The 288358-nt window shown below is 39.7% G+C and overlaps 3 protein-coding genes across 6 annotated transcripts; all 3 read right to left on the bottom strand.

The window, feature by feature from the left end:
* Positions 1-102430: 102430 nt before the first annotated feature.
* On the bottom strand, positions 102431-103984 carry LOC147004306 (lysophosphatidic acid receptor 4). Its single transcript, XM_085838448.1, has one exon. It carries the CDS (start codon positions 103982-103984, stop codon positions 102872-102874), a length of 1113 nt encoding a protein of 370 aa, XP_085694574.1. The 3' UTR covers positions 102431-102871.
* Positions 103985-134368: 30384 nt separating this feature from the next.
* On the bottom strand, positions 134369-135310 carry Or2k2 (olfactory receptor family 2 subfamily K member 2). The gene has a single exon (XM_021160947.2). It carries the CDS (start codon positions 135308-135310, stop codon positions 134369-134371), a length of 942 nt encoding a protein of 313 aa, XP_021016606.1.
* An 11832-nt stretch (positions 135311-147142) lies between these two features.
* On the bottom strand, positions 147143-263626 carry Ecpas (Ecm29 proteasome adaptor and scaffold). 4 transcript variants are annotated; one of them, XM_021159335.3, is made up of 50 exons: positions 263380-263626; positions 255933-256036; positions 235417-235547; positions 231451-231567; positions 229507-229625; positions 227903-228052; positions 224886-225054; positions 221749-221888; positions 216483-216564; positions 213734-213853; positions 204759-204844; positions 204226-204304; positions 201952-202001; positions 200944-201010; positions 200736-200858; positions 197970-198073; positions 195921-196044; positions 194458-194538; positions 193220-193442; positions 192481-192572; positions 188209-188343; positions 186628-186790; positions 186056-186228; positions 184835-184936; positions 180652-180775; positions 178833-178978; positions 178333-178387; positions 177366-177480; positions 176731-176799; positions 175008-175125; positions 174478-174645; positions 172335-172414; positions 171681-171786; positions 170535-170582; positions 169551-169672; positions 167792-167942; positions 165861-165926; positions 164581-164670; positions 163224-163290; positions 162427-162518; positions 162284-162350; positions 161941-162132; positions 161189-161397; positions 160484-160527; positions 160195-160387; positions 158523-158661; positions 156281-156386; positions 154430-154518; positions 151692-151763; positions 147143-150229 (listed from the first exon to the last, which is right to left on the bottom strand). In XM_021159335.3, the coding sequence occupies exons 2-50, from the start codon at positions 255952-255954 to the stop codon at positions 150090-150092; spliced, it is 5520 nt and encodes a 1839-aa protein (XP_021014994.1). In that variant the 5' UTR covers positions 255955-256036; positions 263380-263626; the 3' UTR covers positions 147143-150089. The 4 variants fall into 4 exon arrangements, with proteins under 4 accessions (XP_021014994.1, XP_021014993.1, XP_021014992.1 ...); XM_021159334.3 differs by lacking the exon at positions 263380-263626 and adding an exon at positions 262779-262796; XM_021159333.3 differs by lacking the exon at positions 255933-256036.
* Between the last annotated feature and the right edge of the window lie 24732 nt (positions 263627-288358).

The following is a 288358-nucleotide window of genomic DNA, read 5'->3' as shown; positions in this document are numbered from 1 at the left end:
TATGGAGGTTTCACTGTAAGTGAAGGTGCTCACACACATAGATTCACTTAGCTTTAAATAGAACTGAGTAAAACTGAGTGAGGGTAATGACTCTCTTTCCCTGGTGTGATTGTCAATGCTGGCAGCCTAACCTAGAATTACCTTGAAGACAAATCTCTGGGCCTGGGCCTGATAGCTTCTTGTTGTTGTTTTTGTTGTTGTTGTTGTTATTGTTGTTTTTAAGGTTTATTTATTTTATGTATGTGAGTACACTTTTGCCATCTTCAGACACACCAGAAGTGGGCATCAGATCCCATTACAGATGGTTGTGAGCCACCATGTGGTTTCTGGGAATTGAACTCAGGAAGGACAGTCAGTGCTCTTAGCCTCTGCGACATCTCTCCAGCCCCTAAACCTCATGGGATTTTCTAAATGAAGTTCACTGAGGAGGGAAGACCCAGGCTAATTGTCAGACTGATAAAAAGGAGCAGCAAGCTGAGCACCAGTGTTCACTAATTCTCTGCTCCCTGGCCTCAGGTGTCATGTGACCTGTGGGTGTCAGGTGACCAGCTGCCTCCTGCTGCTGCCACCATGCCTTTCTTGCCATGATGCACTGTACCCTCAAATTGTGAGCCAGAATTAACTCTTTCTTCCTTAACTTGCTTTTGTCAGGCATTTTCTCCCAGTGACACACAAGCTGATGCCCCTCGGTTGTGAAGGAATGGAAGGCCCTGGACTTCCTGGCAGGGCACAAAGGCAGAGGCTCACTAACTGGGAAATGTAAATCCATTCCTGAAACTTGATGACAGGATATGAGCAACATGATAGGCTCGGCTCCTGAAGGTGCTGAGAAGGAGAAATCTGTTTGTGTTTAATCAAGCCTGGGAATACCCTGTCTATTTTCCAAAACTGCCTTTCATCTACCGACTCAACTGTTGTTCTCTGCCATTGTTAGTGTGCTTTGGTTGACGGTTACAGACTGACCGTAGTTGAGCTCTGAGGTACTTTCATACAGAACTATAAAGGTATTTGTAATTAAACTGTGGTGGTCTGAAGAAGCCAGTTAAGAAAAACATAGTTTTGGGCCCGACTCATTAGGTAAGAGTACTCACTTTGAAAGCATGTGGATCTGAGTTCAAATCCCCATCAGCTACTCCATAAAAGCTGAGCATGACTGACCATGCTGGTAACCCCAGCGTTGTGGGACAGAGATGGGAAGATCTCAAGAACTCTGGCCTTCACCTGCAATAGCATACACACATCACACACAATTAAAAAAACAACTGCATTTTGACTAACAGACACAGGCCTGAGAGACTTCCAATCCAGGCACACAGCAAACACAAACTCTACTCTGGGGAATATAAAATTCTTCTATAGGGGGTTCTTGAGACATCAGAGGGATGTGGGGATTCTAGGAAAAGGCTCATCGCTCTATAGTCAGACACAATGATGGCTCAGATCCTCTCCTTCAGACTTAAAGGGAAATAACACATGTGACAACTGTCAAGGTCAGCCACCTCAGGGTTACAAACCAATAAATCCATTTAACAACAGACAGTTAGACGGAGTCTGCTTGACCAGATGTCACGACTTCCTGCCACAAGGTCATGTGATCACTACTATGGCTCTATTGCAAAATATGTGCTATTAATAACTTTTCTTTAAAATCCACTAAACATAGGTGCAAGTAATTTGGCATTTTAATACCTGACAATATGTATAAAGAGCCACGAAATATTTGTGTAATTAATTAAGCCTTGAAGTTCTATGTAATAAGAACTTTTTAAAATAACCCGAAAGGTTCAACATGTGAAGGAATTTGCCAACAAGTCTGATGAGCTGAGTTCATCCCCAGGACCCACACAGTGAACCAAGAGAAGTGACTCCTGAGAGCTGTCCTCGGATCTACACAATACGCTACAACATACATGTGATTCCAACACATACACAAAATAAATAGATGTAATTTTTTAAAAATCAGAATTATGCACAAAGGTATTAAAATGGATCCCCACCCAAGACAAGGTTTTTCAGTTTAATAGCCCTAGCTGTCCTGAAAATTATTTTATAGACCAGGCTGGCCTTGAACTCAAAACTCTGCTCTCTTCTTTCTCCCAAATACTAGGATTAAAGGCTCATACCACCACTGCCTGGCTTAAATGTGATTTTTAAAGTTTTTAAACTTTGCATCAACAAACTCTGGAATGAAAACCAATAAGTGTTCACTAATTCAAAGCCAGGATGTACTAACGGTGACAGGGAGAGACAGTGCAGGCATTGAACTGTCCCCACAGTTCAAAAGGTTTGAAAGTCTACACAAAATTGGAGCAATGAATAAAAGATCCACAGGAGTATAAAACAGCTAACAATATTTTAAGTAATTAAGAGAGTTGAGCTACTTAAAATATTGATCTGCAAGAGAACACTAGTGTAACCTCCACAAATGGGCTCTGTGGCATGGATCTTAGGGTACAATGAAAACCAGCAGATGGGGCACAGCAGTGGGATAGTCTACCATCTTCCTATTTGTTCACCTTCTCTTTTTACATATGTTGAGCCGAGACATGATTCGTCCTCAGTAAATAACAAGCATTAGTAATCACTTCTTTTCATACTTGTCCATAAGCATCAAGACACAAAGAAGACATGTGTGTGATACAGTGACCACCACCATTACTTACACTAACAAAAATGAAAACAACCAAGGAATAGGAAAATGAAGGCATTCCACCCTGTCACCTCTAGAGAAATAATGATTTCTAAGGAGCAACCTACGAACAAATTTTACAACTGGCTCACAAGACAAAAGCAAAACAAAACATCAACAACAACAACAAAAACAGTATGAATAATACAGGTGGGATGAGCATGTGGTGTATTCATGAACATGCAGGGCGAGACATCATTATAAAATGTTACCAGCGATTGTTGTGGTCTCAAGAGGTGCTTTCTTCTCAGCTATTTTTGCTGCCCTGCTTTATTTGGGTTTGTTGATATTATTTTAGAGGTTTTGGTTGTTTTAGTTTTTAGACTGTTTTTTCTAGAGTGAATTTTTCTTCTGTTGTCATTGTTGTTGTTGTTGTTGCTGTTGCTGTTGTTGTTGTTGTTGTTGTTGTTGAAACCAGTTCTCACTCTGTAGCCCAGGCTGGTCTCCAACTTACAATCATCATGCCTCAGCCTCGTGACTGTCACTATTTTAGGGATGCAACCCGCATTTACGTTTGCGTGGCTCTTTTTCTTCTGAGACAGTCTTGCTTTGCTGCTCAGTTGGACACAAATCCTCATACTGGAGAGGTTTATCTACATCAGCTTCCAAGGAACTACAGGTGTACACCATCACTGCCTGGTCATTAAGCAACTTGTGTAAAAAAAATTATACCTGAAGATATATATGGAGTCTCTTGTTTGCATCCATAATCTGAGGGTCTATAACTCCAAATTCTCAAAGCAAAGGACTATATAGCATTCATTAGATCCCCATTTGCAGACATTCTCCTGACCTGGATGCCATCTTGATACATGCTTTAGGTTGAAGGTTTTTGGGGAGCAGTAACAAAAAAGGATATTTTGTGGCATACGTGAATGCTAAGCTTCCAAAGGAAAGAGTGTGCTCTAATGTGGGGCAGCAACAGATATGTTTGTTTCCAGGTAAGGACCACCGTTTGAGAGAACTAAGGAATCTGCCTGTCCCTGTGTGTGTAAGCCTGCTTCATGACCAAGTCACCCCTGTCTATGGAAGATGACAGTGCAAAGCAGTAGACAGAAAGCACTGTGTTTTACTGACTTAAACACAGACCCTCATGAGGAGTTCGCTGGGACAATGGCAGGGTCCCCCATTCAGTCTACTGTCTATTGGAAATCTTGCCCTCCTTCAGCCCCCACCTCCAATTTTCTCAGCCAAGTACTCGGTAGCAAATGAACAAGTTAAGACTTCGTCTGTCTTTCCTTGTCAGTAATTACTGGGCCAGTGTATAGCACTGCCCTTCGTTTATCCACCAAAGACATCTAGGAGCCTTTATAAGCTAATAACTTGACAGTACAGCTGCTATTATCGTGTACCTTCAAATAGACTGATTAGGGATCTATAGAGCAGCTACTGAGAGATTGAGGGGCTGGGGCGATTAGCTCAGTGGATGACACATTTGCCCTGAAATCGTAAGGACCAGGGTTCAGATTACCAGCATCACATAAAAAATGGACAGACTTGGCAGCCTCCCTGTAAATCCAGTGTCTGGGAAGCTGAGACAGGGGATCTCCAGGTAAGCTGACCGTGAGCTCCAAGTTCAAAGAGACCTTGCCATAGTAAATTAAGCAAAGAGTGATTGAGAAGATGTTCAACATCAACCTCTAACCTCCACAAACATGTTTATCCATGTGCACATACATGGGTACCCATAAACATGCAAGTATGTCACACATACAACACACACTCACACACAAAGAGAGAGAGAGAGAGGTTTAGTCCTGCACCAGGGTGACTATGCACGGTTCATGGTCCTTGTTTACACTTCTTAGAAACCAGTTCCTCCCACCCCAGAATGAACTATTGCCCAGCCACATCCAGAGCTCCCCCTAATGACAGAGCTAAGCACAGTTATGCCCACTTAGTTCCACCCCAGGAATGTCTCAGTGCCCTTGTGCCTGCAAACCTGTGTTAACTGTCTTCAGGACTTACCTGTGTCCCAGAAACAGGAAGTGTACTTCCTGGGGGGAAAATAAGAATAGTCAATCAACTTTGAGGCAGAGGAAATGGGGAGAAGTTATCGAGGAAGAAAAGCGCACATACAGGGGAAGTTTCCAGATCTATAATTTAGTAGAAGTTTGGACCAACCAAAAGGACACATTTGTTAAATCAACAATTCATATTTATGTGTGTGCCTGATTGTACACAAAGTACATGTCAAAAAGTCTTACAAACTTTAACTCCTGTTGATGCTACAGAAGTACAGTAGAGCAGTGTCAATACATTAAGATCCTTAAGTCCCCGTGACTTTCAGCTTTAATGGATGATTAGAATGATAGACGTAAAGATCACTTAATGAATGGTTAGAATGGTGGATGTTTAGAACAGACTTCGAGAACAGAATGCAGACAATGGGCCTAGAAGTGTCTACTGAGAAATCTGTTCAGTTTTGCTGCATGTCTAAAAATGTCAAATAATAAATTACTGGTGGGAAGAAGAATCAACTCACATCCTCAGCCTGCATTAAATAAAGGATGGTGAATGTACTGTGTTGCTATATTCAGAGCTAGTGACCTCCTCCACTTCTTGTAACCATGATTGTGTTTGGGGGCGGGGGAGACAGAGAGAGGGAGAGAGAGAGAGGGGAGAGAGAGGAGAGAGAGGGAGGGAGGGAGGGAGAGAGAGAGAGAGAGAATTTAATTGGGGGGTAGGCATATGGGGTTGTACGCAGAGACCACAGGAGGACCTTGGGCACCCTTCTTTGTTATTCACCTTACGCTCTTGAGATTGACTTTCTCACTGAATCCAGAGCGTTTGGCAGCCTGCAAGCTTAGGAAGCCCACCTGTGTCCCGCCCACTTATCACCATGGTTACAGTGCGCCATGTTTGGCATTCCCCCTGGGTGCTGGGATCCAAAGTCAGGTCTTTGTGTTGCCTGCGCAGCAAATGCTCCTGCCTAGTAAGCCATCTCTCCAGCCCTTTCTCTGTTTCTAGTCATTTCAAAATTCTGGAATTACAACTCTATTCTCTTCAAAACAGGCTTTTCCAACTGCCTGAAACCATGGCCATTTCAGTTCAGCGCTGGTGGCTTCAGCTCAGCAGTGTGAGAACACCAGCTCACCCAGAGGAGACAGATCATTGCCACTCAGGTGCAAGCACCAAAAGAGAGCAGGACAGATTCTGAACACCTAAACAAAGACCCCAGAGCACTTACAACTCCCTCCAAGGCTTCACAAGTCGCTAATATCCTTCCTAACCATGACTGTCAACCACTGTTGCCCACTGCCACCTCCCTCTCCTGTTTTCTCCTTCCAACTCGAACTTGTGACTATCTTAAAATTTCCATCTAAAATTTTCTAGGGGGCATCCATTTCCCTATCCTTAGCCAGAACCTCACAAGCAAACGCCTCCATAAATCCCCAGATAGGGCTTTCTACCGTTCAGCTCAGGGAGCCTCACCAGTGTCTCTCTCTAGCCTTAGAGAACTCTGTGCACTAACTTGTATCTATTTTCCAGCTAGAACGTTCCCTGGATTTGGTCAAGATGATAGCCAGGTCAACTAGTGGTCCAACACAGTATATCTGAACCTATGCAAATCCAAGGAACTTAGGAGACCCACCAGAACATCTCCCTCTTTGGGAAAAGGTCACATGTGAGTTGGCTCTAGCAAAGCAGCTGCTTATACATAGGAGAGTAACGGCTGTCGGTGAGGCTGGGGTAACTGGATTTGAAAGAGCTAAGGGGAAGTTTTGAGGAGGGAATGGAGACTTGGCTGTGGAGCTACACATGTGGGCTGTGTTTGTGTGAGTCAGAAAGGCCTGGCTCTAAGACTGACAGACTAGCACAGTTGATGCTGGTAGTTAGTTCTCCATTATCTAGAGTACACCCTATAAGAATTGGCATGGGAGCCTGTAGGTCAGCTGGAACTGTCCTTTGCGTGGGCACCACACACCTGGGTTCTCATGGTGTCCTCACACCACCATCTCCATTGTGGACTAGGGCACCCATCAGTTGACAGCAGCCCAGGGGTTCTGATCATGGCTTGGTTTCCCAAGCTCGGACTCCATTCTCTCCAGGGGATCTCTTGACATTTTCCTGGTACCTAAGGATGCGGCTGCTTCCCTTGGCCATGTTTAAGTTTGAATGTGAGTGGGGCTGAAGCCCGCAGCTGCCTGTTCACACCCGGAATGTTTTACTCTCTGTTGTGGTTTCACATGTTATGAGCTATTTGAAAATCATTTGGGCATCCCTAAATTGTCATTTCTTCATTTGTTTTAAAAATATGTCCTATATACTTTAGATTATAAAAGAATCAAATGTCACAACTTTTGGATACTCCACAATGAGGATCCAAGGTGTTTGGATAAAGTCACATAGGTCTTACACATTCTGAATACACTGATCTTTGTTTAATGTAGAATTTATAATTGGACTTTAATCCTCTTTAGGTTGCCTTAAAAATAAAAATTAAGTTTATGACTATTAAAAATATATATAAGGCTAGAGATGTACTTCAGTGGTAAAACACTTATCTAGCATATCCAAGGTTCTGGGTTCAACCTCCAGCGTACATGTTCACAAAAAATATATGTAAATAGTATTGTTTTAAATAAAAGGAATTTTTTAACAGTAAAGACTGTCTACCATCTCACCATAGAATTGAATTTTGGAGAACTTATCTTTTGACTACGCATATGTTTGTGAAGATACACATATTGTATAATAAAAGACAGATTTTAGAGATATATATTTATAAACTCCATTTTGAATTTCACAATGTTACAAATGTGGATATAAATTAAGCAATTTGCAAAAATATGAAACATCTTGCAAATGCTTCCTAATATTGCCATTATAATAGCTATTGTTACTATTGAACCAAACTTCATTTTCCTAGACAATGATTAATTGCAAAACTATATTTCAATATTTAAGAAATAGTACTATGATTAAAAGAAAACAAACCATGAAAGATAAATGAAGAAAACAAATCTTGGAGAGGGACTTATAGAAGTGAATGTGTTGAAGTTATATATGAGTGAGTTGGAACCTGGGTTTGAAAGTCATTAAAATATTACTATTCTTCTCATTAGATTGGAGATTTTTTAAAAGCCTTCCAAAATACTGACTATATGATGGTTTTCACAGCTGGGCTTAAGGGTATATATACTTAGGAGGGTATGAAGGTTATGACATGGTCTCGTGTAACCCAGGCTGGACTCCAACTTGCTATGTAGCTAAGGATGTCCTTGAATCTTCTACTGAGCTCCACCTCCTAAAGGTTACCATATCCCGACATTGCTACCTTAAAGACCAAGCCATGACATGTAGGTCTTTAGGGGACGTTTATCCAAACCACAGCAGTTTGGAAAATGCAAGTTCAAGAACATTTACCAGGCCATCATTTTGTCCTGCTTAGAGATACCCACGCAGACCCTCATCTTATCCACCAGCATAATCCACGGTTACTTTTCTCTTCTCAAATTCATTTATGCCCTGAATAAATCTCTGTTTCATACACATGGTTGGACACAGTCTCTCAGTGGGTCTCCACTGGCTGCAGTCTTAGGTTCTGTATAGTACTGTGCATGGCTTCCCCACACCATGCATGGCTTCCCACAGGCTGTACAACCTTTTCAATTCTTCCCTGATACACTGCCCTCTTACTGGAAGCAAATGCATATCTCAGGAAATACCACATCACCTTGCTCCTCTCCTTTAATCCACACAACTGCCTGGCTGCTGTCCCTGAGGGAAAAGAGATCCCTGGTGACAGATGAAGTTTGAGAGAGAAGAGAGAGCCCTGATACCTTTATAAAAGAATTTACAAAGGCAGTCAGGGGACTTAGCTTTTTCCAGTCAGTGTGTCTGTGCCTCTTAGAAGAGGCCAGAGAGTAGAAGTAAGTCAAATTGTCCCTGCTTTGTTTTCCAGCCTGCCGTGTTCTATGGTGTTCATAAAGAGCTGTGTGGATATTGTGATCTTTACATTGCAATGCAGTGCCTGACGTCGTAACTGACTTCTTCTCTTCTAGTCTGTGGGATGCAATCCCTTACCCATTGGCGTCAAGATCTTTGATTGGTTAGGTAGACTTGGTTTAAAGGTCTTTATCTAGTTAGTTAGTTTTATATACTATGAATAGCCTAGTGGAACACTAAGGAAGGAATTTTTATGCAGGGGATTTTAAAGGTACAATGGAATACTATTCAGCTATTAAAAACAAAGACATTGCTGGGCTGTGGTGGCGCATGCCTTTAATCCCAGCACTTAGGAGGCAGAGGCAGGCAGATTTCTGAGTTCGAGGCCAGCCTGGTCTACAGAGTAAGTTCCAGGATAGCCAGGGCTATACAGAGAAACCCTGTCTTGAAAAACAAAACAAAACAACAACAACAACAACAAAAACCCAAAGACATTATGAATTTTTCAGGCAAGTAGATAGAACTTGAAAATATCATATGAAGTGGCATAACCAGAGCCAGAAAGACACATGGTATATACTCACTTATAAGTGGACATTAGCCATAAAGTGCAGGATAATCCTGCTATAATTCACAGACACAAAGAAACTAGGTAATAGGGGGTCCCAAGGGAGGTAGTTCAAATCTCACTCAGAAGGAGAAACTAAAGGTCAGTAGAGAGATAAGACTGGGTAAGTAAGATTGGGGGTGAGGAGGGAACAGGGATGTCGATCAGGTGTTGGGAGAGGGTGTAGGAGAGGGTTGGAAGCAAGAATGGTGGGGGGCATCTCTGGGACTAGCTGTAGGCCTGGGACAGGGGACCATACATGGAGTCTATGAGGGTGTCCCTAGCTGAGATTCCTACCAGAGGGGGGAGGTATAGAGACTGAAGTGGTCACCTCCTGTAGCCAGGCAAGACTTGCAGAGAAGGGAGGGGAACATCAATCCACTCAAACTACCTTCAACCCAAAATTTGTCTTGTCTACAAGATGTGCTGGATTAAAGATGAAGCAGAAACTGAAGGGAACAGCCAACCGATGACTGCCCCAACCTGAGACCCAGCCCAAGTGAGAGAGCCAACCCCTGCCACTCGGCTATGCTTGCAAAAGGAACCAGCAGGAGACGGAAACACATGAAGAAACCCACAGCCAAACATCAGGCAGAGCTCAGGAGTCTCGTGGAAGAGTGGGAGATAGAATTGAGCAAGCTGAAGGGGTCATGGACATTAAAAGAAGACCTGGCTACAGAGCCAACCTGGGACCATGGGGGCTCACAGAGCCTGGGACACCAACCAGGGAGCATGCAGGGCCTGGGTCTAGGCCCCCTACACATTTTTAGCAAATGTGCAGCTTGGTCTGCTTGTGGGTCCCCTAACAAGTGGAGCAGGGGTTGTCTTGATCTCTGTTCCCTGCCATTGGATCCCTTTCCCCTACCTGGACGGCCTGATTGGCCCTCAGGTGGAAAGGAGGTCCCTACCCCTGCTGGGACTAGATGACCCTGGGTGGGGTAGTTCCCAAGAGGGGCTCCCCCTTCTCTGAGAAAGGAAGAGGGCATGGGGATAACTTGTAAGGGAGGGTGGGAGGAGAGGAGGGAGGGGGCTATGATCAGGATGTAAGGCGAATAGAAAATAAATTATTTAAAACAAACAAACAAAATGGAAGTTTGGTAGCATGCCTGAAGCCCCATGTTCAATGCTCCCTCCCCCCCCAAAAAAAAAAAATTAAATAAATTTAAAGGTAAAAAGCAAAAACAAATTTGTAATTACCAACTCTAAGGATTAAGATAAACAGTTGCCAGTAGCTAGCAGTGTCAAGAGTACCTTGGGCAAATTGCTACTTCAAAATAATTGATGGGAATACATGGTTATAAAGAAGTTTTCTTCTATTTTTTTTTAAGATCTAATGCCTATCATTTTGTTTAGTTACATAAGTTCCTTTCATAAAAAAAGTTTCAAGGTTTGCTGGTCTCATAATTTGTTTCTAAACTTGTTTTCCATTCTCTAAGCAAATGGCCCCAAGGAGAACTTTGTTGAGGTTGATTAAAGAAACAGGTGGCATAAGAACAGAAAAAAAGTAATTTTGTTTTTTTGCTCATGGGTTCTAAAAAAAAAAAAAATGATAACACCAGATGAGTCTGGTTAAGTTCTTGCAAGGACGAAACTATTCTGGGATGGCAGGAGAGCTCAGCAGGTATATGCGTACTGCCAAACCTGATAACCTGAGTTTAATTCTTGGGACCCAGTGGTAGAAATAACTGACACACACCCCCCCAAAGATGTCCTCTGACCTCTAAGCACAACCCACAGCATTCTCTTGCTCTTACACACACACACACACACACACGGGGTGGGGGGGAAATACATAAATGTAGTTGTGAGAATTACCCAGTAAAATCAGCAGAGAATTATCTTCTGCACCCACAGAATTGGCAGCCACCAGTGTGCTGATTGATTTCAGGTTTGATTACCTACGGTGAGTTTACACCTGGCACTGCAGGCAGATCTACAAACCTCCAAACTTCATAGAAGTGGAGAAGGTGGGCAGTGGTGCAGAAAGTTTCACTAGAACACAAAAAGCCGTGAGTGCCACTTCCTTGAGCCTTTCTCCCAGGCTGCAAATGGGGCCCCTTGCTCTCTCTGTCCCTCATGTGTGAACAGCTACATGCTGAGGGGCTACTAGTCACTCTTTACATCAAAGCTCAAAGTCAAACTACTCCAGTGACTTTAAAGCAAGTTAAATAAACACCCATTAGGAAAAAGAGGAAAGGCTGTGGCCCAGAAAAACCCAGAGTTTTTGGAACAATGCAAAGCAGCAGACACTATAGAGAACCAACTCCCTCTTCCACCCTATTGAGCAAGGCCAGGAGAACGAATTTCCCAAGCTTCTCAGAACCCAACTGTGATGGATGGAGCAACACCAGAAAGGACTGCTGCCCAATGCTGAGGAAGGTCATCAAGAAAGCTCCAGCTGTGCATAGCTGCTTTGTCCAAAGGCTAGCTCCTCACAAGGAAGGTTGACACTGGAGAACAGGCCTTCCAGGGAGCAAGCAAGATGATATCATAAGAACCCTGCCATGGGCCTGCAAGATGATTCTATAGGTACAAGGTGTCTTACCTCAAAACCTGTCAACTTGAGCTCAATCCATAGAACAAATGGAGAGAGCTGCTGCTTGCAAGTTATCCTCTGACACACACACTGTGGTGTGGCATGCACACATACAGACACACTAAATAAATACACACACATACATATGAGAGAGAGAGAGAGAGAGAGAGAGAGAGAATATGAACAGATGGTAGATATTTTTTTTTCCAATGAAAAGAATTTAGCCAGGCAGTGGTGGCGCATGCCTTTAATCCTAGCACTTGGAAGGCAGAGGCAAGCATATTTCTGAGTTCGAGGCCAGCCTGGTCTACAGAGTGAGTTCCAGGACAGCCAGGACTACACGGAGAAACCCTGTCTCAAAAAACAAAAACAAAACAAAACAAACAAAAACAAAACATAAACACAGAAAAAAGAAAAGACAGAACCCTGACACTAATTCATTTGGTAAAGTTCCAAGCATCTCAGAAAGAAAGGAAAAGTATGGCATAGAGCTGAAAGAAAATAATAGCAAGCAATAAGGTTCATATACAAAATATTCTGTAAGACCCTGTACACTTGGGCTGGCTGGTGAGATGACTTTTACCTCCCAGTCTGACAACCTGGGTTTTGTCCTCTGGTCCCACAGAGTGGGAGAGGAAAACAGACCCCTGGAACTTGTCCTCTGATCTCCATGTGAAGGCTGTGGAATGCACACATGTGCTTACACAGAAAATTAAATAAATAAACAAGTAAAGAAAAATGTAAATTTTTAAATGTCCCGCCTACTTGCTTACAATGGGTTTCAAATCTCAGCTTAACAAGAAATGCTCTCTGAATGAACAATGAATGAGTAAAATAAGTGAAATAAGTTTGATAATAAATAATATTTTAAAAAATATGATCAGACCCATTATAGCCAGATGTGATGGCTTATCCCTGCAATCCCACTGTTCGAGAGGATAAGGCAGAAGGACTGCTTAGTGTTCACGGCAAGTTGGGTCACATGGCAATCCCCAGGACAGATTCAGCAGCCATGTCGGACTGTCTCAAAAAGACAGCAACAAAATTAAGGTCAATCATGGTTTATGTTATGAAGATAATCTTGCAAATATTCTTCACAAAAGAATCCATAGGTTCAATATAATTCTAATCTGCCTTCTGGGGAGTTTAGAAAACTGATAAATACATATATATATGATATATATGTGTATATATATTCATATGATATATATATCATGATACATATATTATGATACACACACACACACATATATATATATATATATATATATATATATATATATGTATCATGATACACACACACATATAGGTGTGTGTGTGTGTGTATCGTGAAGAGAGAAAATAGATTTTGTCCTTTTTGATGGTAAAAATGAGCAAGAAAATTTTATGAACCAGGTTTGAAGACTCAATGAAATAATATTAAGAATGTTGGTGATGTAGGCAGAAAAGATAAATAATACCAAAGACCAGAACAGACCCAGGACATATGGAAATTCAGTATGAAATCATTTATTGCTTCTTATGGTTCTGAAATTCAGATAATTCATAATGAACTATTTCTACTTCAAGTGCTGCTGACAAAGCAGCCAGGCTGGAGCTGGGGTTTCCAAGGTGGCTTTGATTACGTACCTGGCATTTCATGTGAGGAAACTGGATGGTCTGAGCCTCCCCTGTCCCTTTTTCTCTCTATTTTGTCTTTCCACCACATTTACACATTTGATAATCTACTATGAGGTTTGTTTGGTTTTGGTTTTTGTTGTGTTGTGTTGTGTTGTGTTGTGTTTTTACATGACAGCTGATCACAAGAGAACAGAAGTTCCTCTGTCTTTTAGGGTCCACAGTGAGCACAACACAATTACAGCTGTATTCATTTGGCTAAAACAAACCACAGAAGCCGAAACTCAAGGAAAGCTGCGGCTCCAGCTATTGGCTGGAGTTTCATGAGCTTGGGGAGATAGGAAGAAATATTTGTCTACTTCTGCAGACAACTTGTGAGTACTTAGTTATTATGATACACACATGCAAACATATGCAGACCTAGAGCCAGCTGGTTTTGCAGACTAAACATATCAAATCGTACTTTTCAAAGAAGAGGGAAATAAGGAACGTGTGCAGACTCGGCGAAGCTGCTTATTCAGCCTTGGTTTATGAAAAGCGCACAAACCACTCCAAGGAGGAGATTAGATCAGTCTTAGCTTAAAGCAAAAGTGCCTGAATAAACAATTACAGCAATGAAATCTGCCAATACGTCAAATAACTAATATATTGAATCCATGTTTATATGAGTTCACATCAGAAAACACAATTCATGTTTAACAAAGTAAAAAAGGAAAGAAAGAAACATCTCAAAGGTGGAAGAATTGGGATTTTCTCTTATTCAAAAAGGATTCATGATCTTAAAGGATTCCTAGTAAAGAAAAATAAGGGTGAACTTCCTTAACAAGCTTGGACCTACTGAAAGCTTAGGAGATCACCCTGAAAGGCAAGAAATCAATGTGTTTTCTATAAAGACAGAAACAAGGTAAGAAGAACCATAATCAATGTTCCTATGCAACATGACCCCGAAAGTTCTGGTCTGGGAGTGGAAGCAGAAGGGGAAATGACGTGCACCCTGGTGAAGCAGAAACAAAGCATGAGTTATTTTCTAGTAATGTTTCTCCTACTGAGAAATTCTTCAAATAAAATAGGCAACATACAATTTATATACCTGCATGATTGCAACATAAAACCACAATTTATAGAGACAGTGGGATCTCAATATAAATATCTTTGTTTCCTTATTCAGTAAGAACGCAAATGGAGCTGAAAACTCAGTGGTTGAAAAGCAGCTCATGTGCACATAACTATTGTAAGATCAAAATAAAATATCTAATTTTAAATTAATTAAAATAAAATATTTAATACAATAATTAAATATTTGCTTTATTAATATTTAAAACAATAATTTTAATTAATTATAGTGAATTAATGCCAAATGTTTTCTCAGGAAAATTGTCGACCAGATAGTTTGATGTTTAAGAACATAGGAAGGTTTTTTTTTTCAAGTTTAAAGACCAAAGAAGGAGTCATAAAACAAGGAACTGATAAATTAGACATCATGAAACATGTTACATGGTATTAGGTCAAAACCTTAACTATAAGCTATAATAATATTCATCAATGAAGCCCAAGGCCATGTCTCTCCATATACAAAGCACATCGGTGTATCTGGGGGTTCATCTGGCAAGCTCTCCAGGAGAGGTAACCCCACAGAAGCAGGCAGTGGATGCAGGGAAGCAGGCATGAGGAGCAATACTTAAGGAAATAGAGGATCTGTGTAAGAAAGAAGCTCTGGTAAGCACGTGGCTAGAATTTAGCCTCTCATGACAGACAGGGGCTATTAGGACAGCTGCAGTGTGATTCTTCTCAACCGCTGTACAGAAGACAACCAAGGGACACCGTCTGTGCTCTGCAGGCATGTCAGTTTCCACGCCGCTGTGAGGGAGTTGCACTGCAGAACTAACTCCCTTTCCTCTTTCTGCAGCATAATTTAATAGTATCAGTTTCTTGGCCCAGGAATTCCGTAGCTTTGTAAATCCTCCAGTATATACATGAATTACACACAGAGAGACTCACACACAAATGTTCCTTGTTACGATATAGTTCTGTTCTGATAAGCTCATTACAACTTGAAAATACTGGAAGTCAAAAATGCATTTATCACACAAATAGGCACATTATGTGGATGGATATTTTTCTAATATGAAAATACAACCACAAAATATGATATCCAAAATATATAAATAAGTAAAATGCGACTGGAGAGGACATTCAAGGAGGAAAGTATTAACCGTGACAGCATGAGGTCATGAATTCAGATCCTCTACCCTCAAGTAAAAACTAGACGTGAATATCAGCACACGTCTATAACACAGCCCTGGGTTGGGGCAGGGAACAGAGACAAATGGATACTGGAGACTGGTAGGCCAAGTAGTCAAGCCAAAATGATGATATCCAGGTTCAATGAGAGACCCTGTCTTAAAATAAAAGGTGAAGGGCAATAGAGAAAGACACTGATGTTAGTTTCTGGCCTGCACACACACATGCGTATGAACAGACTTGCACACACACACACACACACACACACACACACACTCACTGACAACACAGTATTGACAGTTACCCTCATGAACATGGTATTCAACTAGGAGCTAAGAGTCACTATGACTGTCCAGCAACAGGAGCACACACTGCACCAGATAACACTAGTCCACAATACAAGCAAAACTGAACGAGAAAGGACAGCTCCTAACGAATGCACACAGCTTTCATGTCACTAAAATTACATTGAAAACCCCTAAGTCAAAGCATTATAGATCAGGATCCAGCTCTGTGTGTGCAAAGCTGCCCATAACTTTATTTCAGCAATAGAAATGAAAAGCAGGCAAGAAATACAACATGGTTAAATAGCCGTCAGTGGCGACTGCAAATGTATCTATGCATGAGAACACTTCTCCAAGAGTTTTATTTAGGGAGGATCAGAACTTCAAGGCCAACTTGGACCAACTTGGACTACACAGCAAGTACAAGGCCAGCCTGAGCCGCACATAGTGATATTTCTCTTAGGGAAAATCATTTGATGCAAAAGCTTAGCTTAAAATGAGTTTTGCGTGGAGCTGCTGTTTAAAAGGTACAGTGGAGTGTGATGTGAACCAGCTCTATGACCTGCCTCCCAATTCCTGACTGCCCAAGCCCTGTGGTGGCCCCAAAAGCCTTACCTCTAGGAATCTAGGGATAGCATGGAAAACTGGGGGGGGGGGAGTTACTATATAATGTTAAAAGACTATTGGATGTATACTTTGAAAACTGTAAACATGAATAAAAAGCTCATGGTAACACATAAAAGTGACTATACAAGCCTACCTGATCTCAGCTAGAGAGATGTATGTGTGTGAATATCCAGTAGTTGGTGGGCTCTTTGTTACATCTGTACATTTAGTTAAGGCTATGTATTCCTGTCACAATCAGAGAGACGTAGAAAGTCATTAACAAACATGAATGCATCTCATTCAAATCCTTTAATTATGTGCATCTATAGGGGGGAAAGCCTTGGAATTTTAAGAAAAGGTTTTATTAGAAACAGCTAAGGCACTCCCCAACAACCTACCTCTGGGACATTTATCTGCAGAATTACTCAGAGCACATATGAAATCAATTACAGCCCCCAACTGGCTTAGGGAGCCTCTGTGTGCCTGCGGCCATCTCCACAGCAAATTGTCTCAGCCATGGTCAAAATCAAAATTTCTCAGTTGCCTTGGTTGACCTAGAAATGTTTTATGTAATTTGCTATTATCTGGAAGGAAAGCGGTTGTTTGAAAATAAATCTCTCTCTTTTTTTTTTAAGTTTGTTAGTGTTGCCAAGAAATATTCTTCATCAGTTAGACAGGCCAGGAAAAAAAAAGTTCAGTAAACAAATGGAATCTCCAAAATGAATTTTAAACATTACTATCCACCAATTTCTAGACATACAGAGTGAAGGAGAAAGGCGGGAAGTGCCTTCAAAAGGCAACAAATGGAGGTGTTCTATACTTTAAAAATTAAACATAAATAAGCAGAGGGATAAGGACAATGCTATAATCATTTTTAAAATGAGTAGAAAAAAAATAAAAGAGGCATTTTCTACAAGAAAAGCAAAACCAAAAAAAAAAAGGTCCCTTCTAGCTAAGATCACTTTCCTTTTTCTATTTTAATAATTTTACTTACTTTTGAGGCAAGCTGGCCTTGAACTTCTGAACCTCTTGCATCTACCTGCCAAGTGAGTGCTAGGCTTGCAAGTATATGAGCACAGCACATCCTGGACTGTGCACATGCTAAGCAAGCTCTGACCCACTGAGCTACACCCACAGGCCATGGTCGCTAGTCTCAAAAGGGCCCGTCGACCGAAGGCAGTCCACCCATCTTTCTGTACCTTCCTCACTCTTCATCTCTCTAAAATGTCTGGCTTGAACCTTTTCCACTTTCTTCAAGCAAGCATCTGCCCATTGTCCCTATGTCTCAGGAGAAGACCTGTCTTTTGTCACTGAGGAAACAGGACCAACCAGCTAGTATCTTAACCATCAAATCTACAGGCTTTCTGTACTTCTGTCCTGGTTCTCTCCCATCCCTCCTCTGTCTGAGCCTTCCAACTGAGCTGTAAATGTCTTCCCTCTCTCCATCTCAGCAACAGTGCTGCTTAAATTACTCCCTCTTTGTCCTGCACCCTCATTTTCTGTAGAACGAGCACTAGAGGCTCTTTAGAAACAACCCTCGCTCAATCCCTGTAATCCCCACTCACCCTAAGCTGCCATAGCACATTTCTGCCTTCCTTTAGTGCAAACCTATGGAAGGTTGCCTGTGTTCACACCGCATCCAACACACTGCTTCCACTAGCACCTTTGGCACACATGTGTTTATCACTCCTTTATCATCTAGCCATCATCCCAACTAGGTTGTAAACTCCAAGCACTGGGTCCCAAGGGCCCAGAAAATGTCCTGGCTAATAACAGGTACCTAGAAACTGTTTGTTTGATGGGCAGTTGAGAAAAATAAATCACTATACCTATAGCTAATTGTCACAATGGGAAAGAGATCTTCAAACCCAGGTGTACTTTATTTTTTAAATCCCAGGCCCCATGGGTTTGTACTACAACCTGGATCTCTGATAGGGGTGACTGATGTAGTTGGAAATCTCATGAGAAGCAGGGTCTGCCACGGAAATGAACTGAAACGTAAGGCTGTAAGATCCTTCCAAATGAACAGCACATCATGCAAATGGCTTCAGCTTGCTTCAAACTGAGTAATGAGGCCATCTCTAGATGGCCTTTCCTTCAGTCTCTGCTCCATACTTTGTCTCCATATTTCCTCCTGTGATTATTTTGTTCCCCCTTCTAAGAAGCACTGAAGCACCCACACTTTGGTCTTCCTTCTTCTTGAACTTCATGTGGTCTATGAATTGTATCTTGGGTATTCAGAGCTTTTGGGTTAATATCCACTTATCAGTGAGTGTGTATCATGTGTGTTCTTTTGTGACTGGGTTACTTCACTCAGGATAATATTTAAAGTTCCATCCCTTTGCCTGTGAATTTCATGAAGTAATTGTTTTTAATAACTGAGTAGTACTCCATTGTGTAAATGTACCACATTTTCTGTATCCATTCCTCTGTTGAGAGACATCTGGGCTGTTCCCAGCTTCTGGCTATTATAAATATGGCTGCTATGAACATAGTGGAGCATGTGGCCTTATTACCTGTTAGAGCATCTTCTGGGTATATGCCCAGGAGTGGTACAGCTGTATCCTCAGGTAGTACTATGTCCAATTTTCTGAGGAACCGCCAGACTGATTTCCAGAGTGGTTGTACCAGCTTGCAATCCTACCAGCAATGGAGGAGTGTTTTTCTTTCTCCACATCCTCAACAGTATCTGCCCCACCTGGGGATCCATCCCAAACACACACACACACACACACAGAGAGAGAGAGAGAGAGAGAGAGAGAGGCATCAACCATCTTTATAAAGCACAGCCCTTCGTGTCTCCATAGCCTTAGAGCCCAGCAACAATCCTCCAACACAGCAGAAGGTATAGTAGCATGGGAGGACAATGATTTAGAACAGCAATCTGATGTCATAAGACACAAGGTAAAACTAAGTTGCAATCAGCCTCTCTTTTGCAAGAAGACAGACCATCAATTCACGTGCTTTAGAAAGGTATCCATATCTTTCTAGTTGCAAATATTAAAAATTGGTATTTGAAGAGATAAAACTTCAGGGAGGATTTATGTGGTGGAAAAGTTCAATCTCTAATCACGTCTGATAAATGGGATGGTAATGCAATTCTTTAGAGGGTTAAAAAAAGAGCAACAATAAATGATCTTGATGTTCATGTATTTTTATGTTTGTGTATTTTTATGATGATTATGAATTAAACTCGTGGAAAATATTTGAGAGACCCTGTCTCAAAGAGAAAGAAAGAGAACGAAAGGGGAGGGGGGGTGGAAGGAGGGGGAAGAAAGGGGGGAGAGGAACAATTGAGAGAAACACCAGACATCAACCTCTGATCTCCATATGCTTATGCACACATGTACCTGTATCTACATACACAAATCTCTCTCAATCTCTCTCTCTCTCTTTCTCACACACACACACACACACACACACACACACGCACACGTGCATACACACATATACACATGATGCACACAAATACATACACATACATACATATACACACATATATTATACTCATACACACATACCTATACACATATAACCACACACACACACATATATATAAAATCACACATGCCCATTCATATATATACACATACATATACACACATAACCACACAAACACACATGCATGCACATATATGCACACTCATACACACTCACACAACATACACACAGACACACATGCAACCACAACACAGACATACATACACACACATACACTCATACACATATAATAACTACATATACCCCATACATACACAAACACACACAAACATAACCACACCATACATACACACACACACATAACACATAACCACACAAACTCATACATTCACACACACACAGACACACATGTACATACACACACACACACATTTTGAGATGAAATACACAGTTCTTCAACTGCCTGATTTGTTTTTTAAGCTTATCTGTATCATCTTAAGAATGGAAGCAAGCTAGTAGCACCAAAGGGAATTCTAACAGACAGGCTCTCTACAAACCAAAAAGAAAGAGAAGTACAGGCTTAATATTAAGATTTTTCTAATTGTTCCATGCTCATTAGCCCTCTGGTCTCAGATTTCACTGCTGGTAACACTCACAGTGTCTCAGAGCTTGTTTTCATCACACATGTAAAGATTTATTTAACTTGAAAGTCCTCCGAGGTTCATGTGCACTGAAACCAGAGTGGAGAGCCTTATCACGTGGTTCTGATTATGGCTCAGCACACACAGCCTTGCAGAGAATAATTATTATTGCAGTAAAGAGGTTTTGCCCAGGCTTTCAAAAAGCACACTCTAGATCTTGAGAAACTTAACAAAGACCTTGTTTGTTATTTTTAATCAAAGGGGTATGTTCAAAGTTAAGACGTGGAAAACAGCCTTTTCTCTAGAAAACAGGGAAATAAAACACTTGAAAACCAATTACACTTTTGCTTTGAGTCAGATTCTGAGCTCAATGGCAGAGAGTATTACACAAGAAAACAATAATTCCTTCTGTTCTCTGTTGCCCAGTGAGTGTGTGAGAGACTTAAGGATTGAATTTTATGTTTGGAGGGAAAGAAGTATCTCCCAGCTGTCACTAGGATTATCACTGTGCCTCCTGGACAAATGTTTCCTAAATATGACACTCAACTGTATGAAACTCTGTTACTGCGTTAGAGGAGTTAAGCCTGAGTTCTGGAGTTAAGAGTTGAGGTTGAACTCTCCCTTTGCCATCCTACAGAACTTGCCCTCTTAATTCCACAAACCAAGATGCTGGCAAGGTTGTGGAAAGAGGAACACTCCTCCATTGTTGGTGGGATTGCAAGCTGATACAACCACTCTGGAAATCAGTCTGGCGGTTCCTCAGAAAACTGGACATAGTACTACCAGAAGATCAGGCTATACCTCTCCTGGGCATATACCCAGAAGATGTTCCAACTTGTAATAAGGACACATGCTCCCCTATGTTCATAGCAGCCTTATTTATAATAGCCAGAATTTCTCATCTGAAAAGTGTGATGAAGGCAAAGTTTGTTTCACTGGGCTCCTACAAGAATCAGATAAAAGAACTGGGTATGGGGCTGCAGGCAGAAGTAGATCTCTGTGGGTTCAAGGCCAGCCTGGTCTATATGGTGAATTTCAGACCATTCAGACCTAGTAGTGAGACCCTATTGTCTACAATAATATACATAAACCACATAGCACACTAGAAATGCTAAACACTGTTATCTGGTCCTTTAATTATGAATAAGACTGTGAATATAATATTCAGAAGAGACACAACTTGTTTTTGGATCAGTCTAATTGTCCTTGCGAACACCACATTCAGTCTTTCCTTCTGAAATGCTACAGCAGGAGGAGGAGGAGAAAGAACTGAGCGGTAGCGTGAACTTAGACTTCTCCAAGGCTTTCTCTTCCCCCACTCTCCTATTTGACCTAAACTCATTTCCCACCAACTCGCAGAGACACTAGCAGAGGAACGAGTGAAGAAACACGACGAAAAAGAGAAAATGTTTTTGAAGAATTTGGAAAGCGTGGAGCATGTGCCGGGGACATGGAACAGGATTAACACCAAAGGAAGATCAGAGGAACACCGATGGGATCGATGGGATCAATGGGATCAAGCTCACTGGAGGAGCACTTCCCTAGAATACACCAGGCCCCGAGTTCAAACCCCAGCACTGCCAAAACTAAAAGGTAAAGAAGTAAATACAAAGAACATTCAAAGAACACCCCTGCTAAGTGACGAGAAATGTACACACACACACACACACACCAGTCATCAGCACAACATAAGGATGAGATTGTCCAGCAAATAGTTTTTGCCCCCACTACCCATTCCTTTATCTGTTTAGAGCTAACTCTGTCACACGCTAGTTGTAGCTAAGAAGAAATAGTGAACAGAACCTGATATATTAACAAACTAAAGACGTGAGGGGGGAGGGGCATTGGCATGCATCCAGTGCGAACTGTTTCCTCTCTGCTCCTCGCCCGGCTCCAGTCCAGAAAGGAGGATTCAAGTACCTGCTGCTTTCATAGGAGCCTGGCAAGAAGCATGCTTTAGCAATTATAATCAATGTCTGACCTTGACATGAGAAAATGTTATTTCTTCAAGTTAAAAAGAGCCTGCAATGGCCCTTTGTGGAACTTTCCCATCCCCCCATAATTAGACCTCTCTACCTCATTTTTTTTCTCCCTTCTTCTTCTTCTTCTTCTTTTTTTTCTCCTTTTACTGCAGGATTTATAAAATCCTTTGAAACATGTTGTTTCCAGATGTAGGTCCCAAGTGCCCTGCCATTTACTTCTTGTCCGAGCACCGCGCAGATGGAATTACACAAGTTCAGCTGTATGAATTCACCCTCCGATGCCTTCATTAAACCCCGGGATTTTAAGAGGCTGCCCAGTTCCTGGCAGGGACCTTTCCTTACTTCCACCCCCAAGCTGTAAATTACTAGCTCATTAGACTCAATTGTAAATGATTAGGTGTCTGGAATGCACTTTCCTTTCCCCGAGGCCCCCACGGGGTAATTACTGCACCACAGGCCTAGCTACTTAACTCAAGCAATGGCGGGTTTGGGTCGAACGCTGAGGACCAAGCTTTTATTTTTCTTAGGGTATTAAAACTCCATTATCAGTTACCTCCAAAAGCAGACGATTTGTGAGCGTCCACTTCCCACTGAGCAATCAGTCTTCTAACAGGAGACAGCTGTAAGCAACAGGCTCATTTTTAATTTGGAATTTATTTTTCCCTCCACCACACAAGCAGTTGGAACTGCAGTGTGTGTGTGTGTGTGTGTGTGTGTGTGTGTGTGTGTGTGTGTGTGTGTGTGTGTGTAACTGAGCGTCAGTGAGATAATTTAACATGTTTTAAAAGCTACAATGGGCAGTTCCAATTTTTAAAGGTGATGCCCATCTTGAAAGTATTTCGAGTTTTCTTTTTGGAGAGAGAGAGAGAAACAAAGGTAACTGGGGATTTTTTTAATCTATTATTTTGTTAATGCCTATCCACCCAGGTCTGCTTCTTTGATGATATTTGAGTGTTTTGATTTGATTTGTTTTTTAGAGTATTCAAGACCTACTGAGTTTGGAAAGGTGGTAAGCACAGGGTTGGTCCAGTGTGTGGAGGAGGGGCTGTCACATTGAATAAATAAGCTAGCTGAGGTTCCCAGCCTGGTTGCCATCATTTTAGCAGAGACGGTAAAACTAATATTCCCCGAGGGGCGGAAGTCAGAAGGTCAGTTCTCTGTCTAACTGAAGTGTTTACCTCTGAGGCAGACTCGTGGGTCAGCTCTTAAGACTTTCCTTATGCCTATTTGGAGGCTTCTCGGCCTCTGTTTCACTTTCGTCAGTCAGCTGGGCTCCACCATGTCCTTGGGATATAAGGAGAGACACCAACTTATTTACCATAGGGAGAAAGAAAAGGAGAGCCATGATGAGCACAACGACTTAGCTGAGGCCAAAGATGCATTCAAAGTACAGTTGAGCAGAGAGACAGCCAGCTCTGAGCAAAGTGAGAGACGCGGGAGGTAGAGCATGGGGCAGCACCCTTCATTCCCAGCGTGCCCCCTCCCGAGGCATGCACTGTTGGATGCCCTTGATCTCTGTACAGGACAGATGAGCGGGACAAAAAACTAAGTGTCTATTTGTTGACATTCACTATGTGAGTGGAGGGGGAAAAACAGCTCAACTGAAAATTGTGTGGTGAGACTAGTCCCTAAGTGGGTTAAATCTACGACAGGATAAAATCGGAATAAGCAAGTCTAACTTCATCATGGCTCCTCAACTCGCACCTGAGAATTCATAGGATGGTAAGAAAGACAATGGAGCTACTGCAAAGAAACAGAGGCGGGGAGCATCACTCATACCCAAAGTGAAATCTAGGAAAGGGGGGAGTCAGGCTCTACCGCCTTGCCCGCAGCCTAGCGCACATGAGGCTTGGTGGGGGCTTTAGGAAAGCAGTGTCACTCAGGCATTGCGAGGTTCAGGGACTTGGGAGGTTGTCCTTGCTGATGCTGTGGTGGACAGCAGCAACAGTGAAACTCCAGATGTTTTACCAATGTCTCTAGATTTTCAGAAGGATCCACCAAATAAAAGAATACAAAATAGAAATACAAACGTTGGGAGATAGGCGGATATTTAGCTCCATGAAGTTCAAAAAGTTCAATTTAAAAGTGTCATCACCCAGACACATCATAACTTCACTATCAATAGCCAAAGTCAAAAAGACAAAAAGTTAAAAGTGTCAATAAAAACAAGCTGCATCCAAGAGACTCTTCACTAGACTATGATTGAATTTCTCAGCGAAACCTATGAGTCGTTGGAGAACCAAGGTGGGAATTTAAAATTCTGGCCTGGAGTGTAGCTTCATGCTAACCTAGCCTGTGTGAGGCCATACATTCACCCCTTACAGCACACACCCACACACCCACACACCCACACACTCACACACTCACACACACAGGGTCACTAGTCAACATGATGGAAGACTGTACCAAACATTTCCCAACATGAGCGTTACTTATGCATATACGATTAGAAAGCACTTACTGGAATATCAATGAGGTTTCTCCCACCTTCACCACAAACCATTTCAGATTTTTGATAGTCTGCAATATAAATATTTTATATATGTATAAACCATTTGTGAATTACATCTTAAAACATTTGCACGCCTGACTTTTTCTTGAAGACTCATAAGCTCTTCAGACGTTAAGAGTGGTGACACCTGTGGGTCTCTGTTTTGTAAATACATTAACCCACTTTGGGGTTATTTGAGTTTATTTGTAATAATTTTGAAGATAAAGGGCTTATTCTATTTCATTTACTTTTTCTTATTGTTCTGTTTAGAAATACTTTAATAAAGCTGTGAGCAAAATCTGCTCACCTTTATTTTTTAAATCATTTTTTTTTTCCTTGAGGACTTGGCTGTCTTTGAAGCCATGGGTAAGGAAAGAAACTACTCCCTGCCCTGCCCCGCCCCTGCCCCCGCCCCTGCCCCACCCCTGCTCCATCCCTGCCCCGCCCCCGCCCCGCCCCTGCTCCACCCCTTCTTCACAAGTGGGCAATTTACTGCTCTAATATTACATAAAAACATTGCCCTGCAGAATTTAAAAAAAAAAATCTTTATTACAAATAAGCCTTTGCTTCTTAACTTTCTGCTCTGCTATATTAAAATGCATTGCTTCTTATATGCAAATACCCTAGTGCAAAACTGTACTAAAAAGTGTGATAAAAACGTCACTTTGAGATACTACATAAATTTTTTTTTCACAGTTTTATTGTAGTTTTACTTCAGACTTGGATACAGAATTTGTGAATCAGAATTCACTGAAAGGTTGTATGTGAAAGCATATTTAAGAGGTGCGAAGACACAGGAAAGACTGTAGCAAGCCCTTCCTGAATAGACAGAGAACACAGACTGGGGTCCCCCTGGAAGAACTTTCTGGCAGCAGAAGGAGGTTAATTCTAGCAGTCACATGAGTTGGTCCAGTGGAATTGAATCTTAGAACCCAGTAAGGTAGCCATGGTCCTTCCTGGACCATCCATGTTTGACAGACAGGTCTGGAAAGCCAGGGACAAGATTAGAATGCAAACAGAGAACCCCAAATCCACTGGAAGCAAGGCCCTGTTACTACCAAGGTAAGCTGCACCCTTAAGAACTCTTGAAACAAATGCAACCTAAACCAACTTAAGCTACAAGTCAACCCAAACGCTGTAGAATTAATTGGATCAAACGACTCTCCACCAGACTCGAGATGTCTGATAAGAAAATAGGATAGGATCCTTGCTGGGCAGAGTAAAGTTGACTCCAGGGTCTGCCACTCTCAAAAGGAGTAAAAATCTTACAATTCCTGGAAAGAAAAAGGAAACCATGACTATTGTTCAAAGGAAGCTACCAACAGAGGGAAAGCTACATATGACCAAAACACTGCACAATTGCCAGTAGAGATGTTTTATAAAAGCTAGGATGAAAGAGACCCATGGGCAAAAGATGGGGAAATTTCCCAGAGGGAAAAACACACTCACCTCAGTAGAACAGGCTTCCAAGTGTATGAACTGATACACATGTTAATTAGCTTGTTAATTCCCTACAATATATGTGAATATATATACATATATATATTATATATAACATATTACAACATAAATATATGTAGTAAATTAAAAATAAATAATAAAATATTCTATATTTATATTTTTACACTTTGTTGTTTTTACTTTCTGTGTATAAGTGTTTTGCCTTCACATAATATCTGTGTACCACATGTACATACAGTGCGTGCAGAGACCAGAAAAGGGTGTTGGATCTCCTGGAACCAGAATTACACATGGTTGTGAGCAACATGGGTGCTAGGAATCAAACCTAAGTCCTCCAGAAGAGCAGCCAGCACTCTTAACCACTGAGCCATCTCCCCAGCACCTCTATTACATTTTAGATGTTTCAGTGGCTGGCTTACTCAGATAGCAAAGGAATTCAAAGACAGATCAGCAAAAACAGAAATTCAAACACAGAGGGAAAAAAAAAAAAAACTAACTCAAAAGACTGAGCAGAAGAATGCTAAGATAGTATCTGTAGTTGACAACCACCAAACAAGATGCACACAAGAAATCTCTACCAAGCATTTCACAAAAAGTGACACAGTCCGGCAGAGCAATACATGACTGTTATTCCAGGATCCAAAACGCTGAAGCAGGAAGATCAAGAGTTTGAGACTAGCCTATAGGGCACCATAAAGAGATCTTGTCAGGGAAGGAAGGGGAGGGAAGAGGAGGAGGTGACAAGAGAAATAATGCCAGCCCTACACCAACTCATCCAGAAAACAGAACAAAGGTTTACAGTGTGCTGCTTGTTCTTTTAGGCCCATAACCCTGACACCAAAATATAAGTCATTAAAGGAAAAATCATAGTCCTATCAATATCCATCATCAACACAGATGTAAAACCTCTGAGGAAAATGTTCTATATTGAATCTAGCACAACATGTAAAGGATAATATATCATGACCAAGAATTACTCAAGAAATGTGAAGTTGGCTTCACGTTTTAAAATCAATTTGAATCCACCACATTTGAAGAACTAGAAAAAAAAAACCTTATCATTAGAAAATCATTATAAAAAATGATTTCATAAAATTTAATATTCTTTCATGAACAACAACAGTAAGAAATTCTTGTGGTGTTAGGCATGGTAGCAATTATCTCAACCTGATATGAGTACCTAGCACACAGTACTACAACTCAGCAGACTTAAACCTGTAAGCAAATCAATTCCTAGCTACTGACCATTCAGCCAGAAGTCCCCAAGGGTGTTATAAACATTGGTAAAACAGATGGTATACTCTTTTGGACATGGTTCTGTGTATAGAAATACCTCTCCAAACAAACAAAACAAAAAACAAGCAAGCAAAAAAACAGTATGAGCAAATGATAGCAAGGCTTTTGATAAAGTTGTTGAATATGCGATCAACAGAAAAAAATCAGGATCATTTCTGAACACTAACAGCAATGTCTAAAAAAATGTATCTTAAAAAGCATAATTCAGAAGAGCATTAAAACTTGTTAAACCTGGGTCTAAATTAGATACGGCAACTTAAACAAAAGTTTGGAAATATGGTGGGGCTGGGCTGATGGCTCAGTGGTTGAAATTTTTGCTGAACAAGTATGGCATTCTGAGTTCAGACTCCCAGCAAGCATGATGGTGTACATCTAGTGCTAAAGAGTGGAGACAAGAGGATACCTAGTGTCTTAGTTAGGGTTTCCATGGCTGTGAAGAGACACCATGACCAAGGTAACTCTTACAAAGGACAGCATTTAACTGGGGCTGGCTTACAGGTTCAGAGGTTCAGTCTGTTATTATTGTGGCAAGAAGCAGGGCAGTGTCCAGGAAGACATGGCGCTGGAAGAGCTTCATCCAGAGGAAACCAGGAGCAGGCTTTTCCAGGCAGCTGGGAGAAGAGTCTCACACTTATTTAAACAAGGCCACCGTTACTCCAACAAGGCCAAACCTCCTAATAGTGCCATTCCCTGGGCCAAGCATATTCAAACCACCACACTTGGAGTTCAGTGGCCAGCCAACCTAGCCACCACCTTAACTCTAGGTTTGGAGCTAGACCATGTCTCTCAAAAGATAAGGAGGAGAGCAAGAAGGAACTGAAGACATTCAACATCAGTCTTAGGCCTCCATATATGCATATATGGGATGCTAATATTTGGCTTCTGCATATATGCACAGGTGAACACAAACATTTACACCACATACACACATGTGCGCATGCACATACAGACACACACACATTATAAAATATTACTGAATTAAATGAAAGAATATCTAGATTGATAGTGACATCACACATTTATGAATTGGAGGGTTCATTGTTGCTAGTTGCTCTGTCCACTCCATATTGGGTCAGCATAGTGTCATTCAAAACTCTCAGCGGGCTTGATTAAGAGAAACCCGAAAGTTCAGTAGTGGTCTGACATAACTAAGAAACACTTGGAGAACCATAACCCTGGAAAGTTACAACACCCTGATACTATACTGACTCTCGTATCAAAGTATGGCAACATGGTAGAGTACTGCAAAAACGACAGCCACACCAACAGACATAGAGTACAGCAATAGCTCAAAGGCAAGGTCTTGATTTTTGACGAAGGCAGCAGTGCAACTCAATTTTTTTTTTTTACAAAAAAGATAATTTATTTCTTTAAAGTATATATAAATATATATGTTGGGGTGTGATTCTGTGCACATATGTAGCCAATACACATAGGAAAATGAAATTGAATAAATGGTGAGATACAAATTCACACCAGAAGAATGGCAAAAGTCGAAAGACAGAGGAAGAGAGAGGAGCGGCTGGGTTTCACAGGGCCTGCGGGAATAAAAGATGGTGCACTAGTTACTTTGTTATTGTTGTAACAAAATGTCTGATGGAAACAACGTAAGGAAGGGACGACTCTCCGCTTCCCATTTCAGCAGGTTCTGTCTGCCCCCAGGCAGAAGGTGGGTGGAGCAGACTAACTACATCATGCACAGCTGTGGAGATCTCTCAGCCTAGACTCAGCAGTTAAGCAGGACTGGTTGACCATTAACCACGGGGGGGGGTGGGGGGGGGTGGGGGGGGGGTGGGGGGGGGGCCATCTCCCCAGCACTGGGATTACAAGGGAGTGCCACGCCCAAGTTTTCACAGGAGCATCAGGAAATCCAAGCCTGAGGGAGCCATGTCCCCAGCCCCATTTCTTAAAACTTTCAAGCTAAATTTTGATAACAATGGGATTGGTTTTGCCATAAGATCTGAAAGTAATTATATATAGCCAAGTAGTCATGGAACCTTTCTATAACTTCGAGTAAAAAGAGCAAGCATGTGCCTGGCAGTGGTGGTGTACGCCTTTAATCCCAGCACTTGGGAGGCAGAGGCAGGCGGATTTCTGAGTTCGTGAGTTCCAGGTCAGCCAGGGTTACTCAGAGAAACCCTGTCTTGAGAAAGAAAGAAAGAAAGAAAGAAAGAAAGAAAGAAAGAAAGAAAGAAAGAAAGAAAGAAAGAAAGAAAGAAAGAAAGAAAGAGAGAGAGAAATGGGTAAAGAAATGGGCCCAGATCTCTTCAAAGTTCAGAATCATAGGTTTGAATTCTTATCCTGAACTGTGTTTTCCCAGTGTCAAGTTAGTAACGCTGTGTCTGGCGCTGCGGTTCAGTCATAAAAACAAAGAAACTCCATCAGGTTGGGCTTGTGAGAGCAGAAAGCAATCAGAGGGAGGAGGGTGTGACTTCACCATCTGAAACTCAGCTTTACAAAGAAAAACAGCGGAGACATGATGTCATCCTGGAGAAGGTAGCTCCACTGTTCAAGCTGGCTTGACCTGAGGGGTTTTTGCTATTTTTTTTTTTTTAACAAAATCCAGATGGAAAGAAGGGAGAAATATATGTACATATTCAAAGACTGAAACAAAGACTTCCAGAGGGTCTCTCTCTCTCTCTCTCTCTCTCTCTCTCTCTCTCTCTCTCATTTAGCATGCTTGGATTTAATGCAGACCAAGGAAAGCCTCATTACTCCCCTCCTGCCTCCTTACTCCCAGACCTTTCAACCCCCCTCTGCGTCTGCAGGAGGCATCTGGTCTGCTCAGTCTCCTACTCACAAACTGAAGGAAAGCCGCACTTTAAATCCACTGATGGGAAAGTCATCAACTCCAAAGCTCAGGTTTGCTTTTCTGGTTTGGATTCCCTGTTGTTTTCAGTCTTTAACTTCCTGGAAATTAAAATAGTTGATAAATGAAACTTTGCAACTTAACTGGGAAAGGTCTGGTTTTTCATTTTGGGGTGTTTGAGGTTGAAGGATTGGGGAGGGCAGGGGGTATTGCTGTTGTTGTTTTGTCAATTTTTCTTAATAGTTTGCTTGTTTGTTTCTATATTTTCCATACTGGGATATAAAATAATGCACTCGCTGTCATCTCTGTTGTAGAATACACACAACACTGCAGCTCCAGTGGTGGAGACTAATGAGGCAGAGGGATTTTATTTACATGGTTTTGCTTTTTCTTGTCTTCATTATGAAGCTGTCTCAGCTTTAGAGGAGGTGTAGAAAGCCCTATCCCCACCCCCACCCACCACCCACCACCCACCACCCACCACCCACCACCCACCACCCACCACCCACCACCCCCAGGAACTGAACTGTGTTCCATGGGCAGTTATGTGATCAGTGCCTCTGAACTACACAAAACCATCAAGCCAGTTCCACTGGTCCCTTTCCACCTGGAGAAAGGTTTCCAAATAGGAAAGACAGAGTATATAGCCTCTATTCCTGAAAATCCAGGGCTAGGACACTCTGGCCTAAGTCAGAATATCACTGAACAAGAGAAGGCGGGAGGAAAAGATAAGAATCATACAAAAGAATAACTCAAGAGAATGGGACCAGAGACTCTTTGTCTTCAGTAGGTACCACAACCTCAAGAGCAAGCACGTTTGATAGGAAATGCAGAGACAGAAAGCCACCCTTGGGATATCACTACATGTCCTGAAGAACTTCAGCCAGGCCCAGCCAAGAATCCCCACAGCACTGACAGGAACCCAAACCATTAAGAATATTACCTCAACAGCAGACAGACACCCATGGCAGATCAAGGTCACACCCTTAGGATGGCAGCACCATGCTGGAGAAACCAAAACAAAAGCAGCCATGGATTGCTCTGCCTGCTGGTCGCCATTCTCCACCTGGCTCTGGGACGGAAGACTGACCCCCTCTGGACGAGTATGGCCCTGCATTCATAGAGAGTTCACAGAAAACCAAGTCACAGGCCAATCTCTGTATTCCCAGACACTAGAACCACCCATCTGCCTGTCAATCCAAGGGTGTTTTAGAAACCAGGCGTCACAGGGAGAAAAGACTTCTTAAGTGTTTCCAATAACCAATGAAAAGCTGTGGATATTTAAGAAAATGGAATCATAGAGATAGAGGATTAAAAAATATTACCCAGACACATAGACCGCATCAAATAGGGATTAAAGATACAGACAGACCAGGTGATTCTGACTTGAAAACTCATTTTCCTCCCACATTATGCTGGCTGCCTTAGATGAGACAGGAAATGTCATGGGAATACACACTTGGGTCAAGTTAGAACTATTAATATTAATGCAACTCTGCAGTGCACAAGGACTGTTTTCTGTCTAGATCAGACAATGTAATCTATGTTTGGGATATACAAAGGGAATATCAGCTGAACAGAGATCTAGTCGTTGATTCCAGGGATTCATGAGCTCCCAAATTTTCTTGGGTTCTCCAACGAACCCCTTGATTGTGGTTGCTCTATAAGGAAACAGGGGAATGTGTCTCTCAGAGTTTATTTCCATGTATAAATGAGGAAAGGAAGAGGGATTTGTTATATAAAATTCCTCTGCTAACAAGTTGCTGGAACCATTCTAAAACTTTCTGGACACACTACTTAAAGCAAAGGAGAGCTCACACCCTCATTTTCATTTTGCAATGTTTATAATTTTAGTGTAAGATATGATAGTTTCCTGTGCACTACAAAATACAAGTAAGAACACATGTTCTTGTTTCATGATCTCCTGTAGTGACAAGAACCATTCTCAATTCCAATGGTGGCACCTCCTGTCACTGCTGTTAAGAATAATACCTACCGAGAAAAGCACCGGGGCAGCTGGGGCGCAGGGTCGGCTGACACTCGCCAGCTACCCACAACACCCGCCACAGGATCTTAAGACTTCTGGTGAGTGGAGCACAGCTTCTGCTCCAATCCAATTGCGCGGGACCTGAGACTGCATTAGTTAGGGAAGCAGAAACCTGCCTGAGTAGGGCCACAGGCCTCATCCGGCCGGATCAGCGCCTGGGTAGCAGGAGCGCAGGGTTGCCTGACACCCGCCAGCTACCCACGACCCCCGCCACAGGATTTTGGGACTGCTGGTGAGTGGAACACAGCTTCTGCTCCAATCCAATTGCGCGGGACCTGAGACTGCATTAGTTAGGGAAGCAGAAACCGGCCTGAGTAGGGCCACAGGCCTCATCCGACCGGATCAGCGCCTGGGTAGCAGGAGCGCAGGGTTGCCTGACACCCGCCAGCTACCCACGACCCCCGCCGCAGGATTTTGGGACTGCTGGTGAGTGGAACACAGCTTCTGCTCCAGTCCAATCACGCGGGACCTGAGACAGCTCTGGTTGGGGAGAGAGAAATCCGGCCTACATAGGGCCACAAGCCTCATCCGGTCAGAAAAGCACCGGGGCAGCTGGGGCGCAGGGTCTGCTGACACTCACCAGCTACCCACAACACCCACCACAGGATCTTAAGACTTCTGGAGAGTGGAACACAGCTTCTGCTCCAATCCAATTGCACGCAGGACCAGAGACATTAGTTAGGGAAGCAGAAAACCGGCCTGAGTAGGACCACAGGCCTCTTCCAGCTGGACCAGCACCGGGGTACCGCCAGCTACCCACGACCCCCGCCGCAGGATTTAGAGACTGCTGGTGAGTGGAACACAGCTTCTGCTCCAATCTTTAAACAGTGACAACGATAACAACTAACCCCAGAGATTACCAGATGGCGAAAGGTAAACGTAATAATCTTACTAACAGAAACCAAGACCACTCACCATCATCAGAACCCAGCACCCCCACTTCGCCCAGTCCAGGGCACCCCAACACACCGGAAAAGCTAGACACGAATTTAAAAGCATATCTCCTGATGATGATAGAGGACTTCAAGAAGGACTTTAATAACACACTTAAAGAAATACAGGAGAACACTGCTAAACAGGCAGAAGACAATAAAGAGGAAGCACAAAAATCCCTTAAAGAATTGCAGGAGAACAATGCTAAAGAGTTACAAATCCTTAAAGAAAAACAGGATAACATAATCAAACAGGTAGAAGTCCTTACAGAAAAACAGGAAAACACATCCAAACAGATGATGGAAATGAACAAAACCATACTAGACCTAAAAAGGGAAGTAGACACAATAAAGAAAACCCAAAAGGAGGCAACACTGGAGATAGAAACCCTAGGAAAGAAATCTGGAACCATAGATACGAGCATCAGCAACAGAATACAAGAGATGGAAGAGAGAATCTCAGGTGCAGAAGATTCCATAGAGAACATCGGCACAACAATCAAGGAAAATGTAAAATGCAAAAAGATCCTAACTCAAAACATCCAAGAAATACAGGACACAATGAGAAGACCAAACCTACGGATAATAGGAGTGGATGAGAATGAAGATTTTCAACTCAAAGGACCAGCAAACATCTTCAACAAAATTATAGAAGAAAACTTCCCAAATCTAAAGAAAGAGATGCCCATGAACATACAAGAAGCCTACAGAACTCCAAATAGACTGGACCAGAAAAGAAATACCTCCCGACACATTATAATCAGAACAACAAATGCTCTAAATAAAGATAGAATACTAAAAGCAGTAAGAGAAAAAGGCCAAGTAACATATAAAGGCAAGCCTATCAGAATTACACCAGATTTTTCACCAGAGACTATGAAAGCCAGAAGATCCTGGACGGATGTTATACAGACACTAAAAGAACACAAATTCCAGCCCAGGCTACTATACCCAGCCAAACTCTCAATTAACATAGATGGAGAAACCAAAGTATTCCACGACAAAACCAAATTCACACATTATCTCTCCACGAATCCAGCCCTTCAAAGGATAATAACAGAAAAAAACCAATACAAGGACAGGAACCACGCCCTAGAAACAACAAGAAGGTAATCCCTCAACAAACCTAAAAGAAGACAGCCACAAGAACAAAATGCCAACTTTAACAACAAAAATAACAGGAAACAACAATTACTTTTCCTTAATATCTCTTAATATCAATGGACTCAACTCCCCGATAAAAAGACATAGACTAACAAACTGGCTACACAAACAAGACCCAACATTTTGCTGCTTACAGGAAACTCATCTCAGAGAAAAGGATAGACACTACCTCAGAATGAAAGGCTGGAAAACAGTTTTCCAAGCAAATGGCATGAAGAAACAAGCTGGAGTAGCCATTCTAATATCTGATAAGATTGACTTCCAACCCAAAGTCATTAAAAAAGACAGGGAGGGACACTTCATACTCATCAAAGGTAAAATCCTCCAAGAGGAACTATCAATCCTGAATATCTATGCTCCAAATACAAAGGCAGCCACATTCATTAAAGAAACTTTAGTAAATCTCAAAGCACACATTGCAGCTCATACAATAATAGTGGGAGACTTCAACACACCACTTTCACCAATGGACAGATCATGGAAACAGAAACTAAACAGGGACACAGTGAAACTAAGAGAAATTATGAATCAAATGGATCTGGCAGATATCTACAGAACATTCTATCCTAAAACAAAAGGATATACCTTCTTCTCAGCACCTCATGGTACCTTCTCCAAAATTGACCACATAATTGGTCACAAAGCAGGCCTCAACAGATATAAAAATATTGAAATTGTCCCATGCATCCTATCAGATCACCATGGACTAAGGCTGATCTTCAATAACAAAATAAATAATAGAAAGCCAACCTTCACGTGGAAACTGAACAACACTCTTCTCAATGATACCTTGGTCAAGGAAGGAATAAAGAAAGAAATTAAGGACTTTTTAGAGTTCAATGAAAATGAAGCCACAACATACCCAAACTTATGGGACGCAATGAAAGCATTTCTAAGAGGAAAACTCATAGCTCTGAGTGCCTCCAAAAGGAAACTAGAGAGAGCACACATTAGCAGCTTGACAACACACCTAAAAGCACTAGAACAAAAGGAAGCAAATTCACCCAAGAGGAGTAGAAGGCAGGAAATAATCAAACTCAGGGGTGAAATCAACCAAGTGGAAACAAGAAAAACTATTCAAAGAATCAACCAATCAAGGAGCTGGTTCTTTGAGAAAATCAACAAGATAGATAAACCCTTAGCCAGACTCACTAGAGGGCACAGGGAAAGCATCCTAATTAACAAAATCAGAAATGAAAAAGGAGACATAACAACAGATCCTGAAGACATCCAAAACACCATCAGATCCTTCTACCAAAGGCTATACTCAACAAAACTGGAGAACCTGGATGAAATGGAGAAGTTCCTAGACAGATACCAGGTACCAAAGTTGAATCAAGATCTAAACAGCCCTATATCCCCCAAAGAAATAGAAGCAGTCATTAATAGTCTCCCAACTAAAAAAAGCCCAGGACCAGATGGGTTTAGTGCAGAGTTCTATCAGACCTTCAAAGAAGATCTAATCCCAGTTCTTCACAAACTATTCCACAAAATAGAAACAGAAGGTACTCTACCCAACTCATTCTATGAAGCCACAATTACTCTGATACCTAAACCACAAAAAGACCCAACAAAGATAGAAAACTTCAGACCAATATCCCTTATGAATATTGATGCAAAAATCCTCAATAAAGTTCTTGCTAACCGAATCCAAGAACACATCAAAACAATCATCCATCCTGACCAAGTAGGTTTCATCCCAGGGATGCAGGGATGGTTCAATATACGGAAATCCATCAACGTAATCCAGTATATAAACAAACTCAAAGACAAAAACCACATGGTCATCTCCTTAGATGCGGAAAAAGCATTTGACAAGATCCAACACCCATTCATGATAAAAGTCTTGGAAAGATCAGGAATTCAAGGCCCATACCTAAACATGATAAAAGCAATCTACAGCAAACCAGTAGCCAACATCAAAGTAAATGGTGAGAAGCTTGAAGCAATCCCTCTAAAATCAGGGACTAGACAAGGCTGTCCACTTTCTCCATACCTATTCAACATTGTACTTGAAGTCCTAGCCAGAGCAATTCGACAACAAAAGGAGATCAAAGGGATACAAATTGGAAAAGATGAAGTCAAAATATCACTTTTTGCAGATGATATGATAGTATATATAAGTGACCCTAAAAATTCCACCAGAGAACTCCTAAGCCTGATAAACAGCTTCGGTGAAGTAGCTGGATATAAAATTAACTCAAACAAATCAATGGCCTTTCTCTACACAAAGAATAAACAGGCTGAGAAAGAAATTAGGGAAACAACACCCTTCTCAAGTCACAAATAATATAAAATATCTTGGCGTGACTCTAACTAAGGAAGTGAAAGATCTGTATAATAAAAACTTCAAGTCTCTGAAGAAAGAAATTATAGAAGATCTCAGAAGATGGAAAGATCTCCCATGCTCATGGATTGGCAGGATCAACATTGTAAAAATGGCTATCTTGCCAAAAGCAATCTACAGATTCAATGCAATCCCCATCAAGATTCCAAATCAATTCTTCAACGAATTAGAAAGTGGAATCTGCAAATTCATCTGGAATCACAAAAAACCTAGGATAGCAAAAACTCTTCTCAAGGATAAAAGAACCTCTGGTGGAATCACCATGCCGGACCTAAAGCTCTACTACAGAGCAATTGTGATAAAAACTGCATGGTACTGGTATAGTGACAGACAAATAGACCAATGGAATAGAATTGAAGACCCAGAAATGAACCCACACACCTATGGTCACTTGATCTTCGACAAGGGAGCTAAAAACATCCAGTGGAAGAAAGACAGCATTTTCAACAAATGGTGCTGGCACAACTGGTTGTTAACATGTAGAAGAATGCGAATCGATCCATTCCTATCTCCTTGTACTAAGGTCAAGTCTAAGTGGATCAAGGAACTTCACATAAAACCAGAGACACTGAAACTTATAAGGAGAAAGTGGGGAAAAGCCTTGAAGATATGGGCACAGGGGAAAAATTCCTGAATAGAACAGTAATGGCTTGTGCTGTAAGATCGAGAATTGACAAGTGGGACCTCATGAAACTACAAAGCTTCTGCAAGGCTAAAGACACCATCAATAAGACAAAAAAACCACCAACAGATTGGGAAAGGATCTTCACCTATCCTAAATCAGATAAGGGACTAATATCCAATATATATAAAGAACTCAAGAAGGTGGACTCCAGAAAGTCAAATAACCCCATTAAAAAATGGGGCTCAGAACTGAACAAAGAATTCTCACCTGAGGAATACCGAATGGCAGAGAAACACCTGAAAAAATGTTCAACATCCTTAATCATCAGGGAAATGCAAATCAAAACAACCCTGAGATTCCACCTCACACCAGTCAGAATGGCTAAGATCAAAAATTCAGGTGACAGCAGATGCTGGCGAGGATGTGGAGAAAGAGGAACACTCCTCCATTGTTGGTGGGATTGCAAGCTTGTACAACCACTCTGGAAATCAGTCTGGCAGTTCCTCAGAAAATTGGACATAGTACTACCGGAGGATCCAGCAATACCTCTCCTGGGCATATATCCAGAAGATGTCCCAACCGGTAAAAAGGACACATGCTCCACTATGTTCATAGCAGCCCTATTTATAATAGCCAGAAGCTGGAAAGAACCCAGATGTCCCTCAACAGAGGAATGGATACAGAAATTATGGTACATTTACACAATGGAGTACTACTCAGCTATTAAAAAGAATGAATTTATGAAATTCCTAGCCAAATGGATGGACCTGGAGGGCATCATCTTGAGTGAAGTAACACAATCACAAAAGAACTCATACAATATGTATTCATTGATAAGTGGATATTAGCCCAAAACTTAGGATACCCAAGATATAAGATACAATTTGATAAAGGCATGAAACTCAAGAAGAATGAAGACCAAAGTGTGGACACTGTGCACCTTCTTAGAATTGGGAACAAAACACCCAGGGAAGGAGTTACAGAGACAAAGTTCGTAGCTGTGATGAAAGGATGGACCATTTAGAGACTGCTGTATCCAGGGATCCGTCCCATAATCAGCTTCTAAACGCTGACACCATTGCATACACTAGCAAGATTTTGCTGAAAGGACCCAAATATAGCTGTCTCTTGTGAGACGATGCCGGGGCCTAGCAAACACAGGAGTGGATGTTCACAGTCAGCTATTGGATGTATCACAGGGCTCCCAATGGAGAAGCTAGAGAAAGTACCCAAGGAGCTAAAGGGATCTGCAACCCTATTGTTGGAACAACATGATGTACTAACCAGAACCCTGGAGCTCTTGTCTCTAGCTGCATATGTATCGAAAGATGGCCTAGTCGGCCATCACTGGAAAGAGAGGCCCATTGGACTTGCAAACTTTATATGCCCCAATATAGGGGAATGCCAGGGCCAAAAGAATGGGAATGGGTGGGTAGGGAAGTGGGGGGCACTATGGGGGACTTTTGGGATAGCATTGGAAATGTAATTGAGGAAAATATGTCATAAAAATATTAAAAATCAAAAAAAAAAAGAATAATACCTACCACACACAGGAATAGTTTTCATTTTTTATCCTTTGGTCAACACTATATCATGAGTTTCTCTCTAGCCATTACCAATTTCCACAATGTGCCAATGTTCTTATGTGGGTATGGGCCACCAGAGATTCTCTTTTTTTGTTTCCATAAATAAATAAATAAATAAATTTGGTACTAAGGAGAGTAAAACCCTAAAGGGCTTGCCTGCTAACCATCAAAGACAAAACTTTAACCAAAGTCATCATCCAAGATTAGGATGTGTGGGAGAGACAATGGACAGTCCAAGGTATTATATCAAAAGCCATGAAGAAACTAAGGAAGAAAAAAAAAAAACAGAAAAACTTGCTCCAAATACTAGAGAATAAAGGTTAAACTAATTAGGAATTTTAAAATCTATAGAGATATACTTAGATAATGAAAGAGAAGATATTTTATGAGCAGGGTAATTAAATAATTTATCATTCACTTGGGACACATGATAAATTACATCAGAACAATTGTAAATGGAGAAATTCCCAGGGAAAGTAAGACAAATAATTGCCTTATTTATATTTTATAGGCAATCAAGAAAACCCAAAAGCATAGCTCGCATGGGTCTGCAAACATCTTGGGTATTATTGCATTGACAATCTTTCTATCAGTACCTACAGTTCCATGGTATCATGAAACCGAATAGTAGTTCTGTCACCCTTACATATGCTGCACAAGACCAAAAGGAGAGAGTGAAGTGGAAACAAGTCAATTATGCCAGATGATGGTGTGCTGGGGCACACAGGTGAAAGGATGTCTTGCTAAAGCAGACACAGGAAAGAATGTTTTTCAGAAGCAGACACAGGTGAAAGAATGTTCTGCTATAACAGACACATGAAAGGACCTGGGATGAAGGCTACATACAACCCCACAGACAGTGGGAGACAAGCACTGAGCTTTTATTTGGTTTGCTCTACCTCACTATTCTTCACTAATGACATGCACGTATTGGTTCATCTTACATTGTTGAGCTTAAATTGTGGTAATGCTGCCATTGAGAGAAACTCGCCCAAGAATTGCTTGTGAGTTTCCTGCAGCAGCTTGCCCCTCCATGGCCTCACCTATGGCCGGTTGGCAAGCCTGGAGGTTTCTTCAGGATTGAACTACAGTTACCTGTTCATGCCCGGTGTCTGCCTGCCAAAATGACTGTAGCTGCCAGTTCCTGTGTGGTGCCTGCCTGCCTAGAGGACTGGTCGTCAGCTGCTGAGTCGTATTTGGTGTCTGCTATGGGATGGAACTACTGAGAAAGAAGCTTGAGCTCACCCCCAAAGAACTACTGCTAACAGTAGTTCCACTTCCCCAACATCCTAATAACATTTCTCTTCCACTACCTCTGGTGGATAGTGGGCTAGAGGCGGGTTGAGCCCATATGGTTGAACCCTTATTAAAAGTAGGTTGCAAAACATTTATGCCTACAAGAGAGAAAGAAAGAAAGAAAGAAAGAAAGAAAGAAAGAAAGAAAGAAAGAAAGAAAGAAAGAAAGAAAGGAAGGAAGGAAAGAAAGAAAGAGAGAGAGAGAAAGAAGGGAGGGAGGGAAGGAAGGAAGGAAGGAAGGAAGGAAGGAAGGAAGGAAGGAAGGAAGGAAGGAAGGAAGAGAGAAAGAAAGAAAGAAAGAAAGAAAGAAAGAAAGAAAGAAAGAAAGAAAGAAAGAAAGAAGGGAGGGAGGGAGGGAGGGAGGGAAGGAAAGAAGGAAGGAAGGAAGGAAGGAAGGAAGAAGGGAGGGAGGGAGGGAGGGAAGGAAAGAAGGAAGGAAGGAAGGAAGGAAGAGAGAGAGAGAGAGAAAGCGAGAGGGAAAGAAAACAAGAATGTTGAACTTGTGAAGCAAAGATTAAAGAGTCCCTTAAATGATGGTGCACACATGTCCACTAATTACTTGATGCAGTCAGCGATGACTGTAAGCTACTCAAGAAATACAAATTATACAGTATGCTGAAAGTTCCAGAACTTTCCCCTCAGCCCCCGTTTTCACTATGACTCAAAAGACTTCTCTGTGTCATTTTTCCATTCTCTGCTGAGTAGAGCAGAAGACTTGACAGAAGAGATGACTCAGGACTACTGAATGGTGATCTTGCTGGCTTTGCATAGCCAAAGGCATCATGAGCCCAGCGGACCCCCACAATGTAACAGGGTCCAGGTTGTGCATCTTCACATGATGGCCTTAGCCACTAACACCTCAGAGGCAGGGAGACAGACTGTTGCTTTGGTATGGATGACTTCCCAGACCTGCATAAGTTAGTGTTGCACAGTCTCTAGCTCAAGAGCCATACCCAGACGAACCTATCACAATTTCAACATTCCAAGCTACTTCAGTAAAATCTGCCTCAACCAGTCAGGTTCCATCTTGACTGCATACAACTACATGTGCTAAGTGATAAAACCATTTAGAGGTCCATCTGCCATTTGCCCTTTATTCCCTCCAGTTCATCATATGGTGTAATGGATGCGTAAATCTCAGCTAGCTATAGTAAATCCTATGCCTAGAACATGTAGAGTGGTTTTCTGTTTTCTATATTGCTTTTATTGTCCTTTCTATGTAGGGCATCTGAGAAGTTACTATAAACTTGAAATCATTGCTATATTTTGTAGGTGTTGGTGGAGGATAAAGATAGTCAAAGCAGTCAAAGGAGGCTTATCTTCAATGTGTAACGTTCTGGGTTTTGGTGAAGAAAATGCACTATCTATTATCTGTACAATAAAATGCATTTGAACAGACAAGGGTAAAACTGTAGCCTACAGCACAGACCTAGAACTTGAGCATTCACTAAATGCTTGCTGGCAGAGTGGTTGAACAAGTATTTCAATGCTTTTACACTGCTATTTTACGACAATGAAGATAAGACTGAAGCAGAATCTGTAACTCCATCTTTTATGTGCACTCTGGTGATACAAGAATTTAGCACATTGACTTCCTGAACAATTTACATGGAGAGTTATAATACTTTTATTAATCTTCAAGTCAAATCTGTTGTTTGGGCATGCCAGATTAAATATTTATAACAGAGAAGTTACTCTTCCCATGGTGTGTGTGTATGTGCAAATACACATGTGTTTATATGTGAATATATATGCATACACAGAGAAAGAGAGGGAGAGAGGAGAGAGAGAGAGGAAAAAAAGAGAGAGAATATGCCTAGAGAACTAAACTGAGTCTTTCACAGTCTTGAGAGAATTTGGACAAAAGGAAATTGTTCTACACAGCTATAGAAGCTATTTGAGAATTTCCCCAAGCCTTGAAGTTTTATGAACATTTCATCACATTTGCTAATTTAGATAAAAACAGTTTCACAGAAATGTTTTCACCCAAAAGTGTTTCCAGTTAAATGCAATTAGCACTATACACTCTTGTCACAAACTGTAGAAGAGATGTCATCCTATTACTAGGTCAGGCCTATCTGGCAAACACTGAGGCTGTGTGACATAGAAAAAGAACAGAGGACTCGGAGGTAGGCAGAGCTGGCCTGGAAAACATATGGACAAGAGGGCCTGTGTGTCCATCTGGAGGGCACTGGCTGCCCATTGTCTAGATATAGAAGTCCTTCCTTCCTTCCTTCCTTCCTTCCTTCCTTCCTTCCTTCCTTCCTTCCTTCCTTCCTTCCTTCTTTCCTGACACAATTTCAAAATGAATGAGAGGTCTGTGACTGCCAGGATCTGCTTTGTCACAAGAGTGAAGAATAAACATTGAATTAGTGAATCTACAGATTATAATTCATTTATAACAAATACCGCAGTATTTATTCAGGATGCTGAATGGACAACTAACTTCCTAATATATGAAAAGTGTTGAAAACTCTCATGATTAGTTTTGAAGTTCTATATTATTTTAATCTTACTGATTTAGCCTTTGGCTTAAGTTTGAAATGTTCCTTTATGCAGGCATTTATTACTTAAGCCCTCCGAATTCTAAAGGGCTTTAAGGATGCTTAAAATAAAAGCAGGAGGGGCCTAAAGAGGTAGGTTAGCAGGTTAGTACTTTTTGCACAAGCCTGTGAACCTGAGTTTCACACACACACACCTATAAATAAAATTGCACATGGCTATGTAACTCCAGCACTGCAGGGGAAAAGACAGGAGAATCCTGGACTTTGCCATCTATCTACCTAGCTCCAAATTCAGGGAGGAATACTGGCCCAAGGGAATAAGAGAGAGAGTGGCAGCCCAGGGTACCTGATGTCCTCTTCTGGTCTCCATGTGCACACATAGATAAACTACATGGGGGTTTGGGGAGAGCCTGAGCTGGCTGTGGTTCCCTCATACTTGTAATCCTAGCACAGGAGAGGTTGAGGTAGGAAGACTGCAGTGAGTTATAGACCAGCCTGAGTTATAAATGTGTCTTTAGGGGGAAGAAAGAAAGAATAGAAAGAGAGGGAGAGAAAGAAAGGAACTCTAATCAAACTATAAACAATTGTGTAAGAAAACCCTGTTGCAAAAACTATTTCAATCGGACACAGGACTAGATGTTTCTATTTCTCTAAGACCGTGTCTTTAGCTTCAATGCACCCACAGCCATCTACACTGTAAACTAAGAGCATAGTGACAAGCATGAGGGAAGCCATGAAGCCAGCACCAGCATTTATAACCAGAAGAGCAACTGTCTACAGCAGAAGAATGTTCATGGATCCAAGGCTGACGTGTCCTCCATGTGGAGCCAGCACAATGCTGAGAGAAATTTTGCTAGACAGCCCCAATTCTCTCCCAGCCCTGGCTCCACACAAGGGAATCCACAGAAAAGGCAGAGATGGGAGCACTATTTATTTTAAATGATGAGAGGACATTCTAACCATATGAGAAGAGAAGAATCCTTAAATGAAAAAATTAACAGATTTGATAGCATGTAAAATTAACGTTAATCTGAATAGAATCCTTTTGATGTAACAAATGTCTTCTGCTTGAGATGGAGGGTGTTCTGGCTGGCTGACTCAGTCCGCATTCCCTCCTTCTCAGTAGCTTCCTTTCCTGCCATGCTTACACACACCACCCAAGTCACCAAGTCACTTAAGCCATGGCCACCTGAACTCATTTCCTGTCTTCTGCCCATCTTATGTGCTCCCTGCTAAACAAGGGCTTGGCCTGCATTGTGCTTTTTCTGCATTTTCTGCTTCCCTGTTTCTTATACTTCTTGCTTTTGTATTCCTGTATCAGTTTTCTGTTGCTACTGTAGCAAATTACCATAAGCTTAGTGTCTTAGATAACACAAACAGTCGTACAATTCTGAAGTCAGAAGTCCTAAACTTACGCTGTTCACAGGGTAGTGTTCCTCGAAGAGTATATAGGGGTGAGTCTGCCTCATGTTGTCTTTAACGTCTAGCTGATTTAGGCATCTAGGGGTCCGTCCTCTATGTTTTTAAGCAAGTGGTACAGTGTCTCCAGATGCTGTCTTGGCTCTGACTCTAGCCCTCTTAGGAAGGTGTTGTAGTTATACTGGCCTTTTCTAAGTAACTGCAAACTACCCTAGACTCTCAAGATCACTAATGACACCCACAATGTCTTTTTTTGTACATAAGAAAACATATTCCCAGATGTCAAGGATTAGGCTATAGGAAAGTTCAAAGGGCTCATTCTGTCTGCCACAATTTCCTTCCTATCTTTGCTTAAACATTGTTACTGAAAGCTATGACTGACTTAAAATTCAGACCAGTCTTGGCCAGTCTCTTCTGTACTGTGCACACTGTGCACTCCCCTCCTCTGCAGTACTCAACAGCCACTGATTCAATCAAACTCTATTAGACAGAGGAGTTTGTGTTGTTCATTCATACATTTCTATAGTTAGGGATGTGAGAAGTACAGAGTAGGTGTTTAAGAAATGTCGGTTCAACCGATGAATACAGTAACTGCTGCTGCCTTTAGGGGAGAAAACCACAAAAGAAAAAAAAATATCAGCAATTACTTCTCTCCTGCATCAAGAATGAAGAAAAGGGGAGAGAGAGAAAGAATGTAGGAAAGAAGAATGAGAAAGGGAAGGAAGGAAAAGATGATGGAAGGGGAGGGAGGAAGGAGGGAGGAAGGGAGGGAGGGAAGCTCCCTTCTAGCAGCCACTGAATTTCTGAAGTTCCCTGCCATAGGCCTATGAAAATTTCCCCAAATCATGTATCCAATTTGCTTTAGATATGAGTCAGAGAAATGTAAGTCACTATAATAGAGGCAATATATGAAGAAAGAAAAAAAACCCACTCATTTACCCAGAAAGCCATTACAACCTACAACCTCTTCCTGCCCCCATGGGAACCAATAGAAGGGAGGTGGAAACAAAATCTAAAACAGAAAAGGAGGAATGAAACTTTGAGACCACGTGGCCAATCACAGATCACCTCTGCTCTACCACACTTGGTCATCGGTTACTCAGCCCCAGAGAATCTTAGAAAAACAAGCATCTTGTTCTGGGATGTCAGAGAAGAGCAAAATGACCCAACGTCCAACAGTGACTTTGAGCAAAACACAACTGCTGCTGCTGCTTCCCTCCTGATTCCACACAGAAACTCCTCACACTGGAGGCCATGGGAGTGAAGGGAAAACCAGGCCCTTGCTGGCTTGCTGAATGGGGCTGGTGCTGAGCTTCAGGCCTCCATCTTTGGAGAGGATGGGTGTAGGGATGAAGGACAATCCAATTCTGGCGAGGGAGATGGGAGGCACCATCTCAGAGACCCTCAGAGCAGGAAAGTTGAGAGGTTTCAGGCTTCGGGCTCGAGGAGGGCACTGAGATGTAGTGTTCTCTTTGTAGATGAATTAAAACAGCTATTGGCACCATAGAGACAGACATTAGCAAGCCAGGGACACTGAGGAGAGCTCAGATTCACACCGCTGAGTAAGAATCCAGTAGAAGGGGATTGGAACATTTCCCTTTTTGGTCCCCAGTTGCCCATTGCTAGGGGTAACCAGTGAGTGCATAATTAAAGTATGTTAGGTTATAATAATACATCTCTCCTGGTTGGCCTTTACTGTGAATGTTTGGGCTAGGGGAGGCAAAAAATCTAGAGAAACAAGTTACCTTAGCTGTGAGAATGCAAATCACTATGGTTACTGAAGGAGATAACACAAATGGAGGACAATACAAACTATCGCAGCCTTTCCTGACAGTGACTCTTGGAACCTTTGCTTCTGCTCTTAACCTTAAAATGCTAGAGGCCAGTGATTGTTCCAGTCGGTTGCGGTGTGTAAAAATGATCCCACAATTCAAACCACAACTCTTTGACTTTACTCACAGTTTTGAGGTCAGAATTTGGGGAAGGCTAGGCTAAGTAGCTGTCACTTGAGGTCTCTCACATGGTTGCATTTTAATATCTCCCCAGGCCTGGAGAGCCAGCCAAGATTGCTCAGTCCTGCATCTGCCATCTGCTCCTGACCAGGCAGAGTGCTGTAGGGGCTCCATCTCACCTCTCACCTGATGGAGAACTTCTCCTAAGACTCAGAGTGAGGAGACAAATCCAAAGCCACATGGTCTCAACTGACCCGTCCTTGAAGGTCATCTGAGCCATTCTTGAAGGTCAAAGGTACTGTACGATACATTTTATTTCATTCAGAATCCCTGACGCATCCCTCCATTCAAGAGGAGAGAGAGACAGCCCCCATCGAATGTCAGAGAATCACTGAGATAGTTTTAAAACACTTCTTCTGCCTTGTCTTTTCCTTTCTTGCTGGATCTTTTGAGGGTTCATCCCCCTGCCTGTCACTGCACCAAGAAGGTCATTCCACCGCACATCTAAACAAACATTTCACAGAAATACTAACTGAAGCCTCAAGCAATTGGTAACACGCCTTTAACTTTCATTTCAGTACAGTGTTTAATCAGTGCTCAGCAAGCAGGTGTTAGCTTCTGAGCACTGCTAAGTAATCAGGACTATTGTTTATTGATGTAAGGAAAAGAAAAAGTGTACAGTTGATAGTATTTAAAATTCAATGCATTGCACCTCGGTGCTACCGAGACTTTGGGAATCCTAATGTATCTTCAGTCATGCCACAGAAATCCCTGGAATAGCTAGTTTCCTGGTGTGTTACAATCTCTTTCCTCTGTTTCTAAAGTAAGTTCTCATGAAAATGTAACTTGCAGACATATTAGTTTAGAATAGTCTAATGTCCTACTGATTTTTTTGTTATATTTTAACATAGGTTCATGTTTATCACAATTGAAACATGTACAAGTAGATTTTAAAAAATATGTTTACTGTAAAAGAAATTGCAAATAAAGATCAGGCCAGGCATGGTGACACGCACTTAAGAAGCAGAGACAGATGGATCTCAGTGAGTTTGAAGCCAGCCTGGTCGATATGGCAAGTTCCAGGCCAGTTAGATACATATGATCTCTCTCTCTCTCTCTCTCTCTCTCTCTCTCTCTCTCAAGAAAAGAGATAGACAAACAAACAGTCATCAGATCTAAAAGTACCACAGTGTTTGTGCACAAGCATGTGGGAGCTTGAGTGTGTGCGTGGGAGTGTGTGTGTGTAAGTCACACACATTGGCACAAGAAAAACACAAAGTAAGACCTGCTTTCTGTGCGTTTCACTCCAGAGCAGCATGCACACCCTCCACACTTCCAGGGGAAGTTAAGTTCTCTTGACAATGGGTGAATTTAACTGTTACACTGCTGCTGGGCTCTGGGAACCTGCTCACCAGATCAGGCCAGCCTTCATAAAGGCTTCCAGTACCTCGGAAAGATGGAAATAAAATTGTAGTTTCATTTCTCCCTAGGTGTTTCTTATGTGGGCTAAGGAAGAAAGGCCTGGGAACAGAAGCCAAGCAAGACCTTGGAAAGCAACACGCAGCGGCGTCTCGCGTGACAGGTGCTCAGCGTGCATTCTCTCGTCAGATGGATGCTTGAGCAAGCAAACAAATGCATAATGACTTGAGACAAAAGTATGACTCTGCCTCACTTACACATTAAATACACAGACCAGGTAGCGTACACCGAGGCGAGAACACATCTCTCTCCTCGTTTGCTGTGCACATCAAACTCTCAAATGAAACATTTGTTTTCCAACAGTCTTAAGGTGACATAGAATCTACATCACTGGTTACTTATGACCTAGAAAGTCTTACCAAAGAAGGACTCTTGGCTTGTATGCATAACTTTTTCTTCCCAAAGTGCTGCTATATTTCCATAGATCTGGAAATCCCGTGGGAGTGTCACAGCTGCTACAATTTCAAGTAAAGTTGAAGAGCAGTTACCCCACCTTTCCACAAAGAAGGCTTTCAAAGAACACTCCCATCACCCTAAACTGAAAATTCTTCTCTGTTTCAGAGCTGAATGGCCCCTGAGCAGTCTAGATCATGTCCTAAAATCTCGTGACCCAGAAAGGTCCTGGGAGCATGGCGACAACAATGAAAAGGCTTATCTGATGAATATTGAGCATTTCCTAACCCAGGGTGGGTGTTTTTCTTATAGTTTCTCACTTTGCCTAACAAGAACACCATGAACTTTGATAACGCTTTTCTTATTATCATTTTGCAGAAGGTCAGATGTTGATGGATTTGACAATTTGCCCAATGATACAGAGCCAGTAGATGACATTCAGAATTCTAGCTGCCCAGGGCAGTGCACTCCCAAGCTGCCCTTTTCCAAGTTCATTTTATTTTGTAATATTCTAAATTTAAAGAGAAATTGAAACAGTACCACAGTGAATACCCATAACTCTTACTTAAACTTAACGACTAATCATTGATGTATATGTTTTTCTTCCTCCTATATCACTAGAGATTTGATCTGTGTTTTGAAATATAAATGCAAACAGAGAACAAGAGTGAAATGTACCACAACACACACACACTTATACCTCATGTACTATAGCATATATATATATATGTATATATACACACATATATATGTATACATACACATATATATACACACACACACATATATATATATATATATACATATATATGGTATTCAATGCATGCATGTACACAGCCTTATGCTATTTGATATATAATCCATGTCACACACAAACATAGCCTACACACTACACAATACAAAGATATTCCATACATGTCTGTATAACTTTCAGATATACAATACATACTCTTAACCTCTGTAAAAGTTGCAGACTGTACAACATGCTACCACTAGACCATTTACACACACCTTCTAATAATAAACATAGTCTCCAGCAAACCATAGTATCATTGTCTATCTAACAAAATTCATATAATTTCCATAAAGCCACCTAACACATAAGCCACATAAGAACTCCCATGTCTATGAGATATTTTTCCATAGCAGTTAAACATGTCTAACAGATCAAGAAAGATCTATACAGGAGGTTGTAGCTGCTTTCAGTCATCATCATTATAACTACAATTGAACGTGTCTACACATGTTCTAAGACATAAATACGGAATTCCTTATGGGGGCTGCTCTACCTATTCTAGACTCTGGAATTTCCACTCTAAACACTTGCGTATGGTTTGGTAGCCCAGATGCTCATCTGTAATAATTCCTGGAGAGTTGATCACCCCAAATTTTATGAAGCTAACAGTAACAGAAAGGATAAACAGTTTGTGATTCATCCTGGCTTTGTGCTCCAAATGTCAGACAATTAGAGGGAGCTTCGAAGAGTGAGACATAAATTAAATGACTGGAAATAGCAAGAAGAAGGGGGAGGGCTCCCCAAGGCTGGCTCCATCTCATAGCAGAATGATGTCCTCCCGGATGAAACCTTGAAGATGTCTACTTAGAACTCTCATAGAGGTGGAACCCCGACGCAGCATCAAGAAACCGTTACCAGCACAGCAGTGAAGCAGCAGACCTCCAATCAGGCCAGGGGTCAGGGGTCAGGAGAGGCTGATAATCAAAGAACAGCCAATGTCAACAGCTAATGAGCACAGTAAAGCCACCTTAGACCTCTGACACAAGTTACTGAATTTTCTACCTGCTGAATAGAAAACTAGACCTAGGAATTTACTTAATTAGAAATAAAACATGGCTCCTGCTCTTCCCTTCCTAGCCCATCAAGACAGCCCCTGTGGACCCTTGGCCTCCTCTACTGTCTACATGTCTGTCTGTGACCCTCTGTCTCTCTCACAAGGGCATTCGGGAGGGTGTTTGAGCCCGCCCATTACCTTCCATCTCATAATTCTTCAGCACACGTGTGAGGATCCTTTTTCATGGTTTTTTTTTTTCTCTCTGTTTTGTTCTGGGTCATATTGAGTGGCTCTGGCTGGCCTGAGATTCTCCATGTGGACCAGGATGGCCTCCAACTTACAGAGATCCACCTGCTTCTGCCTCGCAAGTGCCCAGCCTGTAAAGGCTATGACTCACATCTTGGGAGCTGTTGTTCTGTCCTAGGGTTAGGGTAGACATCAGTGGCCTAAGAAATCAAAAGGCAGTCAGTATTAAAAGGTTCCAGGAACTATGGTGGGGCAAACTTCCTAGTTTTTTACAAATAAGCTTGATTGCCTTCTTTCCTATGTATTTCCCTCTTCCACATTAAACTTGTAAGAAAAAATGAAGACTAAGAAAGGCTTTGAGCCAGCACAGTGGCTCACGCCTACAGTCCCAGTGCTTGGGAGATAAAGGCAGAAGGTTCAGGAGTTAAGTTTGTCTTCAGCTACACACAGGGAGTTCAAGGTGAGGTTGGGCTGCACAGGACCTTGTCTCAAAAAAACACATAAACAGACGAAGGGAGATTGGCTAGGAGCTTTGAGAATTTCATATTTAGCACCTTTTGTCTTTAAGGGTAAATTTTTACAATATATTGCATCACCGAGTGCTTTTCAGTGATTCCACGTTGTTTAGATTCCTTGAGGACATATTTTAAGCTGTCATTTAAAAAAAAAAGATAATTAGCCCACATTCCTTGTATTAAAGTAACTCACTGACCCTGGTTCTGTATCTCATGGGCTTGCAATGGCTTCTTTTGCAATGCCATTTTAAAAGTTTTCCCAGTGAGTGTCATACAGCATGAGTGGTATAGTTTGAATCTAAAGGTGGGTTATAGACCACCACTCTAAGACAGGACCATATGGCAGACCGGGAGAGATGTGCAACTGTGCTCTCTGGCCTTACAAGACAAGTTGCTGGAGCCTTTCTGCTTCTTTCCATTGTCTCTTGCCTCAGATATTCCTGTCTCTGCCAAATGCCTGGACAGCTCCATCACCCTCTCTGCCTTAGCCAAGGACCTACTCTCCGGCCAGCTCATCTATCACAACTACTGTCCATCTGAGCCCTGGTTGTCCTGCCTGCTCTTCAGTTGAGGACACCAGTGCCTTTCCAGCCCAGCAGTGAGTTATGCAATTTCCTCTTATAAACCCTGGGGCTCCAGAACTCTCTGGGAGTCCCTGTACTTCCCGACAAGCTTTTTCTCGTCTCTATTCCTAGGACATGGAAGATTAGAATTTCTCAAGAATAAAGGAAAAGTTTCCACTCCCTTTCGAAGTTAAGAAAGAACTGATCACATACTAAAGGGAAGAAATGGGACAGAAATGAAAATTCATGGGTGGCCTTCTTATCTGAAAGCCACAGAAGCCGTAGCCCAGCTGCAAGCTAGCTCTGGTGACATATGAGAAAATGCCTGTAACTTCCATAACTCAGGGCCTGACATGAAGCAAACACTCAAACATTTAACACTCAAAATGTTAGCTTGGCTTTTCCTGTATTACATAATTTTATACTAATTTGTCACTTATCATGTTGCTCCATTTTGTTTTACGTGAGTGTGTGTGTGTGTGTGTGTGTGTGTGTGTGTGTGTGTGTGTGTTTCTGCCTGCCTGCCTGCTTGCCTGCCTGTCTGTATGAATGTATGCACATGAGTGCAGGTATCTGCAGAGGCCATAGAGGGCATCTGATTCCCTGGAAAACTGGGGTTATAGGCAGTTATGAAGCACAGATGTAGGTGCTGAGAACTAACTCCAGTCCTCTGGGAGAGCAGCTGAGTCACCTCTTCAGCCTCAAGTTGCTCACATTCTAAATCATACTTTATTCACAGAAGTATTTCAAAAGGAGATGCTCGTAGAGAGTAAAGCGGTCTCTCTTTGTTATTGTTATTGCTGTGCTCCTTACTGTTTGCTTGGCTTTTTGTTTCTTTTATTTTCTCTTTTGAGACAGGATCCATTATGTAGCCCAATGTGGACTTAGATTCTCCTGCCTCAGCACCTGGAGCTGGTGGGTGACAGGTACTACCACTACGACCCACTCGGCCTACTGAGAATCTTTGTTAGAGTAAACGGATAAAGGTGGAATTACAGGAGAAACCAACAAAAAGAAAGATAAACTAAGATTGGAAGAAAATAAGATGAAATAATAAAAGTGAACTATACAAAATATCAGCCATGATATTTCTTGACATCAGAAGAAGTAACCCATACCTTTGACTAACATATATTTTTTCAACTACAGAAAAAATCAATGTACAACCCCAGCTACTTACAAAATAAACTTTAACAAAGGCAGTAGTAGATTACCCAGCCTCCCCTGGCAATGGAGCCTGAGAAATGAATCTTCATATTAAGGGCACGTGGAGATAAGGGATCCATCCCATAATCAGCTTCCAAACGCTGACACCATTGCATACACTAGCAAGATTTTGCTGAAAGGACCCAGATATAGCTCTCTCTTGTGAAACTATGCCAGGGCCAAACAAAAACAGAAGTGGATGCTCACTGTCAGCTATTGGATGGATCACAGGGCTCCCAATGGAGAAGCTAGAGAAAGTACCCAAGGAGATGAAGGGATCTGCAACCCTATAGTTGGAACAACATGATGAACTAACCAGTACCCTGGAGCTCTTGTCTCTAGCTGCATATGTATCGAAAGATGGCCTAGTCGGCCATAACTGGAAAGAGAGGCCCATTGGATTTGCAAACTTTATATGCCCCAATACAGGGGAATGCCAGGGCCAAAAGAATGGGAATGGGTGGGTAGGGAAGTGGGGGGGGGGGTATGGGGGACTTTTGGGATAGCATTGGAAATGTAATTGAGGAAAATACGTAATAATAAAAAAAAACAGCAATGTGCACTGATGCAGGCTCATAGTAGGGCTGCAGAAAGAAGTTTCTTTGTAATATATCACTGACAATCTTCATTCTAGAAAAGCATAATTTATAATTAACTTGAAAGAGAAAAATCTCCAGCTATCATCCAGAGACAACAATGACCTCCCCAGATATCTACTGTTATCTAATATGCAAATCTCACTATAACTGCTTACTTAAAAGCTCCATCATTAATATAAAGTGCTTTGTATTTTGTCTTTTGCTCTTAACGTATTTGGAGCAACTCTTTTGTCAATATTTAAGTACCTATACTATCATTTGTTAAGACATATTTTATTAGCCGGGTGTGGTGGCACATGCCTTTAATCCCAGCACTTGGGAGGCAGAGGCAGGCGGATTTCTGAGTTCGAGGCCAGCCTGGTCTACAGAGTGAGTTCCAGGACAGCCAGGGCTATACAGAGAAACCCTGTCTCGAAAAAAAAAAAAAAGATATATTTTATTATTTTTAATAATGCATATGTATGGGGATGGGGTGGATCACATAGGTACAAGTGCCCTCAGAGGCCAGAAGCAGGTATTTGTGAGCCATCTGACATGACTGTAGAACTGGGCTCCTCTGAGAGCCCCTATTCTGTCATTTTGATATTTGTATAATATCACATCATATAGGTATATCTAAATTAATTTAGCTAAGCCCCAAGAATGTCTGATTAAATTATTTTCAATTTTTTTCTATTACAAATAAATATGGCAAATACTTTAAGAAACAACACGAAGCTAAATTGAGGACATTCTTAAAATTAACTACCTTTCTTCAAAAAGTTAGAGTCACAGTTAGGAGAATAGCTGAGCTGGTAAAGTGCTTCCCATCCATGACAACATGACTTCAATCTCCTATACCCATGGAAAAGCCAGGCATAGGAGTAAGAGCATATATTCCTAGTACTGGTGAGGAAGAAGGAGCTAGATCCCTGGGACTCGAACATAAGGGGATCTAGCAAAACACATGAGCTCCAGATTAAGTGAAGGACCTGTCAAAAAAAAAAAAAAAAAAAAAACCCTACCCAATGCCAACCTCTAGCCTACCCTCCTAGACACACACACACACACACACACACACACACACACAGTGGGTCGGGGGACAGAAAGTCAAAAACACAAGGACAAATGGAAGGTCTAGCCTCAGCACGAAAGACGGTCCTGAGGAAGGGGTATGGGAGCAGGGAGAAAGAATGACTCAGAGTTAGTGATGGATGCAAGCTGGCAGGCAGCTCTGTGATCTGCTGGAGAGAGCTCTCTGTTCAAGATTGCTCTCTCATGCAGACCAAAGCCTAGTCTTTTGTTTACAATTGCATAAGCTACTTCCTTAGAAAATCGTGTAACAGTTTAATCATTTACCCCATGTTCCCTTTTGATCATTCCATGAATCAGCAATTTAGTGAGCTCTTGTTTGTGTCTATGCAAGCAGCATTGAAGCTCATTCTTATAATTCTTATCTACCTCAATATATTCTTTTAATCTTTGAATTCTTCTTTTTTTTGTTTTGTTTGTTTGTTTGTTTGTTTTGTTTTGTTTTTCGAGACAGGGTTTCTCTGTATAGTCCTGGCTGTTCTGGAACTCACTTTGTAGACCAAGGTGGCCTTGAACTCAGAAATCTGCCTGCCTCTGCCTCTGCCTCCTGAGTGCTGGGATTAAAGGCATGCGCCACCATTAAAGGCTGAATTCTTCTTTTTTTTATCTCAGCAACTCCAAGGCTTATTATTGGAAAATATTAAGTAATCCCAGAAAATAGGAATATCATTAAGCCATCATCTTTTTTCTTGTTACCAGACTTTTGTCCATCTCCAACCTCTATTTGGATTGCATATATAACTACCTCCTTTAGGGAGTAGAATATTTGAATCAAACTTAGTTGTTGATGACTTCCATGGAGAACACCATTTACCATTAATATTATATAACCATCTATCTGAGACTTGTTTTTAAACTATTACTTTCTCTTTTGTGATCCAGGTTTTTTCCTCTATTGAACAAATCATGTTAATATCTTTCCTTAATATCTTCCTTAATATCTTTCTGACTAAACTGGCTCATTAGTGCAGCTTCCTCTGTTCTTTTGGGTCTGGGGAGTTTCTCATACAACTCATATTGCATCCTGATATTTTGTGAAAGTTGAGAAATCCTGTAAAGAACAATTCTTACTCTGATTTATGTATTCCTGATGGTCTGTTGAACTCATGTTTCCAGAGTTCTTTCCTACAGCCTTAAGAGCATCGCCATATTGCTCAGGATCATCAGACACATTCTTGCTTCCTGTAATCATGCTGTTTCCAGAAAGCATGGAGTTATTAACCTTTGCAGGGAGACTATTCCCCAAAAGAGAAACATGAAGTAAAATATGCACATTATTATGCAAACAAGCTCTACATCTACAGTCATCATCAGCATTCAAGGAGACCCATGTCCTGCTGTCTCTGCTCCAGGGGCACGAACTGTGTCACACTGTCCCTTCTGAGACCATGCCAGACCTGTCAGACAAAATAAGAAATTGTTCCAGCTTAAAGGAGGCTCAAACCTGGGTGGTTGGAAATGATGACCTAAGACACCATCAAAACATATTTTTTTTAAATGTGAGCATTGACAGTGTAATGTAGTAAGCAATAATATAGAGTCAATCTCAGTTTCTTGGTTCTGATAATTGTGGGGAATAATGTCCATACTCTTAAAAAAATAAAAAAACAGGCAGAATTAGTGATGAGCAAGTCTAACAGCTCTAGCTTGCTCTTCAGCAGTTGAAGAAATATACAAAACATACTTGTATACAGCACACAGAGAGAACCAGAATGCAAAAGAAACTGGGGCAGAATGGTAAAATGAAGAGGGCATCAGATCCACCATGTGGTTGCTGGGAATTGAACTCAAGATCTCTGGAACAGCAGCCAGTGCTCTTAGCTGGAACAGCAGCCAGTGCTCTTAGCTGCTGAGCCATCTCACCAGCCAATTGTTGGTCATTTTCAACTAGCCTGTGCTAGAGCAATGAACCAAGAAATAGAAACTGCGTGTCTGGAGTCTACATTTGAGCAGTTCAGGTTCAAGAAATCAACAGAACATAGAAAAAGACAGCCTGTACAAATGCCTTCAGTTCGGATGGTGTGTGGATTCCCTCTGTATCTACTTGAAACTATAAGACTCCAGGGAGCCTTAGCTTACGCGGGACCCCCTGAGTAACCATGTGGAGCTGGGATTGATGCAAAAAGCAAGAGAAATTTATTGTTCCAGTGCACTGGGGTCATCCCAGACCCAAAGGAGAGGCGGCGACCCCCAGTACCCATTCGGTGAGTTTTTATATAGTTTCCAGGGGCAGAATAGAGCATCAGTAACTAGGCACAATATGATTGGTGGAACAGTACACCCTTTAAACTGATTGGTCTTTAGGTAATGAGGTGACAAGGACTTCCCTTGTCTGAAGGTGAGCAACAATGTGTTCCTACCCTGCAGGTCGGTTCCTGCCCTGTGGTCTGAGAAATGTTAATTAGCCTCTCCCTTCTGGAGGGAGAGTTTCATGACCTTCCCAAAGTTCCAGAGCTGACCTTTTCAAAACAAGCTGCTGTGGACATTAATGGAATTTCATTTATTTTTCATTTTATACCCAAATTCCTTGTTTAGATGACCTGTTTATGTTGGCAGTCTGGGTGGCACTTATGCCCAGCCATATCTGGTAGGTATTCAAAAAAATAACTGTTAAAAGAAGCAGTTCAAAGAACCAGGCAAAACCAGCTTCCTGCCAGTAGACTATGGAGCCCACACATCTTTGCCATTACAGAGGTAAGATTTCCTAAGAGGCCTCCAGACACTCCTCTCACCCTGAAAACACTGACCTCTGCCTAACAAGAGGCAAAGAGTGTTTCCTCTAACACTGAGAGGGAACTGGGTTTGTGACTTGCCTTGACCAATAGAATGTTTGGACGAGACACCATGAACTTCAATACTAAAAGGCACCGGGCTTCTGTTCTCCTGTTCTTGAAGTTCGCTGACTGGTAAGAAACCACAGAAAAGGAGAAAATTGTCAGCAGACCCTAAACCATCCTGCTTCCAGCAGAGGTGGAGAGCATGCAAGAAAAGCTATCTGGATGTTCCAACCCCAGCTGAGGGCAGCTAGGTACCAAGTAACTCCAGTCTAGTCATGAGCTAGAACATGCCAAGCTGTCAAGCTCTTACTGCTTCGTTATTGAGTAAGAAACCAGGTTTGTCATTCTAAGCCTCTGAGTTTGGGAGTAGCTTACTACTGAGGCCAGACAACTAGGACACTCCTCATGATCTGCTATCTAGCCCTGCTATATATGCAGAAAGAATGCGGTAGAATGTTTACCTTTTAACATGTTTCTAGTTAGTGACTCTTTGCTTGTGTGTGTGTGTGTATATGTGTGTGTGGGTGTGTGTGAGTGGTAGGGGGCAGGGGTGTGGGGTGTTTGAGGCAAGATCTCACACTCTCTAGCTGGCCTTGAATAAATATATAGGCCAAGCTGGCCTCAAACTCACAGCAATCCTTCTGCCTCAGTCTTTTGGGTGCCAGCAGTATAGACATGGACCTAGCCCATGGGGATTTCTTTTTTCTGGGACAAGGTCTCATAGAGCCTAAGGTCTGCTCAGACTTGATTTGTAGCTGATGATGACCTTGAACCCCTGATTCTCTTCCCTCTACCTTCTAGGTGCTGGGATCAAAGCAAGGTTTGATTTTTAATCAAACATTAGGTGGTCTTTTTTCAACCTTAGGTGAGATTTTTAATGAGGTATTTTGGTTTCTAAGATTGGCCTTAAAGTGCCTTATTTTGCTTCTTTTTATAACTTTTTAAGGTACTGTGCAGGTATAAGGAAATGTTTATAGGCACAAACCTCTAACCCCAGCATTCAGAAGGTGGAAGCAGGAGGATCAGGAATTTAAGGTTCTCCTTGGTGGGTAGTGAGTTCAAGGTCAGTCTGGGATACCTAAAACCCCATCTCAAAGCCCAAACTCATCACATGGACAAAGGGCAAAGCATGACTGTCTTTACTGTGCAGACCTTGTAAAGTCAAAGTAAGCACTCATTTATGATTTGAAAAGTAACAAAAGGAGGAAAAATTAGCTTGTCACAGAAGTAGAGCTAACCCATTCTTAAACATGGGTTAGCATTGAAGGCTCACACAAGACATTGCTCCATTTGAAGTCTGCGTGGCTTCTGTACTGATGGGAATCTCATTATTGTTCTTCTTATGCAATTTTTCTACTGTGACACTAAATGCCAACATATTATTTAATTTTCCGTTTGATTTAAAGCAAATCTTAAATACTTGGAAAGGCCATAGAAAAATTAAAAGGAGACTCTGACGTCTACCCAACCTGGACCAAAGCCCTAATGATCAGTTTGGAGCCCTTGTGCTGATTAACTGCCCCCAAACTCTTGGCTGTACTTTGTAATCACCGGGGGACCTTTAAAATGTCCTGCAGCGCAGGTGCCACTTCCAGAGGCTCTGACTTAATTGGTTTGATGTATGGTGGCCTGAGCGTGAGTTTTAAGAGTGTCCCGGTTACTCTAATGAGCAGCTGCAGCAGATGACAACTGCGCTGGGCACTGTTTCCCCACCAGTAAAATGTGCAGGGCCGACAAGGATCATACCACACAGGAGGGAGGTGCTAGGGAAGAGGAATGGGAGTGCCTCCCCTAGGCCTGGGATAATGCATGGTGTGACAGAGTTCAGCTGGGTTTCTTCCACGGGTCCTCACTATTTCACACTAGCATACTCATGAATTCAAAATGTCCCCTGCCTGTCATGCCTGTCTGGGATCGCATGCGGTGTTTTCCACTCCGTCTACCTTACTAACTCTCACGCGCTTTAGTTGCCTCCCCTGCCCCATTACTTTGCAAACCTGTTGTGTTTGGGTGCAACTGATACAGAAGCAGCTTAGGAGAGAGTTGGTTTTAAGAAATCAATGCTGTTAACAACCTGGATGCAAAAAAATATATATAAACAAGAGGCGTTCAAAACGCTCCAAGGAGTGGGGGTCAAAGAAAGAAAAGCAGGTGGTCTCTGGTTTCTAATATCTTAATATACCCTCTGACTACTCTGTTGTAATATCTCAAGCTAATAAGTGTCTTAGTTACTTTTCTATTGCTGCGATAAAGCATAACCAAGACAACTTGTAGAAGAAAGAGTTTCTTTGAGACACACAGCCCCAGAGGGATGAAAGTCCTTCACCACAACCATGGGCAGGCTCGGAGGCAAGCAAACTCGGCACTGGAGCAGCGAGGAGCTCATTTCTTCAACCACAAACAGGAAATAAAGCAGACCTTGAGCTCTCAAAGCCTGCCTCCAGCGAGCCCATACCTCCTAAGCTTCCCGAAACAGGACCACCATCTGGGGACCAAATACTCAAATGCCAGAGACTAAGGAAGATATCTCATTCAAGCCATCATCACAATGTGAGACTTTCCAAAAAAGCAAGCAAGCAGGAAGATCTTGAGTTTATGTCCACTGGCCTTATGGTGGGTAGAAACTTAGAATTGTTAATACCTTAGACACACACCCCATCCCCATTTCAAGATTGTGTCTTTTAACTGAGGAGAGAAATTCTTTAGCATAAGTGCTCCCTTCTCTTCTAGTATGTTCTAAGTCCTTGGTGTTTATTTAGCATTTAATGTCTGTGTGAATGCCAGGTTGATGTAGTTTCACACTCATGTTCTAGACCTAGGATGCCTGTCAGTAGTCATTGAATGAGGAACATTCTTCCATGTACTTCAACACAAAAATTTGCCTTGCAAATTTTGGGATGAAAATACCTTTCTCTAATCCAATCCATGGGCTAGGTGTGTGTGTGTGTGTGTGTGTGTGTGTGTGTGTGTGTGTGTGATATGCATGCATATGCACATGTGTATGCATGTGATATGCACATGCCCAGAGGAAGATATCAGCCATCTTGCTCTATTCCTCCCTACCTTACTTCCTCAAGACAAAGTCTTTCACCTGCCCTGAACCTCACTATTTTAGCTAGACTGACTGGCCATCTGTCTTCACTGCCCAATGCTGACGTCACAGGCACAGGCACCCATATATCATTGTTTAGGCTTTATAATGTGGGTGCTAAACATTCAAAGTCGGGTCCCCATGAAAGTGCTTTGGCCCACTGGGCCATCTCCAAAGCCTGAGTTGGGCACATTCAAGGCCTAAAATTAGTGCTAAATAGAAGGCACCGGTGATAACACAAATTGTTCTTTGATTAAGTAAACTTTGGAATTAAAAATAAAACACTTAGCCGGGCGTGGTGGCGCACGCCTTTAATCCCAGCACTCGGGAGGCAGAGGCAGGCGGATTTCTGAGTTCAAGGCCAGCCTGGTCTACAAAGTGAGCTCCAGGACAGCCAGGGCTACACAGAGAAACCCTGTCTCGAAAAACCAAAAAAAAAAAAAAAAACAAAAACAAAAATAAAACACTTTAAGAAACATCTTGCAAGTCTTCCTTGGGAATGTCATTCATCTACAAAGTTCTGAAGTAGAATGTCCTTCAGAGGGGAAATGTGGAGACTGAAGGCCTTGCTCAAGGGAGGGTGCTGTGGGTGGTGGAAACCATTACGGGAATCAGCGGCTCGTCTTGCCTGAGTCTCTGCTTACATTTCATCCAGTGCACCTGCCAGATGCCAAGAAAAATACGTGCACTTTGTAGAGATGGCTCTCTCTAGCTCCCTCCTCGGACCTTCCTCTGGACTCTGTGACCCACCCCACAGAAGCTTCCCTAAGCAACTGGGCTCAGCACCTGGGAGGAAAAAGAACTGTACAGAGGTCAGCGAGCCAGCATTCCAGGGAGGAGTGCCGTGGCGGGACAAGTCAGCTGGCTCAGCTGCTCGCCCCACCACACCCTCCATCTGGACTTCTGTCCAAGTTGCTGCCTCTTTCACCACAGAATCCTGCAAGCCAAAGCCCCCAGCCCTGCCTCCTGCCACCCCTTCCTCCTCAGTCAGGCTCTGTTTCCCATTTCTTCCATTCCCCAACTCCCCTTTTAAGGCCTCTCCATTGCACCTTTTGAAACCCCTACTCTGTAAGGAACAAACTGCCTTTGATCTTTCAGTACTTCAACGAGCATTCCACAAATGTTAATCAGATTAATTAGCTCCTTGCTGCATCTGTAATTCCATCACGCCTGGCCATCCTTCTGAGCAGTTTGCAGCCAGCCTAGGAGTGACCTCCAAAACCAGTCTGCTACAGTGTCTTGACAGTTTTTTGCCCCAGTGACCATATGGGGCAAAAAGACCTAGTTGGGCCCAGTCTCAGTCATTAACCATTTTTGTCATTTTTCTTAAGATTTTATTATTATTATTATGAAAAGTTTCGAGGTTGAGGAATTCAGCTCATTTGGTGTGTCCGTGGTATCTTTGGTGGTCTGTGAGTGAGTCTGCATCTGACCCTGCACCAGCAACAAACAAAACAGCCTTATTGCCTCCTCTACCCTCTCCTCCTTTCTCCCTTCTCCTCTCGTTCTTTTGCCTCCTCTTCTTTTAATAAAGAGAAAGCAATACTCCAAACATACCCATTAGATAGACCCATATAGTAAAAGTCTTAAGTACAGCCTAATAACTCCATCAGACCTTAACATTTCTGCAATACCACCTCAAAACAAAACAAACAGCCAGGCGTGGTGGCGCACGCCTTTAATCCCAGCACTCGGGAGGCAGAGGCAGGCAGATTTCTGAGTTCGAGGCCAGCCTGGTCTACAAAGTGAGTTCCAGGACAGCCAGAGCTATACAGAGAAACCCTGTCTCCAAAAAAACAAAACAAAACAAAAAAAGTGTTAAATGCAAGAAGGTTAAGTGACTTCCCTGGGCCACATCACATACCCTAAGGGTCTGAGACACAGGACCCCAAAACCACAGGAACAGTCCTCTATTACAAGCCTTCCTGACTCCCAAGTCCTTCTTTCTCTATGTAATGAAACAGCATTACACAGAGAGAGAGACACATAGGCACACACAGGCATACACCACCATATACAAGGCACATACATACAGCAAACACATGCACACACACATAGGCACATGTACACAAACACACAGGCACACACATATACCACACACACACATATACAATACAGAGGATCAAAGCCAGGATGTTTCACATCCTAGGCAAGCAATCTACAATTTAGCTCCCTACCCAGCCCTTGGGTTTGGTTTGGTTCGGTGGCAGATGCATGGGTGGTTAGATGTCATATTGTGTTTTATTGTGGCTTGTTTTTATATTAAGTTTCACTGTGTACCTTATGCTGTCCTTGAAATCACTCTGTTGCCTTGGCCTCACAAGCACTGGGATTGCAGATGTGTGTCCCATGCCTGGTGTGTCTATATATTTCTACAAACCTTGGTTGACTCTGTGTTTTTCTTGCTTTAACCATCTGTACACATAGATACCTCCATCTCCTTTCCCTTATCTTTCTCCCTTTGTGTCTTTCCTGTCCTGTCACTTAGTAACTCTTTCCCAGTCACCTGCTGTATGGCAGGTGCCTTTCTAAGCCTTTAGTCCATCCATCTTTCCCTCTGGGCAGCTTTCTCTTTGACATCTCTTGGTTTTTGACCATCTAGAAACCCAAAAGTTCTCTCCGTTCCTTTTACCCTTTCTCTTCCCACAGCTCCCTGACCTAACCATAAAACCGCATTGAGCGGTTACTTCCCCTCTGTTGTGTGTTTACATTAGAAATCTGGGCACTCTGGTTGCAGTCTTACTAAGCTAAGAAACCATTTCCCATCAAGGTGCTCTGACGTTTCTCGGAGCCACTTTGAGTCGCTCCGCCCACCCAGGATCCCTGGCATAATGCACCAGCCTGCAATGTACACAGTTGTTTCCAGGCCATTCTGACTAGATAGAAAGTTCTCGGCCTGGATCTTTATTTAAGGACATTGCTCCCACATCCCTGCTTCTTCACCTCACCTAACGCATCTAAAACTCAACCTTGTTCATTATGTCTTTCAATCACGTACTCCTCTCCTAGTGTAGTATGTTTCCTTTTAGCTGATGGGCCACAACAGACGTGATTCATTCTCTCTCTCTCTCTCTCTCTCTCTCTCTCTCTCTCTCTCTCTCTCTCTCTCTCTCTCTCTCTCTCATATTTTCCTTGGAAACCGAGATGAAAGGAAAGCCAGCAGAGAACTTATAAATGGGAAAGGATGAGAAACTCAGGCAGTTTCTTTCTCAGGGGTTAAAGAGCTGTCAGTGTCAGAGGCAACTGCAAATAGTTTGCCTCCTGATTAATCCTTCAGGGATGCAAACCTGTTCTGAGTTGAAGAAGTAACAGCTGCACTCCTACCAGCACATTCCACAGAAGCCTCAGAAACACTGATGAGCGGATGCTCTGCCTTAGCAGCAGGGTGAGCTAACAAGGAAAACCACAAAGGAGATCTGGAGGCTCTCCCCACTTCACCCGACCCCCACCCCCGAAAGCGATTAATTCCGCGGTGTGTTCTGGGAACACGATGGACCAGAAGTTAAAGAAGATGGTGTCCATTCACACATGAAGATTGACACAGGCACACTTTAGACCACTCGGAATTAAAAATCAAAAAACAAGCAAACGTCCCTTTGCTCCAGGTCTCACCCAGATCCAAACTGGTTTATGATGCTGGAGAGAGATCACTTACTTCACCAAGGGGACAGAACCCCTGATGGTCAGCTCCCTTCGGAGCTCAGTAATTAAGCTCATTTAGAAGATAAATTCGAGCTGTCTGAGAAGAAAGCATTCCCAGCAAGGCAAAATTGCAAGCTTTAGCGCAGCTGGATCTTCCTGGGGTTTAGACTGACCATACTCAGGGGCACCCTCTCACTAGACCCCTTCTGAATGAAATCGCTTATTAAAACTTCAAACTCCTTTTATTAAATCAAAGGAATAACTCAGTGTTAAATACCCGAGAAGCTTAATTTAAAAAAAAAAAAAAAGAAAAGAAAAGAAAAAAGAAAGAAATCCCTCCCTTCCAGGCCCCACTCATATCCTAACAGCGCTTTTGCGGGGTCTTTATGCCCACAGATACATGTGCCAAATGCATTTCAGCAAATTTCCAGAGATTAGCCCACAGGAAGAATCTATGAGACAAATGAGTAGAGAGGCCTGGCAGGAGAGTTTGCAAGTCCAGATCTTCCAGTGAACCAGAAGACGTACCTGTCCTGAGAATTTGCTGCCCTGGGAATACCACCCCCCCACTCCCCCACCCCCCGCCTCCATCTTGGAACAAGAAAACTTTTTGTGGCTCTGAGTCTCCTTTTCTTTGCTCTTGAGCTGAACAGTCAAGTCACCCTGGACCTCCTAACACTTGCCATTTAGCCCACTCTCCTGGAGCCTTTTCTCTCTTACATTTTACTAGTTTGTTATTCTTTTAAAGTATTCTTCTATTTTTTTCAAATGTACTTGTTTTTAAATTGAGAGCTAAAATTGGATTTATTACATACAGTATATTATGAAGCATTTGCACACCAACAGAAGAATGGATAATGAAATGCGGTACATGTACACATTACCACATTAAATAAAAGAAATTTTATTGAGCCAGAGAGAAGCAGAAAGAAAAATGAAATTGTAAGAAAATGGATGGACCTGGAAATTGTTATATTAAGTGAGTTAACCCAGATTTAGGACAATATATATAGCACATTCCCTCATACAGGACTCTACATTTTACATTTCTATAGCTGTGGTATGAGTGTGGGTATGGGTTATAAAAGCAGGAAGGGAACATTAAAGGTAGAGAAGGGGGTAATGACTGCAGGTAACATGAAAGAGTCAGGGAGGAGGGGTGCAAAGAATGTATGGGGATGGGCAGCCATTCAAAATAAAAACAATCAAAATAGCGTAATGAAATTGGGTATACTAACTGTCTTAGGGTAAGCTACAGGAGCAGGACTCACAAGATGGATATATATATATATATATATATATATATATATATGTATATATATATATGAAGTCCCACCTACTCTCCCAGTGATTGGTTACTTTATTCATTAGAGGAAGGTTCACAAGAAGTCACTTAAGTATGTGACTCATTCCTTGGTCCAGAAGACCCCTCCAGGGGAAGCTGAATTAGCATCACAATACAAGCATCACGGGGGCCATCCACAACACTTCCCCCCTTTTTGCCCAATTAAAAGACTTCTTTATCTCAGATATAAATTGAGCACAACTATTACCAATTTGTAATTTATAAAGTACAAGATAGACCTACCACCCAAGTCCATCATTTTTTGTCAATTAAATAGAACATTCTGTCATCTGTCCTAACTTAAAAGACTTATAAATCCATAAGTTGTGCCCTGGTTTTAGCTTGTATACTACCTGAAAACAATCTTCTCAAATAAATTTTCTCAATGTTAAATAGCCTGGGTTGGCTATGAGACTCTAACTAGTCTTTCAACCCCGTCAGAAATTTGAGAACCACCAACGTTATCTGAAAATATAGAAAGCCTAACACAGCTTCCAGAACTGAGACAAATTGTAGACACAGCTGCCTACCTATACAGCTCCAGTAAGTCAGGAAGTTGTGAAAAGAAATAAAACTTAAGACCTGTAATTCATGTCAAATAGCCCAAAGAGGAGTTTGTGAGCTTTAAAACCTGGGGCTGAGAGCATAGAACAGGCCAGGATATGCCCGGGCAGGCCTGACTGGCCTGGTGCCTCCCTATCTCCAGCCCTTCTGACAGTCTGTTGATGTTTAAATGGACCAATCATGTGAAACCGCGCCAATTCCTCCCCAAGCCCCACCCCTTTTCTATAAAAATCCCTAGCTTCCAAGCCTCCGGGTCGAAACCACTGTCTCCTGAATGAGATACGTTTCGACCCGGAGCTCCGCCATTATGGCTCCACCATGTGGTCGACACCTCTGTCTCCTGCCGGGAGATATATGTCGGCCCGGAGCTCCTGTCATTAAACTACCTCGTGTTCTTACATCAAGTTGGCTGTCTGTTCGTGATTCTTGGGTGCGCACCGAACGGAAATTGAGTGGGGGTTTCCCCACTAGGTTCTTTCAGTTGGAGCATCAGTCTTTAGCCTTCTGGCCCAGGATCATCTATCTGACAGACCTTAGAGGAATATTAAGGACTAGCCTATTCTGTCTCAGCAGAACTAAGCTGTCCTAACCTGTAACTTGTGCCCTCTCAAGATCCGTAGAGGTCTACAGGAGAGATAGGCACTTTCTGCCCAGTGGCCACCTAGGCACAATGTACAGCCTCACCTGGAGGTAGAGACGTGCAATTTCTTCTTTGAATCCACAAAAGGGGAGCTGCTAGGAGCAGATATGTCTCAACAACAAAAGAATAAATAACATTAAATGTCACATCCTGTGGCTTTCTGACGTTTTTGAAAACCAACTATCTATGTAAAGTAATCTGGAAGGTTGTCTGTTGTGGTAAATCTCTCCATCTGAAATATGCCCCGGCAATGAAAACACAACTCAATTAATATGAATACATGTGTGCCTAGACTGGGCAGATCTACCACTACACTACCATCTTCTACATCTGTGAGACCCCTTAGAACTCAAGGTTTCTCTAGGCCATGTGCTTCTGCTCCACTTTTCTTCTTCTTCCTCCTCCTCTGCGTCCTCTCCCTCTTCCATTTTCTCCTTCTTCTCCCTCACCTTCTGCTCCACCTTCCCTTTTATCTGCCCAATCATCAGCTCTCCTTTATTTTACAAATTAAGGTGGGGAGCAGGCTTACAGGAAATCACTGAGTGCTGACTCAACCCTTGTTCACAGCCACTCACAGGAGAATGGAGTTAACATCAAATATAATTGGCCCCAGGGCTATCCACAACAGTTGTCTGTTAACTACTCTCAGCTATTTCTAGTTAAATTATCTGAAAACACCCTAACAATAAACTCAGAGTCATGAATTTGCTATTTGGCCCTTAACTCAAAGACTTAAACATCTCAGATCAATTTATAATAACAGTTATTAGGAAGGCTGGGTCTAAGTGTTGTATTTTTAAAATTTTTTGTATCAATAGAAGAAATATACCAATGAAAACCTTGATTTTGCATCAAAATAAATTCTGTAACAAAATAAGAAATTATGACTTCAACTTAGTAACTATTGTAAATATTTCTACCAAATGAGATTATCGCTATACAATAAATTCTAGCTATTCCTCCCTGTTCTAATTACGACCATTTCTAAATACCCCAGAAAGGCAACTTTAGAGTAATCACCTCCAGCCCCAAAGCCCAGGGAACTGGGACGACGACTCTTCCTAACTTCTTCAACATGAATATGGGCATTGAAGTATCTTTGAAAGGGAGGTGGTAGAGGATAGGGAAAATGGAGGAGTTGGAAGGCCACACCAACGATTGTTTTAGTCTCTGATATCTGTGTCCTGACTGGATCGGGCTGAAAGTCCAAAAGATCAGGAGTTCAAAGCAGGTCAGTTCAGCATGTCTGGTGATGAGACTCACCAAGGCTGTATATTCTATAATATACAAATCTCAAAACAAAATTTTAGTATCATCAAGATAACTTTTTTGTTTGATTCTCTGGAAACTAGTCCTCTGGGCATATTAAAATTTTATCTTATGTGTTACAAAAGTAGTAGGTAACATCCATGATCCATGTTTTAATAGGCAGAACTCATCCCTGAGGCAATGTTTAAGTAAGGGAGATTATATCTATCAGGAATATCTGTTAATAACTCACATAAATTCCCTAACACTCTTTTTACATTAAGTCAGAATTGCATTTTCTCCTTCGGTCGCTTCAACGTTATTTTCAACAAAAAGCCACACAGGAACACTGACTGCTAAATGTCCCATTAGCATTCTCTGACCTTCTCCACAGCAGTGCTGTGACTGTGAACCTGCTGTGGCCATTGAGAAACACAAAAGGAATGGAAAAAGCCACTAAATGTTCTGGAGTGGCCCCAAAATACCAAGGAACAGTTCTGAGCATGTGAGGGAAAACCAGGAAACAAGTGAGAAGGCTCCGTGGGGCATGCTCCGAGCAAGTAAAGCAGGGCCCTGAAGACCCAGAGGCCCCAAAAGCATACAGGGGTACAGAGACACCAGGGACACAGGAGCACAGGGGCGCAGGGGCACAGGGACACAGGGACACAGGGGCACAGGGACACTCTGGATATCTAGAGACATCCATACTTGCTCATACATTTTCCCTCCCTAAAACAGACTATAATAAAGGAAGAAGGAAGCAAGCAAGGTCATTAAACAAAAAAGATGCCCATACAATTCAAGAAGCCATTCCTGCCTTACACTATGCTACTGCACTGTATGGTGGGCTAGCATGGAGGAAATTTGGGGAAAAAACATTAAATTGGGGAAGACAAACATGGAGATCATGGGAAAGTTGAGAACTATCCACTTGGAGCCACACCTCTTTTTTTCCCTCTATATCAAAGCAGCCGTTCAATACCCAGAATATACAAGGAACTCAGAACTTAATAGTAATAATTCAACAATGTGATTAAAAACGGGCATCTGAGAAAAGCTTGATCTCTCCGCTGTCCAGTGGGAATGGCCGTGACACACATCCCCAGCCACACACATGTGAGAAGAAACGCTGTGATACTTCTTCTGCTTCTCCTTCCTCCCACCAGGAACACATGCATGGCGTGGAGGTGCCGCAGACAGACATCACCCAAGTAAAGGGAGCCCTTGTAAGAGGAGGCAGAAAGAGTATAAGAGCCAAGAGGATGGAGAACACCAAGTAAACAAGTCCTTCCAGACACAACAGGGCTGGTGCACATAAGAACTCACAGAGACCATGGTAGACCACGGCCGCATGCACAAAGCCTGCATCGGCCTGTGCCAGATGGGATTCCAGTGCTGAGAGGGGAAATCGACACAACTCCCGTCCCTAACCCAGAAGCTATCTCCAATAGCTAATTGCTTACAAAGGAAAAGTTATTTCTCTCCAACAGAGTCTCACTGGGTCTACAAACCACACTTATGGGCAGGCTCAAACCCACCAGTAGTAAACAGCTAACACAAAACGAACTCCATGGTACTTTTTGGAGAATTTTTGTCTCATAATTCTTTCTTTGGGCTTTTTAATTTAACCTTACAGATCTTTTGCTTATATATTATAGTGTCCAATTTTGGTTTTATGGGTCTTCTTTGTGTGTGAATATGTGCGTCTCAGAGTCTGTAGTATTTCTTTTGCTTTTTCTTCTTCTCCTTTTTTTTTTCTTTTCTTTTTTTTGGGGGTGGTGGTTTTTTTTTTGTTTTTGTTTTTGTTTTTTGTTTTTGTTTGTTTTTGGGGGGGGTTTCGAGACAGGGTTTCTCTGTATAGCCCTGGCTGTCCTGGAACTCATTCTGTAGACCATCTGGCCTCGAACTCAGAAATCTGCCTGCCTCTGCCTCCCGAGTGCTGGGATTAAAGGCGTGGGCCACCATCACCCGGCTCCTTTTGCTTTTTCTTTTACTCTATTTTTTTTTATGTTTATTTTTGCTTTACCCTATTCTGGTTTGTTTTATTTTGTCTTTTATCATCATCATCCTCATCACCATCACCATTAATGCCTATTTGTTTTCTAATGAGAGAAGAAGAAGGGGTCTGGATTTTGGCAAGTGGGGAAGTGGGGAAAATCTGGGAGGAGATGGGAGAGGGGAGACTGTAATCAAAATACAATGTATTAAAGAAAATCTATTTTCAATTTTAAAAAAAAAAAATGTGAGTTCTTTTTCTTACAGCCCAAAAGTCAAAGAACATGCCATCGAAATCTGTCCAGAGACTGTGTCGAGCGGAATACATTGTTGAAGGGCAAGCGAGAATGCATGCCACAGAGGGGGCTTGCGTTTTGGAGAGCAGGCAGGGTTGCCAAGAAAGAAAGGCCTGGTGGAGTTGGAACCCCGCTTTCAATGCACTTCTGGGCAGGCTGACAGTAAACTGCCTGCTGAGGTCAGCACATTAGTCTCCTCTGCCCCACTCCAGATGTTACCTGCAGTAAAAGTTTATTAGCCCAGGACAGAGCATGCGCCAGAGCCAACAGTGGCGACACAAAGCTCCGTTGTTCTCATGTCCCGATCCGGAGGTCATTATTTGATCTTACAACAGGGAGCCAGGCTTGCTCTCAGCCTTGGCGGTTTTCCTCCCTCCTGCCAATCATGTTTTTCATCTTGCAAGAGGAAGCCTTTTGAGAGGCCGCGTTGATCTCTTCTTTGCTCCCATAGTGATAAAGCAAACAATCACCAGGGTCTGGCCAGAACTTCCCCAAACAGTCCCAGTTCTCACAACCCTGAGGCTTCGCTGGGCCAGAGATTTCCTGTTCGAGAATGAATTCATTTTTCATTCATAGAGTTCATTCCGAGTTGAGAAGTCTCACAATTTACCTTGTTTTTGCTGTAGGGACACACCACACTGTAGAACGTTCTAGTGAAAGAATGCAGTTTCAAAGAGGATAATTATTTGGTATTACGACATGTAGTCTTGACGTAGAAAGCCAAAGAGTCATAAACATCACACACTTATCATCCGAAGTAAAACCACCAAGGTTTAGAATCCAAAAGAGAGTATCTGTCACGTGTTGTGCTGTGGCCAGGAGGTGGAAAAATCAGAACCCTTGTGCATGACTGGTAGCAATGGAAAAAGATACTGCCCCCTTAGAACATAGTTAGGTCATGTTTCAACATAAGAGTCTAATCATAGGAGCGTGGCTCAGAGATTCCACTTCCATGAGCACATTTAAAAGAAATTTGAATACATCTTAAATGCCCATAGCCTTATGGGAATTAAAAAAATTGAAGCACTCCAAGTGACTGTTGAGATCATTTGTGTTTCTGTGACAAGATACCCAAGAGCATCAGGTTGAAAGGAGGACATGTTTATTCTGCCCGGAGAGCTTCACTGGGTCTCCTGAAATCACCATGGACATCATGGAACAGGGGAGCGTGTAAAAGAGGCTGATTGCTTCCAGGATGCTCACTCACATCAAAGAGAGAGATAGCGATGGTGCCGACAGAATAGACTCATTCCTACCACTTCCAACTCACCCCAGACTCTAAAAGCTTCAACTGTGCCCCAATGATGAGTATGTGACCTATTCCTCGTTCCAGACAACCCCTCCCTGGAAAGTGGAATTAACATCAAAATACAAACAACACCAGGGCCAGCCACAATACAAAAACATCTTCAGGAGTCAGAAAGATGAATGAGTTTCAATGGCCCTCTTTACTCCTCCCCTCTGTACACAGATTTCATATTTCAGGAAAGGAGCATTTGATTGGTGAGCCTCATCAGGACCAGTCATGTGCTTAGCTTTGCCTTGCAAAACCCAAACACATTGACAAACAATCCTACAAAGCTACATAAAATACAGAAAGGAGAAAAATTCCACCTCTGCCAAAAAATAAGACAAGCAGATGGGAGGATCCAAGGCAGCCAAAGACGAGTAAAGGCCCCCACGATATCCTTTGAGAAAGGTCTGCGATGATGGCCGTCTGTGCAGTTCAGCAGATAGCGTACGTACTTAGACTGCTGAGATGTGGCTGCTGGGGTCACAGATCTTGTTCACACACTGATGTATCACCGTTGCCACAAATGAAACCTGGCAGGTAGAAGACATAGTATTTGTTGGAAGAATGACTATCTCTAAGACTCTGTCCCTACATCTGAAACTGGGGAGTCTTGCAGATGTGCAAAATGTCTGGCAGAGAACTATAACAACAGATGCTTAAAAGCTCAGGTTTATAGGGGCTGGCGTATAGCTCATTGGTATAGTGCTTTCCTGGTATATATGATTCCCAGGGTTTGATTATATATAAAGATTCCAATTCTAGTTATTGTTTTTTTTTTAAAGATTTATTTATTTATTTATTTATTTATTTATTTATTTATTTATTTATTATATGTAAGTACACTGTAGCTGTCTTCAGACATACCAGAAGAGGGAGTCAGATCTCGTTACAGATGGTTGTGAGCCACCATGTGGTTGCTGGGATTTGAACTCCAGACCTTCGGAAGAGCAGTCGGGTGCTCTTACCTACTGAGCCATCTCACCAGCCTGAGACTCACACATCCTCAGGGATGTTGCATTGGAGGGGAGGTATTGCATACCTGTCACTCACGTCCTTAGTACAAGAAGCATCATAGTGAGAACTAAATATGAGGCAATATCCAGACCTGAACACTAAAACTGTGAAAAGGCCATCGGTGGGAAAATATGCGAAGTCTATAGTTCAGTGAATAGCGTTGCACTGATATACTTAGTTTTAACAAACGTCCCATAGTTATGCTGAAGCAAGAATGAGGATTCTCTTTAACAGCTTTGCCACTTCCTCATAAACATAAAATTATACCAAAACAAAAGAGTCAAAAAATGAATAGAATAGGTCCCCTGGCATCCTGTTTTTACTACAGTTACAGCTCTAGATACATGAGGTAGCTGGTGTAAATGGTCTTTCCTCAGCCCATCACAAGTTGTCATGTTTGAAGTACCTATGCAGGAGCCTGTAAGCGTCTCTGGAGGGTGGGGTGAAAGCTTTGCTAAAGGAAGGATTTCACAGATTCCCAGAGGAGGTGTTCTGAAGCTATGGGAGGTGTCTGGTTGACCGAAGGCAACTCTAGCTAGATCATTTCACTTTCTAAGAAATTGAATTTAAATATATCACCTCTGTTCTTTGTTCGGTTCAGTGATGGAGAGCAGCAGGCGAAACAGAGGCAATTATTTTCAGCTTTCTTATTATCTGTCTGCCAGGGTTCCTGGAAATGGCACTTTTAATGAGGTATGTTTTGTTTTCTGGATTTCTTTTTCTCTAGCAACGACTTGGATGTGGCTGAAAGTGTATTCTCTCCTGAGTGTAGGCAGGGCACCAGTTAACAGGTCCATGCTGTCCTCCCAGCTTGAACTCTGCTGCATCCATCATGTGCTCCCTGAGTCCACTGTCTGCCCCACCCCTCAGCTTCCCTCCTGTGCACTCAAACCAACTTCTTACATAGTGTTCTGCCCTCTCTTGGTTTTCTAAGTATTTCTATCTTCCATTTTATTTTTTAACAAGTGGTTTTATGATCACAGTGGAGAGGAGAGAGGAAGGAGGAAGAAGAAGGGAGAAGGGAGAGCTGTGAGTCTGGGCAGTTGATGGAGCTGGATTGGACAGGTTTTATGCACTTTAAATTATAGATTCTGAACCTATAATAAGAACAAAAATGAATAGACAATGTGAGCCCAAGGACTTGAGATGTTGGCGTAGACACTACAGCATACAAGACAAGAAAAAGGCACAAGGATGCAAAAAAGGCCCTGCTTTTGGTCAGATGAGCATTAGAAGCTGTGGCCCTCACACCTTCTCAGTCTTCTGGCTGGAAAAAGAATAAAGGAAGTTGAAGAAAAGTAATTTTAATGTAAAAGTCAAGGGCATGGGGCCAAGGCAGGCAAGACTTCTGGCTGCCAGCACTCCCTCCCTCCCTCCTGCTCCACTGTGCAGAGCTGGACTCTCTCTCCTTTTTCCGTCTAAGAGCTCAGGAATTTTAAAAAGTGTTTTTCATTAAATATCCATTCCTTCGCCACACAGCAACAGCCGATAAAGATGGCAGGTCAGTGGAAGGCTGCAGCTGAATAGACAATTTCCCTGCCCCCAACTCCTGCTGCTAATGGGGGAAATGAAGAGAACAGATATTTGTGGGAAATTAGTAACCTCGGCAATGGAGAAAGAGTGGAGAACGTTAATGCCCTGAGTCCAGAGTCCTTTCTTCAGGCCTCTCTCTCCATGTCTGAGTTACAGATTTTAAGTATACAGTGCATTTCCACTGAGTCAGCCAACAGGCACTTAGACCTCAGCATACACACAGAAACTGCCACTGACAATGTTCCAGTCTCCTTCCCCCCCCTGCCTCCTTTGCAGAAGGAACTCCAGGAAACAGAGCCACCTGCTTCAGTTTGGGTCTTTAAAGTTCTCCAAAGACCCAGGTATTAAATACTTTATCTGTAGGTTTGTACTGGAGGGGAAGCAAGAGAGCCTTCACGAGGTGGGACCCCGTGGAACACCTCTGGAGCAGAGTCTGGGGTCTCTGCTTTTTCCTCTCTTTCCTCTTGCTCCCTGATGATGAAGTCTGTGGTCTTTTCTGTCACCATGACTTACTAGCTCACCACAGACCCCAGAGCAGCAGGGCCAAAGCTACGAACTGGAATAAGACGTTTCTCTTCTTTTGGTATCCCTGGGAGCTTTCTCTTTATTCCCAATACCAAAACTACCAACTCCCATCCATTTTACCACCTCTTGTGAGTCTCCTCACTAACAGTACCTATAACCATCTTCTCCTTCTGGGATGGCTTCATATTTGCATTTCTGGTTTCTAGCCTTATCCACATCGATCATCATCCTAGGGACCCATAAGACCACCCACTTCTGCCTGGAAACCATAATGGCCCCATTCTCTAAAAAGATCAAACCAAGCTCTTGGATAAGGTGCTCAGTGCTCTTCCTGATGTGACTCCAATCCCCTCAGCTGACCTCTTGTGGCTCTGACATGGCACACTTTCACACTTTTGTGTCATCTTTTCAGTATCATCTTCTCTACATCATATCTCCTTGTACTCCTTTATCTTCCTACGAGAAAATGTATTTTCTTAAAACCTAGCTTATGCCATCTTCTCTCTGAAAGTTCTCCTCAAGTTTACCGCTCTAGTGGACAGCCAGTTCACTCTGTATATTACTATATTTATCCTTGCCCTCAGTGACTCCTTCACTGGGCTGGGAAGCTCATCGAAAGCAGACTTTGGATCAGAAACCATTTGTGACCAACTGTGTGATTTGTTGTAAAACAGATAGATGGATGGATAGACAGATGGAGAGGTGCAACAATGAAAAAATATCAAAAAATAGAACAAGACCTGTTTTTCCTAGACCATCTCATAAGCTTACTTTGAAACACAGCCAACTCTACTTGGAGCACAACCTAGAAGACATTTCCAATACATGTAAAATAGGAAATTGGAATTCAAAAATAAAGAATGCAGGCTGGAGAGATGGCTCAGTGGTTAAGAGCACTGACTGCTCTTCCAGAGGGCCTGAGTTCAATTCCCAACAACCGCATGGTGGCTCACAACCATCTATAATAGGATCCGATGTCCTCTTCTGGTGTGTCTGAAGCAGCTACAGTGTATTCATATAAATCAAATAAATGAATCTAAAAAAAAAAAAAAACCAAAAACTAAAGGTTCATCCTGTAGAAGGGAACACACAGTGCACATCAGCAGGCCACATACTGGGCAAGGACTAAAGGAAGATGTAATATGTGGTGTGTTGTAGCATGCTTTATTCCACTAATGTTTCCTCCATCACAAACTCATAACCCTTTCTCCTATCTGTCTGTGCTGGAGCCCTAAGGATGAGAACTCAACACATAAAAGGGGTGAATTGGGGTGATGAGGCATGGTTCAAAGGGATGGAAAGATAACAAAAAAAGAAAATATATATTCAGGTGCCTGGGGAGATGCTCAGGGTTTAAAGTGATCATTGTGTAAGCATGAGGACCTGGGTTCGGACCCCCACTACCCACATAAAGATGAACATGGCAGTGTATCTCTGTACAAGGCTGGAGGAGAGAGAGAGGGCAAAGAAGATTTTGAGGGCTCTTTAGTCAGCTACTCTTTAGCTAATATAGCTAAAATGGCAAACACCAGGTTCATTGAGAGTACTTGTCTCAATAAATAAGGTGAAGTCAGAACAGGAAAAAGTCCCACTTCCTGTAGTAACCCTCCCACTTCCTCTATTTGGAGCTGTAAGACCCAAACCTCCTGATACCCCCACCACCACCCTACCCTCCCCACCCCACCCTACCCCACCCCTCCACCCCCCACCCCCACTGCCCCTGCTGCCATGCCCCCATCTCTATGGGTGAAGATCTGCTGCTCAAGTGCAGGCCACACCACTCAAAATAACAGAGACCACCTACTGGAACAAAGGCCACTCTAGCTGCCAGAAGCCCAGCCCCCAACTCTGACAGAGACTCCCTGCTAGTGCAGAGGTCACATAGGCTGCTAGAAATACAGAACACAAAGACCAAAACACCAAAGAGGAAACCAAGGAAGAAAACACCCATCCAACAAAAACCAACTCAGAAATTGGCACCTAGACCTATACTCATTCCAAACCCAGATGCCTAGATGCCAGTGTAATAACAACAGCAGCGCAGCCAGGGCAATATGGCATCACCAAAGCCCAGCTATCCAACTACAGCAACACTTGAATCAACACAGCTGAAGCACAAGAAAATGACCCTAAAACCAACTTCGTGAAGATGATAGAGGTCCTTAAAGAGGAAATGAATAAATCCTTTAAAGAAATCCAAGAAAAAACAAACAGATGAAGGAAATGAGTAAAACCATAAGACCTGAAAAATGAAATAGAAACAATATGGAGTTAACCATCATCAGACTGAGCTCGGGGACCCTGGTGGGGGAGCTGGCAGAAGGATTGAAGGAGCTGAGGGAGACTGCAACCTCATAGGAAGAACATCATCAACTGGCCAGACCACCCAGTGTCCCCAGGGACTAGACCACCAACCAAGGGGTGTGTACAGGGAGGGATCCATGGCTCCAGATACATATGTAGCAGAGAATGGCCTTGTCTGACATCAGTGGGAGGGAAGGCCCTTGGTCCTGGGGAGGTTTGATGCCCCAACATAGGGGGTTGTTGGGGGAAGGGTACAGGAGAGGCTGAGTGGGTGGGGGAGCACCCTCATAGAGGTAAAGGGGAGGGAGGAGAGGGAGGTTGTGGAAATGTGGGCTTGTGGAGGAATAACAGGGAAGTGGGATATCATTTGAGATGTAAATAAATGGAATAGTTAAAAAAATTAAATACTGAAGAAAAAGGAAATAGAAGCAATAAAGAAAACACAATCTGAGGGAATCCTGGAGATGGAAAACCTAGGTAACTGATCAGAGACCTAACTATGGAGGAACTATAGATACAAGCATCACCAACAGAATACAAGAGATGAAAGTGAGAATATCAGATATAGGAGATGTGATAGGAAAAAATGATAAATCAGTCATAGAAAACATTAAATCTAAAAAGTTCCTGACACAAACATCCAGAAAATCTGAGATACTATGAAAAGACAAAACCTAAGAAGAAATAGAAATAGAGAAGATTCCCAGCTCAAAGGCCCAGATAATATCTTCAACAAAATCATAGAAGAAAATGTTTCTAACCTAAAGAAAGGCATGCCTCTAAAGGTACAAGAAGCTTACATGACATCAAATAGATTGTGTCACAAAAGAAGTCTGCCTGCTACATAATAATAAAAACACTAAATGTGGAGAACAAAAAAAGACTATTAAAAGCTGCAAGGGAAAAAGCCCCAGTAACATAAAGGAAGACCTATTAGAATTACACTGGACTTTTCAACAGAGAAAAGCCAGAAGGTCCTGGACAGATGTTTTGCAGACTCTATGAGACCACAGATGTCAGCCCAGACTATTATACCTAGCAAAACTTTCAATCACCACTATGGAGAAAACAAGATATTCTGTGACAAAGTCAAATTTAAACAATATCTATCTACAACTCCAGAGCTACAAAAGGTACTAGAACTCCATCTCAATGAGGTTAAATACATCCATGAAAACACAGGAAAAAATAATCTTACACCAGCAAAATAAAAAACAAAACAAAAAACAGAAAGGACACACATACACACACTACCACCACCAACAACAAAATAACAGGAATTAACAATCATCTCTCAATATTAATGGATTCATTACCCCAGTTAAAAAACAAACAAACAAACAAAAAGCAGGCTAATAGAATGGATATGAAGACAGGATTCATCTTTCTGCAATATTCAAGAAATATACCTCAACATCAAAGATAGACATTACCTCAGAGTAAAGGACTAGAAAAAGATTTTTCCAAGCAAATGCATCCAAGAAGTAAGCTGGGGTAGCTAGTCTAATATCTGACAAAATAGAGTTCCAACCAAAATTAATCAAAAGAGATGGGAAAAGACATTCCCTACTTAAAAAAAAAAAAAATCCACCAAGATGACATCTCAATTTTAACATCTATGCCCCAAATGCAAGGGGACCCACATGTGTAAAAGAAACATTACTAAAGCTTAAATCACACATTAATAGTGTGAGACTTCATTACTCAACTCTCACCAATGGATAGGTTATCCAGACAAAACGTAGAGAGAAATAATGGAACTAATAGATGTTATGAACCCAATGGCTCTAACAGATAGCTACAGAACATTTTACCCAAACACAAAAGAATATACCTTCTTCTCAGAACCTCACAGAACTTTCTCCAAAATTGATCACATACTTGATCACAAAGCAATTCTCAAAAGACACTAGAAAACTGAAATAATCCCCTATATCCTCTGAGACCATCATCGATTTAAGCTGGATTTCAACAACAGAAACAACAGAAAGCCTACAAACTCACGTAAACTGAATAGCTCTATGCTGAATGACCACTAGATCAAGGTATAAATTAAAAAAAAAAAAAAGAAGAAATTAAAGACCTCCTAGAATTCAATGAAATTGAATACACAACATACCCAGACTTATGGAATAAAATGAAAGTTGTACTAAGAAGAGAGTTCATAGCACTAAGTGCCTTCATAAAGAAGTTGGAGAGATCTCACACTAGTGACTAATAGCAGACCCGAGAGCTCCAGAACAAAACCACCCAAGGTGAGTAGACGGCAGGAAATCATCAAACTGGGGGCCCAAAACAATAAAATATAAACAAATAATTTGATACCTAAACATAATTAAAAGTAATTTACAGCAAGCCGATAGCTAACATCAAATTAAATGGAGAGAAATTCAATCCAATTCCACTAAAATTAAGAACAAGAAAAGGCTGACCACTCTCTCCATATCTATTTAATACAGTACTTGAAGTTCTAGTTACAGCAATAAAATGACTGAAGGAAATCAAGGGGCTACAAATTAGAAGGAAGAAATCAAAGTGCCACTATTCTCAAATGATATGATAGCATAAATGACCCCAAAAACACTACCAGGGAACACCTACAGCTGATGAATACCTTCAGTGAAGTGGATGGATGCAAAGTTAATTTAAAAATTGGGGAGGAGGGCTGAAAAAGAAATCAGGGAAATAACACTCTTCATAATAGCCAATAATAATATAAAATATTTTGGACTAAATCTAACCAAGGAAGTGAAAGACCTCTATGACAGTAACTTTAACTCTTTGAAGAAGTTGAAGATGATATCAGAAGATGGGAAAATCTCCCATGCTCATGGATCTGTAAGATTAGCATAGTAAAAATGGTCATCTTACCAAAAGCAATCTACAGATTCAGTGCAGTCCCCCTCAAAATTCCAATACAACTCTTTACAGACCTTGAAAGAACAATAGTCAATTTCATATGGAAAAGCAAAAAAACCAACATAACAAAACAACAGGATAGCTAAAGCAAACCTATACAATAAAAGAAATTCTAGAGGTATCACCATCCGTGATCTCAAGCTCTACTACAGAGCTATAGTAATAAAAATCTAATGGTATTTGCATAACAACAGACAGATCAATTGAATCCAACCAAAAACCCAGACATAAATCCACACGCCTATGGACAACTGAATTTTTTTTTTATAAAGAAGCTGGAAATATACAATGCAAAAAAAAAAAAAAAAAAGAAAGCATCTTCAACAAATGTTGCTGGTCTACCAGAATGTCAGCATGTAGAAGAATGACAATAGATCCCTATCTATCACCCTGCACAAAATTCAAGCCCAAGTAGATCAAAGACCTCAATACAAAACCAGATACTGAACATGATAGAAGAGTAAGTAGAAAATAGCCTTGAATGCATTGGCACAAGAGACAACTACCTGAAAAAAACACCAATAATGCAGGAACTAAGGATCAACAATTAATAAAGAGAAGCTCTGTAAGGCAAAAGGTGCCATCAAAACAACAACAACAACAAAAAAATGGCATTCCACAGAATGGAAAAGATATTCACCAACCCTGTATCCAACAGAGGATTAGTTTCCAAAACATATAAAGAACTTAAGAAACTAGATATCAACAAACCAAATAATTAAATTAAAAATGGAGTATAGCTCTAAACAGAATCCTCAACAGAGGAAACTCAAATGGCCAAGAAACACTTAAAGAAATGTTTAATATCCTTAGCCATCAGGAAAATGCAAACCAAAATGACTCTGAGACTCCATCTAACACTCATCAGAATGGCTTAGACCAAAAATTCAAGCAATTGCACCTGCTGGCAAGGATGTGGAGCAAGGGGGACTCTCCTCCCCTGCTAGTGGGAGTGCAAACTTGTACAGCCATTTGGAAATCAAAATGGAGATTTCTCAGAAATTTAGGAATCTATCTATGTCAAGACCCAGCTATACAACTCCTGAGCAAACACCCAAAGGACGCTCCACCCTACAGCAAGGACACTTGCTCAGTTATTCATAACAGCTTTATTCATAATAGCCAGAAACTGGAAACAATCTAGATGTTTCTCAACAAAAGGACGGGTAAAGAAAATGTGGTACATTTACACAATAGAGCATTACACGGCTGTTTAAAAAAATAACATCATGAAGTTTGCAGGCAAATGGATGGAACTAGAAAAAATCATTCTGTGTGAGGTAGCCCAGACCCAGAAAGACAAACATGTTATGTACTCACTTATAAGTGGATATTTGGTGTAAAGTAAAGGATAACCAGGCTACAGTCCACAGACCCAGTGAGGTCAGCTCAAGAGGGGATGCATGAGTCTCCCTGGGAAGGGGAAATAGAATAGATTTTCTGGGTGGATTGGGGGATGAGTGGGGATGGGAAAAGGAGGAAATGGGTAGGAGGGAATGGAAGGAGAGAGTATTGGGAGAGATGTCTGGAAGCCATTTCAAGAGAGGTAGAAGCTTGTGCAATGGAAGCTCCCAGACATCTATGAGGGTTGCCCCTCTTAGCAATGGGGATGTGGAGCCTGAAGCAGCCATCTCCTGTAGCCAGACAAGTTCCAGTGAAGGGATTGGGACACCAACTCAGCCACAAAACCTTCATCAGACAATGTATCCTGTCTGCAAGAAATACTGGGATAAAGGTGGAGAAGACATTGTAGGAGGAGCCAACCAATGACTAGTCCAGCTTGAGACCCATACCAAAGAGGGAGCCCAGGTCTGACACTTCCTGGGGGGGCCAGGACACAAAGGCTGGATATCCCAGAGATGCAGAACAGAACCAAATACAACAAAGGAAGACTGTGGCTTCGACCTCTGGCCTCTGCACCCCAGCAAGGCTGCTGGTTGGCATTTGTTAGCATATGTTATTCCTCCCAATGAGAAGAAACAGCTGACTAAAGTCTGTAGCATTTACCCATCATTGCATAGTTTGCTATCTGCATATTAATAGTTTGCCCCTTTAGGGGACTTTCCTACATTCTAACTCATATGTGATGATGAAGGCATGAGCATTTTGCATAACTGGAAGGTGGTCTTTCTCTTTCTATGCAGTAAGCAGATCCTGCAGTGTCTGTTTCCAAGGATTAGCAGTCCTAGTGTGTGGGGAAGAAGTAGCATCTCTCTCAGTAGTCTAGTAGTCTCAGCATCACCATGTGACCCAGGTTGGCCTCCTCATGCTTCTCCATCCACTGAGCATCTCAAGTTCTAAGGTTATAGGCATGTGCTACCATGCCTATCAAGTGTCTTTTAGAAGTAGATGTCTACCAGATGGCTTCTTTCTCTCCTACCACTGGGGCTAATATTGCCACATTGAGTCACTGCAGAAGCCTAGGTAAGTTTCCTCCAGGTAGCTGGTGAGCTAGGCTATACTCCCACCAAAAGCCTGCAACCCAACAGCCCTGTAACTGAGATACTGCCTAGACAGCTCAGCTCAGGGTTTCCTACAAAGGGGAGCACAGCCATGTGAAACCAGTAAAGAACTAAAGACCAAAAGAGAAGTAACAAATGTAAGTAGCCTATGAAAATCTGCATGTCATAAACCTATTAATTCACTACTGTCTCCATTGCTGGTTTAATTCAATCAGTAATTTTCCAAGTACCAAAGGATGACAGAAATACAGCCATATGCTCTACTGTCTCAATTCATGTCACTTGGGCTCCCAGATTTCTGGATCTCTCAACCAATGGCCCAGACAGGACCATGCCTCTTGGCTTTATACATAGTCACAGGCAGTCATTTTCTGTCAACACACCAGAAGAGAGCATCAGATTCCATTACAGATGGTTGTGAGCCACCATGTGGTCACTGGGAATTGAACTCAGGATGTCTGGAAAAGCAGTCAGTGCTCTTAACTGCTGAGCCATCTCTCCACCCTGCTCCCACCTTCTCTTAGCTCTACCTCCTGCAGCCTGAGTAGAACACAGCATTTTCTTCTCATGCTCAAATATTCAAATAATCTGTCCCCTCCCTCTTTCTGGATTTTGTATCTGTGGTGATTTTACTTCAGGGAAAATCCAATCATGTGACCATTGGGAAGCTCCCTTCCAGATCTGCTTCATTTCAAATGAAATTAATTGTGGTGAGCTCTGCCTCTGGTCTCGAGCAGATGAATTCAGACTGTGTTAAAGTTCAAGAGCTCAGCACATAAAGAGACAAAATCTTCTTTAAGACATGAGAATTTCAAAACCAAGCCAGGCATGATGGTACAACCCCATAATCCCAGTACCTAGAAGGAAGAGGCAGAAGGATTCTAAACTTGAGGCTAGCCTAAACTACATAGTGAGACTCTGTCCAAAGAAAGAGAGGAGGAGAAAGAAGAGGAAGAGGAGAAAGGTAAAGGTGAGGGGAAGAAACTATGGAAACGTGGTATGGTGGTATGTGCCAATAGCCCTAGGTTAGAGAATCGGCATTTCAAAGCCACCCTGGGCTACATGAGATCCTGTCTCAGACAGACAGAAACAGAGAGACAGATAGCAATCCAAACTTGTATAAGGATATAAGCTAGCCCATGAATCTGTGAATTAGCAGTGTGTACTTTAACTGCAGCAGTGTGCAGATACGGTTACCCACTGTACACGTTAGGAACCTGAGTTTATTCCTCTGGCCCATTAAGCAGAATTCTTTAATGAATCATCCCTCACAATAAGAACTGTTATTTAAAGGAAGCTTGGAATGTACTCTAGAAAGTACAGAAAGTGATTGTCAGAAGACCTTGAGCTTTTTAACTCCCTATATAAATAGTGAACACTCATAAGAAATGCTTGATGACATATTATTGACTATCAGCCTGCAAATTTTTAACTGGATACTGGAATTGGTTCTTTGTTTTGCCAACAAGAACAGATGGAGACTGTCATTTCAGGAAAAAAAAAAAAAAGAGGTAATGAAACTTCCCGGGGGGGGGGGGGAGAATTGTGTAAGAAAAATAGTAAACTTGATAATGAAGAAAGTCCACAGCGGTGCATATATATCATGCAACATTTGAACAGGCAAAACAAGAGCAAAGCCATCCGAGTAAAGCAAGCGTCATTCCCGATGCACAGCCACAGCCCATGAGCTGGAGAGCGCCTGCTCCTCCCCAATCACCATCTGGTGGTCAGGTCTCACAGGACATCACCTATTTTCAGGAAAGAATCCTTGACTTCTGCCTCATCTGAAGTATATTCACCCAAGTATATAGAGTCCAAGAGGACGGCAGTGGATATGGGCAGATTGTGAGACCCTGGGCATCGTGACCCAAACGACTTGCCAGTTGCATAATCACTGGCTTCGTGGAAATAAAACTTCAGTGACAAGAAGCGTCTCATGATTCGTGGGCAGGGGGAATTTTCTCATTCCAGTAAATGAGTGCCTAACAGACATCCACAGCTGCTGTGGAGCCGTAATGAAGACTGGGAAGCAGGCAGTGAAGTGGAGGGGATAACCCATCGTTAATCATTCAAACAAAGAGTGCTCAGAACATAGCACATCTCTGTACCACGTTGCAGGATGGGTAAGGTGCCACACAATAAAGACACTCCATAGTCCTTAACTACAGATCTCTCTTCTCAGCATCAACCCCTGCCTCCGGGCTTTCCCTGTGTCCCACCCACAGTGTGTCAGCCTCTGTTCTTCCATTGCACATTTGCTCTGCTAGAATCACTTCCAACACTGAAAGCTGCACGATTGATTTATATTTAGTTGATTCTCAAATGACTGTGTCTTAGTCAGGGTTTCTATTCCTGCACAAACATCATGACCAAGAAGCAAATTGGGGAGGAGAGAGTTTATTCAGCTTACACTTCCATACAGTTGTTCATCACCAAGGAAGTCAGGACTGGAACTCAAGCAGGTAAGAAAGCAGAAGCTGATGCAGAGGCCATGGAGGGATGTTCTTTACTGGCTTGCTTCCCCTGGCTTGCTCAGCCTGCTCTCTTATAGAACCCAAGACTATCATCCCAGAGATGGTCCCACCCACAAGGGGCCTTTTCCCCTTGATCACTAATTGAGAAAATGCCTTACAGCTGGATCTCGTGGAGGCATCTCCCCAATTGAAGCTCCTTTCTCTGTGATAACTCTAGCCTGTGTCAAACTGACACCCAAAACCAGCCAGTAGAGACTGAAAACTCATTCCAGCTCTAGACTGTATGATACTGGGAAGAGCAACACTATCCTGACTGTGGTTCTACCAGCCTGAGTAGCCTTGTCTGAGCCACGCAGCTTTCTCAGTTTTAATCTCCCTGGTGTTGAGGATGGGAATAGATAATTCTCAGAGCCCCACTTCTGCTATCACATTTTCATGCTCAAAAGCAGTGTTCACGTTGTTCCCTGCTCCTTTAAGTACTTTCAAGTCACATGTCATAAGGATTTGACTTTTCTGCAGCCTTATCAAGGAGTCTCATTGTAGAACCAGAAAGACGGAACACATAATTGAATATGTCTATGAAAGCCACACCACCTTCTAGGGGCAGAAGTCGTCTGAGTCCTAGTTCAGTGTACTCTCTAGTCCACTGCACTCTTCCATAAGAGAGCACATGACAAATGCCTTACTAGAGAGGGTCATTACAAAGGAAATCCCACAGGGAGGATCATTACAATGCCGAGCAGAGTTTCATTGGACTTTCAGGTCCTCATCTGGCTTTTCCTCGAATGATACTGGAATAGAATGTGCTGGTCAAAATCTGCAGAAACACAAGAAAGATGCGGAACTACAGGCAGATGGGTTAGAAAGGAAGAAAGAGATAGCAGTTACTATGAGGAGGGAAACACTGGACAAGAAGGACATTTCAGGAGGCCCTAGGAGATGCTTGTTTCAAAGCATGCATTAAAGCGCTTTCCACACATTAAAAAATAATAATAAACAGTAAAAAGGCATGTGTGTATATGCTTCTTTTAAATTTTGAATTGATTAGATTTATTCCTTGCTTTGATTTTTTTATATATGTAGATGACTCAAATAAATTACAACAACGTGGTTAAAAAAAAAAAAACAACCTTATATTCCCATCATTATGAACCACAACGAGGCAAAGCAAAAAGGACTCCCTGTACACATAGCCTACTGCCAGAGAGAGTATCTCTAAATCATAACCTGAAATATGCAACACTTTTCGCTGAAGGAAAAAGCAGATTTTATACACCCGGGAGAAGTTGTTTGTCACTGATGTTGACAAACTAAAGGGATGTGAAAATGCCCTTTTCTCTGACCCCAACTAAGTGCTGAGCCTACAGGATTCCAAAACTCTGTCCATTATCCAGATTCTCGGGACTCAACTGGAGTGGGAGGAAACACCAGAATCCTCAAAAGTAAGTCAGCAAAAAAAACAGGGGAAGTCATACTCACCCCAGAATGCCTCCCAGAAAATAGTATCTCCCATCTGGGACACTTGAAACCGTGGAAGCTGAAATTGAATCCGCACGACGCGCAAGTCAGTGCAGTGCCCGTATTATTCTTCCTCTCACACTGAGGTTGGAAAGGGAGCATTTTAAACATGGAGCCTGTATACTGATAGCATAAGAAGAAGCTAAATTTAAATTTTAGATCAGTTGGGTAGGTTGTTTGTCCTCCAAACCCACTGACAGAATTTGCCCTGCACAAGCAACAATGATATTCAGAGAATGTATTTAGAAGATGAATATCTTGACAATAAGATATTCATTAAGCCTTAAGAAATCCAAACAAGCTGACGCTCGCTCGGCAAGATGGCGGTGGACATTGAGCCGGAGTCCAAAGTGTTTGAGATCACAGCATCAGAGTGGGAAAGGTTTATTTCAAAAGTTGAAGAAGTTTTGAATGACTGGAAACTGGGAACTCTTCTGGGAAAACCACTGGAAGAGGTTTTCCGTCTGTGCCTGGAGCTGATCCTGTGCCACAGCACTCCAAACCCAAATCCCGCTGGGAGAGAGAGGGGCTCCCAGGAGTGCTGACTCAACTGTGAGCACAGGCAAGACCACCACTTCTGCTCAAATTCCTGGCCCAAGAGGGACCCACCCTGAGCCGTCAGGACACAGGAACCAAGCAACAGCCAGGGACAGGATCCCAGCAGTTTCCCTCTACACCTGGGATCTGACCCTGTGCCACAGCCAAAATCCTCCCAGAGAGAACTGGTCTCCTAGGAGTTCTGACACACAGGCTTGCAGGAGGGACAAGCCACAGTCAGAGACAGCAAGACCAGCTAACATCAGAGATAACCAGATGGCCAGAGGCAAGGGCAAAAACACAAGCAACAGAAACCAAGGCTTCTTGGCATCATCAGCACCCAGTTCTCCCACCACAGCGAGTCCTGGATACTTCAACACACCAGAAAAGCAAGACTCTGAAATCATATCTCATGATGATGATAGAGGACTTTAAGAAGGACATAAATAACTCCCTTAAAAAAATACAGGAGAACACAGAAACAGCTTGAAGCTCTTAAAGAGGAAACACAAAAATCCCTCAAAGAGTTACAGGAAAACAGAACCAAGCAGGTGAAGGAATTGAACAAAATTATCAGGATCTAAAAATGTAAACAAAAACAAAGAAATCACAAAGGGAGACAACCCTGGAGATAGAAAACCTAGGAAAAAGATCAGGATACAAGAATTACCAACAGAATACAAGAGATAGAAGAGAGAATCTCGGGGGACAGAAGATACCATAGAAAGCACTGACACAACAGTCAAAGAAAATACAAAAAGTAAAAAGCTCCTAAACCAAAACATCCAGGATATTCAAGACACAATGAGAAGACGAAACCTATGGATAATAGGTATAGAAGAGAGTGAAGATTCCCAACTTAAAGGGCTAGTAAATATCTTCAACAAAATTATAGAAGAAAACTTCCCTAACCTAAAGAAAGAGATGCCCATGAACATACAAGAGGCCTACAGAACTCCAAATAGACTGGACCAGAAAAGAAATTCCTTCTGTCACGTGATAGTCAAAACACCAAATGTACATAACAAAGAAAAGAATATTAAAATCAGTAAGGGGAAAAGGTCAAGTAACATATAAAGGCATACCTATCAGAATTACACCAGACTTCTCACCAGAAACTACAAAAGCCAGAAGATCCTGGGCAGATGTCATACAGACCCTAAGAGAACAAAAATGCCAGCCCAGGCTATTATACCCAGCAAAACTCTCAATTATCATAGATGGAGAAACCAAGATATTCCATGATAAAAACAAACTTAGACAATATCTCTCCACAAATCTAGCCTTACAAAGAATAGTAGATGGAAAATTCCAACACAAGGAGGGAAACTATATCCTAGAAAAAGCAAGAAAGTAATCTTTCAATAAACCCAAAATAAGATAGATACACAAACATAAAAATAACAGGAAGCAACAATCACTATTCCTTAATATCTCAACATCAATGCACTCAATTCCCCAATAAAAAGACATAGACTAACAGACTGGATACTTAAAAAGGACCCAACATTTTGCTGCATACAGAAAACCCACATCAGTGTCAGAGAAAGACACTATTTCAGAGTAAAGGGCTGGAAAACAATTTTCCAAGCAAATGGTCCAAAGAAACAAGCTGGAGTAGCCATTCTAATATCGAATAAAAGCAACTTTCAACCAAAAGTTATAAAAAAGGATAAGAAAAGACACTTCATATTCATCAAAGGAAACATCTAACAAGAAGAACTCTCAATTATGAACATCTATGTTCCTAATGCAAGGGCACCCACATTCATAAAAGAAACTTCAGTAAAGCTCAAAATACACATTGCACAACACACAATAATAGTGGGAGACTTCAATACCCCACTCTCAACAATAGACAAGATTATGGAAACAGAAATTAAACAGAGACACATTGAAACTAACAAGTTATGGATCAAATGGATTTAACAGATATCTATAGAATATTCCATGCTAAAACAAAAGGATATACCTTCTTCTCCGCACCTCATGGTACCTTCTCCAAAATTGACCATATATTCGGTCACAAAACATGCCTCAACAGATACAAGAAGATTGAAATAATCCTATGCATCCTATCATATCACTACAGACTAAGGTTGGTCTTCAATAGCAACAACAGGAAGTCCACATATACATGGAAGCTGAACAATGCCCTACTCAATGATAACTTGGTCAATGAAGAAATAAAGAAATTAAAGACTTTTTAGAATTTAATGAAAATGAAGGCACAACATACCCAAACTATGGGACACAATGAAAGCAGTGCTTAGAGGAAAACTCATAGCTCTGAGTGCCTCCAAAAAGAAACTGGAGAGAGCATATGCTACCAACTTATGAGCACACCTGAAAGTTCTAGGACAAAAAGAACCAAATTCACCCAAGAGGAGTAGATAGCAGGAAATAATTAAACTCAGGTCTGAAATCAACCAAGTAGAAACAAAAAGAACTATACAAAGAACCAACAAAACCAGGAGCTGGTTCTTTAAGAAAATCAAGATAGATAAACTCTTAGACTAACCAGAGGGCACAGAGACAGTATCCAAATTAACAAAATCAGAAAAGGGAGTTGTAACAACAGAAACTGAGAAAACTGGGTTTTGTTTTTGTTTTCATTGTTGTTGTTGTTGTTGTTGTGTTATTTCAGTAAATAACACAATCTTGGGTTTCACAGTGTAATGAAATACCCTGAAATGGGAAAGAGGTTGCAAGGTGGGAGGGCAGATACAAAGGGATAAGGAGATGGTTGGGATTAGGGAACATGATGTCAGTCAGCAGTATTCTGACTGACAGCCAAGGATAACCCCCTGACTGACAAGCCAGGATACCCTTGACATAATCGTCATCAAAATACCCTGAACTACATTCTAACGCTAAGACAGCTGAAAAGAGAACAAGATGCCGAAGGTCAGACAACATGCTATGGAAACTGACTACTAGACTTGGTGTGAGCATAATTTTAAAACTTTACTCAAAGCAACCTAAGGCATAAGCTGTAGCACATGCCCGGAATCCTAGTACTTGGGAGGCTGCATTAGAAAGATTCTAAGTTAGAGGCCAATCAGACTACAAAGTGAGTTTGAGGCCAGCAAGGCCTCTCCAGGTATGAGACCACGTGTAAAACAATAGATAGATAGATAGATAGATAGATAGATAGATAGATAGATAGATAGATAGATAGATGATAGATAGATAATCAAACAAACAGGTAAGCATAAATAGGTAAACATAAACATAAGACTGCTTTATACAGGATTTTTTTTTTACAAAGATTTGTCTATTTTTGTCTTATGTGTATGAGTCTTTTGCCTGCATGTATGTGGAAGTGCACTGCTAGCATACCTGGTACTTACAGGGCCAGCAAAGGGAGTATCTGAAGCTCAGGGGGAGAACACAAGAGCATGTAGTAAGCATGAGACCCTGGAATCAAGATCAAGCACACAAAATAAAAATAATTACATACATAATGAAAATGAGGAATTTATCAGTAGCAGCTCATTTTGAAACCTTCGAGGGGGTTGTCAAATAGAAGTGTAATATGCAGAGCCGGCATGATGGGTAAGGGTGCTGGCTGTCAAGCCTGACAACCTGAACCCCAGGACCTGCGCGATAGAGAAAGATACCAGTCCCCAAAGCTGACCTCTAACCTTCACTCATGGCTCATGACACCTGGGCTCCTCACATACAATAAATGTTTTAAAATGGGAAAACTGTTTTAAAGAAATATCCTGTGAGCAACATATGTTTGAGTGTTCTATTAACCACAGTTTTTAAAGCAAAAATAGGAAATGGAATACATGCTTTTTGTTTTTGTTTCTGTTGGGGGGGATGCTGGCTGTGTTGTTGTTGTTGTTGTTGTTGTTGTTGTTTTCAACTTGACACAAGCTAGAGTCATCAGAGAGGAAAGAGCCTTAGTTAAGGAAATGCCTCCATGAGCTCCAACTGTTAGTGATCAGTGGGGGAGGTTCCAGCCCAGTGTGGATAGTTTTCATCCCTGGGCTGCCTGTCCTGAGTTCTATTAGGAAGCAGGGCCCCCTCCATGGCCTCTGCTGATATCAGCTCCTGCCTCCAGGTTCCTGCTCTGTTCAGGCTCCTGTCCTGACTTCCTTTGATGGCGAACAGTGATGTAGAAGTGTAAGCTTAATAAACTTCTTCGACCCCAACATGCTTTCTGGTCATGGCATTTCATGGCATCCATAGAAACCTAACTAAGACAGGGTGTTAAGCAGAAAGGAACCCTGGTGTTGTGGCAGCCACCTGTAACCCCAGTCATAGGGAGGTAGAAAAAGAAGGACCTTAGAGCTTCTTGGCCAGCCAGTCATCTTAGTCTGGATTCTATTGCTGTGAAGAGACACATGACCAAGGCAACTCTTATAAAGGCAAACATTTAATTGGGGCTGGCTTACAGGTTCAGAGGCTCAGTCCATTATCATCATTGCAGGATGCATAGCAGCATGCAGGCAGATATGGTGCTGGAGAAGGAGCTAAGAGTTCTGTATCTTGGTCCAAAAGCAGCCAGCAGGAGACAGTCTTCTGCAGGCAGCCAGGAGGAGGGGTCTCTACACTGAGTGGAACTTGAGCACCAGCAGACCTCAAAGTCCACCCCCAGTGACACACTTCCTCTAACAAGGCCATACCTCCCAATAGTGCCAATTCCTCTGGCCAAGTATATTCAAATCATGAGACCAGTCTAGATGAATTAGCAAGCTCCATGTTCTTTAAGATCCATACTCAGAAGCTACGGTAGAGAATGGGTTAGGAAAACAACAGACATTGACCTCTGGTCTCCATACTCTTGAACACGTGTGCATACATATACATACACACACATACACACACACACACACACACACACACACGCACACACACACACACCAACTAGAGCAGGACCTGTGGGTTGTGACACCTTTGGGGGTGAGATAGAGCCTTTCTCAGAGGTCACCTAAGACCTTCTACATATCAGATATTACATTAAAATTGGTAACAGTAGCAAACGTACAGTTAGGAAGTAGCAATGTAAATAATCTTATGGATGGGGGATCACCACAACACGAGGAACATAAGGGGTCGCAGCATTAGGAAGGTTGAGAACCACTGAAGCACAGGGAAGAAGGAAACTGAACAGAGGGCTTGCAGAAACACGGACAGAATGAAACCAGGTAGTTGTACGAAGAGGCTGTTCCAGTTTGCTTCTCTGTTGCTGTGATAAAAGCACTGACCAAAAGCAATTGGGGGAGAAAAGGGTTTATTTGACTTCCATGGTACAGTCCATCAGGAACGGAAGTCAGGTCAGAAACTTGGAGACAGGAACTTGGAGGCAGAAACTGATGCAGAGGCTGTGGAGAAACCTGCTTACTGGCTTGTTCTGCTTGGCTTTTTCATATAGGATAACCCACCTAGAGATGGCACTGCTAGAGTGTGCTGGGCCTCTCTCATGGCAATTATCTCTCAAAAACATAAATAACTTCATAGGATAACCTAAAATATTAATATTAAAAGGGTCAAAAATAAAACCAGGCAAAATTAATGTTAATCATAATCTAGTAGATTCAAATACGATCATTTCATTGGGTGGTCAATATAAAAAGTATTCATGAGAGTTCCCTTCTTTCTGTAGTCGTTGAAATCCTGTGTGCACTTTACAGTTAGAAAGTCTCCCTACCCAGGCTAGCCATGTGGTCAGTGATCAGAATGGCTAGGGCTGTGAACCGTAGAGATCAGAGCTGAGCTAAAGGAGTCTCGGGAAGCAACTCCAGGTGGAAGGCTGCGATGATGGAAAGCAAACATAGTAAATACCTGGCCACACCCAGGTTTCCCTGCTCTCTTGTAGAAACTGGGGGTGCCCATGGGATTCTGTGCTGAGGAGGTCAGCACTGCACTGCCTTGAAGAGCAGAGTGTCTCGACCGGACAGACAGGAAACAGTCAAATCCCTCAGCTGCAAAATTGTGTTCTTCGTACTCTACCAAAAACCAGTGTGTACACAGAGGCCTTGGTGGAAGAGTTAAGTCCTAGGGACCCCCAAGACCGAAGTGTGCCCTGATGTGTTTAAGTTAAGAATGGTTTCCTAGGTTCCCTGGTGAGTGTGTAATCTGATCTGGATCAGTGTCCAGAAGTTCTTTGCAAAAGAAAATGGAGCCAGATGCAGTTAGAGCATCTGGAGTCCTGGATGGTCTGGAGACTGAGGGAAGAGATCACTTGAACCTTGCAGTGTATTCCTAGCCTGATGGAAAAGAGGGAGGGAGGGAAAGGGAGGGAGGGAGGGAGGGAGGGAGGGAGGGAGGGAGGGAGGGAGGGAGGGAGGGAAAGGGAAGGAAGGAGGGAGGGAGGGAGGGAGGGAGGGAGGGAGGGAGGGAGGAAGTTTTAACAAGGATTTATCAGAATTAACCAGTAATCCCTGTAGCAAATCATTTTTGTCCTGGACCTGGATCCTTGCTGCTCCTTTTTGGTACCCACCATATCCAGCCTCAGCCTTTTCTCCTTCTGTGTCTTCAGAAGCCTATGCTCAAGAGCCACGCTACCACCTGCACTTGACTTAAACCATCTGCAGGTTTGAAAACCCTGGGGAGATCTTGCCCGTGACCAAATCTTCAAAGCCCAGCCTCTTGCCTGGACCTTGGATACCTTCCCCTCTAGGAGGTGATCTCTACCATTCCTCTGTGGGATACAGCAGAAGCTACAAATTTGCCTAAAATTGTACCCTTGCTTGGATATTGTCCCTCTAAGAGATCAGCTTACTCCTTTGTCTGTCTGTCTGTCTGGGGAACCCTAACTTCCTATCTACCACTTATGCATACGCTCAGATCTTCAGCTCCACACTTCCTTGTGCATAAACCAATTCAGGGCAATCCCCAATTTTGTTTTGTTTTGGTTTTGTCTGTTTGTTTTTAATCTCTGATTCTGAATGCAACAGTATATCCAGAATATATAAGAAGTATAGTCTTATTTCTTCACACGCACACACAACACTCAATATGTCTGGGAACCCCTTCTGTTTTCATTTGAAGTCCTTGGGTTCTGTTTGTTTGTAAACAATACTGAATTCCTGGCGGGCAGTCTGAAGTGGGCTTCTGCGCCGTGCGCGGCCATCAGTGTGCAACCCTGTACACATCGCAGCATAAGGTGCACGCGTCACCAGTCAAAACTCAGTTTGGCATCACTTTGTGGATGCGTGAAAATTCTATGCTTCTGACTGTGAGTGGATCCCCAGCCATTTCTAGAGACTGAATGTGGCCCTTACTGTTTCAGAGATAATGGGTCCTGTGTTTGGTGTGCAGACTACACGTCTCAAAGGGGATCTTTGTCTGCTTAGCATGGAAAAAAATTAGCTTCTGTATTTATTAGGAAGAGAACAGCAGCCCACACTCAGAAGAAACCACCCCTGACTATAACTATAACTATAAGCTATAACTATAAGCTATAACTGTTAAGTCAACCTGTAGGTTAGTGAGTTAGTAACCCAGGCCAGAGACATCGGGGCTGGGTGAGGGTGGGATAAACAGAGACCATCGCAGTGGGGCAACATGGCAGCAGGAGCAGGAAGCAGAGGTCTTACATCTTCAAGTGAAAGCACGCAGCAAAGAGATTGAACAGGGAGTGCAGTGAGACTATAAACCCTACATAACGTGTCTAGGATCCAGGTCTGCTGAGATGGCTCAGCAGGCAGAGGCACTCGCTGCCTAGCCTGGCGACCTGAATTCTATCCCAAGGATCTACACAGCGGAAGGAGAGAGTTTAGTCCCACAAGTTGTCCTCTGACCACCCATGTGAATACTATGACATATGAACACCCCCTCACACAATAAAAACAAGTAATTGTGTGTGTGTGTGTGTGTGTGTGTGTGTGTGTGTTCCAAAAAAAGTAAGAGAAAACAAGCAATATTTGTCTCTCTGAGTTTGGCTTCAACTTTGCTTAATATGTTGATCTCCAGATTCATCCATTTTATAACAAATGACATAATTTCTCTCTTCTTTATGGATGAATAAAGAATTCTCTACTTTTTGATGGCAAAAGAGTATCCTGTTATATAAACCATAATGACCCTTGGGTTGGATCCATAGCTGGGCTGTTGTGTGTGGTATTATAGTTAATTTGGGTGATCAAGCATCTCTTCAACAAACTGATATCAAATCCTTTGGAAATAGGTGCAGAAGTAGGATTGCTGGGTTACGGCAATTATATCTTTATTCTTCTGAGGAACCTCCCTATAGTCCTCGAAAATGGCTGGACTTCACAAGGTAATTTGTTAAGCAACATGCATTTGAAGCACTGAGAAAATATAGGTCATACTTCTGTTATTTGGTTTATTCCTTTTGTTCAAACCATTCACAAAACGAATCAAAATGCTCTTCTGGGAGCCTGAAATCCAGGTCAGTGGTAGAGTACATGCTGAGCACTCACGTGGTCCTAAGTTCAAATCCCAACACTACTTATTGTTTAAGTTTAAAAAAACATTCTAGCATGCAACATTTATTGAAAATCATTTGAATTTATTTTGCATTCTGAATAGTAAATACACTTTTCTGTTGACACCATTATGCAAGAAATGTGTTTCCCCCTCAGGGTGATCTTAGAACATTTAACTACACAACTTTTATTGCAGCTCTCGTGTGTTGCTGGTATGAAATTAGATGCAATGGGAGCACAGAACAGTCCTTTAGATACTTTGCCAACTTTGTCACTTTCGTGCATTTAATCTGTGTGAAGTGACTATGACGAAGGTATTATTATTCTCATCAGGATGGAGCTGGGAGAATCAAATGCTTTACCCAAGACAGCCCCAGGATTTGCAAACTCTGCAGTCAGGTGCAAGCCCCTGGTAAATCTGGTCTTCGGTGCAGAGCAAATGGACCTTGGGTCAAAGGTCACAAATAACAACCATATAAGCAGCAAGCCTATAGACAATATGTGTTTTAATAAATATTATACATGAAAATTAATGAGGACACATCATTTCTAAAATATTAAATAACATAATTGAATGAAGTGTGTATACAAATAAAATTAAGTTTAAGAATATTTTGAGGTATAGCTTAAATAATCTTGAAAGCAGTTTCAATGCTAGATTAAATTTGTCTATGAGAGAATTCAAATCTCCCCAATTCATAGTTTACATTTTCTGTGGTATGCCATGATCCTGGACAAAGCCTTGTGGCTGATTTGATGACAAAGCTGGGCAGCAGGAGACTTGGAACCCGAATCCTCCTCAGTCCTAACAGAGATTGGGCCCCAGCAAGACTGTGGTCAAGGGCTGAGCAGCACTGGGGCAGGTCACAAGGCGATCCCGGAGAACTTGTTCTATGAAGAAACACGTGACATCTAGCCACGAAGCTGTTGTTCTGTAACTTTTCAGCCTCAGCTCTAAGCATTCCAAAACAGGAGCGGAAGAGCGGGTTCTGACTAAGCTGCAGAGAGATGGAATTTTAACCAGCCTCCTTGGGGATATTATGAGCATCTTACAGGAGGGGTCATATCCTGTTTCTTCCTCCGGTTGCTACAACTGTGGTTTGTATATTGGCTGTATCAACTAATGTGAATTTATAATCAAAAAAAAAAAAAAAGCCAAGAGAAATCCATACTCTCGCAAATGTATATTTCTCCTAACCTACAGCAGGCACTGTTTTAATTCTGGTTTGGTTTGGTTTGGTTTTCTGTTATAGAAGAAAAAAAAACACACATTTTCATATCCTACTGTTATCACAGAAGGTAAAATACTGACATAAAGGAGTTTCGAATTCAACATTAGTATAAAACAGCAAACACTCTAAGGGCCTTAATAACTACACAGTGCCCCCTAGTGTGAGTATAAAAATTAGCATGAACCCAGCCAAAATAATTGATCTGTCTCTGTCTCTGTCTCTGTCTCTGTCTGTCTCTGTCTCTGTCTCTGTCTCTGTCTCTGTCTCTCTCTCTCTCTCTCTCTCTTTCTGCTATGTGTTATCGGATGCCCAAGAAGAATAGATAGAAACAGGTGTCAGATCCCCCGGTACTGTAGTTACTTGTAGTTGATTCAGTTGATTGTAGATGACCTTCTATAAGAACAGCAAGTGCTCTTAATAATGAGCCCATCTCCCCAGCACCTATTTACTCTTTTAAATTATAGGAACATTTATTTTTGTGTCAATTGACTTATATAAAACTTTATATTTAATTTATAAATTTCCCATAGGGTAGATGATCAGATTCAAATGAGAAGAAGTAATATCAAGGCATATGAATGAATAGTAAGACACTCCAAAGAACAAATACACATTTCTAAGGGGAGAAGATAAAGGGACATAAGAGAGTAAGGAGAAGGAAATTCATGTTTCTTCACATTCTGTAACCCAGCTGGTCTGAAACTCAGCATGGGGTAAAGGTGACCTTGAATCTGAGATCTCCCTGACTCCCCCTCAAGAGTGCTGGGGTTTTTTATGCAGCATCGGGAACTAAACTCAGAGCCTTGTTTATGCTAAGCAAGCAGTCTACAACTGAGCTCCATCTCCAGTCAGGAAATAAATACCCAACACCTCTGGAACATAGCTGCTTTTTAAAAAGACAGAGGAGGGGAGGATTTTCCAAGAGTTCAGGAAATATTAACTTGCAAAATTTTCCTGAGCCAATCGCTTTGTAAATTTTCTCAAAGGAGAGCTCCCATCATCAGAGTTGACCACACACTGGCCACAGTCTTCCATGCTCTTTGGTGTTGTAGGCATTTCATGGTGCTTCTTTCCTCCTGAATGTAACCTGGGGTCAGGACTTTGTCTTCTTTGCTCTGAGCACTGAGAAGTGCTCTCCAGTACTACAGAAATGCAGGTACTCGGCAAAGCCAAAGAACCAACTAACAACATCCTGCCAGGCTTAGAGAGTTTCCCTAGCTGGACCCAAGAGGGAGGGAGTCTCTGTCATGCATTTCTGCTCTTATGTCTTTGTTCTCTTCTTGTTTCACCAAGAATCCGTGTATACATCTGTACTGGCTAGTTTTGTGTCAACTTGACACAGGCTGGAGTTATCACAGAGAAAGGAGCTTCAGTTGGGGAAATGCCTCCATGAGATCCAGCTGTGGGGTATTTTCTCAATTAGTGATCAAGGGAGAAAGGCCCCTTGTGGGTGGTGCCATCTCTGGGCTGGTAGTCTTGGTTCTATAAGAGAGCAGGTTGAGCAAGCCAGGGGAAGCAAGCCAGTAAAGAACATCCCTCCATGGCCTCTGCATAAGCTCCTGCTCCCTGACCTGCTTGAGTTCCAGTCCTGACTTCCTTCAGTGATGAACAGCAATGTGGAAGTGTAAGCTGAATAAACCCTTTCCTCCCCAACTTGCTTCTTGGTCATGATGTTTTGTCCAGGAATAGAAACCCTGACTAAGACAACATCTTTTCTTCTTTTCTCAAACTATGTCCACTATGTAGCTGATTGTTTATACTTCTTCTTCTTCTTCTTTTTTTTTTTTTTTTTTTTTTTGGTTTTTCGAGACAGGGTTTCTCTGTGTAGCCCTGGCTGTCCTGGAACTCACTTTGTAGACCAGGCTGGCCTCGAACTCAGAAATCCACCTGCCTCTGCCTCCCAAGTGCTGGGATTAAAGGCGTGTGCCACCACGCCCGGCCCTGTTTATACTTCTTTTCCTATCTTGGTATCCTCAAAAAGTTCATTCCAAGCATGATGTCACACACCTATATTCTCAGCACTGGAAAGGCTGAGCAAGGAGAACGATGAATTCAAGAACTAACTTGCATAGTGAGACCCTATCTCAAATAAAAATTTTGATGACTCCTTGTATGTACTGATTTTTTTTAAAAAACCAGCCACACTTGATTGTTATATGCGATATTTCATTTTCTAAAATTGAGAGGAGAAAAGCAATAATATTTTACCTTAATAAAATTAACTTTTATTTATATGTGTATATGTTCCCTATAGTAAGACTATACAGGACAGCACTGAAAGGCATTCAACAGTTCTCAAGCCAACAGAATGGTTATATATATATATATATATATATATATATATATATATATATAAATTCCCTGCCACTCAGAGGTTAAGGCAAGGGGATCACTTTGAGTTTAAAGCTAGTCTGACCTACATAACAGTATGAGACCCTGTCTCAAGAAAACAAGCAAAAGAAAAACCAAACAAATGCTTGCATGTTTTGAATAAGCAAGACTTCTTGAAGCTGTTGTGCTTTCAGGACTGGCTTTAGCAAAAGCAACAAGAATTAGCACTTTGTTTTTGTTCCACTGGAGTAAACATGTGGAGAGATTCTAGACAGAAAGAACAAAGCTATCACCCAAACATGGAAACACTGAGTAAGTAAGCGTTGCAGCTCAACTATTGGGCAAGTGGGCTTGCTCCAGAGGCATGGAAAACAACCTCAACACAGACTCAGTGTCAGATGGGGTAGTGTGAGCCACTTTCTGAGATACAGCATCTTAAATTTATTCTAGATGGTGGTCTGGCATCATGGCACATGTCTATAATTCCAGAATTGGAGAGGCCAAAGCAGGAAGATCAGAAATTCAAGGCCAACTTGAGGTTATACCATAAGCCCTTGTCTCAAAAAATAAAACAAGTAACAAAAAAAGATGCAGCTGCATATTTATTCAGTTGGGGAAACATCAGGTTATGAGAAAAGATGAAACACTTGTATGTGAAACATTCTATTTTGTTTATAACTATCCTATTCCTAAGAGAGGGTTCTTCAAGCCCTCCTTCACTCTTTAACTTCACAACCCACCCACTGGCAGATTTCTGCTGGAATGTGGGAACTGTTAGGACTCAAAGAAACCCAGGACAATTTACTAAGTAAAGTGCCTATTTAACATATAAAAGTGCATGCTGCTACCTGAAAGCCTTCCTCCTAAGGGCTGGGCTTCCACTTCCCACTCCAAGCCTGAACACTATATAATGTAACTCAGCCATTTTGGCTACAATTCTCTTGGCCTCCTGGCCCAGGCAGCATCTCTTGGTCAGCTGACTGTGTCCCGCCTTGACTCTCCCCCTGCCTGCTTTCTCCCTCATATCTACAGTAGAAACCGTCTCCATACTTTAGTAGTAGTCATCATGTCCTCCTCCTTTTATTTCATCTTTTAGTTAAGAAGCAAAGATTATTTGAAGCTGTTGTGTTTTATGAGAGAGAGAGAGAGAGAGAGAGAGAGAGAGAGAGAGAGAGAGAAATATGTTTGGTGGATGAGCAGTCAGGTGTAGGGGAAGGGGTTGCCTCTGCAGGCCCAAGCTGAGCCATCCCTTCCCTCTGATGGACACAGTACAGTATAGAATAGAGTTTATTCAGAGCGTAGGGAGGGGAGTTGAGAGGGTAGTAGAGACAGAGAAAGGCAGAGAGAGAATAGAGTAGAAGCCGGCCATGAGAACATGAAGAGAGAGGGGAAGGGAATGGGAAGAGAGGGGAAAGGGGTGAGAGAACAGAGCAAGAAGGCCAGAGAGACAGAGGAAGGGCCAAGCTGCCCCTTTTACAATGAGTCAGGCACACCTGACTATTGCCAGGTAATGTGGGGCAGAGCCTAGACAAAATGCTAACAGAGGCCATGTTCTTTCCTTGTCACCCAACCCCAGCACACCACCAAGAACAATCATAATCATTAGCTTTGTGATCAGCAAGTTAGAAGGGCAGATCTTGGTGAGTAGACAACGTGATTTGGGGAGAAAACACCATTTAGGGTCTTCAGGCAATGAGGGTCTGTTGGCCTCTTAGTAAGTAGATGGGTCATTTTTACAAAGTCAAAGGACCATGAAACCTAGAATCTTGAAACTTGGGACTCAGGATTGAAATCGTCATCCCACACCATCAGAAACACATTTTTTTTCCAACCTTTTCTTTTTTTTTTTTTTATGTTTTATTATATTTAATAAAAATTTAAATGGAAGTTGTAATTACAGCTGAAGGATTACCTGTGTTTATAAATGTAAAATACATTCAACTTTACAATTAGGTATACATTACAAATTGTTGGTTACATTATTCACATCACCATTTTTATTACTAGCAAGTTATATTAAATATAAAACATGAAAATTAACCCAAGATATGGTAATATGAAAGAGTAAGCATCATTAAACATGGAAATTATGCAAAACACAAATAATTTTTAAATGTATTTCATGTGAATTCAGTTAACATCCAATTCAATGATTTGATACCATAATACTAAAATTTCATAATTTTAACAGCTAAGAGTACAGAATTCACTCACATATAGTTCAATATAAAAAAAGAAAAAAAATGCTGAAGGAAACAAGCAAGTTTTTATACTTGGATTTCTAGTCTGAACTTACAGTAATAACCTAACAACTGAACTTCATCTAACTTAACCTACTTTTGTCTAACTGAGCCTACAGCCTTATGTATTCCAACAATTACCTTTCTTTGCAAGACAATATAACGCATAGTTATTTTTAGGCATTTAAATCATGAATTCATTTTTACTATTGTTCTATTGTTTTAGCAATGTTTTTTTTTAGCTAGTTCCTAACCCAAGCCCAAATTCAGCAGCCTTTAACACTGCATTATGTGCACTAATTTTTAATTTAACTTTTATTATTATTTTTAAGCCTACATATCACTAGAAAGAAACACAGATTATGGAATTTCAAGAATTTGCTCATTGTTTTGGATTTCTTTTTTTTACCATTTTATCCTTGTTTTGTGGTTTTTAATTTAACCACTCTCTGGCACAAGTTCAGCAATATACAAGATGTGTTATTCCTGGACTTTTACTTGAAAATTCTGGGCATTTTTTAATTGCCACATTTTGTACATATTATTTAAACTGACTGATGCATATTTAAGGTACATCTACTATTTACATCAGAAAAACAACATTTTGAAGATTCTTGTTTGTGTTGTTCAAGTGAGTTACAAAAAGGATTCTTTTATAAATTTTATTTTTTGTTATATATTTTTATTAGATTTTTTTTTCATTTAAAATGATGTTTTTATTCATTTCCTCTCAAACTTGGTGACAGTTGAGCAGTTGCCTAGCTGCATTTTGATACAAGGCATCATCTCTAAATTGTAGCACTTCGAGTTTTATAAATTATGTATTTTTCTATAATTCAATCCTGTCCAGACACAATTTTATCAGATTTCTAATAGAATTATGCTAAAATGCTTATTAAAATGGCATAGTATTTTTAATTTTATAGAACTTTAAAAATAATAAAACAAAAAAGCATGTGTTAGGAACTATTTTTTTTCTTATTTGTTTTTTTCTTTTCTTTTCTAGTTTTGTGGGGTATTTTTGTTAATTTTTCTTTTCTTTTTTTTTTTTTTATGTACACATCTTTTTCAATATGCTCCCGACCTGAGCACAAATTCAGCAGCGCCTTGGCTACAATGTGCTCCAAAATGTACAGAAGAGAGTATGGATTTCAAAGTTACAGCTATCTAACTACCACCTTAAAAACTACTAATATAAGCTCTAAGATATCTTGCTGCTACTATTCTATTCACTTACTTTTTCAATTTACTCCTGACCTGGGCACAAATACTGTAGCTCTCTGGCTGTAATGTGTCCCCAACATTTAACATGAAGAATAAATATTTTCTACAAGCCAATCCCCACCCCCATCAAGGATAAATGAAAATCTTAAGAAATAATATAGTGTTGCTTAAAGTTTTTTTTTAATTGACATTGTTAATTTTATGAGTTTTCCATTTTATACCTGCCAGGCACATAAGTAGCACCTTTCAGGATTAACAATTTCATATGAAAATTCTAGAAATATTTTAAAAAGAAAGTTTTAAAAGCTGACACTAATTGTGGTTATTATAAATGCGTAAATGTTGTCTAAATTCCAAATTTCCCACCCATATTCATTCAAACACTTCATTTAGGTTTTTAAAATCTAGGTAAAATTTGCCAATCCTTTAAAATTCAACACATTTCTCTTTCTCAGCATGTCTTATTAAGATTAGGTAAAAATAGTTCTTTTTTTTTTTTAAATAAATTCAATGATAATTCAAAAAAGGAAAAAATACTAGCATATATCAGTAGTAACACAGATATTTTTAAATAATCCCTGAATTTGTTCTATATTTATAGGCCCAACCCAATTACCAAAATTACTGGAATGCCTTTTTTTAAGTTTTAAAATAACCCTCACGTCACTAAAAATCAAGACCACTGGTCATTTAGGTAATGAAAAGTCAACTGAACAGAAGAAGCTGTTCTGTTTTGGTTGTGTAATTAGACTTGACCTATAATTACTGAACAAAACAGAATATGTACAATAGTGTTCAAACAAATGTATCTGACTGCATTTGGTACATTAATCTATTCTCAGTATCATTAGCTTCAATTTGTTTCTCTTATTTATAGCATAGGAAAAAAATCATAAGAGACACTGTAGCTGAACCTGAAAGACAATTCTGGTACCTAGAAGGTGGATTCCAGCATTAATTCACCACCATTATTTGTTGTTTGATCACTAACTTCCTCTTGGATAGCTGGAAGGGAAGGTTTGGGGGTCAGAGGTGTCTCAGTCTTAAACAGTGACTCCATCCTTATATGTGTATTGATATAAAAGGACTTCTGAAAGGATTCAAGAGTGAAGTAATAGATAAAAGGATCAAAGCAACAATTCAGAGTTGCAAGGCACAAGGTAATTGGGTACATGATCTTTGCAAACCTTTCCAATAAGCAATTAGTAATGGCTTGGGAGCGTACCAAGGCATATAAAAAGAGAACAGAGTTGTATGGTACAAAGCATACCACAAACACTGCCATATGCACTGTGATCATCTTCAACACTTTTTTCTTATTGGTCCCAATCTGAGACAATGTTGCTGGCTTGCGGAGGGTTCTAAGCACCACAGAAGAACAAGAAACATTCAATATCAGAGGAATGATGAATCCAACAACTTCAATGAATATAGTGATCTTGGACAGGTATGTCTTCCAGACACGTTTGGAGAAGCCTTCAAAGCAAGTGGTGGTCGCATTGTTGACATTAGTGGTGGAGAACAAAGAAGCTGAAATACCACCACTGAGGACTAGGATCCAGACTCCAGCGCACACAATGGCGGAATTCCTCCTGGTCCTGATGGTACGAGATCGGAAGGGATAGACAATGGCTAGGAAACGATCTACACTGATGCAGGTGAGGAAGAGCATGCTCCCGTAGATGTTGGTGAGGAACGCAGTCCCTGAGATCTTACAGAGGGTGTCACCAAAAGGCCAGTGGCGATTAAAGTTGTAAAATATTTTGAAAGGTAGGGTACAAACAAAAAGCAAATCAGAGAGGGCCAGGTTGGTGATGAAAATAGCGGTCTCACTTCTCATTTTCATGCGGAAGCAGAAGACAAACAGGGAGGCACTGTTGGTTATTAGACCCAAGATGAATACAACACTATAGACAGCACCATTCAAATTATACTTGAAGGAATCATCAACAATGCAAGTATTATTGGCAGTTGCATTTCCCAACCTGGGTCTGAGACTTGAATTTAAATCTTGGAATTGGAAGTCAATAAATCTTCTGTCACCCATGGATTTTTTTTTTTCCCAGAGAGCCTGCTAGGTGCAGGGGTTCACCACTCTTGAGACTGAGGACCAGTAGAGAATGCTTTCTTCATTAGTTAGTTCAAACCAAACTCTGGCACCAGATTTATCTGAGACTTGGATAATCAATGAATTTTCTGGAGGCAGACGATCAGAGTGTTCCTCAATTGAGTGCCCAAGAAAGAGTGTGCTAGATGAGAGAATGTGCTCATGCCTGTAGATAGTTAGCTAATAAACTTGTAAACTGGCAACTCGCACTTTGGAAGCGCATATTTTTATCCATAAAAAAAAAAAAACAAAACAAAACAAAAAACAAAAAAACAGGGAAAGGTTAGCCCAGCCCAAAAAGAGCAGACTCTGGGCTGCCGCAGCTCCTTACTGCAAACCGCTCATTCTGAAAATCTCCAACCTTTTCTTTGCAGACTTATTTTGATTTAGATCAGTTCCTCCCTCTTTCTTCACCTTAATCTTTTGAGTTTTGTTTTCTGTTTGGTTTGGTTTGGTTTGGTTTGGTTGTTTCTTTTGTTTTGTTTTCCTGTCTTCCAACCATAGGTATAAGAGTCTCTGTAAGATAAATCAGCTTTCTGGCTTTCACATTTAGTTTGTAATTCTTATTAGTATATAAATTGCATAAAATAAGGGGCTTCATTATTACATTTTCATACCTGTATTTGAGTTTGTAATTCCTACTATTTCTAGTCTAATTCCACTCAGATTGCATTCTAAAGGATACAAATTAGTTGAACCCCCTCTGTAATAACCATATGAAGCAACACTGCCCCATTTGGAAGGACTAGGCTTAGGGCTGCAATATATAAATTTTGGAAAAATAAAGTTTAGCCTGTAAACACACAAGATGACTCTCAAACACACTAACCTGGTTATCTATTGCTAAGAAAGTCCCGCATGGTCCCTATGCTTCTGTCCACATGTAGGGAGTGGTTCTGATGCTTTGATCAGGAATCTGTATGTAAACACTAAAGGTGCTGCTCCCCAAATGTTTCTTGATTGATCAATAAAGATGCTAGCAGCCACTGGTTGGGTAGAAGAGCCAGGAATTCCAGGTACATACATGCAGGCTAGGAGACATACAAAAAGAAAGGAAATTCACCATGCTTCAAAAGGAGAGCATCAAGGGTGGAGTGGCCATTAGCCACGTCTCTGACTGGGCCTGGGGTAGCAGGTGGGAGATTAGAAATGCAACTAAAGTGAGAAGAACTTGGGCACTGGCTCGATACCCAGTCCCACAACACCCAGAGGAAGGTCAGCTCCCAGGTGCTCTGACACACCCAGGATATTCAGGATCATAGGATCCCAGAATCACAGGATCACAGAGACAGCTGGACTCTGAAGAGGTCTGACACAACCAAGATCACAGGAGGGACAGGCTCCAGTCAGAGACAGCAAGGGCAGGTAGCACTAGAGATAACCAGATGACAAGAGGCAAGCATAAGAACAAAAACAAAAGAAAACAAGGTTACTTGGCATCATCAGAACCCGGTTCTCCCGGGATACCACCATCACACCAGAAAAGCAAGATTCAGATTTAAAATCACTCCTCATGATGATGATAGAGGGCATTAAGAAGGACATAAATAATTTCCAAACAAATAGAGGGGAATACAGATAAACAGACAGAAGCCCTTAAAGAGGAAACACAAAAATCCCTTAAAGAATTACAGGAAAACACAAGCAAACAGGTAAAATAATTGAACAAAATTATCCAGGATCTAAAAATGGAAATAAAAACAATAAAGAAATCACAAGGGGAGACAACCCTGGAGATAGAAAGCCATGGAAAGAGAGCAGGATTCAAGAATCACCAACAGAATACAAGAGTAGAAGAGAGAATCTCATGTGCAGAAGATACCATAGAAAACACTGATACAACAGTCAAAGAAAATGAAAAAAGCAAAAAGCTCCTAACCCAAAACATCCAGGAAATCCAGGACACAATGAGAAGACCAAATCTAAGGATAATAGGTATAGAAGAGAGTAAAGATTCCCAACTTAAAGGGCCAGTAAATATCTTCAACAAAATTATAGAAGAAAACTTCCCTAACCTAAAGAAAGAGATGCCCATGAACATACAAGAGGCCTACAGAACTCCAAATGGACTGAACCAGAAAAGAAATTCCTCTGGTCACATAATAGTCAAAACACTAAATGCACTAAACAAAGAAAAAATATTAAAAGCAGTAAGGGAAAAAGGTCAAGTAACATATAAAGACAGACCTACCAGAATTACACCAGACTTCTCACCAGAGACAACAAAAGCCAGAAGATCCTGGGCAGATGTCATACGGACCCTAAGAGAACAAAAATGCCAGTCGAGGCTACTATACCAAGCAAAACTCTCAATTAACATAGTTGGAGAAACCAAGATATTCTGTGGCAAAAACAAATTTACAAAATATCTTTCCACAAATCCAGCCCTACAAAGGATAATAGATGGAAAACTCCAATACAAGGAGGGAAACTACACCCTAGAAAAAGCAACAAAGTAATCTTCTTTCAACAAACCCAAAAGAAGGTAGTCACACAAACATAACTCCACCTCTAACAACAAAAATAACAGGAAGCAACAATCACTTCTCCTTAATATCTCTTAACATTAATGGACTCAATTTCCCAATAAAAAGACATAGACTAATAGAGAGGATATGTAAACAGCTCCCAACATTTTGCTGCATACAATAATGCACCTCAATGACAAAGACAGACACTACCTCAAAGTAAAAGGCTGGAAAAACATTGTCCAAGCAAATGGTCCCAAGAAACAAGCTGGAGTAGCCATTCTAATATTGAATAAAATTGACTTTATAGACCTAAAGTTATCAAAAAAAAATAATAATAAGGAATGACACTTTATACTCCTCAAAGGAAAACTCTACCGAGAAGAACTCTCAATTATGAACATCTATGTTCCTAATGCAAGGGCATCCACATTCATAAAAGAAAGTTTACTAAAACTCAAAGCACACATTAATAATAATAACTCACCTCACACAATAATAGTGAGAAACTTCAACACCCCACTCTCATCAATGGACAGATCATAGAAACAGGAATTAAACTAAATAGAGACACAGTGAAACTAACAGAAGTTATGAACCAAATGGATTTAACAGATTTCTCTAGAACAATTTATCCTAAAACAAAAGTATATACCTCATTCTTGGCGCCTCATAGTACCTTCTCCAAAACTGACCATATAATCAGTCACAAAACAGGCCTCAACAGATAAAAGAAGATTGAAATAATCCCATGCACCCTATCAGATCACCAGGGACTAAGGATGGTCTTCAATAACAACAAAAAACAATGGAAAATCCACGCACACATGGAAGCTAAACAACACTCGATTCAATAACTTAGTCAAGGAAGAAATAAGAAAGAAACTAAGACTTTCTAGAATTTAATGAAAATGAAGGCACATCATACCAAAACTTATGGGACACAATGAAAGCAGTCCTAAGAGGAAAACTCATAGCTCTGAGTGCCTCCAAAAAGAAACTAGAGAGAGCATACACTAGCAGCTTGACAGAACACCTAAAAGCTCTAGAACAAAAGGAAGCAAATTCACCCTAGAGGAGTAGATGGCAGGAAACAATTAAACTCAGGGGTGAAATCAACCAAGTGGGAACAAGAAGAACTATTCAAAGAATCAACCAAACCAGGAGCTGGTTCTTTGAGAAAATCAACAAGATAGATAAGCCCTTAACCAGACTAAGTAGAAGGCACAGGGACAGTATCCTAATTAACAAAATCAGAAATGAAAAGGGAAACATAAAAACAGAACATGAGGAAATCCAAACCATCATCAGATCCTACTACAAAAGGCTATACTCAACAAAACTGGAAAACCTGGATGAAATGGACAAATTTCTAGACAGATACCAGGTACCAAAATTAAATCAGGATCAGATTAAAATCTAAATAGTCCCATATCCCTTAAAGAAATAGAAGCAGTCATTAACAGTCTCCCAACCAAAAAAAAAAAAAAAAAAAAAAAAAAAAACGCCCAGGACCAGATGGGTTTAGTGCAGAGCTCTATCAGACCTTAAAACAAAAGCTAATTCCAATTCTCTTCAAACTATTCCAAAATAGAAACAGAAGGTACTCTATCCAATTCATTCTATGAAACCACAATTATTCTGATACCTAAACCACATAAAGACCCAACAAAGAAGGAAACTTCAGACCAATTTCCCTTATGAATATTGATGCAAAAATACTCAATAAAATTCTTGCTAACCAAATCCAAGAACACATCAAAATGATCATCCATCATGATCAGGTAGGCTTCATTCCAGGGATACAGAGATGGTTTGATATATGGAAATCCATCAACATAATCCACTATATAAACAAACTCAAAGACAAAAACCACATGATCACCTCGTTAGATGCTGAGAAAGCATTTGACAAAATCCAAGACCCATTCATGATAAAAGTCTTGGAAAGATCAGGAATTCAAGGCCCATACCTAAACATGATAAAATCAATCTACAGCAAACCAGTAGCCAACATCAAACTAAATGGAGAGAAACTCGAAGCAATCCCTCTAAAATCGGGGACTAGATAAGACTGCCCACTTTCTCCCTACCTATTAAATATAGTAATCAAAGTCCTAGCCAGAACAATTAGACAACAAAAGGAGAACAAGAGGATACAAATTGGAAAGGAAGAAGTCAAAATATCACTATTTGCAGATGATATGATAGTATATATAAGTGACCCTAAAAATTCCACCAGAGAACTCCTAAACCTGATAAACAGCTTCGGTGAAGTAGCTGGATATAAAATTAACTCAAACAAATCAGTGGCCTTTCTCTACACAAAGGATAAACAGGCTGAGAAAGAAATTAGGGAAACAACACCCTTCACAATATTCACAAATAATATAAAATACCTTGGTGTGAGTCTAACTAAGGAAGTGAAAGTTCTGTATGATAAGAACTTCAAGCCTCTGAAGAAAGAAATCGAAGAAAATCTCAGAAGATGGAAAGATCTCCCATGTTCATGGATTGGCAGGATTAATAGAGTAAAAATGGCTATCTTGCCAAAAGCAATCTACAGATTCAATGCAATCCCCACCAAAATTCCAACTCAATTCTTCACTGAGTTAGAAAGTGAAATTTGCAAATTCATCTGGAATAACAAAAAACCTAGGATAGCAAAAACTATTCTCAACAATAAAAGAACCTCTGGGGGAATCACCATGCCTGACCTCAAACTGTACTACAGAGCAATTGTGATTAAAAAAAAACAAAAAACAAAAAAACTGCATGGTACTAGTACAGCGACAGGCAGGTAGATCAATACCTGAACGGAAGACCCAGAAATGAAGCCACACACCTATGGTCACTTGATCTTCGACAAGGGAACTAAAACCATCCAGTGGAAAAAAGACAGCATTTTCAACAAATGGTGCTGGCACAACTGGTGGTTATCATGTAGAAGAATGTGAATTGATCCATTCTTATCTCCTTGTACAAAGCTCAAGTCTAAGTGGATCAAGGAACTCCACATAAAACCAGAGACACTGAAACTTATAGAGGAGAAAGTGGGGGAAAGCCTCAAAGATATGGGCACATGGAAAAATTCCTGAACAGAACACCAATGGCTTGTGCTGTAAGATCGAGAACTGACAAATGGGACCTCATAAAATTGCAAAGCTTTTGTAAGGCAAAAGACACTGTCAAAAAAGACAAAAAGGCCACCAACAGATTGGGAAAGGATCTTTACCAATCCTAAATCAAATAGGGGACTAATATCCAATATATATAAAGAACTCAAAAAGATGGACTCCAGAAAATCAAATGACCCTATTAAAAATGGGGTACAGAGCTAAACAAAGAATTCTCAACTGAGGAATACCGAATGGCTGAGAATCACCTGAAAAAATGTTCAACATCCTTAATCATCAGGGAAATGCAAATCAAAACCCTGAGATTCTACCTCACACCAGTCAGAATGGCTAAGATTGAAAATTCAGGTGACAGCAGATGCTGGCGAGGATGTGGAGAAAGAAGAACACTCCTCCATTGTTGGTGGGATTGCAAGCAAGAACAGCCCCTCTGGAAATCAGTTTGGCGGTTCCTCAGAAAATTGGACATAGTACTACTGGAAGGTCCATCAATACTTCTCCTGGGCATATACCCAGAAGATGTTCCAACTTGTAGTAAGAACACAAGCTCCACTATGTTCCTTATTTATAATAGCCAGAAGCTGGAAAGAACCCAGATGTCCCTCAACAGAGGAATGGATACAGAAAATGTGGTACATTTACACACTGGAGTACTACTCAGCAATTAAAACCAATGAATTCATGAAATTCTTAGGCAAATGGATGCATCTGGAGGATATCATCCTGAGTGAAGTAACCCAATGACAAAAGAACACACATGATCTGCACTCGCTGATAAGTGGATATTAGTCCAGAAACTTAGAATACCCAAGATACAATTTGCAAAACACATGAAACCCAAGAAGAAGGAAGACCAAAGTGTGGATACTTTGTTCCTTCTTAGAATAGGGAACAAAATACCCATGGAAGGAGTTACAGAGACAAAGTTTGGAGCTGAGACAGAAGAAAGGACCATCCAGAGACTGCCCCATCCCATAAACAACCACCAAACCCAGACAGTATTGCATATGCCAGCAAGATTCTGCTAACAGGACCCTGATCTAACTATCTGTTGTGAGGCTATGCCAGTGCCTGACAAATACAGAAGTGGATGCTCACAGTCATCTATTGGATGGAACACAGGACCCCTAAAGAAGGAGCTAGAGAAAGTACCCAAGGAGCTAAAGGGGTCTACAACCCTATAGGAGGAGGAACAATATGAACTAACCATTACCACCCCCCAGAGCTGTGTCTCTACTTGCATATGTAGCAGAGGATGGCCTAGTAGACCATCAATGAGAGGAGAGGCCCTTTGTCTTGAGAAGATCATATGCCCCAGTACAGGGGAACACTAGGGCCAGGAAATGGGAGTGGGTGGGTTGGGGAGCAGGGCAGGGTGGGGGAAGGGTATAGGGGACTTTTGGGATGGCATTTGAAATGTAAATGAAGAAAATATCTAATAAAAAGAAGAAGAAGAAGAAGAAGAAGAAGAAGAAGAAGAAGAAGAAGAAGAAGAAGAAGAAGAAGAAGAAGAAGAAGAAGAAGAAGAAGAAGAAGAAGAAGAAAAAGAAGAAGAAGAAGCAAATACACCCAAGAAGAGTAGATGGCAGGAAACAATTAAACTCAGGGGTGAAATCAACCAAGTAGAAACAAAAAGAACTATACAAAGAATCGACCAAACCAGGAGCTGGTTCTTTGAGAAAATCAACAAGATAGATAAACCCTTAGCCAGACTAACCAGAGGGCACAGAGACAGTATCCAAATTAACAAAATCAGAAATGAAAAGGGAGACATAATAACAGAAACCGTGGAAATTTAAAAATTATCACTTTCTACTACAAAAGCTTATACTCAACAAAATTGGAAAATCTGGATGAAATGGATACTTTTCCACACACTTACCAGGTGCCAAAGTTAAAACAGGATCAGATAAAACATCTAAACAGTCCCATAACTCCTAAAGAAATAGAAACAGTCATTAATAGTCTCCCAACCAAAGAAAGCCCAGAACCAGACGAGTTTAGTGGAGAATTCTATCAGACCTTTAAAGAAGACCTAATACCAATACTCTTCAAACTATTCCACAAAATAGAAACAGAAGGAACAGTGCCCAATTCTTTCTATGGAGCCACAACTATGCTTATACCTAAACCACATAAAGACCAAACAAAGAAAGAGAACTTCAGACACATCTCCCTTGTGAACATTGATGCAAAAATACTCAGTAAAATTCTTGCTAACCAAATCCAAGAACACATCAAAATGGTCATTCACCACAATCAAGTGGACTTCATCGCAGGGATGCAGGGTTGGTTCAATATATGGAAATCCATCAATGTTATCCATGACATAAACAATCTCAAAGAAAAAAAAACACATGATCATTTCATTAGATGCTGAAAAGCATTTGACAAAATTCAGTATCCCTTCATATTAAAAGTCTTGTAAAGACCAGGAATTCAAGGCTTCTAAACATAGTAAAAGCAATATACAGTAAACCAGTACCAACATCAAACTAAATGGAGAGAAGCTTGAAGCAATCTCACTAAAATCAGGGACTAGACAAGGCTGCCCAATCTCTCTCTATCTATTCAATATAGTACTTGAAATTCTAGCTAGAGCAATTAGACAACAAAAGGAGGTCAAAAGGATACAAATTGGAAAGGAAGAAGTCAAAGTATCACTATTTGCAGACGTTATGATCATATACTTAAGTGACCCCAAAAATTCCACCAGAGAACTCCTAAAGCTGATAAACAACTTCAGCAAAGTGGCTGGATATAAAATTAACTCAAACAGCCGGGCGTGGTGGCTTGGGAGGCAGAGGCAGGCAGATTTCTGAGTTCGAGGCTAGCCTGGTCTACAGAGTGAGTTCCAGGACAGCCAGGGCTACACAGAGAAACCCTGTCTCAGAAAAAAAAATTTAACTCAAACAAATCAATAACCCTCCTCTACTCAAAGGATAAACAGGCTGAGATAGAAATTTGGAGAACAACACCCTTCAAAATAGTCATAAATAATATAAAATACCTTGCTGTAACTCTATATAAGCAAGTGAAAGATCTGTATGACAAGAACTTCAAGTCTTTGAGTAAAGAAATCAAAGAAGGTCTCAGATTATGGAAAGATCTCCCATGCTTATGGATTGGCAAGATTAATATAGTAAAAATGGCCATCTTGCCAAAAGGAATCTACAGATTCAATGCAATCCCCATCAAAATTTCAACTAAATTCTTCATAGAGTTAGAAAGAGCAATTTGCAAATTCATTTAGAATAACCAAAAATCCAGGATAGTGAAAATTATTCTCAACAATAAAAGAACTTCTGGGGGAACTACCATCTCTGACCTCAAGCAATTGTGATAATAAATAAATACTCTGCATGGTATTGGTACAGAAACAGGCAGGAAGATCAATGGCATAGAATTGAAAAGCCAGAAATGAACCCACACACATATGGTCACTTGATCTTTGACAAAGGAGCTAAAACCATCCATTGGAAAAAAGGCAGCATTTTGAACAAGTGGTACTGGTTCAAATGGCAGTCAGCATGTAGAAGAATGCAAATTGATCCACTCTTATTTCCTTGTACAAAGGTCAAGTCTAAAGAAATTAAGGACCTGCACATAAAACCAGATACACTGAAACCAATAGAAGATAAGGTGGGGAAGAGCCTTGAACACATGGGCACGGGGGGCGGGGGTGAGTTCCTGAACAGAATGGCTTATGCTCTAAGATCAAGAATCCACAAATGGGACCTCATAAAGTTGCAAAGTTTCTGTAAGGCAAAGGACACTGCCAATAGGACAAAATGGCAACCAACAGATTGGGAAAAGATCTTTACTGATCCTACATTCAATCAAGGGTGAATATCCAATATATACAAAGAAGTCAAGAAATTAGACTCCAGACAATCAAATAACCTTATTTTAAAAATGGGGTACAGAGCTAAATAAAGAATTGTCAACTGAGGAATATTGAATGGCCAAGAAGCACATAAAGAAATGTTCAACATCCTTAATCATCAGGGAAATGCAAATCAAAACCCTGAGATTCCACCTCACACCAGTCAGAATGGCTAAGATCAAAAGCTCAGGTGACAGCAGATACTGGCAAGGATGTGGAGAAAGAGGAACACTTCTCCATTGTTGGTGGGATTGCAAGCTTGTACAACCACTCTGGAAATCAGTCTGGCGGTTCCTCGGAAAATTGGACATAGTACTACCAGAGGATCCTGCAATACCTCTCCTGGGCATATATCCAGAAGATGTTCCAACTGGTAATAAGGACACATATTCCACTATGTTCATAGCAGCCTTATTTATAATAGCCAGAAGCTGGAAAGAACCCAGATGTCCCTCAACAGAGGAATGGATACAGAAAATGTGGTACATTTACAAAATGGAGTACTACTCAGCTATTAAAAAGAATGAATTTATGAAATTCCTAGGTAAATGGATGGACCTGGAGGGTATCATCCTGAGTGAGGTAACCCAATCACAAAAGAACTCACATGATATGTACTCACTGATAAGTGGATATTAGCCCAGAAACTTAGAATACCCAAGATACAATTTGCAAAACACATGAAACTCAAGAAGAACAAAGACCAAAGTGTGGTCACTTTGCCCCTTCTTAGAATTGGGAACAAAACACACATAGAAGGAGTTACAGAGACAAAGTTTGGAGCTGAGACAATGTAAGGTGGACCAACACATGCCTGTCCTTAGCAAAGAATCCTTCATCACGCATCCTTCCTGGTGTTGACTTTAGCAGAACATCCTCTCTCCTGTGTCTGCTTCAGCCAAACATTCCTTCAAGTGTTTGCCCCAGCAAAACACCATCCAACCGACTTTCCAAAGAACACTTAAGTTTCCACTTCATATTCCCCTTTCTGTTTAAGAATTGTCCTTTTCTCTAACATTAACAATCTATATATAACAGAAATAATTATAAGAATCATCACATTTTCAATAAGTGGCTTATGTACAATGTAGTCAAACAATAGTCTAACAAAAATTTCTATTAATATACAATGAACAAAAATCCCTAAACAGCTATCAATATACAATAATTTAAGCGAAACAACTTATATTTCTATCAATATATGATAATTAAAGAAAAAACTTAAATTTCTATCAGTATACAATAATTAAGGAAAAATACTTAAATTTTTATTAATATACAATAACTAAACAAAAACTTAAGTCTCTATTAATATACAATAATTAAACAAAAAAACCTTACATTTCTATCAGTATAGAATAGAATAATTAAACAAAACAACCTACCACCCTAGATGATAACAACCATACCACATCAAGCAACCAAAACTGCCTGCTCCAACTGAAGCCACTGAGATGATGGTTTTATATATATGTATATAGTTGTTTGTTTCCTGATGAATTGGGGTAAAGAACTCATGTTTTGAGCCCAAAGGGAAAAAATGGTTAATCTGGAAAAAAGCTAGCTGTAGCATTTATTGCCCAGTCTCTGTGTTTATCCAGTCTCTGTGTTGTCTGTTGTTTGGGTCCTAAGGAAAAAAGGATTAGTCTGAGAAATGCTAGCTGTAGCATTCATTGCATATCTCTCTATGGAATGCTGATCAATGCAGCTCAACTACGCAGTGTAAGGTGGACCTATATATGCATGTTGTTAGCAAAGAATTCTTCATCATGTGTCCTTTCACGAGCTTGCTTTAGGAGAACATCCTCTCTCCTGTGTTTGCTTCAGAGAAACATTCCTTCAGGAGTCTGCCTTGGTCTTTTACCTGTGTCCACTTCAGTTAAACATTCATTCAAGTGTTTTTGCCTCAGCAAAACACTATCCAACCGACTTTCCAAAGAACCCTTAAGTTTTCCACTTCACATCGGTTTACAGGAAAATATTAATTGTGCAGCTGAAAAGAAATCAAATGTGAGGTCATTTTTAACTGTGTGCTTGGAAAACATTTGTATAAAATATGCTATCACTCCTGTTTATCAGTGCCTCTCTTACTTTGGAATGTTGTTTTTCAAGATGTAAATTCCATCCAAAGATACGTTTTTGCCTGCAGCTGAATGATAACTACTATAAGGAAATGGGAGATTTTGATGAAAATTCTTCTGGAGGCACAGCTGCAGGCAATCTGGTATTGGAACTAGCTTCTTGTGAGCCAGGACTGTCCATAATAATCACAAGCCAAGGTGATGCTGAAAGTCAGCAGATACTGTGGCCATGGTTCTGCTCCAAGCATGGTGCTAATACTTGCCCTGTGTGGGGCCTATGCTGCTAACTCAATGTTGAGGGGCCCTTCTTTCTTTCTGATGAGGCAGGAGAGAGAATAAACACAGAATGGTGTGCTTGGTTAATCCATGTGCCCACTGAAGACAGAGAAGTGGGAGTTGAGGAGAGGACCTGGTATCACCAAGAAAGGCTTAGGGATCTGTAAAGAGTATGGAACATCCACCTAGCACTGTATCCCTCATTATAGGTGCTCCCTCTGAGAAAACCTTCCCATGGCCTCTGGGAGAAACAGCCACTTTGACTTAGCTCTGCATGTACCACAAGAGAATGCCTTTGTTAATACAATACACAAGTCAGACATTGTTTTCTGTGGGACCTCAGTACCTCATTATAACACTGTTCCCTCTAGGCCATGTACAAGTCTCAGTCTAATCCTTGCTTCTCTGGAGGAAGCTGGGTTTCAAGAGGCTTCATGATAGCTTAGAACCCCAGAGGCAGTGCCACTCTGGAAATACACACTTATTAACTAGAGGGCCAGGGGGCTCAGTCCCAAGGGCGAATTAGGTGAGAGTGAGCTAATGATTAAGAAACAAGTAAGGGAACTTTTAATCTCCGAAACTTTCCTAAGGAGGACTTGAGGTAGAAGTGAAATTGACTTCTCTTTGAGTGAGAAAGAAATATGGGAGATGGAAGCAGCTCGGAATACTTATTAAAGGGTCACGAGAATAGGAAACCGTGCTCTGTTTTTGATGTTACAGATACTATGAAGTTTCATAAGAAGGTAAGAATGTTTAAAGACAGTCACCTGAAAACTATGGACTTTCAGTGTGGCCCCTGACCTTCTGGCACAAGGATCACCAGGACTGTTTGTAAAAGCCGAGTTTCTGGGTTCCAGACTGGTTCTTTCGAGTCAGAACTGCTGAGATCTAGGCCCAGGGACCTTCACTTACAACCAGTTCCACAGGTCATCATCATCCATACAAAAGCAGAAAGAACAGATAATAAATGTCTGAGCTCTCCAACCCTACACCAATTAAATAAATAGCTAATGTAGTCCCTGTACTCAGTGATTATGTCTGCCCTTCTTAGACGGGACCCCCACCCAGCGCCACGCCTTCAGAGTGAACTCCATCTCCCTGTAGGCAGATCTCTGTTCTCTACGTCATTCCTCTGTCAGCCCCAACATCAGTTCACCGACCCTGCTCCACAGCTCCACAGCTCTCCCAGGACAGGGACAATCAGGTGTGACAAGGTAACTGAGCAATTACCATCTCCTCCTTCTGGGTTCCTCTGCTTAAGGAGAGACAGGCTTATTGGTCCAGCATCATGTCCATACTTAACTTGGGGCACCTGATGAAAGAACCTCTGCCTCTTTTGGTGGACACTGAACAAGAAAGGCATACGACAATACCAGACTAAAACACTATACAACAGCGTCCTAAAAACATAACTCAAATCAACAAAGAAAGGTCTGTTACTCAGAGGATATTCCACACACACACTGAGTGTTTCTGTGGGGAGCCTAGTCAGCTTACAGCTGGGTATTAGCTCACCTCCCCAACAGGCTTTCATTTTCTCTCTGGCAGAATCTGCCTTCTGTCCTTCCCATTCCCTTCACAGGGCTGGAAGAAGATTTTGGGATGGGGTTCTGCAAAGGTTAGTATGCAAATCTAGATTAGTTGGGTTTCAAGCATCAGGAATACCTGCTGATAGCCTTGTACCATTGTCCCTTGAATTGTTACATGATCTTGTCTTTATGGGGTTTAGGGCCATGTGTGGGCTGAGTAGCCTGCAGCCTAGCCAGCCACCCATGAGTGATTTAGAAAAGCATGCATGTTTTAATAAAATGCTATTTCATCTGTAAAACACTGTGAAGTGACATAATTTCTTTGGGTCTGATGAGAATAAGAACTTTTGGGTCAGTTTATACTCAACAAATTATGCAATATCCAGAAAACGAGTTTGGAAATTCCCATTTCTGTTCCAAAATTTGAGTAACTTATTCCTTGAGTATTTGTTAAAATATATAGGAATATATAGATTGTTTGATAAAAATATTTTTAGCTACCAAAAGTCTCATATGTGTTCCATTTATTATTTAATTAATTCTATTTTCCTAGCAATTTTGTCTATTTCATTCAACTTTCAAAGCTTTTACTATAATTAATATGCATCACATTTTTATTTCTTTCTTAAGGTAAAATTGATACAGCATGGATTTCATCACTTTAGCTCATGCTCAGCATTGTGTGGTCATTACCAAAGGGAGCTCTAGATGATCAGTAATCCATTTTCAGCTCCTATGGAATGTAGCTAGTCTGGACTGTCTATACAAGTGACTGTGTGTCTGACTTACTTCATTTAGCATGTCTTCAAGGTCCATACATGTCACATGAGCCAGTACTTCACTTTTAAGGCTGAATAATCTTTAGGAATGACAGATCTGTTTAGCCATCAGTCAGCTGATAAACATATGAGTCATTCTGTATTTTAATTATTTGATTTTTTGAATTTTGAAATGAGCCTTTGTATACAGTATTTGCTTGGATATATACCTCAAAGTGGAATTTCCAGGGCACATAACTGCTTATGGACCTATCAAGTTATTCTTCACAGCAACTACACCTTATTGCATCAGCAATGCATGAGTTTCAATTTCTCCAATTCCTTGCCAACACTTGCTATTTCCCACTTGTTTTAGCTATTCCAATGGGAGGGCATGGGTTTCTCATTATAGTTTGAAGTTTAATTTCTCTGACTAATAATATGAACATCATTTAATGTACTTGTTGGTCACAGGAATGTCTTCCAGTAGCTATCTATTCAAGTCTTCCACCTGCTTGCTAATCAGTTGTCGTTTTGTTTCAAAACTCTTCATAGAACAGGTAAATGATATACTAATTCAATTCTTTTTTGTTTTGTTTTGTTTTTTTGTTTTGTTTTTTTACGATTTTTTAATTTATGAGTTAGATTCTTTCTTTTTTTTTAGAATTAATTTTTTATTAGGTATTTTCCTCATTTACATTTCTAATGCTATCCAAAAAGTCCCCAATACACTCCCCCCCCACTCCCCTACCCACCCACTCCCACTTTTTGGCCCTGGTGTTCCCCTGTACTGGAGCAAATAAAGTTTACAAGTCCAATGGGCCTCTCTTTCCAGTGATGGCCGACTAGGCCATCTTTTGATACATATGCAGCTAGAGTCAAGAGCTCTGGGGTACTGGTTAGTTCATAATGTTGTTCCACCTATAGGGTTGCAGATCCCTTTAGCTCCTTGGGTACTTTCTCTAGCTCCTCCATTGGGGGCCCTGTGATCCATCCAATAGCTGACTGTGAGCATCCACTTCTGTGTTTGCTAGGCCCCAGCATTGTCTCACAAGAGACAACTATATCTGGGTCCTTTCAGCAAAATCTTGCTAGTGTATGCAATGGTGTCAGCGTTTGGAAGCTGATTATGGGATGGGTCCCTGGTTCTCTTCAGATCATATAAATCTTTCGCCTTTTACTAATTCAATTCTTAACTAGCTAATGTTTTCTTATATTCTGTGGGCTACCTCTTCACTTTCTTCATAGTGTCCTTTGATGCGCAAATATTTTTAATTTTGATCAAAACTAGTTTGTTAGTATTTTACCTGTATTGTTGCATAGACTTTTTTGTGTCATTTCTAGGAAACCACTGTGTTTTGGTCATGAACATTTGTTTCTCTGTTTTTCCAAATGTTATAGTTTTGGCTTTCACATACTTGTTTGATAAGGACCAAATACTTTCTTTTGCATGAAGATATTTCTGTTGTAAATAGGCTGGTTTTTGCCCTGCTGAACACTGTTGGCATCCTGGTCCACTGACACTAGATACCTGAACTTAGTTCTGGCCATTGAGTTCTAGCCCATTGTTCTGCACATTATGGTGCCATTACCATAATGTTAACAACATACAACTAAACTATTGCTTAGTTAACATAATACAACTCTAGAATAAGTATTGCTAACAAAAGTGTAAGTCCTCCAACTTCGTTCTTTTGCAAAATATTTTAGGTTATTTGGTATTTCTTAGAAATTGATATAGAAAAAAATACACTAGGTTTTTTTACATGAGTTTCACTGAATCTGCTGATAACTTAGAAAAACAGCTCATCTTAGTAGATTGAGGGTAAAGAGATAGCTCAGTCAGTAAAGTGCTCACTGTGCAAGCATGAGAGCCTGTGTTCAGAGTCCTAGAACTTTCATGAAAAGCCCAGGGAAGCATTGCATGTGATTAATCCTAGCACTGAGGATGTGGAGACAAGAGGGTCAGTAGTACTTGCTGACCAGACAATCTAGTCAGTTAGTGAACTCTACGTTTAGTAAGAGACTTTCTTACTCAAAGGAAGAAGAAGAAGAAGAAGAAGAAGAAGAAGAAGAAGAAGAAGAAGAAGAAGAAGAAGAAGAAGAAGAAGAAGAAGAAGAAGAAGAAGAAGAAGAAGAAGAAGAAGAAGAAGAAGAATCGTAAGTATTGTGATTAAGGAACATCAACTTCTAGAAGTCTACACATATATGCATAAACAGGCACACATTCATACACACAAGGTATGAACACAGAATATCTTTTATAGACCTTCTTTAAAATCAACAGTTTTGAAGTTTTTACTCTGCAGTCTCACAACTTCGAAATTAAGGATCAAGTTTATTTCCAATTGACTGTTGGTGCCCAACCTCAACTGATACACTTTCAAAGCAACTCCTACAGAGACTGAAGCAGCAATCACGGAGCCTGCCTGGTCTGAGCTAGGTCCTCTGCATGTGTCCTGATTGTGTAGCTTGGTGTTTCTGTGGACTCCTGAGAGTGAGAGTGGAAATGTCTCAGATTTTTTTTGCCTGCTCTTGGAACCTTTTTCCTCCTACTGGGTTGACTTGTCCAGCCTTGATATGAGGGTTTGTGCCTGGTCTTATTGTATCTTGGTATGGCATGTTCAGTTGATATCCTTAGAAGGTCTGCTCTTTTCTGAAGGGAAACAGAGAAGTAGTGAATCATAAAAGGAGAAAAGAGGGACATGAGGGGAGGGGGGGATATGATGATGACACTAGAAAGAGTGGAGGGGATTGAAAACTGTGGACAGAATGTACTGTATAAGAGAAGAATTTTACTTATTTTTTATTGGATATTTTCTTTATTTACATTTCAAATGTTACCCCCTTCCCCGGTTTCCCCCAAAACACCCTATCCCATCCTCACTACCCCTGCTTCTATGAGGGTGTTCCTCCACTCACCCACCCACTCCCACCTCCCGGCCCTGGATTCCCATACACTGGGGCATCTATCAAGCCTTCAAAGGACCAAGGACCTCTCCTTCCATTGATGCCTGACAAGGTCATCATCTGCTACATATGCAGCTGAAGCCATGTGTACTCCAGGGTTGATGACTTAGTCCCTGGGAGCTCTGTGGGATCTGGTTGGTTGGTACTGTTGTTCTTTCTATGGGTTGCAAACCCTTTCTGCTCCTTCAGTCCTTTCTCTAACTCCTCTATTGGGGAGCCCATGCTAAGTCCAATGGTTGGCTGCAAGCATCCACCTCTATATTTGTAAGGCTCTGGCAAGGACTCTAAGGAGACAGCTAATATCCACTTATCAGTGAATGCATACCATGTGTGTTCTTTTGTGATTGGGTTACCTCACTCAGGATGCATTTTGTAGTTCCATCCATTTGACTAAGAATTTCATAAATTCATACATCATGTTTAATAGCTGAGTAGTACTTCGTTGTGTAAATCTACCACATTTTCTGTATCCATTCCTCTGTTGAAGGACATCTGGGTTCTTTCCAGCTTCTGGTTATTATAAATAAGGCTGCTATGAACATAGTGGAGGATATGTCCTTATTAAATGTTGGAGCATCTGCTGGCTATATGCCCAGGAGTGGTATAGCTTGGTCCTCAGCTAGTACTATGTCCAATGTTCTGAGGACTGGCCAGACTGATTTCCAGAGTGGTTGTTCCAGCTTGCAATTCTATCAACAATGGAGGATTGTTCCTCTTTCTCCACATCCTTGCCAGTATCTGCTGTCACCTGAGCTTTTGATCTTAGTCATTCTGACTGGTGTGAGGTGGAATCTCAGGATTGTTTTGATTTGCATTTCCCTGATGATTAAGGATGTTGAACATTTCTTTAGGTGCCTTTTGGCCATTTGATATTCCTCAGCTGAAAATTCTTTATTTAGTTCTGTACCCCATTTTTAATAGGGTTATTTGATTGTCTGGAGTTTAACTTCTTGACTTCTTTGTATATATTGGATATTAACCCTCTATCGAATGTAGGATTGGTAAAGATCTTTTCCCAATCTGTTGGTTGCCATTTTGTCCAATTGGCAGTGTCCTTTGCTTTACAGAAACTTTGCAATTTTATGAGGTCCCATTTGTCGATTCTTGCTTGATCTTAGAGCATAAGCCATTAGTGTTCATTCAGGACATTTTCTCCTGTGCCCATGTGTTCAAGGCTCTTCCCCCACTTTCTCATCTATAAGTTTCAGTGTATCTGGTTTTATGTGGAGGTTCTTGATCCACTTGGACTTGACTTTTGTACAAGGAGACAGGAATGAGTCAGTTCGCATTCTTCTACATGCTGATTGTCATTTGAACCAGCACCACTTGTTGAAAATTCTGTCTTTTTTCCACTGGATGGTTTTTACCTCCTTTGTCAAGTATCAAGTGACCATATGCATGTGGGTTCATTTCTGAATCCATTTCTGACCATAGGTATGTGGTCTTCAGTTCTATTCCATTGATCTTCCTGCCTGTCTCTGTACCAATACCAGGCAGTGTTTATCACTATTGCTCTGTAATACAGTTTGAGGTCAGGGATGGTGATTCCCCCAGAAGTTCTTTTATTGTTGAGAATAGTTTTCACTATCCTGGGTTTTTTGGTTATTCCAAATGAATTTGCAAATTGCTCTTTCTAACTCTATGAAGAATTGAATTGGAATTTTGATGGGGATTGCAATGAATCTGCAGATTGCTTTTGGTAAAATGGCCATTTTTACTATTAATCCTGCCAATCCATGAGCATGGGAGATCTTTCCATCTTCTGAGATCTTCTTTGAATTCTTTCTTCAGAGACTTGAAGTTCTTGTCATACAGATCTTTCACTTGCTTAGTTAGAGTTATATACACCAAGGTATATAATATTATTTGTGACTATTGTGAAGGGTCAACAGAGGAATGGATACAGAAAATGTGGTACATTTACACAATGGAGTACTACTCAGCTATTAAAAACAATGAATTTATGGAATTCTTGTTTCCCTAATTTCTATCTCAGCCTGTTTATCCTTTGAGTAGATGAAGGCTACTAATTTGTTTGAGTTTATTTTATATCCAGCCACTTTGCTGAAGTTGTTTGTCAGCCTTAGGAGTTCTCTGGTGGAATTTTGGGGGTCACTTAAGTGTACAATCATATCTTCTGCAAATAGTGATATTTTGACTTCTTCCTTTCCAATTTGTATCCCTTTGATCTCCTTTTGTTGTCTAATTGCTCTGGCTAGGACTTCAAGTACTATACGGAATAGACAGCAAGAGAGTGGGCAGCCTTGTTTAGTCCCTGATTTTAGTGAGATTGCTTCAAGTTTTTCTTCATTTAGTTTGATGTTGGCTAGTGGTTTGCTGTATATTGCTTTTACTATGTTTGGGTATGGGCCTTGAATTCCTGATCTTTCCAAGACTTTTACCATGAAGGGGTATTGGATTTTGTCAAATGCTTTTTCAGCATCTAATGAAATGATCATGTGTTTTTCTTTTCTTTGAGTTTGTTTATGTAGTGGATTTCATTGATAGATTTCCATATATTGAACCAACCCTGCATCCCTGGGATGAAGGCTACTTAATCTTGGTGAATGATCATTTTGATGTGTTCTTGGATTTGGTTGGCAAGAGTTTTTTGAGTATTTTTGCATCAGTGCTCACAAGAGACATGTGTCTGAAGTTCTCTTTCATTGTTTGGTCTTTGTGTGGCTTAGGTATAAGCATAGTTGTAGCTTCATAGAATGAATTGGGTAGTGTTCCTTCTGTTTCTATTTTGTGGAATATTTTGAAGAGGATTGGTTTTTAGGTCTTTTTTAAAGGTCTGATAGAATTCTCCACTAAATCCATCTGGTCTTGGGCTTTCTTTGGTTGGGAGACTATTAATGACTGTTTCTATTTCCTTAGGAGTTATAGACTGTTTAGATGGTTTAGATCTGATCCTGTCTTAACTTTGGCACCTGGTATGTGTGTAGAAAATTGTCCATTTCATCCAGATTTTCCAATAAGCTTTTATAGTAGGATCTGATGATTTTTTGAATTTCCACAGTTTCTGTTGTTATAGACATTTTTAATAACAATTTTCATTTTTAATTTTATTAGTTTGGATACTGTCTCTGTGCCCTCTGGTTAATCTGGCTAAGGGTTTATCTATTTTTGTTGATTTTCTCAAAGAAGCAACTCCTGGCTTTATTGATTCTTTGTATAGTTCTTTTTGTTTCTATTTGGTTGATTTCAGCCTTAAGTTTGATCATTTCCTGCTGTCTACTCTTCTTGGGTGTATTTACTTCTTTTTGTTCTAAAGTTTTCAGGTGTGCTGTCAAATATCTAGTGTATGCTCTCTCCAGTTTCTTTTTGGAGACACTTAGAATTATGAGTTTTCCTCTTAGCTCTGCTTTCATTGTGTCCCATAAGTTTTTGGTATGATGTGCTGTCATTTTCAATAAATTCTAAAAACTTTAATTTCTTTATTTCTTCCTTGATGAAGTTATCACTGAGTAGTTTGTTGTTCAGCTTCCACATGTATGTGTGTTTTCTGTTGTTTTTGTTGGAATATAAGACCAGCCTTAGTCCATGGTGATCTGATAGGGTGCATAGGATTATTTCAATCTTCTTGTATCTGTTGAGGCATGTTTTGTGACCAAATATATGGTCAATTTTGGAGAAGGTACCATGAGATACTGAGAAGAAGGTATATTCTTTTGTTTTAGGATGAAATGTTCTATAGATATCTGTTAAATCCATTTGATCCATAACTTCTGTTAGTTTCACTGTGTCTCTGTTTAGTTTGTGTTTCCATTGATGAGAGTGAGCTGTTATCTACTATTATCGTGTAGGTGCAATGTGTGCTTTGAGCTATAATAAAGTTTCTTTTGTGAACTCCCTTGCATTGGAGCACAGATGTTCAGAATTGAGAGTTCATCTTGGTAGAGTTTTCCTTTGAAGAGTATGAAGTGTCCTTATCTTTTTTGATAACTTTTGGTTGAAAGTCGATTTTATTCACTATTAAAATGGCTACTCCAGTTTGTTTCTTGGGACCATTTGCTTGGACAATTTTTTTTCCAGCCGTTTACTCTGAGGTAGTGTCTGTCTTTGTCACTGAGGTGTGTTTTCTGTATGCAGCAAAATGCTTGGTCCTCCTTATTTATCTATTTTGTTAGTCTATGTCTTTTTATTGGGGGGATTGTGTCTGTTGATGTTAAGAGATATTAAGGAGAAGTGATTGTTGCTTCCTGTTATTTTTGTTGTTAGAGGTGGAGTTATATTTGTGTGACTACCTTCTTTGGGGTTTGTTGAAAGAAGATTACTTTGTTGCTTTTTCTAGGGTGTAGTTTCCCTCCTTGTGTTGGAGTTTTCCATCTATTATCCTTTGTAGGGCTGGATCTGTGGAAAGATATTGTGTAAATTTGTTTTTGTCATGGAATATCTTAATTTTTCCATCTATGTTAATTTGGAGTTTTGCTTAGTATAGTAGCCTGGATTGGAATTTTTGTTCTCTTCAAGTCTGTATGACATCTGCCCGGGATCTTCTGGCTCTTATAGTCTCTGGTGAGAAGTCTGGTGTAATTCTGATAGGTCTGCCTTTATGTTACTTGACCTTTTTCCCTTACTGATTTTAAAAGTCTTTCTTTGTTTAGTGCATTTAGTGTTTTGACTATTATGTGATTGGAGGAATTTCTTTTCTGGTCCAGTCTATTTGGAGTTCTGCAGGCTTCTTGTATGTTCATGGGCATCTCTTTCTTTAGGTAAGGGAAGTTTTCTTCTATGTTGTCATTGAAGATATTTACTGGCTCTTTAAGTTGGGAATCCTCACTCTCTTCTATACTATTATCCTTAGGTTTCATCTTTTCATTGTGTCCTGAATAACCTGGATGTTTTGGGCTAGGAGCTTTTTGCTTTTTGCATTTTCTTTGACTGTTGTGTCAATGTTTTCTATGGTATCTTCTGCATCTGAAATTCTCTCTTCTATCTCTTGTATTCTGTTGGTGATGCTTGCATCTATGACTCCTGATCTCTTTTCTAGGTTTTCTATCTCCAGGGTTGTCTCCCTTCATGATTTCTTTATTGTTTCTATTTCCATTTTTAGCTCTTGGATGGTTTTGTTCATTTCCTTTACCTGTTTGATTGTCTTTTCCTGTAATTCTTTAAGGGATTTTTGTGTTTCCTCTTTAGGGGCTTCTACCTGTTTAAGGGAGTTACTATTTATGTCTTCTTACTATCCTCTATCATCATCATGAGAAATGATTTTAGATCCAAATCTTGCTTTTTCCAGTGTCATGGTGTATCCAGGACTTGCTATGGTGGAATTGGGTTCTGGTAATACCAAAGTAACCTTGGTTTCTGTTGCTTATGTTCTTATGCTTGCCTCCTGCCATCTGATTATCACTAGTGCTCCCTGCTCTTACCATATCTCATTAGAGCCTGTCCTTCCTGTGATCCTGGTTGTGTCAGAACTCCACAGAGTCCAGCTGTCTTTGTGATCCTGTGATTCTGTGATCCTGTGATCCTGAGATCCTGGATGTGTCAGAGTTCCTGGGAGTCAAGCTGCTCTGGGACCCTGAGATCCTGGTGTGACCAAGCTCCTGGGATTCTGTGATCCTGATCATATTAGAGCACGTGGGAGTGGAGCTTCCTCTGGGTGTTGTAAGACTAGTTGTGGAGTTTGAGCCTAAGGTAAACTGGCACAAACCATAAGGAACACGAGCCACTGGTCAGGTAGGGTTCCTGTGTCCCTGGATCCTGCTGGTCCCCAAGAAGAATTAAAAAAAAAAATACTCAGTGTGCTTTAGGAGGACTGGAGTTTTGTTTCCAGCACCTACATCAGGTGGCTCACAAATGCTTGTAACTCCAATTCCTGGGGCTCCAATGATCTTTTTATCCTCTACTAACACTCATACACACAAATTATAAAATAATTTTCAGCCAGGTGTAGTGGTGTATATCTTAATCCTAGCACTCTGAAGGCAGAAGCAGTTTGAGGCAAACCAACTAGGGCTATAAAATGACAACCTACCTCAGAAACAAATAAATAACAAAAATATTTATAAAAATGGTCAATAATGGCCTTTAAAGTTCATAGTATCAATGTGGAGACCTAATAGCTATCAGTGATGTATTCCAAATATTACATACAAACTGCATACATGGAGTCAAGGAATGTTTTCAGAGTATGAAGTGAGCTTCAGAAAAAAAATCAGCTAATTCTTTTAGACTAAAAATCAGACTTTAGACGTGTGTGTGTGTGTGTGTGTGTGTGTGTTTGTTTGGTCATTTTGGCATCATTTTGGGCATCTATAAATTGGAGTATGCATTGGGTAAATGTCTAAAAGTCCAGTTGTTCTAAGAGATTTTGCTTCATAGTATTTACTGTGAAATCAAAGTATAGCAGGAAAAACCATGCACCCCCAAAAAAGGCCATGTCCTAATCTCTGGAATCCGTAGTCACATTTGTGGATACATAGCAATGGGGAAAGAGCTTTTTGTACAAGCATGGGGATCTGAGTTCAGATCCCTCGCATCCGTATAAAAAGCCAGGTGCCTAACCCTCCACACTGGGAAGGTGGAATCAGGAAGTTGTTGGCTAACCAGACTAGCCACTTAACAAGCTGTAGGTTTAATAAGAGTCTCTCTCTCAGCCGGGCGTGGTGGCGCATGCCTTTAATCCCAGCACTCGGGAGGCAGAGGCAGGCGGATTTCTGAGTTCGAGGCCAGCCTGGTCTACCAAAGTGAGATCCAGGACAGCCAAGGCTACACAGAGAAACCCTGCCTCGAAAAACCAAAAAAAAAAAAAAAAAAGAGTCTCTCTCTCTTCTCTCTCTCTCTCTCTCGCTCTCTCTCTATCTCTATCTCTCTCTCCAGTTGCTCCATGGGCTCCAACCAGGGTATTTAATCACTACGAGTGAACCAGTAAAAGAAGAAGAGCAAGCAGAACATTGGTGTCTTAGTCAGGGTTTCTATTCCTACAGAAAACATTATGATCAAGAAGCAAGTTGGGGAAGAAAGGGTTTATTCAGCTTACACTTCCACATTGCTGTTCATCACCAAAGCAAGTCAGGACAGGAATTCACACAGGGTAGAAACTTGGAGTCATGAGCTGATGCAGAGGCCATGGAGGGGTGCTGCTTGCTTACTGGGTTGCTTCGCCTGGCTTGCTCAGCTTACTTTCTTATAGAACCCAGGACCACCAGCCCAGGAATGGCACCACCCACAATGGGCCCTCCCACCCTTGATCACTAATTGAGAAGCTGTCTTAGAGCTGGATCTCGTGGAAGCATTTCCTCAAGGGAGGCTCCTTTTCTGTAATAACTCCAGCTTGTGTCAAGTTGACACACAAAATCAGCAAGTACGATTAGGATGTGCTTATCTCACCTTGACCCACACTAGGAGCTGTTTCCTAACTATCATCCTTTCCCTTCTTCAAGCCTTGCTCCTTTCACATGTTCTACTGTTAGCTTCTTCTATTCATTAGCCTTAAATGTTAGCATCCCTCCAGCTTCCTCTTTAACACTCTTCTCACTCTCTCAAGTGAACGCTAGCCATGTTTGTTACTTAAATTATTATACACATGCAAAATGTATGCCTATATATTAAGCTTTCTCAATAATTCAAGAGTAGTCTATTCAACTAACTCCCTGATATGCCACTGCTTAAAATCATGAAAAAAATCAACATGTCTAAAATACAAGTAACTCATGATTCTATTTTTCATCTCACAAGTTGGTCCTCTGAGACTTCCCTGTGCCAGTAACCTTCTGTTCTACAAACCAGGAAACTAGAAATTCCTTGATACCTTCACTTACTACCTCTGTCTTATACACATTAATTCTTATGATACTAATATTATTTTTCAAATAGCTTTCAAATCCATCTACTATCCTTTTTTTTCACAGCCACCACGATATTTCAAATTCATGGCAACACTAAGTAGCTCATTATAAATTTGTCCTACATGCTTTTACTTTGTGTCAAGTCCCAATTTCCTTGAATTCATTCTCTATGTTGTAACCAGAAGAATTTCTATCAAAAAAATGCCTGTTAAACACCTGCTCAAACAAAGTCAATGGCTGTTAGGCATACATATTCTCTGATCCTTTGGCCTTCTTTCGGCTCCACACACAGAGATTCTTGACTTCTGATGAGGAGAGGAGATGAGAGGAGAGGAGAGGGGGGGAGGGGAGGGGAGGGGAGGGGAGGGGAGGGGAGGGGAGGGGAGGGGAGGGGAGGGGAGGGGAGGGGAGGGGAGGAGAGGAGGATTGTCCCAAGTCCATCCATGGAATTCTGTTTATGCTGAGGATGCTTATCCACAAATAAAACATCTTCATTCCCGTGTATCTACTAAAATTAGATTATTTAAATGAGTCTAAGTGTTACAGCTGTTTACATTGCTGAGAATAAAGAAATACTAAATTTTTTTATGTTTATTTTTCAGTGAGAAATCAGAGCTGTAAGGAACTGTGCTATTTTGTGAAAACTTGAATCTCTTCTGTACATAGACAAAGTACTTTGTTTATTCAGAACACTCTTCTATACCATCAGATATGAACAATTATAAATGCCCTGGAGAACATTTTTCTGTCTCAGTCCTTAACTATATCAACTGTATTATTAAAGGCCTGCCTCAATAATTTCTAGTATTGAAATATGTGTGTGTCTTTCTATTGGGAAAGTAAAGTGACTGAGGTTTTAAAGTTCCTTGCTAACTAAACGGCCCAATTATAAATTCCTACCATCACCAAGACTCAAAGAATATTGTGGAAAAGGAGGGGAAGGAATGTAAGAGCCAAACAGTGTGGAAAGTGCTGTGAGATGCCATTTTCTGGACATGGTGTAGTTACCACAATAATGATCTCACAGCAGGTGTGTACCTGCACAAGATTGAGCCAGATAAATTACTGGCATGTATAGAGTAGATGATTGCCAGACTCCACTCCCTACTAAGGAGCTGTTGTCAGTAGATAGTTACTGGGAAGGGATAATCATTATTATTATTATTATTATTATTATTATTATTATTATTATTATTATTATTAAGGATATGGCCACTGGTGGGTTCCCATTCTCCAGTAGATGGCCCTACATTTTTGCACATTACCACTAACTGGATGTACTGGCTGGTTTTGTGTCAACTTGACACAGCTGGAGTTATCACAGAGAAAGGAGCTTCAGTTGAGGAAATGCCTCCATGAGATCCAGCTGTAAGGCATTTTCTCAATTAGTGATCAAGGGGGAGGGCCCCTTGTGGATGGTGCCATCTCTGGGCTGGTAATCTTGGTTCTATAAGAAAGCAAGCTGAGAAAACCAGGGGAAGCAAGCCAGTAAAGAGCATTCCTCCATGGCCTCTGCATCAGTTCCTGCTTTCTGACCTGCTTGAGTTACAGTCCTGACTTCCTTTGGTGATGAACAGCAGTGTGGAAGTGTAAGCCAAATAAACCCTTTCCTCCCCAACTTGCTTCTTGGTCATGATGTTTGTGCAGGAATAGAAACCCTGACTAAGACACTGGATTGGTGTTATTTAAAAAAAAAAAAAAAAAAAAAGGCATGAAGGTTGGAGGATTGGAAGAAATAGGAAAGGAGTTGGAGAGGAAAATGGGTATATGCGATCATATTTCATTATACACATGTATGATATCTTAAGAAACAAAGAAAAAAATTAATTTCCATGCTAAGAGGACTGGGAGATGGTTTAGTGGTTAAGAGTATTTGCTACTCTTACAGTATACCAGAGTTTGGTTCCCAGCACCCACATTGCATAGCTTATAACCACCTGACACTTTAGTTCCAGAGAATCTGATGCCCTCTTGATCTCTGTAGGCACCTGCACACATGTATACACACACACACACACACATAAACCATTTTTAAGATTCCATACTAAAAACTGATAACAACTTTATTTTTAAAGATCTCGAGGGACATCCTCCTTATCACCACTCAACCACCAATAGACAAAAAAAGGTATTTACTAGAGGGATGGCCAAGTACCTACTAAATAGCTATCAAGAGTCTGTTACATGTATATTGTTATTTAACATATCCATGGAATACTTCATCCTTCACAAAAAGTACACTGAAGTCTCATCTGTGGAGACATTGTGTTTATCTCTGGGTATACAGTGATCAATAAAGCTGATACAGTTCTTGCTACAGTGAACTGCAGGATAGTGAAGAAGATATCATCATGAAGCAAAATTTTTTTTAAAATGCTATTCCATTACAAGTTCTTTATGTGTGTTTGTGTGTGCAAAAATATGTATGTGTAGGTGAATTTGCATAAGTATGGAAGTCAGAAGACAACTTCAGATATTGTTCCTAAGTGTCCCAAGAGAGACAGTGTCTCTTCTTGGAACTCATCAAGAAGACTGAGCTCGATAGCCAGCAAGCCCCGGAGATCCAGCTGCCTCCATTTCCCCAGTTCTGAGATTACAAAGGCATCACAGCCATGCTCAGGCTTTTTTTTTTTTTTTTCCCACATGAGTGCTGGGCACTTGATTTATGGCAAGTACCATGCCAGCTGCGCCTTCCTAACACTCATCAGTGCTCTTAAAAGAAGAACCAGGAGAAAGGATACACTGGTGACTCTAAGAGAATTCTAGCATGTCTGAAGTGAAGGATGTGAATTGTGAGCAGTCGAATAATGGAAATCTTCGCATATCATCATCAGGATGAAGCCAGTGACAGCTGCTAAAGATTTGGGTGGAGAAGTGACATGATCAGAATTTCCTAAAGCATAAATCTGAACATGTCATCACTCATACAAGAAATGACCCTATTAGGGGCTGATGAGGTGGCTCAGTGGTTAAGAGCACTGACTGTTCTTCCGAAGGTCCTGCGTTCAAATCCCAGCAACCACATGGTAGCTCACAACCATCTGTCACAAGATCTGATGTCCTCTTCTGGAGTGTCTGAAGAAAGCTCCAGTGTACTTAATATAATAAATAAATAAATAGTTTAAAAAGAAAAGAAATGACCCTATTAAAGGTAGTTCTTTCTACCTTCTTTGTCAAATATTGCTCTCAGCAATGCTCAAAAAGCACCCTTATCTGAGACTGTATAAAAATTAACAATTGTAATTCATGCCACTGGGATGGAACCTAACCCAAGGAAGAAATGTACCATTTACCATTAGTTAACCAGTACCACATACAAGATATAAAATATACCTTGTTGCGGCCTGCCTGCAGTCCACAACACGAACGGTTCAACTGAGAATGGCAGTTCGCTGAAAAGAGAGGAATCTAGACGGGGCGGAAGAAAGAATGGAGCTAAGACAAATCCTGATCAAAGCTCAATTTTACTATTTCCAGACACTCAGTTATAAAGGAAGGGGGAGGGAACCCAATATCCCGCCAAGTAACTCAGGGTCCAGTAGCAGGACGAACACGTGTGTGCCTCCAGGCAGCAAAGGCAGGTTCCAGCAGTAGGTAGGTGTGGCAGGACGAATGAGCACGTAGCTCCACCCTTGAGCAAGCAGGTTCCAGGCTGGGGGAAGGGAGGCCACAATACCTATATTTTTATTTATTATTCACAGAAACTCTTGAAGTTTTTTGCTTTAGTTGTAATGCTAAATACTGGCTCCCAAGGCCTGGTTGCTCCCAAGGATGAGAGAGTTTGCATGTACCCACGTGACACTATGTAACCTTGCCCCCAAGTTATCCCTCATTGATGAATAAAGATGAATCATGAGCAGTCGAATAATGGAAATCAATAGCTAGGCAGAAGAGGTGTAGGAGGAGTTCTTGGGTTCCCAGGCTTGGGGTCTGAGAAGACCACAAAGAGAGGGAAGAAAGGGAGAGAGGAGGAAGCCACCATGGGGTAGGTGAGTCATAATAATATGGCCATGAGAGCTGGCCAATGGGGGTTAAGAGCTATCTAGAAAGAACATAGCAAATTATAACATGGGATTACTGATGGGAAATAGATTTTAATAGCATAGAGGGTAGATATCAGGCCCAGCTGAAGTGCTGATTAAGCCTTATTGTAAGTATAAAAGCGTGTGTTTTATTCAGGAACTGAATGATCAAAGGCAGGGTAGAAGTCCCTGATTGAGATTAAATAATTTCAACAACTGCATCTTTATGAAACATGTGTCTGGAGTCACAACTGTCATGGTTGAGTTCTGCTAAAGAGCCATCTGCCCCGTTTCTCTCATGATTCCTCTTCTGACACTTGAAGGACTTCTCATCTGTTTGTCCCTCTTCTGGTCATATCTCAGCCTGAAGACTTAGTCCCATGTCCACATCTTGACTGCCTTGTAGCAAGCAGACACATTACATAGGGTTGTTCCACCTCCGTGTCTCCAGGTTCTTCAAGGTCATCTGTCTCCATGTCTCTAGTACTGTTTACATTTAACACATTTGTAACAAATTCCAGAGATCAAACAATTCAGTTTTATCCCAAAGATAAAATTAACACCAGTCTAATGAAAGCCTACTCTAAAATTTTACTGCAATGTGCCATTGAAAATACCAGAGAGAGGAATGACTAAGGTGTCTAAGGAAAAATATTGCTATTTCTAGAACAAGATTTCCTTGTCAGCCATTGTGAAGTCAGTCATCCAATAAAGAAAAAAAATACATGAACAAATGAAAAAGACTTAACATATAGAAAGAATAACTTCATGGGAATAGATTTGCTTAGAAAAAGCAAAGTTGGCAGGCAGATGTCAAGCAAGCCTTATTAGATCCTTACTTGAGAAGACAGGAATTTTTAGTCAGCACTTAAGAAGCTACCACCATGGAGTAGAATAAGCTCTGACCAAGAAGTCAGAAGGACATTGTCATCAAAGTTTGCCACAATACAGTGTTGATCAGGTATTTTGATTTTTCTTTGATTTCATTTTCTTGTTTCCATAATCAATGCTAATATATTTATTATTCTTTTTAGTTATTCAGTTTATATCTTTAGGATCCTACCCAATTCTATAAAGGATTGAAGCACAAAAGATATTTCTTCTGGCACTGATATTTACTGACTACACTTATCCAAGTTTTATTTTGGATTTGGAGCAAATTTCCAGTGACTGAATTGATGTCCTCCCAACACACCAAAGACAAGAAATATTAGTAAGTGAACTTTGGGACCTACTACATCCATAATAAACTAGTCTGAGTACAAATTCTGTGAAACTGAAGAACTCATATTCAGGTCAGAGTCCTAAAGGGCTAAATCATATCTAGAATTTCTCTGCTGAGTTCTGCCAATGGCAGGTGCATCCCTGGGAAAGTCACGGGTACCCAATAGAAGACAGTCACACACTTGGTGCCAAGGGCACTTTGCCCAGCAGTTTTATCACTGCATCTTTTACTTCTTTGTTTCTTAAGCTGTATATTATTGGGTTCAACATAGGGGTAAGCACTCCATAAAGCAACGAGATGATTTTGTCTATTTCTTGTGAGTTTGATGAAGAAGGCTTCAGGTACATGGAGAGAGCAGCCCCATAATATAAGACCACCACAGTCAAGTGTGCACCACAGGTTGAAAAAGCCTTGTTTCTTCCCTCTGTTGAACTGATTCTCAGAATTGTAGAAAGGATGAAGCCATAAGAGATGCAAATCAAGAGCATTGGAATGGGCAGAAGGAGAATACTGACCACCAGCATAACCAGGTCCATGAGCAGGGAACTCACGCAAGCTAATTTTAGCACGGCAAGGATTTCACATGTGAAATGGTTGATGATGTTCCCACAGAGGGGAATCTGCAGGGCAAAACTAGTTTCCAGCAGAGCAGTCAGACAGCCTGTCACCCAGGAGATGGTGGCCATCTGCACACAGACTTGCCTGTTCATGATGATGGGGTACCTCAGAGGGTTACAGATGGCCACATAACGATCATAGGCCATCACAGCCAGAAGTATACACTCTGTGGACCCCATGGAAAGGGACAGGTACATCTGTACAGCACACCCAGAAAAGATAATGGTTTTCTTAGATGACAGCAAGTTCACAAGCAAAGTGGGAATAGAAGCAGACGTGTAACAGATATCCATGAAAGAGAGGTTTCCAAGAAACAAGTACATGGGGGTTTGAAGGCGTGAATCCAGGACAGTGATTAAGATAAGAGTACCATTACCCAGGAGGGTAACCAGATACATGACAAGGCTGAAGACAAACAGAGCAATCTCTAACCTTGGGTACCGGGAAAATCCCTCTAGGAAAAAAAGGCTCCAAACAGTGACATTTTCTCCTGGCATTTCCTCACGAGCACCACCAGCACCAACAGCTATTCTAGAGAGATTCTCTTCATTTCATCTGAGGAGTATAAATACATATAATGTCCATTATGCTAGAACAGTACTTTCAGACTTATTTTCATTGTTATAAACACAAGTTCACCACACACACACACACAAATTACAGGACGGTGTGCTTTTTGATATAAAGAGAAGAAAAGCGCTCAATCCATTTGTTTAATCCACAGCAAAGTTTAGAAAACAATGAAGCAGACAGCAGTATGCTAATTTAATATCTTTGTCAGCCCATAATCCTATCCTTCGCACAGTAGGTTTGCAACAAAGGTATGACTGAATGAAGAAAAACATCAATAGATATTGCATAAGTCCATTTTGAACTCTGTAAATTGAACACAATTTAGAAAAGTCGGTCACATACCTGAAGAGGTGACAGCTCATGCTAAGTCAGTGCTAACCACTTCAGTGGTTAAAGGAAGGAATGTTGACATAAATGAATTATTTTTAAAAGAAACTCTATGATGTTCCAGGTCTAGAAGAACTGTCTGTTTTGCTAACACCTTAAAAAACTTTTTTTCAAAATGGATGATGTGTAAGGCATTGGGGTTACACTTAAGAACCATTTTGTAAGTCAAACAAAATAACTCACCTCATTTAAGCACTGATATGTCCACTACACAGTTTCTTTCACTACTGATCCCATACCTCATACTTAAAGAGTTCTAAAAGAAATTTGCTCTGGTAGTATTCTTATTATGTATTAAAATCCATGATTTCCAGGAAATACAGAAATTAAAATCTTTTAGAATTTTATTTAAGAGTTTTTTTGAAAATAAAAGTGATAGTTGTAAAATGGGCACTTTGGAGTTTACTTTTTCCATGTTTCATTAACAAAAATTATTCCCCCCCCCAAAAAAAAACAAAAACAAAAACCAAACCAAACAAAACAAAACAAAAACCCAAAACCAATATCTTGCTTTTGCACTTACATTGCTCATTACCACCGTCAAAACTTTGCTTTCCCTTCTGATTCTCTCCAGACTTTCTTCAAACACATATGCTCCCAAATATTCCTTCCACTGGCATCCTGCCATGTTGCCACTGTCTCTGCTTGCTTTCTTAGAAAGATTCACCGATCAGATGGTCCATGTCACAGTACTTCAGCCTTTGTTTCTGTTTCTTGCTTCCAACCAGTCAGTCTTCTCCACATTCTCTGCCTTTCAGAAGTTGACATCAACAGAGACGGTGAACACGGTACTGACATGACAGAGTATTAGTGTGTGGATGACAGAGACGTGGTTTATCAAAGTGCTTCCATCACAACACATTATCTTTCCCTTCTCCTTCCACTGTGGCTCGTCTCTTCCCAGTTAAGTGCTTTTATTTATTTCTCCCTTTTTACTCACTGATTCCTAAGCAGCTTACACTGCAAGTCCAAACAGTATCAGTAACATTGAATGTAGCTTTAGTATGCTAGAAAAAATTTTCAGAATTCCTCCTCTCTATGGTAACCAAACATAAAGTTTTTGCTTTTCTTCTTAATATTTTCTTTCATCAAAAATCATTGATTCTTACTCATTAGTTAACAAATTATTTCTTATGTATTTTTCTGCAAATTTTAATACTTAATAAAACCCCTGCCAAGTAAATTATTATACAAAGTTACTTTAAAGAAAAAAATGTATACTCTTGTTAAAACCAAAGTTAGCATGGGTGCTCAGAATTTGATATTTTGATACTGCACAAAAATGGTAATCAAAGAAAAATGGTTCTCCCACCTGAATCCCATGCTATAAACTCCAAATAAAAATGATTTATGATATGTTCTACAAGGTAGTTATGGTTGGTTATATGCAAAGAAGAATGAATATATCTACATTTAAAATCTGAAATGCTATAGAAAAATCAATTATGCAATGCATTTCTTTCAAAATGACCAGATGTTACAAACATAACCAAAATTACCAAAGGATCCCAAACTGCAGTACTATATACATTTAAATCACTTGTTGTTTTGGGGGAATACTCATTGTCCCTGAACAATTTAAAGTTTAGCAGCTATATTATACAGAGGTTTGCAACTTCTCATCCTTCAGGGATAATGCCCCAAAGATCCCATTATATCAAACTTTTAAACACTTCAAAAACACCAACCACAGACTCTTCAAAATACTTGCAAAGACCTCATAAAAACAAAGTTTGTTATTCCTCTTTATCTATCCATCCCTAATTGTGTAAAAAAAAATGTAAGTGGCTAAAATATAGAATATTCTGGTAGAGTTTTGGAGGTGTGTGTATATATATATGTATATGAATATATGCGTATATATATATATAGCATATCATCTGAGAATATTGATACTTTGACTTCTTCTTTTCCAATTTGTATCCACTTGATCTCCTTTAGTTGTCTTATAGCTCTAGCCAGAACTTCAGTTACTATATTGAAGAGATAAGGAGAGACTGGATAGCCTTGCCTTGTCCCTGATTTTAGTGGAATTGCTTTAATTTTCTCTCCACTTAATTTGATGTTGACTATTGACTTGCTATATATTGCCTTTACTGTGTTTAGGTATATGCCTTGTCTTGCTGATCCTTCAAGACTTTTAACATGAGGGGGGTTGAATTTTGTCAAAAGCTTTTCAGCATCTAATGTGATGGTCACGTGATTATTTTTATTTCAGTTTATGTGGCAGATTACATTGATGTATTTTCATATATTGAACCACCTTGAATCCCTGCAATGAAGCCTACTTGATCATGGTAGATGATGTTTTTCATGTTTGGTTTGCAAGCATTTTATTGAGTATTTTTACATCAATGTTCATAATGGAAATTGGTCTGAAATTCTCTTTGTTGAGTCTTTGTGTGGTTTAGCTATCAGGGTGACCATGGCTTCATAGATTGAGTTTGGCAATGTGTCTTCTGTTTCTATTTTGTGGAATAGTTTAAGGAGTATTGGTATTAGCTCTTCTTTGAAAGAGAATTCTGCACTAAAACCATCTGGCCATTTTTACTATGTTAATCCTACCAATCCATAAGCATGAGAAATCTTTCCATCTTCTAAGGTCTTCCTCGATTTCTTTCTTCAGAGACTTGAAGCTCTTGTTATACAGATCTTTCACTTGTTTGGTTAGAGTTATACCGAGATAGTTTATATTATTTGTGACTACTGTGGATGGTGTTGTTTCCCTTGAAATGCTTTCCTAAAGATCAGCCGTCACATTTCTCCTATCAGAGGGCAACAAGGCAGTAAGAATTTTATGACAATTGAAAAGGAGACAATAGAAAATTAGAAACCAACTTAAAAAAAAAAAAAAAAAACCTCTGGATAAATCACAGTAAAATTTAGATATATGACTAGTAGATATTAAGTTTTAATATGAGATCTCTCGCGTTTTTTTTTTTTTAATGTAGGCACTTAGTGATTTGAGCTCTTCTCTAAGAACAATCTTTGTTATATTTTTATATTTCATAGATTTTGGCATGTTGCGTTTTCATTTTCTTTTTTCTTCTTTCTTTCTTTCTTTCTTTCTTTTTTTTTTTTTTTTTTTTTTTTTTTTTTTGGTTTCTTTTTGGTTTTTCGAGACAGGGTTTCTCTCTGTAGCCCTGGCTGTCCTGAAACTCACTCTATAGACCAGGCTGGCCTCAAACTCAGAAATCTGCCTGCCTCTGCCTCCCAAGTGCTGGAACTAGCATTTTCATTTTCATTCAATTTTTAAAAGCTTTTTTTTTTCCTGTCTTGACCAAATTTTCATTCAGTAGTGAGTAGTTCTGCTCCCATGATTTTGTGTTTCAGTTGCTGACATCGAGCTTTAATCCATGGGGATCAGATAGGAATTAGGATGTTTCAAATTTCCTGTTTTTGTTGAGATTTGTTTTCAAATATATAGTCAGTTTTGGAGAAATTTCTACAGACTGCTGAGAAGAGAATGAATTCTTTATTTTCTGGTGGAATATTCTGTAGATGGTAAGTTCACTTGATTTATTATAATATTTAACTCTAGAGTTTCTTATTTCATTCTTATTTGAATAACTTTTCTATTAGTAAGAGGTGGTATCAAAGTCACTCATTATCACTGTTTAGGCTTGATGTATCATTTTGGATATAATTGTGTTTTTTATGAAATTTGGCAGCAATGTGTTAGATGCATAAATGATTAGAATCATATTCTCTTGATGAATTTTAAAAATGACTATGTAGGGCCGGGCGTGGTGGCGCACGCCTTTAATCCCAGCACCGGGGAGACAGAGGCAGGCAGATTTCTGAGTTCGAGGCCAGCCTGGTCTACAAAGTGAGTTCCAGGACAGCCAGGGCTACACAGAGAAACCCTGTCTCAAAAAACCCAAAAGACCAAAAAAAACAAAAAAAGACTATGTAGTGTCCGTAGTGTCTTTATCTCTTCTGATTAGTTTCGGCTTGAAGTCTATTTTGTCAGACACTAAAATCATTCTGCCTTGTTTCTTGGATCTGTTTGCTTGGGATTACAAGCACGCATGCAGTTGTCTGGCATGTCTGGCTACATGTTGAGTGTCCGAATTCAAATCTCCATAGTTGGTCAACAATTACTTTACCCATTGATACATCTCAACAGCAATTTATATTCTACGATACTAGATATGTAATTCTAGAGTATTTTCTTTCTATCTCACTGTGAGTTGTCTTTGTATGTTTTGACAGTGTCCTATGAAAACACATACAAAAGTTTTCATTTATAAAGTTCTATTTATATTTTAGTTTGTCACTTGAGTTTCTGGTATCTAAGACATACTTTTTCCCCCCAACCCAAGGCCATACTAATTTGTGTCTACACTTTAAGAATTATAATTTGAGTTTCTTTTTTTTTCTAAGATTTATTTATGTATATGGGTACTTTGTCTCCATGTACATATGCACACCAGAAGAGGGCATCAGACAGATGTGAGCTGCCATGTGGGTGCTGGGAACTGAACACAGACCCTTTGGAAGAGCAGTGAGTGCTCTTAACCACTGAGCCATCTTTCCAGCACACATAGTTTTAGTTTTTACATTCTTTATATCTAACACACTTTGGGATTTTTGTCTGATACAGGGAAGAAGTCCAATTCCATACATTTGCAGGTAGACATCCATTGCCAGTATCATTTATTTAAAAAAAAAAAAGCAACTTTCTCTGTTGAAAACAAGACTATAAATATGGATTGCTATTCTACCCCCTTCGTCTACATACCAATCTTTATACCAATACCACAGACATTGAACTACTGTGGTTCTGCAGTACATTTTAAAAAAAAATATGTGAATCATCCAATTTGTTATTTTTCAAAGCATTTTATTTATTCTGGTCTCTGACACTCTATATGAATGCTAGGATTAGTCTTTTTTTTCTGCAAAGAATCCATTTCTGATTTTGAAAGCAATTGTGTTGAACCTGGAAGTGAAGAGTTAGCAATAGTAAGCCTTCTAAGCATGATCCCAGACTATCTTCTCAGTTAATTAGCTATTCTAGTCTTCTAAGCATGATCCCAGACTATCTTCTCAGTTAATTAGCTATTCTAGTCTTCTAAGCATGATCCCAGACTATCTTCTCAGTTAATTAGATATTCTAGTCTTCTAAGCATGATCCCAGACTATCTTCTCAGTTAATTAGCTATTCTAGTCTTCTAAGCATGATCCCAGACTATCTTCTCAGTTAATTAGCTATTCTAGTCTTCTAAGCATGATCCCAGACTATCTTCTCAGTTAATTAGCTATTCTAGTCTTTTTTTCAATAATGTTTTGAATTCCCAGTGTGTAATTTTTACATTTGCTTCATCATCCATTCCTAAGGCTTTTATTCTTTTGAGTAAGAAATTCTTTTGCAAATGAAATTTTTCTTAGTTTCAGTTAGACTGCCTATTGACATTATATATGAATAAACTGATTTTTATAAGTCAATCTTGTATTCTCTGCTTTGCCAAACTGGTTTGTTAGCTCTATACTTTCTGAATATATATATATATATATATATATATATATATATATATATATATATATATATAATATCATCATCTGGAAATTTTCTTTCATCGGGAAATTTTCTTTCATATTCTTCTCCAAGTTGGTTTCTTCTCTTTTCACTTTCTTCACCAATTTCCCCAGCTAGAAATGTCAGTTCAATGTTGCATAAATTTAATAAGGGTAAACATGGGCTGGAAAGATGGCTCAGTAGTTAAGAGCACTGACTGCTCTTCCTAATTCCCAGAAACCACATGGTGGCTTACAACCATCTGAAATGGAATCGGATGCTCTTTTCTGGTGTGTCTGAAGACAGCTACAGTGTTCTCATACACATAACACCTTTTTTTTTTAACGAGTAAACATCCAATTCCCATTCCAGATCTTAGCGTGAAACAGATTTTCATTACTATGGACCATGTAATCCCATGTTGTACATTGGGATTAATACTGTATGCTGAATGTGTTGTTGATGCTGCTACCATGTTTATGAAGTTTCTTCTATTCCTAATGGTAAAAAATTCTCATGGAGTGCTGGATTTTACCAAACACTTTTCTGCACCCAGTGGACATATCATGAGGTCTGTATCTTTTTTTAAAAAAAAATTATGATGCATTATTTCTAATTTTCTTAATTAAGGCAATCTTATATTCTTGGGATAAGTTCATATGGTTATGATGAATAATACTTTTACTTCACCTGGCTTCTAGCATTTTGCGGGTAATTATAATGAAATTTTAATCTGCAGTTTTTCATCTTATTTCTTTCTCCAGTTTGCTTATCAGGGCAACTAATACTGGCCTCCTAAAAGGAGACGGGAAATGCTCCCTCTTATGTGTTTTAGGAGGAAGTAGCATTTAAGGTATTTGGTCAAATTCACCATCTAGGCATGGTATTTTCTTTGTGAGCAGTTATCTGTATAATTAACTCAATTTCTTTTGTGTGTGTGTGAATTTTTATTCATAGGAAATGTGGTATTGGAGAAAGAGAAACCTAAGTTACAAAATATTCTATATAGTACTTGACCTGGACTGTATACGGAAGTAACATTCTAAATTAAAGGACACCAGAAACATCAGATTATCAAATGTAATGAGTGTTCATTGACTGAAATATTTTTTTTTTTACCTTATTACTGCTTTTGAGTGGAAGATATAACAGATACATATGGTTTAAAAATCAAAGATTAAAATGTTACATTTGCTGGGCAGTGGTAGCGCATGCCTTTAATCCCAGCACTTGGGAGGTAGAGGCAGGAGGATTTCCAAGTTCGAGGCCAGCCTGGTCTACAGAGTGAGCTCCAGGACAGCTAGAGCTACAGAGAGAAACCCTGTCTCGAAAAAAAAAAAAAAATTTACATTTAATAAAATAAGTATCTTTTCTCTTGCTGAAACTTGATGTCACAGTTCTCTATCCATGACAACCATCACAAATCAATTTCTTTATTAGATATTTTCTTTACATTTCAAATGTTATCCCCTTTCCTAGTTTCCCCTCCAAAAACCCCCATCCATTCCCCCGTCTCCTGCTCACCAACCCATCCACTCCCTCTTCCTGGCCCTGGCAGTTCCCTATACTGGGGCACATAACCTTCACAGGACCAAGGGCTTCTCCTTCCATTGATGACCAACTAGGCCATCCTCTGCTACATATGCAGCTAGAGCCATGTGTTTTCTTTGGTTGGTGGTTTAGTCCCAGGGAGCTCTGGAGATACTGGTTAGTTCATATTATTGTTCCTCCTATAGGGCTGCAAACCCCTTCAGCTCCTTGGGTACTTTCTCTAGCTCCTTCATTGGGGACCCTGTGCTCCGTCCAATGGATGACTGTGAGCATTCACTTCTGTATATGTCAGGCACTGGCAGAGCCTCTCAGGAGACAGCTCTATCAGGCTCCTGGCAGCAAGCTCTTGTTGGCATCCACAATAGTGTCTGATTTTGGTGGTTGTTTATGGGATGCATCCCCAAGTGGGGCAGTCTCTGTTACACATTTTGTAACCTCATGGGTATTTTGTTCCTCCTTCTAAGAAGGACCAAAGAATCCACACTTTGGTCTTTCTTCTTGGGTTTCATGTTTTTCGAATTGTATCTTGGGTATTCCAATCTTCTGGGCTAATATCCACTTATCAGGGAGTGCATATCATGTGTGTTTTGTGATTGGGTTACTTCACTCAGGATGATATCCTCCAGATGCACCCATTTGCCTGAGAATTTCATGAATTCATTGGTTTTAATTGCTGAGTAGTACTCCAGTGTGTAAATGTACCACATTTTCTGTATCCATTCCTCTATTGAGGGACATCTGGGTTCTTTCCAGCTTCTGGCTATTATAAATAAAGCTGCTAAGAACATAATGGGAGTTGGAACATCTTCTATGCCCAGGAATGGTATTGCTGGATCCTCCAGTAGTACTATGTCCAATTTTCTGAGGAATCGCCAAACTGATTTCCAGTTTTTGATGAACTTAAAAGCACTCACAGAATACTAGTCTATTTAAGTAAGCTTTAAAGGAACTAGTGATGAAACAGATACACTTGTATGCCTCACCCTTCTCATTTTCTTCTATCAATTCTGAGATAGAACTCAGGTTTGGTGGGCCTTATGATCTCTGTCATAATTCCACACACCTCTGCATGGAAGCAGCAATAGACTTGTAAACAGATAGACCTTGCTATGTTCCAATGATACTTTATCTATAAAAACGGGGAGCAGGTTGGATTTGCTCTGTGGGCCATAGTTACATCACAGTAGTAAGATGGACTCGATGCTTATGCAATGACACAATTAAGAACCAAATCAGGGAATAATTAAATTTTGCTAATGAAGTAATCCAGAAGTGAGATGATTTTCATAGACTTTACTAAGTCCTTAGGACTCTATTTGGCATTCTACTTCCTTTTTTTCTTTAAAAATGAGATTTAAAGGAAAACTCATTTTATGTTAAAATTACATTAAAAATATTCCGTCATCTTGTACAAAAAGCAGTAGGTACTATTCAGTTTCACAATAATATAGTTTAATTACATAAAAATAAGTAGCATAATATTTGGTACCAAAAATAAGACTGAAAGTCACATCAAGAGCACTATTTCCATTTAACAGCAACACAAACCCAAGGAAAACAAATGATTCGATTCCAATGGGGAAATTCCTAATCAATTTCTAATATTCCTAATCAATCATTTTACAATTTTCAGCCAACAATAACTACCTTTGTAGATATGACAAATCCACTTGTGTACCATTATATATTTGATAAAGCAAATCTAATGCCTATAATTATCAAGTTGTTAAAACTTTATCTTCCTCTCGATCATCCAACCCATGCACGTGAGCAAGCTCACCATTTGTAATCCAGATGTGTAACAGACATTGGTCTATGTATCTGCTTCAATGTTGGCATATTTTTTTTATCATTTCTTAGTATAATATGAAAACAAGTATGATATTTTTTGCATTACTTCTTTTGTTCTGGACTGCTTTAGTTATTTGAGGTGCTTTTGCTTCATGTTAGAACTAGCTCTGTGAAGAATTTGGTAACATATTCATTTTTTTATGTACTTAATTCTGTCAATCCATGAACAATACATTTTCTAGAGCCTTCAGTGTAATAGTTTTCATTGCAGAGGACTTTATAACCTTTCGCTAGGTTTATTCTTGTATGTTTTTTCTGTTGTTGGGTTTTGTCTGTTGAGTGTAGTTATTTCCTGATTTCTTGCTCAGCCTGTTCATTATTGGTATATAAGGAGAGCTATGTTGATCTTTGTAGCATAAAACTTTGCTGAAGATATTAGCTGTAAGCCTTTGGGGTCTTCTAAGTAAAATCATATTTAGAACAGAAAATAGGAATTGAACAAGCAGCTCAGAGCACAGATCCCTTTTGGGGACTGCAGCAGTTCCAGCAATGCCCTTGGTTCTCTAGCCAGGAATATCGAAGGGAACACAGGGGTCTTATCTCCTAAATGAATGCCCCCTGCCTGGAGCCTGTCTTTTAAGGAAAACTCTATTCCAGGGACTAGATGCTTCTGTGAGCAGCTTCAGGACTGGACCACTGAAGTTTCTGGTAAAAATAGGATATATCAACATCCCCACCCCACCCCAAGCCCCCAATTTCAGTCCATTTCCTAATCAATGAGAAGGATTACCTCTAGCTGAGAATGGAATCTCTGGCCTGAGTGGAGACCTAACATTCTAGTTAGGCCAGTCAATCACCTGACTAAGGGACCGTGCGCTGGGAAGGCTGCTTTACCTTAAACCACATTAAAGAGATAGGAGGAACAGTTACCTCTTTATTGAGATGTCCCTTTCCAAGAAAGTCTCCCCTCAGTGCAACTGCTCAGACCCATAGCGATGTATCTCCTAAGTCTGACCGCTTCTCTGAATCAGAAAAGTGCTAGTTTCCTACATTTCCCCCAAGCACGTGTTTAATGACACTTTGAACCTGACTCTTTTTCTAAAACACTCCTGTCTCTCTTTTGCATGTGACTTTTTTTTTTTAACCCTACAGTTCAATTTTGGCATGTCATATGTATCTAAATGTTTATTCATTTCCTCTAAATCTCCCAATTTAAGTTTTCAAAATCTTCCCTAACTGCTCTCTGCTGGGATTACCTACCCTAGCTATACATCACCCTGTGGCAGGGAGGTGGTTATGGAATGCTAGTAACCCATTCCACCTGCCTCACTTCACAGCAAACCGCACATGCAGAGAAGGCACGTCTGTCAAGGCCTCTGCAGTAGCCAACAGGTAGCCACAGAAGGCAGGGTCAACCACAACTTCCACGTGCTCCTCAAATCCTAAAATCTGACCCTCTGCACAGCTGCCTTTCACAGCCTTTTCCCATGAAAATACTGTGGCAGGGTATCCTTGAGATGTCTTTTCTCACATCTCCAAGGTTGCTCAATGTCAAACAGGTTCCCTCTCAAGGTAAAGGTACCTGGCTATACAGCAACCTGAGATGTACAGAAAAATGAAATAGATTCCTTCGCTTATGTTAGCCTGCAGTGCAGGAGTCACCGTCACACCGTATTTAAGGCGTTTGAAGACTATGGGTATCTTCTTCAGAGCTGTCAATCTGCTATCAACAGAGCTGCCTGACTTACCTTCTGGTTGCAGCTACATGGTCCCTTCCCAGGCAAGAAAGCCAGGGTTAGAGTTGTGGGCTGCTTATTTTCTTCATCACATTGAAAATTTTCCATGCTTTTCATCTGTCTTTACCATTAGTCATGTTCTTTCCTGGGAATATCCTAGTTTCGCCTCTTCTTAATAGTCATCTAGTGAAAACATTTCATCAACCATCTTACCCTCCCCTCTGCCCCTGCAAATCCAAAACCCCTGAACACACCATTACAAACTGTTACACATTTCTATAAACATCATTCAAAAGACTGGTTATTTCCATGTTTTCTAACATTCTTTCTCATCAATTTGAAACCAGTATGACAAGATTACTAAAGGCACTTAACAGCTCAGGCTAGTAAACTTTTATCTGGGACTAAGCAACATGTTTTATTTTAATCCTATCTTCTACACTGGAAGTATGTTTGCCTGTATTATCACTCTCAGCAGTGATATATGTTCACCTTGATCAACAGAACTGCCTGTTGTTTCCACTTGCTCATGGAAAGTCACTTTTATTAGAAAACTGTATCGTGAAATAATTTTCTTCCAATATGTGGCAGCAGCAGTTCATAATGACTTGGAATCCCAGACACTTAAGCCTGCAACTGTTAACTAGACATAGCTGAGAGTACACCAGGCAGTAAGGCTTCTCTCCTTCCTGAACTAGTCAATGTGTTAGCAAGCAATCAGATTACTTGCCTGCAGAACTAGTAAAAACTAAAAGCACTACTTCAAAACACCAGGTCATGCAGCTTTTATTTACCATTTAATATCTTTGGGGAGTAAGTGAGGATTTTTTCTTTCCAGTAAGTCTATTCCATGCTTAGGTAGCTAAGTACATATTGCAGAGGATCTATGAAGTTGCATATAAAATACAAAAATCTGTTACATATACATCCATTTAATGACAGATTGCACAGTTCAGTAAGTGCCAATGTTAAAATAACTCCCTGAACTTAACAAGCAGCATGAATTACTGTGACAGCAGCAGGTAGAAATGTTCCACAAGGGCAGGTAGTGCTCACACAGCGCAACTGCTGATAGGGCACCAACCAGTGAGGTCACATCTTTATTCTTTTTCTTACTATAAATACATGAGTTAAAAAAAAAAAAAAAAAAGGAAGGACAAAGCAATGGGGATTTGGTACCCTCTTACTTAAGTGGACTGTGTTATAGACAAAATCCCCTAGGAACTATAAGTAAGACACAAACATTCAATCAAACAGCTACTCTTGACCACCAAAACTGTAGACCATTTTCATGGTTAACCCAACTGCTACAATCCAGACATCTTTTCCATGTCTCAATAAAGATAGTTACTGCACTAATGGCAGGAATAAGGAACAAGTCCTCCAAACTAGTTATATTTGTATGGTAAACAGAAATGAATAGAGAGAGAAAATCAAGTCATTCAAGATAGCTTTGGCAAATAAAGACTGATGATATATGCATGTACAGGAACTTTTACCATGTGTTCCACAATTAGAGAGTCCTGATTATTAACCTTTTAAAGTAAACATGTATATATGTATACCAAACATAAACTATATTTGAAACAGTAACATAGCATTCATTACTAGCTGTGAAAATGATTTGGCTGGCGAACATGAAGGTATTAAGTACGTAATTAGAAATGTGCTCAGGAACGTAAAAGAAATGTAATGCAATAGCACTAAGGTTCAGGTGTCTTAGCACCATCTCAGCACCAAGGGAAATCCCCAATGTTAAATAACAAGAAACTATAAACGCATAAAATTTGATGAGGTTTCAACATTTGCTACAAACCAAGTACATTATTCTTGCCCTTACCCTCTCATCTTCAACAACATACTTGACCTGCATTGCATTCTTGCCAAGGAAGCATCCTGGATACAACAAATTAAAGTCAGGTAGGTCCTTAGTGCATTCAATGCTAATCCAAAAAACCCATCATATCCTGAGAGGCCAGAGCTTTCTAAAAAACATTTGAAGCCATTTGTTTTTCACTAAAGCAAAAGCCATTCTTAAATGTAATTCTACAACAGATTCTTTAAAATTCATGATGTTCTACAAACTCACTACTACAGCCCAGTATCAGCCAAAATGATACTGAGTGAGCAATGAACATTTTAGTTAGAAAGCCTTTTTCAATCAGAAACAGTCTCAAATACAGCAGAAGTTTAGGTATTATCAGTGGCAGTAGTATTCAAACTTAAATAGCAACCTAGTTTGTGAATCAGGAAATGATTTAGTGAGTCTGAAGAACATTTACAACAGTGAGACACAGAGATGAAAGTCTATCAAACTTAGCAACTAAGTATTTTTCATGAAACATTTCAGTTAAAGGTTTTACATTCACACATACATACACCAACACTGACACACACAGACACACACACATTATGAATCAAATGTTAAGTTATTTTTATTGTGAGTCACAGTTATAAAAATTTTTGAAATACACTGGTCTGGAGACTACCAAACTAAACATGGAGTTTTGACCAAAAATATTGAACATAAAGATTCCAGGTGTTGTCATCAAGGAGATAGTACTGAATATATAAATCAGTCTTGTGCTCCAAAAAGACAAGCTAGAGTTTTTAGCTTACTATAGACACCTAAGTTAAACCAACCCTGCACTCTTCAGCAGGTACAGGAGCAGCAGAAAGCAGGAAAAAGACCCTGGCAACAACAGTTTACTTGAAGTGGTATCATGCTAATTTGAGAGCGGGCACTTAAAAAACAGAAATTCTCAGTTATCTAAAAGGCTTTCCATCTGTCCTTCCAAGTCACACTGTATGCATGACAGTTAGGAGTAGAAATAGTTACTGTTACAGTTTTAAGATGTTTAAGTGGTCTAAATCAAGGTAATCTCTAACTTTTACTGCTGTTTTAGATTTTGGAAAAACACATGATCACAAATACAGACAGACTTGCTCTAATCTTGCTCCAATCTACTTTCATCTTCCAGTAAAAGGACATCTGTCAGAATATTATGGAACTCAAATTATTTTTAACCTATAAACATCCTGAACAACCATTTCCTAAAAATTGACTGCCTATATGCACAAGAAATGCAGAGCATGGGACTTCAAGAATCCAGTGATAAGGGTCAGTTTAGCTCTAGTATAGGAAGTGTTGTAGGACTCCCTATATGTACCTCACTTTGGGAGTTTCTAGGATAGGGGCAGAGTAAACACTGGTTTGGTAACAGGGTGAGAAAATATCCAAGACAGGATATTAAACTTTGGGTCTGTGGCCTTGGCTCCTGGCCTCAGAAAGCAGCTTTGTCATCCCCAATCCTGCTTCTTAGGGAGTACAAGGAGTAAGGTGACATATCGAGTGATTTACAGGATCCCTGTCTACCCTGATTTTAACATGGATGTAGTTCTAAGATGTTAATCCTGTTTGTCCTGTATTTCATTTATAGTAGTTCCAGTTCTTGTAGCAATGATGGTCGCCAGACATATCAAAAACCCAAGCTAATAAGCTCGCTTACCCACAGACTTTAAAGACAAGAAAAATAAAGCTAATAAGGAGCAAAATTTAAGGCTTTTTTTTTTTTTCTTTTTATTTCAGCCACGGAATGATGCATGCTACAGAGTAACCTTTACTTTCCCCCACTTGGTTTTTTTTTTTTTTTTTTAAATACCACCATTTCCAATCCCAAAAGAACATGGCACTTGTTTGTTTCTTCCCCTTCTCATTCATTCCAGACTTTCAAGTGTTTTCTTCAATACTGAGGCTTTCTCCTGCAGCTCTGGTCTGTTGTCTGTCTCCATAGTAGCTAAAGACTCAATCAGAAGTCCTCTGCATTCTGCTGTCAAACTTTCCCATTGTTTAGCTTCTGAATGGAAAGAAAATAGAAAATCTTTATAGAATTAATATTTCCATATATTCTACTCCCCAAACAACCACACAGCAACTCTATAATAACAGAAGAGTATATAACAATCACAGGTTGGACAGGTGCCCAAGCCCAATTCCTGACAATAGCCTGAAAGCAGGTGGGAGAGCTCCACCTTTCCCTAGTATGGGTAAGGCATGGGGAGATGAACTATACCACAGCACAGAGGGAAGAATGGAGTATCAAGGCATGGGAGCAAGATAGTTACCTCAGCCACAACAGAATGCTATTTAATAACATACATGAAAAAACAGTACCTTAAAAGGTTTTGTAATTGTATAGTTTAACACTTTATAACTCCTTTCTTACAAGAAAGCCTTAGAGAACCATGTAAATACTAGAAATTTTTAAAAACAAGAATGCACAGGAAATCTTAACTCTGTTTATAATGCTCTGTTATCTTCTAGTGATGTGACTTCAAGCAAATACTATAGTTGTAGCAGGGTTTCATGTAGTTCAAGCTGGCCTTAAACTCCTATCTTCCTATCTCTACCCTCAAGGCTGGTATTACAGGCCTGTACCACCATGTCCAGCTTCAAGAAAGCTGTTTACCCTCACTTTTGTCATCTAGAAATATTAGTATTTACCTGGAAAACTGAGAATTCAGCCATATGGCTAAGTGCCTATGCTGTTTTATTTTATCAAGAAAAAAATAGGTCATATGATATCTAGTGTCTCTGAGTCTAAAGAACCCATTTTTGTAGAAACCTATGATAGGTGCCAGCCACTAAGCAGAAAAAAGAGGGGAAAGTACAAATACCAAAGTCACAAGGCTGTGATGAAAACTGTTTCATCTTCTTCACTATTAACTGAAGGAACAGGAATAGGAAAAAGAGAAGGAAGTGAACACAGAAGGGGGGTCTCTTTTGAAACCAGTGACAGATACATAACTCTGGGAAGAAAAAAGGGAAAGCTGTTTTTCTTCTACCACTGACATAACACAAAATTTATAAGGTTTCTAAAAGAAGAAAAAGGAGAAAGAAAAGAAATAGGACTAAAAACAAGCTGTTGTCAAATATGGTAACTCAAGTGGGTCTTGATAAAATAACCTGACTCTCTTCTTGCTGCGTCTAACTATTTACACGCAGACAAGTCTACGCTATCACTGCCAACAATTTCCTGTAATTAACCAAGAGTATGTCAGAGTTCACGACAGAAACAAACTTTATTACTTTGAGATAATATAGCTTAGTAACTCATTAGAAATACATAAACATAAAGAACAAATTGAAATCTTTAAAATTTAATGATTTTAGTTCTCTATAGTCTACTTGTATGTGCAGATACATTAATATGTATTTTATACCATATATGCAAAAACAGAAATAAAAAAATTTTCAAAGTGTTTCATAGGATATATCCTGGATTTATGGTGCTCTAATCAAATTTATGAAGAACTCACCTTCAAGTTTTTTAAGCAGTAATTCTATCACAGATAAAGCTTCTGTTCTCACAGATGAGTAGGTTTTATTTTCTATGAAGAAAAATATGCAATTCAAGAGTATGCTTTAAAAACAGAACTTCCAACATTAAATGTTACTGAATGATAAAAAGTTAAAACTCTTATGGATTCATTTTGAAGTAAACTTCTATTCAGTAACTATTATCAAACATTTAAACTATGCTATTATGTTCAAATACACAATTTTGAGGCACTATAGATAACAAGCCATTAATTTTAAGTGGTAATATTAAAGACCCATCTTGTATATGAGAGATTCGAGATTCAAAAGTATTACCCCAAATGTACAATCACTATGTTACAACTAAGACAAGTCTTGATCTGCATGATTCTCCTCATTTTACTGAAGAATATCATCTAGGGACACCTTGAAACCTAAAAGGACAATTTTGTTAGCTTTCTATTCTATATCTAGAAAAGCAAGCTATTTCCAAAGATTATAAATAAAACAAGTTTGGTTGGTACACACTATTTTATAAAAGGCATCGAATTTTTCGATCAACTGTCTAACAAAAATTACTATGCATCCAAGTCCATGGCAGGGGAGAAGTATTGGGAAAACTGATAGTGACCCATCACAAGGACAGGAGAATCAGCTTGAAAACATGCTGATGCTAGGACACCTAAAAAACAAACAAAATAATCAGGGGCTGAAGAGATGGCTCAGCACGTAATCCTCTTACAGAGGCCAAGATTTCAAGTCTCAGCACTCACATTGGCAGCTCACAACTGTATGTAATTTCAGTTCTAGGAGGACCTAACACCGCTGGCCTCTGTTGACATTAGTACTCACTTGTACATAAACATAATTAAAAATAAATCCTAAAAGTAAATATAAAGCACTGAGAAGTTAAGGGGTATAAATTAATATCAGTTAACGATGAATAAATAAAGGAAAAGAGAAAAGAATCTTGTTCAAAATAAAATGCCAGCTACTAAATGGTTAAAGAATGGTTAAATGAAGAAGGGCAAAAGTTGTAAAATTCATCACAGAAATAAAACAGCTCATAGAAGAATCATCAATGCATGTAAAAATCTAAAGCAAAAGCCCTGGAAGAGAAGCCCACATTTACATGGCCTTAGTGTATTTTTATGGATTGTTTAGATGCACTTTTGAAGAAGAGATTATTTGGATAATCTTAAAGTATGTTGTAGGGGTGGTTCTGATGCTAAGGCCCCATTCCCCAATTGGTTCTTGATCTTTAATGAAAAAGACATGAGTCAATTGCTGGGTGGGAAGAATAGGTGGGACTTCCGGGTCTCCACAGGTAAAGAGGCAGATGAAGGGAGGAGGGAGCGAAGGAGGGAGGGAGTGTGTGTGTGAGTGAGTGAGGTAGTGTGTGTGTGTGTGTTTGCTACGCTTCTGAGGGAGAAAAGGTGACCAACCATGTGAGATCTCGGACAGTGGGGCCCTAAGCTGCTCCTACAAGAGAGCGGTTGGGGATGTTTAGCTGAGATTACATGTAACTGAGCAACTAAAGTTGAGGGTAGGTGGAGAGATGCAGAGCTAAGAGTATTGATAAGGGCACCCTTTTCCAAGTAGGAGATCAGTACCACCCAGCAATTATGCCAAAAGGGCAAGTTGAAACTGAACAACTGTGTTTGTCTGTGGTTTCTAGCCATAGATTCAAGGGAATCTATGGGAGTTGGCAGTGCAGCCTGTTCCTGGAATTAAGGAAGAGTAGCAAAGCTACATCCAACAGAGTGTTTTCAAGCACTACCTACTAGACATAAGGAATAATAAGAATGATAATATAGAGAAAAAACATAGTACCTTGATTAGATAAACAAAATTAACTTTGAAAATCAGGAAAGCTGTGGACATTGCATGCCTCTTGATATGAGCAAAATTATTATCATTAGTATCAGAATTCATAAGCTAGATCCAAGCCTGAGGAAATGTCAAACAGCAAATGAGAACTATATTATTTTTTTCCAAAAAGAAGAGAGGACTTTATTTTGCAAAATCATGAGTATAATATAAGAGAAAGAGACGCTGAAGGAGTTTATCACATGAAAAGTAAAAGATATGACAACTATATTTTATATGTGATCTTTGTATTTTTTTTAATGGCGAGTAATACGGAATACAAGATCCTACAAAAATTATTGAAGAAATTAAAGTATGAATGAGAAAAAATTGATAAGAGAACACTGCATCCATGCAAAACTATATAAATTTGATACCATAATGATGCTATAAAAAGGAATATACACTGAAGAATTTAGTAAGAAAAGAACAAGTTGTAAGCAACACACTATTAAACGTCTCAGGTAAAACGAAGGATACACAGGTACTATCTAACCTATTTTAACAACTGTTGTATAAACTAGCAACTATTTCTAAGTAACTGATGTAAAGGTACAATCTAAAGTTCTACTGTAATGCTACATAAAATACCCTTGTTGGGGGACTTATGGCACATAAACAGAACAGTCAGTAGTTGTTCCAGAAGTCTAGATCCTGAGATGACTGGAGCCATAAATTCAATCTCAGCCAAGGTAGCACAGAGAGACCTAACTGAGAACGAAGAAGGGGTGAGAATGTAGCTCAGTGGTAGAGTGCCCAGCATGAAGGACTGTGCCTGATCACCAGCACCAAAAACAAAATAAGCAGCAGCAGCAGCAGCAGCAACAACAACGAAGACAAATCACTCAAGTTCTGGTTCCTTACTCACCTAAAGAGTAAGTAATTGATTTACACGTTTCAAGAAGAATCTCAGCCAGAGCTTCAGGATCTGCATGTTCCTCTTCTAGGAGCATTAACCTTCAAGTATAAAAGTGATATATACAATTGAAAACGTTTCTAGCACAACTTCTATCTGTACATATCATCATGTTAGTTCAGATACTAGTCATATCTAAATTGATTACAAGCATGTATAAATTTGCACAATGGAGTACCACTCAGCTGTTTAAAAAAATGACATCATGAAATCTGAAGGCAAATGGATGGAACTAGAAAAATCATTCTGAATGAAGTAACCCAGATCCAGAAAGATAAATTTTGTATATACTCACTTAGAAGTAGATATTTACCATTAAGAAAATGATAACCAAGCTACAATCCATAGACCCAGAGAGGCTAGGTAAAGAGAAGAGGTAGGTCTGGGGAAATGCATGGATCTACCTGAGAGGGGAAAATGGGTTTCATAGGCAGACTGGGGGAGTGAGGATGGGAGCAGGCAGGGAAAGGCATGGTATGGGGAGAGAGAGCTGGAACTGGGGGGCATTCGGATGATCATGTGGAAACCTAGTGCAGTGGAAACCTCCTGGACTTTATGAAGGCGACCCTAACAAGGACTCCTAGTAATGGGGGATACCAAGTCTTAACTGGTCATCTCTTGTAGCCAGGCAAGGATCCCAGTAACAGGACTGGGCTGTACTCAATAGAGCTGCTGGTCAAGGGGATCCATGGAAATCCCCAAACAACCTGGCTGCTGCTAAGACGAAGGGTGGCTCAGTGCAAACTGAAAGCAGGGCCCAATGCAGAGGATGTGCCCACACAAGGCGTTAAACACAGGGAAGATGAGCTGGGGCCTCTCTTACGTTCTTGTCTCTTTGGTGTGGGAAGGTACACTGCAATCTACCAAAATAGAAAAGTCAACAACCTAGCTATAAAACTTTTGGTCTAAAATCCATCCTCCCTGCACAATAAGCTAGTGCAATGGTGGCACAGAACTTGTAGGAGTATTCATCCAATGTCTGACTGACTTATGGAGCACTCCACAAGACGAAATCCATACCCAGCACTGCTTGGGTAACCAAGAACCAGGGACCCAGTGTAAAACCAGACACTACTGGTCTAAAAAGAAAATAAAAGTATGACTCCTAATGATATTCTGTTATACTTATAGATCAGTGCCTTATCCAGTCATCATCAGAGAGGCTTCCATCAGAAGCAGATGGGAACAGATGCAAAGACCCACAGCCAGACATTATGTGGAGAGTCTAAATGGGAGGTCTCCATCAAATCCCTCCCCTCAGAGCTTAGGAAATTCCTAGGAAGAGGTAGAATAATTGTTAAGAGCCAGAAGGGAGGAGAACACCTGGAGAATAAGACCCCAGAACCAACATCAAGTAAGGCACATATAAGCTCACGAAGACTGAAGCCGTAAGCGCAGGGCTATATGGGTCTACACCTGGTCCACTGCATATTTTATAGTTATCAGCTTAGAATTTTATGGGACTCCTGACTGTGAGAACAAGTGGGTCTCTGACTCTTGTGAAAGCTCTTGGACTCTTCCTCCTATTGGGTTGCTGTGATGGTTTCTGTTTCATCTTATTTGACTTTGTCACGTTTGCTTGTTATCTCTTAGAAGCCTATTCTTTTCTACTGAGAGACATAAAAGGAGTGGATAAGAGAAGAGGGGAAGTGCGGAGGAACTGAGAGGAGTAGAGGGAGAATAAACTATAATCAGGATATATTGTATGAGAAAACTTTTTTTTTTTTTAAAAGAATGTGTAAAGGTTGAGAAAACCATTCAACAGGGAGATAAAATAAAAACCTGAATCATGAAGCACATTACCCCTGGAAAAAGGCGTTCATTGACTGGAGGACACCTAGCTGCACTTTCCACGTGCTGAGTCTTAGCCGCTCACACATCAGTTTGCACAGCTCCTGCCGATAACAACCTGCGCAGATGACCAAGTGGGACAAAGGAAGAAGTATGTGAAGAGTGGGAGATAACAAGAGGTGGAGAGAAAACAGAAAGTAGCATTAAAGCAAAGACAAAAGTGGAGTAACGTGAGGGACAGTTTAACTAAAGACACGGAATTTTCCCCAAACTGTTAACATTAGTATACATACATACACACACAACATACATACATACATACATACATACATACATACATACACACACACACACACACACACACACCCCTATTCTAACAGTTTGCTCTTAAGGCATTTTGTCCTCCTCAGAACAGAGCCAACAGCTTAGCTACACTCCCCTTCCATTGTAATTCCCTTTATAAAACCAAAAGATCCGGAACCCTTAAGCACCCTAAAGTACTCAGCCAACTGTGGGTTTATCAACAGTCAGTAGTCTTTTATCATAAACTAGTCCCAATCACAATTGTCACCATCATTATACAATTAATACCATACTGATAGGAGTATAAACTCAACAAAAATAAAAATAGAAGTTGACTTTAAATGCTTAGAACAGGGCTTTCCAAGCTTCTATCACGTCAACATCAGGCCACATGCATAGCTACCCTGGTGACATGTGGCCAATGGGCCATAACTTGGACACCTACTATAAAATTTAATAAGGTTTAAATATAAAACATGAGAGGAAGGGGTTAAAAATTCTACCTTGAGATTGCTTCATAACAGCTTGTAATTTATTTCTCTAATTTAAAAGGACAAAACCAGAAATTACAGCTGACACTGAAATGTGAGAAATTAGTATGCAACACTGACATTCTTAGAGAAAATGCTTGATTCTCCTCGATAACTGTTCAACAAATGTACAACTCCTATGTCTTTGTGTGTGACATCCTTCTTACAGAATTCCTTATAACTTTCTTTGGCTATTAAGCAAGAGTTACTCATGCTAATGGTGTCAAGCAGCTTCTACTACAGACCACTCACAAATTGATGACTTCTTTTGAAAAATTCTTCATATGTTAAACAAAGAATGATGGGCTCAAAGAAAATGTAATGCCTGAGTTTACAAATAATTGATACAAAGACTATCATTAGGACGGAGTGTCTTCCCAGAACAAGACAAACTTAAATAGCATCTGTTCAAACTTAATGGCCTTGTCAATGTGTTATAACTACAACTTGAACTAATAATCATGGCTTAATTAATCTTCTATAAATATATGTTTAATTCTGAAAATCTCTGTCATGAGTTTCTCAATAAAACAGCTATCACTGGCTTACTGAAGACATGATGTCAAGGCTGGTGATTCTGAGAGGACCGATTTTGAGAGGTAATTGTGAGTTTATCAGAGAATAGTTAGGAACACAAAGAAAAGTAACAAACTTTTTTTATAGTCAAACTATCTACATAAAGTACTTCATGGATGTTATGCACTCAATTGCATCCCCCAACATTATTGTACTGCACTAGAAGATATAATATTAAAAGAATCATATGGGTGGATACTAATCCAATCCCCTTACAAGAGATCAGGTCACAGCAACATAGAGGGAGGCCATATGAAGACAGACAAGGCAACCACTCAGAAGCTAGAGAGAGAAATCTCAGAAGAGAGCAGCCCTACCAACAACTTGATCTTGGACGTCTACTCACCAGAACTGGGAGCTGGGGGGGGGGGGGGGGGACACTTTGTTATTAAGTTATCCAGTCCATGATACTTTTAAAGATTTATTTTATTTATTTTTTTTTATTTTTAATCTTATTTATTTTTTGTATGAGTGTTTTTGTCTGCTTGTGTATTTCTGTTTTACATGGATGTCCAGTGCCCTTGGATGCCCTGAGACAGCTGTGAGCCAGTATGTGAGTACTGGGCATCAAAACTCATCAGGTTTCCTGAAGAGAAGCCAGTAAGTATGCTTGAGTGCTAAGCTAGCTCTCTAGCTCCTTGTGACACTTTCTTGCACTATCCCTAACAATACAGTGATCCATGTACTTATTTGCTGATGAATGAGTAAAATGGATGTAGAGAAATTCTCACTATTAATATTCAGACCATATAAGGAATATTACTTTGCCACACAGAAAAAAGCTGTGTTGTTACTAAGTGACTTCTCGTTATAGCACTTCTACAAATTTGTGTTCCAGTGCTTACGTTGGGTGTCTGGGTTCCTGGGCCATGCTTTGCCAAGGCTCTCAAAGGCGCCCAGCAGAGACTCCAGCTGCAGCTCTCTTTCCTTCTCATTTTCATCTTCAGCTTTGGTGGTACGGACTCCCATACTTTCAAGTGAGTTCTAGGATGTATCAGAGGAGAGGGGAGGGGAGGGGATAAAGAGAGAGAAGAGGAGGAGCAAGGAGAGGAAGAAGGAAAACGGAGGGAGGGGAGGGGAAGGGAGAGGAGAGAATTCTAATAAAGTTACAGTTATACTATTAAAACAAGCAGAGTGTAAAACAGGAGATATTGACCAAGAACTAAATGCTGAGTTCTCTAACAGGAGTTTTCCATTTGTATTAAAATTATACATATCTAATAAAGCTGAGAAATACTCTGTTTTGTTTTGTTTTCGAGACAGTGTTTTTCTGTGTAGCCCTGGCTGTCCTGGAACTCACTTTGTAGACCAGGCTGGCCTCGAACTCAGAAATCCGCCTGCTTCTGCCTCCCAAGTGCTGGGATTAAAGGCGTGCACCACCACTGCCCGGCTGAGAAATACTTTTAAACATTCTCTATAGAAAAGTTGGAAAATTATGTAGTTGGAAAATTATGTAGTATGTTGAGCATAACCTAAAAAGACCTACATTTGGAACAAGAGAATTAAATAAAGATGGAAAGAACTTGGCAATGTTTCAAACACAAACTCTTAATAAACTGGTAAAAAGGTCACAAGTAATCAATCAGCTTGTAGGCAATATAATCCACTGAAATATAAATCTCCTACACATTATCAGCGAAATCACCAAGTCAGCCTTATTATTGAAAGAAAAATATATGAAGTAGGAGCAACAGAAGACATAAGAATACTTAAAAATATTTCATGCTTTAAAAATAAGTAGGCATGGTGGCATATATGCCTTTAATCCCAGCATTTGAGATGCAGAGGCAGATGGATCTCTGTGAGTTTGAGGTCTACATAGCTACCTGGTGGGCTCCAGGATAGCTAGCACTACAATAAAACAAAGAGCCAGTCTCAGAAAACCAAAACAAATAAACAAAAAGACCAATGACATTCCTCTTTCCTTATGATGCCCACTTTATTAAAACAAAACAAAACACTGAGTACAGTGGTTTCCAAATTAGGCCAGTCATCTTTTTTCTAACCAAAATTTTCCTCAGGACAATGCAGAGGTGAACTTTACAACACATAGTATTCCTTGTTTTCAAGGCTGCTCACTCACTGCATTGGCACTCTCATCCTCCTCCAACAGGTGGAAACTCAAATGTCCACATGAAAACTTACCTTTCCCAGCCTCATCTGCTGCCAACTGGCACTATGTGGTTAAGTGCCAGTCAGTGGGACACCCATCAGAATGATGTTTCCATTTCCAGAGCTTTTCTGGAGAGAAATTATGAGCTCACTGTGACCCGAACTTCATCTACTCTGTCATCTGCCTGGGACCCAGATAAACCATAGACCATGAGAATAATGTCTAAGAATAGGATCCCTGAATACTTTATGGGGCTTCCATCTATCAAGTAAGAGACAAACTTCTTCTATCTTGTTTGAGGCATAATGTTTTGGGATTTTCCCGCTATTTTACAGCTAAACTTGTCCTAATAAAAACATATAGCCAGGACAGCTGAAGACCTGAATGACACAGTTAGCTATTACCTTCTTGATGAGGGGTATGACAATGTCAGAAAACTCCTGGAATCTGTCTTCTTTGGTGGCTTTCAAAACATCAGCTGCACAGCTGATTGCAACAATCTTATATTTGAGATTCTCTTTGCAACACTCCTTCAAGACAGCCTGAAGAATTTCATTTGTGGTGGGTTGATTGGGCACAGACTTTTCCAACTCTGTACTACAGGATTCACACAAAAACATCACAACAGTTAAGAAAAGCTACAGCTTTAATCTTCATTTTAAGAAATGATATGTTCAACAAAAGAATATTTACCTGCAAGCCATCACTACACAGGCAATGGCTTTCAATAGTTCTTCCTGAGAAGTTAAAGATGAAGAAATACCAGTAAACCCACATGTTACATTCTCTACACTACTAGTACCCTATGAGTATTTTACGACCATAACAACAAACTAACATTTATCTCACCTTTAATGCACTACGCACATGAATCTTTAATTCATAAAGGTCCAAGAACCAGCAACCAAGATTATTCAGTACTATGTCCACAATACTGTGGTGGCCAATAGTGGCCTTTACAAAACAGAAAACATACTACCCCAATCTCATGTTCCCCACAGGATGCTCACTATGCATACTTCTCTATAGTCCTTGAGAGTTCCCAACTCTCAAGCTTCCCAGAGTTCCCAACTCTCAAGCCTCCCCAATGAGCATCTTTGATGTTAGGATTAAAAGCAGCTCAGGGCACTCATATGACCAGTTTGGCTCTACTGAAGGTCAGTGGACACAAAATGGTGATCAGTTTAAGAGGTGACGTGTAAAGCTGAATATGTAAAAACATATCAATCTCTAGACTTAATCAAGAACATATGGGACACACTTTGATATCATAGATAATCAAGCAAAGTCCTCCACTAACTAGAAAACCTAGCTGCAAAAATAATCCAAGTCACGTAAAATCCCATTCCTAGTCTACAAGTTGTTCCATGCCCAGTTCTTCAGCATGAGTTCCTTTACCTTTCCTGCCCATGTTCTTCCAGCCAGGCCTTGCATCAATGCACTCAGGATCATCCCCAGGTAAGGAGGTACAAGAGAGCTTGTTTGTTTTGAAATTGATGCCATAGCAATTGCACCCTGGGCTTTCATTTTCCAAGATTGTGATTGTAAAGCCTTCTGTGTAATAGTAATCAATTCCTGCAGGTACAATCGAATACCTCCAAAGGAGCCTACATTTAGAAGAAAGAAAGTTATAATACCTCTTAAGTGAAAAAAAAATTGAAAAGATAATTTTTAAATGTGAGTGAGTGAGTGAGTGTTACTCATTAAAGCACTGACTGTCAACTGAGAAACATACCACCTGCTAATGGGAGAGGCAGTAGTATGGCTTCTTTTTGTAACAGTAGGAATGTATGAACTTGGACATACTGCCAGGAGTGTTATTTTAAAAGGTCATCATCATAATGTGTATCAAGGTTAAAAACACAGTATAAGGATACCCTAAGCCAACATAAAATCACAATTACACTCAGCTAACCTACATGAAGGTCTCTTTTGCTTAGACATTGTTTATACTCCCTCACACAGTCAGTAACAAGTCAAAGAAAAGAGTTCTGCGTGGCACTTTGCAAACTTTGCAAAGTTAGGATGTCACTCAAAATGTGACATAGCTTGCTCCAGTTCTTGGGAGCGTTATGATCAGACAACACGAGTCAACATTCCAGCTGTGTTTCTCAGGAAACACGTTTACTCTGCATCCACCATTTACTAACCAGGTACATTTTCCTGCCACACTTCAGTCCACATATTACACTCTTCTTTTTCAGATTTCTCCTCATCAGCAATTTCATGCATGCCTAGAAATGCTAAGGGCAGAACTTCTTTAGCATGGTTCTTCAATACATCTGGGCTGTATCTTCCAATTGCATGAATTGTCAAAGCACAAGACGTCTTATAGACAGGTTCTAAAGAAACCAAAATTTTGTTAGCATTTAACTATTTTTCAGGATAAATGATCTAAATAAAACAATTTAAAATGTTTTCACCAAAACAATATACAGCTTATTTGGTTAATGTCTAAATTTAGAATGATTAAAAAAAAAAAAAAAAAGGCACCTTCTTTCTCCATGTACCAGCCATTGAGCTTCTGTAGCAGTTTCTCAATGCTGCTGTCCCGTGAGGTCTGAAAAGCAAGCACTCTTACTCATTTCTGTACGGTCACCAGAGCTGTGCTGAACTGAATAGGAAAGTGAACTCACCCGAACTAAATGGCCCATGGCAAGTGCACAGGATTTCTGAACTACACTGTTGCGATCTGTCAGAGCACTAAGCAAAGCACTCATAAGTTTACCTGCAGAGATAATAGATTCAGTCAATTGTGCGCTGGCCAGGTATCATGTTATATTCCTAGGACTAAAACCCCATAACCCTGAAATTAATCAGGTTTACTGCATAGTACGTTAGGTCTTTTAAATATTATTTGTACTACCTCCTTTATTTCATTTAATTCAAAAACTAAAATTTAACTTCTGTCCAGAATATTGTGAAAAAGGTACAAAAATGAGAGGTAGATACAGAATCCCACCTAGAAGCCTGTCTAGAAGGGGAATTTTTAGAAAAGCACTCATGTAAAATTAGCTATGAACAGTTACAAAGTTCTGCAGAATGAAAGGTACTTTTACATCTTTATGCACTGACAAACTTAACTGATGGCACAATAAAAGTTTGCTAACAGAATGATTGGGTCAGAGATTTCAGTAGAGGCAAAGCAAGCCAACATCACCCAGTAATTTTCCTTTTAAACCTCTGAAAGAGCCAGGCAGCAGTGGTGCACACCTTTAATACCAGCATTCAGAAAGCAGAGGCAGAAAGATCTCTGAGATCAAGGCCAGCCTGGTCTACAGAGAGAGTTCCAGGGCAGCCAGAGCCACAGAGAAACCCATTTCAAAAAAACAAAAACAAAATTAAAAAACAAACAAACAAACAAACAAAAAAAACAAAAAAAACTCTGAAATAACCAGTCGTGAAACAGTGCTCCTACACATATTAAACTCACCTGAGTAAGGTGTCAGGTCCTGGGGACACTGAGTAGTTAAAGACACGATGACACTGGCACAGCCCCCCTTTAAGGTCACAAAAACAAAGGTCTAAATTTGATGTCTCTATGCACTACCAAACTACTACTGTTAGGCATTAATAATTTAAAGATAAAACATATGAAGTCTAATAGCCCCTCTGAGATTGAATATAGAAAAAAGAAAAACACCAAAAATGAAAAGGGGACACCATGAGATTTGGGCTAAAACAACAACTAAAATTTAACAGTAGGAAAAAAAATAAGCAGATGAAGGGAGTATCTGACCATTTTAAGATTCTCAAACAAACAAATGGTATTTTTCTATCCAAACATCTATTAAACCTTACATGAAAACTTCTAATACTGTCTAAAATGATTACTGCTTTAACAGATAAGTGAGCTTGTCCATTAACTGGTAGTATCAGAAAATTTAAGAGCACTCTTATGGTAACCATAAAAGATTGTACTAAAAACAGCAAGACAAGCAGAGCATGATAACATGTAATCATGACAGTACACAAGATTCCTGTAATCCCTGCACCAGGAAATACAGGCAGAACTATCAAAAGCTCCAAGTCATCCTCACAGTATAGGAAGTTTGAGACTAGACTAAGCTATAAGAGACCTTATCTAAAATAAATACATACATACTTTCAAATCAGTTACACAGTTTAAGTTACTCATGTAACCATAGAAACAAAATATTTAACATGCACTATGGTTTAACAGAAACATTAACTTTTTGTTGTTTTTTGTTTTTGTTTTTGAGACAGTGTTTTTCTGTGTAGCCCTGGCTGTCCTGGAACTCACTCTGTAGACCAGGCTGGCCTCGAACTCAGAAATCCACCTGCCTCTGCCTCCCAAGTACTGGGATTAAAGGTGTGCGCCACCACAGCCCGGCCAGAAATATTAACTGTTAAACATGGTGGTCATTTTTTGTTGTTTAAAAACTTAACACAAACACATATTTGCTCTTATAAAAATACACTTCTATGAACTAGGAAGATGGCTCAGTAGGTGACGTACCTACTGTGCAAGCATGAGGACCCAGGATCACATTAGCATTCACATACAAATCTGGGTTCATATATCTGCAGTCTTAAGAACTGTGGGGGCAGGAAGAGCTAGATTCACTGAGCTTGCTGGCAGCCAGCCTAGGCAATCAGTGAGCACCTTGTTCAGCGATAGAATCTTTCTCAAAAGATAATGTGGGAAGCAATAGTGGGAGATACCCAAAAAGTAAAACTAAAATAAAGATACCTTTGTCCTTCACATGCATGTGCATAAACACCAACATACCCCCACACCCCCAAACACATACACACACAAATCTTACCTTAGTCCCAAGACCTACACCACTTCTGATCAGCTCACATAACCTAGGAACTAGTTCACCTAGCACCGAAACATCAAGATATTGCAGGCACTTTGAGAAAAGAATAAATATAAAAGTAAGCCTAAACAAATAAGTCAGTATCATATCCTTATTTAAAAACTACCTATATCAAAATATATACCTACAATTTTAATAGAAAGTTGAAAATCACTGGTTTGATTTTGCTCTGGAAAATTAAACTACTACAGTACTACAAACAGAAAATTCACTCACTGATGGTTCAACATTAAAAATAGAAAAACAAAATAATTAAAAGCATTAATTTACTAAGAGGAAATAAATGATTACCTCTCTTTCAATCCCCCCTCTATCAATCTATAGCAAATGTAAAATACCTAGATGAAAACTGACCTTCCAAACTGAGTCTAGCCTACTAGACCCCAAATAAGTCAGTTTCTTAGGTGATTTTACCATAGCTTGTTATATTTTTTAAATTACAGGCACACACTTCATTATTTATGAATATTTCCAAATGATGTTTGCTAAATACTTCTCTCATTTGCCCCAACAGTAAAACTAAAACATACGACTCTTAGAATATTGGCAGCAGTCCCCAGTGGACACTAAAACCTGACTTTTGTCCCATTTGTGATCTGCTTAGCAAACAGTTTCTGGTAGCTTGCAAGCTCTTAATAATCACTACAGGAAATGCCCAGAAGGTGACTCTGCAAAGACTCCCAGAGCCTCAAAGTGCCATGAACTCTTCACTACGTTTCCAGCATCTGAAGGATATACATCACTATGGCTCAGTTCCTGCTGCCCACCTTCTGTGCTACTTCATTAAAATCTCTCTGATCTCACACCTTCATGATCTTTAACAAAGAAATTTCTCAAGCAGAGATAGGTGAAAGATGATGATAATAATAATAAAAATAATAATAAAATAACACATTGCTAAACCTAAAATAAGACCAAAAATAAATAGATATGAGTTATACATAGATCTACTAATATGTTGTTTTCAATCTAACACAAAATTTGACAAATTCTGCTATTCAGAAAATTTATTTATTACTGCTTAAGAAAAATGTCTATAAATATGCAAAATTTGTATATGCCAGTTAAAAACTTAAGAATTTTGAAAGAAACAATTGCAGTCACAGTATTTTATCAATACATCCCCTTAGGTTTGTCTCATGTTACAGAGCATGAGCTCTTTTGGAGAACTGTACTCAAAGAGATGCAAAGGGGTTGTATTTCGGTTGTGTTTGGAAACTCACCATGTTGATTGTCTCCATCATGGGAGAGGATTTGGCAGCACTGAGTCGAGCACTGTCCATTGCATCCTGAAAAGCAGAAACTCAAGATACTCAGAATATTCAACTAATTATGAATTAGCCATAGAAATATTAATTAAAGGGTTTTATTTCCGAACTAAAGGTTTTTAAGTAAACAATCAATATGGAAGTCAAATTCTAATTTCCGCTGACCTTCCTTAACAATTTAACTGTAAAGTTAGCATATCTCTAAAAATCATAAATTCAGACAAGAGTTAAAAATAAACAAACTATGAGGGCTGGTGGTGCACCTTACTAGTAGTTTAGCATGAACAAGGTCCTGGGATCAATCCCTTCTGTTACAAGAAATTCAGAAACAATGTATATTAATAAAGATACTATGGCTCTAAGCAAGCCATTCAGCATTCTTGAGTTCCAGGTTCTCTATCCACTTAAAAAGAGAATACATTGCATTTCTACATAATGTTTAAAACATTGTCAAAAAAACAAAACAAAACAAAACAAAAATTGGGTGTTGGTATAATCCATTTAATTCTTTAACTTTATTATGTGGATTCATATTTACAATGATAGTTTCATCAAAATTACACTAGGGGAAAGGTTATTACTATCCAGAGAGTAAGGCACAAAAATGTAATTTGCTGAGGTTCACAAAAAGATGGATAGAACTTATGTCCCCTAATTTTTAATACTAGAAAACATTTTATAGCAGGTGGCATGTCTACTGAAATAGGAAAGAATGCCCAATAAAGAAGAAACAACAGTATTAAAAGGCAAATGAAAAGGGTAATTTATAAGAGTAGATTATAAAAATTAACAATCAAATAGTGAACTGAGAGAACACACGCACATTACATATTCTCTAGGCCTAATCATCCCACTAAACAAGCATAGCTGTAAAAACTAGATATAAAATACAAACAAAATTCAGAGAAATAGATAAATGGCTAACAGGAGTTATAAAGTATAGGGTAGGCATGTGCAAATGACTGTGCATGTTCACAAAAGGCAAAGTTACAGAAAAGTATCAAATGTGGGTGCTAAGAATCGAACTCCAGGCCTCTATAAGAGTAGGTAACTGCTAGGATATCTCTTTAGATCCAAAAGTTAGGGATTTAGCTCAGTGCATACAGTGTTCCAAGCAAAAGGTCTTGGTTTGGGCAGGTGGGAGGAGATGAGCAGATTGGAACTAAGAAAGTATAAAGAGATAATGTACATGTATAAAAAAAAAAACATTCAAAATATAACACTGCAGCTCTCACACACTTATGGACACTTGATCTTTGACAAAGAAGCCAAAACCATGCAGTGGAGAAAAAAAAGCATCTTCAACAAATGGTGCTGGTCTAACTGGCAGTCTTCATGTAGAAGAATGTAAATTGATCCATATTTATTAACCAGCACAAAGCTCAAGTGCAAGTAGAACAAGGACTTCAACACAAAAGCAAATACAGTGAATCTAATAGAAGAGAAAGTGGGAAATAGCCTTGAACACATTGGCACAGGGGAAAATTTCTTGACCAGAACACCAATGGCTCAGGGTTTAAGGTCAACAATTGATAAATAGGACCACTTGAAACTGGAAAGCTTCTGTAAGGAAAAGGTTACTAGGACAAAACAGCAACCAATAGATTTTGAAAAGATTCTCAAGTGGCCATTTTGTTTTTAAATTGGATATTTGGGGGGTTTGTGACTTATGAATATGAAAGAAAATTTAAAAGCCCCCAGGAAACCATTCATTGAGGAGACCTCTAGTGGATTACTTTCTACCCTTTCAGGTAATAACTGATCAAAGACAAAACAGAGCAACTTCAGACCAAAGTCTACATGTAAATTTTTACTTAGGCATTTTATAGATGGTTAGTGAGCATACCTCAGCAGTACTTACCAATATACTTCTGCTATCAACTTACCTTTTCTTGTTCTGTAGCCCGGAGACTCAAATAATTGAGAACTTGAGGCTCCAACACACTTAAGGACTCTAAGAGTGCTGGTATGAGTTTGGGTGCGTGTGGTTTCAACATGGCTCCTGCACTTTTGCTGATCTTCACAAGAGTGCTAATGCTAGACACACAGAAAACACCATCTCATTCCCTTCACCACAAATGAGAAGGCCTACAATCTAATCATGAGGATGGTTTGCACTTTTATTCGGGTATATATACTCATGGCTCAAAGCTTAACCTGGCAACTGGAAAGTAGGGTTTCTGATTATGACTGAACTCAGGGTCTCTCATCTCTTGGCACTTAAAAAAATTACAGATTTGTCTTGCAATGTTTTGTTTAAGACAGTTTCTCTGAATAACCTGTCCTGAAGCTTGCTCTGTAGACCAGACTGGCTTCAAACTAATAAGAGATCTGACTGTCTCTGCCTTTCAAGCACTGGGATTAAAGGCATGCACTACCATCATCCGGCAATTACAGATATTTTTAAGCAAGCATACATACACATAGAGGGGTGAAAAAAAATGATAGTTTGTTGGAATCCAAATTCAGAGCTCAAAGTCTATCCACTACCATCTTCAATCTATCTTTTCCCTTTCTTCCTTTCTTTTCTTTTTTTCCTTCCTTCCTTTCTTTCTTTCCTTTCTTTCTTTCCTTTCTTTCCTTCCTTCCTTCCTTTCTTTCTTTCTTTCTTTCTTTCTTTCTTTCTTTCTTTCTTTCCTTCCTTCCTTCCTTCCTTCCTTCCTTCCTTCCTTCCTTCCTTCCTTCTTTCTTTCTTTCTTTCTTTCTTTCTTTGTCTTTCTTTCTCAGACAAGGTTTCACTCTATACAGAACTGGCTAACCTAGAACCTGCTATTGAGACCAGGCTGGTTTTGAACTCACAGATATCTGATGGCCTCTACATATGAGTAGTAGAATTAAAGTCATGTGCCATCACACCCAGCTTGATTCTTGAAACTTTCAGTCCTGGTCTTTCTCTTGTTTTCTCATTTAACTGCACTGATCCTATTTCAGCTGTGTCATTTAACATATCATATATATATATATATACACACACACACACACTAAACCAAGTAAAGGTTCAATTATTTTAAAAATATGGCTTCTGCCAGTAATGCCAGCATTCTGATGTATGAGGCCAGAGGATCACTAGTTTGAGGCCAGGCTGGGCTACTATATAGCAAATATGGGTAGACTTTGCCTCTGAAAAAATGCAAGGCTCTTTCATGAGCAATGCGGAATATATCCTATCCCACCACATCAGGATGCACTTCCTGTTGTGTCCTTTTATCCTATTAGAGTCACGACTAGGCTCAGGTTTGGAAAGCCTGAACCATCATTAATTTCCACATTTGCCTTTTAGCTAGTAGACTTAGAAGCCATTAACAGTCACCATATATACTACTTTTCCAAGGACAGTTGGTTATCTTCAACAAGCAAGGCCCTGAAGACATGAGACATAACAGGAAGATGTGCACTTGCTAAGGAAAGGGGCCAATGCAATAGAATAATATGCAACTCAGAATGTTCGTCAAATCAAGGTCCCCATGAAATAGGACTATAAAATACTTTGGCCCATGTCTTTTCATAAATGCTTAAGTTACGTCAATGGATTCTCCTCAGCCCATTTTTCATATGTTTAGGAATCTAACATTCAAGAGAACACATTTTCTACAAACTGGCTAGAAACTAAGTAATTCCAGTACATTCACTTCAACCAAACCACACCTGAGGGCTCGGACTTCCGTCACAGGACTCATCATTCCTTTGTCCAGAAGGCAGGGCAGGAGGACAGCAATGGTTCTCTGGCCAGCTGCTCCTTTGGCAGGGTCACACATTTTCACACAAACCTCACATACAAAGAGCAGGGACATTAGTGAAGCTGGCCTCACAACTATTAAAGCATTTCTCTGACAAAGTGTTTTTGTTTTTTTTAATGTCACTATCAGCAATGAAAAATGAGTTTACTTTCTATGCCACTATGGGGGTTGTAGGGAGATAGAGGAATGACCAGTATTGAGTCCAAGAGGACTGCTGTATCTAAACAGAAATCCTGATGATATATTCTATTCTTTAATTTCTGACTTTCTAATTTGTAGAGTGAAAAACAAAGGAGCTAAAATTATGGTGAAAAATATTTAAGAAAGAACTTTTTAAAAATGTTCTGTGTATATAGCCATTTCACCACTACAGATTGCAGGAAAATATTCTGATAAAGAACACAAACCTAGGCATGAAAGGCACCAGGATTTAAAACATACTTTTACTGCTCTGTAATGTGATTGATGACAAAGCTTAAGCCTTAGAGTGTAAATTACAGAATTAAGCCTAAGGAGCAGACTATAGTTTCAAAAAGCTTGCCAACATCTCAATTTGGAAAAGATATTAAAAGCAAGACATATATTGCTTCATTTAAGTGAGTCATGTGTTCTTCAGGGTCAAAGCAAAAGTACACCTCATATGGCATCCTACAGAGGCTCACCATTTAAGGAACCAAAAGCAAAAGGTGTTCATGACACACTACACATATACACTAAACACAGTATAAGGAGACCCGCTTTCTTACTCACTGTTAAGAGTAATAAACTACACAAGAAGCCAATTACAAGGCAACACTAGTTCATATGACAAAAACATAAAAAATAAAAAAGCGCTGTCAAGTTCATGGCGACCCCTACCCTACTGTACCTCACGTGAGGTTAGTACTCTCACCTTGCTCAGAGTTTTCAGAGCTAGTTCTGCTGCCTTCCGAACAGACTCCTAAGAAATGAAAAAAGCCTACCATTATACATATTAGACAGCACTCATTCTTATCCACTCTCTAATTAGATCCTAATATAAAATAGCAAAACATAATTTTCAATAACAGGTTTAAATATATGTTGTTCTGTTAGACTCTTTGCCCATTGAAAGACATATATATCTGATCTATTTTTGACCATGTAAAAATATAGCTATTAACTATAACAGTCAAAAATAAGATATGTTATAAAAGTAAATACATAAAAAAATCTCTGTGAAGAGTCTCAAAGAATTAAAATTTCCTAATGAATAAATAAAGCAGCAAGAAAGACAAGCCTAGCAGTCTAATTTTAAGAATGTCAAAATAGTTTTGGACATCTTTGGTACAGACCCAACTTTGGTTGGCTCTTGCCTGTCCTCGAAAGGGTTCCATGCTAACGGCTGGATCCAGTGAAGGGCAGTACTAGAATCTTGGCACGAGGGGAAGAAAGTGCCTTTGAAGGGGATTATGAGGCCTCAGAGTCTTCCTCCTTCTCTCTGCTCTTTATCCCAAGTAAATGTTTTCTTCCACTTCAGACGCTGACCCTGACAGACTGCCTCAGTCTTCATAGACCCAAACAACAGAGTCCCTCTAGGTAAAATAACAGCCTCCAAAATAGCTAAGACCAACCATTTACCTCTCCAGATAATCACCCGATTTATAGTGATAGGAAATAAGTAAAATAACCTAGAAAAACTGATATATTTTTGTATTAATCACAGTATTTGGAAATGAGTGCCTAAAATTTAAAACTTTAGTCATTATGAATTACTTCAAAATGGGGATTTGTTCCTAATTCTCTACAGCATCATCAAATTTCTATTGAAAAAGGCAGGCTGTAGCCACCACTTTAAGTCTGTTCAGTTGAGTCCTAAATAAAGATAACCAAACTTTTAATTTTACATATACATCAAAGCTGAAATTTAGAAACAAAGCAGTTTCCTAAAATTGTCTAGCTAGAGAATTTTGAAACACATACATTTAAAAAAAGCTATAGTATATTTTAATGATTCCAGTTTAATAACTATGTATATATTTTAAAAACATATATAAATGTAGATTTACTTCTATAATACCTTAATATCATCTTGTACTCTAAAAAGTGTTTCCCACATTTCTGGAAGTTTGTCAATGACGTCATCTAAAGGTCTTCCTCTCAATAAATCATTCAGAGCTAAACAGCTGAAAATAAAAACTTGATTTCAAATATATGATCAAGCAAGTCCAGTATTTTACTATCAAACAGTCATACTAAACAATAGACTCCTACCTGTATTTCTAGTTCTAACCTCTCACCCTAAGACAATCATGATTATTCTAGTATTACCTCAAATATATCTATCACATATGACACAAATCACTAATGACAATTCCTACAACTATAATTCAGTCCCTTTAATGATACACCAATACATCACTTTTAACTCAACTGTGCTCTCAGTGTCTGGCTTATCACCAAGTACATAACAAGCATTGAATGTGTACAAACTGAATATATAAATACACCCTACAATATAAAGCCATGAATTATACAGCTTGATGTCTACCAATTTAACAAATGATCACAAATTTTTAATATCATATTTATATAAACTAATTTAAGAAAATCAAGTAGAGTTTAATAGTTGAAGAACTCAACTAAAAATATGATGGTTTTAGCTTAATTTTTTATTACACTATATAAAAAAATTTCTGGGAAATTTCCCAGCTCATCAGTTTCCAAGTAATACCTGGATTCTCGAACTCTCCACATGCTGCTCGTAAGGTTTTTAATCAAATCTTGAAGAATTTCCTTCAAATATTTATCCACCTAATGAAAGCAAAAGGATAAAATGAAAACTGTAAAATTCCACAACCCAGTATTTACCTTCCAACAACACTGATCACTTCATTATAAAAGTGACCCTGGGCCTCTCAGTCTGCAAATCTCTCACCATTTTGCAATAACTTGATAGATGATTCTTTTCCATAGTGTATGGGAATTAAGTCTAATCACGTGGGCTTTATACAACACAAAGCCCACTGTGACTCATCTTGCTACTCTGGCTTCTAATTAGTCTAAGTTCTGTTCCTTCGCATACATACAATACCTCTGCAGTCCAACCTTTTGTCCATGGCAATTCGGAGTGAGCACCACTCAAGAGAATTTTGACTACTGTCTGTCTTCCATGTCCCCAACCATCCTCTTAAGGTAAATCATGTCTGACAACTCATTACTGCCCTGCTCTATTACACTGGATTTCAATGGCAAGATGGTATCTCAGTGGTCTGCACTCTGGTACAAAAGTAATACATAATGGTTCAGAAGGAAAGTGAGTTTGATCTAAGCTTTGGTGATAACAAATTAATGGCAGATTAATTTGGAACAGTAGACTGCAAGCTAAAAGTAGCTGTGCACCCCTATAACCTAAACTATTTGAGAGGCTGAGGCAAACACAAAGGTTCCGGCCCAGCCTGAAACAGATCAAGATCTTGTATCAAAATAAGTTGTTTTTTTTTTTAAAGGGAAATATCATCAGTGGTAGAACACTTGCCTAGCACATTTAAGAACCTGGGATCAAATTCCAATATTGGGGGTAGGGGGTGGGAAATGTGAACTAAAAAAAAAAAAAAAAATCATTTAAGAATTTTAACCAAAATCCAATTTGTACTATTAAAACTACTTTTGCTGCTATATAGATAATTAAACATACGACATAGAGAAGGAAAGGATGATGGCGATCTACTCATCAGGAAGAATCAGGGACAGGAGCAGGTTCAAGGGACACATGACAAAAGCAGAATCAACAGAAACGGTGGCTAGATTTGATGTGAGATTGGGGGCATTATAAGACACAGACAAAAAAAGGAAGATATCAAGTTTTCTGGCTTGGACAAATACATGAACAGTGAGAACAAAGGAAAGGTGTCTTTTCAGCTTTTTCCTGGACATGTTACATTTCTGGGACATGTGAGTAACAGTCCAGTGAAGGCGTGACGCAGGAAGTTAAGTCTGTAAACAGGGATGGAGGAGAGGTCCTGTCTGAGCCAGGGAAGAACTGAGTAATACCATCACAGTAAATGAGATTTGTGTGCCCAGGAGTTAGTAAAAGAAAGCTAAGAGGACAACAGTATTCAGAGACAGTTCCTGAGAAACCTTCATATCTGAAAGGAGGACTTCAGCAACCAACAGTCAGCTTCCAGAACCGAGGAAGACAACGTAGGCAATTAACTATTTCTTTGTCTTCCCAACTAAAATAACTCTTTAAGCATGTCTGTGACCCACTCTCCACGGCATCAGTGATCCCTGTAAATATATAGTACTCCATTTGTAAGAATACACTATTGTTCTTTTTTTTAATTGGGTATTTTATTTATTTACATTTCAACTGTTATTCCCTTTCCCAGTTTCCCCTCCGCAAACCCCCTATCTCCTCCCTCTCCGCCTGATTCTATGGGGGTGCTCACCCAACCACCCAGGGTGGTGACCCTGGCATCCCCCTACACTGAGACATCGAGCCTTCACAGGACCAAGGGCCTCTCCTCCCACTGTGGTAGCCACCAGAAAGCCCCAGGTGCCAGGAAAATAAGAGGTTCCCAGGACCGAACAGGGATGAGATTAGCTGAAATGCCCAACAGAGAGGAGGGAGAACTGTCGAGAGCATACGCAGAGGTTAGACTAGTGCTCTTTTAACTGTCTATCCAACCAGTGACACTATGATTGCCTTCGCTTTTGAGATCTCAGTAAATATTACAGAATCACTCAAAGAAAAAGCAAACAAGCAATGAAAGGAAATAAATATACAAGGGGCAACTGGTGCTTGGTTTAAATCCTGTGTGGTACCACAGGCAAGCTACAGAGGTTTCCTAACACATAGGCTCACAGATACTTGCCATTGACTTGTCAGTGACCAATGCATTCCAAATGCTGGTCATAGCTTGTCGAATTCCAAGGTTGGGATCAAACTGGTATCGATAAAGTCGAGGAACTAGTTGAGGCAGAAAAGGAGCCAGTTGTTCTCCAGCTCTGGTAGCAATTACATTAAAACCAAAAGCAGCACCCTGAAAATAATAAAGACTAACTTATACATGACTGTCATAATAAAATGTTAACATAGTAAGTACAAAAAGGCTTCAAATATTCTTTCTCAAATTACCCCTAAATAGAACCTAACTTAGTATTCCAGCTTTACCAAATAATGACTAATGTGGTAATCTGGCTCTCAGATACAGGTTTCAAAATTAACTATACATGAACTGGCACTACAAGGCTAATGTAACAAGTCTGGTTTTGGAGTAAAAGAATAAAAACTCAGTAAGAGATAGGGGTATGTAATTCAGTAGTAGAGCACTTGTCATGTATACATGATGCCAAGTTTGTTCTCCAGCAAAAATTGAAGAAATGAAATAAAATAACAACTTACCTTCCTGGAGTTCCACATTGCATGATGATTTGCCAGATTCATAAATTTATATACCAGATCTGGCTGACTGAGATCACTTGCCAGAGAGCAAAGCTCCTTGTAAGTAGAAAGGCCCTGACTTAGAAACAAAAAGAAATACACAATAAAATATTTTTATAGCTATCTTTGGCTTGACGTAAATTTCAGCATCAATATTACAGGGCTCTTTTAAATTCTATTTTCCTCAGTTACTAAATACCACAATCATCACTGAGGAGACTGAAAACTAGTTTGAGAAGTAAATAAAAAGTCATATACCTCAATTATCAGTAATTTCTAAATCTTTCTGCCAGTAAATACCTGTTGCAAATTAACTGTGAAATACCTCCCATAAGGTCAAGTGTTTGAGCCTATGGCTCCCAGTTCATGGTACTGTTTTGGAAGGCGGTAGGATCTACAAGAGGTGGATCTTTGGTGTATGGAGGAAAGAGGTTAGGAGACAGAGTCCCCTGCAGTTGCACAGCCATCTACTGCCATTCCTTCCCTTCCGTGACACACCTTACAGCCTCCAACTGTAAACCAGTTTTTTATCAGTTATTTGATAGTAACAAAAACAATACCTAAAATGTGCCTGCATGTTCCATGGAAGTAAAGCTCTTGGTGGCTCTGGAGACACCTTGAAAGTTCATCATGTTTATGCAATCTCTCATAACCATGAGTGATTTGAAAATATCTCTATGCTAAATTTCATCTAGGTATAATATAGCATTTTGTGAAAAATTAGCACCTTTTTTTAATTCGTAAAGAAGCCAAGTACAGTGGTTTGTACCTCTGTAGTTGTACCAAAGAATTCAACTGAGCCAACTAGTTTAAGAACAAAGATAAAGAGACCTTTGTTCTTATCTTAAAGATAAGAACAAAGATAAAGAACAAGATAAGAAGAAAACAAATGGAAAAGCTCAGAAAGAATTTAGAAAAACAAGCATATAAAAAGAACTTTGAATATGAAAACAGGAAGATGTAGGATAGCACAGGACAGATAAACCACCTACAATATTAATATTCTCTTGTTCCAAATGTCACAGGAAGACAGAGCAAGTGGCATATGTTATCTGGCAATTCTTAGAAGAAAAAAATGACAATATAACTACACTGAAATAATAATGAAAGAGGGACAACATCAAAATTAATTTAAAATACTAAACAGGCACACTAGTCAAACACAAAAAGTATTCCCAGAAAAAATTTAGATGAATTTAACGTAGTTCTATGTTGCAAGATGTCTACTCAGGACTCAGCTTCCTAGAAGCAGACAGTTCTAGACCTAGTATCAGTCTGAGAACTAACTTTAGTCTTTGAGGTCATGGCCTCCCACAAAGCAGCCTGCCACAAATGATTACTCACTGGCCAGGCATAAAGGCCTAAGAAGTATGGCAAGAGGCCCAGGCTCTGTGGCTCGAGGGAGGCCGACACCCCTGAAGGGCCACGCCATCTAGCCTGAAGCTCCTCAGGAATCCAGTGTCCAGTGAGGTATGGCTTCAGGCCAACAATGCTCACTGCTCCCAAAGACAATCCTAAGGGTATTCTCCAATAATCTTCCAGCATACAAATCTCTATCTCAGAGGCCAAGAAAATCTAATCTAAGACAGTTGGGTTTTTTCCATGTCATTTTTATTTATCCATCAACAAACAATATTCCTATTCTCCCTTAGTTGATCAATGTGTTTAGATTTAGCACACTTACCCATCAGGTGTTTTGCCAAGGCCACCCCCTTGAAATACCACTGTCTCTCCAGAAACTTCATGTTTGACTCTAAAACAAATCAGAAGAATTTAAAATTAGCTTCAACTTTTCCATACCAACAATAAACAATTGGATATAATCCATTTGCAAACTGATAAAACCTGTGTCTAGTGTATAAAAGATATAAAACTATTCTTTCCTACCAGACTGCAAATTTTCTAAAATCAAATATAAGCAAAAAATTTCTCAGATTAATTATAGTCAATGTGTCACACATAAAAACAACCCTTCCCTCAAGGAGGTAACTAACAGAAAGCAGCAAGCAATTACAAAGCCAATCTCCTTCCATGTACTCATCAACATTAGACTATGAATGACATTCAAGTTTCTTCATATCACACCTTAACTTTTTTTAGCCAAAGGTATTAAAATGTTTTCTAATCCAATGCTTTAACTGTCATAGGACCATTAAGGTATGAAATTTTCTTAAGTAAACAGTATACACTGGGAAAATTAAACTGTTTACAATCATTGATATGCAATGCCTTTATAAGTAGAAGGTGGAATTATCCTTCTTCCATATAATATTCCCAATGTCTTAAGTATTCATATCTGAAATGTTAAATTCACTATACCTTTTGCCAGTCATAAGTGTTTCTACAAGTGTAGACACCAATTCTTGTTGATCTTGTTCATTGCCCAGCTCATAAACCAACCCAAGTCCCTTTGAGGCAACATCTTGGCTGAGTTCTACAAAAAAGGTAGACAAAATTATACTATCCTACAAGAAATTTGTTTCGCGGCCAATTATTTTCTTTCAAGTAATTCTCTTTACTCTAAAATGCTACAGAAGTAAAAGATATAAAAGTAGAAGCACTCTCAATTAACTAAATCAAGTCAATGAACAAGAAATCCTCAATTAATAAAGATGAGAATCATGACCATAAACTAATAAAATACCAATGAACTACAGTGTCACTATAAAAACCACAGTATCAGAGTATAAACATATATTGTTTATATTAGAGATAAAATACTCTCCTAGGACTTTAAGACAGCTATATTCCATTTTAGAAAAATAGAGGCAATACTAGTCCATGTGTTCTGAATAAGATGTTTTAAAACTATTATTTAAATTTCTAACATATTCAACTTCTCCTGGCTTTAATAAAGAGGAAAAAGTAATTCAAAGTAGGAAGACTTTAACACTAATGTTAAGGCCTAAGCTCCATTAAAAAAATGTAAAGTTCTAATTTATGTATAAGAAAGAATATCTATTTCCTCTACTTTAGAACTTTAGTGGAAAGATGGTACTGTGGTAGTTAATATTGGCTTTTGCCTTAATACAATTACCTTTAATACTAAAAAAATTAATTTTTAATTCTATTGCAGAGAGTCTTACTATCTCTAACTCAGGATGGTCTAGAGCTCATGATCCTCCTGCCTTTTACCTCCCATGTGCTGGGGTTAAAGGTTGTGGCTAGTTTTGTTGTAGTGACATGGCTCAAAAGGTTTTGGGCTCTAATTCATTCACTCACGCTTTTAAAATTTTAAATACAAGTACACTGAAGGTGACAAATCAAGTATTTACCAACAACTTACCATCATTTTCTGACAGAACTGATACAAATGCGCTCTGAATTTCTTTAAGATGGGACTGAAAGAAAAGTAAAGGCATCAGAACACTGAAATTCTACCTCCTCTTCAGGAAAACATGCATCTTGCTGGTAAGGTACACAGAGGCCAGAGAGTCTTAGGACCAAGGCAGTCATGACCTTTCCATGCAGTGAACGTCACAGGCGTCCATATCACCGTAACTTGTACCATACACAGGTTGTCTAAGCATTCAGACTGACCACTGTCCCAGTATGAGCCTGCCCATTCTTATCCCTTCTGGTTTTACATCTTCACATTTAGATCATTTTCTTGCCAGTATTAATCAAATCATCATCCTTCAGTGCCTCACATGGTAATTATTTCAAAATTTCTGCTACCCTTTAATGATTCCATACTTCATATACTTTCTTCCTGCTTTTAATTCATAAACACTTTGGGATCCTTACTGAGTTCATCACATATCCAATGAATGTTATAAAACTCACCTTCACTTCTATGTGGGTACTTAGTTTTCTCACAAGAGAAAGAAGCCAGATGCAGGCTGCTTGCCTGACATGTGGGTTGGGGCTGATGATATGTTTATTTAAAATAACATCTAAAACCCATGGGACAACATCATTCACTTTGGCACCTGAGGAATAAGCAAAGAAAGATTACAATTAAAATACCCAAATATAATTTTTTTACAAAATCATATTTAGATCAACAATCACACAATAACCCAATGTTAAAATCCAAGTGACCAAGAATGTCCAGAAGCTAATGTAAGCTAAATAATCTTTTAAATTATTCAAATGACTCTAGTTTATTGGATAAAAAATGTATCCTAGCCTCTTCAATCTCAGCATTTTTTTTAAATTGAATCTTTCTAAACTAAACTTCCATCTAAAAGCTGATCAATAACTTTGGATTTCATTTCGTCCTCCAAATATAACATATTTGTCTGTTTCCCCATTACTACGCAGTTTCGCAATCCCAGCAAAATGCTGACTTGCTTTACCGTATATGTATTCGAACAGAAGCCTCAGAGAACTAGTTTGGCTTCCACCAATCACAGTACAGTCACCCTACATACACTACCAGAAAAACTTTTTCCCTATTTCTTTTAAAGTCTCTCTATGATAGATGACAAAATAGTAGATGAAGATATTACTACCGAGTTAAATGTTAACTATAATACTAAGCACAGCAACTGTTTTTCACTATGGATACAATTCACAATAGTACTGTTACCATGAAAATATTCTTATTCAATTTTCCCAGCTAAGAAGATAAAATACAAATACTTTCTGATTTTTCTTTTAGCTTTAAAGAGTAAAAACAAAAATCCTGGTTTGATACTAAAATATATTTCAATTCTAAATTTAAATCAACTGAAAAAATATTTGTGTCTGTGTTTTGGATTTTTTTGTTTTGCACTATTGTTTTTTCTTTAATTGTTAATATTAGGCTTCTTCACATTTTTTGTGTACATGTACACATATGTGCACATACATGAGAGCTCATGCCACAGCGTGCATGTGGAGGTCAGAGGTCAGCTTTGCAAAAGCTGCTCCTACACCGTGGGGTCCAGGGATAGAACGCAGGCCATCAAGCTTGGCAGAACTTGCTGAGTGTTCTCACTAGATCTTGTATTACTTTTCTTTTGTTGTTGTTGGTTTTTGTTTTATTTTGTTTTTGAGATAAAGTCTCACTGTGTAGCCCAGACTGACTCTGATATCATTACATATCCCACATGTTCTCCAACTTGCAATCCCCTTGCCTTAGCTTTCCAAGTGCAGGAATTACAAGCATACATCATCTTAGTTTGAAATCTTTGGATCTGTTACCATATGCTCAAGAAACACATACATGTATGATCTCTCAAATGACACAGTAACTAAATTCTGTTGTACTTCCAGGACTAGCAGAGGACAAAGAAGGCTCATTATATAGTAAGGAATTAGACACAAGAGGCTGAGAAAGTTCTCATTTTTACGGTCAATCTTTCCTTTTTTTTTTTTTTTTTCTTTTCTCCCTCCCCCTCCTGCCCCCCAACAGGATCACATTACATAGCTCTGGCTGGAACTTGCAACGTTGACTAGGCAGGACTTGAATTCACAAAGATCCTCCTGCCTCTGCCTCCTGAATGCTAGGATTAAAGGCATGCACCACCATGCCCAGCTATGTTCAATCTTCTTTAATCCTTCTTGGCAGACCAATTAGTAAGGCACATATTAGTATTTGGGGAAAACATTACTTTTGCAACTAGTAGAGAAGAAAACCACTCAGCAAATGTAAATCAATTAGGTAAGTATTTGATACCAGCAGGAGGTATATATTCTTCTTCAGTCACCAGCCAGGCATCTCGGGCAGCCACAGAGTTAGTTCCTATTGCAGCACTGGTAATGGCTTCACCAATAGTGAACTGAAGTTCAATCTGCTTGGCCTACAATGAAAGAAAGAGAAATATCCATTTCTATAAAAGAGCTGCTTGACCTCTCAGCAGGCTTTATTTTATTTTATTTTATTTTAGTCCACACTAAAGCTAACTCAGTGATGCAAAAGAGGGTGAAATAAAGGAATGGAGAACTAAGGAAGGCAGATTTCTCACCTTCAGGGAATGGCTTCTAACCCTCAGCACACAATTGCTACGCGGTGGTTTTTAATTTTTGGAACCATGATAGGTTTATATAAGAGGTTGGGATAATTCAAAGGTAAAGCCTCAGAGACATCAATGCACATTATAAAGTTTAGTCTCTCACATGTCTGATCTAAACTGCTCTGGGCCTCAAGAACGTCACTGTTAAATGAGCACAATATCATCATTCCCCTCATCAGCCCGTAAGGAGCAAATGATGTTAACTTAGAGAACACTTTCACTATAATAATTGCACACTGAATAGTGGCCACTATATTTTTATAAAAACTCTTCACGCTCTTCCAAAAGGTCCTGAAAAAAAAGTAGAGAATGAAAAAACAAATATAAAATGCTAAAACTTGGTAAATCTACATCAAAGGGTATATACAGAAGTTCTCTGCATTATTCTTAAAATGTCACTGTAAATTTGCCATTATTTCAAAGGCCAAACATTAAGAATTCTGTACAGTTACATACTCAAATATTGACATTTTCATTTAGAAATTCTGATGATGTTTTACAAGCAGCAATCATTGTATCAACATGGAAGTGGATCTGCCTTGGTACCCTCTGGCATTTTCCTGTTTACTGTCAAACATTTTAACATAAGAAAAACAAGGATGCGATAAAGAATGGAACGTGCATGTGGGACATGACCACGGTGACTACACAGAACAGAAGGTTAGGCCACTGTAATTCTAAATTTAGTGTGTCAATCTTCATGGAGCATCCATCTAGTACTTCTTAATCTAGAAAAATAGGGCTGAAGATTTTAGATCTCATCATCTCTGGTCAAAAGCTTCTCTGGGGACCTTAAGAGCTGAGAAAAAGTATTTTAAGAATCTTCATCAGGAATTAATAATTGATTTGTTTACCTACCTGTTAATTACATGCTTCCTATTTTTGATACCATAATTTGTATACACACACACACACACACACATATAAAATCAAAACTTTATAGTTATATTTAGGAATGTTAAAAGTACCTAAGTTTACTATGCACTGAGTAAATAGGTAATTAGTAATTAAATAAAACAAGTTCATGAGGGAGTCATCATTTTGTTATTCTACTTTTGTATTCATTTGAATAAAACAATGACATTAAAATCATGTTAAGAATCCAACAATGTTGGCAGGAGAGAAGGTTTAGCAGTTAAAAGCACTGGCTGCTCTTCCAGAGGGCCAAGGTTCAATTCCCAGAACCCACATGCCAGCTCACAAGGGCCTGTAACTCCAGCTCCAGGAGAACTGATACCCTCACACAGACATACAGGTAGGCAAAACACCAATGCACATTAAACAAACAAACAAATAAATAAAATCTAACAAGCTTTCATTAACTTAAATACAACTGGAATTGGCATTATTTTAAAAGAGGAGGCAGAAGAGGAAAAGGAAGAGGAGGAGGAGGCCGCGGCGGCAAAATTATGCTTTTTTCCAAGAGGTTACAATTAAACTGATGTGATGGTTTGAATCGGAATCACTCCCATAGGCTCATATATTTGAATGTTTGGTCCCCAGTTGGTGGAACTGTTTGAGAAGGATTAAGAAGCATGGCCTTGTTGGAGGAAGTGTGTCACTGAGAGTGGGCTTTGGAGCTAGGCCATCCCAAGTTAGCTTTCTCTAACTCAGGACTTATGGGTTTGGACATGAGCTCTCACCTACTGCTCCAGTGCCTACCTGCCTGCCTGCCTGCCTGCCTGCCTGCCTGCCACCATGACAGTCATGAACTCACACTCTGAACTGTAAGCCACAAATAAACTTTCTTCTGCAAGTTGCATTGGTTGTGGTGTTTTGTCAAAGCAACTGAAAAGTAAGTAAGACGTCAGCATCTGGTGATGATGGCATTAGTATAACTCTTTGAAAACATTATGTAAGAATGGGGAAGCAGCTCATCAGAGGAGTATATGCTTAGTATGGGCAAAGCCCTGGATTCACTCTCCAACAGAGGGGAAGCAAAAGGATCTAAGCTTGAACTTCAATACCAGTTCTCTTACTCAGCAATCTCAATCCTTACATCTTTTATCCTCAACTAACATTTATCTCCTTCCTCATCCTTTGAGGCTCAGCAGTAACTTCCCCTACAAGCAGATTATACCAGAATTCTTGGACACAATCACACACTCCTTTAGTATTCTCCTTCATTCTATGCAAATATATCCCTATTCACTTACTTCTACCAATATTTATGAGCGTCTACCTTTGCAATCATACTGCTAGACACTTGTATTAATGATGAGCAGAGCAGACCCTGCCTTCCATGTATGGTTAGAAGGTGTGATGATGCCATAACAAAAAGGTTTCCCATGAGCATCACAACAATCTTGAAAAATAAGTACAAGGTTTTCAGAAGGTCAGAGCAAAGAGGCTGGCACAGGAAATATGAGAAAATGTGGAGGATCACCTCTAATGTGGGTGGAGGAAAGAGTAGGTCATGCTAAGACACATTAGAATTTACTAAGTAGAGTACTTTTCCCACATTAGGCATTAGCAACTCAAGAGCAACTAGAGTTCGAGCCCACAATCTCCACAGATGGCTAACTGGTTTCTTCTATTTATACTACACCATGGTTCACTCAAAAACAATGAGAGTCTTTTCCAGACATGCTTTTTATAGAGCTATGTCTAACACAGTGACAAGCCTAAAGCTCAAACTCAAAATTAAATACTTGATAAAGAAACAAATGTTTAATTTTTTAAAAAATCTCAGATTTTGGGCTGGAAAGATGGTTCAGTGCTTAAGAGTACTGATTACGCTTCCAGAGAAGCCAGGTTCAGTCTCCAGCACTGCACTGGCTGGTTCTGTGTCAACTTGACCCAAGCCGGAGTTATCACAGAGAAAGGAGCTTCAGGTGAGGAAATGCCTCCATGAGATCCAACTGTAAGGCATATTCTCAATTAGTGATCATGGGGGGAGGGCCCATTGAAGTTGGTGCCGTCTCTGGGCTGGTAGTCTCGGGTTCTATAAGAAAGCAAGTTAAGCAAGCCAGGGGAAGCAGCCAGTGAGTAACATCCCTCCATGGCCTCTGCATTAGCTCCTGCTTCCTGACCTGCTTGAGTTCCAGTCCTGAATTCTTTTGGTGATGAACAGCAATGTAGAACTATAAGCTGAATAAACCCTTCCCTCTCCAACTTGCTTCTTGATCATGATGTTTGTGCAGTGTAGCCTCCCCCAGCCTTAAGCAGACTGACTCAGACCTATGTTGCCACTGTGATTGAGACCACCTAGGGTGGAGTCTTCCCACCTAGATGGTTCTATTGTTCTGTTCCTGTGCTGCTCCTCTTCTCCAAGACATGGCTACCAGCTACCTGCCACTGCTACCCGCTGAGAGGCTGAACCTATCTTCCAGAGATATTCCTGAGATAGCTGACAACCTGTGGAATTGGCGACCTAATGCTAACAGCTCTAGCAGACTAAGTGCTAACAACTTGACAACAAAGCATCAAGAAGCCTGGCATGGCAGGGGATGGGCTTTCCCCCTTTATAAGCACACACTCTTAGTAAACATTGGGCCTTGATCAGAAATCTGTCTTGGTCTCTTTCTTCTCTCGCTGGTTCCTCCCATACAGCTCCAGCCTCCCACTCAGGAACCCATTTCGTGTGTGGCCGAGGGTGGCTACAGTGCAGGAATAAAAACCCTGACTAAGACAAGCACCAACATAGTAGCTAATGACCATCTGCAATTACAGTTTCAGGGGATCCAATGCCCACTTTTGGTATCTGTGGGCACTACATGCGGGTGATAACACAGACACACAGACACATAAAAAGTTAATAACCTCCCAATAACAAAATTCTAAAATCTGATAATAAGCAAAACAACTAAAAATGCATTTTATTTGAATAATTAAAAATATAAGTACCTCCACAGAATCCATCAGACCTTGCAAAAGGAGTTTCTGGTGGGGAAAAACCCCATCTCCAACAGGAAAATAGCCCAGTGTTTGGATTGCTCGTTCTTTCATCTGGAAGAGCACAGAATCTTTTTTTAATTTTAAATAAATAGCAGCTTTATTTCAAAACAGTACTTCCAAGATGACAGGAAGAGGCAATCTGCCTCATATACTGATGCCTATGTTGTTACAAAAGCAACCAATTTTACAAGATTATATCTACAAGACATTAAAAACAACAGAAAATTGAGCCCATTAAGTACCCATACCTACAAAAATTAAAACGAAAAAGAAAGCCTTAGGCTTATCTTTTAAACTGTCAAGGTTGCCAATGTGGTTTGCAAGCCCAGAGGATCCAGGAACAAATTATCTCTACTACCCAGTAGCCTTTAGGCACGCTGTATCAACTCTCTGAAACTCTTTCGGTGTCATCTCACAGAGAAATGGCAACTATGCCTATTTCACTCTATCTTTTAAAGTCTTAGTTTTAATACATGAGAAACTTATAGCATACCCCATGGGCAAGCTGCAGCACTCATCAATGGCTGATGATGACTGGTTAAAAAGAAAACTATGTGGTGTGATTATTTTGGTTTTAAGTAGCAGCTAAACCAAGAATATAATTACAATATTTTTTAACTTATAGTAAACTGGTACTTTTCTACTCATTAAATTATCTTCCTCTTCAACATCAGGTACTTTAATTATAAAGAATGCCATAAAGTCTATGAAAACAACTATCTCAACTGAAACTGCCACTGTTCTTTCCCTCAGATTATTCATTCTGCTTCGAAAGAAACTGGCTGTAAGAAAAATAAGCTTGAGAACTGCCCTAAAATTATACAAATTGTGTAACTGATTATTTTATTATCCAGCTTTTATATGACAAAAATGATTCTTCAATGAATTTTTAATTTTACTGAAAGCCTAACTGTTAAGGAGTTAGAATGACTAGGTCAAAAGATAACATATAAAACAGTTTATACAGTCTCCCTGATTCAAAAGCAAATACAAAGTTTATCAAAGTTTCATCTTTATCACTTTTTAACACATTAGTAAAACCTTACTCAGGCTGCAGTGTGCATGGATGGATACAGAAAGATGACTATACTCTAACTTGGTTTTGTTAGTTTATACAACTATGAATAGAAAACACAGAATTCTAGAAGAGAAAGAAAGAAAAAGGCTTGCCTTGTTTGTTTCTTTACTAGACGGAATTCTATTGAGTAAGCTTTCTACCAGGTGCAGTTTAGTAAATCCAGACCCTTCACTGGGGATCGGAAGAGGACCATTTCTGCCGATTTCACCCAGGGCTGTACAGGCAGCAATTGCCAACAGAGGTGATGTACTGTCTAAAAATGAACCTGTAAGAATATTTAGATACAAGAGAGTGACATACTAATTATTCTTATGATTTAAACCAATTAGCCATGTATTAATTTTTTTTAAGGCAGCATCAGAAAATCAAGGTCTATAATGTTTTCTGATTGACCACTTGTTGACATTTATGCACTAATAAGACACCATGGCAATAATGCTTAGTGTCCTTGAATGTTAGTGTTTTCCCCATAAGTGGCACCAAAATATAAAAACATGTTAGACACACACACACAAAGATTTTCATTTTTACTAAAAAACAAGAAATTATTTTATAGAAAAGCTTGTTCCTTTAAAGTGCTACAAGAAGAAACAAAAATACCATATTAAAATTTTTTTAAAAATCAAAGTTTGAAGTAGCCAAGCAAACCAGTTCACACACTGACCTATTGTTTCTGTAGCACTCCGAATGATCTCCTCTTGCTCAGGCAAGAGGTCAGCATCTGTCTCTAGGTCACGCTGCTCTGCCATCCTCACTCTCTTCTTAGCCAAGTATCTTCCAACAGTGAATCCCAAGGCAAGCAAAGATCCATGTTGTACCTCAGGGCTCTGAATTTAACAATGTGACAGCACTGTTTCTTTTTCACACATGAAAAGATACACTGAAATAACCTGTTAGGATAATGCCCCTGATAAACCTAAGGCTAAAAAAGAAAATGTTTACTCTGGCCTCTACTGGAAGCCAATGAATCAAAATTAGGCAATGGCAATTTATAACAAGAGTTTCTAACATAAGAATGCTGAGAAATTAAGCTGAATCTTTACTGACATCCAGAGTTAGATACCTTAATTTCATATAACCTCCATCTATGGAACAGGGATTTTTAAAATAAGCTTCTATAGTCCTTATACTTCCTTATTTAATTTTTAGTTTTTGAGTGTTTGCCTGAATGTATGCTTTTCTATCATGTTCATGCAGTGCCTCCAGAACCAGAAGTCGTCTTCTCCTCCCTGGACAAGGAGTTGCACATGGTTTTGAATCTCCATGTGGGTGCTAGAAATTGAACCGAGGCTCTCTCAAAGAGCAGCCAGTATCCTTAACCACTGTGCATCACTTCAGCCCGTGATGCTGTCTTTTTATTTATATCACTATAGAGCTAACTATCATCATGTTCAAGGATAATTTCTCTTCTCTATACTGCCAACAAAATACAATGATCTGTCCTTTTTCTAGTTGTTAAAATCTTCAAATACAAACTTTATACTAATCAAGTTTGCTTTTTTTGTAGGTACTGTGATTAAGTGGTAGCAGTGATGGGGCAGGGAGAGCTAGTAACTCTGAATGGCAGGAAGTCCTAGGGATTCCCAACTAATTACCTACCACAATGTGTACAGCACCTAAAAACAGTACTTTTCAGACAAAGAGTTAAAATCTGCTAAATGAAATGAGTAAATCAGCACACTTATCTCAAGTATTACTTATAAAGGCTAAGAATTTATAAGTTTACTTTACAAATGGAAAACTAAAAACTAGTACAAATACTTTGTAAAACCCTATCACCTACTGAAAAAGAATAGGGCCAAGCTATGATGGAACATGCTAAGGCAGAAAGATCTCAAGTCTGGGGGCAGCGACAGTTACACCGTGAGACGCAGGCTCAAAAAGATCTAACAATCAGGTATATCCATCCTTAGAAGTAAATTCCCTAATCCAGGAAGATGGTCCTATGAGATTCACCTATTTTCAGAACTGAAAGAAAAACAAGGTATTAAAAAAAAGTCAAAATTTCATATATTTTTTCACTGTCTTACAGGCTCAAAGGAGGAACTGATCCTTTCTAGCAAACCTAAGTTCTGGCCATAACAGTACTTAGCTCTGAAGTGTGATAAATCTGTAGGAACGGAAAAAAAAACCCCGCCTTTATGATTAAAACAGTGCATAGACTTCAGAGACAGGTTCCTGTGTTTTCTTAAAATACAAAGTTATTTAAATAACAAAGAAGAGTGAAGATAAACTGATAACATACGTGATTGTCTTTTGTGGCCTTTATCAGCTGTTCTATCATTGACTTTAACTCATTTCCAGACACTGTTGACACAACCACAGAATAAAACAAAGCCGCCAATTCACGCATTTCTTCTTTACTGCTACCCATCAGACTCTGAGCAAGAGAGAAAAGAAACAGATATGTGATGCATAATCATCTTCCTGCTGACCTCTGACACTTAAAATTATAAAAGTCAATGATATAGCTTAACACTCAATCTATTGATATCCATAAAAAATAATGCAAAAAGCTATTATTTTTTTTAAAAAAAGACTCTGCAAGGCTTCAATGGACAGTTACAATACATATGGCCTTGGTTAAACTAAGTGTTTACAAAAAACAAAAGCAAAAATAATAAATATGGGAAAGAGGCTGGCAAAGGGATGGTAATACGGATGGGAGGAAGATAAAAGAGAGTAAGGGAGAGAAATATCAAAAAGTATTATGTATGTATGATATTATAAAAGAACAAGCTTAATATATTGGAACTGGATCTAACCTGAAATCCTTCTTCCAGCAGCCTAGCCTCCACAATACCAGAAGTACTATAAAAGCTACAAAGGGAAACAAACAACAGTCCTACTCAGCTGGGACACCTATCAATCACAACAATGACCAGCAGGACAAGGTATGCATAAAGGTGCAGCAGCTGCACTCCCCATACCCATGCCAATCGAGAGCTGCCTAACTGGACTCAAGACCCGTTCAACACAAGGGAAATTATCCCTGGTACCAGAAACCTAGTCAACTACCTAGGACTAGTGAGGTCCTAAATTTTAAAAGAGAATCTACTATAACCACTTACACCAGGATAATTCCTAACTACACTCTAAATCCTGTCCCTATACCCAGAGATAAGTACAGCTATCATGTCTCATCAAAACAGCTTCTCTCTATAACAAATGGAGGCCATTATAGAAAACCATGACTGAACGCAATGCACATAAAACATCGATGGATTGTAGGGAGCTCAGCATGAATGGATGGATACATCTGCAGCACAGTTGCTGTCTCGTCAATTCACACAAATGCAAACAACAGGGTTGATGAGTAGGGGTGTTGAAAGAGCGAGAATACCAAGACTGCCTCTCTTCAAAATGATAGAACAGACAAGACACAAACAGTGACACTATCAACAGAGACTCTACCACACCAAGAGGGAAATCTTACTAGGTCCTACCCCTAGACAAAAAACTACAGGCAATCAATGATTGCTGAGGGAGAATTACCCACTCCCAGGGATGAGCGCCCTGACTGCCTATCCAATACAAAGTGGCCAGCCCTGAAATCACATACACATAAAAAACAAACATCAAATTATATAAATATGTGTGTATGTACACATATATACATGCACATACATATATATGAAATAATAAAAAAAGAGGCTATCAATTTGAAAGGTAGAGAGGAACATGGGAAGGGCTACAAGAAGAAAAAAGGGGGATGATAATTAAATTTTAATTAAAAATTAATTAAATTTTATGGGCTGAAATTATATATAAAAATCTTAGTTTAGTTGCATTTTCATAAAGAGATACAAAACTTTAAAACAGATAAAATAAATATAGTTGATTTCAAATAGAGATCAGAAACCTTTTATCTAGTCACTGCTGAGAATACTCCATTATGCCACTGCAGTTCACAAAAGCAGGCACAGATAATACACAGCTGTGTTCCAATAAGATGAGATCTATGTCATGAAATAATGTCTTCTGTTATCTTTTTTTCAACTATTTAAAAAATATAGAGGGGCTATAGTTGTAGATGAGAGGGAAACACCTATCTACTATATGCAAAGTCTTGTTTCCAAAATTCAGCATAAATTTTTTTTAACAATGTGAAAAGCATTATTATCGTGTAGACCATAAAACGGAAGATAAAAGAGAGCATTACAGGCCCTAGAATCAAACTCATAGTCTGGTCTCTCTTCATATCATAGAAAACTTTTACCTTCTACTAAGAGATCAAAATTCACAAGATTGGCTTAAATTAAAAAATATTCACAAAGAATGAAAACCCTTCTAAAACAAGAAGCACTTTTAGGAGACCAAATTTTTTCAAAAAAAATACAAAACTCGTATGTCTTGACAAACTATATTCCTATTTTCCCATCCATAGATTTTCCTGTAACTCAGGCTAGTTTCCAAAAAGAACTGTATTACAAAGCACAATAGGTATACAGCTGTATGAGCCATATTTTCACTAAAAAGTCTAATCTAAAATTCAAATTTAACTTACATTTTTATTTGCTAAACCTGGGAACATTTTTGGTGTTACCCTGGAAGAACAACTCTCACCTAGCTGGCCATATAACTTAGTACTACCCACATGAAGGGTGGGCACTGTAAACAGAGGCACTGTGTCTTCCACATCGTATACTTAACGTATACTTTCTCACTATTACATCTCTTCCATGTAATACAATAAAACTCTTTGCTATAAAAAAGAAATCCCAAGAACAAGGACATCTTGACTTTTGCAGGTAAATGGATGGAACTAGAAAATATCATCGTGAGTGAGGTAACTCAGATCCAAAAGGACATGCATGGTATGTACTCACTAATAAGTGGATATTAGCAAAACAAAACAAAACAAAAAGTACAACAAAAGGTCAACAAGCTGAAGTGCCCAAGTGATGATGCCTCTGTCCCACTTGGGAGAGAGAAGAAAGCAATCACAAGTGGGGAGGGAAGGAGGGAGGAACCTGGGAGGGAAAGTGGACACAGAGGGGGGGAAACGGGTCGGGGGGGGGGTAAATGGTGTGAGGGAAAAGGACTGAAGCCCTGAGGGCCAGCAGAAAGACTGGAAACAGGCAACCTCAGGAAATAGGAGGTTGGGGGGACCCTCCAGAATGCACCAGAGACCTGGGAGGTAAGATATTCTTAGGAATCAAAGGGAGGGACCTTAGATGAAATGTGTGATAGTAGGGAGGGAACTTCTAGAGCCCACCTCCAGCAGGAAGACAGGACATCAAGTGAGGGATGGGGTTGCCATCCCACAGTCACATCTTTGACCCATAATTGTTTCTGTCTGAAAGAAGTACAGGGATGGAAATGGAGAGGAGCCTGAGGAAAAGAAGGTCCAGTGACAGGCCCAAAGTGGGATCCAGCTCAAGGGGAGGCCCTAAGGCCTGACACTACTACTGAGGCTATGGAGTGCTCATAAAAAGGGACCCATCATAACTGCCTTCCAAAAGACCCAACAAACAGCTGAAAGAGTCAGATGCAGATATTTGTACCCAACCAATGGACAGAAGCAGCTGATCCCTGTTGCTGAATTAGGGAAGGCTGAAAGGAGCTGAGGAGAAGGGCAATCCTGTAGGAAGACCAGCAGTCTCAATTAATCTGGATCCCTGAGCTCTCTCAAACACTGGACCATCAAACAGACAGCATACACCAGTTGATATGAGGCCCCCAACACACATACAGTGGAGGATTTCCGGGTCTGTGTTCATCCTAACCCTCAAGAGACTGGAGGCCCCAGGGAGTTTAGAGGTCAGGTGGGGTGGGGGGTGGGGGCATCCACATGGAGACAGGGGTGGGGAGGGGAGGAGGTGTGGTATGTGGAACAGTCGGAGGGTGAATGGGGAGGAGGCAGAGAATGGAATTTGGAGTGTAAAAAATAAATTTAATTTTAAAAAAAGAAAGAAAAAAATGTGACATTTCCTTGTATGAAAAATAGAATTACATAGCAATACTAAACGATCAGCAATAGCAACCCAGAATTAACCTTACAATGGAAAATGATGAAGCTGTTAAAATAAATATGAGTTGTCTCCATAGTTGTAAGACTAGCTACAGGCTCTACTATCCATTAAATAAGTACAAATCTGTGCCAGCAGTGCGCTATCTTTTGTATAAAAGAAAGAAAAACATTTTAAATGCATTGTTTTATGTATATATGCATAAGCAAACAGAAAGTTCCCCCCATAAAACTATTAATGTTCTTTGCATGTTTGTCAGAGGCAAGAGAAGGGTAGAACACTGAGAAGATTTAAGGAGGCAGTACACAATTACAGAAAAGGGGTGTTTTATTGACAAGTATACAAGTGTGTTTTCAAAATATGTGTTCCTATTATTATAAAATATTAGCTTACATTCTTTTCAGTAAGTATTTGGTTATAGGAAAGTTTAAAATAACCTAAAAGTAGTGAAAGGCATAAGACTGGTAGGAAAACCAAAGCCTTTCAATTAGTTTGAAATATCTGAGTCCACAGAGAAAAAAATAAAATGTATCATGAGGTCATACCTTGATCCATTCTGTTTTGTCTACAAATTTGGTAGCCAATTTTTCTGGATACACCGACACAGCTTCCAATAGACAGTACATGACAGGCAAACCTAAATAAGAATTCAGAACCATTTTAACTTTCATGAAAAAGAATTCATTTTTACAGAAATCCCTAAATTTCTCTCAAATATGCTACAAATTCTGGTCTGAAAGATCAAAAGATTAAACTCTAAATATAGAATAAAGTTCAATTATCAAAAGGATGCCCTGCTCTTCTCGTGCATTTTCAAAGACAAAGTATGTATCTAGTATGTATCTATACCAGCATTTTCTTTCTGAAATGAAAAGCATATCAAGGATCAATCAGGTAGGCTTCGAATGTAAACAAAGGTCAATGTTTAGTTACAGAAGTCAAGAAGGTTGGAATACTTCTACTGTAGATTTTTATTGAATTTTCTTTGATAATTTCATATGTTTATATAGTATATTCTGACTAGTGTAGCCCTCAACCCTCTATTATTTCTCTCATTCCTATTATCGCACACATACACACGTATAACCATCTCCTCCCTACAAGTATCTCTCCCAAATTAATGTCTTTTATTTTGAGGCCCAGAGTTTAACCAGGATCATCTCTGAGACCATGAGTTTGGAACCTACCCACTGAGCCAGATGGGCAAATACTGAAGAAAAGGGTAAAATTAACTTTTTGTTTACTTGTTTTGATATGTTTTTCTTAGTATGATTAGCTTCTTACCTCCAACACCTGCTAACAGCTGTTGAAGCAGGCCAATGTAGATCTGAACAGGGTTGGTTTCTCCACTCTTATTAGAAGATGAAGCTGTCGCCTGGCTGTTTGACATCAAAGTCCGTATGTACCGTCCAATAGCCGGAGCATGATCTTGCATATCAGCCAAACTCTGGGAAGTGGGTACCACCCCTGCACTATGAGCCAGGCACATGCGCAAGTACAGAACTATCTAAAACAAAAAAGATGAGAAATACCAGCTTCCTTTTAAATTTTATTTTATTTAATTTTATTTGCATTGGTGTGAGGATGTCAGATCCCTTGGAAATGGAGTTACAGACAGTTATAAGCTGCCATGTGGGAGCTGGGAATTAAATCCAGGTCCTCTCCAGCCCCAAAGTCCCAGCTTCTTAAAAAAATCAGAACTGAGGCATAATCTTCAAAGTGATAATTTTCAGTTTTTACATTCCTTCTTAACAAAACTTTACAAAATCTTAATGGAAGCCAGGAAGCAAGATTCAATATGTTAAGTAAATTATTATAATTTAACAAAAGGTATTAAAACATTTCACAGATCCAGATATGTTTTTAAGGGAAGTAAAAAGCTTGAGTTTTGTTTCTTCTTCATGCTGAGATTGAAGCCATTTCCTTTCAGATGCTGAGCATATATTCTACCAAGGAATTCTGTCCCTAGCCATTCTCTCACTCTAAACAAGATTATTATTTAACAGTTTAAATAATTTAAAACATAAAATTCACCTTAATGGGTGTGCTGAGTTAATCCTCTCAAAAAGTGTGATAAATCTTATTTTGTTTTCTAACCTTGAAAACTCTAGCAATTTCAATAGTATGTTGACTTTAGAAGTTAAATCCAATTTACTACAAAAGCCCAACAGTAACCAAATATTCTGTCATAAAAAAATAAAACAAAACAAACAAAACTCTTGCCGGGGCCAGAATCTGGGAGTGTGACTCAGCAGTAGAGCAGTAGAGTACCTCCCTGGCATGTCTAAAGCCCCACATTTTATTCCCAGTACAGGGGCTGAGTGTGGGTAGAAAACTTCGAGTTAACTATAAATTAAAACAAAACAAATTACCAAATACTGGGTCTTGTTTTTTCAAAATAAATACCCTAAAAGTACAATGAAACCATGATATGAGTTTACCTATAAAGCAAAAAGATCAGACACAGCAGCTTGGGTATGATGTTAGTTTTTAGTCATTACAGAAAGATGCTGAAGTCCTACCTCTCCAAATGCTGCTGGATTAAATGGAAGGACCGTGGTTCCGGTCATGTATTTGACTGGAGTTTTCATTCGATGAGAAGCCTAATAAAAATAATTCCAAAACAAATAAATTTTTGAAAACCAACTGTTCTCTTACTCAACTGAAAATAACTTTATTGCTAGCTCTATCACTGTTATCCATTTGCATTATCTTTGATTTTTGTTTTGTTTCATATATAATTTGTATGTATCTGTATGTGTATGTAGATATAGATGTGTATGCAGATGTATATGTATATATGTATAGGTGTTTGCCTGAATGTGTATGTGCATCATATTCAAACAGTGCCTATTGAGGCCAGAGAGGGCATCATATCCTCTGCAACTGGAGTTATAGAAGGATGTGTGTTACCACATAGATGCTAGGAATCAAACTCAGGTCTTCTGGCAAAGCTCCCAGTGCTCTTAACCCCTGAGCCAGCTCTCAACACCTTTTATTTGCCTTTTTAAAGAGTTTTTCTCGTCAGAAAAATTAATCTTGTTTTATTTATATGCATGTTTTGCCTGAATGTATCTAAGTGTGCCTTATACATGCACATGTCTTGGAGGCAAAAGGGTGTTAGATCCACTGGACGTGGAGTTACAAATTGCGAGGCACCATGCAGACACAGGAAACCAAACCCAGATCCTCTGCAAGACAGCAGATACTCTTGACTGCTAATGAACACACGTGACTGGGTGCAGGTGCCCACAGAGGACAGATGCATTGGATCCTCTGGAGCAATAGTCACAATATATACTCAAAAATATACTCAAGACTAGGTATACGCAAGACTACTCAAAGTAGGTGTACGCAGGTCCTGGAAATCAAATTCAGATATACTACAAAAGCCACGTATAAACTTAGCTAAGCCTCCAGTCCATGCACTTGTCTTTTCTAAACAAAACACTGTCCTAGGGCATGCAGCTCTCACAAAAACGATAGTTATCCTCTAACATAATCAAAATAACACCAATGTAAAAACTGGGGCAGTCAGCACTGAGGATTACTGCTCCCAATGCTCTGATTCAGCTGCAGAAACACTGCACAAAGTGAAGATTTACAACAGAATATGGAATAATAATCATGGAAAATCTCAACTGCTCTCTAAAGCATCCTTAAATTGATGACACCTGGTACCCTTAAGAACAACAATTTTTTTAAAGAAATGTTTTTTAACTATGTCATACCAAAGAAAATGTTTTTGAACATACTCAAAATGTTTACAATCATTAAAGGAATTATAAGTCATTCATACTTTGGAAAAGCAAATTAACTGCATGTAAAAATTATATTTCTCTCCTTGCCTTGTGGTTTCATCTTACTGTAAATACTATAATTGCTAGGAACTTTAATTATTGCATCTGTACTTTTAAAATGTTGATTTTTATTTTTAACATTTATTAAATGTTTCAAACTAAGTACCTATAGTTACAATCCCTACCTTTTCTTGAATGTAATATACCATTTCTGGAAAAGATGGCATCTGCTTAGAAGCACTTTCCTTTTTATTTCTACCAGGAAGACATCGTAATACGCGCTGTGCTTCACCATGGACTTCTTCTCGTCTTTTAGATGGACAAATAAGAAGTAAAAATTAAATTTTAACACCTGGAAAGTCATCACTTGAAGAATGAAAACAGAAATTTTATTTGACAGCTAGGATTCTAACAAAATGTCTTGAGTATATTTTTGGCTATATAAGCAATAAATAAAAAGTAATGTAAGAAATTATATCCTTTTCATAACAGTGATATCTGCTGAGTCACTTGGCTTGCATCATTAACAAGACTAATTACAACTCATTATGTAAATTTCTATTTGCATGTTTACTCTTATTAAAACTAAGTCACAAACAACTATGACATACATTAAAAATCATTAGAGAATCCTGTGTTCTGTATTCCCACCTCAATTCTGACTCCTCTTGGTAGTTGTCTACAATGCTACAAAACTGGTAAATGTATAGCACTGGTAATCTCTTTCAGAACACCTAGAAACTGCCTTCACAGCTTTGCTTCCACACCACACAAGTCTTCTGAACAGTCCTTAGCTACCTCTGGGCTGTCCTCAATTCCTAACAGGGCCTAATAAATAGCAGAACAGACGGATTGAAATCTTGTTCTAATATCAATTGCTACATTAACTTGAAATCCCTAAGCAATCTGGCATGTAGTTGGAAAGGGAGAAAAGGAGAGGTAGGAGGTGGGGTGGGGAAAGGTCAACAAAATCAAGATTAACAATCCAAAACCAGTGGTGCCAAACTGAAATGTAAATAAATAAGGAGAAAATCAAGATCAGAAATCAGAAGTAAAGGATCTGTAAAATATCAAACAAAGAAATCATATCACTACATACTGAAGATGGACATTAAAGGCAAAAAGCTGAACTCATTAAAATTCTCAACAGTTACCAAGTAACTTCTTGTTATTTTTTAAACAGACCTCAGAGTTTATAGAAAGGATATGCAAGTGATAAAAGGAAGCTTAATTTTATTTAGAGCTTCATCATAAATGTGGCTTTAAAATACAATAATCTAATTTAAAAGGAATAACTACAAACTATGGCAGATATCAGAGTACTTCACACATCTTAAGATATCACTGACTAGGGGTTGGTGATATGGCTCTGTGGTAAAGACTGGCTGCTCTTTCAAAGTTCCTGAGTTCAACTGTCAGCATACCCACCATGGTGGCTTATGACCATCTATGCCCTTTCTAGCATACAGGTGTACGTGCAGACAGAGTAAGCATACATTAAAAAACAAATGCATAAATTAAAAAATTATAAGATATGCCATTGACTATAAAACAGAAAACAGGACTCTTAAGAATTATTTTTAAATGCACACATATATTTTACTGTATTTACATATGATTTAAAATTCGGAAATATATAAATGAAAAAAGATGCCTTATTAGTATAGAGAGTAGCACATTGGTCTCATTAAAAATATACTTCAGAATTGTCATAATATAATTCACTAACAAGTTAAAAAAAATATATATACACACTTAATTTTTAAATCGTGGTATATTAGACATAAAATGATATTCCATCAACAACATGAAATATTAAATATGTATTAATCAATAACGTTAATCCTTTTTGCTCCTACAGAGGAACTCTATGGATAAGTATATATATCTAAATATATTTATAATACTTATACAATTAATAAAACCTTATGGTTTTATTTACATTTGACTAATTAGAATTTTCTATTCATATTATCTATGTCATATATTATAGATATACTTATAATTCAATATGTAAATATACAGCTATATGAATTACAGGTTACCTGAAGGGGTATACTTTGAATTCCTTAATAAATTACTTCTAATTTTCATAAGCCAACTTTGCAACCAATATAAATTTGAGTAATTTTAAAATATTCTTAAAATTAACCCAACAACCAACATAAATTTTACTAATTTTAAAATATACTTAAAGGTAACCCAAATTCAAATTGACAGCTTTTTAAACTTACGGGTCTCCTGCAGCTAGTAGGAGCAAGTATCTGGAAGGTATATGATCTGAGGGAAACACCGTGCTGGCAAATTTCACTGCAACTTGCCGAACTTGAACTTCAGGCTATTGAACATACACAAAAAAACATCCACCCACACACCCCAAAAAAGAATTTAATTATCAGCATCTCAATCCAGTCATAAGTCAAGCTAACTGTATATCATTCAAATTTAATATATCAATAAATATACACTGAAACAAATAAAAATCATTTGTTCAAGAACTCTCTTTTGATGGAATAGAAAATGTTGGATATTAAACCCAGGACCTCACAATTGTTATATACAAGGTCTACCACTTAGCCCTGTTCAAGATCTGCTTAGAAGTATTTGACATTATGTAATGAGCACTTTTATGACTTACAAGAATCCTGCAGACAGACCAAAGATCTACAAAGACCCTAGCTACAAAGGATCTCTGTACATACACATCTCTAGTGCAAACATGGAGGGAGGCACAGTCATTGTGAGGTTTTTCATCACTACTCTCCTCTCCCCAGCTCACAAGTGAAATTCAAATGTTTTACCAGGGACATAATCTGACCTTATTTACTATAATTTTGAAATAAAAATATCTCTATCATTCTCAAATTTGTTCTGAAGTTAACATTGACTTCAGATCAGAAATTCAACAATGCAAATATATTCACTTTGATTAAAAATTTATGAAATTAAAGGAGGAAAATACCTAATAAAAAATATTTTAAAAATTTGTGAAATTGGCCAGTTTTTAAATTTACTGATGCTAACGGCTTAGTTTTATGTACCTTTCCTAAATATATTCCTCCAGCCACAAACCTAAGTGAAATATGTGAGAAATTTAAAAATATATGCCTTATTCTTTTAGAATTCATGCTATCTACATTCCCTGGGTTAAAAAAAGAAGAATGATATTAAAGAGTAGTTTTAAATTAAACAATTTAACCTAAGGTTCGGTTTAAAAGTAGTCTATGAGAAAACAATGTATCCTTGTCTTGGTGATACTACTATTTGGATGCATTTACGTGAGTATAAACAGCATCTACAAGCATTACACGTACATCACTCTTGCTCATAAGATTTTCTGGAAAAATTTTATGTGTTCTAATGGGTGTCCAGATAGGTCTAAGAATTTGCTATGAAATAAGACCATAAAGCACACAAACAAGACACCAAAAGCATATATGACAAGACTCACATATACATACAGCAAGCTCTAAACACATACAATGGTACAATTTGCTCTTCATATTTCAGTGGCACCAGATGCTTTTCTGACTATCTTAATAATTCCATCACATGAATATATCATGGTGGTCTAATCTTTTAAAAAATACATTTATGTTTATCTCACCAGTATATTCTAATAATTACCTCTCCCAATTTCCTCTATCTCTAAAAATGGAAGAAAAAGAAGTAAGGCAAACATTCAATAATGTTTTATTATATATTACAGGTTATATGTACATATAACACAATACATATATGTTACAAATAACATAACATACACATATACATATAACCTGTAATATACACCTAATATGAATATAGTTTGTAGCAAAAATATATATTATATACTACATATACACACTGTCGATATCCAAAACGCCTACAAATATTCCCTTGAAAAGCAAATCGGAAAGTGAAGGAAGGGCATGTCTGATGGATGGTACTAGGTTTCTTCCTACAGGCTCATTTTGACAAATGCGATTTGTCTTTCTGCATTTGCCTAACAGTGATACCACAGATCTCTTATGGCAGTGTTCAGCTACCAGTTATGACAAAAAAACTTTCAGCTTGGAAAACAGCATTAAGGTTAGTTTTCCCACATAGAGGCTTAAATATAAGTCATTATGCATACTTCAACCCAAAACCACAGTTCCATCATGAAGAATTTAAATGATCAAAGTCATAAATGCAAACCAGCAAATATACCTCTTAATAATCAAAATTTTACCGAAAAAAAAATTTCAAGCTGGGTGATGGTGGCGCACGCCTTTAATCCCAGCACTTGGGAAGCAAAGGCAGGCAGATTTCTGAGTTCAAGGACAGCTTGATCTACAGAGTGAGTTCCAGGACAGCCAGGGCTACACAGAGAAACCCTGTCTCAAAACAAAAAAACAAAACAAAACAAAACAAAAAACAATTCAAATTTCCTTCTAAACACTATACAATATGGCAATAAGCTCAGTAGAAGTGTATTTGCATTTGAGTAAGTGTATTTGCATTTGTATTTGTATTTCAGCAAGACCCTGGGTTCAATCCTCACAATTATAAAATAATTAAAAAGTAGTACTGTCATATGCAGCAACATGAAGGGACTAGAAAACAGGTTAAATCGGCACAGAAAAACAAACGCCACTCTATCTCACTCAGACTTCTATCAAGTCTCTCTCTCAGACTTCTATTGAGTCTAAGACAACTTTCTAAGAAAGTTGATCTCAAAGAAACTGAAAATAGACCAGTTTACAGATAAAGAAGAGGACAGGGAAAGATCAGAAAAGGTAGGTCCACAGGTACCAAGTAAGTTAGATACAAAAAATTAAGTTCTGGTGTCCTAGTGTATAAAAGAATAACTACAGATGCTAAAGTATATTGCATATTTAAAAGAAAACCAGAAAGGGGATTTTTCATTTATCCTGATTGGAAAAGTATATAATTGTACACATTTACTGAAAATGATACTCTTTATGTATAATTTATATTTATCAACAAAAAAGTTAATGTAAAATATATATACGACTTACCTTTATCAAGTATGAAGCTACAAGTGCCTCCATTAAAGTTCTCTGTGCTCCTTCTAAGGTACTATAAGCTCCAACCATCATAGATAATGCTTCCTGAATAGCAAGTCGAGTCTCAGGTTCTTCCTGTACAGACAGTAAAAATGGTGTTTTCCCCCCTGCTGACTTTTAGGAAAGTATCCATGAAGAAGTGTATACACTATTTCCCTACCTTACAGAGGGCTTCAAAGAGCTGTTGCACAAGAGCTATGTCCTTAGTGAATAAATGGGGCATTCGACTGTAAGAGAATGTAAGAATATCATTAGCATAAATGTCCATGGAATGAAAAGGAGAGAAAAAGAAACTATATATAGAAACATTCCTCAACTCACTCTTTCACAACTCTAAATACAATGTCAGTATCATTAGCTAACTTTCTCCAGGAGCCAAATATTTTGTAAAGTGATTATTTAACTTTTCAATTATATAATCCTCATTAACATGTTTTCATGATAGTCCTTCTATAATATTCCAAATGCTCAGTTAACATTCTTAATTTTAATGTGAAGAGATAATAAATTACAAATTAAATGAAAATCTGTCATAGTAAGCGGTTTTGCTACTTTTTGCTAATAGAGATAAGGACAGAGTTTGTGACAATCTTGTGCTGTAAACTGATCTTGGGTGACTTTCCTCTGAACCCTGAAGCTTCTTTCTTTCCCTCACAGCCTGTGTGTGGAGCCAAAGCAACATATGGGGCCACTGAAAACATTTCATCTCTTTCCCCCTCCAGTATGAAGTGAAGAAAGATGACACCAGAAGGAATTGGAATGAAGAAATCATATTGAGCAGAGGGAAATAGATATATCTTTGAAAACAGGATCATTCATGTTCATGTCAGACAGCATTATAAGATTTAGTGATAAAAAGCAACAAGAACACTTAAGGTTAATTGAATGTCTAGATTGTAATCCATTATGCAACCATAATGGTGACCTATTTTGACACAATTAAGTTTAAAAACTAATTTCAAGACTAAATTTAAAACTGTATTTTCAAATGTAAACTAAAATGATTTATATCCTTTCTAAAAAAAGAAGACATTGGCTTATTGCCATAAAATACATTTCTTGTTGGAATCATAGCAAATTATTCTCCATCTATTAATACCAGATAAATTTTTCTCAATTACCAACAGGTGTCTCTCACAGCAAAAATGGAAGAAAAAACTTTACTCACCTGGAGAGTTTCCCAACAGCTGAATATGCCATTGACAGTAGTTTAGGGTCCTTAAAATTTTTAAAAAGGAACAAAAATCACACACACAAAAATGCAATACACAGCAAACCCTTTTGCCACAACAACATTTGTTATTTTACTTCTCAATCACAGTGTCCTACATAATAATGCCATCAAAACAACAAAAACATCCAAACCCAGAACAAAAGAGAATACAAACAAAATCCTTAATTCACTCCAAATACACTGGTCACAAATGAAAGGGTTCTCTTATCTTGCACTAGTTTCATGTTATTTTCAATACCATGTATCCTGTCAACACCAAATTAATTACCAATACACTTGACTTATTGGGAAATTTATCCCTGCTCTGACAAACTATTATCTTAACCTCCCCCATCAAAACTGTAATAAGTATTAGTACAATTTTCTAAACACCTGTAATAAAATAAATGGCTTTTCATTTCTTATACTGTAACAAATTACTGAGATCAGAGTCATTATGGAAATTAGTGGCCTCCACCTAAGATACACAGCTTTACAGTGTCACAAACACTGATAATCAGCATTACTCAGAACACAGTAAAACTCCTGTAAGATCAATCTTGTCCATTTAACCTAGAATTCAGCTTCCAATATCTGAACACCCACTTATTGACACATCTGTTGGGAAGGTTTGTAAATGATACTTGGAAGTAAGACTAGATTCTGTGTTTTATCTGGAATGGGTCAGGCATGTCCAACATATTAACACGATTGTCATCTAACGTGTGCAATTGAGTTACAAGAAGAGGGAAGGGAGGGAGGGAAGGGAGGGAGGGAAACACACACACACACACACACACACACGATTTAAGTCAGTTTATAATTTTGGGTTGCCCTACATACATACCTATCATAAGCCACAGGACTGAACCCACCCTAAAACTTATTCTGCAATATAGTTTCTCTCCAAAAATCCCAAAGCATTTTTATTTCTACCAGTCATTCTAAAGCACATGATTATCTCATAATCTATGCCATAAAATAACGTTAAGATGTATTAGACCCTAAAGGAAAAAAGTGGCCAAGTAGGGGTGGTGCACGCCTTTAATCCCAGCATTTGGGAGGCAGAGACAGGTAAATCTCTGAGTTCAAGGCCAGCTAGGTGTACAAGCAAGTTCCAGGACAGTCAGGGTTCAAAAACAACACAAAAAATTTACCATGCTTTAAAAAACAGGCAAGCCCGGCGTGGTGGCGCACACCTTTAATCCCAGCACTTGGAAGGCAGAGGCAGGCGGATTTCTGAGTTTGAGGCCAGCCTGGTCTACAGAGTGAGTTCCAGGACAGCCAGGGCTACACAGAGAAACCCTGACTCAAAAAACCAAAAATAATAAAAAAATTAAAGACAGGCAAGCATTATTCAATGAAAGAAAAAAGCTAAATCCCAAATTGTGTAAACAAATCAACAATTTTAATCTGTAATACCTAACTAATGCTAATAACATTAATAATGTTTAATAACAATAACCTAACTACCTGCCTATGCTAAACAACTTTGCTAAGTCATTTCATTTTCAGAATAATACAATAAGGTAATTTATCCTTTTTCTGACAAACAAGAGACCAAATAACTTGAGCAGCTCGTCAAAGAACAGACCTAGGACACAAATTGAACTCTAGCTTTAGATATTGATCTCCCTGTACTGCAAAGATGGACTCATGTTTAACTAAGCCTGAGAAAATCAATGTTAGCTAGACTTAATACTTTATCGAGTTAGCATATTCTCAAGATATATAAGATATAGTGAAAAAATATAGCAAAGAAAATCAGATATTGGAAACCCACAAAATATAGCAAAGAAATCCCACCACTTAACTTATAGAATCAAAGTTTACTGAATGTATGTATTTTGATAAAATTGTAAATTGGTAAAATCTGAGCCCCTTAAGAATTAACACTATTTCCTACTATATAAGTCAACTCTAAATAGTTCCATATAGAAATAAAACATAAAATTATTTTAATTTCAATTTCACATAGGACATACATGTATCATAAAATGTATTCGCTGCCATACATGGCTTAAAGTAATGACATCCTTAAAGATGTTATCAGTTTTAACAACTATTTTTTAAAAGGCAAAAAAATTGCAATAGTATATAAAATTGTCACTTCAAATAAAAATGTTAAGAAACAAAGGTCAATGCCAAACATTTATCAATGGATGGGCCTGGAAGATTTACTACATTAAATAATTTATTAAATGGTAAAATTTAAAACAAGTCACTTACCTCTTTATATTCATTTATTAGCTTAGTGAGACCATTCAAAAGCATAGGACCTAGTGGTTTAATCTTGATTTCTGGGCAACTTGAAACAAAAACAAAAATCAAGATATCCTTTCAGAAGATCATTTAAAATATTAGCAATAAATGAAGCTGAACAATATTTAAGTGACTCTTTCTAGAGATTAGATAAACGACTCAACAATAAAAGCTTGTGCTGCTTGCTTCCATAGAACCCAGGTGTTATTCAGCACCTACACTGGGCAATTTACAAACTCTTCACAGGCTGCCACTCCAGCTCCAGGAGACTCTACAATTTGTTCTGGACTCTGCAGGAACCACCACATACGTGTATACGCCCACACAGACACATCCATATACACACCCTTTTAAATGAGAAAAAATAAATCTAAAAGAATGGAATCTCTCTTGCATAAACAAAAGTTTATTTTTAGGAAAGATGGATAGAAAAATACCTGAAACTTGATTACTCTAAATAATGAATAGTTAATTAGCTTTAAAAATAAAATAAAACTTACGTTATACAAATGTGATGTACAAATTGCAGGGACAGTGTTCTTAACTTTGAGTTTGTATTTGTACCAAAAAGTCCATCATATACCACCTATGTAAAATGAACAAAGTCAAAGATACCAATTAACAAATAACAATCTGGCATTTTCAAATAGCAGTCAAGATTCAATAACAAACCTCTGCACTACACCATGCTCCTCAAAACTAATGTAATTTCTATATTGAATATACTAGCTGACCACTTTTAAAAGCTAAAATATTATTTATATATGCAACAATGATAATATAAGTTAGGAATTTATCAAGTTTTTCAGTTTCAGAATACATACTCAGCTAAGATCACTTGTAAAATATACCTTCATTTACTACCACCAAAAGAAAATGAAGCCATGACTGAGAGATAAAAATCCCCTGTGCTAATAGACAGAAAAGCACATAATTGGAGGTCAACAGACAAGTCACTGGAGTCTGTTCTCATTCTATTATGTGGGTTCCAAGGATCAAATTCAGGTTTCTTGAGTGTGACAGTAAACTCCTTTACCTGACAAGCTGTTTTTGGCCCCTTCTTTTTCTTTTGTTCTTTTTAACAAAATTTTTAACACCTCCCTCATAGCAATATTCCAAAGACTAAAATAATGGGTGAAGCTTAGAGTACAGAAGCTGGTACTCTTGTTATGTTCTCAGTAAATGGTGAATAGTTAGGAGTTTTTCCCTTCTGGTCCCATCTCTTGCCATGCCTTCCCCCACATCTTGTCTGTGAATAAAAGCTCCTTAAATACAGTTTTCATGGCTAGGTCTCTCTCATGCTGCTGCTTCTACCCATACTCAGCACAGGCTCCCCTCTCCCATGATAAATACCTCCACATGTCCTGCTATTATTCACTAGAGCGTGCCACGGTATCTAGTGTTCCAGATCCCACCTCTCCTTCCACTGAACACACTCTGCTTTGTGCTCTCACTATCTGGTGGGCATCAGCTTCTACTGCAGTACCTCTCCAGTCTACGGCTTGGTGTTTATGTGTCCATTTCATCCTTGTAGGTGATAAAGGCTTTAATTTCCTGTCCCCAGATTCCCTGCACAGCATAGCAGTAAGACCACTCTGACTCTGGGATACAACAGGATATCCAAAATGAGTTCCTGTGACTGTCTGGTGTTTATTGTGTTTTAGAAACCAGAAATCTTAAACCAGACCAATGCACTGAGTATTTACATATAAAACTGTTTAGAAATATATATATATATATATATACACACACACACACACACACACATACACTGTGTGATACACTACAGTTTGCAATGTTATTTCAACAAACAAATATGCAAAGGAGAGGTAGAAAACCCAGAGTGCTGGGAGAGAGAGGAAGAACTAGAGATAGATGCAACAGTGATGACAGTGTGGGAGAAGGCTGCAGTGGGCAGGAGAGCATGGCATTACTGAGTAAGGTAGGCAGGGTGGTGTGCAGCCGTCTGGAGCTCTCCAAGGCTCTGCTCTCAAACATGCATGATCGCCCAGGCTCTGAACAACAGGATGTCCAAGATGGAGAATAGTCCATTTTCTGAATTGGGACTCCTTGAAAGACCCCTGAGTCCATGCTGCTTCTGGAGGCCATGCTGGTACCTATGATCTGTGCTATCCATAGTCCTTGCTGCCATCCCAAGCCATGTCAATGCCCAAGGTCCACGTGGATCCCTATGGACTGTGCTGCCACCTGGGGCCATGCTGATGTCTGTGGTCCTGCTGTTGGGGATCAGAAGAGGCATGTGTGCCGCCTAAAACCATGCTGATGTGTGTGGCCTGTGCTACTGAATGTTGATATCTATCTATGGCCCATGCTGCCATCGAAGGTCATACTGACGTCCATGGTCCGTCCATGCTGCAGCCAAAGATCATGTTGATGCCCATGTCTGTGTTGCCACTAAGGCCCATGATGACAACCCTGGAAGTCTAAGATTCGTGTCACAGCTGACTGTAAAGAGCAAGGAGCTTCTTTGGCAGCGGTATCGATCAATGACTGCAGACTCAGTTGAGAATGAGAGACATAGAAGGTTTCTATGATTTCTCTCCTCCAACTCATCCCCGCAAAAAAAAAAAAAAAGTCATTGAAAAAATCATTGAAGAGGACTCTTAAATAGTGATGGGATTCTGAAGCATAGCTCTTCCCAGATGATGGCTTTCGGGGTAGGAGTGGAAAAGGACTATTTTCTTTAAGGGGCTGACCACTGGGAGGTTGATCATGCTTCAGTGAGTATATGAGTAACAAAAATTGGACTTGGTCTTTCTTTTTTTCTTCTTTGAGGGGTAAGGTCACAAAGGTATGGGAGGATGGACTTGGGAAAACTGGGAAGTGAAGATGACCAGGACACATTATGTGAAACTCCCAAATAATCAATAAGTAGGAAAAAAGATATCATAAGAAAGCTATGTACCAATATCTTTTTATGAACATTAATAGAAAAGATAAACACTCCTTAGTCAACTAGTTAGTAAGCCAACTTCACATCAGTTATTATACACCATTACTGAATAAGACTGTTGACAGCACAGCAGGTAAAGGCATTTGCCATGCAAACCTAGCAACTTGAGTTCAATCCCAGGAACCCACATAAAGGACTCCATTTGAGGTGCTTTGTGATGTCCACAGATGCAGCATAGCTCACATACCTTCCTACTGATTAATAAGTTTTTCATTGTAAATAGCTTTTGAAGATAAGGAAGTCTCACAGACAGAATCATTGCTATAATAATCCATGTCAACAGAATAGAAAAAGAAAAATACATGGTTGTTTCAATTTATGCAGATGTATAAAATTTTTCATCTTTACATAATAAAGACATTCGGCCAGAAATAAAAAGAAACTACATTAACATTCTAAAAGTAATCTCTGAAGAAAGCAGAGGAAGATGGCGGCCATTGAGTTAAGATCTTTCAAATCACCTTACAGACACAAAACTGTCCTCGGAAGAACTAATGAAACAGGGTGCCCACAGTGCCTGGTTTGATTGTAACTCGAAAACAAAAATGAAGAAGACAACAAGGAAAAGGAGGAGGTGCAATGAAAAAGGCAAGAGAGAAGTACTTATTAGCTTCATTTTTCAACTAGAACCAGAAAAACATGGAGTTTAGAAAGCTTGCTTGCTTCAGGTAAGTCAAAGGAATTAAGTCCAGGCCTTAAAATCCAGTAACAGACCCACAACTACAAGAACCCCAGGACCAATGCCACTATTAAATTATTAACTTCAGATTGAGCTACTGGAACTACAATTGAAAAATCTTTATCACCCCTGCAACCTCTAGCTGCACAGCAGGAAGCAGAATTCCATCAAGAGTCCCAAAGCTACTTTAAGATATCTTGGAGGTCAGTTCCATGGCCACAATGGTAGAAATTAAAAGCTCCATAACCGCTACTCCTGATCTGGAGTATACTCTGGATCTATTATACCTGTCCCAAAATAAGGCAAAGAAAGACCTGACTGAGTCTAAGGAAAACCCAATTTTGCCTCACATCACTGCCATCCTAAATTTGGCCTCAAGTATACATCACAGCTTCCTAAGACTATGCAATTCCCTATAGCTATCTGGCTTAAGTACATCATCAATGGAATTCTGCTGTGAATACTGCCCAAAACTCAGGCAGCATAATATGGTATAATACCTCATTTGCTGTATAGAACAAAGCAGTCAGCCCTAGACTTTGTTAGCTGATGGAGGCTCCTGGACAATCCAATGCTAAAAAAATCATATAAAGTCCTTATCTACCAGACTTCTAATCCAGCCCTTATCACCTACTCCTGACTGACTGCAGCAGTCTTGCACCACCAGTCCGTCCACCTGAGCAAGAGACAGTCCACAACAATGTGGAGAATGCTCTTCCTTTAGTATTGTAAGTATCACTACCTTAACAGGGTGTGAGGCTTGGGAAATGACATTGTGACAGCACTAGTGGCCACAGGCATGACACAGATGCATTAAGAGTGGTTTTCCTCCAGCTGACTGATTCAGACAGATACTTACATCCAACCATTGGAGTGAAGTCAGGGACCCCTGTGGTTAAGTTAGGAAAAGGCTGGAAGAAGGTGAGGAGAAGGGCGACCCCATAGGAAGACCAGAAGTTTCAACTAACCTGGACCCCTGAGATCTCTCAATGAGCCACCAACTAGGCAACATACACAAGCAGGTTTAAGGACCCTGACACATATATAGCAGAGGACTGCCTGGTCTGGCCTCAGTGGGAGAAGATTCGCCTAACCCTCAAGAGACTTGAGGCCCCAGGGAATGGAGAGGCCTGGCCTGAGGGGCTAGTGGGAACAGGACATCCTCTTGAAGACAGTGGGGAAGAGGAATAGGATGAAGAACTTGTGGGAGGGCAGACCAGTAGGGGGGCAACAACTGGGCTGTAAAAAGTAAAAGCAACGGGGCAGGAGAGAAGGCTCAGCGGTTAAGAGCACTGACTTTCCTTCTGAAAGTACTGAGTTCAAATCCCAGCAACCACACGGTGGCTCACAACCATCCATAAGAGATCTGACACCCTCTCCTGGTGTGTCTGAAGACAGCTACAGTATACTTAGATATAATAAATAAATCTTAAAAAATAAAATAAAATAAAAATGAAAGCAACTTCAACAACAACAACTAAAAGAGCGGCTTTTCACCATTATTCTTCCCAGAGTTTGGCAAAACCCCAATGTGCCTGAATGATAGGCTGATAGGTGTAGATGAGGAATTTGTCCTACCCTGGCCCCTGCAGAAGTCCATCACTGTGAACTACTTTCCTGCTTCTTCCTGAACAATGCACAGAAGACTGCACATGGAATAAACCAATCTCAGTTGTCTGCTACGATCAATGACAGCACACTAAGAGCAGACTTCCCAGTGTGTCTCCATCACTTTTCTGTTGCTGTGAAAAGACACCATGACAAGGCAAACTATTAAATAAAACATTTAATTGGGGGCTTACTCAGAGGCTGAGTCCATGACCATCATGACAGGGATCATGAAGGCAGGCAGATAGGCATGGCCCTGAAGCAGTTGCTGAGAGCTTACATATGATCCACAAGTTAGAGAGAGAGAAAAAAAAAGGAAGGAGAGAGTGGGAGAAAGAAGGAGGAGGGAGAGGGAGAAGAGAGAGGGAGAGGGAGAAGAGAAAGGGAGAAAGAGGAAGGAGAAAGAGGAAGGGGTGAGGGGAGAAGGAGAGGGAGGGGGAGGGAGAGACTGACTGACCAACTGACTGACTGGGCCCAGTATGGGCTTAAGAACTTTCAAAGTCAGAACAGTCCTCCATTGTTGGTGGGATTGCAAGCTTGTACAACCACTATGGAAATCAGTTTGGCGGTTCCTCAGAAAATTGGACATAAATACTACCAGAGGATCCAGCAATACCTCTCCTGGGCATATATCCAGAAGATGTTCCAACCGGTAAGAAGGACACATGCTCCACTATGTTCATAGCAGCCTTATTTATAATAGCCAGAAGCTGGAAAGAACCCAGATGCCCTTCAACAGAGGAATGGATACAGAAAATGTGGTACATTTACACAATGGAGTACTACTCAGCTATTAAAAAGAATGAATTTATGAAATTCCTAGGCAAATGGATGGACCTGGAGGGCATCATCCTGAGTGAGGTAACACAATCACAAAGGAACTCACACAATATGTACTCACTGATAAGTGGATATTAGCCCAAAAACTTAGGATACCCAAGATATAAGATACACCTTGTTAAACGCATGAAACTCAAGAAGAACGAAGACCAAAGTGTGGACACTGTGCCCCTTCTTAGAATTAGGAACAAAACACCCATGGAAGGAGTTACAGAGATAAAGTTTGGAGCTGTGACGAAAGGATGGACCATCTAAAGACTGCCATATCCAGGGATCCATCCCATAATCAGCTTCCAAACGCTGACACCATTGCATACACTAGCAAGATTTTGCTGAAAGGACCCAGATATAGCTGTCTCTTGTGAGACTATGCCGGGGCCTAGCAAACACATAAGTGGATGCTCACACTCAGCTATTGGATGGATCACAGGGCCCCCAATGGAGGAACTAGAGAAAGTACCCAAGGAGCTAAAGGGATCTGCAACCCTATAGGTGGAACAACATTATGAACTAACCAGTACCCCAGAGCTCTTGATTCTAGCTGCATATGTATCAAAAGATGGCCTAGTCAGCCATCACTGGAAAGAGAGGCCCATTGGTCTTGCAAACTTTATATACCCCAGTACAGGGGAACGCCAGGGCCAAAACGTGGGAATGGGTGGGTAGGAGAATGGGGGGTATATTGGGGACTTTTTGGATAGCATTGGAAATGTAAATGAGGAAAATACCTAATAAAAAATTAAAAAAAAAAAAGAAATCTCAAAGCCCACCCCCAGAGTGACACATCTCCTCCAACAAGATTACACTTCTTAATCCTTTCCAGAACAGTTCCACCAATGAAGGATCAAGCACTCATTATATATGAGCTGACAGGGTCATTCTCATTCAAACCACCACATAGTATAATGGCTAATCTTGATTATAGACTTGACTGGAAAGAAAGGCTCTCACTGTTTCCAGTAGATTAGTAAAAGAAGTCCCATAGACCCTCAAACATTACAGGCTACTGCCATTGCTCTCAATAACTCTTCAGAAATTGACAGTAAGACCGTACGTATTGCTGAAGACACCACATACCTGAGAAACAATGGCATGGCAAAAACCAAGCTTATAACAGACCTGCAAGCTTCATCCCAACCAGAGAGCTTTTGTAAAAAAAGTGCTGTGCAAGCTACTGGGAAAGTAATCACTAATCGTGTCTAGCTATAAACCCAGCAATCTACACATATGAACTCACTGTGGTTATGACAGCATGCACAAACCCGGTACTAGCCAAAATGAGACCAAATCCCAGCAGAGAGTAGGGAGTTGGACACACAATTCTACTCCTACCTGTGGAGCTATTAGCAATTATCAGCTGGTAGGAAAGGAGTAGAGAAGCAGTAGAGAATCTGGGAGAGTTGGTGGAGTGAATATGATCAAAACACATTGTATGAAACTCTCAAAGAACTAATAAATAATTTTAAAGTAAATAATGGAGGCTCACAGCATGGAAGAGAAAATATAAGTCATAAATCTAATTAAGGTACTAATATTCAGGATACAGACAGACTCCTTAATGTGAACAACAAAAACTTCAAAATTATACTTGAGAGAATGAGCAGGGAGGATAGCTTGAGCCAACACTCTGCTTCCCTACCCTCTTAACTTTGTATCCTTTAAAAAACAAATCCTCAAGACAGTTTGTCTTGCCTTAATATTTTTGGAAGTATAATAGTAGACTACTTGAGAACAGTTGACTTAGCAGGAGCTACACTTTTGAATAAACCATCTCCTCCTTCCCTAGCAGCTGGTAAGTGCTAGGAAATTCTTAAGTTAGAAACCAGTCTAAGCAAGGTAGCAAGACCCCCATCTGAAAAACAAACTAGAAGGGGAAAGTGTTGAGGCTGGGGGCAAGGGGGAGACAGCGGGGAGGGAGGAGGAGAGGGAGAACACAATAAAAAAGCACATGACAAAGAAACACAGCATCATATTCACTAGGGAGACTACCCTCTCCCTATGAAGCCCCCTATGAAAACTAAGCGTTATTAAGGATATGGAGAAAGGCTGAATCACATACAGGCAACAAGAAACCCAACTCTTCAAAACCTGAAAATTACCATACAATCAAACAATTCAGAAGTAGAATTTATTCATAAAAGAATGGAGAACAAAGTTCCAAAAAGATACCTGAACATTCATGTTCATGACAGCATTATAAATGAAAACTAAAATGTAAAGTACGCCAGGATCCAAATAAATAAATGGGACATTTAGATTTGGAAAAGAATGAACTCCTGACAAATGAATGCCATAGCAGACAGACCTCAATGACACTGTACTGAGTGAAACAATCTAGTCACAAACAAATACTATTAAATTTCATATATAAGAAGTTCCTAGAGAACTGAAATTCAGAGACAAAAGCCAGAATAATGATTGCCAGGGGGGCAAAGGACAATGACAACATTTTATAAATACTGAGTTTCAGTTTCACAAGATGAAAAGAATTGTAGCAATGAAGTTTTTAAAGCCAGTGTAACTGTATTAAATGACTAAGACAGCAAATGTCAAGTACATTATATCACAATTTTAAACAAGAAACAAACAATATAAATAAATTAGATTATCAGCCTTGAGGTAGACATAACTTGGTTAAAAATAAGATCTTTTGTGAAGGTTTTAATACCCTTTACCCACCCAGTACCCACCCATCCACACTGTTTAATAATTTTCCACTACCAAGATACTTAGGTGTCAATACAGAAGACAGACTGAATGGGGGCCAGGAGATGAGGGAGAAAACTTCTGCAGTTACTAAATCAAGAAGCAACAGTGAGTTGATATCATCTGTAAGCACAGAAAGCAAAGACTTTGTGAGGACAAAGTCAAAACTGCCCACTGCCTCTTATGTACATAACTACTTATGATGATAATATTTTTGAAGATACACACACACTAATTTGTTTGGTTTTTTTATTTGTTTTGTTCTATCCTGTTGTTGCTTGTTTTGGTTTTGTTTGTTTTATACAGGGTCTCACTATGTAGTCCTGGCTGTCCTTGAAGTCACTCTGCAGACCAGACTGGCCTTGAACTCACAGAGATCTGCCTGCCTCTGCCTCCCAAAAGCTGGGATTAAAGGCGCGCACACCATCCACCAGCATAAGTGTGGTTTCTTATGGTGCTGGGCAATCGCAGAAAACTAATATGGATGAAAGTATTCAAAGTACATTTTTATAAAATAATTTATACAGCTACAATTAAGATGAAATAAAACTTGTTAGTCATGTTACATACATCAGCCTACTTCCTGAATATCCACTAATTCTTTTTTTTTCTGGTAATTAAAGCTATTTGTTCAAACTACTTTTCCTCTGCTAGACAATAAAGATTACCTGAATGTTAGCTGGGAACGTTTCAGCAGCTTGTCTAGACCGCAGGAGATGAGGAACAATCTTTAACTTCACTCTAGTACTGACTGGGTCTCTTTTCAGCTCCGGCTTTAGAACTGCTCCCTGAGAAAAACATGTTTAGTTATAACAACATTTTAAAACTACTTGTGGCTTTTATCTTTAGGGTACTGAAGATTCCTAGGTCCTGGAGAGAAGGCCTAGTAGTTTAAAAGCACTTGTTACTCTTGCAGAGGAACTGAGCTTGATTCCCAGGGCCCAAATGATGGCTTACAAACAGCCATAACTTGAGTTTCAGGGAAGTCAGTGCCTTCTTCTAGCCTCTGTGGGAAGCAGACACCCACATGGTAAGCACACAATACATACAGGCAAAATACTTACACATAAAACAAAATATTTTTTTAAAAAATTGCTTTAATTACTGAAGATTCCAAAAGCTCTTATCAGTGTCACCTAATAGCAATTGTTATATTAAATAATACAACTGAGACATCTGTGTACTGACTGGTTTTGTGTGTCAACTTGACACAAGCTGGAGGTATCACAGAGAAAGGATCCTCCCTCAAGGAAATGCCTCCATGGGATCCATCTGTAAGGCATTTTCTCAATTAGTGATCAAGGAGGGAGGGCCCACTGTGGGTGGTACCATCCCTGGGCTGGTAGTCTTGGGTTCTATAAGAAAGCAATGTGAGCAAGCCAAGTCTCTGCATCAGCTCCTGCTTCCTGCCCTGTGTGAGTTCCAGTCCTGACTTCCTTTGGTGATGAACAGCAATGTGAATGTGTAAACTGAATAAACCCTTTCCTCCCCAAATTGCTTCTTGGTCACGATGTTTGTGCAGGAATAGAAACACTGATTAAGACAATCTGAAACATCAATAAATTAATATATTTTAATAAGTAATATTTTTCTTTTAAAAGACAAACTTTTAAAAACTGCACTAAAGAACAGAATCATTTTCAATTTTTTGGAAGTAACTAGAAAAGAACTGGGTTTTTCCATACTCTATTCGAATTGCTGCAGTAGCTCTTTGACTTGATAGGTAAGTCCCAGCTTGCACAGACACATGGTGAGAAAGTAAGGATGATTTTTGTCCTTTTAAAAAGTAATTGTAGATCTTTGATTCTAAATCAAAGCTTAATAAATAATAGTTTCTTAAAGGCTAATTGTAATTTGGAGTTTAAGCCAAATTGGTGAGCTCTGGCAGATGCATTTAAATAAAATTCCGCTGCCATACAGTTTGGATGGGGTCCTTAGGTTATTTGCTTTTGTAATACCACTGGCTATCTGTAAAATACTGTTTTACCGAGTTAAACAAACATCAGCATAAAATACCCCCAATGCATATTTTTTAAAGTATTTCTTGCAACACCATTCTCTTCAGGAAATATACTGCTAAGTTACTACGTCAATGAGTTCAAATTTCTATAATTCTAATATTTCCTTATGAGGTCAACTTTTAACATTCCAAAAAGGAGGGGGTAAAAGTCACTTCAGTTTTCATTGATATGTTCTTTTTCTTTTGAGAGAAAAGGTCTGTCAAAATACCAGTCACAATATATATAGCTTATGTACCTATTCTTCAAATAAAATAATTTCTAATGCTTCATGGCGATATTAAGATAAAATACAATTACTCTACCTCCACTCTCCCTTTCTGACTCTCTCTCTCCTTCTTCATTTGTGTCCTCCTCTCCCATCTTATACCTCTCCCTCTCTTCTTCCTCCGTAAGTATATGGTATGGTTTTGCTTTGATCTGTAGTATGAGCCCACACAATATATACCCACCACTATGACATCAATGCAAATATCAACTTAAAAAAAAAAACTGACAAATAATCTCGTCTTTGCAGATCCTCTAAAAAGTTCTTTATGACTCCAAAGAGATCAACAGACTGTACTCTATTCAATTCTTGCATGTTCTACACAAAGAATATGAGGCACAGGGGAGTTGACTGATTAGCCAAATCTCTCCTTTTAACACATTTGTTTGTGTACAGACACTCAATGTTACAATCCAGGGGTCTCAATTCATTGTTCTTTCTGCTAAACCAATTTAATCTAAAGAACTATTAACTCCTACTTATGTTCTTAAAAGAAAGCAACAAAATACACAAATCACACTGTGTGTTTTGGACTGGCACAGTGAAAAGACCTTATTAAGCAATGATCTTATTACTCTGAGGCTGCAGAAACAACCTTTTGTTCTAGATTCTAAACCAGATAGTAGTAAACTATAACTCATAGATCACACATGGCCCATCATTTATTTCAACAAGGACTGAGACTTTAATAAATTGCTTTTATATTTTTAAATGGAAAAAAAATAATATTTTGTAGACCATGAAAATTATATAACATCCAAGTATCAGTATTCACATTTTTACTGAAATATTACCATGTCCATTAAATACTGCCTATTGCTTCTCTCATGTTATAGAAATTGAGTAGTTATAGCCTCAAATACTTTAATGTCTCAAATGCCCCAAATAATTGCAGAAAGTCTGTGGATCCTTCATCTATATAATGTACTATCATTATTTATGTATCTACACTGAAAATACCAGATCTATTAAACTCACGTTTCAGGAGTTTAATTCATATAGACAAACATGGCTTAAAACTAATCATTCAAAAAACATGGATTCAGCTTACAAACTAGGGAAAAAATAAACACAGTTCATGTCAACACAATACTTTTTATGCTGACATGAGACTAAATCAAAGCAGCTTACCTCTTTTGTTTTCAGTGGTATATCCCCAAGGTACACCTTGTACATCTTATTAATGATGGCAGGGTTATTCCAGTCAATTAAGCTACGGAAGATTTCAACAGAGATGGTTGAAATTATTTTTGTTGCCATTTCAATGATTAGAAAAATACCCTAATATTTGTCATCAAAGAAAATGGCAGAAACACACCAAATGAATTGACAACGGATACTGTGGAAGAGAAGAAATGAAGGTGACTACTGTCAAACTTAGCTTTAAAAACTACAGCTCACCTGGGCATGGTGGCGCACGCCTTTAATCCCAGAGGTAGAGGCAGGCGGATTTCTGAGTTAGAGGCCAGCCTGGTCTACAGAGTGAGTTCCAGGACAGCCAGGGCTACACAGAGAAACCCTGTCTCGAAAAACCAAAACAAAACAAAAAAAAGAACTCCAGCTCACTCGTCTCGCTCTTCCTTCTTGACTCAACAGTTTACTTCCGCAATGGCCCAACTTGGCACTACTGGTGGAGGGGAAAAAATTGAACAAAGTTCCTACCCAGGTGGGTCAGGGCCAACACCATGGAGTAACTCGCAGAGCAGACACTCACTGCACTTGTTCCAAACGCCCTTAGGTTGGTGGTTGATGCTTCTTTTTAACCATTCAGAATTTTAAAATGATAAACAACAAAATAGTTTTATGCTTCAAATGCTCACACCCTAGGAAACTCCGAAGCTGTTTTATTTCTCCAGTTCTGTTCTTTGATTCCTGGCATTATGCAATCCCTCATCTAACCCAATAGCTTCAATATCTAAATCTGAGAAGTCACAATGCCATTTGTCACAGAGATGCACCCCTATCTGGGGTCTATAAAGAAAGGTGAGTTGGGATATAGAGACTGGATAAGAAGTAAGTATCTATCCCACCACCATCACCAGCACAGTGGGCCTCACTCACCCATTTTACAAGCCTAATTCGATCTTTGGTTTCAGCTGACTACTGACAGCTGCTCACACTGTCTTCTGACTCCTAACACTCACTGGCTCTGCTTTCCACTGACGCTGCATTTGTGTAACAATGGTGTCCTGCTGCTTAACTGCTTCTCTGATTCACCTCTCTCATCCACTGAGGAAAGATTGCACTATTCCTCTTATTTTGCTTTACCATTCTTTTTTAAGGTTTACTTTTCTGACTGTTTTGTTGTTGTTATTGTTGTTAACATTTTACTTGTTGGTTTTTTCAGACTGGGTCTCTCTCTATGTGGCTCTGGCTATCCTGAACTTGCTTTCTAGACCAGGCTGGCCTTGAACTTCCAAAGATCTGCCTGCCTCTGCCTCTCCAGTGCTGGGATTAAAGGCCTGCGCCACCACCTGTCACCTGGCACTATGTCTTTTCATTATGACAGCCACTGACTGTGGTGCTATCCGTTTCCAGATTCTAATCACTTGACAGTACAGCTAGGAGGCAGAAAGGGAACAACAGAAATGATACCTGTAGAGATACTTTGAGCTTTTTTTTTTTTTGGTTTTTCGAGACAGGGTTTCTCTGTGTAGCCCCGGCTGTCCTGGAACTCACTTTGTAGACCAGGCTGGCCTCGAACTCAGAAATCCACCTGCCTCTGCCTCCCGAGTGCTGGGATTAAAGGCGTGCGCCACCACGCCCGGCGAGCTTTTTTTTTTTTTCCCTCACAAAATGGTTACCTATGTGTTCTCCCCACAGAATTTTATAATCTTAATGTAATTTTATGCTATATACATTTTTTTATCCTAAAGCAAAATTAATTAAAATACACTAAGAATCACATTTAGGCTTCCAACAACAAAATCTACAATATGATATAAAGAATAAGGCCAGTTCAAACTTAAAAATTTTGAAAAAAGAACTTTTTTAACACTCCAAAATTCATTCCTTTAAATGATACCAGAAATACTCTAAGTTATAAGCAATAAGAAAAAAATGAGAGACTACTCCACATGGGGATCCATCCCATAATCAGCCACCAAACCCAGACACTATTGCATATGCCAGCAAGATTTTGCTGAAGTGACCCTGATATAGCTGTCTCCTGTGAGGCTAGACCAGTGCCTGGCAAATACAGAAGTGGATGCTCACAGTCAACTATTGGATGAAACACAGGGCCCCCAATGGAGGAGCTATAGAAAGTACCCAAGGAGCTGAATTTGTCTGCAACCCTATAAGTGGAACAACAATATGAACTAACCAGTACCCCCGGAGCTCGTGTCTCTAGCTGCATTTGTAGCAGAAGATGGCCTAGTCAGAAGAGAGGCCCCTAAGTCTTGCAAACTTTATATGCCCCAGTACAGGGGAACACCAGGGCCAAGAAGTGGGAGTGGGTGGGTAGGGAGCAGGGCAGGTGGAGGGTATAGGGAACTTTCAGGATAGCATTTGAAATGTAAATAAAGAAAATATCTATTAAAAAAAAAAAAAAGCCAGGCATGGTGGCGCACGCCTTTAATCCCAGCACTCGGGAGGCAGAGGCAGGCAGATTTCTGAATTCGAGGCCAGCCTGGTCTATATAACATGAGTGCCAGGACAGCCAGGGCTATACAGAGAAACCCTGTCTCAGAAAAGGAAAAGGAAAAGGAAAAGGAAAAGGAAAAGGAAAAGGAAAAGGAAAAGGAAAAAAAAGGAGAAGGAAAAGGAAAAGGAAAAGGAAAAGAAAAAGAAAAAGAAAAAGAAAAAGAAAAAGAAAAAGAAAAAGAAAAAGAAAAAGAAAAAGAAAAAGAAAAAGAAAAAGAAAAAGAAAAAGAAAAAGAAAAAGAAAAAGAAAAAGAAAAAAAAATGAGACTTGAAAGAATGTTAGGGGAAAAAAAACATACTTCAATTCTCTTAATCTAGTCTAGCCAAGTTAAGCCAGGTTCTCAAATTCAACCAAAAGGACATGAGCAAAATTAAGATTTGCCCCTCTCCTTAAACTGTGGGTCAAGACTCCTATGTGGGCGACACATCACTAAATATGGGGTCATAACAAATTTTGAGAAGTTAAGTTTCTAACATGGAACAACCAAAACTTTACTCAAAATCAACTGTAATGAATCCCGTGTTTGCTTCTGGCAGCGCTGACTTATGGTGCGTCAGGCATCTTCCCCACAGCCTTGGCTCTGAATGCAAAACATGATGATTGTGCACTGAATCTGGCATCAGTCCACACTACACAAGCATGACTAAAACCTATTAAAGACCAGCACAGGTTATAAATGTCACTGTTCCTACTGTACATTCCACCTCTTATAGAAACTGAGTTAAACACATAAAATAAAACTTTCATTTTTTTCCTACCATCATTCCTCAGTATGCAAATTATCAAATGAGTCTATCTTTTAATTGTATCATGTTAGAATATTTAATTAAAACTTGCTGAGTTGCTGACTTGAGTTTAACTTTAAAAAAAAAAAATCATTGCAAGAGTTTTGGCATAGGATCAGGACAGAATTTCCAATAATTTCTAGATGCCTTAAACTTCCTTCGGGCATTTTGTACTGAGTAGGTAAAGCAAGGGTTCTTAGCAGTAACCATTATAAAACCAAAATCCTAAAGCACGTTAAAGATGTTCTGCCAGCCGGGCGTGGTGGCGCACGCCTTTAATCCCAGCACTCGGGAGGCAGAGGCAGGCGGATTTCTGAGTTCGAGGCCAGCCTGGTCTACAAAGTGAGCTCCAGGACAGCCAGGGCTATACAGAGAAACCCTGTCTCGAAAAACCAAAAAAAAAAAAAAAAAGATGTTCTGCCTTAGAGTGTCAAATATCCAGCCAAGATTTAATTCTGTGTGTAAATTTGAACAAGCCTATCCATCTTATTAATAAAAAATTGATTTCCTCATAAATAAATGGAAAAGATGTATGTATAGCAGAAATTGTTTTAAATGAGTTTGATTTATTACCAGCAAATGTTTGCTCTCCATATCTATTTCATACATACACAGTCAGTCACATAAAAAAATTTCAAACAAAAAGAATCACAAAATATATATCCACAGTCACATAAAAAAAAATTCTCAAACAAAAATGATTTCAAACAAAAGGATCACTTAAAAAAGTTTAAGAAGCCCTGCTATATGCCACCTCATATGCTTCTCAGTGGAAGCTACTCTCAGCCACTACCATTATCTACCCAAACACTGCAATAGAACAAACTAAGGTCCATTAAATTAATTTCCTTATTTTATTATACCTCCTTGCACTTTCTTCTTAGAGGAAGCAAAGTAAAATACATATATCAGTTATAAAGTTTTATGGCATTTTCACTATTTCTATCTTATAAATGTTATTTTAACAACCTGCATGCATTCAACCTTCTGGGCACAGAAGCACACACCTGTAATCCGCAGTAGGCAGAGACACATGGTAGAAAGCCTGGGCAGTCTAAGCTATCTAACAAAACCATCTCAAATAAGCCAGTTATGAATACCTCAGGATTTACATTTTAAATATATATACAGGATCTCACTATGTAGCAAAAGCTAACTGAACTAATAAGATCTTCCTTCTCCTATCTCTCAAGTGCTGAATTATGTGACATGAGGTATTCAGGTGTTTTTATTTTTCAATAACTGTAAGACATGCTATAATGACTAAAGTTATAACATTTCTAAATATATTTTCTTCTTCTGAATGATGTTAGAACATGAATTCCCAGATTTACTGTGTATGTGTATATGTGTGTGTATATATTTATTTATTTAATGACTCACTGCTCAAATAAGACATAAGATACAGTACTTCCTCAGAAATTTAAATGGATTTACCATTTCAATATAAGTGTATTTAACCATAGGTACAAAGTACTCATTTTCCATTGATTTTTATTTCATACACAGATTATTCCTCTAAATCTATCTACTATTTGTATCTCTTTTCAATGTAGATTTAAGTTTTACTCAGCAATTCTTCCATAAGCCTGGTTTTTACTATAACAACCACAATACATACACATTCATTATTAAAAGTGACCTTAACTGGTCTGAGACGAAAGAAAAATCAAAAGTTAATTATTTCTTGGGTCTATCGTTTTCAACATTAACTTTCAGTTTATTTGCCTAGCGGAAAATTTTTATTTCTTATAATGGCATTCCTAACTTATTTTAGCTTTGAAATACATTTTCAAATAGGTTTTTTTTTTTTTTGGACACAGAATTTTGCTCGTTGGTAAACTTTATTAACGTACAACTAAGAACGTGTCCTAGTTTCCTAAGCTGAATACATCATTTCATAAAACCCTGCAAAGGTTTGAGAACTCTGCCTTTTGATTTTGAAGCTTATCAAGGAAGTAATTACCTCTGCTTGCTTTTCAACTCCAGGTCTGCGGCTGTCGCCACACTATGGCGTGTGTCACTAGACGCAATCACCAGGTGGAGAACGGCTTCAAGTTCAGGCACCTGCTCCGCTTCTATGAACTTCACTATACCCAATTTGCACTGCAGATAAGTGAAGGGAAGGAGAAAGAAGGGTCAGGGAAACAAAGAGCACTCACTAAAGCTAATTAACATAACAACACGGTCATAAGCCATGGATTAATGCAACAGTAGAGCTCCTACTTAGGTTTATAATGTGCCAGACACTACACTAAACATCTTAACTATTCACAATTTCATTTAACCCTCACAATCTATGAGGTAGATATAATTACAGACACTTTTAGATGAAGAAACTGAGGCAAAGCTTAAAACATTAAACTACACAACAAATGATGACAATAGGCTTCAAAGACAAGTCTCTGACAACAAAACAACAAGAGTCTCTCTACTAGGCCACACGACCTTCCTAGAGGGATAAGGACTTAACATCTCTGCCCGCATCCTCCAGGTGAGAAGCAATACATTACGAACAAAGTGTCTGATAGATGCTTGTGAGAAACATTTTGAACAACTCACATTTCAGTTTTACTCTACTGTTAACATATACATATTTTTAAGACTAAAAATAAAGAAAATTATTTCTAGTCACTCCAAGTGCAACTCAATCCAAGAGTAGTGTTTAAACTAACATACTCAATGAAGCACAATAGATTTTAAGAAGAACTTTCCGAAATGTGAAAGAGCTATGAACTTCACTGCCAATCATTCAGGGACAAATACACCTGAAAAGTAAAATTTTATCCTCACTTTAAAAACCAGTTACATAATAATTCTCAGATGTATGAATTAGGAATGATAAAATATACAATTATTAAATGAGAAAGAAATTTTTAAAAATTAAATGGAAAAAAATGCCAATAAAAAAGTGTAGCTGATGACAAAAAGGCCTTCTCAGTATAATTTAATTATAATAAGAAATAGTTTGAAAGGTGGAGGAGTCATTAACGTAAACTGCAAAGGGGATGATTATAAAAGTCAAATACACAATACATAATGAAAGTGTACTAAAAACTAAAAATGACAAGAGTCTCAACAATAAAACACAAGTTAAAACATAAAACATAGTTAAATTTTACACAAGCAGTAAAAGGGCAGATTTTTCTTTAATCTTCAAAGACTACATAGTAAAGACTAAACTATTATGTGGCAAATAAAAATGTATTATATAAAACTGTTCACACACAGAGGAAGAGAGACAGAGACAGACAGGAGGCAGAACTGGAGGCGGATTGTTATACTGTCTCCTTGAGGTGCTGTGGACTGAACTCACGACCCTAAGCCTGGCTGTAGGCACTCTTATCACTGAGCATTATTTTGGGAGGTTTTGTTTTGGGGGGCGGGGGGGTGGTTCTTTTCTTTCCTTTCCTTTCCTTTCCTTTGAATCAGGGTCTCAAATGAACTACGCAGCCAAGAATGACTTTGAACACCTTGCATTTCCTTGCCTTCACCTCCTGAGTGCTGCTGGATTACAAACATGCACCACCATGTCTTAGTCATGGAGTGCCAGGACTCAACCACGGCTTTATGCACGCTAGGTAAACTCTCTCATCAACTAAGCTACATATCCCGCACCCTCAATTCTATTCCTGACTACTAAAACCTTTACCTTTATAATCAGAAAAAAATTAAAAATATGTTTTAATTAAAATAAGAATGAGTATATTTAGCCAGGCATGGTAGCACACACCTTTAAGCCCAACTCAAAGGAGGAAGAGGAGGTGGACTCTGAGTTTGAGACCAGCCTGGTCTACAGAGAGAGACCAAGACAGCCAGGGCTACACGGGGAAACCCTGTCTTGAAAAACTGAGAGAGAGAAAGAGAGAGAAAGTTGATTTACTTGGGGAAAAAAGTATTCAAAATTAAAAAGTTTTTGTTTTTAAAGCTAAACTATTCATTTCAGCACCAGATTATGAAACAGACAAAACATATACAGAAACCTTTAAATTCAGCAACAATGACCAACTTAAGATGATAAATGAACAATAGCAGTAACCAGTACTCTCCAGTATATTCAGCTTTAAGCTCACAAAGGACGAGGCTAAGAGTCCGGTATCAGAAGAGAGACCCTGGTGAATCTCAAACCTTCCGTGCCTCATTAGCTGCTGTGAGGATGAAATGAGATAGTATACTAAAAGTGCCCAGTATAGTGCCTGCCATAGCTCACACTCATTACAGTGGTTTCTAGACTCACACTACGGCTTAAGGGGAGGAGGGAGGAGGTAAAAGGTGTATAAGCATGAAGTAAATCTAATCAATTATAACCCTCATTGAATAGAACACTACATTTTGAGTGGCAAGAATGCCCCATTTGCTTCTTTTTCTCTCTCCTGAAAACACTTTTGTCAATGATCACTTACATTCCCAAAAAGAAAAGATCAAATCATTGAGACTGCTATGGAGAAATAAAGGAAGGATTGGAAGACTAACCCATGTTGCTTGAATTCCAAAATAATTACATACTGATTTCTGTTCTTCCCTGAGGTGCCTGGTGACAGACACAGGGAGGCACCTTCTCTGTAGAGCACCAGTCATTTTTAAAAGCTGCTCAGAGAACATCTGTGTCCTGTTTAAATCCAGAATAAAATTCTTAATGCCAATTTTAAAACCCCAAGAAGAAATATAAAAGGGAGTCATGCTTTTCCCCACATTGTCACTTGTGAAGTATAGAGGTTCCTCACTTTACACAAAATGTACAGCCCTAAAATATTGAATAATGAAAGATAAATTGTATTTTAACTGCATCAAAGGAACTACATAATTAAGACCTATAGTTATAAATTAAAATGACAGAAAACTAAATTTGCTCAATGTAAAATAGGTTGTGCATAGTACTTGAAAGATGTGAACACTGTTAGAAAGACATACGCTCATTTCCCACTCCCCCCATCCCTAGGGCTTTAACAAATAAATGACAGAGGAAAAGAATTTGCTCCTTTCCAACATACTCTTTATAGAGAACTTGACTATACGGACGGGAATTGCTCTGCACATGCTTCCAGGAACTTCACAGGGGCAAGTGTTCAGGGTCAGTACTCCTATAAAGAGCAACTGTGATACCTGTTCCAACTGTTCAGGTGTCCACGGGTTATCACCAATAACTCGCTTAGCTGCATAAAAGCTCATTCCTGGGGGAGGCTGTGGGATTCCAGAACCTCCCCCACTGTTTGAAGAAGAACCCTGTGATGATGATGAATTTTGGCGACTCTGGGATTCATTTAACACATATCTGAAAAGAAAATAAAACTTTAACTCTCTATAAAAACATGTGAATTTGTGTATATATACACATATATACATAAAACACTCACACTCTGTCGTTGAACAGTATTATGCTAGAGCTATGGTTCTTAAAGCTTTGGGTCGCACCCCCTTTGGGAGTAAAATGACTCTCTCACAGGGTCACCTAAAACTATTGGAAAACACAGCTATTTACATTACCATTCATAATAGTAAAATTACAGTTATGAAGAAGCAACAAAAGTAATGTCACAGTTAGGGGTCATCAAAACATGAGGAACTCTATTAAAGAGTCACTTTTAGAACCACTGTGCTAGAACAACAACTAAAATAAAAATTTCCACGTAAAAATCACTTTTGTACTTATTTTGGTTTTGAAGACAGGGTTTCTCTGTATAGCCCTGGCTGTCCTGGAAATCACTCTATAGACCAGGCTGGCCTGAAACTCAGAGATCCACCTGCCTCTGCTAGGATTGAAGGCATGCAGCAACACTATCCAGCAATATTTAAAAAAAAAAAAAAAAAAAAAAAAAACCTCAAAGGTATCTATCTATCTATCTATAGATCTATATATTGTCAGCAAATTAATCAGAAGAACCTATCACTCAAGGCAGTTATAAGTGAACTACAAAATGTTTATGCCATTTCCAGGTACATATTATTATCTGATGAGTTAGTATAGACTCACTACATTTTGATTTTTTTAATGACAAATACAGACATAAGCCTATTGACCCCACAAGGCTTATGGTTAGTATTGTTCTATGCTCCAAACAAAGCTTTTACAGTTTTTTTCCTTACTTTGTAACTCACATTAGAAAACTCACTGAAGCCTCTCACAAACTGCCTCCCATACAAGCATGTAACATTCTAGAAGTTAAAACTAAAGTAAGCCGGGTGTGGTAACGTACGCCTTTAGTCCCAGCACTTGGGAGGCAGAGGCAGGTGGATTTCTGAGTTCGAGGCCAGCCTGGTCTACGGAGTGAGTTCCAGGACAGCCAAGGCTATACAGAGAAACCCTGTCTCAAAAAAAAAAAACAAAAACAAAAACAAAAAACAAAAAAAACAAACAAACAAACAAAAAACTAAAGTAAAAGGCGTCAGTCAGGGCCTGGCAAGATGGCTCAATGGTTAAAAGGCATTTGCCACACAAGCCTGACAACCTGAACTTAAGTCCTGAAACCCATTAAAGGTGAGAGACCCAACTCCACAGAACTGCACTTCACTCATACTCTGTACACATACAAAGAATAATAACAAAGTTTTAAAAGTAGAAAAATTTGAAAAAAAAGAAAAGCATTTTCTCATTCTATATTCAAAGCTCCTTGTTGTGTCTCCTTGTTATTGTTATCTGACACACTTTTTAGCTTGTAGAATAGAAATAAGACCTCTAATAAATTTATTTTTCATCCAATTAAAACTATTATTCCTCATAATCATATTTATATTTTATATAAACAGTTGAAATCCCTTTAACTCTATACTGATATTAATTCTATACTGATAATAGATCATAATAGATACTAAAATTCTCATTAAAGAATGAGAAGCTTGGGAGCTGTTTTGGTTTAAATGAGTTCCCAATTGCTGGCGCTTCTAGGGGAGATTATGTCCCCATAACCATAAGGTGCAATTCTGCTGGAGGAAGAAAAGTCACTGAGCGTGAGATATGAGAGTTTATAGCCTCACCCCACTTCCAGTTCACTATCTCAGCTTCTTGCCTGTAGTAAAGGCCCTGAAAAATCAAGCTATTAAACTAGAGGGGCAGAAGGAGAGCCAACTGGAAGAGAAAGAATCATACAGCCTTAACCCTCTTGTCTCTGCACTGAGGATAGATGCTATGCAACTCCATGTGCATGGTTGTCTATGTACATATATCCTCGAGATCAGGGGAAAACGGAATAAAAGTAGCAGTTTAGAAAATATCTCTAGCAACAAGACCAAATCAGTAGGCTAGTGTCAGACCACAATCTGGAAACCAGATTCAAAAGCCTGATAAAACACTGCAAGGGGCTGAAAAACTATTAAGAAAGAGGAAGATGTCAACAATGTGATAAAAACACAAAGTACTACACAGGTAGTTCTTGGGGGCTATGAGGGACACAGAAAAATAGAACAAATGTGTCTACACAAAATAAGAAATGTCTGTAGCAGACACTGAGTTGACATCTGGCCAGTAAGAGATATTTTCCAAGGTGACTTTGTTTCTCTGTAGAGAAATGTCCTAAAGTGCTCCATTATCTTAAAGAATAAGGTGGAAGTACTTGGAGGGGAGTATGACCACTGAATACATGTAATGCTGGCTATTGAGAACCCATGGTTCTAAGATGTGCTTTAAAATCTGTGCAAAAATCAGGCAACTCTCCAGCACTGTTTGAAGACGTGAGAGAGATAAGCAGAGTCCACTGATACGTCTGCATAATGTAAATCACATTTTGTACACTAAAGAAAGTGAATCAAAAACAAAGCTATGAGAACAAAATTGTAGGAAGAGCCAAACAGATCCACAACTAAATGGTAGAAGTGCAAAAGAAATTTCAAGACATCAAGGAAAACAGAACAAGGAAAGCTGGACATGATTTCCTGATTTCCTAAGGTACACAGAGCTAGGAGACCCAACATTTACTTCAGCTGGGGACTGGTGAAATCTAAAAATGACAACAGCATTACTACATCTATACAGCCAATATGTTAGCAGAGCTGGACTTTAGCATTTAGTACTGATGCAAATCCTCAGAGATGCATTACACATAAGCTGAGCCATTTAAAGTAGCACACAATTTCCACAGAGTAAACGCTGGAGACAACACTGCTTGGCTCTGTCATTTTTAACTCACCCATAAGGCATCAGAAGGACGTCTAGCATAAAGTCCAAGAGCAGCTGCACAGTCTTTGGTTTCTCGGCGAGATTAAAAGGAGAAGCTGATTTGGACGATTCAGCCGGGTACTTCATGTGAAAAAGAGTTGGTATTAGGAGATGCATTAAGCTGAAAGAAAAATTAAATTTATTGCAGCTAGTTTATAAATCAATTTTATACACGCATAAAAGATATACTTAATACAAATTGGCAATTATATCAGGAGCTATTCATTTTTTATACCAATTAGGAACAAAGTCTTAATTTAGGGAGTAGCCTTGATTTCCTAGTCCCTAGTACTCAGGAGGCAGAAGCAGGTAGATTTCTGTGAGTTTAAGGCCAGCCTGGTCTACAGGGTTAGTCCCAGGATACCCAGGGCTACACAAAGAAACTCTGTCTCAAAAGATATAAAAAGACAAATAAAAATAAAAGACTCAAATATTAAGCTAGGCATGGTGGTGGTACATGCCTTTAATCCCAGCACTCAGTAATTTGAGACCAGGCTGGCTAACAGAGCAAGTTCCAAGACACACAGAACTACACAAAGAAACTCTGTCTCAAAATAAAACAAAAACAACAAATCTTACAGATTTGAACAAAGATCTCAAAGTATTAAGTGATAACTGGCTCTTAGCCAACATGGTTCATCACTTTAAGAATCTAGAAAAGTGTATATAAAATAAACTTGATTTTACCAGAAGGTACTTCATGTTACATTTTAGATAAAAGTAAAGTTCAACATGTTCTTTCAATAAAAATGTGCTTCAATTATTAATTTGATTGTAAACACCTGTAGTCTTTTATGCAAGACTTCTGAGGCCCTGCATTTGATCCCCAAGACCATTATCAAACAACTGATTGACTGATAAGTAAGCCAGAACTGGAAACTTTCTAATTGACAGATCTGAAATAAAGATATTTTCTCTAAGCCCACAAATAAATGTTATAAAAGGCTTTCTTTTTTTTCCAGTGCTTATATTAATAATACCCTATTGCTTCCAAAAATTGTTGAGAAATGTTTTATCCATCAAGACAGAAATGATTTAATGAAAAATGTTCTTTTTAGTTATTTAATGCATACATGGGTATTTCATCTACATGCCAAGTCTATACACTACAAAGATAGCTTAGTGCCCAGAGCCAGAAAAGGGTGCTGGATCCCCTGGAATTGGAGTTAACAAATGGTTGTATTATGTGGTTGACAGGAATGAACCTGGGTCATCTGAAAGAGCAGACAGTACTCTTAACTACAGAGCCATCTCTCCAGATGAAATGAAAGAAAAACAAGTCAATGAAATAGATTTTTAACATCACATAAACCACTTTTAAAAAGACAACAAAAAACGTGAAGCAGTTAAATTTAGGAAAGTGTCAGTCTTACATATTTTTTTGTGTTCATATAAAGAACTTTATAATGCCACTAATAAAAACAGTAACTAAAATATCATAGAAAATTCAACCTTCCTTCAGGTAAACAACCCCAAGCCTTTCCATTTGCCAAGTAAAACCAAACTTGACCTGTATCTGAAAGGCAAAAGTTGTTGACTCTTACAGATGGGAACAGGTAAGCGAGGAAGCCATACCTATCCTGCTGTGGCTGAGGTTTCCCTTCCATGGCAGTAAGAAGCGTAGGGGCCAGCTCACATTGTTTTTCCACTGGCAGGCGAGGATAGCCCATCTTAACATAAATTATAGTAAAATTCTAATGCAGTAAGAGAAAGCAAGTGAGTATGGAGGGGAAATTCCATTACAGAAAGTTATTCTTACAACACAATCATCACAAGAGTCACGCTCTGCTTACTACAGCCTATCCAAATTACTCATCTCAGGGAAGACCCCAAGCACAACTTCTTCTTAAAGTCAGCTTCTTACGTAAAAAAGGTAACTTAACCAGAAACAGTCATATGTCAATTACTACAGCTAGGAAGAAGAAAGGCATTTAGCCTATCTAAACCTTTATAATACACATTATCAGCAGATCTCCTGGTTTGCTGCATTAACCCAAGATCACATGTTAACAAATCCCAAGCTTCCATTTCACAGGTCAATTACTAAAACCATCTTTAGGAACTACAGCACTATGTGGTTCCTCAATCCAGTAACAACTCAGCAATGGATGGCAGGTAATTCAGGGAAATTGATGTTATCAGTATCACTATATATAACCCACGCAAAATTTACAACTCAAGTAAACTCATGAGTATAAATCCAGATGTAAAAATAAGATAGTTGCTAATCTGAAGGATTCTTCACAAAAATGAACAGGCATCATAAGGCCTTCCTTCTATTTGGCATAGTTATTGACCTCACTATTTGTATTTGCTTAAAGGAAAGATACTGTCTTATAATGAAACAATATGTAGAAAATAGACAAAGCACCTCCAAATAAAACTGTGACTCCTGATAAAACAATCTGGAAAATTTTGCCCCATTGTGAAAAATTACAAGAGCCAGAAAAAAAACACTATTTGTCATCATATAACATCAACATTTTTTAAATTTTGTTTTCATGAAACGGAATGAAGAGGAATACTTGCCAGTCTCAAATTTACTCCACTACAAAAAAGGATATCTTTTGAGTACACACATCAGAAAGAGTATTGCTAACTCTTCTCTCTTTCAGATTTGTGTCATATACTAAGAATCAAACTACTGTTACTTACATAAAAGCAATTACATGTATTGGGTAGGGATATAGCTCAGTAGAAGGTTTACCTTGCATGCAAAGGGCCCTTGACTTAATCCCCAGTACCAAATTTTTTTTTTTAAAGTATACATATTATAGAGTACCAATGTGACATTTAAATTTATGTATACATTATATATTGCTTCTATTAGGTTAAACATACCCTTAAATATCTATCATTTCATTAAGGCAAAACCTTGAAAGCCTTTTTTCTAGCTTTCTGTAAGTTATCTTGTTGTTTCAGAGTTCATATTCAAGAAGAGCATCCCATAATTTGTTCAGGCTATTCTTGAACTTCTGAGCTAAAGCAATACTCCTGCCTCAACCTAACAAGTCCTACAGCACACTGGGCGCCTCTAAACGCTGTTTGTATGAAGTACCCATTACCTGCAGTCACTCTAACTGGGCAACCACAGCACATCACAAGTTCCTGCTCTCTAAACTTAGTACCTAGCAATTAATTTTTCCCCAACTTCTGATAATCAGTACTCTACTCTTAATTTCTTTGATATTAACTTGCTCAGATTCTGTATAAGTAAAATCATTCTTTTTTATATTAAATACCTGACAGTCATTTCACCAACATTTCTTTGCCCAATAAATGGCCATTCATTACCATGTTCCTATAACTTCTTTAAAGCAGCATTACCTGTGAATCAGTACTCCATGAAAAAATAACATATCATTTACAAACAAAAAAACAACTGTTTCAGTTAGGAATGGTCTAAGAATGAAACTTTTAAGTTTGCCAATATACATTGATGGCATCAACTAAACACTGAGAAGACTGACATAAGGCCGCCCCTGCCCCCGGCAAAAAAAATCCCAAAATAACTCTCACCGTGACAAAGGAAACTGCAGCAGGGTCCTGGTATTGAACCAATAGTGTTTCTACTGGAAGCTGTATTTTGGGGCGGCTTTTTATACGTTTATTCAGATGGACCAGCAGTTCCATTACCTAAAACAAAGACAGAACTAGAATTACCAATCATATCTTAAAAATAAATTCATTTCTTAGATATTACTTATTTTAGTGGAAAGTAGCTACTTCTTTCTTTTAAGGAACATAAAGTTTATAATGCAGAAAGGGATGTATCAGAATCAGAAACACAGTATCTACATTTTGCAAGATACCAAGATTATTACAATGTAAAATACAAGATTCTACTGTCTCTAGATATACTTGGTTGGCCAAATAGGCGTACTTGGAAGAAAATGTAGTAGGAACACTGAGTTCTAGGGAATAAATTTCAAGGAGAAAATTGGTTTCAGAAAAGGAACTGGACCTAATAGAATATGGCAAATTATATCTATCTGAAACACAGAGTGGTAAGAATTCATAAAGTTAGGATCTGGATTATAACAGAATTTAGCAAAACACGGAAGTATGTTTATTTTATCCTAAAAAATCATCTAAAACCACTAAGAGAATTTAAGTAAAAACATAAAACCTCCCTCCTCCCCTAAAATGGGAAAGAAACAAAAGTAGAAATTAACACATCAGCAATTCCTGTGGAAAGAAAGGAAAATATACAAGTTTCTGATAAATGACCACAGTCTTACTCCAATATATTATGTACTAAGAAGAAGAAAATGAACACTGAGAAATGAGATTTTTTTTTAAATCTCTCCCAAAGGAAAGACTGAACATTTTAATTAAGGGCTGCATCCATGATATATCACTCCTAAAATATGCACTGAAGCCTCAAAGCACACATTAGTGAAAGCTACCATTTTGAGTGACTAAATATAATGCTGATACGATGTTTTTGGATATGCCCTTTGGTATATGTATGCGCTTACTTTTGTTGGATATAAATCCAAGACCAAAGTGTTTGGTCAGTAGGTTATGCACATGCCCAGTTTGAACAGATACTTTTACTTACTTTCCAAAATGAACATAATATTTTACAGTTCTCCCAGTAGTATTTAAGAGTTCAAGTTGTTCTACAGACTTGCTAACTAAACTAACATCAAATACGGTCAAGCATTAACTTCCTTGTATTCTAATAATGCTTACCAAACAAGTTAATTATAACGGAATTCTACTTAGCAACTCTCATTTTCCTTAAATTAAAAAATGCATTCTAGCCAGGCAGTGCCGGCACATGCCTTTAATTCCAGCACTCAAGAGACAGTGACAGGCAGATCTCCGAGTTCAAGGACAGCCTGGTATATAGAGCAAGCTCCAGGATAGCCAGGGCTGTGACATAGTGAACCCCTGTCCTGAAAAACTAAAAGAAATAAATAAATCCAAGATCTCTTTTATATAGTTATGAAAGAGGAAAACTGCATTATAAATTTGTGCTCAATATCTGTCTGTATCTTTTATTAGCAATACTGTTCAAATGACAATTATTATTACACTGGTTCTATAATTTATAAGGCATAACAGTGAACAACATATACTATAAAAGTAGAAATACCTATCAAGACTCCACTGCCTAAAAATCAAAATACCACACAAAAAAGTTCTACTACTTCCTTCAGAGTCATTTTTAACCTCTATTTACTTTGGCTGGCTTTGGATGAATTAAATTTACTTTTGTAAATATAGTTAAAAAAAAAAAAACAATTAACATGTGTAGCCATTACACAGAAGGAGTACCTTGCAGAAACCAGATTAATTTTGAAATTACTTGTCTATTAAGTCTTGATTTATAAAGAATATTGTTAGTCATGTGATATAAGGCAACTTACCTTTTTTGAGTTCCAGTTTTTTCATCTATAAAATAGGAATTATTAGAGCACCTATACCTCACAGAATTATTAAATTGAGACATCAACCAATAATTGTGGCTATTACTATTAATTTCAGGATCATTTTTCCTATTTGAAGGACTCAAATGACAATTCTTCAAAGCTACAGGATTGAATAAAAAGATCTATCAGAGTGGCACAATGTTAAAGTCTATCAGCTTTAACTATTGTTTCCTTTTTCCCAGAAGTTTTCAAGTTTGCTTAACAGTATCCCTTTGCTAATAAAGATATACATAAATATATGTAACATACTATAATCGCTAATGTTAAACTTGTACATCAAAAATATTAAACAGGAAAACTACAACCAGAGAAGGCTGTAATCCATAACTACCAATATATAAGACTAGAAGACAGATTCTCAAGATATAACTGTAGAGTGTTAACAGCAAATAGTCTCAGGGCATGCTCAACTCCACATTCAACAAACAAGACTATAACTTTTTAATCTTATGAAGGGTTTTTCTCAGAACACAGAATACGCTTTAGATCAGAGATGTAAGTCAATGGCAGAACACTGCTTCTCTTACACAAACGCCTACGTGGTAGCCATCCAAAGTACCACCCACCACACACACCAAAAAAAAGTTTACAGTGCTCTCAGTCCACCATGTAATAAGGACATTTTTGCAACAAATACTTCAAAACTAAAACCAATGTTCTTACTAATAATTAAGTCAAAAATAAAAGCCAATACTGCATACTGTGTAACTCTAAGGTCTAACCAGAACACCAAAGACAAGTTCATAAACAGGCTTTTATTCATCCTGAGCATTCTTGAAAACATAATTACTGAAAGAAAATTTACTTTAAATTTTAAATCTTGGCTCACCTATTCATTATTTGATCATTTAAAAATTCATTAACTAGCCAGGCAGTGGTGGTGCATGCCTTTAATCCAAGCATTTGGAGGCAGAGGCAGGCAGATCTCTGTGAGTTTGAGACCACAGAGGGAACTCTAGGACGTCTACAGTGTCTAGGAGAGTCTACAGAGGGAACTCTGGGACAGTCAAGGCTAAATAGTGGGGGGAAAAAAAATCAATAATTGAGCTGGGTGGTGGTGGCACACACCTTTAAAACCAGTAATTGAGAGCTGAGGCACACAGATCTGTGAGTTCAAGGCCATCCTTGTCTAGACTTCCAGGCTAGCCAGGGCTACATATAAACACAAATAAAAATAAAAGCTCATTGATCATTCTAAATTTAGCTTGTAAAATGTAGGCAAGAAAGAACTAGTTCATATTACCCTGTATAAACTTACAACTTCTTAGCACTTTTCTTAACACATAATCATTATTACACTGTCATGTAGATAAAAATCTTATATGAGAAAAAGAAAAATAATTTGAGTAAAACAGAAAAATGCAATTAACAAGAAGAAACACCTAATCACTGGTTTGTCTTTTAAAACAGCTCAAATTAAGGGGCTGGAGAGATGGCTCAGCGGTTAAGAGCACTGACTAATCTTCCAGAGGTCCTGAGTTCAATTCCCAGCAACCAGCTAAAAGACCAGGTCTATCACAAATATACTGGAAAAAATAACCATGTTACAAATTAGAGGGCAAAGTACTCCATATAGAATAATTTAAAAATAAAATAGTGATATTATAATTATATAGCTTTTTGAAACAGTATTTTGAAGGAACATATATACAAGAACAGTTCGTTTTCAAGAAGTTTATTTGGTCACCTTTATTAGCTTTATTTAAGGATATATTCACCGTCAACTGATACCCTTTCTAAACTGGCTTTCATATTCAGTTTTAGATCAGTCCAGGTAATTAATTATCTTGATTAAATTACCTGACACTGGTAACAAGCACACAAGTAGTGATAGCAGCTGTACTAGGTAGGCATTTAAGTTCTTAGACTTACGATACATTTGGAAAGCTGTAGTTAGGATCAGGAGCCTACATTTCAACAATGAGAATAAAAAACTCACACACACACACACACACACACACATACACATATATATATATATATGTATATGTATATATCCACTTATTCGTCATTTATTTCCCCAAACGGTTCCCAACATGCTTACTTTTTTCCGTACTCCTTCTTGGGTGCTGGACAGTTTGAGCAGAACAGGAGGAAGGAACTTAGATATAATATTTTGTAACTGTTCATCTGTTTCAGCATGGCCAAGTCGTAAAAAGACCCGTTCGAGCTGATCTATAATATAAAAGAAAACAAGAGAACTTGGCAAACCAAACATAAACAAGCCTATTTTTATAGCCTAATTCTTTTTTCTGTACTGCAGATCCATCAGTCAAGAATTTAAACCAGACTAGCCCCATATACAAATGATTGTGTCACAACCAGAAAGTACTATTAACAAAGGGTCTATTAGCTAATCATGTACACCTGTTTTTAGACATTTAATCTCTAAAAAGGAGAATAACCAAGAGTAATTCAGTTAGTCTTCCTGATAGGTCCTAAGAAAAGATATATACGTTTTTGGTTTTTGTTTTGTTTTGTTTTGTTTTAAGTGATCTAAACCTGGCTAGGAGAACACAACAGAGGAACTTTGACTAGATGTCAGGGACTAACTGATGAAGTTTCTCCAAAGTCAGAATCACTGACCACTACTATGTTGGGACTGAGACAAGTATCCCACAAGGAAGCTATAGTGAGAATCATGTTGGACAAGACTATGGGGATGTGTCCAACAAAATGTAGATAGTAATTATTAAACAAGCCACCATGTATCTTTGACCAATGTACTATATACAGAGGGGAAAGAATGCCAAACACCTGGTTGCAAATTACTGTTAATTTTTTAGGTACTAGGCATTTATGAGGCCATAGGTTTGAACCTTAGCACTGAAGAAAAAAAAAGGGTGCTGTAATGAGATATTTGTTTCTCAAAGGCTCTTATAAAAACTATGAGTGACACTGAGCACAGTGGTGCTTGACTGTAATCTCACCATTTGAAAAGCTGAGGCAGGAGAATCGCTCTAAGTTTCAGGCTAGGCTGGTCTGCTTAACAAGATAACTAGCTGTCTCAAAACGAGTTAGGGATGCCTCTACAAGTAAAAACTCTTACAAGGATGAAGATCTGAGTTCAAACTACCAGAACTCAGGTAAAACCCTGGTATAGTCACATGCATACTTATAACCCTGTAACTGTGAACACACACTGGGGCCTGCTGATGAACAACCTTATCTCCAGTGAGCACGGTGCACAGTAATAAAGCAAGCACTCAAAACCTCCTCAGGGCTCCCTATGCATGAGGATGCGTATCTACAAAAATACACATGGGCAACACTACACCACACAACACCCACACACACAAAGACACACACAAATCACTTGCAAAAGTTATCAGTAAGAATGAGCTGAAAATATTTTATATTTTGATTAGTGCATCATGCCAACTACACCTCAATTTTAAAATGTATTTTTAAAAGTCTTTATTACTTAGTGATAAAAACGAAAACATATTCAGATGAACTAATACAGTTACTGAAATTTACTTCAAATAATAAGGTTAGCCAAAAGACAGGCAAAAGGAGTCATACAAATGAAACTCAAGACTACCCACTAGGACTGGTAACTAGTCAACTGTTATAACAGGTACTAAGAATTACTATTTTATGTGCATTAGTATTTTATCTGCATGTCTGTCTGTGTAAGGGTGTCAGGTCCCCGAGAACTAGAGTTACAGACAGTCGTAAGCTGCCATATGGGTACTGGGAAGAACAGTGCTCTTAACTGCTGAGCCTTCTCTCCAGCCCCAAGAATTAACTTTTTTGTTTACCTCAAATACTCCATCTGTGAAAGAAAGTAGATAGATCTATCAATGAGTGAGCCCTGAAAGAACAAAAGCAGCAACACCCGAGTAGAAACATACAAGCCCTATATCCATGAATAATAAATGAATATAAATGAATCTTATTTTAAATATAATTCAGTAATAAAAGGAGAGAGATTCTTGGGAAAATAATACTAGAGCTTAGGACAGGAAAAAAGATTTTTAAAAGGGAGCCTGAAACATCTTATAGTACTAGAGATGAAATGAAAATATAAAAAAGGTATTGAAATCAACCTGAAAGAACTCCTGCTATACTGGACTAACAGAACACAATAAAAAAATATAAGGCTGGGTTAAAAAGCCAAACTAGAAACCCGCACAGGTCTTTATTGATGTCAATAAAGTAAAGGGAAAGGTAAGTTTCTTATGGAAGAACTCAAAATAATATCTTCCTAAAGAAGGTGTAGCTTCATTCCTGTCCTCTTTCTCTTCTCAGGGTACCCTGGATTTAGTTACTACTTAGAACAGAAGGAAATAATAACTTTACACTGGAAAAATACTCTCACCCAATACACTGTGTGCATGATGATCTGTAGCAAGAGAGACATTGCAGCCCTCTTGTATTCACTCTACAACCTACCATCCAAGTCTATTTGCTGGTAAAACATCAGAAAATGCAAACTGGATAACCACTAGGAGTCCTAATGAGGAGCCAATATTGATGGTGTCACAGAAGCCAGAGATCTGGAACCAGACCAATGACTCACTGCAAAAGCTATTTACAAGTGAAGCTGTGTAGACAGAGGGATATACTGTGGGACACACTGTGACATACTACAGCTTCCACCGAGATACGTTTTTTATGCTTTGGGGTTTTGTTGGGGGGTGCGTGTGCTCGAGCACAAATATGTGCTTTATTTTGGGGGGTTGGGGAGTTTTGCAAGAGTGAAGGGCATATATGAGGGGACAAGGAGATGAGCAGGAGGGGGTACACAATATGAAACTCACAAAGAATCAATAAAATGTTTTAAAAACCTAGTAAATATAGGTGCAACAACATTATGAACTAACCAGTACCCCGGAGCTCTTGTCTCTAGCTGCATATGTATCAAAAGATGGCCTAGTCGGCCATCACTGGAAAGAGAGGCCCATTGGACTTGCAAATTTTATATGCCCCAGTACAGGGGAATGCCAGGACCAAAAGGATGGGAATGGGTGGGTAGGGGGTGGGGGGAGGGTATGGGGGACTTTTGGGATAGCATTGGAAATGTAAATGAGGAAAATACCTAATAAAATTTTTTTTAAATAAAAGAAAACTAAAACAAACAAACAAACAAACAAACAAAACCTAGTAAAATCCCAAGTAAAGTTCAAGTTTAGTTGAAGAAAGGAAAATAAAACAAAAATCAAAAGTAGGCAGGTAAACTCTGGGAATACTGGACCAGATGATTCTACTTAATAAACACTGAGTGCTATTGTGGAAAAAAAAAAAAATTTGTTTCGTTTTTCAAGACAGAGTTTCTCTGTGTAGCCTTGGCTGTCCTAGAACGTGCTCCTTAGGAAAGGTGAATTCAACCACTCCATCTGTGAAAGCTCCAAGTAACAAGCATACTCTTCAGTGCATTACAGCTCTTAGGCAGGAGAAAACTGTTCACAGACAAGACAAAAAGTTAAATTTTCTTAACAAATTTACCTAGAAAAATCTATGACAAAATTAAAAAGGGAGATATATTGTGGTTATTTTTAATATACTCATTTGTAATGCAATATGATAATACAAATCTCACCAAACATCATACAAGGGCACTACTTCTCAAGCAGGCAGAATTATATCTTCCACATTCAACAGAGACAGGATCAATGTACAACTAATCCGGTCATCTTTTAGAGACATGATGTACTTCTAAGTAAACGCTAATCAAGCGGGCTGTGGTTAACATACTCCTGCAATCCTAGCATGATGAAGGCTGAGTCAGGATGCTGAGAAGTTCAAGGCCACCCTACTCATACCAAGAATCTAGCTTAAAGAGAGGGTAGGGCACACACAGAGAGAAGGTTCTGAGGGAAAAGGTACCAAGACTGCTTCCAAGACTGACAACCTGAGCTGAGCCTCAGGATCACAAAGTGGAAGGAGGTAATTCCTGTAAGTTGTCTTCTAACCTCCATATATGTGATTGTGATATGATAAGTGCATCCCTAAACATACACATGCACACACGTGTGCACACACACACCTAGGATCCACATATGAGGGAAGGCATACAGGTATTTTTCTTCCTAAGATTGTGACCCTCTTGCACTTCTATTCGTCCACGAGGCATGACACAGAAAAAGAAAAAGAAAAACTCAACATTTGAAAGCCTCTCAGTATGGAGCTTTCAGAAACAACAGAAATACTGGGGTGGGAGAGTGTGTATGGATTCACTGGTAGAAAGCTCAGTACCACATTATATCAAACATGGTCAGGAGCTGTCAGCTGTAGAATTTTAATTTCAAGGATATTCTTGGTTATATAACAAGTTCAAGGTCAGCCTAGCATATGTGAGGTTCTGTCTCAAGAAGAGGGGCCAAAAAAAGCAAGAAAATGAAAGACATTTCTTTTCACTATAAATTATCTAGTCTCAAGTATTCTGTTATAGCAACAAACATAGACAAATATCATAAAAGGACCTTCTCAAAAAGAGAAAGAAAGAGAGAGCCATATGTTCTGAAGATTTAAAGGAGATCTACAACTCAGTCGTCTTTCATAAGCTATTAGCTCTAAGTGACACTCTCCAAATTATCACAGTAGATGCTAACAGATGAGAAACAGAATTTGAGACAAGAGAAAGCTCCATCTTCTCACATTTTCTACTTAAACTCCCACTGTTTTGCTTATCAAAAAATTAGACATTACTCTTTAAACAATCAGTTAAATGTGGGGAGAGGGGAGGGAGAAGAGAGTTAGTGCATATGTGAGAGAAAGAGATAATATTGTCTACTTGACAGGATCTAGAATCACCTAAGAGACAAAAGTCTGAGCATGTCAATGAAAGAGCTTCTAAATTCAGCTACATGGGTTAGAAACTCCATCCTTAATGCAGGTGGTACCATTCCATGGACTGGGATCCCAAGTTGAAAAAGGACATAGTGAGTTAAATATAGCCACTCACTTCTACTTCCCAACTGTAGGTACAATGTGACCAGCTGCCTCAAATCCTGTGTGCCTTCTTCCTTCATCAAGTTGCTCTTGTTATGAATTTTATTATAGCAACAGGAAAAGTAATCGATTCAATGTACGTGTACATGTGTGTGGGCGTGTGTGTGGAGGTCAGAGGTCAATGACAGTTATCTTCCTCCACTACTCTCCAGGTCATTTTCTGAGACAAAAAGTCTCTCACTGAATCTGATGCTCACCAATTCAGTGAACCAAGCTGATCAGTAAGCCCCAGTGATATGGCTGAGTCAGTCCAGCATTTTGATTTCAACTCCATGCCACCCTCTGGCTTCTGTGTGGGTGATGGAGGATCTCTATTAGGTCTTTACGCTTGTACAGCAAGCATTTCACTCGAGAAGGCTCATATCTCCCCCAATTCAAATACTGGGAACATATTTTTCACAGCTATTTTTATTCATATATTAATATTATATAATCTCAACACTGGAACATAACATATTAATTTGTAACTTTGCCTTTCTCTTTTTACTGTTTTGAGACAGGCTCTTTTTGTTTTGTTTAGAGTCTGAGTCTCTACAGAGCCCTGACCATCCTGGATCTCTGCAGGCCAGGCAAGCCTTGAAGCCACAGATATCTGCCTATCTCTGCCTTCCAAGAGCTGGGACTAAAGGCATGTGCTACCAAACCTGGCCTGCCTTTCCTCTTTTAATTAACATAAATTTTCATCTTAGCCCTTTAGAGTGATATAACTCAGAATTTTTCAGATTTTACACAGATATAGCATAGAAGATATGCATTTCAAAACTCACAATATGCCTTAAGCAAACAATGAAACTAACCCTCCAGCCTCAGCTTCCTACATCTGGGGAGTATAGGTATGCAAACCCATTGCTCAGTTTATTGATGACTTATGAAGGTTTAATTGTATTTGTTATCACTACTGTGTGTGAGAGAGTAAGAGGTGGAGAGAAGACAGGAGAGAGGGGAGAGGAGGTGACGACAGGGAGAGAAAGCTGTGTGCCACAGTGCAGGTGTCGAGGTCAGAGATAACTCTGTGGAGCCAGTTCTTGCCTTCCACCTTTATGCAGGTTCTGGGGATCAAACTGCTATCATCAAGCTTGCACAGCGAGCAAGTTTATCCACTAAGCAACCTTGCTGGCCTCTATAAGAGCTTTTACATATTTGACAAATAACTTCCACTTTTCCCCCATATAGTAAATAAATCACTTTTCAGTTTCCCCTCTAATCCTCTATAGGACTTTTTTCTTTTCCAGATCTCACTGTTTCAATGCAGTTCAATTTGCCATTACTTTACTTTATGACTATATTTAATTTCATGCTTACAATTCTTTTTATTATGCCAAGATTATTGTTTTAAAAATTACAATGTATAAGAAAAAAAGACCATAGTAGAGCTAACTGATTTCTGGAAACATGGGCAAGAGCATTCTCACCATTCAGGTAAGAATGACTCACCACATCTGAATTGGTTTTACAAACAATGTACTTTATGATAAACACAAGCTTTACTTCTGGAGAATTGTGGTACACGTTGGGCAAAAGGGGTCAATCTGACCAGCTCCAAATGACAAAAATGACACTGAATCTCTAATGACTATTCCTAGTGATGATTATCCCTAGTAGATACCATTTCACTCATGTCACAGCTCATGAACTCAATGGAACAGGAACTAGGAATTGAAAGCCTGTTCTGTGTGACTGCCAGCAAAGGAGTCTTGGAAGCTTGCACATGGTTTCCTACAGATTCGCTCCATACACCTTTTCTTCCCTTTGGTGGTTTCACCGTGATCAATCTAATCTGAGAGGACGATTATCTGTTCAGTGCATTGAGTCCTCCTAGACTCTGAAGTACTGAACCTAGCAGTAGCCTTGGAGACACCTAAAACATATTTATCTATATTTTCGTATACCTTATGATTTTGCTTTCTGTATTCAAGTCTTTAATCTATTCAAAATAGTCCTTTAGCATATGGAAGAATGTAGGAAATTAATATTTTTCTGGAGTCTTTAAGATTTGTTCATTGTAAAATAAAACACAAAGAAAATATGTAAAGCACAAGTACACACAGTTCAATTAACTGTTAGAAACTCTCACATAGCTACCATCCAAGCTTAGGAGGGGGAAAAATATGTTTTGAAATGTGATTAAAAATAGATGGGGTGGGGGGGCTGGAGAGATGGCTCCACGGTTAAGAGCACTGACTGCTCTTCTGAAGGTCCTGAGTTCAAATCCCAGCAACTACATGGTGACTAACAACCATCTGTAACGAGATCTGGTGCCCTCTTCTGGTGTGTCTGAAGACAGCTACAGTGTACTTACATATAATAAATAAATAAGTCTTTTAAAAAAATAGATTTGGGGAGCTGGAGAGATGGCTCAGTGGTTAAGAACACTGACTGCACTTCTGAAGGTCCTGAGTTCAAATCCCAGCAACCACATGGTGGCTCACAACCATCCTTAATGCGATCTGAAGCCCTCTTCTGATGCATCTGAAGACAGCTACAGTGTACTTAGATATAATATTGAATAAATCTTTAAGCCAGAGCAAGCGGGCCGACCAGAGTGGGCAACCCTCATTCCCAGCAACCACATGAAGGCTCACAACCATCAGTACAGCTACAGTGTACCCATATACATAAATAAATAAATCTTTTAAAAAATAGATTTGAGCCAAGGATGATAGAGCATATAACTTCAGTACTCAGAGTAAAAGAATAAACAGTTCAAGGCCAGCCTGAAATATGGTGAGACCCCATTTAAAGAAAGGAGGATGTATGGGAAGAGATGAATAAAAAGAAGGGAGGCTGTCTGGGAGGGGATAGATTTAGAGGGCTGCAGGTATAGTATAGGGCACAGCATATACTATGTACAAAAACCTAGGTTCAAACCTCAGCATCAAAAAGAAAGAAAAGATAGAAAAAACTTTACTATAGTTACAGAGTTGGAAAGGACTTTTTTTTCCTCATTGCTATGATTTAATACATAACAAAAATTAACTTGGGAAGGAAGAGTTTATTTTGGATATCAGTATGGGGACACAATCTATCAACACAGGAAAGACATGTTAATAAAGAGTATAATGAAGCTGGTCAAATTGAATCCATATTCAGAAAACAAAGAATAATGAAAACTGGTACTCAGCTCACATTCTCCTTTAAAAATAATACTTTAATTTTTTTAAATTTTGTGTGTGCATGCATGCAAATGCCCACACATATAGTATGACTGCCTAGAGAGGCCAGAAGAGGGTATCAGATCCCATAGAGCTGGTAGTTGTGAGCCACCCATCATGGGTGCTAGGATCCAAATTCAGTTCTCTGCAAAAATAGTATATGCTCTTAAACACTGAGCCATTTCTCCAGCCCTCTCTCATTTTTACTCAGCTCAGGACCCTAGTTCATGGAATGGTGCTATCCACACTTAGGATCTGTCTTCTTCCCACTTTAACTTAATCTAGAAATTCCTTCATAGGTACGTCCGGAGATTTGTCTCCCAGGTGGCTGACTAAATGCTATCAAGTTGACAATATTAACCATTACAGAATATCATCTAACATAAAACAATCACATCTAATAGCTAAGTATAGTGTCACATACCTGTCATTCCAGAAAGTCAAAGCCGTCCTGAACTATATGAGATCCAAGAAGGAAGGCAAGAAAGAAAAAGGGAAGAGGAAGGAAGGAAAAAGAAGAGGGAAAGGGGGAAGGAAGGAGAAGAGAGGGAAGGAAAGTGAGGTGGAAAGAGGGAGAGGGAAAGAGGAAGAAACAGAGACAAAGGCAAAGATAGAGACAGACAAAAAATTTTACTGGAGTCAAAAGTTGCAACCCAGGGGGTAGCTGTACATAGAAGGGGAGCCTGAGACTGGCCCAATGGAACTGTGAAATAGGCTGAGAGTTAAGAGCAAACTTGAACACGGATTCTAGTTCCACCAGTGACAAGCTTTAAATGTGTACAGACTAGCAATTCAGCTTTTCTTAAAGCACAAGAAAAAATGGTTTCATTCATGTTCTGAGAATAGCAGCAACACAGGTAGGATCACCTAAAAATCACCAAGTACTGTCATGGCCCAAGAAAAAAAAAAAAAAATACTCCAGAGTGAGTGCAAACTGTTTGAAGAGGTGACTAGAGCCAAAGTCAGAGCTTCAACAGCAACTATGGTTACAGGGTTCTTAATAATATAAATAAAAATTTTACCTAAGCTTTTAGTTTCAAAAAAGTTTTCAGCTAAGATTAACTGTAGAATCTCACAGGCAACAGGAATCCTACACTGGATATTAGTACCTCCATTTACCACCACCAAAAGAAAACTAAGCCAGGCCTGAGAACTCCCATGTGCCAGCAGACAAAAGAGCACATTTATTAGAAGTCAACAGGCAAGTTGCTAGAATTGGTTCTCTGTTCCTACCATGTGGACTCTAGGGATCAAACTGTCAGATCCAAGCTTGTCACACTCGGCAGTTCCTTTACCTACTGAGTAATCCCTCCCAGAATGACAGACAGCATACACTGTATAAAGTTATAGTCATACAACACAATACGTATGTATGTATATCCCAAAAAAGCAGTAAATAAAGTGTATTTTACTTGAACACAAAAGCAAATAAAAACTGTATGTCAAATAACAAAGCAGAGACAGTGTTACATAAAAATAATAATACATCATGTGCTAAAGGAGGGCTTATTTCAAAAATTCTTAAAAAGTTTAACATTTAAAATCATTGTATTTAACCATACTAGCAGGATTAAAACTTTTAAATCCTATAATATTTCAATATATCTTTAAAAGGTACCCAGGTTAATAAGACAGGAATAAATTATCCATGTTGAATAAGGTTAAAAAGAGAACCTTAATCTGATAAGGATTTTACTTCTTAATTTACAGCTTGTACTTAATGCTAAAATACTAAGTACATTCTCCATCATCTGAGGACAACACGGAAACAGTTCACTCGTATCAATTCCATCCAGAGGCTGCAGAGATGACTCCGTGGGTAAGACTACTTGCTGAACTTGCAGAGAACCTGGGTTTACTTTATCACCCACATGGAAACTCAAAACCATCTGTACTGGAGTTCCAGGGATCCAGCATCCTCTTCTGCCCTCTGTGACCATCAGGAATGCAACGGTGCGCATACATGTATGCAGGCATGCACTCACACATAAAACAAAGATAAATCTTTTTTAAAAAAATATAATTATATGGGGTATATATATATATACAGCCCCCCACCCATCTCAAAAATATAACACAGAATTATTCCTGTCTAAAGAAAATTCAGGACAAAGAGTGGAGCAGAAACTGAAGGAAAGGCCATCCAGAGACTGTGTCACCTAGGGGTCCATCCCATTTGCAGACACCAAACCCAGACACTATGGTGGATGCCAACAAGTGCTTGCTGACAGAAGCCTGGTATGGCTGTCCCCTGAGACGCTCTGCCAGAGCCTTACCAATACAGATGTGGATGCTCGAAGCCAACCATCAGACTGAGCACAGAGACCCCAATGGAGAAGTTAGGGAAAGGACTGAAGGAGCTGAAGGGGTTTGCAACCCCATAGGAAGAACAGTATCAACCAACCAGATCCCCGACCCCCAGAGCTCCCAGGGACTAAACCACTAACCAAAGAGTACACATGGAGGGACCCATGGCTCCAGCTGCTTACATAGCAGAGAACTGCCAGCATCAATGAGAGGGGAGGCCCTTGGTCCTGTGGACTTGATGCCCCAATGTAGGGGAATGCTAGGTTGGTGAGATGGGAGTGGGTTGGTGGGTGGGTGAGCTCCCTCACAGAAGCACAGGGGTTGGGATACAAAGGGGAAAACAGTAAGGGGGAATAACATTTAAAATGTAAATAAATAATTAATAAAAAATTTTTAAGAAGAATTATATTCAAGACCTAAGAATGTAAGTCAGTGGTAAAGCACTTGCAAGGCCCCAAGTTTAATCTCTAGCACTGCAAAAATAAATAAATAAATAATTCTACTAAAATGTTTGCTGCAAATTTTATACAAAATAAGACAAAAATAGAGTGTAAAAAAATAAATAAAAAAGACAAAATAAATAACATACACTAGGTTGGAAAGAATATTTTCATTATCTGAAGATTATATTAGCACACAGAAAATCAAAATTAATCTACAGATAAATTACTATAATAACAATATATAACAATGAGTTGATTGTCTACATACCAATAACAAATCATTAAAAAATAGAATTTGTGATCCAGGCACATAGCACATACTAGCAATTGCAGCACACAGGAGGCTAGGGCAATAGAACATGTATTCAAGGCCAGGTTGAGTTGTAGGGCAAGACTGTGTCAATCTATCTAACTTGAAAAAAATCTTTTTAGTGACACATACATAGAAAATAAGAGGAAATTATGCAAGACATCTAAGCAGAAAACCAAAATGTACTGTGCTGTAAGAAACTGAGGAAAACTGAAAGGTATACAATAATCATGGATCACAATAAAACAAATCTCTTCATCTAATAGTTTAAAATCTGAAATTCACACTCCAAGACTACTGATGCTACACTTGAACTAACATGGATCACAGTCAAAATACAAGGTTATTAAGCCTGTTGTATAAGCTACCACGTTATAAATACATGAAGTTTTTTAATCTAAAAACAAAAATCAAACATCCTATCTGTTTCTAAGCCTCTCAGATAAGAGTTACAATTTATACTAACAACATGTCAATTATCCTCAAACTGATCTACAGAAAATACTATCCAATATCAACTCAAAAGTATTTTAAAGAATACTAAGTAAAAGCCTGATTATACCATTTCTACAAAGGACTAAGATTTGCAAAGGATGACCTGGAAGATTAAAAAAGAAAAAGTCAGAGAAAAAAAATGCCAGTATTTATCAAACTAATTGATGCCGAAGAGGAAAAACAGTTTATATGACAAGATTACAAACCTTGCCAAAAACTCCAATAATTAAAAGTACAATGTGGTACAAAACAGACCAGTTGAAAAAAATACAAAAAGTCCTTAAGAGGTAAACTTGTACAAGTCACCTGCTTTAAAACAAAGTTATGAATGAAATGAGTAAGTAAATATTGTTATTTCAGTGAACTGCACTAACAATTGCTTTGTACTATGGGAAAACAAACTGTAACTCCTACTTCATCACACCAAACATGAAAGAAGATAAATTTCTGGTGAGTCGTAAATCTAAAGATGAAAAGCTAAAGGTAGTCAGTGATGAAGTCTGTGCTTAATATAAACAAGCCCCTGGGTTCTTCCTAAACTCTAGGAAAGGGGGAGCCTTAAAACAGGAAACTAATCCGTAGAGGAGTCTGGAAAATACAGAAGCCCAGTATCACAGAGCAGAGCTTATAAATGTAGATTTGAAAGCAACCAGCCTAGAAGGAAATTACCACTCTTACAAAATATATCTCTGTAAAATCTAAAACAAATGTGATATTGCGTGCAAGACCTGGACAATACAAAAAGGACACACTATTACTTCTAAAACCTGAACTGAGGCTCATGAAAATGCAGTAAATAAACAGGATGGTTTTTTAACTGCCAGTATTTCATAGCTTATGTTATAGCTATGAGAAGAGTATGTGGAACAAGAAGTTCATGTTGCATACAGGATCAGAGTAAAGAAGCCAACTGAGATACGTGAGAATGGAAATATTCACATTTGTGGTTTTGTTCAACAGCAATTAAAAAAAAAAAAAGGTATAAAACCTGGAAATGAATCCTACAAAACATGTCAAAGTTCTTTATAGAAAAAAATAGTACTCTGAACTATAACTTAATTCTAATGACTAGAATAAGGAGACTAGAAATATTCAGATTTCTGTATCAGATGGAACAGGTTAGTTGAATCTGTGATTAAGATGCCTACGTCCCCACAGTTTAAAGACACTGACATTAACTTTCCACAGTGCTCATCATCCAGAGCTCAGCAGGAAGGCTCTTCTCTGCTCAGCAGGCAGCAGAGAGGGCCACCTCCAGCTCAAACTTAGCTGCCTGGCTTCATAACCTCAAGCCTTCTGCTCTACAAACTACTACTCAATGCCTTTTACACACACCACGCCATGTCCCTAACCAAAGTCCACCCAGACTTTTTTTGTACCAGAAGAGTAAAAATTATCTGGTAAGCAGTAAAAATGTCCACAAATAAACCCAGCATTATAAAGATAGTACAATATAACAAACTCAAATATTTTCTATAGAAAAGAATTCATGAAAATTGAAAAGATAATTATAAAATTCGGGTGAAATGTGAATAGAAATAATATGGAATATCAAACAAAGATAACCAATAATTCCCACAAAAAGTGAGTGACTCTACTATATTGTAAGACTTATTATAAAGTTACAATCATTAAGAGTATATATAAGCCCGGCATGGTGGCGCACGCCTTTAATCCCAGCACTTGGGAGGCAGAGGCAAGCAGATTTCTGAGTCTGGTCTACAGAGTGAGTTCCAGGACAGCCAGAGCTACACAGAGAAACCCTGTCTTGAAAAACCAAAAAAAAAAAAAAAAAAGGATATATAATAAAAGTATTTAAGAGGGACAAATCAACAAATTGAAAGAGATTAGAGAAGACAACCAGAAATAAATGAAATATCATAAAAATCACTTTTGGGTAAATTAATAACATAAATTAAAAACTAAGGTATTTTAAGCTTTAAATGAAAATCTGAAAATGAAAAATTGAAACACTCTCAAGCACAAAGCATAAAATACCAACAAAATATTTTTTAAAATTAGTTCTGTAAAGTAAAAATGGAAAGAGGAGTACATTACAAATATCTCCTATGTTTTTAACTACAAAAAACCTGAATAGAAATACTTTAGAGAACTAAGCTAGGTACAGTGACTCACACTTATAGGACTCCAGAGAGCTGCCTCAAATTTGAAGCCAGTGTAGTGAGCTCCAAGTATGCTGTCCCTAAATCCAAAGAAAATCAAGAAGGAAAGAAAGAAAAAGAAAAGATAGGCAGGCAGACAGGCAGATAGGTATGGCACTTTACATAGCATGATCTTGGGGGTGGGAGGAGCAATCTCCTGAGAAGAGCTAAGCACAAGGCCCTGTGCACACAACCATTCATAGTCACAGGGTGAGTAAGAGTGCAAGCTGAAAGTAACCAAAACTCAGGCAACAGGAGAATGGATTAAATACAGCAGGGTCAAAAGTGATAAAAACAAGAGTCATATTTACACGAACAATAAATAGCATTACGTTGGAAACAAGATCATGGCAAGAAAACAAATCAGAAAGATAGGCATGCACAAGGCACTTGTACTTATATAAAGTTTCTAAATGCAATAGGTATACTGTTCAGGATAGTTCTCCATAATTTCTTCATAATATTCTTTTGTTTTTACTTGAAACATTTTTGTTTTAAAGATAGTACATACACACCAAAATTTTATTTATAAGTGTATATGTGTATAAAAGGGGGAAGAAAATGTATCACTGGTGTTTCTTTGTATTTTTAAATATTCAATAAAAATAAATTTCTTTATTTAAAAAGTACAGAACAATTAAAATAATTTCTATTTCAAGAATAAGGAAAGAATCTTAATCACAGAACTTTTAAAGAATCTTAAATGCAAAAGAATAAAATAAGAGTATTTGGTCTAAGGGAAAGTACCAAAACCTTAAGAACAACCTTAAAGTGTCTCTCTCTCTCTCACACACACAAATAACACACATACATACACACATATACATACACACACACACACAAAATCAGTTTCTAGCTCAGCAGTGCCAACTATTATATATCCATGTAAGAAAAAAGACTGTAAAGATATATTTTCAAGTCGTATCGTTACAGAAAAGAATGGGAAAGGGAGACCTTTTCAGGACAACCTGCTTGTTACAACACTCCTCATAGAGTATGCAAAGAAAAAAAGGCATACTGCCTGCCATTTGTTTAATTATTAATTCAAGAGCATAAATGGTTTTGTGTGAGCCACAAAAATGCTATTTTCAAGTAATAAGTCTAATTTTATATAATTTTCTAACAAAAACATCAAGTTTTATGAATATGAAAGTAAATTTCAGAATATAAATGAGGAACTCTGGACTGCAGCTTAGTGGCAGTGCATCTGCCTAGCATATGTAAAACCTGAGCTCAGTACCCAGCACAGAAAAATAAGTAGAAGCTGAGACTGGAAAGGAAGCTGAAAATATCTAGACCATGTCCCACCATGTAACAATCAATTACTAATCTAAAGCTACAGCATATTTTTAATTATCTGGTTAATTAGCACAAAAATATCCCAGACTATAATAAAATAATTCACAAACATTCTTAACAGTAGTTACTTTAAAAAAAATTTTTTATGTAAAATGGCAATGGGATCTTTTGGGTCTCAGAAAAACATGATGTAATTCAGAGATATTTGCATTTGTAGATTGAAAAAAATAAAACTGGGACTCATGCCCTAACCGGCTTGCCAAAGGTGACTAAATGAGACACAGAAGTATCTCTCCCACAAACCACTATTTAGTCAAGTAGGAAAAAGTAGCTCCATTTTATATGTAATGAAAACATCCACAAAAACTGTGTTGATCACGATTACAAAGCTATTAAGTGGCAGTTCACCTCCAATCACAATGTTCCTTCCAGTATGCTGAGATATAGCTTGGTTTCAGCAGAGAAAGAAACAGAGAAGATACTAAATCTTGGGACAAGTATATACAGTATAAATTTGACCTTGATCACAGCCAGTATCAACTTTATCAGGACAGGTTTCCGATGCAACTTTTTTCAAGTATTCAGAACTGGAATTTAAAAAAAAACAAAAGCCAAGCCTCCTCTGCCAGGTTGAATCTAGAAGCATAAACAAACATGATACAGTTATCTCAAGCCTATCCATCAAACACAAAGTCAGAGAAAGTTGAACTCAAGAAGGAATGGCATGACGGCTTGGAAAAGCAAGAAGATCTGAACAATTTCTAATTGAAATTCCAAGATTCTCCTGAAGGTTCCTCTCAGTTCCATAAGTATTTTGATTCACTGCAAATGCCATCTTGGCTTAAGCCAGCTTTCAACTTGATCCAAATATAAAGATCTTGTAGAAGAAAAGAAAAACACACCTCCATAAAGTACATTTAAAAAACAAAATGCTTCCAATGCATTGTAATTAATATCAGAAAGGTAATCTTTCCTGGGAGTCGGCCAGTTTACCCTAGAGGAGCATCCTCACTATGTATGCTGTCACTCTCCAGAGCCATCCAAGGCCCAACTGTTTCTTACATAGACCATAAAGTCTCCCAACCCAAATATTCTGTCTGAGACATCCCTGCTCTAGGCCACTGTCCTCAAACTCCAGATCTCGTCCTTTCACCTCCCAAGTACTAGAATCAAAATGTGTGCCACCACATCCAGTTCTTCCCAGTCCAATTCTTTTGACCAAGCAAGTCATCCAACATGGTACACTCTCCCAAACACACTAGACCATTCTTCTATCTACACTTATCTAAATCCAAACCACTTGAGGCCCAACTCATAAGCTACTATGCACGTGCACATACCACTTTCATCTGGTCCTATGGGCTCACTATAGTCCTTTTCTGGTCAGATACAAAGTACAAAGGCTTAAGAAAAATCAGGGGGGAAGAGAAGAAACCTGTGCCCCAAGGTTTACTTCTACTGGGTATAATTCTACTCAACACATGCACCTCAGAAACCATCTATGACCACATTTAAGTCCCCTAACAACCCTATTAGATGTAACTTCAGAGCCCACCAAAATCAGCTATAGAATTATTGGAGAGACAAGTAATTGCAACTCTCTCTTGAGTAACCCACACTTATGTCTGTCTTATATTTTTACTGAGCACCTCTCTTCTAATGATCCCCATGCTTAAATCTATGTTAAAATCTCTTCTTAATGAACTCCAATTCTGCTTCATATTGTCTCCTAAAATTCTCTTCTGTGGGCAATTCAAAACTTCCAGCTTCTGCTGAACGCAGCTACGGGAGGCATCCTGAGCTACATCTCAGCTCAACACCCTCCTAGCTCCTGCCCCACCACTTACATTTTCTTTACTTCTGATGATTACCATCGTTTGCTACATATTACATAACTGCTCAATCTTTCCTTTTCTAGACCCATTTGATAAGACTCTACCCTACTACATACTCATGCCTCCATCTTCCTCCAGCTTAAGTTCAGAACCTATGACTCTCTTTTATCCAAAAACTTAATTAACTCTGTTCCTTTAGAAAGTAGATGTTCAAATACTGATTAAATGCAGAGAATAGTAATTCTTTATGAATCATGAAAGCTATTTAGAAGTTTAAGCATCTAACACTATAATAAAAAGAGAAACTAGTGATAACTTATAATTAGGATGGAAATGAGACATGTTTTAATACCATGACAAAAAAGTAAGATTCCTCATTGTGTGGAAAAGCTGTACTGATCCAAATCAGAGGAGTTACAGCCATTTCTACATCAAAAGAATAAAAGAAAAAAAAAGGGAAATGACAAGGGGACCAACTGAAGTATAGAAAATCAAGTGCTTGAAACACAAGGCTGCCCTGTGACTCACCTCAGCTTCAATAATTTACTTGGAAATGTTTGAGGGTGAAGAAAACAGTGAGTGTATAACAGAGTTGGTTCTCACGTCACCCTGAAATAGGCAGAACCAAAGCAGCATTCTCAGAAATGGGAACCTACAAGCTAGGAAAAATAGAACTAAATTATACAATTGGAAGTGATGATAGAGACAAGTAAAGAAGAGAATGGGAATCTTCAAACATTGAAAACCATTTTAATTAGTTTGAGGCTAAAACTGAAAAATAAGGAAGACCTGACAGGTATCTAGATTATTCTCTTATAAATCTAACTAGTACTAGCTCTGAAAGTCCACTCCATCTGTTGATTCTAAATACCACTTGAAGTCATTGACTGTCACTCTAACACATGCAAGACCCAAATTAGGATAGCAAAACTTTTCTTCATAAAATACCAGAAATCAGAACTCCCATCTTCATTCCTAAGATTTTAAAACAGAAGTTTGCCCCTACTCCAGCCTTTTAAAAAGGAACTCAATTCCTTTTAAATGCAAATATACTTTTTTAAAAACCAAATGCCAAGCACTCCCAAAGTAAGCACAAATACCATAGTATGTTGGGAATAAGGAATGCTGCAATCCCAGAATGAAACAATCCATCAGAGCTTCTGCAAAAGCTGCCTACCTCTAGCTAGGACAGTCCGGGGAACCATCATGGTCCTTAGGTCCTTGCCTAGGCAGCACTCCTAGTACTCCTGCCCCTTAGAATTAAGACAGTCAAAGCATGTTTGTCCCTCTTTCCTCAGGGCCAAGACAAATGCCCAATTAAGAAAGTCCTTGTTATATAGTTATTTTCTCCAAACCCAAACATTCCCTCATAAGGAGGAGAAAGGATCATAAGACTCACGAAGCTAATGAAACTCTGGAGGCTCAGGAGCCCAAAACATTATGATATTTCTTCCCCAGTTACATAAGCAGTAAACAATTACAGAAAAAAGGAGAGTATCCATGCAGCACTTGGCCCAAGTCTGTCAGGGAGCTCTAAGAACTTGATTTTCATGAACTGTCATGAAAACTGACATGCTTTGCAATCCAGCAGGTACCTTTGAGTCATTCCTGTAAGCAGTCCCTCACCCAGGCTCCTGTAAGAAGCCCAAATAAATTCCTTGTTTCACCAAGATAAACCTGGGTAGAATTTCTTTGGTTTGCCATTGGCACATGTTAAGGTGTGGAGAGACATTATTGCATTCCTCAGGAAAAGTCATGGGTATTGTATCTACAAGAACTAGTAGCAAACTCCTTAAGCAAGGCAAAGTTAAGAATCTATTTCCTGGTATGTATCAAATCCTAGCCTTTCGGTGTAAGATGCCAGACTGCTTTAAACTCCCTACCAACACAATATGATCCATAAGAAGTTTTCCCCTTTCCTGCTCGCCTCAGCTGCCTTCAAGATTATTTCCTTACTGCCTTCAACTCCTTACCTCTTCACACATACACACAGGAAAGCAAAGAAATCATGAAGGCAGCTTGATAGCTGGACCAGATGATTTAACAAGAGTCCTCATCAATTTCTAAGATGCAGTGAGTTAAGTGCCAGATTCCTAATAAACAAACACTCTTAAGTTCACAAACACTCCCTCCTCTAAAAAGGCCTTTCTCCTCAGAACCAGCAGCTGGCAGGCAACCAGGCAGGAATTAATTTTAATAAGGTAGTGAGCAGAAGGATCACTTTGGCTTACAAAAGCAAGCTTGAGGGAGATACTACGTAAGAATTCATAATAGTCCAACATAGGATAGTTACTATCCACCAAAAGCAGTTCATTACTTGCTCATTTGGATGTGAAGATTTTTTTTTTTTAAACAATGGAACTTTAATCTTTATTTACAGGACATGACAGGGTACGAAATTCCACATAGAAATAAATTCAGAGGACAGCTTCATAGAGTATGTACAGTTTATTTCTAAAATGTTTTGTTTGCTTGTGTTTTGTTTATTAAGTCAGTATCGCACACTATAACCCTAGCTGCCCTGGAATTCACCGAGTCCAGAACAGCCTCAAGAGTTGTGGTGATCCTCCTGTGTCTGCCTCCCGAGTACAGGGAGGCATGCACCATCAGATCTGTCTAAAAAGTCACAATTTCAATCCTAGCACTTGTGTTTAGGACTGCTTGTCTTCAGTATAGCATAAAAGCATTAATACATTTCTCATGGATTCCAAAACAATTAAAGAATCTAGGATGCAATAAGCAATTCCCTCATTGCTCTACTAAACAAGTCTTTCAACCTCCCAATTTTTATTCCTCTACACACCACAGGGAAAAAGATAAGAAACAGCAAAAATAAACTAAAATTTATTCTGAAGTTGAATTCTGATTTATAAAACATTCCAGCCCTCAAAATTCCACTTAAATGAATTAGCCATTATATACTGTAATTAGCAGTATACATACAAAGAAGTCATAAAATAATAGTCTAAGAGTTATAGTAAAAGACAGGCACACAGTAGACTTTTGGACTGGTGACACCAAACCCCAAGTAGTCACTAGTACTGAATTCATGGAGTTTCAAAGAACTATCCAGCATCATCGAGAAGCAAAACTGGAATCACACTCTTTGTAATACTAACAGAATAAAACAGCTTTAAAAAAAAAAACCACAGTGCATATTAAAGTAACAGAATCAAGAATACCCAATTACCATAAAGATACCTCCTCTAATACCTTTTTTTAGAAGTTAAAATAAGTGATTCCATAATAATGTTCCTGAAACTGTAAAATTTTTTTTGTATAGCAGGTATCAGTTATAAACTGATTGTTTATAACATTGTTTCTGCCTGTGCACATTGCTAACTAATATTTTCAAAGTCTGGATTTTTTTCTTCTTTTTTGCTCATTCTTTTATATTTATCACCACAGAAAACAGAAATATCAGACACATACAAACTAATATGAACTTCACTGGTTCTCTCAGGTAACTAGGAAAGGAAAAAGGAAAACTGGGGGGTGGGAGGGAGTGAAGATCTTAAAAGAAAATTGCTACCTAACAATCTATGCATTTTTAAATCTGCTATAAAAATGCACATATCCTCATGAACTAAATCTACTAACCTCTACAATCAATGTGATACATGGTTTATCCAATCTTGACAAAAGTCCTCTGGATCACCAATGGTATGTTCATCCACTCGTACATATGCAATTGTATAAAGAATCTATTATTTAGAACACCAAAAAAAATACAATTAAGACTTGTACACAGAGCTACCACTTTAAGAAAAATAAGCACTTTTAATTTCTTGCTAACATCTTTGATGCCCTCCTTTGCATTCAGAATAAAGAAAAATAAAGTGATTATCAAATTTGGTGAAGAAGGGTATTGCACAAACAGAACTTGAGCCTACATAAATCTTCAAAAGATACACTGATAACTGACTAAAGATTTTAAAACTCCAGTACCAATACATGTAATTTATCATATAAATATGTGCATATCATAAGAATATTAAAACTTTAAATTAAAATTAAAGGAAGTATCTCAGTTACACAGTGGTTTTGTGAGAAGAGGGTTAGTTGGCCGGTCCTCGTTACCAGTAATATAACTGAGAAATATAAACGCTTAAGTGCTTAGGAAGCTGAAACAGGAGGATCAAGAATTTGAAGTCAGCATGGGCTACATAGTGTGACTTTGTCTCAAAACTCAAGAAAACAAAAGATAACTCTACTAACTCACAAATTCTCCCAGGACTCATCTCCTTGAATATTGTCATCTCAACCCTCCCTACATTTCACAGGCTCCAAAGAGCTGTCTTCAGAACAAGCCATCCATTCCTATGATCCCATTGTCCCCACCTCTTCAAAGCTTTAGAATCAAATTTCCCACATGGACGTGCAACTCATGTGCCAAATACTACCAAACTTTTATCATGCATCTTACATCATTTCTTCCCATTCTTAGAATCCTATAAGCTTGTTTTATTGTAATCCCCTCTTATAAATGGGATAACCAAGGCCCAAAGGTAGGCAGTTTTGTGTTCAAGGACACATTAACCAAAAGTGATAAAGTGATAAATTTGAAACCAGCTTTGACTATAATTTCAGAGACACTGATCACTACCCAAACCATTTCCTTAAACTATTCAATAAAGATTTCTCCATCATTCATTCATTCATTCATTTGTTGGATACAATCTTATTTTTGTTTCCTCTACATTTCCAACTCTCTAAGTCTGCCTAAAAACTACTTTCTGCCCTATTTCTCTATCCTGCAGTCTCCAGTTAGAGTCTTAGAATTGTCCCTAACTCTTTCCTCTCTTTAATAACCCTCACATATATAATAACAACCCAATCATTTCTACATACTTTAGGACTTCAATTAAAATTATCTTTGTGCCAAATCCATTTTCACTGTCTCAAGTCAGACTCTACATTTCTTTACCCATTTGATCCCCTCCTTGTAAATCTTGTGCTCTAGATCTGTGGATTCTTGCAATTAATTATTTCACCACTGTTATCTGTTATTCTTATAAAATAGACTTTCTCATGTTGTATATCAGCCCTTTCGAAACTCTGTTAGTTCTCTACTGTCTACAGAACTACGTACAAACTCTTTACATTGGTTGGCTTTTCTATGCCTTGGCCCCATCCTATCTTCCCAGTGTCTTCTGTTCTCTCCTTTCCCCACAGATTCCTTAACTGTTTATACAGAGCACTTGCACATATAACTCTCTTAACACCACTCGAGTATTTCTTGTCATCACCCTTTCTTACGAGAAAGAAAGAAAGAATATTCAGGAAAGTAATTTGTTCTAGATCCCAAATAATCAAGGCACTATATACCAAGTCTCAGATTACCAAGTTTATTTCTTTTCCTAGTTCTTCACACAGCCACAGTAAACATACCTTCATTACTCTCATAGGATTTATTTAGCCTGTTCTTAAAATGCATGATTATTACTTTTCCATGTTTCAATTTAAGCTACTATTCCTTAGAGCCTAGAATGCTATACTTAGTTCATTGAAGTTTCCAAAGACATATATTAAGCTTTTTTCATATCATGCTTCATATCAGCTATTTATATTGGCATATAAATCTGTGTCTAATTAACTATAAGCACTCTGAGGACAAACCATAAATTACTCAATTTTAAAGGTCTGCTTACTGAACTGGAAAATATGTAGATAAAACATGTAATACAAGATAGCAATCACCAAAGCAAGTCTTGGCCAGGAGTGAAAGGAGAAAACAACTGGATCAAACCATTTGAGCACACTAGCACTGCCTACAGTTTTAACATCTATCTTCTGAACAAGACTAGTATCTCCATGCCAACTTCTGGCATTGGCCTTTATTAAAATTGTTTACTGGAAGCACAGTTCAAAAAGAATAGAGTAATAATAAACTGTGGAATTGGGGGGGCGGGGAAGGGGATTCTGTTGTTATTTTCCATTTTTTAACTTCCTATTTGCTTATGTAATCAAAATTTAACAATATGGGCTTGACAGCCTTTCTACAAAGATCAACTCAATAGTCTATATATCTGTGGTTACAATTATTATCTTTGAAGGACTATTTCCGTATGCCCAAATAATTAATTGTTCAACTACACAACTACATACCAGCTTGCCACATATCATCCTCTTAAAAAAAAAAAAAAACACTCTCTGAAGATTGTAAGAATGTTGTTTATCTGATACCACTGAGGTTTCACATGACTGTGCCTAAGATCACACTGAACAGGACCTGCTTCAAGATTATGTTGCTTCTTCAAGAGTTGTCCATAACCCAACAAAGATCAGGTTTGAATGCCACCTAACAGTTATAAGCCAAGACCATGAAACTACTAAGCAGCTGACCAAGCAAAAACACTTGAGTCCTTTCTTCCCCTGTCAGAAGCACCTCTTCCAGCTACTGAAATAGTGACATTGCTGGCTTTTCCATAAAGTAATAAAGTCTAGCTATCTGCCCTCTATTGAATTTCACTCCAATTGCAAATATGAGCCTAAATACAAAGAAAACCAGACATAAGTAATTACAAATGAGATTTAAAAAATACTTTTAATATAAACTAACTAATCTCTTTTTCCACATACTATCCAAAAACACATTCTACTCATCAAACACAGAACACTACCACAATAGAACCCTTCAACAACATACTCACCCTGATTTTGACCTTTATACGAGAGACTAAAATGAAAAAAAATGAAAATATAACTACTTCTTTCTATAACTGTAAGGAAGTTAACAGCTGACAGAACAGAAGTGACATAATTTTTTAAATTAAAGAACCTAAGTTCAAGCCCTAACTATGCCCCAAGATACCATTTGGTACCATTTGGTTGATAGCACCAAACTCACAGTTACTCTGAGGAGTCAGAACATAGGTACAAACTAGGGTACCTCTCTAGAGTATTAAAAAAAAAAATAGTTTTACTATTTCTCTGTTATAGCCATATGATTCAAAGTAAAATATATAAAATTTTAAATTTTTTTAAAAGAACATAAAATCTAACAAAACTGAAAACTATCTTGCCTTCCTATTTTTTGGTCACTTGCAAGTTCAAAGGTTTTATATCAATTCAATCAATCAAAGGCTGGCATGGTAGTGCAAGCCTATAATCTCAACAGTTTGAGGCTAGCCTTGGCTAAATACCCACACGTGTCTCAAGTGGGGAGAGGGGAAAGAAAAAGGGATAACGGAAGGAGGAATGTAGTGACTAACGGTCAATTTTTGCTACTCAGGAGCTCCTCCAGTGTGCTATGATAATATAATTAAAAGTGACTGTGTATATAAAAGATAGAGGACTTAATACAACTCAACAGTAGGCCACCAAGTGGTGTACAGAGATGGTGAGTACACAAATATTCACTTCAGGTTTTCTGAGTGTTGAGTTCCATAATAAACTAGATAGGGTAAAAAAAACAATGCTGCCACCCGGAGGAATGCTTCTACTATCTACTATACAGAAATGACAGTAAGCCAGACACAGTAGTTAGCAGACTGTAGTTAGTTTTAGTCCTAGCATTCTGTTAGGCTGAGGCAGGAGGATTTCTGGAGCCCAAGAGCTGGAGACTAGCATGTGTAACATAACAAAACCAATCTCAAGAACAGTAAAATACCACCAGACGTTCAGATAATTAGCTCCTTTGTCTTGAAACACTCAAAGTACCTTTACCATTCATCTCCTCTTAATACAGCCGTTCTTTAGAAATAATGCTTGGGGGGGGGGGCTTTTGCCATACACTTCAGGCTGACCTCAAACTATAGCTCTGGCTTCAGCTTTATACATGTTTGGGATTGCCAAAAAATGTCACCATCCTCATTTGAAATGTCTTAACCTGCACACATGTGTATGGTCTAAAGTTATTCTAAGGTACCAAATATCAAGCCTTTAATCTCTCCAGAATAAAAACAGAAACTAAATCAACAAATTTCTTCGGTACAGTAATTTGACCAAAGAAAACAGAACAGCTAGAATGGGACTATCTGTTCCTAACTTTAACATTTGCTGCTAACGCTAATAAATCTCTTAACCAGAAATACCCTCAGCATCTTAACAGGTATCTGATATATAAGTACACACTGTAGATACAGAAACACTTGAACCACTCCAAATTGTTAATTCTTTCTCATTTTCTTTCCCATCTCTACCAGTAACTGAAATGTTAATGTACTTAGTGTTACAACAGAAACCCAAACACCATGAGACATGTCAATTTTAAAATACATTATTATTTCTAATTGATATCAGATGACCTGATGTCTGCTAAAATGGTACTAGTGAGAATACACAAAATAATAATTATTGACAATAATATGGAGAAGTGAAACCCTTTATGCAGTGATGGTGGGAGTGTGAAATGGCATGGTCACTGGGAAAAAGACAAATGGCAGGCTGGGAGTGTGACTGGTGGTAGAGCACTCACATACTAGCACTTCATACTAATGTGAAAGGCTCTGGCTTCAATCCCCAGAACCACAAAAGTGAAACAAACAAAACGGCAGTTCCTCAAAAGTTAAGGGTGTATTCCCCAAAAAAAAAAAAAAAAAAAAAAAAGAACTGAAAGAAGGACCACTGCAGCATTATGGATGACAACTAAAATTTGGAAGCAACGTGTCCATAGAAAGATGAATGGATAAGAAAATGTATAACATGCAAGAGAGCATTATTCAATCTTAGAAAGAAAATCATGGCAGATGTTATAGCAAGGATAAACTCTGAAGACATTATACTAAATTTAAAAAACACACACACACACACAAACCGGGAGAAAAAAAAAAAGACAAACACAGTGGAAAGTTAGCTGGTGAAGTTCAGAGACAAAAAGCAGAAAAGTGGCTGCCAGGGGATTCAAGGAAGAGGAGGGAAGGAGTTGTTTAACAATTACAGAATTTTAGTCTTGAAAGATGAAGAATCCTGAAGATGGACGGAGGTGGTGATTGCACAACACAATGTACACAATGACCCTGAACTTCACACTTAAAATATGGTTAGGATGATAAATCTTGTGATGTGTATCTTACCACCATAAAAACACTGAAAAATAAAACTGAGAAATTGGTCTCTTCAAAGGTCAAGTGGTGATTCCATTGGGACTGAGAGGCAAACACTCAACACTGTGGCTACCTCCATCTACCTCTCCGCACCCGGAGACCTCCCTCTTCTTGCTCTCCTCAGAGTCTCCTTTCTTCCCAGAGCCAAACCAAACGCTTACTTCAGCTTCCAACCGAGCAACTAGCACTCCTGCTCCACCAGTTCAAAGCAGCATGGAACTTAATCCCTCTAAACGTTTATGCCTCCTCTTTAAAACAAGGGATAATTCCTACCTACCTGCCACACAAGGTTGTTATGAGGGCAAAAGTGAGATCACGTTCATAAAAGTAGCTTTCAAATGCCAAGCACCAAAGAAACATAAATTAAGTTTAACTACTTTCACATGGCGATTGAGACGCTTTAATAACATAAGCTTCACAAACATACGCTTACAACACCTCACCCATGCTGGCATTTAAAATACACATCATCCTCAAATAACACCTTTCTTTTTTAGTCTTTACTGAAGGGCAACATAAGGGAGTAGGGTTCTCGTAAATACCCTAAAGCATTTGAACCAACCACCCAAAACGCAATCGATTATCCTACATATCTCACGAAAACTGAATATTTATGACCCCAGAATAGGCTGACAGCATCCTAGAACTACACTTCCCACAAAGCATAGAGTGGAACACTGGCAGCAGGCTGGGCGGCCTGGCATTAAGGGCGACCACTGCTCCCAGCGAGCTTGGATCGTCATCCCCTGGAAAATCGCAACGCTTGGCATGGAGTGGGACTCTCTCCTTTCTGACAGCTCCGTCACCCTCGTTTTGTTTTTTTGTTTTGTTTGTTTGTTTTTTCTGCCATTAACAGCGGCCTTATTGGCCTTTACAAGCTTCAACCTGAAAGTCATCTCCCATCTGTGACCTTTCTGCCGATTCCTTGGAGGTGCGGGAAAGGCACCCTCTCCCCTTCCCCAAAGCTCCATGTCCAGAATTCGCCCGTCAGTCAGAATCAAGGGACATGCGGGGGGTCAGAAGGAACGGACGGGTGGACACAGTCCGACCTGGGGGCGACAGGCCGCGCGCCAGCTCCGGTAGCAAGCCAGGGGCCCGGGATCCCCCCAAAGGCCCGGCCGAAACAGATTTCGAGCAGGGGTAGCTAAGCCCGGGGCTCTGGTTTCAATTTCACGACGTGACTTGCAAACCTGCGGCCTACGAGCGCCCGCGGCGGCGGCCCGCGCCCGTTCGCCCGCCCTCCCGCCAGGCCTGAGCCCCGGAGCCCCGTGCCGAGACCACCGCACACCCGCTTGCCCGGCCCCGCGCCCCACCAGCCTCCCGTGTCCGGCCGGGCCCGGTCCCGGCCCTGCGTGGAGTTAAATCCCGCTCCCGGCTGCAGGCTCCGCGCCGCACTTACTCAGCTCGTCCTGGGAGGCGGAGGCGGCGGCCGCAGCCATGTTGCGCCCGGGAGCGAGCGAGGGAGGGGCGGGCGGCCGGCGAGGGGGGCTCGCGGCCGTCGCCGTGCCGTGCCGTGCCGCGCCGCGCCGCGCCGTGCCGTGCCGCAGGGGCCCGGAGCCGCCTCGGGTCTCTCACGCGGGCCGCGCTGCGCCCTCGAGGCCCGCCCGCTGCCTGCGTCCTCTGCGCTGCGAGCGTCGCTCTCGCCGCGCCTCGCGAGCTCGCGACTCGGGAGCTCCCTCTCAGCCTCGCTCCTCGGAGGAGCCGCTGCCGCCCGTGCGGCCGAGTGACCGCGCGGCGGCTCTTCGGCTCGGCGCCCGGCTTGCTCGCCTCACGCCGGCTCTTATATTTAGAAAGAGCTGAGCCATCCTCCCCCCCTCCCGCTCGGCCTCCGCCGGCCCCTCGCGCGCCCGCTCGCCCGCCCTCGCTGCCTCGCTCGCGCCGCGTCCTGCCCACCTGCCGCCGCCAAGCTTCCCCGGCGCGGAGCGGGAGACGCAGACGCGGCGGGCCAACCCCACCTGAGCCTCATTCCCTCAGCCGCACGCAAGCACGCGGCCTCTGACCTGAGTCGGAGCCGGTCTCCATAGCCCGGGATGCTGCGGCGACCCAGCGAGGTGGAGGACCGGCCGGGCCCGAGGAGACGCGCGGCCGCTCCGGAGGAGCCTGCTTGCGGGCCGCCGCGGAGAGCTTCCCCGCCCCGGGCTGTGGCGTTAAAGGTCTGCGGCTGTCACGTCCACCTGGCCGGAGCTGGAGGAAAACGCGCTCGGACGGAGGAAGAGACGCGGACTCGGAAAAGTAGAGCGGGGCTCGAGTCGGAGGAGGAGGAGGAGGAGGTGGAGGAGGAGGAGGAGGAAGCCCCGCCCTGCGCCTCGCGCCCAACTTCTCGGCCGCCGCGCTGACTCAGGCCGGGCCTTAGAGCAGCCCCGAAGTTAGAGCACGGAGAGACCTGCACCGAGGGCTCACACTGGGGGATGCTCCCCTAACGTTAGCCTCCCGAGCGAGCTGCGAGCCAGGGAAGGGGGCCGGAAACCACGATATTTGAGCTACCAAGACGTGCTTTAGATTCCTTCTTAACCCGAGTTTAGTGGCAATCCCAACTTTTAACTTTAAGCCTCTCCTTGGTCCATGAGATCGTGTACAGCTGCAAAATGGAATTCAAATCAAGGGCTTATATGGTTACTATAAGAAAAACCAAAAAAGAAAAAAAAAGAAATTAGGTGCCAGATCAAAGACATATTTTAGAGGAAAAAAAAATAATCGAGACCCTAAATGATCTGAAGTTGCATATATTCCCGCAAAATGGAATTCCTAGGGCCCTAGATAATGCCTTGAAATTTGAATACATGCGGCTCCCAAGGTAACATAGGCAAGTACGAGATAGCAACAAACACTGGCCATGTTACTTCCTGTATTAATTTTACATTTACAAAGAAATTTACATTATCTTTGTCATTATCGTAAAAATAAGAGTCCTTCCTCCTTGTTCAGCTACCTCACCCATCTCACACCCAAGAGAAAAATTATGAAATGCAGAATTTGTTGATGCTTCAAGACCTAGTGTCTGCACACATGTACAGCCCCAGGTACAGTTTGGTTCATAGTGATAAAGCTTGGATATGGTCTCTCTCTCTCTGTCTCTCTCTCTCTCACACACACACACACACACACACACACACACACTCCTTCCCTGCTGCTTGTTTTACCCGATGCTGGACTTTGGGACAATAATTGGATCCTGAGAGTCTGGCCTAATCAGAGGTTAATACTCATTGCACAGCTCCGTTGCCCGTGGAAAAGCAGGAGGTGGGGCTAACTGAAGGAAGTATATCACTGGAGGTGTGTCCTTAGGGACTGTGTTGCAATGGCCTCTTCCTGTCATTGCTGTCTGCTTCGTGTTTGCTGTGAGAGGGGCTGCTTTATTTCATCACACACACCCTGCCACGTGTCCAGCCCCACCTCGAGTCCACAGCAATAGAACCAAGTGACCATGTACCACACCTCTGAAACTGTGAGCCAAATACAGTTTGTTTGGTTTTTTTACTCATTTTAAATGGTCATAAACTTGTCACAGTCACAGAAAAACAAACACAGGTGGGGTCCAGGTTCTGGGTAAATGTTTTCAACCCCCACAAACACTTTCAATATTAATTCAAAGAACTACATTACCATTTTTGTTAATGGCTTAATAGTATATGTACCTTCTCCCCAGCCCCATTCCCATATTCCCCAATCTTACCCTGCTCTCCAGATTGACTGACTCCAGACTAACTCCTTGACTCCTCTCCCTCCTGGGGACTTGAAACTGACTAGATTTGTATAGTGCTCTGAGCCTCAGTGCTTTTTTTAGTGGGCATTCTTGCTCTTTGGCTTGGCATCTCTTCCAAAATAAATGCAAAGGCCGTTTATAAACAATACTAAAGTACAGAAATGTCTCTCCACCCCTCCCAGTACCATTGTCCACTACTTTACTCCTCAGAAAGGATTCAAAACTTGTCAGCAGTTTGATGCATACGAACTCTCCTAGTTCTGTACTCTATAGTAAAGCACTCTAAATGTCATGAAAGGCTGGCTAAGGGTCTTTTTGATCTATTTAGGTGTTCAGAGATGGCAAGGATAGAGGCTGGAGAGATGGCTCAGTGGTTAGAAGCATGGTTGCTCTCCCAGAAGACCCTTGTTCACTTCCCAGGGTCCACAAGGCAATTAACCATCTGTAACTCTTGTTCCACAAGATCTGACTGACACCTTCTAACCTCTGCAGGCACTGCATGCGTGTGGGGAACAGACATGCATATGCAGACAAAACACCCACACACATAAAAATAAACAAAATCTCAAAAAAAAAAAAAGTGACAAGAATAGTTTCCTTGGTGTTAGCATCTCTGAGCTCTTGGGCACAGCTCCGTCCCTGAGGCCTAGAGGTATATGACTCTAAGCTTTCAAAGGCAGAGGCTTATACTATACATGTAAGTGCTCAGGTCAAAGCAAGCCACAGCCCTCAAAAGTCAGGGGCTTTTTGCTCCAAAATGGCTCAGTCAGCCTTGGAACCTTAGGAAATCCGGTCAGAGGCTATCACTCTGGGCACGGAACCCAGCAACTGGTGTGACAGCAGCAAACCTCAATTATCAGGACCCTTGGCTCTGAACCCCCGCCAGCTCTCTGGAAGTCTTGCATGGATGGGACTTTCAACTTCACGGACTCTACTCTTCACCGTTTCTTACCTTTGGCTCTTCTCTCTACAGTCTCCTGCCATGGCCTGCTCTCTGAAGCTCTCAGGCTATTTTCTTACTTCCACTGCTGCTGCTGCTGCTGTCGCCACCACCTCTGTTAGTACCCCTGCTGGGGCTGAACACCACCCCAGTGCTCTCTTCTCTCCATGCAACAAGTTCAGTCCGCTCTACCTATAGTAAAGACTACGTATGGGCAAATGAAAGGCCACTCAAGAGAGACTTTTATTGGCGCCTGGTATGATACAGAGATAGTACATGGAAAAGAAGGCTTCAAAACTGACCCCAGGAGACTAAGAAGTAGGCTGCTTATAAAGCCAGAAAGGGGGTGTGGCATATGTAAGAGCAGCTCCTAGCTCCATCAGTCAGAGCTTTGCCTGTTTAGCAATCATGACCTAGTTCATTGGTGTCAATCAAGAACTTTTTTGCTGAGTCACCAGGGAACATGTTTCCCCTTGGCCTTAAGCAGACTATAACTCAAGATAGGTAACATCATCAAGATGTCCCTGAGACTTATGACGAAAGTGAAGTCTCCAAGAGCTGGTGCAAGCTGACTAGGACAGACATGACAAAAATGAGACCTCTTAAGCAGCTATCATCATAATGGTGCTCAAAACTACAGTTGGATTTGCTCAGTTCCCATGCAATGTTCAAAGCAGCCAGGCCACCATGATAGCAGCACTCCTGCTGTAGCCCCCTAAAAGGGACTGCTTGATTGACATTTTCGAGTCAAAGCAGTGGGATACATGGGATGAGTCTGACAGTTGTCTGTCAAATGGTGAGTGGCTCAGTCAAGACAGCTTTGATCATTTAAAAGGAAAAGACATGAAAGGGTATTTACATTAAAGGCCTATTGTGAACCAGTACTTACCTCACAGTGTTTAACCTTATTCAACCTCTACTGAAAGGAAGCTGAAAGAGATTTGAGTGCCTTGTATCTGTCTCACAATGACTGGTTAGGGAAAGTGTCTTTCCATAATTTCAAGTGGAACCTTTCGTAGCCATGTCAAATAAAAACCAAATATGAGTTAAGGACAGCAACTGAGGAGATTTTAGCCTTTAGACAAGAATAATTAGCAACTTAGTCTATTATATATAGAAAGTCCAGTCTCCACATGTACAAATCACCTGCATGTGTGTACAGAGATTTTTAACCAAAACAGTGGAATCTTATTATCCATATTATTGTGTGTTATCATTGTACCAATTAAAACATCACAGATACCCTTTTATATATCACTGATAATAATCATGGCTAATAAAATACTAATTCTTCCTGATACAAAACTAAGTATTGGACTCATATACTCCTCTCAATAGTTTTATGAAGTGGAGTCTTTATGGCACAGAGGGATTCAGGGGTACAGCCACAGCACCACAAACTAGCAAGTAAATGAGGAGTGGAGACTTGAGTCTAGACAGTGGATTAGAGTGGTTTGGTTTCATCTGGCTGTGTTGTATTCTGTTGCGTTGTATTACGGGAATGGCCCCAGTGCCTGGTGCATATTGAAAAGGCTTCTATCACTGAACTATGCTGTCAGTACTCTGAATGTGTTTTGTTTTCTTACTTGATTCAGTCTGACTAATCAAGTAGCCATAGAGGAGCATTCTGTCACATGGATAGAAACTCAGATCTACCATACTGCTTTTACTCTTATTCTGAGGACAACTTGTATAAACCAGGAGGACTCTGAACTCACTGTGTAGACCAGGCTGGCCTCTACAATTATCTACCTCAGTGTCCCCAGAGCTGGGAGTACATGTGCTACCACACCTGCTCAAACCTGCATTCTTACCCACTGTGACCAGAAAGTACATAAGTATTCATTTTTTTTAAATGTCTGCTTGATAAATATATAACAATATATTTTTAAATTGTCCTTGTGGGCTGGCTTTTAAATTGTGCTTTCGGGGCTGGGGAATGTCTGAGTCAGTAAAATGTGTGTTGTACAACCATGAAGACCTGAGTTCCAGCCTCAGCACCTACATAAAAAGCCAGAAGCACAGAATAGGGATATAATTTCCATTCCTGGGTAGGCAGAAACAGGAAGTTCCCTGGGGTTTGCTGGCCAGCTACTCTACCAAACCAAGAACTCTAGATTCAGTGAGAGACCCTATCTCAAAAACGATAAGGTGGAGACGATTGGGAAAGACATCTGCCATTGAGCTCTAGCCTGAAAACTGACACAAATGCACACTCACACCTTCCCACACAGATATGCATATGCAAAGATGTCTTTTGTAAGCACTTAGGTTCTTCATTTTTACTGTTGTGAGTAATGCTATCAGAAGTTTTTTATGCAATTATGTATTTCTGTACTGGAGAATGGTGGGACCTTTTGCAGATCTACATAGTTATGTACCTTACAGCTGTGTGTCTGTCACAGCTAGCATCACTCTGCCAATCAGCCCAAGTCAGAGGAAATAGCAAGAAAACTGCAGCACACCACCAGAAGTTTTTTGGTGCATTTCTCTCTATGGAGTCCCAACAAATGGAGCTCAGCTACACAATGTAAAGCAGACCAATACATGCGTGTCATTAGTGAAGAATCCTTCATCACCTGTCTTTTCACGTGCTTGCTTTAGCAGAACATCCTTTCTCCTGTGTTGGCTTCAATGAACTGTTCTTCACAAGTCTGCCTAAGTCTTCAGGTGTTTGCTCCTAAAACACTATCAACACAACTGACTTCCTAAGGACCCTTAAGTTTCCACTTCAGGCTGACTACAAACTTGCATTTCTTAACTATCCTAATATTTTGTAATAGTAGCTTTCAAGGACTAGGACTTTACATCACATTTTTACAATACCTAAGAGTAAAAACATACATGCATAGCATGTTGTAGCAAAATGTAACATTAAATTTCTATCAATATACAAAATTCCATACTGATGTAAACTATTTGACTTTGTTAACCTCTTTAGTTTAAAAGTAGACTCAATAGTTTGAGTGATTTGTTGTATCACCCTTTCCTCTTTCTATCCCTTCTTTCCCCTTTCCTCTTAACACTAGATAGGAGAGAAAGAAAGATAGATGAAATAAAAAGGAGAAAAAGAGATGCCTGAGTCCAACCTCCTTTCCTTTGCTCCTCCCTGACCAAGACCATTAACAACTTGCGATTAACCCCTCCCCCCTTAACATCCATCACACATCGAATGACCAAGAACCACCCACCTACCTCTTGGGAATGGGGCATCATTCTCATAAAATTCCTTCCTGCTGTCTGGGGGTGATGGCATCTTTTGCAGGCCCTAAGGAAATTGTGATGATGGTCAAGCCCTAAGAAAGCTAGCTGTAACATTGGCTGTCTAGTGTCTGTGTGATGGGCAAGTCCAGGGCTTAACTGAAGTCCCGGCTGGAACAGTCTGAGACTGGACAGTCTTAGCCATTTTGAAGTTATTCTGTATCCAGATTTTTTTTTTTATTCAGTTTACATCCTGATCACAACCCCGCTCCCTCCTCTCTTCCAAGCCCTTACAAATACCTCCACCCATTGTCCCCTTTCCTTCTCCTCAGAGAAGGGGGATTCCCTCCCCTTGGGTACCAACCCATCCTGGGACATTTGGTCCCACTAGGACTAGGTACATCTTATCCCACTGAGACCCAAAGGGTCTCCAATGGCAGGGAACAGAGACCACAACAGCCCCCACTCTACTTGTTAGGGGACCCACAAGAAGACCAAGTTGCACATTTGCCACAAATGTGTGTGGGGTCTAGGTCCAGCCCCTGCATGCTCCCTGGTTAGTGGCCCAGGCTCTGTGAGACCCATGGTCCCAGGATAGTTGGCTGTAGAGGTCTAATTGTGGTGTCCTTGACCCTTCCATCTTGCTCACTTCTACCTCCCGTTCTACTCCCCAAGCTCTGCCTGATGTTTGACTGTGGATCTCTGCATCTGCCTCCAACCTCTGCTGGATGAAGCCTCTTTGGAGACAGTTATGCCAGGTTCCTGTCTGCAAGCATAGCAGAATATCATTAATAGTGTCAGCAGTCCACTCTCTCACATGGGATAGGTCTCAGGTTAGGGCAGTCATTGGTTGACTATGCCCTCCCTTGGTCTCTGCTCCATCCTCATCCCTACACATGTTGTAAGCAAGACAAATTTTGAGTTGAAGGATTTGTGGATGGATTGATGGTACTTCCCTCCTCTGGAAGTCCTGCCTGGCTACAGGAGGTGGCCACTTCAGTCTCTATATCTGCCTCTGATAGGAATCTCAGCTAGAGTCACCCTCATAGAATCCCCATATCCTCTCCCATCCCTAGGCCTCCAACTAGTCACCAGAGATGACCCTGCTGATTTCCATTCTCACTCTGTACTGGCTGGTTTTGTGTGTCAACTTGACACAGGCTAGAGTTATCACAGAGAAAGGAGCCTCCTTTGAGGAAATGCCTCCATGAGATCCAGCTGTAAGGTATTTTCTCAATTAGTGATCAAGGGGGGAGGGCCCATTGTGGGTGGTGCCATCTCTGGGCTGGTAGTCTTGGGTTCTATAAGAAAGCAAGCTGAGCAAGCCAGTAAGGAATGTCCCTCCATGGCCTCTGCATCAGCTCCTGCTTCCTGACCTGCTTGAGTTCCAGTCCTGACTTCCTTTGGTGATGAACATCGATGTGGAAATTAAGCTGAATAGATCCTTTCCTCCCCAATTTGCTTCTTGGTCATGATGTTTGTGCAGAAATAGGAACCCTGACTAAGACACACTCCCAGCCCTCTCCCGCCCTCTGTCTCCTCACACCTAATTGACACCCCTGTTCCCCTCCTCACCCCTTCTCTTACACAGTTCCCTCTTTCTATCTACCTCCTATAACTATTTAGTTTACCCTTCTAGTGCGATTTGTGCATCCTCCCTTGGACCTCCTTACGACCCAGTTTCTTTGGGTCTAGGGATTGTAGCATGGTTATTGGGCACCTTATGGCTATGTCCACTTATAAGTGAGTACATCCATGCATGTCCTTCTGGCTCTGGGTTACCTCACACAGGATGATATTCTCAAGTTCCATTCATTTTTCCTGTAATTCACGAAGTCTTTCAGGAAAAAGTAATTGAGGAATTCTGTGAAGCTTGATCTCCTGGACTACTTGTCTTGTCTTCTTTGGTACTTGATCCTTTTGCTCTGTAAACTTTTAAAGGCAATATAATATTTCTGCATTAACACATTGTGATGGTTTGAATATGCTTGGCCCATGGGAAGTGACACTATTAGATGGCATGGCTTTGTTGGAGTAGATGTGGCCTTGTTGAAGGAAGTATGTCACTGTGGGGGGGTAGGCTTTGAGACCCTCCTTCTAGCTGCCTGGAAGTCAATCTTCTTCTATTTGCCTTTGGATCAAGATGCAGAACTCTCACCTCCTGCAGCACCATGTCTGCCTGCATGCTGCCATGATGATAATGGACTGAACCTCTGCAACTGTAAGCCAGTCCCAATTAAAAGTTGTCCTTTATAAGAGTTGCCTTGGTTATAGTGTCTCTTCACAGCAATGACTAATTGACATGTATGTTCAAGGCATCTGTCTTTATAAGTCAGTTCGGACTATATAATCAAAGTATAATATAAATTTTCATCCATGGGCTGGAGAGATGGCTCAGTGGTTAAAAGCATTGACTGCTCTTCCAGAGGTCATGAGTTCAATTCCTAGCAACCACATGGTGGCCCACAACCATCTGTAGTGGGATCCAATACACTCTTCTAGTGTGTGTCTGAAGACAGCTGCAGTGTACTCAGATAGATAGATAGATAGATAGATAGATAGATAGATAGATAGATAGACCCATCTTTAAAAAAAGAAAAAAATTTCATCCATGCCATTTCAAAGATTGGCATATAAGTCCTGAGGACTCTGTAGCCAACAAGATTTATTGGTTATGCTTTGCTAAAGTCCTGGCTAAAGACATACATGTCTCAGCCACTTTCAGACCATGTAGAGGGATCAGCAGAAATTTTACAATGTCTCTCAACAGCAGTTATTTTCTGTTCATTAGCATTAAAGGTAATAAATCACTATGTACTCTATCTCTGGGGGTCCTTGTAACCCTTTCTGTTTATTAAACATCTCTTTTAAAGTATGATTAGATCTGTCCTCAACTGCTCATCCTGTAGGATTGCATTGTATACCTATATGGCTTTATGTTATAATATGCAAAAAATTATTTCATTTTACTAGAGACATATGTTGGACTCTTCTATATGTTGAACCTCCAGCTGCTCTTTAACTAGCTGTTCTAGTGCCTGTAATTTTTCTTTTTTCATAGCCATTGTTCTACCTAAACATACCTATCAATCATCTACCTTAGTGGGAGGATGGTTGGTGTTCTGCCAGAATTGGCTCCCCCATATAAAGGTGATGAATCAGCATCTGCTGTGTCTTCTTTATTGTACTTGATAATGTTTTTCAACATCTTTATCAGGAACATCTCCTATTTTATGGCTTGTCCCTGAAGTTGGAGGAATGTTAATCTATGCTTCCCATTATTACAACAGATCTCTCTGCAACTGAACCACACATCAGTGATGGCAGTCTTTGGCTATCAAGCCTAGAAGAGGAAGAGGCTTTCTGTGGAGGAGGAACATGGAAGAGACTGACCTGGCTTTGTCTTAAGCAACTCACAGCAATCAATCCTCCAGCTGTCCTCTGTCCACAATACCAGCAGGGTCCTGGCAGCAAGCAAAGCATTGAGGCAATTATGCCCAGTGGTTATGGCACCACAACCCAGATGCTGCCCTTTATCATTGTGGTCATATCTTCATGGAGACCTCAGGGGGTGCCACTGTTAGGATCTGGAAGTCTCTGCTCTTCATGGAAAACTTAAACTAACAAATGTCATATTCAGCAGATCTCTGACAGTTTTGAGGGCTAGTTCCTACCAAGCATATCTGAGTTAAACAGCCTTTGTCTGTTTTTAGTTATCTACTCTAAACTGTACCTTACAAACATAAAACATGAGACTAAATAAAGCTTAATCTTGTAATTAACTGCATCAGTTCTTAGTATGACTCAAAATATATTTCTGATCACATTAAAGGATTTGATTATTTATAAAGTTGTTAGGGTTGAGCCTTAAAACTCATAGTTTTGAATTGAAGCTCTTCTAATATCCAAATAAAACTTTTTAACCCATAAACATAGTCCATAAAGAGATTGGGAATTCTGACCTTTATATGGTATATCATTATAGAATATAACACTGTCAGGACAGGAAAGGGTTAACAAGTTGGGGGAAAATGGCAAGGACTTTGATTGAGAGGTAGTTATCATAAAGTAGTTTTAGGAAGCAATAGCAAGTGAATTGGGAGGGCTGTCTGAGCCTTGCTAGAGGTCAGGCAAACTTAAAGGAAGGTGGGGGAATAGGTTTCAAGAGACAGTTATCCTTAACCTTTTAGATATTATAAATCTTCCCATGTACCTATGTGTTCCAGGCTCTTTCCCACTTTCTCCTGGTTTTATGTGGAGGTCCTTGATCCACTTGGACTTGAGCTTTGTACAAGGAGATAAGAATGGATCAATTCACATTCTTCTACATGATAACCGCCAGTTGAACCAGCACCATTTGTTGAAAATGCTGTCTTTTCTCCACCGGATGATTTCAGCTTCTTTGTCACAGATCAAGTGACCATAGGTGTGTGGGTTCATTTCTGGCTCTTCAATTCTATTCCATTGATCTACCTGCCTGTCTCTGTACCAGTGCCATGCAGTTTTTATAACTATTGCTCTATAGTACAGCTTGAGGTCAGGAATGGTGATTCCCCCAGAAGTTTTTTTTATTGTTCAGAATAGTTTTCACTATCTTTTAAGTCTGTTTTTAGGTCAGGAATTATATAAAAATTTTATCCCAATTTAAAAGTATCTTTAGAGACCTGTTTCCCTAGGCTGGCTCATGCCATATGTTTTGCCCAGAATGGCTCCTACCCTGAGTTACTTATTTTAAGCTAACTTTTTCTTACAGATGTTACAGATTTTTAACCATACCCAGTAATTTATAATCCAATAATCTACAACCAAGATATGCTGAACATAGACAATTTATACATTTAAAACCAGTCAGAAATAAAGATATAGTGGCCACATACATTTATACATTTAAAACACAGAGAACACCCCTTCTCTTAGCTTCAGTTTCCAGGGAGGAGCACCTGGCCACCTGCTGAATCCAATCCTCATGTGCTCAGAGGGTTGTCAGCAGGACTAGCCATCAGCTTTCTTACTAGAGAGGCTGAGAAGCCTCTGGTGCCCATTTAAGAGCAGCTTGTGCAGATCAAGCGGCTTCCTCTAGTGGTGAGCTGTTAAGCCGTTCTGTGCTTCTGGTGGGTGGGTGTGGCTCTGCACCCACCCAAGAGGTCTGGATTCACAAATGACAGACAAAGACACACACACACAGTGTTATTTTTAACGAGCCTTAATAGCTCAATGGCTGGGCCACTCCTGAACCTCCACGTGGCTAACACCACTCCCCTCTGATATTCCTGAGTTAATATTTGATAAATCTATATTTCATCTCTGCTACCCCAGACCCAATTGGGGAAGTGGCCCCTAGGGCCACTTTCCCTGACTCTTACATGACTGCTGGCTCTTAATTCTGACCTCTCTGATTCCCCATCAAGGCTCTTCTGCCCCTTCTCTTGTCTGTGTTTCTTGCCGGGGAATCCTTTAAGTCCTGCCTCTGTCCCCCTGACCAGCCATTGGCCATTAGCTCTTTATTGACCCATCAAAAAAAAACCAACTGTTGGCAGGGACCTGCAGCAGATGTGCAAATTCCCATGTAAGCCCACATCAAGCCCCCAACAGCTCCTGGCTTGTTTGATCCAGGCAGGAGGCAGGGCTTCTCCTTCAGGGCTAGACTCCTAGCCGCAGGTACAGGGCTTCAAGGGCAGCACCAGTTTATCAAGTATTGTCCCAATTCAGCCATTTTTTCCTAAATATCCTTGAAATGAGCTAAAGCTAAGTCAAGGGGCAAATGGCCAGCAGATGAAGTTTTTAACTATTTATTTTCCCTCTGAATATAAAACATAGAGCAACAACCAAACAACTAAACGAAACTGCCAACACACATGGTCAGATTGGCGTGCCAAGGACAGCCAATAGAGTTGGGGAGGAGAGGGAAGAGACCCAGATGTCCCACCAAAGGGACTTAAATATCCCATAGTGAAGGAGTTAAAGTTTACATAGGGGAGAGAGGCACCAAAAATAAAAAATAAACAAAATTTAAAAAACAAACGAAAGTGGAAGTCAAACACAAAGAAAACCGATAGACAGCACTGAGCATTTGGGCTCTTGGAGTCCTAAACAAGTCCAAGTCTGAAGAGGTGGATTGCGTTCCGAGGCCCTAGCCAAGAGGAGAAGCAGGGTGTCGCCTGTCTCGAGAGCATTGTTGCTTCCAGCTTCTCTTGCTTGAGCCACCAAAAGATACCAGGGTAACTTTAATTTTTTTCCAAATCTTATTTTTAATGATGGTTCTTAAACCCTTAAACCTTCCTTGTAACCCACCACTCACCAGAGGTAGTAGAAAAGAAAGGACACGGGGGGCGGGGCGGGGCGGGGTGGGACAGGGTGGGATGGGGTGGGACGGGGGAGGGGCGGGGAGGGGGAGAAGTGGACCTGTTTAGGAAGGGTTCTTTGGAGGAACTCCTGTCTGTGCTGTCTGGAAATCGGCAGTTCAGTTCACAGGTCAGCAGGCAGCAGCCCACTACAGGCACCAGACACTCACACGGTACACACTTAAACATACTAAGGCAAACCATTTGTAAGCACCCGTGCTTGCTTACCAGGCCAAGGTCACGTGCTATGGTTGCAAGGAGTGAGACCAGGCTCAGGTTGGAGGGGCCACAGCAAGACTGAAGCTGTGACACGTTTATTGAGCCCAGTCAGACTTTTTAATCAGAAACAGAATAGAGTGGCAATTGCCAAGATCAATACCATTGTGGTTGCCAGGATACAATGATGTTTACAAGCTACGCAGGGTACAGAAGATTAATGTCTAAGACCAATTGTCCTGTCAGGCTTCAGTGCTTCCTTGATGACTAAGGGAATATACAGAGAAACATAGATTGGCCTGAAGGCTTCACTGCATGAAAGGGTGCAGCAGTCTCTCAGGAACTGGAAGGTACATTGTGCCCCTAGAGCCATGGACTCTAACCTGAGAAACCTATGACGCATGCCTCTCAAGGCATAGGCCAAGGCAACTCCACAGGTCCCTGCAGTCACTCATCACATAGAGAACTTCTGTAAAGTTGAAAAAATATATATAATAGTCTGGAAAGTTATCCCAGTGGTTAAGAGCACTGTTCTTCCAGGTGACCAGGGTTAGATTTCAACACCCACTTGTTGGCTCACAACCACCTGTAACTCCAGGTCCAATGGGTCTGACACCCTCTACTGGCATCCACAAGCATTGCAGGCAGGCAAAATTACCCATACATATTAAAGTGTCTCCTCACATATGTAGCAGATGTGCAACTTGGTCTTCATGTGGGTCCTGAACAACTGGAACAGGGGCTATCCCAAAAGCTATTGCCTGTCTGTGGGATATGTTCTTCTATGAGCTGCCTTGTTGGGCCTCAGTGAAAGAGGAAGTGCCAGGGTGGGGGATAACCAAGGGGTCCCTACCTGCTCAGAGGAGAAGAGGAGGAAGGGGAAAGGATTGTGGTAGAGGGTGATCGGGAGGGGGTCAGTTAGAGGAATTAAGGTGAGTAAGTAAAAGAATAAAATTTAATTAGTAAAAGGTGATACAATTAAATTTAAAAATAAAGTAAATAATAAAAAGGAACTGAGTATGTAGCATGTGTACAATTCTGAGTTCAAGTCCCAGTGCTGAGAGAAAAGAGGAGGAAGAAAAATGGAAAAGGGGAGGAAAGGGGAGGAGGAAGAAGTCATAGCGAATAGAGAGAAGGTAGACTGTGACTATGGCATGATTTAGTTTAGAGAAAGAATGAACTAGCAAAGAAACCCAGACCAGCAAGAGAGGTGACAGGAACAACAGAAGACAGCTCCTCCAGAATGGAGTTGTCTCAGGGGCCAGATTGGACTAGCAGGATGCATGGAGCGTTAGAATGTCTGCAAGCATTTTCTAGGTTAGATAAACAGGTATGTGTTGCTAGCTTTACATCTCAGATCCCAGCATGACACTTGTATTCCATCTCTGCTCGTGTGCTTAATGCTCTGTCCGTTTCTTCTGGTAGAAGAAACTGTTATTATTTTGTCTTTTCTACTAGCCTTTATTTTTTCCATTCCTACTAGCCTACATTAATTGTACAAAATGACAAGCCCTGGGACATTCTCATACTTGTCTGTAATGGACTTTGGCAGTATTTTCACCTCACCTGTTCTCCAGATTTCCTCTTGTATTAGTCCTCTTCCCAGACAGGACCTAGTCCACCTTTATTCTTCTCTTTGGAGTCTGGACTCATCATGTGAGAGAGGACAAGCTGTGTTTGTCCTCCTGGTCTGGCTGATTTCTGTTAGTGTACTGGCATTATTACTTACTTTACTCTAAAAGACAAACTTGGCTGGCTGGCTGGCTGGCTGGATGGATGGATGGATGGACAATACTCTACTGTGTATACCTGCACACCACATACTCCTTATTTAGCCACTGATGGACACTTTAGCTCATTCCTTCACTTGTCTACTATGAGTAACGTCCCGATACAGATGTGCAGGTGAACTCTGTGATATTGTGATTTGATAGCTTCCAGGGTACACCCAGGAGTGGTGGTAGTTTTTTTATGTTTTTGAAGAATCCCCATACTGGTTTCCTTAGTGACTGTACTAATCTACGTTCTTACCAACACCATATAAGGATTTTCTTTCCCACATATCCTTTCCAAGGTTTGTTGTTGTCTTTCTTTTTCTAAAGAGAAGAAGCCCACTTCTTAGTTCTGGAAGCTTCTTTAATGAGAACTTCTGCACCACTGTGGCATGGCAGCAGGCACAGCAGAGACAGACAGACAGTCTTAGCTTGACTTTTCCTTTTTTTTTTTTTTTTTCATTTCTCTAGCAGATCAAGATGATGAATAATTTCCTTATTTTTACCTGTCACTGGTACTTCTTTGAAAGACCCTGTTCATTTTATCCCCCTGTTTACTGACTGGATCATTTGTTCTTTGGGGGTTGATAGCTTTTAGCTCTTCTTATGTCCTGCTAACCCTTCTGGGATGGCCACCTGATGAAGGTACCCTCCCAGTGTGCCGCCGTCCTGTTGACTCTGGTATTTGTGTCTTAGGCTGAGAAGAAGCTCTCACTTGATACAATCTGTATTTCTAGACTTTTAGAGCCCTATTTTGTTGTGGCCAGTGTCCATACCCTAAAATGTTTTCCTGGAAAACTTGCAAAGTTTCAGGTTTTACATTAAGGTCTTTGGTCCACTTTTGTCTGATTTCCCACAGAGTCAAAAAGATCTGACGTCAGTCTTGTCCATGTGGCTAACCTGTCTTTCCTCCACCACCATTTACCAAAGAGCTTATCTCCCCCCCGCCCAAAAAAAATATGGCTTTGGTGGCTCTGTGAAGTACCATAGCTTCAGATGTGCAGGTTGATATCTGTGTTCTAGCTTCTATTTCAGTCATCTACATTTCTGTTTTGTATCAGGATCCTGCCTTTTTCATTCTATGACTCTAGTATAATCTGAAATGGGGTGTTGGAATACCTCCAGCAATGGTCATTTTGTGTGCCCTCGTGCTGGCCACACAGTGTCTTCTATATTAATTTTAGGCGTATTTATACATGCTCTGTGAAGAATGTCATTGGAGTTTGTAAGAGGAGTGGTTTAAATCTGAGAGTGCATTTTGGTGATATGGGTCATTTTCGTTAACGTTCTGTCAATCTGTGAACAAGGGAGGTCTCTTCCAACTGCTAATAACACCTTCACGTCCTGTTGTTTTATACCTGTCGTTCTTCCTTGGTTATGTCTCCTGGCCAGGTTGTCAGTATGTTCAAGGCTATTGTGAATGGGACTGTTTTCTCAGCATCTTTCCCAGTGTGTTCATTAATGCTGAATAGGGAAAGGACTGCTTTGGGTGCAGTGATTTTGTTTCTGTGACTTTTCAATATTTACCAGACTTAACAGATTTCTCATGAAGCCTTTAAGGTCTTTTATGTTTGTGACCATATTGTCGGCAAAAAGTGATAATTTTCATTATTTGCTTTTGTATTTCATTATATCCTTTTTATTTTTTCTTCCTTTATTGCTCTGGCTGAGAATGTAAATATGATACTGATAAGAAAGGAGAGAGAAGACACCCTCACGTTGTTCCTGATTTTAGAGGGCCTGCTTTCCGTTTCTCTTCATTCTACATAATATTAGTTATAGGCTCGCTGTATAAACACATGGACCTTATGGTGCTGAAGTATGAACCTTAAATTTTTAGATTCTTTAGGCCATGGACTAAGGAAAAAAGATCAGTCAGTAAAGGGCTTGCTGAGCAAGCATGAGGACCTGAGTTCAATCCCCAGCACCCACAAAAGAAGGGGGGACCTAGAAGGATACTAGGAAAACAGACACAGGAGGATTCTAGGGCTTGCAAACCAGCAGGTATATACACAGCTGTCAGCTCTAGGATCAGTGAGAGACATTGCCTTGGAAAACAAGGTAGAATGACTGAGGAAGACACATGAAGTAGATGTCTAGCATCCTTTCTCCATGCTCCTTGATGAAAAAAAAAATCAACGTTTTTTTTTTGGAATGTGGTAAATTCTTACCCATTCATCCACCTGCCTGTTTCCCTCACAAAGCTGTCTTGCTGTTATTTCCTTTTTACTTCCCAGGTCTTTGTGAATCTATGCTTTAGTGAGTCCTTTACTGTGACTTTAGTGGGATGGTAAAGAAACGGGGACAGTAGATGGTTGCATTGGTTGGTTTCCATTCATGAAAGAGCCTGAGATAACCACCTTGTAGGGAGGGAAGCTTTACTACAGCTCACAGTTTAGCCAGTTGACTGCCTGGCATTTCAAGGCCTGTCTCAGGCGCGAGAGTGTCCTGATCAGAGGCTGCTCATCTAACAGCAGCTAGGAACGGGCTGGGAGCTGGGGTTCCAACGCCCCCTTCAAATCATTCTCCACACCATTGTTCTCCCCTAAATATAACCTCTTAAGGATTCTACAGTCTCTGGATGGCATCATAGCGTGGGGACCGAAGCTGACTAAAACTATTCCTCTTCAAGCTTCTGTCTTTCCTCTTCATATCAGCCTAATTCTCAGTTTCTTACCGAAGTTTTCAACCATAGTGAAGGTTAAATAAAGTCCTAGATGACTTAGCTACCATGTAGTTTTGCAGCTCTCTTTGTGTGGGAGCATGCTTTGAAACAGAGTCTCACTATGTAGCCCAGACTGGCCTCAAACATACGATGCTCCTGCCCCAGACTCCTGTGTGCTGTGATCGCAAGCATTTGCCACTGCACTTGGCTCTTGCAGTTAAGTCAATGCTGCTTTCCTCGGTCAATCGCTCCAACCCACAGCTGCTTCCTATCAGCTTGCAATTGTTTCAACTCGCTGTTTCACTTTCTACCTAGCTGTCCTTTAATTCCCCCAAAGCCCCAAACATCCACTGTAACATCAGACACAGTTGTTTCTTTCCTTTCTTTTATTTCCTTCCTGCTTTTTTTTTCTTTTCCTCTGCTTTCAGAGGGAATACTCCTGGAACATTCTGTCCCCTGCTTCAGTAGATTAGACTATTACCATCCCTCACAAATATTTTGCTCTGTGTAGTCTTGGCTTACTCCTTTTTTTTCCTGGTGGGAGTCAAAGCCAGAGCCTACTGAATACTAACTAGATGAGCTCTCTGCCACTGAGCCACATATCAGCACTAATAGACATTTTCTATGAAGGGTTGGGGTATATGGGCTGGGTATATAATTTAGACTCTTTAGACCTGTCTCTCACAACTACCCAGCCACAGACAATTCCCAGGCAAAGGAACACAGTTATGTTCCAGTGAAGCTTAATTTACAAAGAGAGGCTGTAGAGAAAGTTTTGGTTTCTTTGAAAAATACAGAAGTATTATGGGGATATGTTTTCATTTTAATCCCAGGTATAAGATATGGGGCTGCTGCAGACTGTCCATAGCAGCTGACTATGATTTGCTTCATGCTGTAGCAGGGGCATGATTTTTCTAGCTGCAGATAGTTTCTGTGATTGTGTGACATTTGGAATTTCGGGGACTATTCTGAGGGTGTATAAATGCTAGGACCCCAGGAGTTGGGCTGGGTTGTTGGTTGGATTCATCATAATTTGTTAAGTAGTCATGCACAAAGAAGAAAGAAGAAGAACTGATGGCAAAGATTAAACTTGCCCCAAGGAACTCGATGCCCCTAATCAGCAGGGAGTAGCCTAAGATAACATTGCCCTCTTTTCCCTTTATCCTTTGTTTTCTTTCCTATCTAGTGGGGTTGAGTGGGTAGAAAGGGGGTGGAGAAAGGTGGAAGAAAGAAGAATTCACAAAGTAGCCAAAGTCTGGCTACAAGAGGCCATGGAGTTCTAGCACACAGCAGGGGAACTAGAGATAATGATAGTATATGGCACATTTCAGGAAAACTAGAAGAAAGAGTCTTGAATGTCTCACATGAAGACATGACAGATACGTGAGAGGAGACATGCTCACTCCAATATGAGTATATGCAACATACACATACATCAAAGCATTGCACTGGGGTGAGGCAGATGGTTCATCCAGTAAACATACTTGCTGCCAAGATCAATTTCAGGGATCTACATGGTGGAAGGAAAGAATCAATCCCCACAAGTTGTTCTCTGACCTCTATCTACATTCCATGACATAGTACACCCCACACATACATACCTACATAAATAAATGCAATTTCAAAGTAAATAAATAAACAAACAAATAAAATATTATACTGTACCCTGTTGGGGGATGGTTTTGTGCACTGTGTATTCAGATGCTGATTTCTGTACCCAAAAGATCTGGTTGCGGGCCAAACTTGGCATTGTCGCTAATGAAGCATCTTCTCTCTCAACACTGTGTAAAAATTGTTGCCCAACACCTCTGATTGGTTAATAAAGAGCTAATCAGCCTATAGCTGGACAGGAGAGTTAAGATGGGGCTTCTGAGCCCAATGAGGGGGTCCCAGGTGAAGGGAATCGTGAGGAGAGGCCATGAGGGAGTTTCCTGGAGGGAGTTGCCGTGAGGGGGTCCCCATGAGGACATGGATAGAGCAGGTGCAGCCAGGGAGAGACTAAGATGGAAGATAGTAGGTCACGTGACTAGGATGTAGGCTGGGAAGCACAGTCAGGTTAGAACAGCTCAGGATCTGCCCAGCTATAGTGCCTAGACTAGTAATAAATATACACATCTCTGCGTCATTATTCAGGGACATAGGCAGGTATAGAAAAGCCCCACACTATTACAGTACCCCATAAATATGTACACATTTTATGTGTCAGTAAAAAAATAAAAATAAAAATAAATACAAGTTTTGCCTGTATCAGACTTTGTCTTCAGACTCCGTGAGAAAGGAAGTCTGGGAGGGTCAGTCGTCTGGTGAACGTAAAAGAAGCAGACTGCGACATGAAAGCATGGAAGGGAGGCTCTGCTCAGGGCACCACAGCTGGGTCGAGGCAGTTCCACTTCAAATACAGCAGAAAGGAAGCCTGACCACTTGGTCACGCGGTGCACTACAGGTTGGGGAGGCTAGGAATTCCCACAGTGGGACGCACAGAAGATCCTCCTTTGAGGCGTCTGTGCCCATCAAGATGTTTGAGAAAATCACTATGAAGATAAGCAGAGTGGAATTGTTCAGCGTGGCCCAAAGCTGCCAAATTAACTCTGGCCAAAGAGAGCTCTTCAAACTCTTTCTACTGGTCCTAGTGAATGCACTGGAGCCTAACTTCATGTGCAAACAGATTGCACCACACTGGCAAGGAGTAGCTGAGTCTCAGCCAATCACAAGCAGTGAACTAGGCCAACCTTGTTTGTAGATAGATACAAGCTGTAACCAGCAGGGACTGTCTGTATCTCACTTCCTTTCCTTTGGCTACAGATACAACCTGCCTGGGTGGTGAGCTAGGGCGTTTTTTGAACTATTTCAGCACCAGTTTTTCCTCATTTTACAAATGCTGAATGAACAGTTGACCTCTGCAAAGCGAGCTTGCCTTTTGCTTTGTTTCTTCCTTTCTTCTTTGTCTGTCTTGTGTTTCCTAACCTGCAGCTCTGGAAATACTGTTTTAGGAGATTCTCATGCCTAGATAATGTAGCCCAGCTACCTTTATAGTTCCTGGGTGTTAGGATCCTGCTTTGGGCTCTCAGTCAGATTTGTATAGCTGTTTTCTACACACACACACACTGTTTTTAATTTCAGAGAGAGAAAGGTCTTGAAATATAGCCCAGGGCTAAACCCTAAGTTTCTTCCTCAACTTGGGGGAAACAACAACAACAACAAAACCAAACTCCCAAAATGATGATATACCTAAGTAAATCGACCATTTTATTTTTTTTTTTGATGCTCTTTGACCAAGAAAAAAGCCTTTCTAGAATTTACTGCCAAGAAAAATTTGAATCTCAGGAAAATCTTGATGACTGCTTTTATGAGACAGTAAGAATGGAGTAGTCGATTAATGATTCTTTTTTACCTTCACTTTGTTGAGATCCAGTGTGATCCATTGCTTTGTCGTCAGTTTATGCGCACACCCAGGAGCTTGTGAGTGTTTGAGGAAGGCAGGAAAGCAAGGACAAAGAGAAGCAACTATTTCAGCAGCTATGGCAACATTCCAGATGGAAATAACAGAGAGAGATCAGTTACAAAGTCAAGAGACAGTTCAAAGACAGCTAGGACAAGGAGATACAGGAACAAGAACCTATTCTCAAGTATGTTAGTGTAGAACTCAGAGTAGATACAACTGAGCAAGATAGAGAGAGAGGGCTAGAGGCCAGAGAAAGGCTAGGATGGATTTTAAATATGTTGAGCCTTCTAAAATAAGCATTTAACACACACACACACACACACACACACACACACACACACACAGTTATTCTCAAAGATCTAATAGAGGTGCCATGGAAGGCTACAGAAGAAGCAGAGATTATCAGGGAGGAAAATGCAGACTATACAGTAAACGGGGAACACAGTCTGGGAGGTGAGAGCAACACAGAAAACCTCATGGCTGCATCACAGCGGTCGGTGAGTCTTCTTGTGTATTGAGTTCCTGCAGACCAGGGCCCACCCAATGAGGCCTTTGCAGATCGGACAACCAGCCCTGAGCATGGGAACTGACTCTGGTTTGTGACAATTGAAACACAGGGAAAACACGTAAAGAAGTTCAAAGAATAAATTCCAAAAGTTCCCAGAGAGATACTGTGATGGTTTGTATATCCTTGGACCAGGGAGTGGCACCATCTGAAGGTGTGGCCTTGTTGGAATAGGTGTGACCTGGTTGGAATGGGTGTGTCACTGTGGGTGTGGGTATAAGATCCTCACCCTAGTTGCCTGGAAGTCAGTCTTCCACTAGCAGCCTTTGGATGAAGACATAGAACTCTCAGCCATGCCTGCCTGGATACTGCCATGCTCCCACCTTGATGATAATGGACTGAACCTCTGAACCTGTAAGCCAGCCCCAATTAAATGTTGTTTTTTTATAAGACTTGCCTTGGTCATAGTGTCTGTTCACAGCAGTAAAACCTTAACTAACACAGATACCCTGTTGGCTTTTGAACGAGATGGACCCAACATCTGTGAGGGAAAAGATCTACAAACAAATGGGATCTAGCATTGGTGTACCTGGAACCCAGGCCTCAGACATGTTAGGCAGGTACTCTACCACTGAGCTGCAACCGCAGCTCCAACAGTGCTACTGATACTACCAGGCAGAGGAAAAGTAAGATCTGCTTGAATTTATCCCACCCGAGGACTACCTTGAGGTCCTCAACACCAAACCCTCCACCACCACCACCACCACTGAAAAGAGGTCTAATAGTTCCATTCGTGCACTGCACACTCCATGTTCTTGTGCCTCCTTCCTGGGTTGACCCAACTCCCACCTGCACCCCCACACTCTCTGCTGAGGTCTCTGGGACATGTGTAATCGTTGAATCTGGGGGCTTCATACTTGCTAAGCATATGGGGCTTAGACATTACTTTTATCCTTGCTGCAGCATGTATCAAGACTGCATCCCTTGCCTTTGCGCAGTAGTTTGTTGCAAGAACATATATATAACAATTGTTCACCCATTCACCAATGCCTACACCTCAGAGGGAGTTAGTTTTTTATCATAACAAGTAAGATGCTGTGAGTCTTTGTATGAAAATATGTGTATTTGTTTTGTTTGTTTTGTTTCTTCAGGACAGAGTTTTTCTGTGTAGCCCTGGATGTCCTGGAACTCTCTCTGTAGACCAGGCTAGACTCAAACTCAGAGATCTCCCTGCCTCTGCTTCCTGAGTGCTGGGATTAAAGGTGAGCGCCACCACTGCCTACCTTCTTCTTTGTTGCTGTAATAAAGTACCTGGAACTGGATACTTACAAATAAAAGAAATTTACTTTGTTGACAGGATGGAAGTCCAAGATCAGGCATGCACATCTGTTTGGCCTCTGACACACCAGGTTATACCATCGATGTATAATTGGTCTTACTGTAACAATACACTCTGTGAGGAATTTATACAATCCACAGACAAGCATTAATGCCTGTGGGGGCGATATCCACAATTATGTGCTTCACTAAATGAGATACCTTCCCCCTGAGCCCCACCTTATAAAGATCTTACCACTGCAACACCAACACTCAGGACCAAGTTTGTAACCAAAAAACCTTTGGAGCACAGACCACAATCAAACCATAGCAATGTGCTTCCATTTCTATTGAGGTAGAGATCAGCTAAAAACAAAATCCACATATCTAATGTGTATATTTCTATTTAACAAATGTATGTGTCACACACTCACCACCACCTGTCAAGTCATAACACTGGTCCATGTAAAGACTTTCACCACAATATTTCTTGTCTCTCTCAGTCCCTGCCATCCACTCTGTGATTTCTGCCTCTACATCTGTCTTTTTGGAAATGGAATCATGTCTATAGTCATACCACCCTGAGCATGCTTGATCCCATCTGATCTCAGAAGCTGAGCAGGGTCGGGCCTGGTTAATGCATAGACATGGAATCCTATTGGATGTACCTTTTGTGTCTGGCTTATGTGACCTTACATGCTGCCTCTGGGGTATGGTCATGTTTGTCGGTAGTCTATTCTTTTTACTGCTGAGTGGTATCTCATGTGAATGTGGGAGTTTATCTGTTTGGGTTTGGTTATGAAGTGTCCTCCAAAGACTCACGTGGCACTCTGGAGAAGTGTTTGCATCCTGAGGACTCTCACCTTATCCGTGGATTCATTCCCTAATGGATTTGTAAAGTGACATCACTGGGAGGTGGAGACAAGTTGTCCTAAAGCAACAGAGCCAGTTGACCATGGACTGAAATATCTGAAACCATGGCCAGAAATAAGTTGTTTCTCCTTTTTTTCCCCTGCTGGTATTTTGTCACAGTGATGAGAAGGCAAATACATGGGGTAGTGAGATGGCTTAGTGGGTAAAGGCACTGGCCATCAAGACTGGGGACCCACATAGTTAAAGGAGAAAACTGACTCCTCAGACTTATCCTCTGATCACAGAGCCATGGCACATCGGGTGCACAGTACACACAGTCATCAGTCTTTGAGAAAGGTCCTAGCATTTAAATTGTCCTCGGCCTTTGGCAATCTTTAGCAAAGCACACTCAAACTTCCCCGATGGCCTTTTTGCAGCTAGATTCTTATATTTCTACTGACTAAATTCCTAAGAGTGAAACCACTGGGTTGCATAGTAGTGAATAAACCCTTTGAACTAAGTAAGACTTTATTTTCCCTCCCCTTTGCCCTTCCCTCTTCCTCCTCCTCCTCTCCCTCTTCTTCCTCCTCTTCCTTCTCATCCTCCTCTTCCTTCTCCTCCTCCATTTTCTTCTTCTTGATTTTTAGAGATAGAGTTTCTCTGTTTGGCCTTGACTGTTCTGTAACTCACTTTGTAGATCAGGCTGGCCTCGAACTTATAAAGATCTGCCTGCCTCTGCCTCCCAAGTGCCTAGATTAAACTTGTGCTACACCCTTTCTCATTTTTAAATCAGTTACTTCTTCCTCTCCCTCATCTAACCCTCTTCACTTCAATAAAACAGTCTCAAATGCTCATCCTTCTGTCCTCCTGTCAAACTCACTTACAAGCTCCCATCCCACTGCTCTTTTACTCTGTTCTGCTGCAGGGCTACTTTATATATCTTGAAAAAAATCAATCATGAGACATGAATGGATGATTTCTAATCTCAAATGGGCCCTTAACACTGTGAGAAAATCTATGTATTTCCGCTCAGCAATCCTCTTCCCAGCAACTATCCCAAACTGATCTCTCCACAGGCTTTAGGCCCCCATCTCCCTCCTTCCTTCTGCTGTGCGATCTCAGTAGGGAATCCCTCAGATACCTTCTATTACATATTTCCTTGCAAGTGCCTCCTTTCTTTCTGTTCTGAGGAACAGTTAGCTTTGCCTCTAGCTGCCCAGGGTTTAGCCCTCCATGTGTACTTCCTCCAGAATCTTCACTTGTAAGATGTATTTTTTAAAAAAAGATTTATTTACTTCATGTATGTGAGTACACTGTCACTGTCTTCAGACACACCAGAAGACAGCATCAGACCCCATTACAGATGGTTATGAGCCACCAGGTAGATGCTGGGAATTAAACTCAGGACCTCTGGAAGAATAGTCAGCGCACTTAACTGCTGAGCCATCTCTTCAGCCCTGTAAGATGCATCTTGGTCTGCACCTTCATCTCACCTCTCTCCAGTGGCCACTCACCACTGTTTACATCTGGCTTGTTGGCTGTTTCCAGAACTAGTCACCCTTTATAAGGCTTTACACAGCCAGGGAGGAAAGTTCTCCATTTCTCCTAGAGAGGGAAGCATGGCCTACTGCCGTCACTAAGATCCTTGGAGTGCCAGCAAAGCCAGAGGAATGAGGATATGTGTCCCAGGAGGAGACACACCTTCCAAGCTCAGGGCCTACAGACTGGATGCCATGAACCCTCCAAGTCCTAAGGAGATACCTAAGAGGCAGCCTAAGATAAGCTATGTCAACGTGTCATTTAGACAGCATTTGGAGCAAACAATAGCAACAGCTGGAGTTTTGTTTTGTCTTGAGATAGGGTCTCACCATGTTTCCCAAGCTAGCTTCAAACACGTGATCCTTCTGCCTCAGCCTGAGTGCTAGAATTACAGTTGTGCACCACTGTGTTCAACTAATATCAAGTTTTGCAACAACTGCCGCAGAACTAAGGAGGTAGCTTAGTAGATAGAGTGTTTTTTTAAGT

Source organism: Mus caroli, unplaced genomic scaffold (genome assembly GCF_978045245.1).
Source record: "Mus caroli unplaced genomic scaffold, Mus_caroli_1 scaffold_6, whole genome shotgun sequence".
Classification (NCBI taxonomy): Eukaryota; Metazoa; Chordata; class Mammalia; order Rodentia; family Muridae; genus Mus; species Mus caroli.
Note: the sequence above shows the minus strand (reverse complement) of the source record. Positions and strands in the feature narration are given on the sequence as shown.

Coding starts and splice junctions, on each gene's coding strand:
- LOC147004306 (XM_085838448.1), bottom strand. CDS start 103,984: ATGGGTGACAGAAGATTTATTGACTTCCAATTCCAAGATTTAAATTCA.
- Or2k2 (XM_021160947.2), bottom strand. CDS start 135,310: ATGCCAGGAGAAAATGTCACTGTTTGGAGCCTTTTTTTCCTAGAGGGA.
- Ecpas (XM_021159332.3), bottom strand. CDS start 262,818: ATGGCTGCGGCCGCCGCCTCCGCCTCCCAGGACGAGCTGA. Junction 192,573..193,219: donor GCTGTTAGCAGGTGTTGGAG/GTAAGAAGCTAA, acceptor ATTCTTATTTAG/GTTTGCCTGTCATGTACTGT. Junction 176,800..177,365: donor ACACTTATGACTGGCAAAAG/GTATAGTGAATT, acceptor GATTTGTTTTAG/AGTCAAACATGAAGTTTCTG.